Source organism: Nylanderia fulva, unplaced genomic scaffold (assembly GCF_048542155.1).
Source record: "Nylanderia fulva isolate GAGA-0341 unplaced genomic scaffold, ASM4854215v1 Scaffold57, whole genome shotgun sequence".
In the NCBI taxonomy this organism is placed as follows: Eukaryota; Metazoa; Arthropoda; class Insecta; order Hymenoptera; family Formicidae; genus Nylanderia; species Nylanderia fulva.
In genome coordinates, this window is record NW_028190665.1 from 300,484 (window position 1) to 588,841 (window position 288,358).

At 36.2% G+C, this 288,358-nt stretch overlaps 22 protein-coding genes and 2 long non-coding RNA genes across 52 annotated transcripts in view; 14 read left to right on the forward strand and 10 right to left on the reverse strand.

Annotated features, from left to right (window-relative positions):
* Positions 1 to 21,892: 21,892 nt before the first annotated feature.
* Positions 21,893 to 32,219, reverse strand: LOC114942307 (endochitinase). 4 transcript variants are annotated; one of them, XM_029317646.2, is made up of 10 exons: positions 32,159 to 32,219; positions 25,823 to 25,900; positions 25,170 to 25,499; positions 24,733 to 24,955; positions 24,386 to 24,509; positions 23,948 to 24,145; positions 23,787 to 23,868; positions 23,308 to 23,519; positions 22,592 to 22,789; positions 21,893 to 22,219 (listed from the first exon to the last, which is right to left on the reverse strand). In XM_029317646.2, the coding sequence occupies exons 2-10, from the start codon at positions 25,890 to 25,892 to the stop codon at positions 22,100 to 22,102; spliced, it is 1,557 nt and encodes a 518-aa protein (XP_029173479.1). In that variant the 5' UTR covers positions 25,893 to 25,900; positions 32,159 to 32,219; the 3' UTR covers positions 21,893 to 22,099. The 4 variants fall into 4 exon arrangements, with proteins under 4 accessions (XP_029173479.1, XP_029173476.1, XP_029173477.1 ...); XM_029317643.2 differs by lacking the exon at positions 32,159 to 32,219 and adding an exon at positions 31,274 to 31,364; XM_029317644.2 differs by lacking the exon at positions 32,159 to 32,219 and adding an exon at positions 26,190 to 26,471.
* Positions 32,220 to 38,149: 5,930 nt separating this feature from the next.
* Positions 38,150 to 42,224, reverse strand: CysRS (cysteine--tRNA ligase, cytoplasmic). Its single transcript, XM_029317630.2, has 10 exons — positions 41,999 to 42,224; positions 41,612 to 41,792; positions 41,117 to 41,459; positions 40,900 to 41,040; positions 40,589 to 40,799; positions 40,046 to 40,521; positions 39,810 to 39,954; positions 39,526 to 39,734; positions 39,053 to 39,427; positions 38,150 to 38,892 (listed from the first exon to the last, which is right to left on the reverse strand). The coding sequence occupies exons 2-10, from the start codon at positions 41,788 to 41,790 to the stop codon at positions 38,761 to 38,763; spliced, it is 2,211 nt and encodes a 736-aa protein (XP_029173463.2). The 5' UTR covers positions 41,791 to 41,792; positions 41,999 to 42,224; the 3' UTR covers positions 38,150 to 38,760.
* A 4,394-nt stretch (positions 42,225 to 46,618) lies between these two features.
* LOC114942297 (START domain-containing protein 10) lies at positions 46,619 to 50,842 on the forward strand. Its single transcript, XM_029317631.2, has 8 exons — positions 46,619 to 47,218; positions 47,300 to 47,451; positions 47,541 to 47,714; positions 47,808 to 47,955; positions 48,039 to 48,191; positions 48,268 to 48,392; positions 48,470 to 48,592; positions 49,177 to 50,842. The coding sequence occupies exons 3-8, from the start codon at positions 47,559 to 47,561 to the stop codon at positions 49,279 to 49,281; spliced, it is 810 nt and encodes a 269-aa protein (XP_029173464.1). The 5' UTR covers positions 46,619 to 47,218; positions 47,300 to 47,451; positions 47,541 to 47,558; the 3' UTR covers positions 49,282 to 50,842.
* Positions 50,843 to 51,676: 834 nt separating this feature from the next.
* On the forward strand, positions 51,677 to 55,287 carry LOC114942311 (uncharacterized). The gene is made up of 5 exons (XM_029317649.2): positions 51,677 to 52,473; positions 52,899 to 53,098; positions 53,744 to 53,977; positions 54,416 to 54,554; positions 54,639 to 55,287. Exons 1-5 carry the CDS (start codon positions 52,198 to 52,200, stop codon positions 54,717 to 54,719), a joined length of 930 nt encoding a protein of 309 aa, XP_029173482.1. The 5' UTR covers positions 51,677 to 52,197; the 3' UTR covers positions 54,720 to 55,287.
* Rab3-GAP (Rab3 GTPase activating protein) lies at positions 51,866 to 75,847 on the reverse strand. Of its 4 annotated transcripts, none has more exons than XM_085487542.1 (23): positions 75,418 to 75,846; positions 75,228 to 75,338; positions 74,959 to 75,040; positions 74,772 to 74,889; positions 74,498 to 74,699; positions 73,998 to 74,325; positions 73,477 to 73,908; positions 73,009 to 73,379; positions 72,551 to 72,928; positions 72,107 to 72,307; positions 71,651 to 72,035; positions 71,474 to 71,568; positions 71,125 to 71,373; positions 70,878 to 71,051; positions 70,624 to 70,805; positions 70,048 to 70,269; positions 69,677 to 69,967; positions 69,019 to 69,171; positions 67,552 to 68,947; positions 62,824 to 67,183; positions 62,252 to 62,397; positions 60,701 to 60,782; positions 51,866 to 60,364 (listed from the first exon to the last, which is right to left on the reverse strand). In XM_085487542.1, exons 1-19 carry the CDS (start codon positions 75,500 to 75,502, stop codon positions 68,795 to 68,797), a joined length of 4,212 nt encoding a protein of 1,403 aa, XP_085343668.1. In that variant the 5' UTR covers positions 75,503 to 75,846; the 3' UTR covers positions 51,866 to 60,364; positions 60,701 to 60,782; positions 62,252 to 62,397; positions 62,824 to 67,183; positions 67,552 to 68,794. The 4 variants fall into 4 exon arrangements, with proteins under 4 accessions (XP_085343668.1, XP_085343667.1, XP_029173466.1 ...); XM_085487541.1 differs by having other exon boundaries at positions 62,824 to 67,195; XM_029317633.2 differs by having other exon boundaries at positions 62,824 to 68,947; positions 72,551 to 72,925; positions 75,418 to 75,847.
* Positions 58,771 to 65,037, forward strand: LOC114942309 (uncharacterized). The gene is made up of 4 exons (XM_029317648.1): positions 58,771 to 60,269; positions 62,224 to 62,376; positions 63,790 to 64,140; positions 64,276 to 65,037. Exons 1-4 carry the CDS (start codon positions 59,673 to 59,675, stop codon positions 64,435 to 64,437), a joined length of 1,263 nt encoding a protein of 420 aa, XP_029173481.1. The 5' UTR covers positions 58,771 to 59,672; the 3' UTR covers positions 64,438 to 65,037.
* LOC146720992 (acylphosphatase-2) lies at positions 65,088 to 70,277 on the forward strand. Its single transcript, XM_085487543.1, has 3 exons — positions 65,088 to 66,245; positions 66,733 to 66,859; positions 67,832 to 70,277. The coding sequence occupies exons 1-3, from the start codon at positions 66,173 to 66,175 to the stop codon at positions 67,944 to 67,946; spliced, it is 315 nt and encodes a 104-aa protein (XP_085343669.1). The 5' UTR covers positions 65,088 to 66,172; the 3' UTR covers positions 67,947 to 70,277.
* A 554-nt stretch (positions 75,848 to 76,401) lies between the features above and the next one.
* Positions 76,402 to 83,306, forward strand: LOC114942308 (uncharacterized). 2 transcript variants are annotated; one of them, XM_085487544.1, is made up of 10 exons: positions 76,402 to 76,714; positions 76,931 to 77,226; positions 77,453 to 78,023; positions 78,136 to 78,370; positions 78,469 to 78,662; positions 78,732 to 78,842; positions 78,957 to 81,809; positions 81,910 to 82,157; positions 82,282 to 82,531; positions 82,627 to 83,306. In XM_085487544.1, the coding sequence occupies exons 2-10, from the start codon at positions 77,156 to 77,158 to the stop codon at positions 82,684 to 82,686; spliced, it is 4,593 nt and encodes a 1,530-aa protein (XP_085343670.1). In that variant the 5' UTR covers positions 76,402 to 76,714; positions 76,931 to 77,155; the 3' UTR covers positions 82,687 to 83,306. The 2 variants fall into 2 exon arrangements, with proteins under 2 accessions (XP_085343670.1, XP_085343671.1); XM_085487545.1 differs by having other exon boundaries at positions 78,472 to 78,662.
* Positions 83,307 to 87,749: 4,443 nt separating this feature from the next.
* Positions 87,750 to 88,518, reverse strand: LOC146720993 (uncharacterized). 2 transcript variants are annotated; one of them, XR_014925818.1, is made up of 3 exons: positions 88,460 to 88,497; positions 88,095 to 88,332; positions 87,750 to 87,913 (listed from the first exon to the last, which is right to left on the reverse strand). XR_014925818.1 is itself a non-coding variant. In XM_085487549.1 (3 exons), the coding sequence occupies exons 1-3, from the start codon at positions 88,499 to 88,501 to the stop codon at positions 87,856 to 87,858; spliced, it is 330 nt and encodes a 109-aa protein (XP_085343675.1). In that variant the 5' UTR covers positions 88,502 to 88,518; the 3' UTR covers positions 87,750 to 87,855. The 2 variants fall into 2 exon arrangements, 1 of the variants encoding a protein (XP_085343675.1); XM_085487549.1 differs by having other exon boundaries at positions 88,468 to 88,518.
* A 226-nt stretch (positions 88,519 to 88,744) lies between these two features.
* Positions 88,745 to 92,384, forward strand: AsnRS (asparagine--tRNA ligase). Its single transcript, XM_085487547.1, has 10 exons — positions 88,745 to 88,962; positions 89,161 to 89,238; positions 89,415 to 89,822; positions 89,911 to 90,068; positions 90,155 to 90,298; positions 90,385 to 90,533; positions 90,605 to 90,733; positions 91,036 to 91,285; positions 91,364 to 91,627; positions 91,726 to 92,384. Exons 2-10 carry the CDS (start codon positions 89,208 to 89,210, stop codon positions 91,855 to 91,857), a joined length of 1,665 nt encoding a protein of 554 aa, XP_085343673.1. The 5' UTR covers positions 88,745 to 88,962; positions 89,161 to 89,207; the 3' UTR covers positions 91,858 to 92,384.
* Positions 92,385 to 93,276: 892 nt separating this feature from the next.
* Rbcn-3A (rabconnectin-3 alpha) lies at positions 93,277 to 111,930 on the reverse strand. Of its 5 annotated transcripts, none has more exons than XM_029317606.2 (32): positions 111,559 to 111,930; positions 110,848 to 111,045; positions 110,603 to 110,756; positions 110,249 to 110,347; positions 109,418 to 109,630; positions 109,193 to 109,328; positions 108,670 to 108,867; positions 108,402 to 108,580; positions 107,937 to 108,155; positions 107,721 to 107,874; positions 102,881 to 107,514; positions 102,479 to 102,793; positions 102,296 to 102,397; positions 102,031 to 102,222; positions 101,722 to 101,955; positions 101,469 to 101,606; positions 101,041 to 101,273; positions 100,787 to 100,968; positions 100,323 to 100,692; positions 100,025 to 100,258; positions 99,682 to 99,934; positions 99,389 to 99,593; positions 99,025 to 99,292; positions 98,698 to 98,871; positions 98,529 to 98,627; positions 96,984 to 97,070; positions 95,827 to 95,887; positions 95,272 to 95,480; positions 95,045 to 95,189; positions 94,657 to 94,874; positions 94,495 to 94,578; positions 93,277 to 94,320 (listed from the first exon to the last, which is right to left on the reverse strand). In XM_029317606.2, the coding sequence occupies exons 1-32, from the start codon at positions 111,643 to 111,645 to the stop codon at positions 94,204 to 94,206; spliced, it is 10,191 nt and encodes a 3,396-aa protein (XP_029173439.2). In that variant the 5' UTR covers positions 111,646 to 111,930; the 3' UTR covers positions 93,277 to 94,203. The 5 variants fall into 5 exon arrangements, with proteins under 5 accessions (XP_029173439.2, XP_029173438.2, XP_029173443.2 ...); XM_029317605.2 differs by having other exon boundaries at positions 102,025 to 102,222; XM_029317610.2 differs by lacking the exon at positions 110,249 to 110,347 and having other exon boundaries at positions 102,025 to 102,222.
* On the forward strand, positions 111,745 to 113,925 carry LOC114942291 (uncharacterized). The gene is made up of 2 exons (XR_003821786.2): positions 111,745 to 112,222; positions 113,767 to 113,925. It is a non-coding gene; the product is annotated as an uncharacterized LOC114942291 (long non-coding RNA).
* A 381-nt stretch (positions 113,926 to 114,306) lies between these two features.
* Positions 114,307 to 115,474, reverse strand: LOC146720995 (uncharacterized). The gene is made up of 2 exons (XR_014925819.1): positions 114,743 to 115,474; positions 114,307 to 114,567 (listed from the first exon to the last, which is right to left on the reverse strand). It is a non-coding gene; the product is annotated as an uncharacterized LOC146720995 (long non-coding RNA).
* Positions 114,795 to 121,966, forward strand: LOC114942288 (uncharacterized). 2 transcript variants are annotated; one of them, XM_029317619.2, is made up of 5 exons: positions 114,795 to 115,186; positions 116,063 to 116,310; positions 116,469 to 116,487; positions 117,324 to 117,428; positions 119,009 to 121,966. In XM_029317619.2, the coding sequence occupies exons 2-5, from the start codon at positions 116,152 to 116,154 to the stop codon at positions 119,053 to 119,055; spliced, it is 330 nt and encodes a 109-aa protein (XP_029173452.1). In that variant the 5' UTR covers positions 114,795 to 115,186; positions 116,063 to 116,151; the 3' UTR covers positions 119,056 to 121,966. The 2 variants fall into 2 exon arrangements, with proteins under 2 accessions (XP_029173452.1, XP_029173453.1); XM_029317620.2 differs by having other exon boundaries at positions 114,795 to 115,153.
* Positions 121,967 to 123,282: 1,316 nt separating this feature from the next.
* LOC114942289 (dynein axonemal heavy chain 7) lies at positions 123,283 to 141,821 on the forward strand. The gene is given in 47 exon segments (XM_085487523.1): positions 123,283 to 123,836; positions 124,160 to 124,336; positions 124,640 to 124,786; positions 124,891 to 125,085; positions 125,244 to 125,620; positions 125,698 to 125,919; positions 126,105 to 126,402; positions 126,590 to 126,937; positions 127,023 to 127,288; positions 127,384 to 127,537; positions 128,158 to 128,384; positions 128,448 to 128,649; positions 128,738 to 128,972; positions 129,053 to 129,168; positions 129,244 to 129,522; positions 129,644 to 129,901; positions 129,967 to 130,251; positions 130,327 to 130,575; positions 130,663 to 131,008; positions 131,087 to 131,256; positions 131,336 to 131,467; positions 131,548 to 131,769; positions 131,921 to 132,372; positions 132,551 to 132,745; positions 132,821 to 132,968; positions 133,049 to 133,270; positions 133,341 to 133,513; positions 133,585 to 133,894; positions 133,983 to 134,228; positions 134,303 to 134,532; positions 134,596 to 134,815; positions 134,944 to 135,132; positions 135,233 to 135,607; positions 135,685 to 135,857; positions 135,944 to 136,189; positions 136,248 to 136,535; positions 136,675 to 136,866; positions 136,942 to 137,168; positions 137,247 to 137,620; positions 137,730 to 137,910; positions 137,987 to 138,175; positions 138,233 to 138,830; positions 139,174 to 139,384; positions 139,660 to 139,981; positions 140,587 to 140,738; positions 140,814 to 141,095; positions 141,370 to 141,821. Coding segments are annotated over 47 exon segments (11,670 nt in total). The 5' UTR covers positions 123,283 to 123,473; the 3' UTR covers positions 141,577 to 141,821.
* On the reverse strand, positions 140,407 to 143,940 carry LOC114942287 (uncharacterized). 4 transcript variants are annotated; one of them, XM_029317617.2, is made up of 7 exons: positions 143,798 to 143,940; positions 143,064 to 143,254; positions 142,812 to 142,989; positions 142,578 to 142,713; positions 142,313 to 142,462; positions 142,088 to 142,217; positions 140,407 to 142,012 (listed from the first exon to the last, which is right to left on the reverse strand). In XM_029317617.2, exons 2-7 carry the CDS (start codon positions 143,148 to 143,150, stop codon positions 141,824 to 141,826), a joined length of 870 nt encoding a protein of 289 aa, XP_029173450.1. In that variant the 5' UTR covers positions 143,151 to 143,254; positions 143,798 to 143,940; the 3' UTR covers positions 140,407 to 141,823. The 4 variants fall into 4 exon arrangements, with proteins under 4 accessions (XP_029173450.1, XP_029173448.1, XP_029173447.1 ...); XM_029317615.2 differs by having other exon boundaries at positions 143,774 to 143,940; XM_029317614.2 differs by having other exon boundaries at positions 143,668 to 143,940.
* Positions 143,892 to 148,394, forward strand: Rilpl (Rab interacting lysosomal protein like). Of its 2 annotated transcripts, none has more exons than XM_029317613.2 (6): positions 143,892 to 144,762; positions 144,854 to 144,974; positions 145,097 to 145,224; positions 145,657 to 146,027; positions 146,212 to 146,310; positions 146,378 to 148,394. In XM_029317613.2, exons 1-6 carry the CDS (start codon positions 144,451 to 144,453, stop codon positions 146,499 to 146,501), a joined length of 1,155 nt encoding a protein of 384 aa, XP_029173446.1. In that variant the 5' UTR covers positions 143,892 to 144,450; the 3' UTR covers positions 146,502 to 148,394. The 2 variants fall into 2 exon arrangements, with proteins under 2 accessions (XP_029173446.1, XP_029173445.1); XM_029317612.2 differs by having other exon boundaries at positions 143,893 to 144,762; positions 144,854 to 144,998.
* Positions 148,395 to 149,187: 793 nt separating this feature from the next.
* On the reverse strand, positions 149,188 to 155,760 carry pasha (microprocessor complex subunit partner of drosha). Of its 2 annotated transcripts, none has more exons than XM_085487546.1 (7): positions 155,404 to 155,760; positions 153,578 to 154,034; positions 153,334 to 153,417; positions 152,796 to 153,180; positions 152,448 to 152,719; positions 151,899 to 152,335; positions 149,188 to 151,762 (listed from the first exon to the last, which is right to left on the reverse strand). In XM_085487546.1, exons 2-7 carry the CDS (start codon positions 154,011 to 154,013, stop codon positions 151,430 to 151,432), a joined length of 1,947 nt encoding a protein of 648 aa, XP_085343672.1. In that variant the 5' UTR covers positions 154,014 to 154,034; positions 155,404 to 155,760; the 3' UTR covers positions 149,188 to 151,429. The 2 variants fall into 2 exon arrangements, with proteins under 2 accessions (XP_085343672.1, XP_029173472.1); XM_029317639.2 differs by having other exon boundaries at positions 153,578 to 154,045.
* A 135-nt stretch (positions 155,761 to 155,895) lies between these two features.
* On the forward strand, positions 155,896 to 157,638 carry Tim8 (translocase of inner membrane 8). The gene is made up of 2 exons (XM_029317642.2): positions 155,896 to 156,180; positions 156,366 to 157,638. The coding sequence occupies exons 1-2, from the start codon at positions 156,070 to 156,072 to the stop codon at positions 156,531 to 156,533; spliced, it is 279 nt and encodes a 92-aa protein (XP_029173475.1). The 5' UTR covers positions 155,896 to 156,069; the 3' UTR covers positions 156,534 to 157,638.
* Positions 155,989 to 160,119, reverse strand: Ufsp2 (UFM1 specific peptidase 2). The gene is made up of 10 exons (XM_029317622.2): positions 159,745 to 160,119; positions 159,372 to 159,590; positions 158,991 to 159,218; positions 158,742 to 158,906; positions 158,568 to 158,661; positions 158,209 to 158,472; positions 157,890 to 158,027; positions 157,690 to 157,816; positions 157,316 to 157,569; positions 155,989 to 157,227 (listed from the first exon to the last, which is right to left on the reverse strand). Exons 1-10 carry the CDS (start codon positions 159,781 to 159,783, stop codon positions 157,016 to 157,018), a joined length of 1,740 nt encoding a protein of 579 aa, XP_029173455.1. The 5' UTR covers positions 159,784 to 160,119; the 3' UTR covers positions 155,989 to 157,015.
* A 232-nt stretch (positions 160,120 to 160,351) lies between these two features.
* LOC114942293 (tyrosine-protein kinase CSK) lies at positions 160,352 to 173,052 on the forward strand. Of its 4 annotated transcripts, none has more exons than XM_029317625.2 (8): positions 160,352 to 160,658; positions 162,308 to 162,555; positions 168,230 to 168,637; positions 169,158 to 169,811; positions 169,898 to 170,093; positions 170,177 to 170,263; positions 170,342 to 170,434; positions 170,513 to 173,052. In XM_029317625.2, the coding sequence occupies exons 3-8, from the start codon at positions 168,264 to 168,266 to the stop codon at positions 170,606 to 170,608; spliced, it is 1,500 nt and encodes a 499-aa protein (XP_029173458.1). In that variant the 5' UTR covers positions 160,352 to 160,658; positions 162,308 to 162,555; positions 168,230 to 168,263; the 3' UTR covers positions 170,609 to 173,052. The 4 variants fall into 4 exon arrangements, with proteins under 4 accessions (XP_029173458.1, XP_029173457.1, XP_029173456.1 ...); XM_029317624.2 differs by having other exon boundaries at positions 162,308 to 162,403; XM_029317623.2 differs by having other exon boundaries at positions 162,308 to 162,351.
* Positions 173,053 to 173,134: 82 nt separating this feature from the next.
* LOC114942295 (uncharacterized) lies at positions 173,135 to 178,052 on the reverse strand. Its single transcript, XM_029317628.2, has 4 exons — positions 177,573 to 178,052; positions 176,404 to 177,326; positions 174,391 to 175,966; positions 173,135 to 174,207 (listed from the first exon to the last, which is right to left on the reverse strand). The coding sequence occupies exons 1-4, from the start codon at positions 177,736 to 177,738 to the stop codon at positions 173,189 to 173,191; spliced, it is 3,684 nt and encodes a 1,227-aa protein (XP_029173461.1). The 5' UTR covers positions 177,739 to 178,052; the 3' UTR covers positions 173,135 to 173,188.
* Positions 178,053 to 178,760: 708 nt separating this feature from the next.
* Positions 178,761 to 181,953, forward strand: LOC114942315 (uncharacterized). Of its 4 annotated transcripts, none has more exons than XM_029317652.2 (4): positions 178,761 to 178,844; positions 179,231 to 179,396; positions 179,770 to 180,408; positions 180,558 to 181,953. In XM_029317652.2, the coding sequence occupies exons 3-4, from the start codon at positions 179,792 to 179,794 to the stop codon at positions 181,051 to 181,053; spliced, it is 1,113 nt and encodes a 370-aa protein (XP_029173485.1). In that variant the 5' UTR covers positions 178,761 to 178,844; positions 179,231 to 179,396; positions 179,770 to 179,791; the 3' UTR covers positions 181,054 to 181,953. The 4 variants fall into 4 exon arrangements, with proteins under 4 accessions (XP_029173485.1, XP_085343656.1, XP_029173487.1 ...); XM_085487530.1 differs by having other exon boundaries at positions 179,805 to 180,408; XM_029317654.2 differs by having other exon boundaries at positions 178,766 to 178,844; positions 179,238 to 179,396.
* A 15,496-nt stretch (positions 181,954 to 197,449) lies between these two features.
* LOC114942317 (neurotrimin) overlaps positions 197,450 to 288,358 on the forward strand; it is a 341,341-nt gene continuing 250,432 nt past the window's right edge. For 3 of the 5 annotated variants that reach the window (XM_085487531.1, XM_085487533.1, XM_085487534.1), the window contains exons 1-2: positions 231,844 to 233,241; positions 239,244 to 239,372. In XM_085487531.1, coding sequence (XP_085343657.1) covers positions 239,309 to 239,372 — 64 coding nt within the window. In that variant the 5' untranslated portion in view covers positions 231,844 to 233,241; positions 239,244 to 239,308. Of the gene's footprint in view, positions 197,582 to 199,728; positions 199,770 to 231,843; positions 233,242 to 234,982; positions 235,377 to 239,243; positions 239,373 to 288,358 lie in introns of those variants that run through there. The other 2 variants (XM_085487535.1, XM_085487532.1) reach the window with 2 other exon arrangements.

The following is a 288,358-nucleotide window of genomic DNA, read 5'->3' on the forward strand; positions in this document are numbered from 1 at the left end:
TCTATCCGGTAAACTTCGAGAAAGCAAACCCTATATTTAAATGGTTCACGATTTTACGGAGACCAGCTATTCTCGACAACACATGCGTCGAAACCAGGAAAGAGTCGTCACCTCCGACATTGCCATCGCGGACACTCGATGTCGTTTATCTTAATTTAGGCGAGCACTACGAAAGAATATTGAGCTTCCTAGCTCCCTTTTTGTTGATAGAAAAAAATCGTCTTTCCCGAATGACTCCAGGTATTTGCGGAAGTATCTGAGAGGAGCGCAGCTCGAATTCGGCCGACCACACGGCGCCTTGTAATATATTTCCAAAACTCGTTTTCCACAGATCAGGGGGAAAAAGAACGCGGGAACAATAAGCTCACCCGTGTGGCCAGCTCTCGAGTCCTAATTATACAGCACACGCCAAAATAAATGGGCCCTCGTTCCTCGAAGCACCGTCGGCTCTCGAGACACGACTGCTCGATTCTCGCGGCGGCGCGCGTCCATCCGATCAAGGCGCCATATGGCGAATCCTTTTGCCACTGCTTAAAAAATCGCTGGGTATTAAACCCATCGAAAAATTTTTCGTCGCGGAGCAGCAGCAGGTGCTCCCGACAACGAAGGATTAAAAGCAGCCATATTACATTTATGTTGTTAATACATAATCATAGGGACAGAGACAGGTTTCTTCACTCTTCTTTACTAGTTCCTTACTTTTACGATGATTTTTCTAATTTACATCACTGCTGAAGATCATCGGAGATACTTCGACTGATGCATCTGGACTTGACAGGTACTCGATAAATTTTGCCGCGAAATATCGTTCGTACAAACGCGTCAAATTAAATATATTAATAACGATCGATTTTAATGTGTCGACCGAGACTGTTCGGGTTTTCACCTGCTTTCCTCTATCTTTTTATGTCTGCGCGCGACTTATCGGCCCCGTCATCTTACCTCGCTAATGCCCGGCGAAACTCACCTTTCCGAATGACAGGTGCCACGAAATAGTTAGTAGCCTTTCGGGGTCTATCGAAAACGAAACGCGGAACATTAAGTGAATTTGTTCGTGAGTGGTCGACCGTAAAGCGGTCGGACCAAATATATCCCGGGAACTTCTCTCTCTCTAAAGGGGGCTAATAATATACGAAATGAACGCTTCCCTAGAATGCATTGGCATCTTAGTAATCCTGTTGTAGCTGTTTATGTCGACGCGTTTTCACGGGACACGGAAATAGCGCACAAATATGAAGCGATAATTTGTATTTGTGTACAGGATCAACGATTCGTACAATTTTTATATGTACATTTGATCTATATATTCTAAAAATAAAATTGCAGGCTTTCATATTAATTGACTCATTTTATTTTCAACGAATTGCAACAGAATTGCAACGGAGAAAATTGCTATATTTTTATTCGAACGTGAGAATATATATATATATATATATATATATACATACGTTCGGTCATTTATACACTGCCACTTTTATTAATAAACAAGAAAATTAACATGACAAACTTGAAAAGTGGCTATAGTTGTAAAATACAAACCTTTGAAATATACACCCTATACATTATCACCAGCACAACGTATATTTCACACGGTACTTTATAAATTTCTTATGCTAAAAAGGCTATAATTTTAATCGCGATGACGATCATTTCAGACTGTCTTCAGGATTATCGACCGACTCTCTCTCTCTATACTTGTATAGAGAAGTTGTCGTAACGCTAAGATATCGATGACTCTGCGGCACCGAGTTGAACTACCTCGAAGAACAGCCCCCTAAACGCGAGAGAAGTGCAACGAGTTAGCTAAGCAGTCACGTAACCGCAAAAAGTGGCAACGGCTACCACTAGGTTAGACGTAAAAGTAATCCCTGCCGTCGTAAAGAGAAGGATTCGAACGATCCGAGGCGAGGGTTCGGCGCGCTTAGGTGACATCGGCGGGTTGGGGGTTGCTCGCCGAGCCCCACGGGGCCCACCCCCGTATATAAGAGCAACCCCTGCGCGATTGTAACACCACTATGCCGGCACCGACGCGCTTTAAGGACGCGTTTTTTCGTTCAAAAGAGCGCCGTTATGTGATGCGATGAAAGCGGCCTTGTCCGGGTTTTATCGAGTTTACCGAACATCCGCGCGAAAGACGTCGCGATATCACTTTGTTTCGGGTTTAAAGAAAATTCGCTGTACTTTGGAAATATCCACGTTATTCTCATCTTGGTTCTCATATATGTAAATCACTTTTTATATTTATGTAATATCTCCATTACATCAGTTTTATTGTTTTACCTTATCGCTATTATTACCTATCTCAGAATTCTATCTCTGTATATATTTATGAATTTTTATTTAAATTCAAACGTCAAGTTTATCCGAATATTTTCGACGATAAAAATTAACGATGACGTTTGAACCGTCGACTTCAGTTTATTTTAAAGCTGTATAAAGAGTATTTTGTAGAAAATTCTGTAAAATGATTTTAGCTACATTTAAATTTTATGACTTTGAAAATAGATAAAGAAAACATGAATTTTCTATATTACAGTTTGATTTATTATCTAATCCTGATCTTCGTCTTTCTCTTTGTATCGTCCTTAACCCACTCTTAGCGGACCTGTTATCGCGAGTATTAAACGGATTCCAGGCTACGGGAATGGCAAAAGGGTATTATTAGAGGGATCCGGTCAAAGGGAATGCAAAGGAATAAGAAGGCGGGCGAAGAGGTGGAAGGGCGCTATGCCGAGAGCATATTCCGGAAGAAACCGTGGCCGGGCCTCTGAAATATGCATCGACTTACCAGCCGGAGAGTGGTATTCCAAAGTACTACCGACCCTTTTCCGAGAATATACGAGCGCACGATCGGAGCTTCATATTTCCTGATTTGGGGGTGAATTTAACTCCGGCCCGATATCGTCTGCGCGAGGAGAAGAGACACGTATGTATCTACCTATCTACGTTTTCATATCTCTGTCTACATATATTGTAGACCGTCGCGTAGAAAGGCCCGGATTGTGTATCTCCGTAGAAAATGCGTAGAAAAGATTGAAAGTTTCTTCTACGTCTTCACATCGGCGGCGGCAAAACAAGGCAGCAAAACATCGAGCTTATACTTGACTTATGTACGCGATCTCGATCGATTCCAAGATTGCTCCAATTTTCGAAGCTTATTGTAATTTAAATCTCGAGAGAGGGAGTTAAGATTTTATCGAACGGAAGTCCGCTTGAGATCAATAAAAACATTAATTTGAGAGTAGCGGTTTATTTTTTTTTTTTCAAGCAAACCGAGAAAGTTCTCGGATGTCTTCATCTAGAGTAAAGCAGCCCGGAGATTAGGCCCGGATGTAATCTTGGCTACATTTGACATACCACGTGCTCGCCTAGGCATTTCGCGATTCCTTCAACGAGAATCTTCTTCTAAGATGTTACACACCTTTTCTCCGTATAATCTCTCTCAGGGATGATTCGGACCAGCGGATTTCCACGGTAGACGGATGGACGGACGGACGAATCAACGAACGAACGAACGAACGAGCGGACGGGGTAGAGAGTTGCTATAGAAACACTAATTCCGTCTCTGTCGCACCCGCGCCGCGCCGCGGCGATCCCTGCGACCGGGGGAAGAAAAAATAGCGAGGGTGAAAAACCTGGGGGTGACTCAAATAAAAAAACGGATCAATATTAACTCTTTTTTCAGGGGCGGATGGGCCAACGAAGTGGGGATGCTTCGGCAACCTCGCCGTTGCCCTTCGTGCTGCTTCTCTCCGATGTCTCTCCCTCTCTTTCTCCCTTTCTACTTCTGCCGGCGTCTCTCGGCCACTTCCTTCTCTCACCCTTCGAAACCGTCGTCTCGCCCTCGAGTCCCGTCTACCACGTCTTCTCGCGAGCGAGCAACGAATACTTAAAGAGAGACGCGAAATTAGTTGCCTCGAATCGGCGAGATCCGCGTAAGCGATTGAGAGACGCTTTGAATGCATTGCACCTGTTACTTGGCGTCGTGCGAAAACTCGAGGGATGGCCTTCGGAGCACACGCGATGCGTTGACCTGGTTAGTTAAACGAGGGTTCGAATTATTCTGAGCAAATGCATGTCAACGCGTTGTGATGCGCAGGCAGCATCAAGATGAATGAAGTTCACGGAAGGGTGCATCGAGGGTTTTGCGCTTATGCAATTAATCGGTTACCCGAAAATTAATAAAAATATATGACGAAATAATAAGCTTTCGGACCACTTAACAATATTTTATAACGTCGCGTACTTTGATGCGTGTATGTACCCTGCATTTTTACATATAATTTTTTTAATAATGAGGAATCACGATATAATATAGTGTGCTTCGAGCATCGAGGTACTCGACAAAGATTGATGTAGCGATATTCATTGGACGAACAACGCACGTGCGGGGTCTTAGTAATCTAATATCGATCAGCTTTCTATGTTCCCCGTTTTATATTTCCGATTAAAACACAAAATCTCACATATATTTTCATTAAAATATAAAAATCGCTTGTTTCCTTTTTCTTCCTGTACAATATTCACATTTATTTCTTTGTAATAAAATGTATATTAATAAATAGTTTTATTAATCGTTTAATCATCATTTTTGTTAGGGAAATATATTTTCAGGCTGAATTCTAAATATATTGATATATCTTCTGTTTAAGATGCACGTAACATTCTGCAAATATGTCATCTTCTTTACGTTCTCTCAAAAAAACAAGGATTGCGCGATCGTGGCCGAGTTTCTCCAAGTCACCGAATGCGTCCTTGACTTCCGGCCGACCCTTTACAACCCTTCTTTGCATTCAGTGGCCTCGAAAGTCTACCCTTTCACCCTCCGGAGCCCTCGCTTACCAATATGACCGAAGGAACCCCAAACAAACAGGTATTTCCATAGTTACGCGCAATTACCAGGGTTGACCAACGACTAACTACCTTCCTTTGAGTTTCCACCTTGAGGACCGATGCGACATGAGCAAATCGGTCAGGGGTTTCGAAATTGAACGGTGGGGCTCGTCGACAAAAAAAAGGAAAAATGCAGAAGACGAACGACGACGCGACCCAATATGCAGTAAATTCGCAGAATCGCGAGTTGCCTGGTTTTGATCTATTTCCTTCCTATTCACCAGGACCGTCTCTTTTTTGAACCACCTTTATGAGGATACCGCGGCTGGTTTTTCGACAGCATCATCATCATATAAAAAATGATGGGAATTTTAATTCTTCTCTATCATCTATATCTTGAAAAGATTTTTCTAGGACGAATGTGTCAAATATCAAACCGCCATTTTTGTTAAATAATTATCATCTTCTCGCATATCTCTCTGAATTATTGTTATTTCATATATTACGTATTTAGTATTATATTTTATTATATAATTGAGGCATCAGATAACATTAAAATTTTAAGTAATTTTCTCTCAACCTTAAATTTCACAAATTTTTAAATCTTTGACTATTATTATATTCTTTAAACGTTATAATTAATAATTACTACAAAACTATATACACTACAAAAAAAACATGTGCGTTTCTATAGGAAAGCTTCTTATGGAATAAGTATAAGTCTGTTTGCGTCTATACCATTATCGATGAAAATTCGATTTATTCAATTACATTCTCTTTACGTCTTTGTCAAGTTAACTCAACAGCATTCGCGATATAGATAGTGCTAAGTCGTTCTTTTTCCCGCAACGGACAAAGCGTCCCAGCTCATACATGCTGAGAGTACCTTTTGAATTGTTCGCCCTACATACATACATTCATGCATACATGTACATGTATATGTATAGCTGCCGGGCCGCATAGAAAAAAAATCAATGGCATCGATTCCATCGACACGCACGGACCCATTCAAGTTCAAGGCCAACAATCGTCCCGAAATCGGTGACGCTATATGTATATAAACGGGCATGCGGCACGCACACTTTAAATTCCGTCCATGTGATTCGCATGAAACCGTATGTAAATTCGAGCGCCGTAAACCGAATATTAAATTATTTTAATTAAAAATTTTAATATTCAATTTATTATCAATAGATCATTGTAATATTCGGATCAGATGTTTCTGTTAAATTTTATTAAGATTCGATGCATAATATTCTGCATAAAAATCTAATTACTTTTTTTAATATATTTACAAATTATTTCGAAGCAATTTATGAAGGATCTTCGAGGATTCTTGGAGATGTACATCCGTGTGAAAATTCGTGTCTTTACGCTTTTTCGTTATACGTGATCGCATATATCTTGCTTTTGAAGATTTGTATAGCGGATGCTTTATCGCAGTCGGGCATCACTGACTGATTTGCATAATAGTGGTCGGTACAGAGTCATGCGAATCTCAGATACCCATAGTTACGGAGATTTATGCAGCATCTGTATGTCGGTTGCAAGTCGCGCGCAAATTCGCATAGTGATTCTCCTGTCAACGTGGAGATCAGGATACAAGATACAATAAAATATGAAAAAAAAAAAATCGAATTGAATTTCGAATCTCGATTGGATATAGCAAAAAATAATATATATCCTCTCTCCTGTCATAATAAAGTTGAAGATTTTTGAAAAATATTTAATGAATATGACAGAGATGTTTATATAAAAAATATCTATACAGGGTGTCCCATTTTAATGTCTCACCCCAAATAAGTTTTTTTATTTTTGATTGTAGAAAAAAATGTTTCAAACAATAATTGTATGGTTTCGAGGAGGGCATAAGGCGGTGCCATTAGTTTGACCTTGAATAGTTGCTTGAAGGTCACGTAAAGGTCACCTTGAGGTGAGGAGATCTTGTCTTATAACTCAAAAAGTACTTGAGATAAAAATGTTTCATTATAGTGTTTTGGAAAGCTCTCGATGTCAGCTACAAGAACATGTAATGAAAAGTAGATGGTTCCAAGAAATTAAAGCTGACCTTCACATGACTCTCAAGCAACTATTCAAGGTCAAACTAATGGCACCACCTTACGTTCTCCTCGAAACCATACAACCTTTGTCCGAAACATTTTTTTTCTACAATCAAAAATAAAAAAACTTATTTGCGGTGGGACATTAAAATGGGATAGTGTTCTATCGCAGTTTGAATGTGTTTGAATATTCATGATATTTGTGTGCTCCTAATTTTTCCTGCTCTATTTAATTTCTTCCATCTGAACCGAAAGCCCGAGGGAAGTGACTCGCGTGCTCGAGCGTTCGGAATCCGATTAATCCCGAAGAGAAAAGCGAGCCTGTGAAGGAAGGAATCGATCGTTATTCCGGCATAATTAATGGTATGCAAACGACATAAACGAATCAGGGGAATGATTTATTCGCGCTAGCAGCGAGCAGATATATTATATAACGCCAATTTCGTCAGCGCGCGCTCACGCTCCCATATAATTTCCAGACTAATCCGGTAATTGTGAGCGTGCCAATCGCGACCGATATCATCAAGACGTCTTCCCTTAAAAGATCGTGATAAATCGTTCACGACAAGTTGGCATCGATTTGAATGGTTCGCGATTTCGCTAAGTTAATTTGTGCATTTGTTAATAGGGATCGAAGCTCTATATAAGGAAACTCACCTGCATCGAATTTCAATTAGCGACCTGACATCATCCCGTTGCGCATTCTTCAATATCAAATTAACCTCGTTGTCGCGATCTTCCCGAGAAAAAGAGGCGAAGAAGAAGGAAGAAAAAAAACATATGAAAGAAGGTGCGGATACGATGTCGCGCGACTATAATTGCCACTATCGAATTAAATAAAAAGAAAGAAGAAGAAGAAGAAGAACGGGAGAGACAAAGGAGGGATGAAAGAAAGAGAAAAAAAGACAAGAGGAAGAAGCCGTCGAGACCGTCCTGCGAATCAGACCTTGCTGAATTTCCCTCTTCATCCCCCGACAACAAAGAAGGGTGGTTGTAGTCGTCGCACCACGCGCCGGCTAACCCGGGCGGCATATCATTACCCCTTCGCCACCCTCGTGCCACCCCTCGCTTCTTCCTCCTTCTCCTCTGTCCTCCGTGCCGGTCTCTTCACCCTTCCATCTTCTCCGGTAGCAACCCTACGCGCTTCGATTCGCGCGGGGCAGCGATCCCTCCGTCACCCCCGTCAACCCTCGGCGCTTCGCGGTGGGGGCAATATGGCCGCTCTTGCACGCTGGATACATTACGGCCGCGTTGCTTAATTACGCAAGATACTTTTCTTTTCGATGGGAGAAGAAAGGGGGTGCGCGCGCGCTCGCTCGCCTCCCTTTCCGAGCCGAAGACGCGCATTGCCGGGGACGGAAGAGGGTAGCGAGGTCAAGAGGGTGTTTTCTCCCCCTCTCGCACATACTTTAGTTTCCTTTTTTTTTTCTTCTTCTGGACTCTCCCTCGATGGACAAGGTAAGACGCGACTGTCACAGAGATGTGGCGAAAGATTAACGGGGTTCGATCGGTTGTTTACTCACAGCAGTCAATGATTAAACTTGTTTTTCGACAGTGAAATATCCCACAAAGTCGATACAGTTTAAAGGACGTCGGGTAATATCTAGGAGATATTCTATAGGGATGTATATTGTGATTTAAATGTATTAAAAGAAGAGTAGAAAAATTTAATTTAAAATTTAGAAAAACAATTCTCGGAGAAATGATTTAATTGAATTTGAGCAAGAGCAAATTTCTTTTTCTAAAAAGAAATTAACTATACAGAGTGTAACTGAATAAACATATACGAAACACATGAAAAAAAATTATCTGGCTAATTTGGAGACGATTTTTCCTCGGTGAAAATGTCGAGGCATCAATAATTTTCAAGTTATCGATGATTGAAAAAAGAGCTTTTCACAAACTCAATTTTGTAGTGTTGAAATATTAACAAAATTACATTGTTAGTTGATTTCAGATAGAGTACTTGAATAGAATTTGAATTTAAGGCTTATTTATAGTTACAAAGATACAAGATGGCAAAAATTGGAAACATGCGAAAAATGATGACCTCCTTTGACCGTTTCGCTGAGAAAAAATAGTTTCCAAATTGGCCACAGAATCTGATGATGTGCTCCATATACTTTTTTTAGTTACAGCCTGTAGACTGAAATAAAATAAAAATGTTCTGTTATTTTATTTTATTTACACAATAAAAAAAGATTTTTGAATTCAATTTCATTTATTAGGCCATAAAAATAATACGAACGCTAAAAATGACTACAATTGCAATAAACGAATAATGAAAATAATCAACTATTATTTCACATCGCTTTTAATCGTGTTTTATATAAGAGTCGCGGACGACCGCGCATGTATTTCAAATGGCATGGACGAGAAGGGAGCGGTTAAAAAAATGCACGGTTCGATACCCTACTTTTTATTCGACGCGGTATTTTTATTTAAATGTGTCGTCGCCGCGAGAACGATTAATCAACCCTTTAATCACAGGGTTCCGGCGGTGCGACGCGCAACCTGGGACGGTACCACCCAGGGTTCCGCGCGTAATACACGCATATAGCTTACGTTCTCGCGGGACGAGACTCGGGCTGCCAAACGCCGCGCATACGGTCCGGACATTAATCAACCGCCCACTGAAGAGAGAAAAAAATCCATAACTCATCAACTATTTAAACCATCCCGCCGTATCTCGCCGTTCGATCTCGCGCGCACCGACGAGCTCGTAAACGCGAGAAGAGACCATCGTTGAAAAAAAGCAAGGATTAAAAATTAATATCGCAATTTCCCGGCGCGACGGTGTCTCCCGGTGTTCTTCGGCAAGAATGCGACGGCGAAAGAAGGAAGAAGGACACGGTGTTAGAGAACGGAGTGCTCTCGCGCGACGTAAAGTATAAAAAATAATGCGCGCGTAAAAAGGCTACGCCCGCTTTTAGGGTGGAAAAGGGTGCGCGAGCATCGCGCATGTACACCAGCGAGGAAGTTCACGGTTTAAGTAAAGGGACATGAATAATAGAAAGACAAAGAGGGAAGAAGAGAAGAAGAAGCGATGTAAGGCGGAGCGAGGAGGTCAAACGAGAAGCCATTAACAGACTCTACTGAAGGTAGAGTGGAAGATGTCCGCGAAGTCGAGGCGCGCCATGGGATGTGTCGCATATCCGGCAAAGCTTTCCCATTCGTCCGTTGGCTCCTTCGATCATGAGGTCCTAGTTTTTCCAATTGCGATTGCATAGAAGTTCCTTTACTGATTGTGGAGACGTCTTTGTTTCGTGTAAAGTGAACGACGTTTGATCATCTAAATCCTGAAGCACATTTTATACTTCAAGGAAATATTTATTAATTTTAGTTTAATATTTAAAATATTTTTGAAAAAAATTATTGAAGAATGTGACTGTGAATATCTCTTGTTTTCAAGTCAAATCATTTTATGATTATTTGTCATATTTATTTTATTGATCCTGATACTTTTTTTACCCGCTTTTTCATTATTGTTACATCTCTACCATAAACGCGACAATTTATTTTTATTTTGGACTTAATACTGTGAATTTGTCTGCTGTTGCTTTTTGTATATTTACGATCACCTTTTGTGTGTACAAGGCTCAGAATTTCGAGAGAACCAAGTAATTCGAATCTCACAAACTAGAATCTAAAATGAATTAGAGTGAAAGCGTGAGATATTTGACTATACAAACTACACCGGATCGAAGTACTATTTGTGTCTAGTATTCATTTTGCAGAAGAGAAAAGTTCATCGACGGTCAAACTTTTCTGCGACATATAAACTCGCAATACGCGCGTTTATTTAAAGGAAACCTGTCCCCGTTTTTTTCAATCGAAAAGCAAAAAGAGATCGACAGTTGGTTTCCAAAAAGAATTCTATCAAAAAATTAATTTTTATAGCAATTATTTCAAAATTTGTCAATATCTCTAAAATTGTTACCAATCTATACTACATTTGAAATGATTGCAGGAGTCGTCGAAAAAATACGGGTCGTCGAACTCTTTCCTAGAGCAGAGGCCGAAGTACAAGGAGCGATACGAGGCGAAAGGATTCTCGTCCCTTTTATTCACGGACCCACGGATCTGTGCCAACGGAGGGGTTGAAAAAAATGGGTTGGGTGATGGTGGGTGAGTCACTACTATCGGCTGGGGTGATAGCGCCTGGGGTGGGTGCAGACTTTTTATCTACAGGGATTTGCGGAGCGAGCCTAGGTCCGGTTGCACCCTTGTATCTAACCCTAGCCGGCAATACGGCGATCGACCCACAAGGAAAGAGAAAGCGAGAGGAAGAGAGAATAGCGGAAATTATTCATGAGATGCGCGCATGAGGTGCACGTATATTAAGGCAAGATCGGTTCGCGATGAATTCGGGAGAAAGATTAGATCGAGAAATTTGTTCCGAGACTAATCGCATATTGTGCATATGATACTCCAAGACGTTAATACAAAATTCTCATTAGAATTTTCAACTTAATCTTATGGATATATTATGAGAATTGCATAATGAAAGATGGAATATTCAACACCGTTCTATAAGAATCAGCCGTAGTTACGTATGAATATAACTGAATTTAAATTTAATCATTATTAGGCTCGTGTAAATTCCAAAATTAATAAGAAAAAATATAATTTATTTTTATATATTATATAATACATAATAAAATATATATATATATATATAATAAAAATTATTTAACATCAAAAATTTCCTTGCTCGTTCAGTTGGCTTACTTTTCCTTATTAATTTTTGAATTTAAATTTTCAAGTCAAAATTAAGCCAAGTATGCGATGAGGGAAAATTGTTCCATCCGGAAGAGAGAAGGCCGTTGAAGAGAAATTTTGGTACGCGTTGAAAGACGCGCTCACGCGCGGAAGCTGCGACCGGCAAAATTATCAAAACGAGAATCCCGCTCGTAATCGCGAAAGAGGGTGGGAAATAAAGAGAATCCGAAGAATAGCCTCGTAAGGTCTGGCCGCAGCCACTCGCTGACCCAGCAAGAGAGCCGCCTCGTGTTCGCTCCCGCGAGGAGGCGGCTTCCTCTCTTCGGCCGGGCCAATTGCCAGAAGGAATAAAATTTGGATGAGTAACGAGCTACCAGCGGCGCAGTAGCGGTGCCGTTTAACATTTCGTAATCAGGGCGAGCGTCGTCGCGGGAAAAAAGGGAGGGTAGTACGCGGGCAGAAAGATACGGGACCCGTTCTCGGCATAAAAAAAAAAAAGATGGAAAGAGAGAGAAGAAGAAAGGAAGAAAGAAACGCATCCCCCTCTGCGCCCCTACGATATTTCTCATTCGCCACCCTACACCCCGTACGGCCAGGGCCGTTAACGTCGACGGCGAAACCCCGCGCTCGCTCGCCTTGCAAAGTAATTTCGCTTAAAAACGTAATTAGTGTGCGTCGAGATGGGGTTGAGGAAAAAAAATCGTTAGGGGTAGCCGAGTTTTTTTTCATAGCCTGGGGTGCGGATCGGGTCGGCGGGATGCGACGGTGCGTTGCGCGAGGGTGCTCTCCGGTATATGGAATAAGACTGCCTGCTTGCTCTCTCGCTTAGGGGTTTCATCCCTCGACCCCGCGCTCCACTTCGGGGATCTCTCCATCCCTCTTTCTCTCTCTCGTTTTCTCCCGATCAAATCTTCGGGGTGGACTTCTCGAGTGGAACGCCGCGCGGAGTAACTCGGTTCTGGGCCGTATCGAGCTGCGTCTCTTCGCTCTGCCGTAAGAAAGTTGAAAGGATAAAGGATAAAGGGATGGGGGGAGGGAGGTGGAGAGAGACGGAGGAGAGTCGTCCGGAATCGGAAAGTATAGATTGATAGCCGAAGGAGAAGAAAGGAAGGCAAAGAAAAGGCGAGGTCGACGAATCCTTCAATTCAAAATGACCATCGTTACTTTTTATCTCGAATGCTCGCGAGTTTGGTATTTTGTTTCGCGCGTATTCATAGAGAGATGATTTGTTTGAGATGATGCTGCAGCTGAGATTTGACCTTTCATAAGCCGATATTTATGGTACAAAGGACATTTTTCATCTTGTCATGCGGATTTCATATCTGCGCGAACATTCTTTACGAGATGCTAATCACAAGCTGACATAGAAAATTAATTGATGTCGAAATTTAATTTTGTCATTGATTAATTTTTATTATCTTTTTTCAATATAATAATTTAATATCTTTGCTTCAGTATCTGTTAATTATAAATATTTTATTTGAAGAGGTTTTTCAAAATAATATCAAGAATATTGCATTTACATCATTTTATACAATAATGTAAAACGGATCGTACTATCGTTACAACTTTCGACTTTTATAATATTCCATAAAATAAGATTTGTTTACACTTACTGCGATTTTTTTGACCGCTGATCTCTGAACGGAGACACGCGTGTTACGTAAAGCGCGCGACCTCACATGACTGGACGAATCAGCTGTTCGTCACGTTGCGCGACTCACGTGACTCGCACGTCACTGAGCGAATAATATGTGTTATTATAAGTATATAGTATTGCTCCAACTTTTATCTTACAATATTTCCCAAATTTAAACTTAAAATAAAAAATTAATTTCTTTTTAGAAACGCTGATAAATCTATGATTCCACTTGTAAATAAATTACTGCATAAAGTAGCTAAAAATAATATTCTCTTATTTTCTGGAGCAAACTGATATAATCTTGAAACTTGATTCTTATCGGTTCTGAATTTTTACGATCAAAACTCAATAACTAAAAAAATAAAATTCGAAAATATGACAAGCTAAATGATTACACGATTGAAAATGCACGCACATCGCTTATTTATCTGCATTAATAAAGCGTAAATCTTTTTGAGAGACTTGAGAAGAGCTTACGGTTCAGAAGCCGCGTTCACCTCGTTATTAATAACAAAATGCATCATGTACCACGATCACGCCTGCCAGATGATATTTCAGAAATATATATATAAAATTCACGTGGGCGTGGATACCCTTTAACATCCTTCTTACAACGCCCCGAGCGTTACGCAGTCGTGTCAGCCCCCGTGACACCCTCTCACTCTAGATCGAGTGCAGATCGATTTGACACAAAAAGCTCGATTCACCGCGAGACCCCTTCTTACGCCTCTTGAAAGCCACTTCGCAATCATTTTTGCGACGTGTTATCGTTCCGGCGACGCGTGTCGGTGATACTAATCCAGGGTGTTCGTAGTAAGCTTCGCGGTACATACATGTGTTGTACATCCTGATGAACCGAGACGGTTCCTCTATCCGGAGCCTCTTTCTTTTCTCGTCTACGAACGAATTTAATTATCGCGATAGTGCGCGCGTCCGTCGGCGTCGTTAGAAGTTCATTATACTTTATGCGTCACCTGCCTCCCTCTTTATCTCTTTTCACGGAGCATACGGAATGGAAGGCGCGGTATATAACAAAAGAAAATAAATTTTCGGTAAAAGCAAAGTGCTACGAGCTCCGGCATAAACACCCCGTCGAGCGTGCAACACCTGAGGCCAGGACTTATGCGCTTGTCTGCATTAAAGTGTGAGAGAGAGAGAGAAAGAGAAAGACACCCCTAGTTTTAATATTTGGACACTTGTATTTTTTGTTATGTCTAAAATATAATTTCAAGTACAGATCAATATTAATATATGATTTCAAATATATTACAGGTATATTAAGTTTAATATTTATTAATACAGATTTAATGTGTCGATAATACAAATTTATTTTTTTATCTTACATTTATCAATTATACAAGTGTATCTAAATAAGTGCGAAACATTTTAGGAGATGATTCTTTGTTGAAAATTAAGTAAAGAGTTTCTTATATAAATATATACTCTTATATCCCTCTCTAAGAAGTTACACTTTTCTAGAGAGGAAGATAAAACTTAAGTTATTTTTTTCTCAAATTTTAGATAAATTATTTGTGAATATTTTCCGTTTCTTTGAGAAAAAATAAAAACTTAATTTTTCCTCTCTTATTAGAAGAGTAACTTCTCAGGGAGAGATATAAGAGTATAAAATTTATATAAGAAACCCCCCCTTAATTTTTGACAAAGAATCATCTAAAATTTTGTATTATTACATAAATAAATAAATCTTTCAGTTATTGGAAGCTTTGAAATATCAGAGAACAGATTACATATAGGTTTACAAAGAAATAGTTTTCAGAACAGGGTGAGCTTTCAAACTCATTTGTGTTCTTCACCTTAAGTCTCGCAGGTCGTTCGCAGCACTCGTCGAAGGACACTCGATGGATAAATATATATGTATACATATATGTGTTTGTACAGTGAAAAGAGAAAAGGTGTAGCGAGCGAAAAGGAAGAGAAAAGGAGCGAAGAGAAACGAGCTGATTTGAAGCAGGCACGATGTTTAATTCAACGAAACCAAAGACACGCCTCGCCAACTACGGAGCGAGCCTCGGCATCGACCTCGAAGAAAACCCCGATGGAGCTCTGCGCGCGTTATTCCTTTCGCCTTCCCTTAAATCCCTCCGGTAATTGCTTCTCTCTTACGACCTGAGCTTGTGCGCTTGTAGGGTGGTCGTATTGGTGAATGGCCGGTCACACACCAGTGGTGCAACGGCTAGATAAAACGCTAATCAGAAATTTGTGCGCTCTCAAGAAGAAGGGTTGGCAAAAGCGGTGCCATCATATCGAGTATATTGTTCGAATAAATCTCTTCTTGTATTGTCCGCGTCGCGAATTATCTGGGACGATAAATCGCAAAGCTCGACTTCTCAGACGTATATCGTGGCTCAATATCTGTCCGAGAGTAACTATTACATATTCTTTTATACTCTCAAATACGATCTCGTTTTCTTACTTTGGTTCGTTACAATGTTATTATTGTCGCAGACGAGCCAATTTCCCAGATTCTGCTGGAAAATAAATTCCGCGAGCAATTTGGCACAGCGATTCGAGGGATCGCGAAATCACCCAGCAAACACCGATATATAATTGTTACATTGCTATAATAAAATGGAATATAACAGGTAATATAACGTGTACGTTACATGTAACATTCATGTTACTTGTAATTTCCCACTCATAGATGTAACATTTTAATATAACATATATTACATTGTAGTTATATTGCAATTATATACCAAATAGCACATTGATGTATTGATAAGTCAGTGCTATTTTGGGATATAATGACAATATAACTACAATGTAATATATGTAATATTAAAAATGTTACATCTATGAGTGGGAAATTACAACTAACATATACGTTACATGTAACATGCTTGAGTATATAACATTTATATATTGCGTTTGCTGGGATTCGCGAAACTGCGCCATCGCTACAACATCGGGCCTGCCATTTTGTCTCCGATGCAGCAATTACCGAGGTTGCATTGCGACGCTCAGTTTACAGTGCGCATGTCCTCGGTAAAAGGGGTAAAAGGGTTAAAGGGCTTTCTCTCCCTTACACCGGGCGGCAGGCAGGTCCTCGTGTTGGCTCTCAAACGCTCATCCAATTCCCATATACATACTATATACGCGAGCTTGATGGGAAAAGCGCATTACGCGGATTTCCGACCGCGACGTTTCGGCACGCGTATTTTTCATTAAACTCCTTCTCACCCCTCACATTTTTTTCCCCCGGACAGACTCACCCCGCGCGACGCCTTTCCGTCCACCCTCGGGCGCGCAACCCTTTTTTTCTCTATCGTCGAGCGATAAAAAGCGATCCGGGTGGCACAGGGGATGGATGGTCGCGTGCGCGACTGTTTTCCGCCGCGGCGAGACGTAACAAAACAAGCTCGTGAAAGAAAAAGTTCACGGCGAGCCGAAACAATGACGCCGGCGCAGCTGGTTAAACGCGGAAGGGTTGCCGATTAGCATAAAAGGGACACATGATTACACGGAGCGGAATCGGATCATGCCTGGGCTGGGCTGGCTGGGTGAACCGATAGGCGTTTTTGCTCGCTGAAATTGCGTCTACGAGCGGCAGCGGTTCCTGCACAATGTGTCATACAAATAAAAATGAGGTCATTCTTGTAGCCTAATATAGCCGGCAGGGGCAGAGGCATTTGTTTTGCAGGAAAGACGCGAAACAAAAACATATTCTACGTTTTTATATTCGAATAAAACGTTTGCTTTTATTGCGAAGCAATTGCCTCGTATGTTTGTTCGATTGTACCCAAGTAACACATGAAGCTTTAAAACGTCTGCGATAACGTTGTCGTAGCTTAAACTGCAGCATTTTTGTCTACCACAGCTACTGCGACAACATCATTATGACGTTTTGAGAAAGTTGTAACAGCAAAAGTGGGACAACATTTTTAAGCTTTGAAAATGATGTCACAGCTATATGGTTGCACAGCTATTTTGCTGTAAAGACGTCATCACAGTCATATGGTTGCACAGCTATTTTGCTGTAAAGACATTGTCACAGTCATACGGTTGCACAGCTATTTTGATGTAAAGACGTTGTCATAGCTACATTACAGCAATCGGAGTAAGCAATACAAATAACGGATAATTAATATTCAAGCAATACAAATAATGGATAATTAATATTCAATAAAAGTTAAATTTTAATTTTAACATTCCGTAAAAAGGTTAAAAAAATATTAAAAATTTTTTTTTTGCTTTAACTGGGATTGAACTTATGACAACCCGAAACCTTTGCTTCAAAAGCTTAGATTAAAAAAAATTAATTAATTATTGCAAATAATTACAATTTATAACTTACATATAAGTATACTAGTAATGCGGACACAAATTCATACAAATACTGTGATTACAGAATTATATACTATCCTTAAGTAATAAGTTTAGATTCGCAATAAGTGAACGCATGGGTCCGCTAACCATCGCTGATACATACTAAATTTAACATAAAATTGAAAGTCATGTTACTCTTTGCTATAACATACAAATTATAGCCAGATTACAGCTATAAATACAGTTAAAATTGCTGTGACTGCATTTTGGATTTTCAGATCGCTGTCACAACGACTTTACAGCTATAAATACAGCTAAAATCGCTGTGGCTGCATTTTGGATTTTCGGATCGTTGTCACAGCGACTTTACAGCTATAAATACAGCTAAAATTGCTGTGGCTGCATTTTGGATTTTCAGATCGCTGTCACAACGACTTTACAGCTATAAATACAGCTAAAATCGCTGTGGCTGCATTTTGGATTTTCGGATCGTTGTCACAGCGACTTTACAGCTATAAATATAGCTAAAATTGCTGTGGCTGCATTTTGGATTTTCAGATCGCTGTCACAACGACTTTACAGCTATAAATACAGCTCAAATTGCTGTGGCTGTATTTTGGATTTTCGGATCGTTGTCACAGCGACTTTACAGCTATAAATACAGCTAAAATTGCTGTAGCTGCATTTTGGATTTTCATATCGCTGTCACAACGACTTTACAGCTATAAATACAGCTCAAATTACTGTGGCTGCATTTTGGATTTTCCGATAGCAGTCACAATGATTTTACAGCTATAAATATAGCTAAAATTGCTGTGGCTGTATTTTGATTCTTTTATTAACTATCGCAGCGCTTTTACAGTTAAAAATCCAGCAAAATAGCATTTGCAGCCAAATAGATGTAATTAAGGCTGGCAGAACGTTTTACTAGCTACATTTTTGCTGTTGCAGCGAATATAGCCAGACTGTGTTACTTGGGTAGATATTGATTTTAAAAAAATGATTTTGTTATAGGATTACATAAGTCATATCTTTCTTATATTTTTTATATATTTTTTATAAACTTTATTATTTTTATACGAATAAAAAATAAATATGATGCAGATACTTTTATTAATTTTCTCAAAAGCAATTTTTACAATGCAATTTACTATTAATATATATATATCAAAATTATTAATAATGTGTAACACATTTTTTTATATGTTTGGAAAACCATACAACATAGTAAAATTATTGTGTGAATCTAATATATGCACAAGCTGCAAAAAATCGTACATTTAAGCGGTTCACCAATAATATATAATCGATATACTCGTTGATAAAATAGACTGGTTGCTGTACAATGGTCGAAATTATTTACCGGAAAAACGTCGAAAATCACTCCTTCATACTTTGAGAAGATAAATCAAACGAAGAGGATATGCACGTGTGTGTATGTGTGTGTATGGCGCCGGGTGTGCATGCGATCGAAAATAGTGAAGAGGGTAACCGAAAAATTGTCGATGGAGTTATAAAAGTAGATTCTGTGGCCTCTTTCGACACCCCCTGATGTCCCCCCTTCCTCTTGTTGTACCCCAGGTCGCAAAAAGCAGACGCGGGGTCGCCAGCCCCGAAACGCGAACAATAATACATTATTTATATGTCGTTCGGATGACATTGTGTGTCAGCACACGCGCATCTCTTTGACATGACAGTTTAATTAATTTTAGCGCATCAACACAAACCAACTGTAAATCATAAAAAACTTAAGAGGAACAAAATTCTAAATTTTACAAATAAGGGTTGAAAATTTGTCCAAAAAATAGGCAAATTTTAAATAGCTGTAACTTTGTTTCAAAAAATGATAATTTAAATTTTAAAAAAAAGATTTTAAAGCTTGAAATCTCTACTTTCGAAAGAACATAGCTTTTTTCATTTTCTTCAATTCTGGTATTTTTTACATACAGAAAACGACGACGTAACGAAATGGAAAATTTTTTTCTCACTTTGTAGCCATGTTGCATACACAAGAAGATTTGAAAAACTTTTTCGATATTTTCACGTTAAAGCCTGAAGTTTTCCCTGCAAAATCATTTTTTTAAATTTAAATTTCGATCTTTCCTTATCAAGTTATCGCAAATTGAGGAGAAAATGTCATTTTCACTTAAATCGTTCATAACTCCGTTAAAAATCATCGTACAACAATTTTAAGAATATATTCTTAAAGCTGAATCTTTGTTCTATAGTATGATATAAAAACTCAATTTCTTTTAATTCGTGAACTTTGTACAAATAGATGAAAGTAACAAAAAAATTCACGAGTTTTCTCCTTTTTGTTTAAATTCTTAAAAAAGTTACGTAAAATGACTAAAAAAAATTTTATCTATTGAAATTTTTGTACCTTCTGGTATCCCATACTTGACAAAAAATCACAAACTTGCTGTGATAATTTCTTTATGGTTATCCGTATGTTTAAAATGAGCGATGTGTACAATATGTAACTTTCTTGCAGAGTTTAAACAAAAAGAAGAAATCTCGCGAATTTCTTCGTTATTTTCACTTATTTGTAAAAAGTTTACGAGCTGAAAAAGATTCCGTTTCTATATCATACTATAACAAAGATTCAGCTTAATTTAAGCATTCTTAAAATTGCTGTACGATGATTTTTAACGGAGTTATGAACGATTAAAGTAAAAATGACATTTTCTCTTCAATGTGCGATAAGAAACTTGATAAGAAATGATCGAAATTTAAATTTTAAAGAAATTATTTTGCAGGGAAAACTTCAGGCTTTAACGTGAAAATGTCAAAAAATATTTTCAACTCTTCTTGTAAATGCGACAAGTCTACAAAGTGAGAAGAACATTTTCCATTTTGTTATGTCGTCGTTTTCTGTATATACAAAATATCAGAATTGAAGAAAATGAAAAACGCTATATGACCTTTCAAAAGTAAAGATTTCAAGCTTTAAAATCTTTTTTTAAAATTAAAATTATTATTTTACGAAACAAAGTTTTATAGCTATTTAAAATTTACCTATTTTTGGACAATTTTTTTGATCCTGTAATTGTTTCAAGAAATGTATATAATCTTTTAAAATACAATTATTGCCATATCTTGAATGAATTTTTTATGATTTTCACATGAGAGAATACAACAAAACTGTGTTTTCTACTGTTGCAAGAAAATCGCGGAAACCGAACCAATGACTGTCGTCCGAATTATAGTCTACAGGGTGCTATTTTAATTTTCGGAAACCGTTGCGTCACTCACCCTCCGACACATGAAACGCGTCATCGATTCGTTTGCACATTCGACTTTCTCGCTTTTTTTGTCTTCTTTTTCGCCGCATTATTCGATCGAAAAAACGCGATGATTGTCGTGGAATGAGAAGAAACCGCCTTACGCAGAACAAGAGAAGAGAAGGAAAAGAAACGTGGGCTTTGCCGGTGTGCATTCTTGCAAATGCCGCGGTAACTGGAGAAAGAAACGTGCTCGTTAAATTATAACAGCTACCAAGTTCCGCTTCCGGATAAAAGCGACATAACACAGAATGTGGAAGAAGGAGGGAGTGGACGGGATTTAGGGGATGAAAAAAGAGGAGAGAGAGAGAGAGAGAGATCACGCGGCAGAGGGTGGCTCTATATGCATACGAGAACATTCAGGTGTCAATCAGGACTCCGGATCTTTGAATTCTGGGGTGTCGAGCACGGAACACGATTTTTCCGCTAAAAATTTACGTATTCATTCACGTGCGAGGATCACGCGAATGGAGAACGTTGGTAGACAGGGGCAGATTACGAGCGGGAAGTCTGTTTGCTTTTTCACCACTCTTGACTTCATATTCGAGAGCGTATTTTTTGCGCCAACCGTCACGCATTGTTAACGTCAACGCACATTTTTTTCATACGTTACGCCAGCAATAACGGCGGAAAGGAAGAAACAAGTATGTATCGCGATGCGCGAGAAATTTGACAGCTCTTCGATTCTGAACAAACGAATCTGCGAATCGACGATTATTTATTATTAAGAAATTTTTTAATTATTTTTTTATTTATACACACATACATTTTGTCTTTTATATAAATAAAAATGGAGATCTTTAGTCCAGAAATGCAAACAATTTTATATAAACGTATTTTTTTATGTATACCTCATATACTCTTCTAATAAATAACATTTTCGAGCTGCTATCGTTTCTCGACTAATTCAATTAATAATAATAATAATAATAATAATAATAATTAAAACTCCTCAAAATAGTTTTTCCTCTCTTCTTTTCTTAACTTTTTATTTTATTAAATAAATTGCGTGCTATGAAGGATCGTAAAGGATGAGAAAGTTGTATTTAAGAAAGTTTCCAGACTTTGATAAACTGTGTATGATTTATTATGGTTCGCAAAGTGATACATTTCATTTCACATTGCACGCGTTCTCGCACACAACAACAAATAATAACGTAACGATGTTTGTATGAAATTATTATTGCTATAAGCTTTCTAGACTTGAAAGAATTATGAATCGATGAAATACCATGAATGGTGGAAATTGACAGATTCCAAATCGCGGGGGCCTATCTGCATTCCTCGCGATCGGCATTAGCCGGCCAGTCGCAAATAAGCTTGGTGGCTTGGAAGATCAATCCGGCCGGACATTCGGTCTTGATAGGTTTGCCGTGGTTGCAGACATAGTACTATAAAAGGACACAATCATCATACAAGAGACTCGTTCTCAGATTCGTCTGATACAAATGCAAACAAATTGTAGTTTACAGCTTCACGTTACGAGGATTTCCAATCCTAATAGCTTAATAACAACATATCCGAAAGATATTCAGAGGATATTCAGAGAACATTCGAACATCCTCAGGATGTTCTCTGAACGTCTTCGGGATAAGTGTGCTGTTAGGAAAGTCATTTTAAGAAAATATCCGATTATAGAATTCAAGTATCGAGAATCCGTAAACACATAATGATAGTTGTATATCCATAATATTTGAATAGCTATTATACATATAATAAATCAAAATATATCTCGTTCATTTAAAAATGTATTACAAACATACCGTTGTACAGCTTTTGCTGGGAATCATATTAGGGCCATTGCAGTTGACTTCATTATCATCGACTGGCTTATTCGAAGTAGGCTCCGTAGGACCAGGTGTTACTGTAGGTGTTTTAGTAGTCCATTCGGGTTCCTTGGTGGGTTTCGGATTGTCTTCACCCGTGGAGGCTTTAGTACTGGGTGGCCTGTCCCATTCGGGCTAAAAAAACATGTGGCAATTATTATATTAGGTTCTTATCGCTTCTCAAAACTGCGACATTCTTTGTACTGTGGCGATTATATCGTCACATGCTTCCCCAAAAATATTAGCAAGAGAAACACGTATACGAATACGGACACGCACGCATACGAAAAGGATAGAGAGACAAATAAACATAAATAGAAATAAATATAACAGACGAGACAAAAGACGAAAAACATCGTGACGTTAGAGACAAAGAAATTAAATATAGAGAAAGTTCGCTACCGATAGTCGCCGCGTACAGTCACACTATATCCGCACGGTCTTTCTTTATATATTGCTGTATCGAATTTTAACGTGTGCATTTGAGAAATATATTAGTGATATCAGCAAATACTCTCTCTCACATCATTATTAAATTCCCGTCTCGTATCGTTCCTTCAAATTCATCGCGACGCGCGTAATATTAATTACCAAAGTACTAAATAATATTTGAGAAAATATATAATATTTTATCGATTATATTACTGTCTTACCCTGGGCGTTGTCTTGTAATCCGTAGGTGTTACTGTATAGCCCTTTAGGCCATCGTAGATTGCATTCATGAGGGGATTCACAGGTCCGCAAAGTCCTCTGAAGTCATCCATATCGACAGCCCAAACCATGGCACCGAGATACTTCTTCTCCTTGAGGAAGTTCATCTTATGAACAATACTGTCAGCATCCTCGTAACCGACCCATTGGGTATCTGCGAAGAATCGATAATTTAAACTATTGTAAAATAAACTGCTGTTAAAAAATACTTTTTCTTATTCCTTTTTAAACGAATCATAAAAGATAAGAATATGTGATCAAAGTAATATTTTTATTTATTGACGAAATTGAATCATTAAACAATATTTTCTCGATTATTTATTACATTACTAATGTGTTCACTCTATAATGTTTTACGAATTGATTTTTTCCATGCTTTATTTATCGAACTCAGAAATATCGCTGTAAAAATTAAACTCACCTTTGTGCATATAAGGTACTTTGCCAATGTCGTCATATTCCTTGGTCCATCCGTTGTTCGGTTTTTGGAGTTCCATACAGATCTATAAATTTAATAAATTTTAAAACGTGGTCAATGCGCTTTGTTGGATTTCCTCAGTCTTTTGAAGATCGATCACTTACTTCGTAGTAAGCCAAGAAGCCTTTAGCCGCGGTATACTTGCCGGGTGCGCCTCCACCAGCTTCTTTGTTGATGTAAGTTCCGGGCTTTTTATTGTTGTTCCCTTGACTGAGGGTAAAAGTACGTCCGTACAGTGGGATTCCTACGACGAGCTTGTTAGCGGGACATCCCTTGTCTTCCCAGAGTTGAAGACCATCGTGCTAAAATAACGACGATGATAGCATACAAATCGATAGACATAATTACTGATATACCTTATTACTGATAAACTGAAAATTATTACATGATTATTTCTATCGTAATAATCTCTTGCGTCAATTTAATTATTAGAATTTTTATTATTTTTTTATAAGACTTTTTAATTTTTTAATTATTAGGATATAATATAGTATAAAGTTTGATATGCGCTTTCATCGATAAAGGAGATATGGGAAACGTACCACGTTTAGTTTCTCGTAGGCGTACTGATCGTGGGGTCTCCTGTAGAGCGGGCTGTGAACGTCGGCGAATCCACCCCAATTGCCACGAAGATCGTATGACATGACGTGGATGGCATCGATGAGCCTGCAATTATTGAAATACTTATTTAAAAAAAAATAAAGGTCTTTTGCGTCACGCATTATATAATGTAAAAATATAATAATAAAAAAAGTATTATATATATATATATTTTTTTTTTAAGAGTATAAAAGAGAATGTAAAAGAATATAAAAGAGAAGAAGAATATATATTTTATACTCTTATAAATAGTTGAAAATATTATTCGACAACGAGAGGCAACACTTACTCGCATAATTCTGGCACGTGGTATCCCTCGTTGAGACGGAACGTGGCCATCGGCACGGCCATAGTGATCTCCCAGCCTTTACCTGCCTTGTTGAACGCTGTCCTCAGCTCCTCGACAAAGTAAAAGAAGTTGTTCTTGTCGCTGAAAGTGCCGCCTCGATCGGTTGCAGCCGGATATTCCCAATCAAGATCGAAGCCATCGAAGCCGTAGCGGTTCATAAAATCTGCGAGGGAAATCGGAATTTAATTCCTTCCTCATTTAAACCAACGAGAAGGAGAAACAGAGATGAATCTATAGACTTTTCCACAGGAGAAACCGCGGAATAAAACTAAACCTCGAATTTCTCGATGCGTATCACTTTTTAAGCGTTTTTCGTCGTTCCTTTTATTATGATGAATTCTAGAAACGAAGCACGTTTTTGCACAAATTACACTTACCAACTATACCCCTGATGAACGAATCACGCCTGGCTTTCACAGTCACCAGTTGACTGTACTTTTTGCCACCCTCGGCCCAACCGCCAACGGCGACTTCAGTCTGTATATGCGGATACTTCTTCTTCAGGGCGACGAACTTGTCGAAGCCGCCTTTTTGAACGTCCAGCTCTTCATCGAGAATAAGCGGTTCCCAGGTGACGTTGCTCACGCCGATGAAGGAGTAGATTATGTGCGTGCACAAATCAGTGGGGATGTCATCGATGCCATAGCTGCCTACGTCCGGACGATAGATAGCCCAGTTGCTGAAATAACACACCAGCCTTGGAGCTTCTGAAATATCAATACAGCATTTAAAATATTTTTTAATTTAATTTTTTATTTTTTAAATTTTAGTTTTAAATTTTAAATATTTTTCGAAATTATTAGATCGTACGAGAAACATATATAAATAGTTTTTGATTTATTATCTTCGCTCTTAAATTCAGTTGATACAATTTTCGTCAACTTTGTAATATAAAAAATTATAAAGGTAAAATATAATTCTCGAGTAAAAAGGGGTTCAGCTCCATTTGTATTAACGAAACATTTTAACGATAACGTAAATTGATCTCTTGTGCGTCATATCTTTATCTTATCGTTAAAAGTAGGCTCACCGGATGCTCCGTACGCCAAGAATGTCAGGAACACTGGAAGAGAAAACAACAGCTTTCCCATTGGTGTCATTTTTAAATCTGTAATTAAAGAAAAAGACAGAGCGATTTTTTAAAATTAGTACTGCCTTTTAAAAAAATTGATATAATATTACTTTAAGGATATATAAATATATAACTTTGATTACAGTATATGAACTGGAGAATGCTTGAGTCTACACACAAAAATATGCTCTAAAATCGCTATTCTATAAACTTAGTACGATTTCCTCGGCACTCAACACGGCTACTTAAATTTTTTAACTCTTGCTGAATTGTTTAAAAAAAGTGATATATCTTTAAGAATATATAAATATATAACTTTGATTACAGTGTATGAACTGAAGAATGCTCGATTCTACCCGCAAAAATCTGCTCTAAAGTCGCGTATTCTATAAACTTGGTGCGATTTCTTCGGCACTCAACACGGTTCTGCATCGCGGCCGGTTATCGGAGCGCTTCATCGAGTCTTTGCGGAAACTCCTTCGAGCGTAAAGCGATCAATTTATCGAGGCGTCGTCGTGCCCAAGGGGAATGATCTACAACGACCGGTTCTCTGATGACACACCATTGACACCATCGTGAAATCTTCGCGCGACACGTAAGTATGTATCGTGACGCTCGGCTCATTCGTGCATAAAACGCGTAACTAAAAAATATACATATATATGTGTATATGTATGTGTTATGATCCCGCTAGAATCAGTTTCTCCCGATCTGTTGATCTAATGCAATCTCTCGTCATATAGGAATATCTAATCGAGCGTTAAATTAAAAATCATTATCGATCGACGTCAAACTTTGATATTCGTCTAAATTACAATATCGTGTTATCAGTTGTGGCTGGTGCACTCATAGGATCGATTTACTTATGATATAAAATGGAGCTCGGTGATAGAGATACTTATAAATCTGCTGTGACTATAAATTAATTTAATACGAAATCGATCGTGCTGTGTGAGATATTCTCTTATTACGAATATATTTTCCAATCGCGGATGCGCGTATTATAATCGCTGCTTTATATAAAATCGATAGAGATTGGTATTAATATTTAACTATTTCTGCGCAGAATTATAAATATATTTAGTTATCTCAGTTATAACAAATCCATTCTTCCTATCTTTTAATAATATTAAATAATGAATAAGCAAATAACGGTTCTGACAGTCTCATAATTAGATTTATCTATATAGCTCTATTAATGCAGAATGTTTAATTAAAGAAGATATAAAATTAATAAATATTGATTATTTTATGTGGTTTAACAAATTCTGAAAAGTTTTCAGTTCCACGGTCATTTTTAATGGTGTTGAAATTCAAGAATAAAAAAAATGTGTAAAAATAGAGAACGAGTTCTAATGAAGCGCGATATTCATTCAATCGTATATAATATACGATTTAAAATTCCTGCTAATTCAGTCGTGTAGATTCCGAGTAAGATCTCGTAATTGAAATTGCATCGTATTCGAGATATTAGAGAAAGCAAATAAAAAAAAGGATTGTTTCCGACATTCTTCCGAGAATTCCCTGAATTTCACAATTCGCACCCGATATATAGGTAACAGAATTACGACCAGCAATAAAACGCGCGTACTCCGGAAAATACTTAGGCTTACATCCGTGTCAAATTGCGCAATTGTTTGTGACTGTATAACTTCCTTCGTAAGAAAAGCAACGGGAAGTTTCAGCGACGCGAAACTTCCCCGCTTAGGCCTGGTCTAAAATAATTGAGAAAATTTTTGTTTAAAATAATAGAGTCGTAATTTGTGAGTCGTAAAAAATTGACAAATCACAGTTGATAATTTCAAAAATAATCAAATGCGATTGATCAATTTCTCACAATTTACGAATTACGACTCTATTATAGTAGACCAGGCCTACGCTTAAAAAAGAATCTCTCTATCTCGGAAGAATTATATGAAACGTTCCAAGATCCGCGTAGAATTATTTTAATCGACTCAATTAGAATTATTTTAAGCGAGACTCGTCCGACAAACGGAATACCGGTGCTACAAGTTTGTCACGAAGTAGAGATAAGTAGAATTAACCATCACCGCGAGGCCGCGACTGACAAAAAGGGGAAGCACGACGATGTTTTGAAGTTGTAAAATCTTGTTCGAAGTTCTCTTTCCTCTTTTCAATTTTTCCTTCTTTCTCTCTTTTCCTTCTCTTAAACGAGACCGACATCGAATAACGATCCGTAAAATTCGGCATCTGGGAAAACTGCGCGCGCGGATGCTGGGGTCTCTCGGGAGAAATCAAAGATGGGTTCTTCGGATTCTCCACGACTGCCATTCACATGGACGAAATAAGAGGCGCAGTAATGTCGCGACAATGGTTAAAAATAAACGAGCGGAAACGCATTGTACGGGATGATGCGTCCTCTCTCGTTCGACCGCGAGGGATCCTCGCGCATCGCGCGAATTAAGATGCGCGATGCGTCAGATCCCGCGACTCCTGTTCCACTCGTTACACTTTGAATACAAACGCTGGGAAGGTCGACAAATAAATTTTCTCGAAGTTTTTGTTACGATGGAAACGGCTGATGCAAAAATCGAAAAGAACAAATTTTGAAAATCGCTTTTAAGATATAATTTCTAATGAGCTACTTTGTGGTTTGTTATATCACTAATTTTCTTGTCGATTTTGAGTGATAATAACACTCTGAATACAAACGCCGGGCAAATCAACAAATAATTTTTTCAAAGTTTTTTTGTTACGATGGAAACGGCTAATGCAAAGATTAAAAAGAAAAAATTTTGAAAACCGCTTTTAAGATAAATCCTGATTAGGTACGTACCCAGATAGCACAAGGTATTCGAAAAGAATTCTTTTGTATGTCACCAATTTTGAATCCTTTTCAAATACATACAGAATTCATTTTATTGATATGCTGTGCTATCTGTGTGGTTTTTTAAATCACTATAATTTTCCTGTTAAATTTGATTGATATAAATAATATAAATAAAATTAATTAAATTGGTAATTTATAATAATAATATTATAATAATTATTTACAAAATAAAATAACAAATCGAAAATTATATTTATAAAATATAACATTTATTTTTACTCGTATTTAATTTTGTATAATTTCGCAAATAATACCTGTCATTTATTTATACATTGATTGCAATGCGCAAAAAAGTTATAGACGAAGAACAAAGAGATGAGGGCCGAGATCTGTACTTGAATAATCACAAATCATCAAGTTGAGGCTACGAAAGCAGTTTAGATAGACAGAGAGAAAGAAACATCGTTAAGAGTATCCTCGCGTGTTACGATATCGCGTTGTTCGCTTTGTTAGAGGCAAGGTAACGGTTTAGGCCATTGCTGGACGATGTTAATTAATGTTTTGTTATTCGGCGTCGATCACGTCGACCATCGATAACGGTGAACTCTTGCGAAGGAATCGCTCGATTCTAACTTTTTTCTTTTTTTTTATTATGGTAATATGGTCCGCAGAGTCTCGTGACTACGTGGGCACATCTCCGGTCTGACCTTCAACTGTCAAAAAAAAAAAACAGGAAAAAAGTACTTAAGAAACGTTAAATCCGTCATGCTATATGAGAAAGGCTCTAATCAAAATATCTGGAATGTGTCATCAGACTTGCGAGAGAGAAAGAGAAAGAGAGACAACCCAGATAGCACAAGCTATTCGAAAAGAATTCATTTGTATGTCACCAATTTTTAAGTCCCTTTTCAAATACATATAGAATTCATTTTATAAAATGAATTCTAGTTTCATATGTAAGTTCGAGGTTAATTAATATATGGAACTTTTAGTAATCTCGTACTAAGAGATACAGTTCCAAAAAATTAATTCTCGCGCTTTGGGCTCTTCGGCCGATTTAAGAATTCTATTAGTATTTGAAAAGGGACTCAAAATTGATGGCATACAAATAAATTATTTTCGAATAGCTTGGGCTATGTAAGAAGATATACAAGGTGTCCGGTAACTAACGGACCAACGATTACAAATGGATTCTTTGGTCAATTTAGGAACGATTCTTCCTCAGCAAAAATGTCGAAAAAAGTCATCATTTTTTACAACTTTCCAATATTTGTCATTATGTATCTTTATAACTAAGCCTCAAATTAAAATTTTATTATAGTAAACTCTACCTGAAATTAACTGAAAAATGTAATTATGTTAGACTTTTAACTCCAAAACGTTTAGTTTTCAAAAAACCCATTTTTTTCAATTGCTTATAACTCTAAAATTATTGACTTCTCAACATTTTTGCCAAGGAAAAATCGTCTCCAAATTGGCCAGAGAATCCGCCCTTAATCATTGGTCCGTTAGTTACCGGACACCCTGTATAATAACAGAAACGACCACATCTTCAGTGATGAGAATCTCTTCATCGCAGAATTCGTGACGCATAGATTTATTTAACGAAAATATGTGAAAATATCGGTCTCTCTCTCTCTCTCTCTCGTCGAGTCGATCAATATAATAAAATAATTTATGCAAACGTTCAAAAGACCGCTAAATGACGAAGAAAGACACGAGAATGGATAGAAATTTCACGAGTTTCAAGTTCGGCTATTCGGTTTCGGCGTAGGTGCAACGAGTTGACCTTCGTTTCGGTCTCCACGCGAAGGAGAGAAAGAAAAACGAAATAATTAAGAAAACGACGAAGAGAGAAGTGGACGCTCGTGTCAATGATCCCAGTAAGATTCCAGATTCGCGCCTGTAGGCGTCTGATATGTGCCGGATGATTTTTACTCTCCGATATCAATAATGAGATCCGTTATCGACAACGAAATTCGCGAATCTTAATGAAAAAAGGTGTCCGAAATGACAAATGTGAGGGTAAATCGGTTTCTAATGACCCATGTAAACGCGCACGAAAATATAATCGTGTGTGTGCATTCTAAAAGAATGTCTTTAATATGTATTATCAAAAAGTATTTTTATTCAAATAAATTTTTATCAGTGAGAATAAAATTGGTTGCAACAATGCTTGATATAAAATTCTTTTCTAAGCGAAATTAAAAATAAAAAATTATTTGGACAGATTATTAAAATAATATTTTTTCTATTATATAAATATTCAATCCCGTGCGTAATTTTGTAATATTTTTAAATATTTTAGCTATATCTTTCATTAAGTCTTGAAACTCATTAATTTTTGTCATGAAACCGAGCACTTCGCGATTATCAGTCGGAAATTAAATATAATATAATACATATATGTTTCCACTGACAAATTCATCGTCTAGCACACGTATACAAACAATCATAATTGTTTATAAAAATTTATAAAAATTGCTGTCTACAATCAGACTATTGTCTCCCTTCAAAGAAGGCAGACAGCTTATGAAATAATTGACTGCTCACGAAAAATCGTCAAACTAATTAGACAAGACACAGCATTTAAAGGCTTAGAGAAAAACCAAGTTAACCATCTCTAGATGATTTAGATTCCTTTATCTCGCCCGATCTCTCTATTGTACACATATATGTCATAACGTTTGAACAAAGCAAGAATTATGTCGATACATCACAATTCGTCAACTAATCAGCATCCTTAGACGAACGCTCATTATCGAAAATTTATAAAAATTCCTGTCTACAATCAGACTATTGTCTCCCTTTAAAGAAGGCAGACAGCTTATGAAATAATTGACTGCTCACGAAAAATCGTCAAACTAATTAGATAAGACACAGTATTTAAAGGCTTAGAGAAAAACCAAGTTAACCATCTCTAGATGATTTAGATTCCTTTATCTCGCCCGATCTCTCTATTGTACACATATATGTCATAACGTTTGAACAAAGCAAGAATTATGTCGATACATCACAATTCGTCAACTAATCAGCATCCTTAGACGAACGCTCATTATCGAAAATTTATAAAAATTCCTGTCTACAATCAGACTATTGTCTCCCTTCAAAGAAGGCAGACAGCTTATGAAATAATTGACTGCTCACGAAAAATCGTCAAACTAATTAGACAAGACACAGTATTTAAAGGCTTAGAGAAAAACCAAGTTAACCATCTCTAGATGATTTAGATTCCTTTATCTCGCCCGATCTCTCTATTGTACACATATATGTCATAACGTTTGAACAAAGCAAGAATTATGTCGATACATCACAATTCGTCAACTGATCAGCATTCTTAGACGAACGCTCATTATCGATTGCTTATCGTTCGCCTGACGCATACCGATTCGTTCACGTCTAAAGATAAGTCAAAGGTATTCGTCGTTCGAGATGTTTTCGAACGGAGAATACCGGAGTATCTCGCGGAAAGATAGCGAAGAGAAAAGAGAAGGGACACTCACCTGCGCGACCGGCAGATCACCTCGGAAAAAGCGCGGTCGAGGCGACGAGCTTAAGCCCATATATACCCAAGTGGGCCTCATTAGAATTCAGGTGCACGGGCCCCCACGATTGGCTGGTTGGTCGTCGACCCCTCTGCCTCTCGTTGACGTCCAGGAACGCCGGAGAAGACGAGGGACGGTGTCAACTTGCAGGGTGAACGTTCGACCTATCATCGGCTTGTCTCACAAATCAACATGGGGAAAAGAGCGAGTTTCAATTTTCTAACTCACTCATTAGGCTTATCTCTAAGAAAGAAATATTCCTCGCAGTCTAAAATCTCGAAAATATTAATTCGTCGTGTATTTAAAGCGTCAGGGATTTCGGTGGTTCCAGTTTTCCCTATAAATCGCATCTTCTCACAATCGATCATTTGCATAGGATGTATCTAAATAAGTGCGAACAATTTTAGATGATTCTTTGTCGAAAATTAAAGGAGAGGTGGGTTTCTTAAGTTTAAATAAAGTTTTTCTCAAATTTCAGACAAATTTAAAAAATAAAACCATCCTTTGTGGACATCTTCTATTAATAAAAAGGATATTTTTTAATATATATATTTTTTAATAATAACTTTTACCTCCGTCTTTATAAAAGTAACTCTTCAAGAAGGGATATAAGAGTATATGTTTATATAAGAAACCTCCCTTAATTTTCGACAAAAAATCATCTAAAATTTGTCACACTTATAAAAATAAAAGATTTTGCAAAATATAAAAAGAGGAATGGTGTTCTTATATATTAATATATACAATACATAAAATAATTTTCTAATATATACAATACATAAAATAATTTTCTAACGCTATTCGATCTAGTGATGATTTTGCGAAATCTCCAAGTTCGATTGTAATTAGAAATTAAAAGCGGAGGACACCCTGGCCTTGGAATGTAAATCTATAAATCTGTGAATGAACGTTTGAAAAGAGAATTGAAGTAGCGCAATATATCACCGGTTCCATAAAATCTATTTTATTTAACACGTTATTGAGATATCGTGTTATCGACATGGAAACTTCACGCCTGACATCCCACAGCAAAATTCTGCGTCGCGATACGCGTTATTTCTTTTTCGATATTTGTGCGATGTATTGATAATTAAACCTTGATAATTGAACCTTGAATTTAAATTCTGAGAGATGATCATTTTAGTATCAAATAAGGTGTTATCATGTTATTGATTAATTTCAATCTTTAAATCCGAAAAATAATCGCGGAATAATATGTTTGCTCCATAACCATCTGGTCCGTAATCAAACATATGATACAGTTATTAATATACTTCAAATGAAACGCCTGATTACATAATTATATAATTGAGTATATAATTAATGCGTGAGTGATTACAATTCGATCAATAACAAAGTTTATATCTGTCATAATGTGACATGAATACGAATGATTCCATCCGTGAAGGGACCTTTCGCACGAGATAATTATATTAATTATTGTTATTAATAATAATAGTAATATTATTATTATTATTATTACTCACTTTTCAACATTATTTATTTTTTCAAGATTAATTAATAAATAACATATTAAATCTATATTGGTTAGTAAAATATAATATCAATTAACAATACAGCAATTTTTACGGTTATTTGTATATTTTAAGATCCGAATTAATTTGCACGAATTTGCACAGCTGGAACTGATATTGGTACAAGTGAAGTTTTATTCGACTTTCATGACCAAATATTACCTCAAGACGCTTGTTATTGAAATACTTTTGATTTCTGTTATACCAGATTAATAACGATTGATTTAAGATGTTGAAAAAAGTTGAGTGAATTTTATATATATTAAAATTTAATTAATATAACTTAAACTGTTCAGATTATTTTATGTATATATAATCCGTATTAAAAATTCGAGTATCTTGCATGAAGTCGCAAATCTTATATTTTTATTCATACATGAATAATTTGCAAACTTTTTGTAGATGACTCCGCGATTCGATCCAAAAATAGAGAGATTATTGCTGCAAGAAGACTGAAAAATAATAATAATTGTAATTTAAAATGTTATACAATAAGCGATGATGTCGCGTCGAATTTTTCTTAGACAAAAGATAATTTTTACGAATTCCATAAATTGAAGAATATCTGGCCAAGAGATCCTACACAATCGAGAACATTTGCAAATCACAAATCGTAATTCTTGGATTTTAGGATGTTCGATTTTCCCACTAAAAATTTACGTATCCATTCACGCGAGGATAAATCGTTTATATGATGGGGAGAGAGAACAGATCACACATGAGAAGAGTCTGTTTGCTTTTTCACTTTTCTCTTGACTTCATATTTGAGAGTATTTTTTTCTTTTTAAGGGGTCAATCGTCACGCATTGTTATCGTAGGTTCGTGTTTTTTTTACACTTTACTTTTTACACATTGCTGTCAAGAACGATGGAAAAAAATGAATCATCGCGATATATATGTACGATTAAAAAGACATCGCGGTTTCGTCGACATCAATTTGCAAAGAAAGGATATTAAAAAAATAGTTTTCTTTTATTTTAATAATTTTTGTAATAATGATAAAAAATTCATAATATGTGTACAAGGTAAAATTCAATAAAATTATATACATAAATAGCTTGAATCTTCACAAAGAGAAAATGATTCCAATATTAAAAATTAGACACCCAATAAAAAAATTGAGCACAACAGAAGCTCGAAACTATATCGATAAAAGTTTGGATAAAAACACTTTGCGATTCTAAATAAGGAAGGTACTCTACATGAGACGCTTTTGTTATACGAGCATAGCAGCGATGACACAAATATATAAGCTCGAATGTGACGTGATATCGCATTAAACTTTCTCGATTAAGAATGAACGTTTCAGCGCGGGAGTGGATTTAATACACCGCTTCGTTCCAGCCCGGAAACATAATTTGTAATCGGGAGGGTGCCTTCTCCGACGCGAGTTTTCGGGGCTGGACATCGCGTGTTATTATCGGATATAGGCGATGCGTATTTTACGGGCAAGTTGGAAAAGCGACTGACGGGTCGACCTGTGTTCGTCCGCCTCGTCTGCGGGTTTTCACACGTGCTTTCGAATACGGGATGAATATCGGGTTCGCGCTTCGCCACGCGAGTCGAGCATTATATCGCCTTCGCATTTACGAAGCTGTCACTGTCGGCTTGTGTGGCTTGCTCTCGTTATGAAAGGGGTATTATGTTTTAATAATGGACAACATCGCGCGTCAAATTCATCCGGCAGAGTGAAAACGCGTAACATTTATTTTGTTCGACCAGTCTCGAATTGCATCGGCGCGATATACACACCGATGCGATGTACATATTGTGTATTACATTAAATATGAATATATGCTGTCAAAAGTTTCGATATCGAAGCATTCTTTTTTTTTAACTACTAGAACAACACAAGCGCGAGCTATTCTTCCATCCATTTCGAAAAAAGACATTTTAAGTCGATTCTTGAAAGTCTCCATGTATTGTTGCCTTTTATCTTCCTGATAGCTCTCGATTCGCGTTATATTCATATAGCATTGAACGACTGTCATCGCGAGTGTTCACAGTTGTTCAAAATAAAATTAAGTAAAATTAAAATCAGTAAATGAAATCAGATAATGATGCGCACTTGTGTTGTCTAATATTCATAAGTTTTAGTGATTACTAGAAAAGACAAGCGTGCACTTTGCGCGCCATTAATATTGTTTTTATTTTTATTTTACAACTGTCAAACTATTAACTATTAATCGAGACAAACAATCAGCACGACGGAAAAGCGGTAAAAATATTTGCGAAAATGCCTTTTTTAAAAAGGGACATAATTTTAATTCATCGAATTTCTATTATGTGTTGTATAGTATAATTAAAATAGTAATATGTTGTAAATATAATATGTTATAGAATACCTTATCCTTGATTATATAATATGTTCTCGAGTCTTGTGATTAAGTTTCGACTCTTTACGATTTGACAAAGACATACGTTAACATGAATGTAAACTTTAAGTTTACATGAATTCACGTATGATACTCCGATTGTCGACGAAATTATATTGTGTCAACAATAATCCTCCTTTCCCGATGAGTACACCTTGACGTAATGGCCAGGGTCTAGTACCAGGATAAACAATCCTTTAAGATTTATATCTTGAAGGATTATCCTAAAGGGAAAGCAAAGTATCCAAACTCCTTTTCGCGTATAATAGTGCAATCTCGTAATTTTTTCGAGATCATACTTAATCGAAATCAACAATAAAAGGGGTAGACGCATATGCACATAACATTTAGTTCATTTTGATATATAGTTATAGTAAACTTATTAAATTTGTGAAAAAAAACGACCAATACTGGACTACAAAAATTTTTCTTGATTTATTTAATTCATGACGTTTCGATCTGTGGTTTAGGTCTTTATCAAATGATTAATTCTTTTAAGATGTCAATATAATTAAAGTGGTGTTAATTTTTTAAAAAACATTTCAATCGCTATATATTAAAACTCGTTGGTGTGTGGTATACACACTTCTTTAATTATATTGACATCTTAAAAGAATTAATCATTTGATAAAGACCTAAACCACAGGTCAAAACGTCATGAATTAAATAAAGAAAAATTTTTGCAGTCCAGTATTGGTCATTTTTTTCCACGAATTTAATAAGTTCAATTTGATTCTTACTGGCGACTAATCAATTAACAAAGACATCAAAATATATAGTTATAGTGTTACTGTTTTTCTAACTATCTATCATGCGAAGTTAGCATATATGTATATCATTTCTGAACTGCCGTTATTTATGTTGAATGATCAGATCTATTGTTATAATTTATCAAGTCCTATTTATTATAAAACTGTTTTGTGCTCTTCTGGGCATGTACAAATGCCTTTCCAAGAGATTCTGATAATGGAAAAATAATTAGACAATTTTTTAAACAATTATTTAGACCGAAAAACTCGTTTTGAATATAACGTGAGCTACCGAAAGTCTTGAAATGTATTATTGCTTTTTTTTATGACATCGATTAATTCTATTCTTGCGCTTATTTCGCGAGCGGATGTTATTATTAATTTTGTGATTCAGTGATTTCAGTTTCTCAGTTAGAAAAAAAGTATGCATTGATACTATACTTTGTAAAATGGAATAAAATTGAAAATAATCAAAAAGTTCAGATATTGTAATGTATTCACAACATATTACTATTTAATTATTTTAATAAATTAATATTTCAAAATTTAATTTATAAGTTAACACATAATTAAATATTTTTTAAAGAAAATTACTATTTAAAGTGCATATTGGCTAATTAAATTTTTATTTTTATATAATATATTACAAAAATAAAAGTAATATATATGTTTTAAATAATATATGTTATAATACATGTTAAACTGGATTAAGATATGTTTATATATATATTATTTACATATATTAAATTATTATAACTTGAACTTGTAGAAGACGCGGTTTTTTCGAGATATAAACAAGAAAATTAATTTTTTTACGGCGATATCTCCTAAACGATTAATCTTATGCAAATAAGTCAAAGGGTAAACTTGTAGATCTCAATTTCTACAAAATTATCCTTTGCATTTTTACTGTAGGATGCTGCTTTTTCGAAGTAAAAAAAGATAAACGATTTGCTACCTGCTAGTTTTATAAAAATAACTACACTACGTATTTCTTTTAATCAAGAGAAAAGAGAAAGATGCAATATAATTTCTCTTTATTATCTAATTATTATGGTTGAAGTATGTTATTTTTTTAACATATTTCTTAATGCTGCTCTATTTTCGAAATAAAGTTTTATAGTATAAAAATGTTTCTATAGTTCGAATCATATTTTTTTCTAGAGTTTTAATAATTAGCAGTGTTAATTAATTCTTTTATTTAACTTTTTGACATTCAGATATCGATTTAATTGCCTTTTTTAAAAAGTGGACATATTATAATTATATTAAGAATAAGATAAAATCAGGTAATTGAAAGATATAATATTTATTTAATATGTATGTGTAAATATATTGCATATTATTATGTGCATGTTTATATTTATTACAGTGCATTAAAAATATATAATTCCTTAAATAAAGTTAACTTATTTTGTAACAATAACTTACAATATTTATGAAATGTCCTACATTTTTGTGCGGTAATTATTTAATATAAATACTACAAAAAAAAATAAATTACTAAAAAAAATTTGAAAGTAATTTAGTAATTAAAAATACTTTATCGTAAAGAAAATAGATACTGGAAAATTATGCTTAACTCAAACTCATTAATAAAGCTTTTAGAACAAAGCTCAAAAAATGTTATATCAATTTAATTGATATCAAATATCAAATATCCACATTCAAATATTTAAATATTCAATATCAAACACACACCCACGTACGCCACACATGCACATTTGAAAAATTACATTTGAATAAATGATATAAACTTGTAAATAATTTAGGATAATGTAAAATAATAATTATAATTTTTATAATAGTAAAGTGATGATTTAGTTGTCGAGACATAAAATAGACATCTTGTATACGATACAAATTCATAAATGAATCGACAGATTCTTGCATACAAAATCTTACAAGCAACCATTCTGTGTTGAAGCTAAGTATTCGTTATATCGTTTTTGCTGTGTTTGTTGTAGCTTTTGCAATTTCTTGAGCAAACCTTTGCTAAGTTCTTTACCTTCGGCATCGTGCGTTGGCAATCCCTATAAAAAAATATATGTATATATATATAATATATAAAATATATACACATATAAATATATAAATAAAAATATATAAATTATATGAAACGTCAAAATATATACGAGCATCATATAAATAATATAAATCTAAACACTATTATGATAAATAAAATTCTCTTACCTTATCATCAAACTGAGAATATTTATCTTTCTCCAATCTAAACATATCAGTCGGTGATATTTTTTTCTGTGCTTCCTTCGCTGCGGCAGCAGCAGCAGCCTCTGCTTTTTTCTTTTCTTTCTCTAAGTTCTTTTCAAGTTCCAACTTTTTCTTGATTTCTTTCTCTTTCAACAACTCTTCTTTGTTAACTAATTTTACTTTACAAATCTCTTCATTACTGTCTTCCAACCGCACTCCAACGTTTGGTAAGATATCGTCGCGCAGTATATCGCACTCTTGCAGAATATCGTTTGCCTTCAAAGTTTTCGCGCAATCGCGAACTTTATGTCGAAAATTAGCCAAAATTTCCAGATATGGCATAACAGTCTCTTCAACCTGATCATAAAAGATTTATATATATATATATAAATTCATATATAAAATTTTTCAATGAGTTAAAAGAAATATATCAATTTAGTACATATTTATCTTACATTTGTACCAAGTGTCTCATCATCAATTGGAAATCCGATCGAATCATACGAAGAAGAAATAGCTCCAAAAATAATAAATAATTTTGTAATATATACGCCAATATCTCTAAGAAGAAGCGTATTCGGATTTTTATTTTGACTCATGTATATGTTGCAAGTTGCCACAAGTTCTCGTATTACATCGAGAGCAGTTCTTGTATCGACATTATCTACAAAAATCATCTCATTAGCAATCTTTCTAGAACTATCAATCAATGAAGAGTATAATCAATAAAAACACTTACCGCATAATGCTTTATGTACAGAATGCTTAGCAAGCTGAAACTTTTTATTGAGTTCTATTTCAGAATTAGACCATTTAGTAAAACTGTTAATAGTAGTTTTCGTTCCCAAACTTCTAATTTTACATTTTACATTCAAAAAGAATTCCTACAAGCATTGATTGTATAAATGTATAAATGTTATAAAGATATAAAATTGCATTATGTTTGCACAATAAAGATATAATAAAAATACTTACGTTAAGAAATTTTTCATATTGCACGACCATATTCATAGTATTATCGCTGTAATCTAAAGTATCCTTCCACGAATGTAAAAGAAACGCAAGTCTAAGTTGTCTTGCCGAATGCTTCTTTAAAGCCTCTTGTATAGTTACAAAATTCTTTAATGATTTTGACATTTTGCAGCCAGCTATAGTCAAGTGACCAGAGTGCAGAAAATATCTGACCCAGTGTGAATTATCAAAATACGCTTCCGCTTGTGCAAGTTCATTATCGTGATGAGGAAATTTAAGATCTACACCGCCTGTATGAATATCTAAGCTCTCTCCACAAATCGCAGAAGCCATGACCGAGCATTCGATATGCCATCCAGGTCGTCCCTTGCCCCAAGGACTGTCCCACCATGGTTCGCCTGCTTTTGAGCTTTTCCAAAGTGCAAAGTCTGTCACTGATCTCTTTTCAGAGAGTTTATCTTCCGTAATGCTCAAATCACCTTAAACAAATTTAAAAAATTAAATCTAGAAAAAATCAAGGTATAAAGAATAGTGATTTAAACTTACCCTCTCCTTCTTGTAAACTTGAGGTATCGCCGTATGCTTCTGGTACAAGTTTAGCATAAGAATGCTTTTTCTGTTTATCAAACTTGCCTACATCAAAGTAAACTGATCCATTACTTTCATAAGCAAGCCCATTATCTATTATTTTTTGTACAAATGTTATTATCTCAGGGATATATTCGCTAACTCTTGTCAGTACATTCGGTTTTAATACCTAAACAATTTGTGCAAAATAATATTAATAGTTATAAAAATTAATTTGTCTTAAAAACATATATATTATTTGTTTTAATATTGTAATTGAAATTTCTTACATTTAAAGCATCCATATCTTTATGAAATTCTGATTCCCAATGTTTAGATAGTTTATTAAATATAGAATGCTCTGTGATAGTATTGCCTTTTATTTTATCTAACCAGTCAGCTAAAGGATCTTTAGCTTCTTTCAGTAGTTCCTGTACATAAATATTGCGATAATATTTTACTCATTTATATTAATAAGAAATAATTTTATAAAGATTTTTTGCATACTTTTTGCAATTCAGTAATTTCTTTCTCATTCTTTCCTATAACTGCTTTTTCCAGATTTTCGATAGCCTTTGTTATTTTACATAACATCTTCTCCATCATGCACTTTTTATCAGGATCTGTTGTTGTTTTTACAGTATTTTCGAAAGTAGATATTACTTCTCTCGTATCATCTAATACACTGTTCAGACTATGATTTTCCTCTAGATATTTCTCATACAAGTAATTTTGCCTTGCCCTTTTTATAATCTTATCATCTATATCAGTAATATTCATTACATATAAAACATCATATCCAAAATAGTCTGACAATACACGACGTAAAATGTCAAAAGATATATACGATCTGCAACAAAGGGAACATTTGCATATAGATATCTTCCTTGCATATAATACATTAATACATTTAATATTGTATAAAATTTGTTATAATTATATTGTACTAGAGCACAAGTGATACAAATGGAGAAATTTTATTTATGAAAATATCTTTAATACCTTGCATGGCCCATATGTGATGCGTCATAAACAGTAGGTCCGCAACTATACCACAGAATACGATTTCCAAATTGTGGGACAAATATTTCTTTTTCTCTGGTCAAACTGTTGTACAATCGTAGCTCAGTAGCATCTTTCCTATTTGGCAGATGCCAAGCTGGTTGTGATCGCTTTGCCATTTCTAATTTATGGAACAAATAAAGTATATTACTTGTTTAATTAAAAATACAATTTTTTTTATAATTTCTTATGACACATATAAACTTATAAGCTAACTTAATTAATATTATCTTAAAATAATTTGAAAGCCTAAGTCATATTTTTCCTAAAAAATCAACCATTCTTTAAAAAGAACATAAAACGTTAATCCATAATTAATTAATTTACCTTCAAGTATACTTCGCCAAAAATCAAATAAATTATTTTCAAAAATTTATATAAATTTTAATAACACGTGTTTGACACACCACGTACACAGTTGCACTCAGATGTGTGGATGATGTTATCAAGGTAGATAATCACATCATATGCTGCTGCCCCTTTGCTTATACACTTTAGCTAGATAGGAAACTCTATGAATTTTTAAGATCCGCGTTGAATTAGCGCTCGATTATTCGAAAAATCCCTAGCAGACATATGACAGTTCAACTTGACAGTTGGCAGACGCGAAATAATCGATATGCATATCGACATCGCGCGCAACGATTTCGCGCGATCTACACCACAGATTAATAGACAGATCGCCAAAGGCCTGCCTAAAGAAGAGACCGCCATCTTCGTGCGATAGACTTTGCCCCTTACCGACACACTTTGCCCCTGGTTCGAGTCCGTGCTAAATTCGTAGACTTGAACCAAAAGACTTTGCCCCTGGTTCGAGTCCGTGCTAAATTTCGTAGACTCGACCAAAAGACTTTGCCCCTGGTGCAAGTCCAGGCTAAATTCGTTTGACATTACCAACAGACTTTGCCCCTGGTGCGAATCCAGGCTAATTGATCATGAGACCAATTTGAGAGATTTGGCCCCCGTTGTGTGTGTGTGTGTGTGTGTGAGAGAGAGAGAGAGAGAGAGAGAGAGAGAGAGAGTGAGAGAGAATATTTTACATATATGCATATATATATATAAAATTTATTAAATATAAAAAATATATTTTTTACACATAAAATGTTTTTTTATTGAAATAATCACGATTTTAAATGTGATATAACACAGTGTTCAAAAATTTTTTAATTAAATTTTTTAATTAAATTTTATTAAAGAAAATTACTTGAAATTTTTTACATTAAGAATTTAAAGGCTCCTTATTCTCTTGTAGAAATTTATCACTACGCCAATTAATCACTTATTTCGAGTATTTAAAATACTATAATATACAGTAATTTAAGTATTCGAAATAAAAGTGATTAATTACTCGAAATAAGTGATAAATTGGCGTTACTAGTAATAAATTTCTATAAGGGTTGAAATAAAGTATAAGAGATAAATAGGCTATATGTGAGCCGTATGCGAAATGTGAGATGTAAGACGCATATTAAAATTTAATTTTTCGATATAACTTTCAAAAATGTACACGAGGTACAAAAAATTAGCTTGGACATTTGTAAGACTTAAAATTGGGATTAATTCTCAATTCTATTAATTAAATTTCGATATAACACACCTTACATCCGCGCACGGCTCACATATAGCCCATTTATTAGTGCAATTTTTAAGTTCCTTATTTTTCAAAGTTCACCTTTTTACGTTATCAAATATTTTTACGTTTTCAAGAATTTTATATTTTAACTTACCGCAGTTTCTTATCCAAATGTAAAATCTTTTATCGCAGTCTATAAAAAATTGAAACAATTTACAATTTTATGATATAATATTATTATTATTACAATTTCTATATATATGCACATCTGTCAAATATCGTGATTTATTTCACATTATTATTATCTATTTTAATAAAAAAAAAAACAAAAACACTTGCAACAATCAAAAATAAACCGCCTGCCGCGAACGGAAAATGCCAAGAAAGCACGCAATTTCCGCGAATCTCGTAATTTTTTTGAAAAATCAACAATTTCAACGAAATTGTAAATTCTTCAAATCACTGCACAAGTATAATTCACAATAATAATTTTCAGTAACTACGATAAAAAATCGTATACTGAAAACCGCAAACGAAAGTGCAATGGGAGTAAGAGTAAAGTCTGTGATAAAATTAATTGGCAATAGAAAATTAATAATTTTCAAATAGAAAAATTTTGAAATTACCGAGGATTTACAAATAATAAAGTAAAAATATTAAATAATTTATGTTTTCGAATTTTGCTCGCGGAGAGGATCTTTAAAACAAGATTTTTAGAAGAGAGGACCTTTAAAATATAAACAGGCAAAAACGTTGGAAAAATTAAAGCGCGCGTTTAAACAGATAAACGCAATGAAATAAATACGCAATTGTTTTTACTTATCGCTGTAAGCTCACAAGCTTCTGACGTGCTATACACTTTTATATAATATATACAAGGTGTCCGGTAACTAACGGACCAATGATTAAGGGCGGATTCTCTGGCCAATTTGGAGACGATTTTTCCTTAGCAAAAATGTTGAGAAGTCAATAATTTTCGAGTTATAAGCGATTGAAAAAAATAGGTTTTTTGAAAACTAAACGTTTTGGAGTTAAAAGTCTAACATAATTACATTCTTCAGTTAATTTCAGGTAGAGTTTACTATAATAAAATTTTAATTTAAGGCTTAGTTATAAAGATACATAATGACAAAGATTGGAAAGTTGTAAAAAATGATGACCTTTTTCGACATTTTCGCTGAGGAAAAATCGTTCCCAAATTGACCAAAGAATCCATTTGTAATCATTGGTCTGTTAGTTACCGGACACCCTGTATATTGGACACGAGTTTCGTTTGTTTCAGATTCTCGAGAGTTGAAGTAGGAACATACGAGTATCATATATCGTTTGTGACTTGCCGAATGAAAGCAAGACAGAGAGCGAACGAGATGATGAGCTTAATAGCTCATAATGTTATAAATAAATAAATAAAAAATTATAACCTGACCTACTAGTTATTGAATCTTTTTTTAATAAAATGTTTCATTATTATTATCATCTAAGTCTAAGTCGTTTAATTACTTTTTAGTTTTTTAATAATTAATTTAATTTATTCTAGTCATTTTTATATGAGAAAAATAATATCACGTATACGTTTTATAATGAATTAATATATTTCGGGAACCGAATTATATATTCTTAATAATATAAAAGTGTTCAAAAATTATATTTGACTTTTAATTTTAATTATTTTATAGCAAAGAGTTCCGAAATCTCTTACACACATAATGGGGATTTTTTTCATCCATATAATTCGCAATTAAGTATATATGTTAATTATTAATTTTAATAAAATAAAAATTAAAATTAAAGGTCAAATATAATTTTTAAACACAAATATATTAAATTAATTATAAAACGTATACCCATAATAGTATTTTTCTCGTACAAAAATAATTAGAGTAAATTAAATTAATCATAAAAGATTAAAAATTAATTAAAGAATTTAAACTTATATTTTATATAATAATAATAAAACATTTTATTACGTCAAACCGTCGTGAAATAATTAAATAAAATTTGCTAGTTACGTCAAAGTCAAGTTTTCTAAGCTTATACAACATTTTATTAAAAAACAGATTCAATAAATATAAGTACATGTTATATATATACTTATATTTAAATGATAATCCTTAAGAGTCGCCAGTAATAAATAATGAAAATCTCTCCTCCAATTTTAAAGTCGACTAGACTGGCAATAATTTATTTAAAAAATTAGTTAAATTACAACGTTTCGGCTGTCATTGCAGCCCTTTTCAAGTAATCAGATTAAAACAATAAATCAAATTTACAGCAAACCCCCGACAAAATTAACCATTGTTTTGATGAACAATGTATAACTGACAGAAGTGAGCACAAAAAAAAAATAGATGTTGACTGTTAGCAGGAAACTTAGTCACTGTGACTAAGTTTCCTGCTAACAGTCGACATCTATTTTTTTTTTTTCGTGCTCACTTCTGTCAGTTATACATTGTTCATCAAAACAATGGTTAATTTTGTCGGGGGTTTGCTGTAAATTTGATTTATTGTATTAATCTGATTACTTGGAAAGGGCTGCAATGACAGCCGAAACGTTGTAATTTAACTAATTTTTTGAATAAATTATTGCCAGTCTGGTCGACTTTAAAATTGGAGGAGAGATTTTCAATACTTATATTTATTGAATCTGTTTTTTTTATAAAATGTTTTATTATTATCATATATAATATAAATTATTTAATTATTTTTTAATTTTTTTATGAGTAATTTAATTTGTTCTAGTTATTTTTGTACGAGAAAAATACTATCACGGGTATACGTTTTATAACGAATTAAATAAATTTATGTTCAAAAATTATATTTGACCTTTAATTTTAATTTTGTATTTTATTAAAATTAATAATTAACATATATACTTAATTGCGAATTATATGGATGAACAAAATCCCTATTATGTGCGTAAGAGATTTCGGAACTCTTTGCTAAAATAATTAAAATTAAAAGTCAAATATAATTTTTGAACACTTTTATATTATTAAAAATATATAATTCGACTCTCGAAATATATTAATTCATTATAAAACGTATACGTATTAGTATTTTTCACATATTAAAATAATTAGAATAAATTAAATTAATTATTAAAAAACTAAAAATTAATTAAACGACTTAGACTTAGATGATAATAATAATGAAACATTTATTAAAAAATAATTATAATAGGTCAGGTTAATATTTTATTTATTTATTTATTTATAACATCATAAAATTCTGTCCTTTCCGAAATACGCGAACGCTACGAAAAGATAAATCTCGTACATGCCGCCGGACGAGTTCATGAGCATGAGACGCTCTTATCTTGGGAACGTATTAATAGTTACTGCATTGACCACTACTACGATATGGCACTGAAATCAGTGAGAAATGCTGGTCTCTCCTTCATCCAGACCTTTGGCGATCTGTCTATTAATCTGTGTCTACACATTCCGCGGCTTTTTCCGTACCGGCTGTTAATGACAGTTCGACTGTCAACGTGCCGAATGGCCTAAAACGGCAACGGTAGCCTCCGAAAGCGAAGTATATCCGCGGGCTGGTCTGATGCCACGCGATAACAAGTATGCAGGTGTCGTTATCGTTTATTATTTGTGAAGTCGCCGACAGTGAGATTGTCCCGTTCGTAAATTCCGTTCGATCGAATCGATATTTGAAGCGAACGTCGAGGAGAAGGAGGCCAGCGTTCACCGAAGACAGCATGTTACTTGAAATTCTTACGGACACCAGCTCGCTCGTCACCCGACGTTCCCGATGTTGCCCGCAGGATGTTTAACTTGTAGATGCCGCTTAGAATTAATCTATGATCGCCGCAATTTATTGGCGAGACACGCTCGAGAGCGTTCGGTTGCCTCGAGTCTTTATCACCTACGATAACGAGCTTTTTCAACCGGACGCGTGATATGACTTGATTATCATCGTCTCATTTCCACGAAGCGAACGAACTGGGGAAACCGTGGAAGCATGTATGTATTATGTATTTTTTCGCGATTTTATTAAATCTTGATTAAGCGTATGCGACATATGTACATGATGTTTCCTTCCAGATGGAACACGAGAGAATTGCTGTACGTCTTGAATATTCCTGTAATCTCTCTGTATTATGCAAAAGTGTAGAGTTATAGAGTTGTTATAGACTGAATAAGGGGGAAAAATGATAGTACTGCCTACCCATCACTAAACTTGTAATCAACAGCAGGTAAATATTAAATTTGAATTAATTAGAAATAAAGTGAAAAATTTTATATTAAACATATATATGAAACATTCATCTTATTATGTTTCTAGATATTGCTCTACATTACAATGGATATTGGCGTTGTCAAAATTGCGGAAGATAAAGATTTTGAGAAATTAAAGCAATTGTACGATGATAATAATGACTGGAAATTAGATTATAACAAACCTGATTTATCTGTTTGGACAAAATCCGTCCGAGGAATTAGTTTTAAAATGGTGAAAGTAAGTTTTTCTTTGATAAATAAATTATATACCTTTCCACGATCAAGATAGAAGTGATTCAATTTATAAATTACACCGCAATCTTATTTACAGATCAGAACGCGTTTTCCTGATGTTTTGCCAGAAACATTATATGACGTTTTACATGATCCTGAATATAGGAAAGTATGGGACACTCATATGATTGAATCAAAAGATATAGGGTTTTTTAATCCAAATAATGACATTGGTTATTACTCCAGTGAGTATTGTGCATTCATGTATTTTTGAAATTTTATCTTTAATACCAGGAATCTTATTCTATTTATATTACACAAATTTTAGTGACATGCCCATCTCCATTAAAAAATAGAGATTTTATCTTGCAACGATCTTGGCTAGATACTGGCATAGAACAATTGATATTGAATCATTCTGTTTATCACAAAGATTATCCACCTAGAAAACACTTTGTACGAGCAACATCTTACCTCACGGGTAAGCTCGAAAACTTGTTAATATTTCGTGTATGGTATATATATGTCTATATGTAACACAATATATTATATTTAAGGCTACATTGTAAGGCCTTCGCGCAATGGAGATGGTTCTGAGCTCGGTTATGTATCGCACACAGATCCACATGGTAAATTGCCTGTGTGGTTGGTCAATAAAATTACGCAAATATTTGCTCCCAAAGTGAGATATCGTATAAAGAAATATATCAGAATTAAGTAACAAATACATATATTTCCTTATAAAATTGTTCTTTGTAGATGGTAAAACGATTACATAAGGCCTCTGTGGGTTACCCCAGCTGGAAAGTACTTAATAATCCAAATTACAAGCCATGGCATTATCCTGAACAAATAATGGCACCTAGAATACGTATTGAAGAAGTAAGAGTAGTCTATTGTATTTTATATTCTGCAAGTTATATAATTAGATGACACTATGTGTAGAGTTGCCAACTATATTATTTAAACGTTCTAAATTGAACTTTTTATTTAATTATTTTTTTTATTAAAAAAGACACTTATTTTAAATTATCTTTAATTTATCTTTTCTCTATGATTATTTTGTTTTATAATATAAAATAACACGAGATTATATTTTATTAAAATACATTTCGTTATTGTATTTTTATTACATTTTTTATTTTGTTATTTACACAATGGATTATTATATTTTATTGTATGTTTAAAAATTTTTTTAAACTCTTGCAGTATCTTATACATATTGTATATCCTTAAAAATCAGTCTAATTTTATCACATAATTTTAATAATTATATGTGATAATTTTGTCATACTGATATTTAATAGGTATATCTTTATATGATAATCCTTTTATGAATAACTAAATATGTATGAAAAAGTAAATTTTGTTCTTTTCTCAAGTACGGTTGGCAACCCTAAAATTATTTTTTGAAGTTTTATATACAATTTTAATTTATGCAAGTGTTTGTTATTAACTCGTTTCAGTGCGTAAAATCTGTAGAAGAAAAGAATTCAAAGTATAATTATGTAGATGAGTCTGACATAAGGGAAGGTTTAGTCAAGGAACATACCATGGTGGACAGCGATTAATGTAATAACAAAAGAGATGTAAGAAGGGTTTTTAGGTAAGTAATTAGTGAAGACGGAATAACGAAAAGCTCTAGAGCTACAGTATTATAACTAAAATATAACACAGAGACAATTTGTACAATTATCAAAAGTTCGATTTGCGTATTTCTTATATAATAAATTCTAATTATAATGTTATACATTTTAATGCATATAATGTTAAAAAATTCAAAAATCACGTTCATTATTATACGCGAGATCGCCTTGCGCGTATACGCGAACGTGACTATACCTAAACACATCGACAAAAAAGTATTTGATGGCCTGCTTTGCATTAGGTACTAATTACAAGTCAGATTTATATTGTTCATGGGCGTCCGTAGGATTTTTTTCCAGGAGGGGGCATAATTTAATTTTTTTTGTTTTATTTTTCTTAATTTTGTTAAATTTAATTTTTCTTATTATTTTATTTTCATTTTTTTTTATATTAAATATGCGAATAAATGAATTCTAATGTTTATTCAAAAGGAAAGTAAATGATTAATTTTTTTACTGATTTCAGGGGGGAGCAAATACCCCCTCTTGTCCTCCCCCCCGCCCATGTTCGTGTTGATAAAGCGCGCAAATTTAATAAGGGTATCTCGTACAATATAGAAGATATATTAGAAACTTTTTATAATCCGTATCTCACAAGAAAAACGTGTCTCTGCGCACACGAGCGCCTATTTCGAAACATCCATCTGGTCTATCTTCTATATTGTGCATTGCACGTATAATTGTTATTTATTATACTAATTCTTAATATATATAATATATACACATACGAAGTAATCGCAATTTTTTGTAGCAAAGAACGTAACGAGTAGTTAAAGATTTTTAAATGCTTTGATGAGAGTTAGATTCATTTTTATTACAATTATATGAAACGTTTGTCGAAAAGAGAACGCATTTGCGTTATGCAAAAGGAGACTTTTCTTCTACACAGGTACCTAAATATTACAAATTCTATATAGAACGAATAATCAACTTACTTAGTATCAATAAAAAGTTCAGATATCCTCTCTTCATTAATTTTCTCTTTATCATTCTAAATAGATTTTATTCGCAGTCTCCTCGATTTTTTTATAAATATATTAAATGTGTACAAAAAAACAGACGTGAATGCAAAATATATAAAAAAAAACAATACCAAAAAAATGATACCACAGTCTCGAATTTACATTTTGTTAATTTAATTATATTACATTTTTATGTAATATATAAAGTGCTCTGTAAGACTGTCAAATTTCAACGGCTTATTTTTACAAGAATTTTTGCACTAAAATTTATATTAACACAAAATTAAACGATTCGCACAAATTAGATGTCAAAAAAGCAAACAATTAAAAATTTATAATATACTTATATAATAGCTGAGCAGAAATTCTTTAGAACTACGCTCGTGAAGTTTGAACCATACTTTACGAAATATACTGTAGAGTATATATACATACATTTTACTAAATATTAATGGATATGTATTATTTAATTATTAACAAAAACTGGAAAAATTTAAAAATATACAATTTTGAAACTTATATAATTTATTTTCAATTTCTTTGCTCTATGGAAGAATATATAACGCAATAAAAATTGATAAAGTAATTAATTTATAAAATTCACAATAAAATAAAAATGTTAAAGCTGTCTTTAAATTATTATTGTAGTAAAGCTTCTATTTAGTTAATTACCGTATCTAATGTAAAATAAAGAGAAAAGATTGTGTTCAAGTCAATTATTACAAAAGATTCTCTGAAAAACACCGATAATATTATGTAATATAATATTTACATAATTAAGATGTATATTTATCTCACTATTTTTTCCTGGATATATTAAAGTAAAATGTGTAGAATTGTTCAAAATATTATCGATCCTAAAAATATAATAATTGACTCCACAATCTGATATTTTATTTTCGTAAATCAAGACATATATGAAACATTATTAACTGCCTCTGTTGAATCTTTATCTTTTGTATACTTTAGATGTATGTCTGTTCATTTTTTTACCGATCGTTTTATCTTGATTATAAAATCATATTTTTGGTCCGCATTAAGGAAAAGATGCTACGTCAATTTACAGTATGCGTTTAAACATTATATACCGATCTGATTATAAAACAATATATATATATATATATATATACAGGTATACATATACGATAGTTGCATGTGATCAAATCACTATCTTTTGTGAACGTGTCTTTGCTTTCTTATCTCATCCGAGTATTGCTTAATATTTATTATATAAATAATTGTCTTTATTGACGATGATTCCGTAAGTTTCTTGAGTTAACACAGATGTGTGCTTATTAAAGTACTATATTAATATGGAAAAATATTAATTTTTGTGGAGAGGAGATTTATACTTCATTACATCTCTCGCTATCAAAAATATTCCGTAGTTGTTAAAATAAACGAAATTTTTGAGTAATTATTGACAAATTATATAATCAAGTCTCGAATAAGTCTGGCAAATTATAACTGGCATTATTATAGTCTCGCACCGGAATGTGAATATGACGGACGGATTAACAGGATGAGTAAAAGATCTAGTCGGAAAAAACCGTTTGACGTATTTTATTTGTAAAATTTATTAGGAGATACTCCAAGTGAAAAATATTCTAAATGGACAACATAACACAATGGTGACATAACAAGATGATGCCGCTGGTCGCATATCTTTCATTTTTCAATGAAACAAGTGCAGTTCTGTCGAGCGCGTTGAAGTGTTTGCTTCTCGGTACCTCTTCCTTATTTATATTGTTTTATCTTTATTTTATCTTTGTTTTATCGATTTTACATTAGGTCAGTCTACAGAATTGCAGTAATATATCGCGGGCACGATAGCGCGCGATTAGACGATCTAAATTTCTAATCGTATGGGGAAACAAATATGTACAATATGGAATCGCGTCCGTTGTCCGGTGAAGAGAAGCTTATAGAAAAATCTGTAGATTTTCACTCAAACAGCGATACTCACAATCAGATAATAGCATCGCAGAGATATCATCCTAACATTGTTGAATGCGAAAGCTTATTGATAAATAAACATAAAAATAATGACTCTATTGCGATTACGATTAAAAAAACAGGAACAGGACAAACTGAAAAATATAAGAATGATAAAACAGTATCAAATGTCAACGAGATTTTGCAAAATAATTCAAAGGTAAAAAGGTATTTTTTTGCTTTTCTTTTGTATTCTTGACGATTATAAATCGATTCTTAATAAATTATATAGAATATTCGATATTCCCGAAAATGATTCTTATTTAAAATTAAATGTATGGTATTAATATATATATATATATATATATATATATATGTGTGTATAATATATATATATATATAAGTATATCATTCTTAAAATCCCTAACTATTATTGCTATTATTATTAATCATTAAATTCTTTTAATTATTTCTAATAATTATATTTAGAATCTTATTTCCTAGACATTAATTTTTATCTTGATATTATATTGACATAAACATCTAATATGACAAATTTATAACTAAATTGATTAAAGTATGTCAAATTTCTTTTGTAATTTGAATAAATTTAATCTTGCAAACATTAATCGAACGGAATCGTAGGGAGACAATACTCACGTATGCAATGAAAAAACTCAAGTCCTTAAAGAAGTTACCAAACCGACGAAAAAATCATCGGAAAAATCAAAAACGAAACGAACCTTTTCTTTACTCGATCCATTAATTTCTGTGAGTATACTCGGTCCTTCAGCGATCGCCGTTTGGAGAGGAGTCTGGGGATATATGGATCTTCATACGGAATTGTGAGTAACTGAAGAAATGGAAGAATCAATTCAGAATCATTACAATATATGCGTGGGTAAATATGAAACTGGAATATTTTCCATGGTATATATTTTCTAAAATCTTTTAAAATTAGATTACTCATTCACACAATCTCAATAATACCATAAAATAATTAAAAATGTATGATTATATCAATGTCACATTTTTTTAAATACTAACATTTTTGTATATAATTAATAAAATAATTATTTTCTACGTACATAATTTTTTTTAAATTTTGTCAGGGTTTTTTTTTTGCTATTTTACGAAACGATCAATTTTTAATAATAATTCAATTAAATAATTAATACGATATTATCTAATCAAAATAATCAATGAATGAATAGGAAAAATTAATGATGTAAATATTTCTTAATAACATCAAGAATTATTGGCAATAATTAATCATTTGTACGCATTTTATATATTACACCAATATTAATATTAATTAATATGTTGATTAGCTAATGACATCAAAAATAAATATATTGTATGGTGAAAATATTATCGGTAAAGAATTCCCGTAATAATCAATAATGTGATTCATCGATGCTGCTGCTTTTAACATTGTCCCCTTTTGCATCATGATTTGTTACGCGTATGCAAAAGGGTTTTGTCAACAGGTTTCCCGGCTGGTTTTGTTTCTTGTTCGGCACTGCATTACACATAACATTCGCAATTTTCAAATCTCGATTTCATGATACTTACACGGACAAATGGATTGAATTAAATTGGCTAAAGCGACTGCCTTATCGCGCCTTACGAATTTTATATACTTATACTTTCGGAGTAGCGTGCATCACACATTGGCGGGGTGGCTGGATCATCATCGATCATTTTCTATTTACGCATTTATGGTAAGTCGACATTCTTGTTAATTTTTTAATTAAATATAGAACGTACATGCATTGAAAGAAAGGGAGAGAAACTTTGTATCTTTTCATGAACGCGTCTGCAGAGAGAGAGGCGAGAAAACATTTGCCTCCCCTTGGAATCAGTACAAAAATTAAGCATTTGCTCTCCTTTTGAATAAACACTGGAATTTATTTGCAAAATTAATATTTAAAAAAAATAAAAATTAAGAAAGAACAAAAAATAAAATTTTAATCATGTCCCCCTTTCCTGAAAAAAATCCTGCGAAAAATTATAGAACAATGAAAAGTTTAATCTTTGAGTGAAGAAACAAAGTTAATGTAATAAAAAGAGAGAAACTTTGTATCGTTTGAAAACTATATAGATCGATGGAAAATTTTATCACATAATAGGAGACAATTTAATAATTATCTTTGTATTAGGATAACAGCGACTTCGACATGTTTGCTGATGGCTTGCTTGGCGATTCTACGTTGCATTCGGAATTTGATAGCAACCCCAATGATAATCATCATCGATGTACCGAGTTGTGTATTTCAATTTCCTACGAGATATAACGTGGTGAGTTAAAAATTCAATAAGTTCAGTTTTTTGTCTACTCGATAAAGAAAATTTTTATATACCTGCAATGTTCTGTGATAACAGATTCATGTAACAAACACGCCGTTAATTGCAAAAATAGCTATATATATGGTTAGATATGATAACACGTTTAGGTATGTATAATAATAAAAAATGTATACACATATCAAAGAGAGCATGAAGTTGTTTAAATTAATAAGCTAAAAATAGTAAAAACTGCTTTACATCGCTATACAACAATTATTATACACCAAAAAGAACATTAGATATATAAATTTTATAAGAAATTTCATGTTTTTTCGTTGACGATTATAGAACTACTGATGTGTAAAATGCATAGCGATTTAAGAGGCTGTAATCGGGCTTTCTGTCTATATTTTCTCATATAATTTCGTTGTCACAATCTCTCTTACATCGGCTTTGACCATCGTATGCGCTTCGTGGTAGTCGCGTCTTTGATTATCGCCTGAAGAGCCGCTGACCCTGTGCTCAATTGTCAAATGGCGTTTAACGCGATTATACAATACACATGTCTACTTTGAAAGCCTGTAATTTGTAAATGGAACTACACATTGCACGTAATGCTCATTTTTTACACGTACAATCGTATTTTCTCAACTGTTATCGAGGATTACGCTATTCTATTATCATAGTGCATACATTCATGTATCAGTATATAATACATATACATCCTTCGAAATAACGAAACCATTTCGCATAATATAATAAAATAAAATAATTTATTTAAATAAATTTATAATAATTTATTATATGATATAATAAAAAGTAGTTGTAAAATTACTCCTTTGTTTTCTTCCGCGGAGATCATAAAATGGAGGGAAATTTTTCCAAATATTATCAAGAATTATCTAGAGTAAAACTGATTACGACATTCAATCCTAACGAAGCGCACGTTATCAATTTTCTAGTCTTAGATATCGTGTAAATCATAATGTTTAATGATTGCGTAGTAATTCTCAATAAATCTCTAATGACAAATACTTTACACGTGTGTTTGATATAGTTTCACATATGCACATATTTGAAATTCGTTAACAATAAAAATTTTTACGATGCACACTAATCCGATTATTCTGTAATTTACACATCGTTGATGTCTGTATAGAATTATATAATTATATTATTAATATAATTATTATTATAAAATTGTAATATTATATAATTTGTAACATGCAGAAACGGAATGCATTATGAGAACTGCTGATCGAGAATGTAAAAATGATACAAACGAATTGTAAAAAAAATGATCAAGAGCTTTACAATTTTACACATAGAAAGATCTCAACAAAACCACGATCATGTCGGTTTTCCCCGGAAATTTATGAACTGATCACTGATTATTGCTCACCGATAATAGAGAGATACGATGGCACTGTATTATACAAATTAACATTTCTTATCTATAAAAAAAAGCGTATTTTTTTGATATATTTATCGAATCACCGATGGTTATAATAATTCGCATCGTGTATGACATCGAGTTATTTTATCTGCGAATATTTTAGATGCGATTACCGTCTTCTGCCAATCAAAAAATCCCAATGACGAATTTCAAGTATCTATTACTAAATATAACAGAACTGTATATCAGATGATTTTCATTATTATTTATAAACACATGTCTGCTGTTATATGATTGAGAACGTTTCAAACAGACGAGTAGATTTTACTTTATTACTACTGTAGAAACCTAAATATTATTTGAGTCCCAATATTCAAAAATTATTAAAATCTATATATAGATTTATGCATGCAACATTTAGACATTAGAGTATAAGGAGCTCCAAAAATAGCAGAGTAATATAGAACAAATGGAAAAAATAAAATACCTAGGTTACATAATGCAGAAGAGTAAAGGAGCAGATATAAACACATAGAAGAAAGGATAAGAGTGATAATAACCATGAAACAAATCTGGAACATTGGGGAGAGGTTATTTAAGGAAGACTTTGAAAGAAGAATGAAGCTGTTCAATGCATGGGTAGGAAGTATAGTTCTGTACGGAGCAGAAATATGAGAATGGAGAGAGGAGGAAAGAGTAGATACGATAAAGAGAAAATATGTAAAATAGACACTGGGACTAGACAGAAGAACACCGAATTACATACTGATAGAGCAGACAAAGATAAGGGAACTAAAAGAGCAATAAAATATGAAGAACCAGTAAGGAAATCAAAGAATATCTTAATAGAATGCATGAAAGAATTAGACAAAAGAAGGAAAGGAAAAGAAGAGAGTAGATGGGAAAAGAAGAAAAGAGAGATAATGGAGAAGACAGAAATAAGTAAAGAAGAGAGGGAGTGAATGAGAGAGAATATGAGGGCGGAAGGGATAACAAAAGAATGGTGGAAAGATTAGAAAGGAAAGAGAAGGGAAAAAGATGGAAGAATATAAATGACTCGAAGTACAATAAACATTATAAAAATATAAGAACAGAAGAAAAGTCAGGATACCTAAGAGGACGAAAAAAGAAAGAGACAAACCTGATTGCGAGATACAGATGTGGTAATGAGATGAGGGGGAGCAAGCATTGGGAGTGAAGAGGAGAAGAGAAAATGCAGAGTTTATAAAGAGAAGATTGGAGACATGTACTGATGGAATGCGAGGAGACGAAGGAAGAGATAGAGATAGAGAAGCTACTTGAAGAAAACAGAGAGGGTTATGAAATAATGAAAAGAATAGACAGGATAACAGAGGAAAGAAGGAAAGAGGAGATTGAAAAAGAGAGAATAGAGAGATAGAGAAGATACAACGAAGACCAAAGATATGATAGAAAGAGGTATAGAAGTTAGAAAGTTTTACGGTAGTCTTAGTCGAGTAGTTTAGGGACATCATTTCAGTTAGTTCAATTTAATTTGAATTGAAATTTGAATCTGAATTGGGATTTAAGACTGAAATTTTAAGTTTGAATTTAGATTTGAGTTTGATTTAATTTTAATTTTAGTTTTATTTTAGGTTGGATTTCAATTTTAATTTAACTTGACTTTAGTTTATTGAGTCTTACTTCATAATACTATTATGTCTAGGTCTATTATAACTACTGTTATTATATTCAATACTAGTATACTTGTGTATAATATGTGTATATATACTATGATCACTATTATTAAGATAACAGTTTATATTCAAAATGAATTTATGTTATGTTACGTTAAGTTAATGTATCGACAGATTTTGAGTTATAATATTGTCTTCATTTATGTTTATAAAAGTTGATAAAAAGTTAAAAAGGTGTTATAAATGTATAGAGAGAATGAGAGGAAATTCTATTATAGGTAAAAGACACACTATTATACACATTAGTACATACAACATTCTCACATAAACAAATGTAAAACCGGAAGCCATTCAAAGCCGAGAGGCAAGGATTAAATTATAAAATAAATAAAATAATAACAAAGCTCCAAAAATTATCAAAATTATGAAGTGCAACGTGTTCACATTTGAAGTGACATTTAATTTCATATCTTGCGCAATTATTTAAGGTGACAGTGAATTTTATGCCCTTGACGAGGCTCGCCAGGGTGAATTAATGCACGAAGGTGAGAAGATGTTGTAACCCGAGCTTGATTGGTGCACAAAAAGGAGTCGATTAGCGACGACTTTAGCTAAAGCGTCAATGGCTAAATGAGTATACATCAATGGCTAAATGAGCACGAGACAGGAAACACTATTCAGAAAAAAATAGCGCCAAGGTGACTAAATTATATCATATTGTCATGGAATTGTTCTTCTTTATCCATAAAATAAACCGCAAGAAATCGGATATAATTTCATATTAATCTGTCTTATAATTAGCTTCAAGAATCCTTTTCTAAAAACTCGCTATTATATATACGTATATTTTTATATTTCTTCTTTTCATATTTATGCAATCTTATATTTTTTCTTTTCTATCTCAATCGCACGGTGATCTACCCAATTTAACTGTGATGTAATACACAAGATATAGGTACAAAATGTGACACGATGCGTTATAAACGGGAATCCTTCAGTTGTCACGATCTTTCCATTAGCCTATTTGACTTTTAAGCCAAATTAAATATCAGAATTGTGGAAATAAATCACTGGGAGAATTTTAGATACTTTGACGAAGGATTAATATATATATGTGTCTCTTATCTTCCAAGTTCCGTGTTTTGCATTACGTTGATGCATCTTCTTTGAACTGCTTAATGATCTTGTCACTCGTGACAAGCGGAAGCTCTCGCTGTGAGTCCTTGGAAGATACCGTGCGCCACCGAATCTTCGAACCGTATTATAACAGCTGGAACAGTGTGCGGCTCTCATCGCCACCGATCATTCTGATCCGTGATAGCACCGTGATAGCACTGCGATGAGAGGCGATTATAACGCATAAGAGGGGGAGGAGGAGGGAACGAGAGAACGAGGGAGCAAAGGAGAGCGGTACTCTGGGCCGGTGGTCCGCCGCGCGAGCGACGATGCTGTTCGCGATAATGCGATAGTGTTGGTCCGCGCGTTTAGCGGCTAAGCGCGGTTGATAAAAGATAGCAGTTGTACCGAAGACAAGTCAGTACTCACCCCGCTGCTGCCGACTCCAGGATCCATTTGATTTTCGAGCGCACGGACGAGGGTTGCATCCGGTTAACGCGGCTCCTTCGCGTCGATGTTGATGTTGTCTCGAGGAGTCCCTTGTGTGCGTTGAAATACAAAATATTTTGTGTGATTATATTTACATAATTCAATCTGAGAAACACGAGAAAGTGTTTTTCATCATCATTGGAAGAAGCTGCATTTTCGACGTGTCCGACGTTGAAGAAGTTAGCTAGGAACTCGAAAGCGTAATAGATAAATATATCGTCAGTCTGTCAAGAGTCATATCATTATGTGAGCATGAACATGTCACGATGACAGAGGTTGATCTTGACGGATAAGTCGAAGAATCAAGCTCAAGAGTTGAGACGTCATCGAAGAATGTCAGGAAGAAAACGTCGAACGTCATCGTATTTGGACACGTTGCCCCTCGTTCTTTTGAACTGATCACCTTTTTTTTCTTCTTTCCTCTTTCTCTTTTTATATGATAGTCAGTAATCCTGAAGGCGCAAACCATGCATAATGACCAGCGGCGCGACTACTAAATTCGACCCGGATTGGATAAGAATGGTCGAGTTGCGCGCGGCTAGCGCCGGGATGACTGGGGGGCTAGACAGGAGATCCTCGAATCGTCTGCACTACGCCATCCTGACGATCCTGGACACGATATTCTCCGCGTTCATGGTCGCGCCCGCGGTGGTCGGTTACTGGCGAGGTACCTGGGAGCTCAGCGATTTCTATGTCTATCCAAATGAGCCGGTGTTCAGCAGCTTCGCGTCGATTGCGATGGGCTTCATCGGCCTCTTCGTCTTCAACGTCCTGCAACACAGCCTGGACGACATCCTCCATCCGGACAAACATCGGCTGTCCTATTATCTCGGCTCCCGGCTCTACACCGGCGTGTTCGGTCTGTGTTGCGTGAACGCCTGGCGCGGCCCCTGGAAGGCTCTGGACATCTACACGGAACAGACGCCCGGTACAGCTGTTGCCACGGTCGTCATCAGTCTCCTCGCGCTCGGCATCATGCGCGCGATCCGCAACGTCTCCGCGCCGCCGTTCTCGCTCGTTCTCGACTCGTGTCAGGGTTACTTCGAAGTGCAAACTATGTTTCGCGTCAATGTAAGTACCGATCCACTCTTTCTTCTTCCCTCTCGGAATGCACCACAAGTTGTAGGATCGCAGTCCGATGTAACAATCGCACTTTTTTATGGCTCCTAATAACAAATGCATAGATATTATTATATGAAGAAAATTAAACAAGAAAACAAGATTACAAGATAACACGGTATTAATGAAGAGAAACAAAAGAGGAAAAAATGTTCAGAGATTATGAAAGCTGTGTTTTATAGGAAAAAGTGAGAGTTAGCTTCTGGTAGATGTGTATAGTATGTTTCAATAAGTGAAATCAAAAGTCCATTTCTATTTTGTACCAATTATTCGAAATTCTTATCCAATATTGCTTTGAATATGTTAATGTACAATGTAAATATATTTTACATATCTATGTTTTTTATCAAATTTTTAATTACTGAAGAAAAGAAATACATTACCAAATATAGCATTCCTTTTCTTCCACTTTCGTCTAAGAGTATACTCCAAAGACACTCTTCGAAAGCTCGATATATATATTTTCTGAAAAAATAATATCCATGAACAAATATGGTTTTTATAAATATATTTAATATAATTTATATACTTATTTATTTTTCTTGCTTATCTTATAATAAAGCCTTCACGAACTAATGTCACATTCTCTAATATAAAATTAAATATAAATTTTGATACTATTAAGACTCCGTTTTAATTATTCGATGTGTATATGTATAATAAGAATTTGCGATTAAGATAATATCTATTGATTCTTTTTGAATATAACAGTGTTTGCTAATTCTTTTTGAGCTTAATACATTACGCAAAACAACGAGCAATATATAAATAAATTTTTTTGTCTATCGATAGAAATTTGACAGCAATTTCAGTGAAAACAGGAATGTGCGAAAGAAAAGCGCGAAGAATAAAATCTGTAGAGTCTGCATTAGAAAAGCCAGAGCCACTTCGCTCATTACATTACACAAACACGATAATTTTCCCTCGATATTATTATTGTTTCCCGATCGCTCACTGTCGGTCCAGTCATTGCGATAAAACGCGTCGTAAATTATAAATCGGATCCACGGATCGCATGTGCCTCGTCGCGATGCGTCCAAGCTCACGTTATCGGTGTGTATAAGCACAGTTTCCGGCTAAGGTCCCCTGATCGTCAACCACTATTGCGCTTGTATAGTCTACGTGCGCATTAGCGCAGTATGTGCAAGTGCACTAATTTACGCGCCACATCTTGTCGTTTACGAGCCCGCCTTCTTCTCTATCTGCATGAAAACCGTTTGTCTTATTTGGCCAGATCGATTTTTTTCGAACAATTACATTTTCCCGTCAATTTGGCGAAATAATTAAATTAATTAAGTACAAGTTACGATTATACAAATGTGTTGATTTTGAAAAAAATTATGCTGCATAAGAGACTTGAGTATTATAATTAGAAAATATCTTAATAAAATTGTCAATCATTAAAAATTAACTTTATGATTCGTCGTGCTTTCTTTTACCGTACGTAAGACTTATCATATTTGATGTGCTTATATGAACAACTAGATATTTCACTGATAATATATTACTGTCAAAATATGATGACACGTGGATAATTTCGAGAAACGACATGCATAATTATTGTCGATATCTATTAATATCATGATATCACGATACATTAATTTATATTTATCTCTTTTATCTTTCAAGAGTGACACATGACATATTTTTATTAATCAAATTAATAAAAACTATAATTAACGGTAAAATACTATACTTTATTATATATTATTCTCTCTTCTCCCTTCTCAAATTGTCTTATTAAATTTTTGTATTAGCAATCGAAGAATATAATTCTCCGCGACAAAAGCTTGCATGAATCACGTAATAGATATGGAATTTCTCGCGCAACAAATTTTGATATATTTTTATTTAATATTTTCTGTTATATGAAAGTTACATATAACTATTAATATTGTGCTTGCAGAATACGAGGGACTGGTCATTGTACTTACTGGATTGTGCCTTTAGTGTCGGTGTTGTTGGCACATTGGTTGTTTTCGTTTGGAGAGGAGTTTGGATGCTCTTCGATATCTACCTATTTCCAGAAAATCCCAAATATTCTGCCGTTGGCTCACTGGTACGTACAATTTCTTTTAATCTATAACAAACAAAATTACAAAATATTAAGATAATCAATGATAATCAATTTTTAATGTTTCGCATTACTTTCTCTTTTCCCAAATAAAAATAAACATCAACACTTTTTATTTTACTTATCTTTATCAATATCCTAATATCATATATACTAATCATTATATTATTAATTCTTTTTTTTTTAAATAGAAGCTTGTCAAAAAATACCGATAGCTAACGATAAGCGATACGAATATTTTAAAAATCAAGATAAAAGATAGTAGCAATAGCATTAAAAATGAGAAAAGTGAAATAACGATAATAGTACGAAATTATAAAAATAACGTTAGAAAATTGGGAGAATGTAAAAAATCATAAAATACATAGATATATCTCTACATACTAAACTTTATATATATGTATATATTGTAAGAATTATAATAAGAATTACCTTAAAGGAAATGTACTTTCATAATTGGACACTTGAAACATTGATTTGAGGTCCATAAGCGGAAAATTTTGGACGCACTATCTGATATCAGACGCGCAGATTAAGCCATAGGCACTGTTGTTAAACCTGAAACAATCCGTCAATATTAAGATGTGTATATATTATATGATAAAACATAAAAATTCAGATAAAATAAATTTAATGATATCAACACACATATTTAATATCTCGAGCGAAAATATGGATAGTTCATCATTCTTTAAGCGTCGACACGTGGACCGTAAGTAACCGCGATTGACAATTGGCTCGAGCCGATTGTCTCGGCATAATTTAGAAATAATGTAATTATTTTTTAAATATATAAGCATACTCGTTTGCGAGGATAATTAGACGCGTGCACAGTTTCCTATTATCGTTCAAAGATTACAATAATGCAACGAGAAACTGTAAATTTTGCAGACATACGACGTACATGCGTAGTGCTATGGCACTACACGCCGGTAGTTCGATTATATAATTGAATATTCAACAATTGTATGATTGCCGAGGCACATGGCACAATTGTCGGTACATGCATATGAAATGTTTTACGTTATCCCTGATTTGTCATTTGTAACGTCGTCGATGTTGACCGACGCGATTTATGCGATTTTCGAACACGGGGAGATCGCGCTTAAATTTTATATCTGAATTTTTTATTTTATATTGCACAGCAAAAAGACAATTTGTCAAATATGCGAATTTTTATTTCTAAAGAATATCTTTTTTTAGCAAGAGAAACATTTTTTCTTACGTTTTAGATTATATTTAAGAGAAATAGAAATTTATAAATATAAACTCTTGAAAAACATTAAGAAAAAATTTACTTATTAACTCTGTTGAGAGAAAGTAGAATATTCTTTACATATATCTTTTGTTGCCAATTTTTGCAACGTCGAGAAATATAATGCAAAAAATACATTACAGGTCATCGGGTATTTTATAGTCATCATAACGTTCTGTCTCCAACCGCTAATGCGATACGTCTGCGCGCGTCTTCAGGGTCTGCTTCTCCTGGTAGTCGCAGACGCTTTTCTCCTTCTGAGTTTCCTGGGGACCGTGAACGTCTGGCGCGGTATCTGGAACGCGCTCGATCTGTGGTTGTTGCCAGATAATCTGGAACTGTCCTGCTGGATCACCCATGTTGGCTGTTTCGTTTTCCTCGTCCTCCTTAATTGTAGCAACACCATTCTTGTACGTGGCGTTTACATCGATGCCGAGGAGGAGGCAGGGAAGTGCGTCGTGTTTCCATGTCACTATCTTCGATTATTCTTCAAGGTTTGTATACAATATTTACATATAAAATAACAATAATTTAAATATAAAAATAACAAAAATTTAAATATAAAAATAAATATATAGGGCAATTAATCAATATTTTTTTCTAACGTTATCGCTTATTTGCAATGTCAGATCGAACGCGAGAAGAAGCAGGCGAGGCAGCAGAAGTTGTTGGTGGCCACCCAAGATTTCGACAGTCGCACTGATGTAAACGAGAAGGACAGCGAGAATGGAACTCTCCTGCCGAATAATACCGCGGTGACGATATCCGCGAATGCGGACTCTGTCGCATAGATGATACGAGAAGCCGATTATTTATCGTAGATAATTCGAACGGAGAATGATTTGCCGCGTACGAATTCGAGCGTGTTGAAGAAGTGACTCACATTTGCCAAATATTTGCGCGAGACTGTGTTTCTTTCCACATGGAATTTTATACGTGACCATCATCCTATAAACGCAGTAATCCTTTCAATCGTGATCCTAAGCAGAGATCGGAGAATCAGGACGTAGTGAGTTTTATAAAGAAGATACCTTGACTAGTGATACGCGCAGCAGAAAAAAAACGGAAGGCTGTGAATGAACGCATGAATGAAGTGAACGATGCATTTGCAGTAAGACTCCGTATATTTGCAGTGCAATATATAATACGCAAATGATATGCAAATGGGATGACAAAAGTTAGAATTTTATTGAAACTAGGAAATAATGCTGCCGCGCATTTTGCCTTCGAAGATCGTTCGTATAGTTAACTATACCTGAGGAAAAACTAATGTGCAATCTATATATATAAAAAAGGAAAGGCTATTTATATATTTATTTTAAAATGTTGTGTATAAAGAGATTGATCTATATAGAGATACTTACTAAATAAATCGAGTATTAATATGTTAATGTTCATACGTGTCATTCACATTTATTCGTTCAATTTTTTAACCCTAATTGTAATGATCATTTAACTATGCTCCATGGACTGAAATGTTAATCATGATTTGAATTTGAAAATTGACTATAATTTAACATTACTTAGAAAAAAATAGCTTGTCAATCATTTGATCTTCACGAGATCAGGTTTCTACAATGAGTAATACTATAAAGCGTTATACAAAGAGCTGTCATCTTGCTTTATAAATTCGCTACCCACATATATTTTGGGTTTAGTAAAGAAAAAAAATATTATCCGAACAAATTCATCATTGAGCTTAACATCGAACGGAACCTTGACCGACGACGATATAATAGATTGAACAGGATCATTATAAGTAAAACGTGTAACCCTCTCTCTCTCGTATCCTGTGGTATGGTACACCCCGTACTTTTTGCTCTTGTGCTCGCTTTCGGACAATTACTACGTCATAGCGTACTAATAACTAATTAGCCGAGATAATGACGGGACAATAGACGGCAGGCATGATGGATGGGAAGTGCTTAGTTCGACAATAAATGCTTGCTCCCCTGGCCTACATTTAATGTTTCCACAATGAACAACTCCCTCATATACGTCGACGAGGCAGGAGCAATTGTTTTTCGACGTGTATCAGTCGCACAACATCGGTTATTCATTCTTTTTTCCTTTCATTACAATATCATCCCATCTATGCCACTTTTTGCAGGTCAAGTTTCTTATAATAGTATATGCGCTATCAATTTCATCGATATTAAAAATACTTAAAGACACATATCTATTATAGTTACGTATTAAATTAAGATAAGGACAAATTCTTTGGTCTCGAATAATGTAACTGGACCTTTAAAAGGATCATAGACCGTCGATTGACTCTCAATCGATCGTGATCGAATCAATGTCAACGTGGTGGGGTGATCTATTTGAGGAGACACGACGACGCAAACAAGAATCAGTCAGCGAGGTGAGTCGTGACGAAAGGTGAAACATCGTAGAAAGAGATAGACAGAAAGAGAGCAAGAGTGTCCTCGGGATTCCATATTTTTACTGTGCATTCAAGTTTAATATTCAAAATCATCACACGTGACGCAGACGAACGCAAGACTCTGCTAGAGCTCCAACAGGATGGCGGCGGATGATCCCCTTTGCCGGGAACCATTGGTATCCGTCGAATTCGAAGTTTTTGGAAAAGTGCAGGGTGAGTATTGTTTGAATGTTCACTCGAATCAGGATTGCTTTCTTCACTTGATACGCTAAATAGTTCAATAGAATCCCGCTATTCATCTATATTCTCGTCTATTCACTTAATATCTCTTGTGAGAAGCAAATTATGAAACATTAAATGTGATTCTCTATAATCATATATCAGTAAATCGTATCATACTTTTTACTCATCGCGTGTTAAATTTCTAGACATTATCCTGTTTCGTTTATGTTTCGTTATAGTCTATTAAATATTAGTAAATCTATTTGCTCTTTTCCTGGTCTCTAAGCATATTCGCGATCGATTAAAAATATGCACTTGGCACTTTAATAAAGTGCAACTTCGTTTTAGCATCTGACTTAATATACATGTATGTATGTAGAGTAATAAACGCACGATCATACGTATTTGTTTACATAAGCATTTGGCATCTCTTGATCCCGCGTAGAGAATCTTAAAATCTTCAAAACGATCTTTACAGGTGTATATTTTCCGAAGTACGTAAGAGACATATGTATGCAATTGGGAATTTGCGGTTGGGTGAAAAATAGTAAAACTGGAACGATCCTCGGGAAGATGCAAGGACTTCGAGCGCTCGTCGATCAAATGTGAGTTTTAAAATTGCATCTGTAAATAAACTCTCTCTCTCTTTCTCTCTATCGCACAAAGTTTTAAAATTATTAGTTGAAACATATAAATGTTATCTCTGCGGTTCCTCGACTATCCTTGACTAACAATTGCTGTGTAACGAGTGGCATGTCGAAAACCGACTTTAATGAACGATTTAATGAAATAATGACAGCGCATCACCTGTTTCCTTCGTCGGCCTCGCCGCTACGTCACCGCGTCAAAGTATCGTCGACGTTGAAAGATGCCTCAACATATATCATCTTACACGAAGAACTGGTCTTGAAGGCTTCCGAAAGATCTTCCTGAAATAAAAGCTAATCGAGCTAAATCTCAATTCGTCGTGAACAAATAAATAATACATATATGCTTCAATAAGAAAACAAATAAAATAGAATGCATTTGCTGCCCTTGGCAAAAGAGTATTTAAAAAGAGATATAGAAAATACTTGTTATTTCGAGATGCGAGCCAAACCTACTGAACTGTTTCTTCGGTCGCGAAGAAGTATAACATCATTAATTAATTAATCATGTGGCGCTTTAACTGAAGACTCCATCTCGATATCATCGTAACATAAAAATATCTGAACTCGGTCTGATTAGAGGCGCTAATTATAATTTCGGAGCGTGTGAAGAGAGCAAATGCATTCGTACACACAAAACACACACTCACTTAGGGAACGTTCGTTGTTTAGTAACGATGTCAACGATGCAATTGGCAACACGACAAGTGTATGACCTTCTTAAACTTGAAATCGAGCACCGTTCGTGGATTTTTAGCCGACTATATCTGCAGAAAACTATATCTTTTATAAAAAAATGGCAGTGTTCAAATATTCAAAAATATCAAATGATATCGTTTTTATCGATTATACTTTATATATCATTAGCGTAACAGCGTTTAGTGATCGCTTTTCTAACGCAATGTAAAATAAATATTCAATTTTTTTCAGGGCACAGTGGTTAACGTCAGTTGGCAGCCCAGGTAGCGAGATACATCATTGCGAATTTACAAATTGGGAAACCATCACGAAACAGCAATATCAAGGTTTCATGATTCGATTTTAAGAATATAATGTATAATCGATGTATAATACTTAAACAGTATACTTCGAATGCAAGCAATTGATTTGCACAGAGTACACTCAAAATTCCACTGATATTGAGAACAATTGTACGACTTTATGAAATATTTGTCACACAAATATCTTTTTAACAAATTATTAGCTTATATATGATACGACGACGAGAAACGCAAATATTTAACGTGTTCCTTATATATATAGTTTCTTAAAAATATTGCAAATTCTTTCAGAAAAATTAGAGATAATTATGTTCAAAAAATATACGTTTAAAAGAAACATTATATTTAATTACAGATATACATGATAGATTAATTAGAATATTTAAACTTAATGACTCTAATCAGATTTTTAAAAACTTGATAAATAAATTGATACGTTCTAATCTCCATTTTTCCCCAAAAATGCCACATAAATTATTATGCCTTTTTTAGAACAAGAACAATTAATGTCCTGTGATAGAGCAGCGCAATAACAGGGGAAATATTATATGTACAAATATACACATAGTGCGATTCAAAGATAACGAATATTGTAAGATTATAATTCCGCTTGATTAAATTGTCCATAATGTCCTGAAGAGTGTAATAGTTTTATATTACTTTACTTACTCTTATGACTTTGCAGCTTAATATTTTATCTCTCTTTTTATTATTATACACGATAATGGCGTATCGTGTCTTTCCATTGATAGATTGACATTGACTTTCATTGACTATTGTCGTGTCTCGTTGTATTCGTTATATACAAATTATATAGTTTGTGATAAAACTCGTACACGACGGCTTCATGCTTCATAGTATCACAGGACATAGTTTATAAAAAAATCAGAAGCTAATTGTTACCCTCATAAATGAATGTCGCGTCCAACATCAATTGCGCAATATGATAATCACAGTGAGTTTTAGGTAAATGCACAGATATTCGTCGAATCAGTTCCACGGTGTCGACATTCGAGCAATTCGTACAGACTATTTCAGGTACGTTCTGAGAAAAATTGTACGGTCAGAAAAGGCGAGAGAAATATTCGATAAATACCATCAATAGATGACACTTACCAGATTCTCCAAATATCTCGTAAGCGCTGGACTCATTCGTGACATTTCTTCCAAGAGATTTGGTGTTTTCGAGAGATACGCCATCATTCTTCTTCCAGCTATAGGCAATAAGTTTGAAGCCAAACGTTCGATATCGGTCACTGCTACAGTTACCTAATTACATGTATATATGTTGTGAGTATAAGTATAGTAAAAACTGTGTATTAGTACATAGGTATAAGAGATTATAAAAGTAACTGTACGAATAATAAAGATGGCTTATTACATATTTTACAGCCTTGGCCAAAAGTATTAGGCATCTTTATTTTTATGAGATATCTTTTGAATGTTTATTGGAAATGATTCTATACTGTTAATTTTTATTATATTGAAATGTTTAAAGAGTATTTTTAACGATAGATATCAATTAATGAATCAAAAAACAACTGATTTACTTTAATTGCTATATTCACATTTTTATTGGCGTAATTAGTAGCCACTATACTCAAAAAATTGCTACTGTAATTAAAGCAAAAGGAGGAACTAAATATTGAAAAAACAATTTAAAAAAACACTTTTCTTAATAAATTCTATGATTTCACTTCTTCTTTACACAAAAACATTATAAGATAATAGAATTATTATGAGGTGCCTAATACTTTTAGCCAAGGCTGTATACCTCTTCCGCCAAACGATCGAATCCGTTTATGTACAACTGACAGGCTTGGTGTATTCTCAATTCATCATTATTAATCTTCCAGATTGACGCCAACGCCTGACATTTGCTCATCCACGAAATAGCCTGTGACGAACTAATCGTCACCCCGTCGGTAGTCTCGCGATGAATAAATTCCATCGACGCTGTAATTACTCTGCACAAAAATTCCGTACGCGTATTATCTCTCTTGTCGTCTCGGTACCACGTGAGCATCGCTTTATCCGTTATGTCTTGAAAGAAATAGGGCTGTACCTGCGTAAATATAACAAAGCGTTTGTGTATATGTATATATTTGTATATATATACAATTAATCACTATGTGCTTTACTTACTACAGTCTCGAACAAGTTATTCAGTGGCTTTAGCATTTTCAAATTAAGACACGCCATCATGTATAGAACATTAGCCACTTGTACGTGTAACAAGACTAAGTCATACCAAGCTGGCGTTTGAGAAATGGCTAGTGTGGCAAAAGGTTGTGGTCCACCAGGATGTCCATCCCACAATTCTTCCGACCTTATCGTTGTTCTATCTCCTCGTTCAAGTACCTCATCCTGTACAATGTAAATTAATATTTCTTTATTAGACAATGTAAATTAATATTTCTATATTAGAATGTTTCAAAAAATTTATTGGAGATATCCTTTAAATAGCAGAAAAATGAATTACACCTTAAATTATTTAAAGAATGTAATTTTGTTAATTTTTTGACTTTATAAAGTTTAATTTGTGAAAAGTCTTTTTTTCAATCATTTATAATTTAAATATCTCGATTTTTTGCTAAGAAAATATCGTTTTAAATTAACCAGAAAATCTATTATTAAAATTCGCTTAATAATTTACGATTTGTAATCGCATTTCTCATTTAACAATTTTCACATAATTCCTTTTACATTCTAGATACTAACATCAACAAATATATCCAAAAAAGTGACACAATGCTGTAAAAACGTTGTCAATTGAATGTCGGATAAACCAATGTCTTGCATACACAATCTCTCCTTTGGCAATTTTCCGAGTTTGTTCATCAGCTTCGCCGCCGCCTCCATTCTTTTCTTTATATAAAGCGTCCATAGTAGACAACAAACTCCTATCAAATAAACACATAAATATTCATCTTAAAAATATTCCTCTGAGAAAGCAATGTAAAAATGCTGCTTACCGTGTTTCATATTTTTCATAGGTATTTGTCGCAAAACAGCCAAAGCAGCTGCAAGTAAGTCTAATTGAGTAACATCTTTATTCCACGACATGGCAAACTCCCAGCATAAATTGGCCAACAAGACACTGCTCGTTAAACTGTACGGAAAGTGGCGTTTAAGTAGAATCATCTTGTCTGGAAAGAAAAAAAGATATTTAAATTATATAAAATGTAATTAATAATGTTATTTCTCTCAAGTGTATCTTGCCTAAGATATATGCTTCCGCTGTCATATTAGTTTTTGCCTCATCTCCAATTTCTACTGATAATGAAAGAAGTTTCGGTTGTTCCTGTTGAGGTACTTCAATGGCAGTTGCTTCATCCAACGAATCAGTCATTTGTAAAGGATCTATCGATAATTGCAACTGATCGAATTCCACATCAGTGGTATCGATTAATCGTGCTGGGTCGATACCTGTTGTACTAAGCCATTTTGCAACCAATTCAGATACAGAACCTGATATAAATGAATGAAAGATTATAAAAAAAAGGACTGAAAAAAATACTATTAACTAAATAAATATAACCGATAAATAAAATAAATTTAAATTATTTACCTTTTCCTTTGGAAAGAATCGATGCTAAAGAAACATCAATTTTTGTAAATGGTAAAGTGTAAAATTGTGTCGTTTCGTCTGGTATAACTTGTTGACTAAAATTAAAATAATGTTTAGTATTACAAACTAACAAATTATAATATGTGTACAATTTAATTATTAGAATATATATTGTACCTAATAACAGCATTCAAAATGGTAATATCTTCAAGATTACCAATCAACAATGTGAATTGACAAGTGTCGTTGCTAACATTTTCCCATTCGCTTATTGAACTGTATGTTTCATCATCTGGTGTAATGTCACTCGGTTTATTTTCCGTTTCATCTATGTTGGTCACGTTATTTATATTTTTAACGTCTTCACCTTCGTTGCCATTAGTCTCTAACAATTTCTGAGTCTGTAATTTCTCTTTATACTTTTCCAGAATCATAGCAATCGCTCTGCATGATAATGCAGCAGTAAGTGCGTTAAAAGGTTTTGTAGATTCTGTTAGAATTGTCCGTACGTTTTTCCACCAGAGAGAAACTTCATTATATTCAACACATATATCTTCTATGTCTGTTAAATTTAAGTTAATCAAATTCATGTATGTCATAAAAAAAAATAACATTTCTCATAGCAAAACTTACCAGTTAATAAACAAATAACATGCAGAAGCTGCGTAAAGCGTTTTAGCTCGATTTCTAAAGATACAGCTTCCTCTTTATGTGTCCAATATATTAATGCCAGTTCCATGAAATTAAATGGCAGAATATTACTGTCCTTAGCAGCTTGTTGCCATTTCTCTTTTACATCATTCGAGTACATCCATCCTTGATATATTAACCGCGCTAAAAATTGTATCATATTTAATGCAATAACAGCATAATTATGGCCATTATAAAATACATAATATAAAATTTGCGAAAAGATTACACCGATTTTACTTTTATTTTTATATATATTAATGAATAGAATCTTGAATCATGTACACTTTAAATTATATTGCATAAGGTACATAAATTTGTGTAATCTTTTTGTGTAATCTTAATAACCATGTAATCTTTTTACAAGGTTTTATCCATTTAACTTACAAATGTCGTTTATTTTTTCCTCCTTTAGATCTTTTCGTAGCCCAACTAATCTTGACGTTCCGAATTCAAAGCACGATAGAAAATCGAAAAACATTTTTTCGTCCTCCTTAAATTTAACTTTAGTTTCTACTGAAACATTACTATCCTTAAAGCTGTTTATCATCTTGGCCAATTTAATAATACGATATACTTCTCGCTCCGAAGTCAGTAATATCGAAGATAAATATTTAGGACTTGGTGCATTACCAGCTGTTACAATATTATATTCAGGGGGAATGTCAAGTTGAGACTTAACATATTTATAAAATATAATTATTTGCTGTAATTGCGTTGTCAATTGATAAAGCATCTTAGCAGTAGGTTCTAATTCTTCTTCTTCTATAACAAAACATTAATACAATATTACATATACTAATATGGAATATGTATTACAAACATATACATATATACATACACACCTGATTTTATCACAAAACAATTTATTGCAGCAAGCAAAGCATCTGGCAAAATGTGCTTGCTGTTCATTAAGACCTCTATTGTCTGCACTTTAATTTCATTTGTCTTTAATCCCAGACAAGTATTGGTAACTTCGGTAACTAATTTTTCTTCATTAAATTCTTCTTCCCTCAGATATGTTCTTAATTTCCTAAGTAGATGTATGTCGCGCGCACGTTTTCCATTTTTATTATTAAGTGCAAAATGAAACGGAACACAAATCTCCTTTAATCCTCCAAGTGGATCCATAAACACACATGAGTACTGTGCCTTGTTCTTTGACAAAGTAGCATTATCATTTGCACCCAGAAAGCCATAATTAATGTATAGTAGTCTATAACAATATAGAAAGAGATTAATAATTCTTTATTAGATAAATAAAATACAAAAATAAAATGAGAGTAAAAAGTAATATAACGATTATGACTTACCGGCCATTTTTACTAGCAGTAAAGGTAGTAATCTTTGGGCCCTGTTGCACATTCCAAATATCTATCACACCCTTTTTCGGTGCATAAATAACTAGAAATAATGCGTTGCGCAATAAGGCTTTTCGCCCGGATTTATTGATATTCCTGTGAATTCCACGATCCCTCTCTTCGGTAACTTCAATCCAACCACACTGCGCATCACGGTATCCTTTCCACATCCTGATAGCTACGCCCCTCTTGTTATTTATAAGTAACACTCTGCCCATGGCGTCCGATATTACCGATAACATTTTATTTGGACTGCAGACAATGCAATCACCTTCTCTCATAATATCACTTAAACCGAACCGACAGGTCATTGTCTCTACAGATTCGTGAATGTTGCCCTTTGATGCTTCAGAAGTCGTATTCTTCGAACCACCACGAAACCATCTAAAGAGGAATTAATGTATTAATTACAATCAATCTCTTTAAGAAAACTTATTTGAAAATGTTAAATGATATATACAAGATGTACTTACGGAACAGCAGTCCCAATAGCATTAGCTAATTTGCTAGCCATAGCAATGGCAACATCTGAAAGAACTGGCGCATTACCACCCTCCAATGCATAATGAAATCCCACAAATGGCCGTTTTCCTGTTGCAAGAACCAAATTGTGTTGTGGCGCGCTAGATCTATACATTGCATTATATCCGCCGCAAATCGAAGCTGTCATTAGATGGTCAAAACTATTTGTCGACGTTGTACCAATTACTTCTGAATCATTTGCAATATCTTGATTTTTAAATGCCCACTTTTTGTATGACAAATTTGGAACTGGTGGTAAATCATTGCAGTTGGCTTGAACTGTAAAGAAAGAAATAAAATAAAAAATATTAGAAAAAATATTTGATAAAAATCTTAAGCAAGACAAATGTAATAGAAAATAATTGCCAGTGTGTCGAATTTAATCAGAATTCCTTATTATTATATTACTCCTGGTAAAGAATATTATTTTAAAATACTAGAAAATATATACCTCTAGCCAAGTGATTTCTACATGCACGTAAAGTTGAAAATAATGGAAATCCTTGTAATATGCAGACACCGCTATTATACGATATATAAATTTCTTCACTGCAACCAGCATCTCCCATATGTCTCGGTATTGAGAATGAATGGCATTTTATTCCTAGGACTGATTCATTATGAATCTGCTCTTCAAAAAGCAATGCACCTGTCTATATAAAAGAAATTAAAAATTAATATATAATAATTTACTAATAAAAAAAATAGTAAAACTTAAGACTTACTTCTGTATAGAATCTAACAAAGCCTGTATTATATCCAACAGCTATACATGTCCAATCTGGCCCACTAGCCTTTCCCAAAGATATTAGAGGTAAGCAAATCACTGACGTTATCCATTCACTGAAAAAAATATTTGTTATAATTGAAATAATTTATTATTACAGTGTATGACTTAAAAATATTACTCACTTTTGCTCCTTTGCTACTTCTCCATGCCACGTTACATGAAATTTATTTTTTATTTCGTCTAATTCTTGCGAATCCCATCTTGCTATCAACAAATTAAAGAATATTCAATATCTTGTTCATAAAAAGTATATTTACTATATATAATTCTATAAATTTAAAATTTTTCTTCAATTTAAACTGCATTTTTAATCTTAGATTATATGTATGTTATAAAAGAATACACACATGATAAAGATATAAATAATATGAGACACAAACATTATACTTACAAACAAATATAATCATCTTTGTATTCCAAGCCATTGCAAGCACATCTCCGACCGATGACAAGGACACATGACAGTCTTGAAGAGGCAACTCACTGCTTGGTACATATTCGACTAAAATGCAGATTTAAAAATACATATGTATTAGACTATACAATACACACATCATATACTTCTATCAAGTAAAACTTACATTTGCTAATGGCATTGCCATAAAGTAATTTTTTAACATTATCTATATCTGGTATGGTTGCTATTCCTTTAATTTGACAGGACATTGTGCGTAATCAGTTATGCGCAACAATGACTGTCTGCAATAATATTGAATCCTCGCATCTATTTATATTATTTGTTTACCATTATATGTGCTTAAATCTCTGCGATTAATAATAAACGTAACAGTCTATTGTGATATACACAATCTGTCACACTGATTCCTGCTTACTCGACATTCTTAGTCGCTTTCTTCGAATTTAAATATTTACGAGTTTAAATTTAAATTGAATTTTAAAGAACTCGCGTTATGTCTCAATCAGGTGTAATTTGCTGATGACTTTCTAAAACGCATATGATGCGTATTCGTTATCTGGAACAATCTTTAGCCATTTCTAAAAAAACCTAAAGAGACGCGTTCGGAAATCCTACCTGTAGAGTAAAGTGTCATTAACCAATCAGGACAAAGGAAGTAAAAATTTCTTCGTTGCCATTGGTCAGTTACGTGCTACTCTAGAGGTAGGATTTCCGAGCGCATGCAAAATCAGATGGAAAGATTCCATCTGATTCTTAACCTAACCTGCCACTTTGACCACGTGACAGCTGTTTGACAGCTCCGTGCTTATTGTTAGATGGAAAAATGTTATTTTTTATTATTTATAATTATTTATATTAATAAAATAGAAAAATAGAAAAATACAGTATTTATATATTACTAATTTATGTATTACTATCCACTTTTTGTTAGAATATTAATAAGATAAAGTATATATATTATATATATATATATATATATATATATATATGATAAATGGATATTCATATAATAAATCAGCTACAGACGCAAAACATTTATAAACTTTGTTACAACTATCTACAAATATATAATTCAATCAGTGACGACTTTTATATAATTTATTTATACATTTTCTATTTTTTTCAAATGAAAGGGCCTAAAAAATAATACGCTACTGGAGTCACGTGACTCTTGGTGCACATGTGTATGTACATGTATGTATACTTATCTCCCGCTTAATATAATTTAGGTTAAGTTACGATCGGTGTTAAATTATTGTCGCATTTGTAATCACATTGCGGCATTATTGTTAGAATAATTTTCTTCCACTTTTGATCTGTGTGATGCATGATCCCACGGATGAGGCGATAAGGAAAGCACGCCGGTTGAGAAACACACCGCTGCAAAAATATGTTCGACTCACGTCGCTCGTTTTAACACTCATGTATGCAGGAGCAATGTACATTTCCTATAGGAGAAAGTAGGTTTATTTATTTTTTATATTACATTATATATATTTATATTATACTATGTATATTATATATAAATATTACAGTTTTTATTGAATATATAATTACTATATATTATATATACATATATTTATTTGACATTTAAAAATTTGCAATTTACATTTAAATGTTAATATACACTTTATTTTATGATTCAAATTTAATCGAATTTTATTCTACAATTATAGTATCCTTCCACACTTAGATGATCCACAATATCAAATTTCCGAAGATGAGTTTCATATGAACTATGATTATATTACAAATCCATTTTTGAGAAATATTATTAATCAAGTATTTACAAGACGAGAAGCCAGATTGAAAGCAGAACATATTGAGTTCATGAATAAAGTAAACGATATTGAGGCAAATAAGGATTAAATAACATTACATCCAAAGTTTATGTGGGAATAATGGATATTGATAAGAATAAACCTAGTAGTCCAAACAGAAGATTAAGATTAAGAAAAAATTATAAAGAAAGGTAATACTATAATACAATATGTATTTAAAATGTATTAAACTTTTCTGACATAGCTTTTGTAGTTTTATTTATTGACATGTATTTCTTTCTAAAATAGGAAATATATTGAGAAAAAAAAAATATATATATATATGTGAAGTATATGCAAAAACACATCCCACAATCTTTTCATTATATTTTTCCCTGTTGGATTTTCATCCTGTTGTAAATAATTTTTTTTTCACAGTATAGATGCTAAGACTTGTAATAATTCCAATATTGAAAATAAAAAAAATGATACTGCATCCACATCCCAGCCTTCATGCAATGATGATAGTATTTGCGATTTCAAATCACCAAAAAGAAAAAATATAGTGCAAACAAAAATTATTACCAATAGTAGACAGGTAAATAAATCAAAAAAGAAAGTGCTTGAAACTAAATCTAGTGTAATTAACAATAAGAGAAAAGCTGAAGAGAGAGGCAATAAATCACAAAACAAAAAGATTCAACATGATGTACAACAACTGTCAATTGAGTCATCCTTTTTTAAATCTGAAAAAAAAGAGATGGATTCACCGCAGACTTCAACTAATGTAAAAACAGCTTATGTGTGTCCATTATGCTTTAAAAACTTGAAAGATGAAAGCTTACAGACTATACATATGAAAAGTTGTGCAGTAAAAAATAATGTGTCGACAAAAACATTGATGGATGCTATGGAATTGCAAGAACGGCAAGCTGCAGAAAGAAAATCATTAGGCTTACTCTCTGCTCCCATATTACAAGATAAGAAGAAACCTGTCTCACGTAAAATGGTAGGTATTTATTAATCCCTATAATATTCAAGCTATTAATAATACTAGTACAAGAGTGTTTATATACAAATTAGTTATAGATTTATATTTATTACAATATAAATTTTTCCAGGCATCGCATGATGATCCCGATTTTCAGCTTGCTTTAGCGCTTTCCAAATCTCTATACGAAAAAGAAGAAATAGAAGAGTGGGATGAGGCTCAAATCGTGGCTATATCATCTAATTCGTTGTTGCCAGATAGTAATACAGAATATTCTCAGAAAGCGACATTACAAAGCTTTGGTTTTACTAACAGTAGAAATATATCTCCAACAAAAAGTGGGCCTATAAATAAGATTAGAAAAAGTACTTATAAATAAACTCTTATACAATTGATAAAAAAAATCAAAAATCAAGAACTAACATTTATGTACATATATTAATTAAATTTGTTTTCCTTCAAGAAGGAAAACCTCTCGCACCGACTATTCTACAAAGACGTACAGCTGCTGAAAAAGAACGTATTTTAGCAGAGAGAATAGCCGAAATACTTATGGAATATACAGATTTTACTCAAAGATCACAAGAAGAGCCAATTAATAACATCAAAGAGAAAATTGTTTTAAAAAATCAATTACTTAAGCAATTGCATCAAACTGTAATTATATTTTATTTTTATATAATTGAAATCAAGTATGCCCTTATTAAAAAATTTATTATTTTTAAGGAAAACACATTGTGGGACAGGACAAGATTAACTTCAACTCAGAAATTATTTTATGTAAAACAACTATCATCTCACATAACACCATTAGAAAAGAAAGAGCAGAAATTAAATGTAAACTGCTTTTCTAGTAAATTATATATATTTTAACAATATTATATATGAGAGATATGTATTATATAATATATATGTGAAATATTTTATATAATAACATTATATATTTTGTAGGAAGAGCAGAATGTTGAAAAGCTTATGGGACAAAATATAGATAACAATACTTTGGACAATGAACAAATAGTGGAAATGAAAGAAATAAAGGATGAAAAAAAGGATAATAATGAAGAATTAATCTCTTCAAATATAGCTAAGACATGTTGTAAAGAAAAGACATTTCTTGACATTCTTGCGACAAGCTGGAGAAATATGTTAAATGACAGTTCTGCAAGTGACGTTATCATATTCGTAAAAAATGCCAGACATATTTGGGTACACAAATTAGTTTTCTATGCACGTTGCACAAGTATTTTGCTTGATATAACTTCCAACGATACAGAGTTCTTTACTGCAAAAGAAAAAATTTGTTGGATTGATATAGACTATGATGTTGCCTTAGCCTTTCTAGAATTTGTTTATTGTGGGATAATCAATGAACATTCAAAAATATTTACTTCTGACACATCGTTATCTGATATTAGATTTTTAGCAAGAAAATATAAAATAAATGATTTATTTGTTTATTTACGTCAAAAAGAATTTAAATCTAACATAGCAGAAATCAAACATGAGACTTGCGAAAAAAGTATAAATAATTTACATGCAGATATGGAAAAGGATTTAAATGTTTCAAAATCTTCTTTTAATGCATCTCCAAATCATACTTGTAATGATGCAAAAAACATTCAGTGTTCTCAAAGAATATCGTTGCAAAATAATTTTAACGATAATCTACACTCTTTTGAAAATAATTGCATATCTCCAAAGAACTCCTGTGTACTAGAAGATGAAAAATCTGCTCCAATAAGAATATTAGACGAAATAAATTCCAGAAGTAACACACCCAATTGGGAAATCTCTAGTGCATCGCCTGATTTGTTTGATGATACATCTGATATAATGAAATGTAAAGAACACTCTAACAATCATGAAGATTCTGATATTCATATATTATTAGATTTAATTAAACAAGATAAGGATGCTGATATTTGTAGTCAAACATTAGCTGAAAAGAGACAGAGCACAGAATATTCGGAATCAGGTAAAGATATAGCCATCAATTCGGAAAAAAATGCGAAACAAAATGTAATGGTGATCGATTCAGATTCCGAATCGGATTCTCGAAAGTCATTTAGTGACAATATACATAAAAATTCTTTAATCGATACTCCTCAAAGTAGCAAGACGAAATCTATCCAGGATTCTTCTTTGAAATTAACAAAACAGAAAAGTAATCTTACGCTATTCATCGAAGAAATGCAAAAACACAATTCGACATTGGATTTGGATTTAGATTCTGATATAGAATATCATGCAGAAACATCTATAAAATACAAGAATCCATTTCATATAAATAAACACGATAATTCCGAAGACTTTCAATTTTACAATGATAATGTTGAACAGTCAGTTGAGGCAGAAAAAAACCCTAGTCGATTAAGCATAATAGAACAGTGTATGCGATCGTTTGCTGATAAGAATCCGGAATTTTATTCTCATCTTTCTAATAAAGATGTAGACATTAAACAAACTAGTACTTTGCACATCCAAGACGACAATGTTTCTATATCCAAGATGACAATGGACTCTTCTTGTAACAATATACAAAGCTTTACTTTGGCTGAAAAGGACATTAACATTCCGAAACAAATCGCAGTCACTATGCCATCATCAGCAACATATTCACCACACATTAAAACTGCGAATCAATCTCTTAACGATACCATCCTTGATGTAGAAACGGACGAGGAAGAAATTTCTATGTATTCTAAATACATGAAGGATAACAAAGAAAACAGTATAGCAAACTATCGCGCAGCAGTCAAGGAAACTGGATTGAATGATAGTTTATCTAACAAAAATACGTCATTTGATTCAATCAGTAAAAACAGCGACATCAATGCTACTAAAAATGATGTTTTGGATGAATCTGTTTTAACACAGAAAGAAGCGGATATAATTGTTTCATCGGATACAGAGATTGAAAGCATATCTTCTAGTGCTAGCCATCCTGTCATCTCAAAAAAAGATGATTCTGATCATGAAGATATACTGCCTCATTCTACTCAACAATCTAAGAGGATAACAGAATATAACAAACAAGATGTAGAAAATCAAAAAAGCAGTCAATTCATTCGAGTTGAAGATACTTCAAAAGTCGTAATCACAGACTTGGAGGAGGAAAAAGATTTTAATAGTTCAACTAAATCAAATCAAGAGGAATTCGATGCTAGCATTACTGAGATAGCATCTGATGATATAGACTGTAATATGATTTTCACGCGAAAAAAGTCCGGATTTAATGAATCAGAATTTGTAGATACAGAAAACTTATTTTTAAATGTAAATGATTGCAGTGAATCTATATCAGAAACAAATATTCATAAATCAAGAAAATCAAGATTTTCTCTTAATTTTGAAGATGAAATCTATCTTGCAAACGTTAACATTGATATGTACGGAAAGAACATTTTAGAAAAAAGTCACTCAACTAGCATATTAAGTATGACAGACTTTAAAAAAGATAGTGTACACAGAAGCAATCATAAAAATAATGATGAAAGTATCAAAATTAATAAAGCAACAATGAATAATGATGTAATACCTGTCTGTGAAAACTTAGATAAAAATGCCATGTCCTTGACACAAAATTTTACAAGTGTTAGAAAATTTCAAAGAAAATCCTTATCTGAGGGACAAATTAACTTGAATAGGGTACAGAATCAAGAAACATCTATACATGCATCTGTACAATTTAAATGTAATTACAGCAGGAACATTGGCAATATAAAAACTACGCTTAAAATTGTTGAAAAAGATGTTACACCTCCTCCTGATTATGATGGCATGAAAACTCCTGAATTAAACGTAGGTTTACTAATAATAATAATAAATTATAAAAATATAAAAGTGTCTTTTCTTTTATGAGTATATTATTATTTAATATTATTATTTAATTTTTTTTTAGAAGGAAATGAAGAAATACGGATTAAAGGCCCAAAAACGTAGCAGGGCTGTGAAATTGTTAACACACATTTATAACGAATTACATCCTTTAGTGCCTACAGCTGAAATAACATCAGTGCAAGAAGTCGCTGAAATTTCAAGCGATGAAGAGAGTCCACCGCCGAAGAAACGAAATGTGGATAAAAATAATTTGGAAAAATTGAGTAACACAGAAGACAGTGATGATAAATTATGTTGTTCTCAAAATAGGTATATTTAATACAAGTATTTAATATTAGGTACATTTATAAATATTAAATATTCTTACACATAATACACACAAAATATATTTTATATAATCACAATATGATAATATTACCTGTGTCTGTTGCAGCGATAGTGATGTAAGTGATTCTGGAAAAGATCCAATTGGCAAAGAAATGGAACTTTCCGAAACTGAATCATTACCAGAAAATTCATCCAACATCACAGAAGCCTTTACAGAACTGCTTGCTATTGATAAAGATTTGCATAATAAAATATTGCAATATGAACCTGTAAATATTAAAGAACTGCATCATACATTGCGGGCTAATGGATTTAAATGCAAGCTTTCTAATCTCATGGATTTGTTGGATGAGCAGGTTTGTTTTTTTTCTCTCAACTTATGCAACACACAATAATATAATACTAATGAACTATATATTTTTTTAATAATAATTTGGAATTTTCATTTTAGTGTATCACATTTTACACACCAGAGCAGAGAGAGAAAGCTAGGATACGCAGAAAATCATAGTTTTATACAAACAAAATACATTTAAAAATATCTACATATTTTATATCTATAATTTCTTTATGTTTTTATTATTAATATTATAAATATTTTTGAGTAAATTTTGTACATTATGACTAAACTTTATTATTATAATGTATAATTGAGATATAAAATGTAACATGTATATGCTTATGTAATTTTGAAAAATATGTGTATAATCAATTTGTTCAATAAAATATTGCATTATTATTTCTCATATATTATATTTTCATATATAATAATTTATATTTTAAATAAAATCTTAATATACACAACATACAAGAAAAATTTAATAAATTTTTTTTTTATTTTATCAGAGTTACATTATATTGTAAGAAATATATGCGTCCGGCGGAACTCGTCATATTGCGTACCATGCGTCTTACACAGCTGTTTATTGCGTGCGCATCCGAGCAGGCGCAACACAGGAGCGTAACAGGAGTGGGGCACTGTTCGAAGACCCTGCTCCAAAAAAGACCGGCGACTAACTGTCTCTCTCTTTTGAGAAGCGCTATAATACGGTTGGAAAAATTATACGTGCGGGAGTCTTTGGTCTGTACTTGGAGAATAAATTGATTTGCGAGTCTTTTCTTATACTTTAATTTCGAGTGTTCGAGTTATCTTTATTTCAAACATACCATCCTACCTGACAATTGTAAAAAGAAGAACGAGAAGAACATCTTTCACATTATCTTTCAACTTCAGAAGTGGGATACTGCTCAGGCTTCACAGGAGAACCAGAAGCAGAGGTCATCTGGGACAAAGAAAATAATAAAAAAAAAAGTTGTTAAAACACAGGTAACGGCTTTTTTTAAAATTTAACGGTAAAAGGTTCTACCTGCATGGTGAAAACTCGAGCTCGCGGTAAAATGGAACGAGCACAATTGGAAAATCTCTCTCACGAGGAGCTGAGATTAGAGGCAGCGAAGTATCGGTTGCCAATCTCGGGAAATCGGAACTCGCTCATCGACGTGATCATGACACATCTGGAGACTCATGGGCCGGTCGAGGAGATGATGCAGCTGGCCTCTCCGAGACCGACGACGTCGGGTGCGGTTCCGAAGATCACGAAGGCCTCGCAGCAACGGAGAGACTCCCAGGAATCGGCGGACGTCTTAAAACAGATGCTGGTGGCAATGCAGAAGCAGCACGAGCAAATGGGAGCAGCGATGCAGCTGCAACACGAAACGTTAGGGCAAATACTCCATTTGCTAACCGACCAGAGGGAGGCGAGATCAGCGCAAACACAGGTAGGCACGGCGAGGGAGGTTGAGCGAGATACTTCACCTCGGGTGTCCCCGTCGGAGGAAGCAGGACGGCGCTCGACGGAGTCGTGGTCGTCAGGATCGGCGGTGCAGGCGTTGGCCCATCAAATCCCGGAGTTCGGTGGCACGGAGGACGACAACGTCCACTCCTGGGTCCGGAGAGTGGACAAAGTTGCTCAGGTCCACGGAGCGACAGACGGAGCGACATTGCTGGCCGCATCGAGCAAGCTGACCAAGTCGGCCAGGAGATGGTTTGACGTCCAGGGGGATCTGGCCGTTGAATCCTGGGTCGGCCTGAGGTCGGAGTTGCTAAAAATATTTGATAGGAAAATTCCGTTTTATAGGGCAATGCAGAAAATTGAGGCAAGGAAGTGGACTTCCAATAAGGAATCCTTCGATGATTACGCCATCGATAAGCTGGCGCTGATGCACCAAGTCGACCTACCTGATCGGGACAGGATCCAGTTGCTGGTGAGCGGAATAATGCCGACATCACTCAGAGCGACGGCACTGGCAGTATCCGACGACACTCTGGAAGGCTTCTTGGCGCGGATGCGGACGATTACCCAGGGCACCTCGGACTGGGAAAGGAAGCCGTCGTCCCAAGGGCAGCCGCAGAAGCCGAAGGATGGAGCCTGCCGGAACTGCGGAAAGAAAGGTCATACTTACAAAGAGTGCAGAAATGAGGTATCGTGCTTTTATTGTAAAGAGAAAGGGCATAGGCGATTTGACTGCCCGATCTTGAAAAAGAAAGAGTCCAAGACTCCCGGGCGCACACCGAATTCCTCTGGAATAGCGGCGGCGAGCGTGTCAGCGGATATACAGGCGTCCGATAGCGTCGCGGTAGTACAGGCGGAGCGTACATTGTTGTCCGTCACCGATCCGTTCGTTAAGATCAACTTCCTAGAAAACGGGGAATGTAATTTGACAGCGTTAATCGATACGGGTAGTCCGGTGTCATTTATAAAAAATAGTATTTTCGAAAAATTTATACAACCGGGAAATAAGTTGATGAAAATTAAGAGTCCGCTGAGAAACTTAACAAACGAGCCATTAAACATATTAGGAATTTACAGAAGTCGCATAGGAATACAGTGCCTAAAAAATAAAGTAATCTCAGTGAATTTATATGTTCTCGATTCAAATACGTTTCAAGGAGACCTAATATTAGGGCGCGAGTTCATTATCGAAGAAAAACTCACTTTTGTTTATGAGCCAGGCGCGAAGGGTGACCGAGATAAGGCGAATCTGTTTTCGTATTTACCGCTGTGTATTGATAGCGACGAAAATAATCTGGAAAACATAATTAAACAACAAAATATAGACTTTGACATAGAAGCAAAGGATCGGTTAAGTAAACTTGTTTGTCGAATAAGAGACAAAAATATTATACCTGTCAAGGACGAAAACACCGTCCAAGTGCAATTGAAAGACCCGTCGATTTATGCTTTTGCGCCGAGGCGTTTTGCAAACGCGGAGCGAGCGGAACTCAGAAAGATCACCGACGATCTGCTGGAACGGGGAATAATCCAGCCCAGCGTTTCCCCGTACTGCGCTCGAGTAGTTCCTATAAGGAAAAAGAACGGGCAATTACGGTTATGCGTGGATTTGAGACCTTTAAATAGTCGCGTAATAAAACAGAAATATCCGTTCCCAATAATAGAAGATTGTCTCGCGAAACTAGGTAATAAAAAAGTATTTACTTTGTTAGATCTTAAAGACAGCTTTTACCAGATTAGAGTTCATAAGGATTCAACAAAGTACTTTTCTTTCGCCACGCCAGATGGGCAATTTGAATATACGCGTTTACCTTTCGGTTATTCGGAATCACCCGCGGAATTCCAGAAAAGGTTGATACGGATCCTTAACCCGTTGATTCGTGCAGACAAGATCCTGGTTTACATCGATGATGTTCTGATTCCTTCTGAATCTGTTGAGGAAAATCTGGAAATTTTAGAGAAAGTATTATTAATTCTGAAAAGTTACGATTTTCAACTGAATTATGCAAAATGTAAATTTTTAAGGTCAGAGATAGAATTCCTAGGATACAGAATTTCAGGGTCGGGAATTACTCTTAGCCCGCGGCACACGGAGGCTATAAAGAATTACAATCCTCCGAAGGACAGACTTCAATTACAAAGATTTTTAGGCCTTACAAATTATTTTAGAAAATTCATCAGGGATTATTCGATTAAAATTAGACCATTACAAAATTTGATGAGGAAAAACGTGCCGTATCTTTTCGATAATTCGTGCATAGAGGCGTTTAAGTTATTAAAGAATGAACTGACCTCACCTCCGGTGTTGAGTTTGTATAATCCCTCCGCAGAGACTCAGCTTCATACAGATGCGTGCAGTCTAGGGTACGGGGCGATTCTGTTGCAGCGGCAGCAGGAGGGGAAATGGTCCCCAGTAGCGTACTTTAGTTCAGGCACGAATGCGGCTGAAAAAAAATTACCATAGTTATGAATTAGAAATGTTAGCAATAGTGCGTGCAATAGAAAGATTCCACGTGTATTTGTACGGGATAGATTTTGCAGTCATTACAGACTGTAATGCAATCGTGTACGCTATCAATAAGGCAAATCTAAATCCTCGAATAGCCAGATGGACTTTGGCTCTGCAAAACTATACCTTTAGTATAATGCACCGCCCAGGAAGTCGCATGGCTCACGTTGATGCCCTCAGCAGATGCGTGGCCCATGTGGACGAGCTCCCGTTGGAAAGGCGCTTAGAATTTTTACAGCTGACAGACCCTAGAATATTAGAAATTAGTCAGAGCTTAGAGCTAGAGGATAGTGAAAAATTTGCCTTAAGTGACGGCTTAGTTTACAGAAAAATAGATGACAGATTAAAATTTGTGGTACCCGAGTCAATGGTGACGAACATGTTGCGAGTCCACCACGACGAATTGGCTCATTGCGGTGCTGAGAAAACGTTCCGAAGCATTAGTCAAAATTTTTGGTTTCCGACCATGAGAAAACGAATATATGAATACGTGAATAACTGTCTCACTTGCATTATGTCGAATAGCTCTCCGAATCGTTTGGAGGGGGAAACACAGCTGTACCCTTTACCCACGTTGCCACTTGATGTACTGCATGGTGACCACTTTGGTCCGCTTCAAGAAACTGCGGATAATTTCAAACACATTTTAGTTGTGATAGATGCATTTTCGCGATTTACATGGTTATTCCCTACAAAATCTACAGGGACTAAAGAAGCACTACATTGCATCGACAACATTATATCTGTGTTTGGAAATCCACTAGAAATAGTTTCGGATAGAGGCACAGCGTTTACGTCAAAAGAATTCTTAGAAGTCATGAAAGAGAAAAACATCAAGCATAGAAAGGTTGCGGTGGCGGCCCCGTGGGCAAACGGTATGGTTGAGAGGGTGAATCGTTTCATCAAATCGTCCCTCACTAAATTAATAGAGACACCGAGTGGATGGAAAGAGCGTCTAAATGATATGCAATACGTGCTCAATAATACATACCATTCCGCAATCAAGGCTACACCGGCAAAGATCATGTTTGGCTTCGATCAACGTAGCCACGGCGATAGCTCCCTGGCCAGGTTTACGCAAGCTCTTGTAGATATCGATACGAACCTTGAAAAAGAAAGGGATATTAGCAGGGAAAATGCGTTGCGAGCGACTGAGGTAGTAAGGGATTACAATAAAATGTACCGAGACAAGCACTGTAAGAAACCAACGATATATAAAATTGGAGATCGTATTCTAATTAGGGACGACCGAAATAAAGTTGGAATTAATTCAAAGTTGAAACCTAATTACAAAGGACCTTACCAGGTTGCGAAGGTCCTCGGGAACCATAGATACGTGATCCAAGATATTCCAGGTTTTAACATTAAGCAAAAACCCTTAGATACAATACTGTCTGTCGATCGAATAAAACCGTGGATCAAGGCGCCGAAGAAACCTGAAAATTAATTCATAGTTGTAAATAGAATATTTGTATTAGATTTAAGTCGTAGTTAGAATAGTAAACGAACAAAAAAAAAAAAAAAGGGGAAAAGAATGTATCACGATAACCTCAACGCGATATATGTATAAAGTGCTAGCGGCGGATTAGTAATGATCATTGTTATCTAACGACTTACCGATTTGTACGTAATGTAGTTAACTTCGAGACGAAGTTCAAATCAGGCTGGCCGAGTTGTAAGAAATATATGCGTCCGGCAGAACTCGTCATATTGCGTACCATGCGTCTTACACAGCTGTTTATTGCGTGCGCATCCGAGCAGGCGCAACACAGGAGCGTAACAGGAGTGGGGCACTGTTCGAAGACCCTGCTCCAAAAAAGACCGGCGACTAACTGTCTCTCTCTTTTGAGAAGCGCTATAATACGGTTGGAAAAATTATACGTGCGGGAGTCTTTGGTCTGTACTTGGAGAATAAATTGATTTGCGAGTCTTTTCTTATACTTTAATTTCGAGTGTTCGAGTTATCTTTATTTCAAACATACCATCCTACCTGACAATTGTAAAAAGAAGAACGAGAAGAACATCTTTCACATTATCTTTCAATATATATTAGTTCTGCACAAAAAATTATATTAAATCATCTTTCTCTTTTTCTAATCTAATATTTATTTAATTAATATTATTATTTAACAAGATAAATTATATGTTGCTTAACAAAATTATTTAAAAAAATAAGATAATTTTCGATAAGATAAAATTGAAAAAAACACCTAATTCTTATTTAAAAATTTGAAATTTCTATTGGACAATTTATCACAGAGCATTGTGGGTAGATTCGCTCATATGCTACATATGTATATTTGTATGCCTATATATCATACATACCGGATTTAACGACTGCAGAACAGTGCGGAAAAGTGCAAGACGTTGCTAACGACACGTTGCATTTTATTGCATTTACATCGAACCAACTTGTAGTGAAAAGATTATTCTTTAAAGTTGTTCCATTTACTTTAGACACACCTGTCGACGAAAGAAAACATAGGTTAGAAGATATTTTTATTTTACATATCTAAAAAAATATCATACATGTGTTACAACACATGTATTACCATGGTTTTATCATCACAATCTTATTGTTATATTTTATTCTATATTTATTATACATTAACATTATATAGTAGCATAAGACTATAAAAATTATAATTAATTTTAATAATTAAATACTTTTTTTATGTTACAGTATATTCATCTGCATAAATATTGGAAGTACTTAAATCAGAAGCCAAAATGTGTGATAAAGAAATCGCATCATCAATAGGTAAATTGCATCATAATAGAGAAATTATAAGTATAGTAATAATCAGTTATAAAGAGATAATAATACAAAATTATATACATTAGTTATAATACATATATGTAGCAGTAATATTATATTAATTAAATAACATATTTAATATAATAATTATATATGTAATAAGAAAAATATTTTATAAGGCATTTATACATCGGAAAAAAATGGTAATGATGAGGCAGGAGATGGTTCGGAAAAAAACCCTTTTAAAACTATCCTAAGAGCAATGTGTCATGCTGGTAAGGAACCCTTTCCAGTCATCTACAGGGATTCTCGTGAAGATGGCAAAAAGTATGAACCAGCATCCAAAACTCAGTTAAAGAAGATACAAAAGATTTGGGTTAGAGAACAGCACAAGAATGAAGAGAAGGATAAGAAGTTACAGGAGGATGAGGAAAAAAGATCGAAAAATCTTGAAGAAGCTAAAACAATTGTTATAGAAGAGGACAAATCTCTGCCAGAAGCAAAACAAATTAAAATATATGAAGCTCTGAATTATAGAGATCAAAGAATCAAGCTATTTGGATGGGTGCATAGACTAAGAAGACAAGGTATATAATATATAATTAAATAATATTTATATAATTAATATAAATTATTTCTGTTATAAGATAATTCATCAAGCAATTTTCATCATAGGCAAAGCTCTCATGTTCATCACACTGCGAGATGGAACAGGCTTTCTACAATGTGTATTGATGGATAAGCTTTGTCAAACATATTATGCTCTGACCCTTGCCACGGAAGCCTCTGTTCAACTGTTTGGAACTTTAAAAGTTGTCCCTGAAGGGAAGAATGTACGTTGATTACATGTTATATTATGGACATATAATATTGATTGGGCAAAATGTATATTTATATATGCATTACTGCCTAATTTTAGGCACCTGGCGGACATGAATTGCTTGTTGATTATTGGAAACTTATTGGGCCATCGCCTCCTGGTGGGGCCGACTCAATTTTGAATGAAGAAGCTCTGCCTGATGTACAATTGGACAATAGACATATAATGATTCGAGGCGAAAATGTATAGTACAAAAGTTCTATGTTTTTAGATTAACAATTTTTATTTGATGGAATTCAATCATTATATAAAAATTATCTTTATTGCAGACATCAAGAATTTTAATTATGAGATCTATATTAACTCAAGCATTTAGAGATCATTACAAAGATCGCCATTATAATGAGGTAACTCCGCCAACTTTAGTACAAACTCAAGTGGAAGGTGGTGCAACTCTCTTCAAATTAAATTATTTCGGGTATATATTAGACGAATAAGACAAACTGTATAAATGTATTAAAATTAAAAATTAATTAATATCTCTTTCAGAGAAGAAGCTTTTCTTACTCAGAGTTCTCAACTATATCTTGAAACCTGTCTTCCAGCAATGGGAGATGTATATTGCATTGCGCAATCTTATCGAGCAGAGCAATCGAGAACACGTCGCCACCTTGCCGAGTTCGTAATATACAAATTTTTTGTATAAGGCTTCTGGGTCCTCGCCGTAGTCATGTTAGGTAGAAAGTACACGCTGAAAATTCTTAGATGCAATTTTTAAATGAAGATATTTCGATGAAACATTACTTCAGATGACTTTAGCACTTTTAAAATACCTCGAAAATTATTTCTTTTTCTTGTAGTCAATCGACAACTGTAAAATAATCGTCAAAATTCCAGTATAGTTGGTGAAAAGCCAGAAACCTTAAACTGCCTGTGTTTTTGTAATTGTTCTTTAATTGTTAAATATTATAATTTTTCAGATTCACGCACATTGAGGCAGAATGCGGATTTATTACGTTTGATGATCTGCTTGATCGATTAGAAGACTTAATTTGCGATGTAGTCGAACGAGTTCTAAAGTCACCGCTCGCTCATCTTATCCAGGAATTAAATCCCGGCTTCCAAGTGCCTAAGAGGCCTTTCAAACGAATGAACTACAGCGACGCGATCGAATATCTGAGAAAAAATAATATCACGAAAGAGGACGGCAGCTTTTATGAGTTTGGTGAAGTAAGAATAAATTCTCATACCTCTACTTGCGCTTTTGTTTCCAAGATACGATCTATAATCTTGAAATCCTCTCTGTAGGACATTCCAGAGATGCCGGAGAGGAAAATGACTGACGCTATCAATGAGCCGATATTGCTTTGCCGTTTCCCCGCTGAAATTAAATCGTTTTACATGCAACGTTGTGCGGAAGATAGACGCTTAACCGAATCCGTCGATGTACTTTTGCCGAACGTGGGCGAAATCGTCGGCGGTTCGATGCGTACCTGGAACTATGAAGAGATGTTAGAGGGCTATGAGCGTGAAAAGATTGATCCGACTCCGTACTACTGGTACACAGACCAGGTAAACACGAAAGAATGAGATCTCCTAAATCGCGATTTTGGAATAATACAATATATGAATAGCAAATTAAATAATTCTTTGTATTATTTATTTTACAGCGAAAGTACGGATCTACTCCCCATGGTGGTTACGGACTGGGATTAGAACGGTTTTTGTGCTGGTTGTTGAACAGATATCACATACGTGAAGTATGTTTGTATCCGCGTTTCCTGGAACGTTGTCGTCCATAAAAACAGTACGTCAATGACACATTTAAAGAGCGATGTATTTCACTCTTTATATCGTTACAATAAAATGTAATACTGCATTATATTAAAAAAGTCATTACAATAATTAAATTTAGAAAAAGCACACCGTAAACCATTTAAAGGGATTAGATAGTCTCCGAAATATTATCAATTATTCTTTATCTTCTCCGTTTTACAAAATATAATAACATATATTATTGCATAACACTTGAATTTAATAGTAATACAACGTTTGTGTATAATAAATAGTGTATGTGTATATATGTATACATATCTCAAAAGCTGGATAGATCTTTGATACTTATAATTTGCATATATTTATTATATAATCCAGTATACAATGTCATCGATTTTGCTTACACAATGGTTCAAATAAAGGCTCACAAAAATGTTCATAATCATACTTATATATAGGCAATATATAAATACTGATTTATGTATTTATAGAAAATTGTTCTTTTTCTGTAATGTTCCATATATAACAAAAAATGTATGTGTGCTTAAAATTATTAAGCAATTAATGTAAATTTTATTTATCCCTTTTACTATAATGATAAACATTTTATAATTTTGAATTAAAGCAAGATATCAATAAATATCTTTATAAGTGTATCATGTAAATCAAACTGCATGTATTTGATTATACAAATCGATAAATGTGTTTATTATTCCACACGCGTGCATATCGAATAAAATTAAACTTTTTTATAACTTATAAAATATATAATAGCTTATATATTTTTAACAGAATCTGCATTTGCAACAGTTATTAATACTATAATTTAAAAATTATGAAGAAATGGCCAGCATTATATACCTTTAAATGAATTTATACATTAAGCAACACTTAATCATACATAAAGCTATGTGTATAAAGCTGGATATATATAAGAAAAATACTTTTATCTAGTGAAGTTATGATCAAAATAGGCTTGAATGTTGGAAAAACAGTCTAAAAAACTGAAAAACTTCAAATTTACTATCTTATCATTTATATATCATTGGTATATTTAAGTAATTTAGTAATTTTATATTATTGCATCAAAGTACATATGCATATGTGATAAAAGATAAATATATACACAGCAATACGCTGCTTTCTAATTATTATCAGATAAGTTATAGTACACATTTCAGAAAAAGAGTTTATATCAGAAGGCAACATAAATTTCAGGCTCTGTATTTTATTATCCAAAAAATTGCCTGCCATTTTTTTATGTATCTTTCTTATAGTATTTTAGTTATTATCCAGTTTATTACCTCTGGATAATACTTTATTGTATGTTATATATCTCACAGATTGGCAACGATGAAAAAGCATCGAAGAGGAGTACTTTGGAATACTTGGAGGATTTCGTTCGAGTCAATTTTTATCGAACGTATATTATTGTAGAACACTAATTTACATTGCACACGTTTCTATTTCAACGAATAATACACAGAAACCTATAATGTTTCTCTTTAGCATAAAGAAATATCTCACAATTTTACTATATAGTCAATAACCGCTGTAAAGATCGGCTAAATCGTCCTTTAAATTATCCGCCGCTAAACAATAAAATTCATCTCAACTGATTTATAAATATTACATATATTACATATTAAAATATGAAGGTACGTAGATTATTATACATATAATTTATCGAATCGTTTAATAATTACTTTCATGTGAGAAAGGAATGATCATGTATGTATATCATATAATAGTACTATGTATGCTCCATACGAAATACACTTTAGTTAGGGTAATGTAGTGTCGTTCTAACATCGCAACTGTCTCGACACTACGGTTACTCGTGTATTTCGTGTGTGTCGTGTTGCTTTGGTTTTTTCTTTTTCATTTTCTTAATTTTTTTTATATTGGGAAAAACACTTGGACACGCTATCTAATATTACAACTTCACTATGTTTATAAGAGCTTCAATTTTAGACAACAACAACAATATTCGTGCAGGTTCACTACTTTATCACATATATATAATATTTTATATATATATATATATATATATATATATGATAAAATAGCTTTGATAAAACAATATATATATAATATATATAATATATAACATCCGTTTAGCTTATCAACACAACATACTAGCCATGCAAAGGAATATTGTATTATTTGCACAGTTTGTATGTAAAAGTAAGGTAGATGTATCATACAATAGCAATCAATGAATTGCTTAGGTTTCTTCAATGATTCGTTTTTCGTATGTATGTATGGTGTTTATATCTATATATATAATCAATAAATATCGGCTCTTTCACATAATATACTTACACGGTAATCGTTTTCTCTTTTTCATCATCTTTTTACTCGTTTTAATCCTAATAAAGCGTTTGTATTACACAATCGCGTTCTGGCAGTTGACGAACTTTCATCGAACCATCTGCTCCGCAAGAAAACAACCGACCCGCAGAGTCCACGTGTAACTGGGTAACGCCCTAGACAACAAATGATTACATTAGATCTGTTTTTTATAGCTAAACTGGTTGCACTAGTTCAGAGTTTTTCTTTTTTACTCCACATTGAAAGGAAAGAGATAAACTCTAAACTGGTGCAGCCAGTTCAGCTATAAAGAATAGAGCTATTATTATCCTCATTTTCCGACATAATACCTGTCCTATATTTTTGAAGAAACTAGACCGTGGATGTTCTCCAGGAAAGGAGTAGAGGAGAGAATGGACGGTCAAACCCCATATCTGCAAAAGAGATTCATCGTTTTTGAGAATAAACGAAATGGTATTTTATTAGAAAGTTGTGATTTGAAATTTACTTACCTTGATATCACCATCACCTGCTCCGCTGACGAAAAATTCTTCGTGCGGATCAAGCGCCAAACATTTGATAGCCGACTCATGCGCCTGGAATCTATGCCTCTGTTGTCGTTGCCGTACATCGAATATGTTGATGTCGCCTTTCTTCCCGCCGCTAATCAACAGTTGATGTTGCGGAGCAAGGATCAACGCGCTGGCTCCCTGCTCGTGACACATGAAACCTAACGAAACATAATCATGGGTCATGATTGCAGAAGAAATGTCAGAAAATGTCTTATTATTCGTTAGAGTGCAAGTCCCCAGATAGCAACAGTAATTGTTACGTCAGCATTTTGACGTCAAAATGACTACTATCTGGGTCATTTTGTACGCGAATTCTTTTTACTCGTACCTTGTACAAGAGATTTGTTTTGTGGAAGTAGCGTGTCCCATAATGCTACATTCCGTCCTTCCGAGCCATGACCTGCGGTAGCGACGAGACTGCACGCGCCGAGGAAGACAAAGTCCGAGGTCACTTTGCTGTGGCACTGATAGGTCTAAAACAGAGATTTCGATAATGAACAAGCGGCACCTTCAACTAGTAACACTAGTAACTAAGTGAAATGCGAAAGTTCTTACGAAGAATGGTCGAGCTGTTCCTTCCCGACACGCCACTTGAAACAGACTCAGGTGGCCATCAGAATCAGCCACCCCGAATTTATTGCCGTGCTGTGAGAATCGCACGCGGGTCACCTTGGCAAAAGTTCCGGGCGCTCTTGGAGTCGCGACCGCCGTCTGATGTCCCCACTCCCATAAAGACACGGAGCCATCCTGCGATCCGGTCAAATCTGGCGTCGCCACATATGAAAAGGACAAACAGAAATGTGTTATTTACGTTATTTGTAAAATTTTCCAAAAGTACCCCTAATCTTATGCAAAACCCAAATTGATTTTTTTTCATATGATATAACTTACACAATCTACTGCTCAATCCATTTCACATAAGATTAGTATGGAGTACAGTTCTATTTTTCGTACATTTCTCATAAATGCTTAGTGTGTATGTAAAAATATATAATATATTATAATATATATATATATATATATATATATATATATATATAATATTATATTAATATATTATTGTAATAAATATATAAGATATGAGTATATAATAATATATATGTAACTTACATAGTGGTAAGAGCGGATGGGAAGAGATTCTTCTGATGCCGTCAATTTTGTGCTTCAGGATCTGTCGAAATAAAGTGAAGACGAATCATTGAATTTGCGAAATTGAAAACAAAGAGATTCGAGAGAATATAAATAAGAAAATATGATACATTTATATATTCCAGCAGAATTAAACTAATAACTTGATGAACACAATACTGCGGTAATATTAATAAAGATACTTAACGTACATTTTTGGGTGTTGCATCAACGCAAAGTAGGTTTAATGAAATTGCATAATGGACACGTAGCATGCGTTTTAAACATTGCAGCGAGTTTTTTTATTTTGCAAGTAGTATTTGGCTGAAACTGCTTTTCAACCCACTAGCTCGCAAATAAGTTCTAAAGTCGATTAGCGATTAGCACGTCTTGCATATATTGAATTATCGTGTACGTGTGTGTGAACATGTATGAATGTGGTATGGTAATATTATTACAACAAAACATTGATAGAGACATATCTAAGTTTCACGCTTTCTCACATCAAGAGGATATGAGAGAAACGTAAATATCTAAAACTGAAATACATCATCCATGGTATAATTGTTATGAAAAAATTTGAACAATAACATGCATTTAACTCCAATATTCATTTAATACATTCGATGTAATACTTGTGTGGAAGAACAGTGAGTTTTACCCATTAACTGTAAATAACATCTATGAGAATCTAGGAGCAGATGAAACATCAGTTGCCAATTATGGATATGCTAATATAATCTTATGAAACTTTCCTCATATTGTTGTTTTATACTGATATATGTAAGCAAAGAAAAATACAAACCAATGCACTGTGCATGTTGCTATGAGCTCTTAGACAAAACGATATATAAATGGCTAAATATTTCTAAAAACAGGCCTTACGATTGCTGAGCTGCAAGGTCTTGTTTGAGAAATTCAAAATACATCTGACTTGCAATATACGTAAAGAAACATTAAGAATACGCTACAATAATTCTTAAGTAATCAAATCTTCATTATAAACATAAACTTTCTTTACTGTGTCCTTAGCATATTACAAATCAGAGATATCTGTTTGTTACCCAAAAAAAGTTGAAACATGAAATTTGCAGACTAGGATAGACTATAGGGTTAGTCTTGTTAGATGTAAATCTCACCGGCTTTAACAAGTGTTTGCTCCTATCGGCAACAAATTGACAGAAACGCAGGTCGTGGGAGCCAGGAAAAGCAGGCATCCCCTTCATCTGAGCGAGCGAATGAGCCGCCAGTTCAGTGACGTAGACCGAGTTAGATGTTAGGCAAGCATTGAACAAGCAACATTGTCTCCGTCACCACTTTTGTGCTACCCTATCCCAGTACATCACATTCACGGGTTGCAAGGCTTGTTTCGCGATATATACATTTTATCTTTATATTAGCCATTTAAAAAATGCAATATAAGCAATAATTAAGTTGCTCAATTAGATTCATTGGTATTATAAATACAAATACTTTGCAAAAGCATTGAAAAAAAAAATCATTATATACAAATTATTGATAAGTTTTCTAAATTTTAGACATATATATGATAAATGAATCTGTTGCGCTTAAAACGAACAAGCCTTGCGAATCCAGCCATCCTGATACGTGAGACACAGTGCACGTTTTGGTCTCAATATATATATCATGCAATGAATGTAAAATTTATATTTATAGTCATAATCACACATCTTTTCCCTCTGGTGCAAAATACTGCTACACTCGCGTCTGAATATAAATGCACGAGTAATACCTAATAATATTCATTATTTTCGTATATTAAAAATGAGAAACAGAGAGATATTATATTACAAAAAACGCGCTGTCTAGTGGCAAAGTGATGTCAAACAAACAAATATACAATGTATATGCAAGGACTTGATACACATGTACGATGATTCTTGAAAAATTCTTGGAATATTCCAGGCAGACAGGATACTTCCTACTTAAGTGGACATACATCCTTGCTCTATTACAAGCTTATTAAAAATTCCTTGTAAAAATCCCATGTGTTATCAGGAAACTCCTGGTTGCTAGATACTTATAAACTACTTAGGAGTTGTATATATTAATTTTTTAAATACTGCTAATACTTTTTTAGTTATCACAAGTCAAGCTCTCTACATGTGAATTAATTAATAAATCTGCAATTTCTTGCGCGATATAATTAATTGCATACTTCTCATACTCACGCGCACGCACACATATATTAAAATAATCTACATTGTGAAATATATATGTAGTGAGTACAATTACATTTAAAACAAAAGTAAATTTTGTGAATAAAAATAAATAAATCCAACATAAGAAAAAAATAAAATACATCTCATCTTAGCCTTGGGATTAACTCAACATTCAAAAATTACGGTAAGCGCAAATATATAGATAAGAAATTAAAAAATAAATTATGTTTTATATAAATTAATTTGAATTGCATTTATAAAATTTAAATACTTTATATTTGACTTATTTTTTCAACATAATTAAGATTATATCGCAAATTATATTGAAACATTGTATTAATTTTTAAATAGAAAATATTATCTTTTAAATAATTTACGATATACCACATCTTATCTACTGTAAATTATAGAATCATTATCAAGAAAGTAAAGAAAATCTTGATGAAATGGAAGTACTCTATTATTTAATATGTAAATTACGATATAATAAAAAACACTCACCACACTTGCGCCACGTCCACTCTGACTGGCTATACCTGAATGAGGCTGGGGACTGTTTGTTTGAGGACTCTGTGCCAGCAATGGACGATCTGCTGCTGTCTGCAAATAATATGTAACGTAAAATATGAAATTTATTAATGTATTAATATGATTGTGTTTTAAAACGTACCTGTATAACTAAAAAACTGGTTGGCTGTATAGGTTCTGGGTCGGGTTGCTTAGTCAAGTTGATAATATCGAATTCGCATTCATCTTCTAGCCACGACGGAAGTTCTAGAAGTAGGGAAATGTTCATTTCTTGCACTTCCCGAGGCGTAGCAAGAGCCATTAAACCTGGATTCACCTATAGGATCATCACAATCGTAATATTAGTATCTCTCTTTTATCTAGAGAAGATATATGTTCGAAAAAATCTGTATATTATCTAGAAGTTTTTTAGAATAGGAGTTAGAAAAAGAAAGATATAATTATATTTAAAATAAGATTTAAAAAAGACCTGATTAAGACAGAAGGCACTGATGCTATCTTGCTCCTTATGAATGATTCTGACTGGTTCCGGCAAGCTTGTAGTGCCACTATCGCTACCTTTATCTTCTCCAGTTGCACGATGTACGCTATCAACAACTGATTGATTACTTTCAAGTATTGTCGACAGGGATCTCCGTTTCCCAAACACTGCGCGAATGAAAATATCCTGAACTAATTCTTGTCTAACTAAGTAACACCATAGACGATTAGTCGGTGCTGCGGATGCCAATCGTGTACTGAAATTATTTAGAATAGTTTTCTGTTATCTTTCTTCCTTGCCAAAATTTTTAATTTGCGACTAAACAAGAAATTTCATCTCTTCGTATACTCACTTAAAGGGAGTATTTCCTTTCTCCAATAACGATCGATACTTGTGAATAGCTGGTTTCCCAGGCGTAGGAGAGGGATCTGGTGCGCATCCGGGTATATAAGTCGCTGATGGTGGACCTCGGAGTTCTAACTCTTCGCGCAAAGAGTCTTGCCATTGTGCAACAATGCCCAGTGTACCATGGATAAGCGGACTACTTACGGGTAATTCTAAAATAACGTCATTTCGTTAATACTATTGTATATCAATTTATTAAGACATTATTTATATACGAAATATTGCATTTTACGTATGTACCTTGCATTTCTATGCCGGCGATGGTCAAAAAGTCTTGCAATTGCTGCTGCAGTATCTTAACTATCGCTAATCGCATTACGCTCCAACTGTATGAATTAGAATTACTATGCTCAGTATTATCCTTTGGTTTGTTCTTTGGCTTTGAACTCGTATCAAATACATCTTCCTCGTCATCTGTAGTGTCCAAGTCGGACACCGCAGAATCAGAGGAATCGTAATCGATCTCTTCTGCATATTCAGTCTCTATACGTGGCTGGAAAGATAACATAGTTACAGTTATATAATGACGAAATGAATAGAAAGATGACAATGTGGTATGTGAAATCTGTTTCGATATACCAACCTTCATGAGAAAATAAGAAATCATGCTCATTTGCGGTGAGACAAATTGTTCTCTATAAGTAGGTTTATCCTCCTTCATATTTGGCTGCTGACCCGTAAATTGTCCTAACAGTTTCATATTTAGCTTGACGCGTTGTTTGGTCAACGACGTCATGGTATTCCACATTCCGCTTGCAGTACTTTGGATCTCGCTCGTTACACTATCGGTACGTTCGACGCTATTCGTGTTAGCGCCCTTGCAAAGAGACAGAAAGAGATATAAAACCAATAATATTCGCACATTAAAAAATCAATCATACCTGGCTGCTAGTTGTGCTCGCTACGCGTAACAGCTTTTTAACTCCACCGCCAAAGAGAGAAGACCACGTGTTATTATCAAAGTGCTGTCCAACTAATCTGTACAAGATGTGACTGTCGCAACTCGACAGAGCGTAGATGAAGAGGCTCATGTACGTCGCCACGAAAGCTTCGCAGAGCAGAATATTTAGCTTCGGGGTGTCCTCGTCTTTTTCTCGAGCGAGCAACGCGCGTAAATTTGTCACACCCGGCCATTTGGCAGGTGAAGTAGTTATGCATACACCGTCGTCTGTCGAATAACGTCGATGATATCTGTTTGAAGCTACCAAATGACCACCCGAGGATGTTTCTACTTCGGTGACTGTCGGGAAACTAAAACACAATTAATGTATAAATATTTGATCCTCTCTTGGAATATTGTACACAATAATTAATTCAATTTAATTGTCAAATAACCGAGACTTACCTCTCTGGCTGGTGATGCTTCATAACAAACGTGTCTGAATCACAAAGCGATTGATAGATACAAGCGCTAAGTGCTACTGCTAAATCTCTCATAATGAATACTTCGCAGTAATGTGTATTTCTGTTAGGCATCGGCGGATTTCGTAACTCTACCAATGTCTGCAGCATGTCATGCGCGAGAGACTGCAACAAACAAGTGCAGCGTTAGATATCGAAATAAGATAAAAAGAAAATAGTATAGAAATTTTAACAAACCTGTAGATGTCGAACTGGGTCAGCTACGACAGTTTTATTGCAGGCAACACTGGCACTTAACAAGGGTAACGTAGTGGGGAAAGGAAGGGGACTGAGCAATTGCTGTTGGGTCTTTTCCTGTTGCAATTCCTGCAGCAACAGTACCAATTCCATTCTTACCGATGCTAGGCCGCCACCCGATGCACCGTGCAACGAACAATACGACAATAATGTCCGTAATAAGGTTTCATTAGCTGAAAATCACAAGATACTTGTGATTTTATGTTAAAATATAATATTAAATGTAATATATATATATATATATATATATATATATATATATATATATTGTATTAATTAATGTGTAATTAACGTTCTTAAATGTTAGATTCGTTTTTTTAAATTAAAGCGACAGTTAAATAACACCGAAATAAAATTAATAAATCCACCTTTCAACCATTTCTTCCTCTTAACAGCTCTCTGCACTTTAGCCTCAAAATCTAATTTTTCCGCTACTAGTATTTGATGCAACGTCGGTTGCTCGCCAGGCTTATACGGTGGCACATCATCAACCATACCGCCTTCGTCTGAAAGTTATTCTTCTATTAGCATCATCATAATAATTTCCGTAATTTTCAAAATTGTTGTCAATAAAATTCATAATAGTTATGTATGTTTATAGAAAATAAGAAAAGGAATTACATTCAGCCACGTTGTTCATATCCCCGTCTGCGTTAGTACTGTAACTGCACAGCTGCCTCAATGCGTCTACTTCTCGTTCCAACCACACATATAATTGATATCGTAGCTGGCCTCCGTCCACTTCGAAACCAGTCGCTAACGTAGACAATTCCTCCATCAAGATTTTTAGGCAAGCTACAAATTTCAATTGTTGCGCCATGATATCCAATTGACCTGCTGTCTTTGCTTCTTCTTCTAAAAAATCAAAGTTTTAATTAACAATCAAAGTAAAAAATGTAATTCGTAATAAAATGAAGCTCTTACTATTACCGGTTTCTTTATATGCATTTTCTGGCTCTTTCTTATCAAGTTTCATGCTCATGGGAGGACTATCGATGTCTTCACCCTCACCCGCGTCATCATTGTCCCAATTCAATTCTAATTTATCCTCTTCTATGCGTTTAGTACTCTGAGACCAATCAAATGACGACGACGTGTTCCAATCCAGAGAAGCAGCAGTATCTGTAATAACAATATTTTTGTTTTTATAATTGAGAATTTTTTAACGTATTTTATATAGAAAAATAATAAGTACCTTTATTATTGCTTATTCCATTAGATTCATTTCCCCAATTAATAATACCGGTATCTATTTGAGCATCTTGAGCTCTAGACTTACTTGGACTGTTTAATAAGCCTATTGGGATAGAGAAGAGTGATAACAATTGCAATTCAGATTTGACAAATTGCATCAATATGTATACATATATTTACTTACTTGGAGAGTCTTCACCATTTGTTTCCATAACTTTATTAGGTAGTTTGGACAAGACTTCAAGAGCAAGCGCTGGACAGCCAGCCTTGAAATGTGCGTGTGCGGTTGTGAAATACAGTTGTCTCTCCAATGGTGTAATAGAATCTTCCAACATTAGTTGTTTGTCTGGTTGACTTTTCGTTTCTGTACCGTAACTAAATCCTGAGATCACCACCGAATGGCCCTTTTTCTTATCTTGTGCAGTGGACGCGATATACTGTCTGATTAACAGTGGATGTGTACGAAGATAAACGTAAAAGTTGAAGACATTTGGATTTGCTGAAACAAAAAGACAAGATGATTATTCTAAGAGTTATTTCGTATCTGCGCATAAGTATAGAAAAATATACGAAATAATTTTAAAACCTGTTGTTCCCTCTGGCTTATCGGATTCATCGTTGTACTGCGGATGCATATGGCCGACGTTGGTCAGAAGTAAAGTATTAAGTGAACCGGAATAGTCCTTCAAGAGCCACAGAGCCATGCTACGAAGGAACGGATCGGGATGCACTCTGCTCATATCCTGATTCTGACCCTCTTTGTCGCAGCCTAGGATCTCCTCGTACAGCAATCTTCTCATATTGGGAGACGACGTATCATTCTCGTAAAGTCTGGCTATCACCATCGCGAGTTGAATGTCGTTCAATTTGTTTAGGCACACGTCGATGGCGTCTTTCAGAGCACCGGCCAATAAAAAGAACGCAGCCGCGTGCTCGAATCGTTGCTTCCCGAGCAGAGCGAAAGCGTTCTTCAGTGCCGCCTTTCTCCATCGGTTGTCGGCGAAATTATTCGAGAAAAAGGTAGTCATTCGTTCGTCTCGCTTGTTCCTAAATAGACCCCACACCAGATTCTTCTTTTTCATCGCCAAATAATAAATAGCCGCGTCCAGAGGATCTTGATTATGTTGAAAGGCGGCCTTCGCTATTTTCTCCACGCATTTCTTAAGTACCGTGTTGCTCCTGATCCACCAGCCTACACCGAGCTCCTTCAACACGGACCACTTTGGTTGACCTTTGGCGTAAGATGGAATCAATCCCAGCAGTTCCTCTTCGGATTCAGAGTGAAATGCCCATACGAGGTTGTTCGACGCGATTCCCTGTTTCTGAAATTGTGCTCGTTGCACCAACGGCAAGCAACGTATTAAGTAGTTGTAATGCTTCATCGCTAGAAGGAATCTGAGGCCGCAGTCGTCGAGTGAATCTGTGGACACGGTTTCGCCGTCCGGAATACCCGTTAAATTTTCCTTGGCGATCGCATTCTTGGCCGCGTCGATCGCGAATCTCTCCGCAAAGTCGACGTTACATGTCGAAACGGTGTCCGCCAAAGCAAGCAGATGCATCTGATCAAGACTGGACAGTCCCGGAAGATGAGTGTGAGTCAGGAGACGCGACAGCAATCTTCCTTGCCTAGGACCGAAGTGGGATATCCCTTGCCTCTCTGGTACCGAGGATCGTCGATCTTTCTGCCGCGAGCACTCATAATCCTCCTCCAGCATATCGTCCAAGGATTCTCCCTCGTCCAGATTGCTGTCGAATAATTCGTTGTAATCGTGCTTGTCCTCGCTCTGCTGATGCGGCAGATTGGTTTCCTTATCGGCCATCAACAAGGTCCACAACGGCAGAGGTGAGATGGATGTGATCTCCGCGTAATCCAGGGTCAATTCTTCCGGTATCTGCGTAGTCGAACCTCTCGGTTCCAACGGCGATGTAGTGCCCACATAACTCACCGACATTGTCCTCGAGCGCGACCAAGCGCGCTGCTTCACCAGATTCTCATCATCGGCTCGTAAGGAGCAGGAACTGCCTATGCAACGCACCAGATGCGCTAATATAGCCTTCACCCATCTAATCTTGCCCGAGTTTAACAGTTCCATCAACTGCTTAGGATGATACTGCGGTAAAACCGGGCAGGCTATCCTAGACGCCTCGAACAGTCCATAATCCGGCATATAATCAAAGCTCAAGTTCTCGTTCTGTATACCGCGCTTCTTCTTCGCGTCTAGCATCGTTAGATTGATGCTGCTGACGCGGGACAGATGCGGCATAGAAGACACATTCGCCAATCGCCTCTGGGATGTCTCGTGCGCTAACGTGCGTAAATCCTCGTCGCGTAGATTTCGACTCGCCTGAAACTCGTCGGACTCCTGATGCTGTAGATTCGAGTGGAAGCAATCGTTTCTCGGATTCGGTTTCCATTGCGAATACACGTGCATTTCGGAATCCATACCGACGACTAGAATACCATCCCGTACCCAGGATATCTGCATAGGAAGCGGCGGCAGACCATCCGCCGTCGTCAGCTCGATCTTGCGCAATTTCATCCATCGGATCTCATCGACAAACTGCGGCTGCGCCAGCGACGAAGTCTTTCGCAATATCGGCCTGTTGTTGCTCTGGGACTCCTTCATCGCTTTCATATTAGCCTGCGCCAGATCCGAGCACACTGGGGTGAATAACATAATCTTGGAACCAACACCGACAGTTAGAATATGCGAACCGTCTTCCTTCGACACCCAGTCGAGTTGTACCAGATGTTTCTGCGTAAGCGGACACGTGTTGCCGTTCTCTATGATTGACTTTCGCAAAGATTGCAGGGTACTGAACGAAGGAACCGCTAACAAGCCAGCATTTGATTTGGTGGATTCACCATTTTCTCCGTTTCTCGAAGACCTTATATCCTCGTGACTAAGAGTTTGCAATACTTGAGTGAGCCGTTGCTTCTTCTGCAAAAATCTACTGTCGTACAAATAACTAAGATCCAAATGCTGATCCACCGGTATTCGCGGCAAATGAATGTTCTTCAAGTGAATCGTATCCTCCAGAATCCATTCGCTGCCTCCTGTGCTCTTGCACTCGTATATGGCAACGCAGAGATTCACGTAACGCGAGTCTGGATCGTTCTTCGTCGGACGCGTAAACGACTTTCCGTACTTGTATGCACAAGCAATGCGTCCGCTATAGGCCGCGCTTATGTTCAACGGTTGACCAGTGATGTCGATAGTCGATTCCTGATCTTTCCTGGTCATCTCCCACTCGCACCATTCATAATCAAGTTTCTCGTCTGGCGTCTTTGTTACCTTGCACTTCCAAAAACGTACGGTGCTATCGCTACACGCCGTTACGATAATATAAGGCGCGAAGCAGGCAGGATATATCGAGGAACTACTTAAGTGTCCCGCCGCAGGTGCGGCATGAATCACCTCCACTCCGTCGGGTAACGGCAATTCCTGCGTGCAGACCTTTGTGGTGGTGATGAGAACGTGACTATTCTGATGGCGACGAGGCATAAACGTGGAGTCCATGTCGGCCTGACTTTCACGACGACTTCGACCGCCACCAGTTTGACTAGCTCTACGTGATCGTCTACCTTCGTGGCCCAATCTTCCGGGTGTACCTTCGTCATCTTCATCTTGAACCAGGTGAGAGTCTGGCACATACATCATCGAGCCTGATAGGCCAGTGGTTTCCGGTTGCGATGCTATTACCAGTCGCCACATATGTACAGTAGTGCCCTGTTGCGTTCGCTCGAGAACTACTATATAAAACGGCTCCTCGAAGATCGCTGACTGTTGCAGATCCACCATAGCGTCCAATGTGGATTCCATGAGTCCTAGATCATTATTAGATATGTCGATACCAGGTAATTTCTCGTCGCTTCTCTCTCCCGTGATCAGTTGTTCCTGAAAGACGTGAAGAAACTGCGTGTTCTGCCAATCGTGTGTGGCATCGGCGATAGTGTCCAGTTGTATAACGCATCCCGGCCTCGCAGTTGATTGCTGAGACACTATCTTTATTCTATCGTGAATCGAATGCCTGATACCATCATCCGACGACATGTCCGTCGAGAGGCTAGCCATGGAATCCATCATGCGGCTTCTTCTCTCGCTGATCGACACTTCCGCCAGTAACGTTCTGGCATCGATGACAGCTTGATAGACTCTTAGGCATTCTCCATCGCTAGCTACAAAACACGCACTGGGAGAATTGGATAGATTGCCCAACGTCGTGCTCGGTAATAGTGTCGGAATCCAAGCTACATTACTGAACGCTGATATCTCGGGTGAATTCATACGCGCCAATTCGGAAACTCCACCGCTCTTCGACAGGGGCCCCACGGCATCTACTCGCCATAATATCAATTCGCTGCAAAAGCCGGTAGGCGACATAATGTCCTTATTTTTCGAGGTATCGTGCTTGCCACTAATGTTTTCAGTAGATCCCGCCGGTTGTGCACCGGAAAATTCGGGTATATTATGATGAGAGGTTGTCACAAGCAAAGGTAAGACAGGATGGCACGTGATGTCGTTTACACGAAAGCGATGTCCGGAAGCTCTACACGCATGTCCTATGCTCAACACTTGTGAAAATTTTGTCTTATCCGCAAACGTCAGCTGCCATAAATTCAAAGTGCCATTCGAATGCTTCGATACCATCGAAACGATCGGACTAGGATGAGCCAATAAATCCGCTTCATGCCCGTTTTTATTATTCTCCAGTGCATTAGTCTCGGCTTTCGTTTGATTCTGATCATCCGTAGTTTCTATATTTTTCAATAGCTCTTGACCCGCTTTCGAAGTTAACGTCGATTGCTCCTCGTCTTGTTCTATAAGGCTGGGTAAAGGTGTTGCGACTTCGCTGGGCTCGCTTGCTTTTGTCGACGACTTTGCGACTTCGCGGATGTTCAATAATGGTCCACCGGTATTGTGAGAATACATCGACACATTATGGCTCATTGTCGATGCGTCCCCGAGCGGGAATGCGTTCGGAATACGAGTGGAAAATGAAATCTGCGCCTGTCGAAAAGATCCAGGATGATACTCGTCCAACCATTCGATATGCCAAATCAAAAAGCTCCCGTCTATCGGATGTATTGAGAACAGCAAGTCTGGATTATGATGCCAATCGCGCAGCAACGTTTCGATCTTTGTATCTAACGAATCTGGCGCGTGATTCATAGTGGATGTTGCATCTGTCGCTATCGAGTTAATAGAGGTTGTATTGCTGTAACAGAAAGTTATATTTAATATTTTAAATATATATATTGTATTAAAATTATTAATATTATATATAATTATATATTATATAATCATAATTATATATATATAAATAAATTTTTTTGTAAATAAAATTATTAGTTTTATAAAAAAAAAAACATACAATATAATGCTCACACATAATAGTCAATAAGGGAGATCTCGAAAATTTACCTTAGACTCGGATGAGAGTGCACACTGTGCGCCAAACTGTGATGAGACGAAGTGGTATGCGTAGTATGGTGTTCGTCACTACTGTGATCTTCTTGACTCATTGATCGGCCACCAACAGCTGGCTTCTGAATCGTTTGCAATCGAATTCCCTTTTCTGAGAAGAACATTGTAATTATTAATAATTATATTTTTTTACAAAGCAAATTTAACACATACTTGGTGTACATTCATCTTCAGAATCATGTTGTTCTACATGTTCAGTATGCTCTTGATGTTGTAAGCCTTCTTCCTTTTCCACCACTTTACGAGTCAATTCTTGCAATATATTTTCGGCTTGCATGGTGAAGTGCATTTCTTTGTTATTTAGCCAATGTAAGATAAAATTCGGTTCTCTTTCGGGATCTCCGGTAATTAAGCTTGGTACTAGCGGTATATCTAAAACATGATCATATACTATCCTTTGACGATTACCAATATTTCAACAATATTTAGAATAATGTAATATAATATAAAATAAATAATAAATATAATAAAAATAAAATAGAATAAAAATAATATATATAATGATGTATAATAATATATCTAATGTTATAATGTAAATATGTAATATAATGTAAAAAAAGAAAAAACAAAATTACTATTTTATATAATGCATATTATGTAGATTAATTGATACTATACCAGTTTCTGCATTGATACTGGCTGCCAAGTGGAAGTGCATTCCTGGGTAATGACCAGAAGTTTGATAATTATTATGGAAATCATGTACAGAATATGTAGATGGAAGCGTTGGTAAAGTCGGCGCTGTATGACCAGCCTGATGCTGCTGCTTAGCATGTCGCCGAATATGAAAACATGTTCTGTAAATCAAATATTTCATATATATATATATATATATATTTTATTTTCCAAAAAATATATTTCAATATGAGTAAAATGTTTCTCATACTTCATATGTTTCAGCCGTTGCATAAATCGATGTTTGTGCATATTATGATGACGATGTTTGCCATGATGACCGTGTCTGTCAGAACCCTCAAATTGACTCATGTTAGCTAAACCTTCAATCTCGGGCGGTATCGTTTCTGTCCACACTCGACAGATGTTATCGCGACACGAAGTGACCAACATATTAGATACGGAACCCCTAGTTTATGACAAATAAGAAAATTATTGAAAAACTTCTTACATTTTTTTATACATATATAAATCAATTGTGTTAACTTTTTTTATTACAAAGGGTTAACACTTTAGTTTCTTAGCAAACTTAAAATAATCATTTTAATTGACATTTTAATTACAATTTTAAAAATTCAATAGTCTTCATATAATATACATGTCTTCATATTTTTTAAAGATAAATATATAAACAAATATTTATTTTTAAATAGAATATTTTACTGCAATCATGTCGGATTTTCATTCGATTTCAATTCATAACAAAAGCACTAAAAGTTTCATGTGCAACTTACTTTGGCATATATTTACTTGTTTTGCGCCAAGAGAGGTGTGTTACAGCGCGTGGGTGTGCAACATAAACAAAACTAAAATTATCACTGCCCACAGATTGAGAAAAATTTGTATGATCCATACTTCTTGCTGGAAAAACTGGAAGTAAAAAATAAGTCTTAATAATAACTGCTTATAAATGTAGAAAGATCACCATCCGTTCATCATCATTTAATACAAATACATACATTGCTTGTTTTCGAACCATATTTTCACCAATCTATCATTCATTCCTGTTGTTGCAAATAAAGTGCCATCAGGACTAAAACTCATAAGATGAACTGGTGTAGCAGTACGACATTTCCACACACAATTCCATCCACCTGGATCATTCGTAGTCGATGTGTCTCCAGGCCCAGGACTCTCCGCTTCTCCTCCAATTGAAAATGTCACCGCGCCGGCTGTTAAAAAATAAATGTAAATAAATAATTATATATATATATGTAAATTAAAGTTGTTTCTCAAAGTCACAAGGTGCACATATCTGGAATGTAAATAGAAAAAACTTAATATTTATAGTGTTCTCAATATCTTAAATAGAAGAAATATAAAAATAAAATGTCTTTGAGATTCTCCATTTTTATAAAATTAGATTGATAGTGTTTTAATAATAATGGTGTCTATTCATAGTGTGCAATAGTAAAATGTATATAAATTAGTGTTAAATATGTCAAGCATAAAAATTGAATAAGCATTTAAGATACATTCATCTATGAATAGTTTGTAACTATTGTATGCATCAAGATTCCAATCACAATGTAGCATGAGTTGCAAAAGCTCTTATTTTGATGATAAGGATACAAAAGCATTTTGTTAAAAATGAATATTTTGAAAAAATAATTCTGAGTATGATTTTTAGCAAAATGCATTTCTAACAATTCTATAATTCTTATTCCAATCAAAAAAGATATGCAAATTAATTTTGATAAGAAATTACTAATGCAGTGCAATGGCAGAAGAAAATGCTATATGTTAACATGCCAACACTGTATGTTCATTCTCAAAAAGAATGAACTCACGATCCTGAGAAGTATTTGCCGTAACACTATGATTGTTTCCACTTGTGCCAACTTCTTCTGTTTGTAGTGTTTTCGGCTTTGTAGCTGTAGATAATATTGCTGTACCAAGTAATGAACAATATATGATAATTCGAATATTAATAAAGCAAATATTATTAAATATTTAAGAGATGAAGAGATTTATGATATTTTTTAGTTCTACATATATATCACACAAATGAAATTAGATTTTCGTCATAGAATACTGTTTTCTTTTTAATACAAATTGTAGATTATTTTTCATAATTATACAAAATTTATTTAAAATATACATTTTAATGGAATTGTATGAAATCCATAAGGAAATAAACTTACTGTGCTCTTCTTGAAATGGCATGATATTTTGATGCCATAATTGTAACAATTCGCCACCTGTCAATAATCTTGTTCCTTCTAAATTCCATGATAAAGAGGTAATGTTTGATTCTGTTTGCAGACTTCCAGTTTGAACCCATCTATATTCTAATTGCTATAAAAAAATTTATAAAACTGTATTAGATGCATCTCCTTATATTTTTATATATAAATGTATATTTAATACTAAATATATTAATACAAACATGTGAACAAGTGCTGTGTATAAGTGGTGTCGGCTCAAAAATGCACACTTGATTTTCATATGCTGCAGCAATTTTTCCTGTATCTGTACTACAGTCCAGACAACTGATTCTAATATAATTGTGCACAGCTCCAGGAATTATTTGGACTCGTTCAAAATTGTTGGCTAAAATCACAATATTGCAACCAGCTGCGTATGCCTAAGTGAAATAAATAGAGTGTAATATTAATATCTAAATTTTCTTTCTCTTAAAATTAAATAAGTTTCCAATTTTTTATCATTTTGCAAGCTATTTTTATACACTGCCATATTTTCAGCCTATCAAATCTTAACTTTGCCTTGGAATACAATACACCATTAATATTCTCATTGATCAAAGTCAAATTCTCAATAAAATTTTAATGGGCAATTGCAAAACAAGAAAGATCAATCTAATTCTTCGCGATATACGTCAGTAGAGAATCTAAATCGAGGATGCAACATATAGAGCATGATGCGTTATATGACGTTTCCGCCGAAGGAAATCGTCGATTCCAAAGGAGAGACGTCGCCTAATCAAAGTGTCATCTGATCAGCTGACTTCCCTAACGCGAGAGCACGTATTTCGCTTGCGAAATACCGCGCGACGTCGCGGTCGCGAAGAGGCCTATAGAAATTAGAAAATCACGAGAGGAATCCCCGATGACGCTGTCGCGCCAGGGGATAAACTCACGGTGAAGGAGATTCCCTCGACGGAGCCAACGGCGTAGCAGCGATCGCCCGCATTGCAGGCGCCGCTGAGTATCTGATGACAATTCATGATCGCGTGATTAGCGGGACGTTAGATCATCGTCCGGCGAAGGAGATTCGCCACTCCTTCGCGACCAGGTCTCGAACGAACTGTCAACTATCTGTCAATTCGGGCGGCTCGCTCACGTCGATCGGGCGTCACTCAGCACGGCTCGGCTCGGACTCGAGCTTCCTCCACTCGGATCCCTGAGAGATGCGTCTCAGATTGACGCGACACGACGATCGGACGACCGCGGTGCGGCCATCTTTAAATCGATCTTTTCGCGAGCGACATTTCTTATCGCGCAGCAGTAGACTCTGATAGTCCGACTAAATAGATGCGTTCGAAAATTCTATCTGTAGAATTAATACAATTAGATTGACCAATCAGGAGGAAAGGAGCGGAAATTTCTTTGCTTCTGATTGGTCAACGAAAGGCTTTTTTATTATAAGGTTGTTTGCACGTCAGATTTTCGAACGCATCCTAACCAAAGGCGACTCATTTCCCCTCGATAGCCGCGCGCGCATATCGCATATCGATATCGACGAGATGATGCTTGAAACACTCACGTTGAGGAAAAGAATGCGTGAATTGGATAGATTAAGATGTAAGTACTTGCGAATTATTATTTTTACAATTATAATAGATTTGTCTTTCTATTCTATGCTTGATTCTTTCGCACTTATATTTCTTAAAAAGTAGATCTTTTTGATTTTTAAAAAGAAATTTAAAAGATTATTTCGACACGTATGCAAATTCATATATGCATATATATATGTATATATCTTTTAATAAAATTATGCAAAAGCTTTTGTTATTGATAATAATTGCAAATTATATACACAATCAAAAGAAACATGAATTATATCCAAATATAGCATAGCGAATTCGAGAAGAATATTCTTTTTTAATATCCAGATTCTGAAATGAAAAGTCTTTTTCTAACCCATTTCTGCGATATAAAAGGACTCTTAAGATTTCAAAAGAAATTCATTTATGCCAATTCTGAGTTCTTTTACAAATGAATATAAAATTTATTTTATATTCCATAAGAATGTTGAATCTTTTTTAAGCTCATATATTTCGAACAAATTACCTAATAAAAAAATTGTTATATATAATTACATAAAACAATATATATAATTATATAGAAATATATAACATTTTGTATAAATTATATATAATTTTATATACACTTAATTATTATATATATAATTTATAACTAACTATATATGTCTATATATATAATTTTATATATTGTTATATACATCCTTTATAGAAATTTATCACTAGTAACGCCAATTTATCATTTATTTCGAGTACTTAATCATTTAATTATTTCGAGTACTTAAATTACTGTATATCATAAATTACAGTATTTTAAATACTCGAAATATAAGTATATGATTAATCAGCGTTACTAGTAATAAATTTCTACAAGGGATATGCAATTATACATAAAAAAATTTTTACCGGGTATATATATATATATATATATATATATATATATATAAAATATGAAGAATTATTTTTAAGTTTATAATGATCATCTGTGCTATCTGAATATATAAGCCGCAAAAATGCTTTAATTTGTGTTCCTTAAATTTACCTAAAGTTTATTAGAATAATATCAAATTATAATAATATTTTTTTAATAAAAATTAATAATAAGACATTCGAAATTTATAATGACGAAAAAAACAAAATTAGTCTTAAAAGTATTATGTAGATATTTTTTCTTTTAAAAACAGTCTTGCTTTGAATGCAAAACAGGTAAACAACACGTGCACATTGTACGATCCATAAACATATCACACTGAACACAAAACAAGAAAAAATACACGTTAGCCGTAATTAGCTAAGCTTCTTCAGGGAAAAATTATTCAACGTGAGATCATATTGATCTTTTATTATTAAGCGCGTTCATGTTATATTTAAAGACGTCTTCCCGAACCGTCTTTTTCACTAAAGTCGAAGCAGATTCGAAACGTTTATATTTTTCATTTAAATTCATGTGTCGATTTCAAGCTTGATTTGATTTTAAAAAACATGAAATTTGATCTGCGTAATTTATCGGGGAGAAAGAATTAATCATGCATTCAAATTGATATAAAACGACAACGCGCGATAACTTATTATCTCTCTTTCTAGAAATCAACACTCGGTTCTGTACGTGTCATTAAAAAAAAATTGCAACCAGCCAGGTGACATCAATTATGAAATATACACACATATATATGAATACACACATGTGTTTCCAGTTATGTAATCATGAAAAATTATTATTCACATTAAAGGTATTATATAGGACACAGATTTTATTTTATGCTTTATATAGAAAAATTATGTAGGATGTGTGTAGGATGAAAGATTAATGTTCTCATTTATTAATAATGCGTTGATACATGATTTTGTCACACAACTCTATTTCTGGCTATTTCGACAAATATAGAATCGATAATTTCGTATATTTTTAAGTCCCAATCCATAAATGTTATATTATGAACATTTCGCCGGAAGGCTGTTTGCTTTTAAAAGAAATAAAATTTTCAGACATATTATATGTATATATATATATATATATATATATCTCATATATATTAAAAAACTCGAATGATAAATATACATTTTGTTATTATTACAGTATAACAAGTATAGCTTGTTATGCGAAATTAAAGTTGACGAATAGAATTCATTTTTACAATTCTTCATATATTATTTGCGATAAATTTACATGGATATGTATTTATATAAAAATTTTTTAAAAATTTAATTTTAATTATAATTCAAAATTTGCAGCGTTACAAAATAAATTCCCATTGATTTCTCGAATCCATCTATTTTTCAAGTAAACAATAATCACACAGTACACTTGCGATAACTTGCATATTATACAGTCAAATTCCGCCTCTCGCTCTAGTTTGGATTAGTAGAGATACCATATGTCTGAATCTACGATGAGATAAAAAAGAATAATAAATACGTACATATGCATATGTATACATGCATATATATGCATATGTATGCATGTGTATACGTGTGTATATAGTACATGCACGTGTATATATAGTATATATTCGCGTACAGAGATAAGAGAGAGAGTATATAGAAGTAAAGATATAAAAACCTAATAGGTGCATGTCTCCCGACGCATGCTCCGTTTCGGGGTCTAGCTGGGGTGATATCCAGTCGGGTGAGAGAGCTTCGTCTGGTAGCGCCTGGTTCGCGTCGATCATTACCTGGCGGAGCGCGAGCCGTCAAAGACGAACGAGGAGAAGATGACGGGTTCCTGCCCGTTTAATTGTCCCGTTTCTCGTCGATCCGTATCTCGGAGTCGCGACATATACTGAGGACGTCTCCTCCGTTGAGCCAAGTCCATATGAAGGGACTCGTTGGATCCGGGGGATACGTCAGAGGCTCGACCGGCTCGGCTCGGGACAGCTCAGTCCAGGCACCTCTTTATCAGCGAATTAAACCGCAGTCGGCCTTGGGCATCCACGACCACGTCATCCTCAGCATCCCCGGGATACACGCGCGTGTACGTAGAAGACGACCTGTTTGGTTTATCGGTGTGCGTGTTTATGGTGAAACAATACACACCACCTGTGGCATATATCCGTCATCGTCGTTATCGCGTCGTATTTACGTTCTCGTCTGCGATTACGTGTTACATTGTTGCATCCCGCAATCCGGGATCCTCCTCGTTTTCCGCGATATTTTTTACAAAAGGACTGACGAGTCGAAGCTTGAAACCGGTGGATTCGATCGACGTGACGGAAATGCGACGGAAATGCGGATTAAATATAGCTTGCATAGCATAAATAATATAATGAGAAAATTATAAGCCGCGATACGTTGAACTGGTATTATTTTACATGCACTCTCTTAGCGTATATATTAACGCTAAGAGAAAATATGTGTAAGGATCTTGCCTTAAGGAATCAGCGCACGATTTATTTTTATTTTTGAATAAAAATGTGATTTGATTACTCACATCTTCATGTGAAGATTACTCACAACTGTTGAATCCGAAATCCGAAAAATGCCGAAATTATACTCCGGTTTCAACCCTCGTTTTTGCCGTCGATCATTGACCAGTAATAGATGCGCGGAGGACTCGAATACGTGAAAGGTCAAACGTGGGAAACTTGACAAATTAATATTAAGCCGGTGATCACAGAGATAAAAAGCAACTGAGAGAGAAAGAGAAATAATTTATTCTAAAATTACCGAGTGTATAATATATATTTATCGTATCACTCTAGGTCATACACACCTTACGCATCCCTCGCGAACCCTTATTATATTAAATAACTTTTTTAATATATATGTGAGTTTTTGATAAGGTAATTAAATATTTGTGACATTTCTGGAATTAAAGAGACCCCACAAACAATTTTCGTGCATATAAGATTCTTTGACCGAAAGTCTAATTTTAATTGTAAAGGGCTAGAACACGCAAAGAGAGACGAAAATCATCGTCGTCGTTGATGAAACTCTGATCGGATATCCATATTGTTCCGTGCTACCAGCAACATGGATGAACACGAGAGAAACCTGATGACGGGGACGTTGGAACAGAGGAAAGAGGCCTTCAAGGAGGACGAGGAGCTGATGAGGGAAACGACGAAATTTATTAGCGAAGTGATAGAGACCGCAGCTACGGAAGCCTCGAAAAGAAAAGCTCAATCGGAGGTAATGTGCGAGAAATCGCGAGCTATATTCAAATAAGAAAGCTTTCATAACACAAGTGTTTAAGCCGAAGGGCAAACGCATTCTTCAATGAGACCAGCTACTACTATCAAACTATATCGCGAAGATTGGGCGTACAATACTTGCTCTTTGTGTTTCAGGGAGCTGATACAGGCGAAGGTAAGTAAAATAAATTCATCTTCAATTATTCAATTCACTCACGAGATTCAAATCTTATTTTTACGAGGCTGAAATATTTTTGATTGACTCGCGTGAGCTATAACGAAGGAAAAAGAAGGCAGATATAAGTAAACGGGTAAATATTATACTCAAGAGAGAGAAGGGGAAGTAGACATAAAGCAAACGAGAAGAGATAATTTGATAAGTGTGTAGATTGCTAGATTGATAGATAGACGCGTAAAAATAACTAAAGAGATTTATAGATATTAACGAAGAATAGAGATAGTAAAATAAAATTTTAATTCACTAGATGCATATTTAAATCGGTGAGTAGAAATATGCTCACGATCATGCAGTATCTCCGCCGTTACGTGGATGGCGGGAAAATATATATAAAAAAAAATAAATTATATCGTAAAAAGAAAATATCACACAAGGTCATCATAAGAAATCGATACATCATCAACTATTCAGTTTGTCATCATAAGATATTAATAAAATCCGTGGTTAATATTAATATTTACATTCATTAAAAAAGAAATGTCGGCAATTTTTAATTCACGAAAATGCGATCAATCGACAAAAAAGCAGACAAACAAATTTGTCAATCATGATATTCGCTAAATAAATTTATTCTTATACATTTCTTATATACATATTTTTCCGTATCATCAATAACAACGGAGATATTTCAGATCGTGAGAGGTTGGGTGAAATACCCTGTATAGAGGAACTACTTACAAAGTAGAACGACGCACAATTATAATTATCTTTGGAGATTGATATTTATAAACTTGCTGGCTATACGTAATATATGCGCGTGTGTATGTGTACAGGCAGTAGATTGAAGGGTGGCGATACCATCGCTGGCTGGAACAACCGTGCGCGTGGATTCTGCAATCGTATTCTGAATGCCCTTTGCCCGTGCTTCACCAATCATGGTAAATCGTAGAGCGATTCTACACGTAGTGTACGCGCCGCAACACCAAAACTCTCCTTTACAAACAAAGTAGTTTTGCATATATGTAGCGCGTGTAAATCGTTCATACATCGCTTCACCATTCGATCAGATTGCAGAAACATCCTCCCATCATATATACCATCTACAGATGCAGACCGAGAACGAATCGACCGTGTCGATCGATTGTTCGATATGAATTACCAAGAGCTTGTGAATGAACCATTCTTATATCGCTTCGCCTACGATTAGCGAAGTTTTCACAACCGTGTTATGGGCATTATTTTTTATCTGAAACGATAGCCATCGGACCGTTCGTTAATTAATCCAACTTCTTGATAAATCATTTACACACATTTACATTTCGATATACCTCCATGTGTATATAAACACAGCACAGAATCAACATCAGAGAGGCGTTCGCCAAAGAGATCAGATCTTGTCGCAAAGTGTCGCGTGACACGTATCTTCCATACAACATCGTGTGACTATATATCATTCAACTATCATTTGCAAATTCATCGGATGATATTTCGCATTTAGATTTCTTTCACATCCGAACTTGTTCACAAACCAGTCAGCAGATCCGTAGCAATCCGGCATGCTTCATCATCGAGCAGTAAACGCAACTGAAAACGGCAGCTTGCGGATTAGATTGTCTGAAAATAATTAAAGAATTTATTACTACAATGATATAAAATTATGAAGTCACCAGATGATAATTAAAAAATGGTAATAATTCAATCGACCAATTCTGGCAAATAATTAAATTTATTGAATTTTTACAACGTTTCGGCCGTGGGTTTCGGCCCTTATCAAGTGCTATAATATGGTTGCGTATTAACGTGTGAATATTTTTAGATGTTTTATTATTTTTATATTTATTTTTCTAATAATTAATATTATATTATAGCACTTGATAAGGGCCGAAACCCACGGCCGAAACGTTGTGAAAATTCAATAAATTTAATTATTTGCCAGAATTGGTCGATTGAATTATTATCATTTTTTATTACTACAAGTTAAATGTCAAAAATTATCTATTTTTTTAATCCAGGATATTACTGAATTTTTATTCTTATTTATCAAAGAATGACCAAAGAGACCAAGACAAATTTTTATCATAATTTAATCTTTAACATTCTAGAGCAAATAACTGAACTTGAATCAGTTAAACTGTGATAAAATTCATCATGCAGCTTGCAAGCTCATTTTTCTTATATATAGTATCCTTGGCTCTTTTAACTGAATCGAGTTAATAAAACCCATAGCAAACAAGAATAAAAGAAGTAAGAGATTGCAATCGCAGCTTCTGCATCAGTCGAATTATTATTTATGCTTAGAGTGTAGAATGAAGAGAAGAATGCTGAATTTTCGAGCTTAAACGAGCTGACCGTTTTCAGAGTGCATGCTAATTGTGCATCCCGAATCTGTGGCGTGAGAAATGGCGTAAAGTAGCAATGATTTTTGCGCCGGCACCACTGTTGCATGCTAAGAACATTAGAGATTGTGGCAAGAGAATAACGATGCATACACAATGGATATGTTATTCTTTTCCTTTAGAACTGTTCGCCTGGACTCCGTACCGGTATCGCTTCACACGACCTTAACCGTTCGATGACCTCCGGATTTCCCGTTCAGTCGTGCGGGCTTGCAATTGATTGCAAATGAACAAAACTAGGATTAAGTTCTTTCCACTGTCAATTCCGATCTTTCGCGCATCGCGCGTCTTTTGTACGCGAACCACAATTGAAGACATCCGTCACGTGTCTATTGAACAAAAATCAATCACGACTTTCTAAATCTCGATAGGAACACTGTCGTTTAGGGATATTAGTCGTGCGTAAACACGAAGACTATATCTCATAGAACGTACAAATTCGATGTTGCGTCGACGTTGCCCGAATTAATCTTTCTGTCGCGTAAGAAAGACGAAGGTTAAATCTGCTGCTTCAGCTGCTGTGCAGCCGAACAAATCTACATTAGTGTTCAATGGAAGAAGTAATTAATTAAAAACTGTGTAATTAATTAAAAACGACTTGTGTACTTCGTTTTGAAGTGAACTGCGTTTGTCGAGTAGTTTGGTCGAACATGGCAATACTTTGGGTCTCTTATTTCGTTCGAAGTATATGTCATCTTAATTAATTATTATGCCTTCCAATTCTACAAGTATCTCAAATAAATATCTTGATGATATCTCTTACATTTTTTCACAATATTAAATTAACTTTAAATTTCAAACGTACGTAAAAAAAATTTCATATATAACAATCAAAAAGAAATGTGTAAGATTCGCAATCATTTTTAATATTAATATTTCAAGCATCTAAATTTTCTTTCGCACTTCGACAAAGTGATGAAGTGTGTATATAAACTCTAGTTTTATATTAAATGAAAAAGTTGAAGAATTAAATATTGGAATTTATAAATGATATAAAATATGTGTGAACAGTTAAAAAGAGACGAGATATAGACGTGTATTACATTGTCAAAGGAATAAATGTTTATAAGATTAATAATCTTGATCTTTCAAATGTCTCACAGAAATTATATCGTACTTGTTACATACTTAAATTCATTAATTTATATCAATTTATGATTTATCAATTCAACATGTCTGAGAAATATGACGCAATTTTTAATCAATTCGACTGGTTGAGAGAGAAATTTAATTTGGTTCTAATAATTTGGCATATGTTTAAGTTTGAAGACACAAAACACAGCTATAATGCATGTGAAAATAGCTAGAAAATTTGTGTATTAAACGCTGTATTTTACGTGTTTATATGTCATAGGATGTCAAACAAAAGGAATTAATCAAACGTATGGCGTATTCCATAATTTGGTCAATATTAATTTTGCTTTAAAATTTACGGAGAGAATTTCGTTGTAGATAAGCAATATAGCAACACTATACCACTGATATCGCTTGTTAGGCACAAGAGAATCGGATCGATACCGTTGGTATGGGACTATATCAACAACGTATATGCTATATCAGATCGAATGCAGATGAGTGCAATGGTGTGTCGTTGGTATTTATTTTACTCTTCCCAAAAATCTGCAAAATCGTCAAAGAGATTATTCGGATAAAAAAATCATCATATTGTACATAATAGAGGAAAAGAAATTAAATCAGTTACGAGACTGAGAGAAATTTCAGTAATAATCGACTACGTTTTTCCAAAAGTGCTGTGTGTTATCCGTACTCACATTGAATGTACCTGTGTTAATCAATAATGTATAAGTCGTTAGAGGTTTAATTGTATAGTCATTGTTATACAGGATATTCCTGAAAGGACACGGTATAATGGTGGATATTTGGAATAAAATTAAATATTCCTTAATAAAAATTATTCGCGTATATAAATTTGTATCCGTATAAAATAGAGCTGTGCGACAAGGTTTACGTGACAATACGATGAGATATCAAGGCTTGTCTCTTTTTGGAGTATCCTGATGTTCAAATCTCTCTGCGCGAGAGAGTCAGCACAAATTTACACGGATCGTGTTGTTTTCTCAGCTCCTGTGTAACGTGTACCAGTACGACTATCGCGTATATTTGGTATATAAACTGACGATGATTGTATGTATATCTCGACGTTGAATCGTCGACGGAGAAAGGGTGCCGGAAAGAAAATCAATATATCCATACGGTTTCGGCTATGAATCGCCGTTTTGCTAAATAGCGCGTCTGTGCCGCTTACATATACCATTTCGCTGGCAAAATTAACGAGAAATGCGCGAGATATCATATATATACATATATATATATATATATATATATATATATATATATATATATATTCGTTTGCGCGCCTTTGCCTTTCCCTCTTATAATCGTTCATCTGTATGTGCATATCTGAAAAATTCATAGTGTGCAAGAGGCATGCTAGGAGGTTGCGAGGTCCAAACACATTTTAATTTCGCGCACACATATACATATATATATATATATATATATATATATAAGTCCATTTAGCAGTAGGATGTCCCTGATAATAATTTGCTGAATGTTCTCGTTCACGTTATTTCTTGAAACAGAGAGGGAGAGTAAAAAAGAGAAATTATGCGAAGAAGTACTCTTCACGTTGCCTATTTAGATGTATAGAGGGGTCAACAGTGTATTATGTATATCTGAGACGAGTGACAATCAAACGTATGTGGACGTAGAATTGTCGTGATATATATATTATACATATACATATACATAAATACAGAGACGTATAAAATTTCATATCGCGATAAACTTTGTATTTTGCGTTACTGAAAAGTATTTGAAATATATAAATAAAAGAGAAATATATTGCGCGCTATAATGTTATCTTCATATATCTTCATATATGTATCTTTCGTATCATAAAACTGCAAATTAACACAGCAACTGCTATTGACGGGTATCCAACTATCAGAGACCTACACATACCGTTGACAGACCTACATCATACTTGTGAAAGTATTATTCTGAAAACAATGTCACGTATATAAATACAAAATAAATATTTACTTTGAAAGAAATAATCTAATTAATTTTTATCACATACCCAGCTAGCAAAATGATACAAACTTTGCACAAAGATTGCGGTAAACTCGAGCAGGCCTTTGTAGCAAAATTGCGACAAGGTGTGTCCGCATTAAGCTGAGTTTTTGCTGGCAAGCATCATATAACGAAAAGTTTTGCCGTTAATTTGTTCAAAATATTTAGACAAGACGAAGCAAGGCAAATGTTTGCCAGAAAATTGTTGTTAAAATTAAAGCAAACTTTGCCGCAAAGCTTTAACGAAACGTGATTTTATCACTCTTGGCTAGCTGGGTATATATATTCCTTAATCTTTGGCCTCATTATTTTTTAGAATAGATATTATATTTTTATTTTTGCATAAATCACGCTCGGTTTCTAATTATTTCTTGCATTTAATATGTATTGCATTATTATATAAATGTTAATATAAATATAATGTGCTCATCTACGTGATTGACACGACATATCTTTAATGTCAGAATGATTGCTATGGTAACGTAAACTGTAGGTTTCAGGACAGTTTCGTGAGGCATATAGCATGTGATGGAGTGATTTGGTGTCAATAAGTGAAACAATTTGGAAAAACTTAAAGAAATATAAATATGAAATAATTAGAAACAAGTTGTTATAATACGAGAAAAATAATTATGCATTATTATATATTTTTTATCTTATTCAGTAAGACTCTAAAGTCTAAAAACGGTAAGTTTGAACAATCATGACATGAAGAGAGGTTTGAAAGTAATTCTACATGTGTTATTTCAACAAAATTATCTTAAATTTTTACATCTAAATTACGCACGTATATAATATTCTCTAATTAGCCTAACGATTGTGATAAGAGACGTAAAAACCCGATTACGCGATGGAGATACCACATTGCACACAAGAGAAGAGTAGAATTCAAAGAACAGAAAAAGCTGCGGAACAAGATAAAAACGATAAAGAAATCGATATCCATAAATATTCGGAACCATGCATGAAATCAATAAAGCGAAGCGACATGTTTGACGAGCTGCACGTCAGAAAATCTCGTAAAAAACATTGCGATTGGATGAAATCCAATTCCGATACGTATTGTCCAAAGTTATCTAAAAAATATTACATGCATGAAAAAACTTTCGATCGTTTGAAAAAATATGTCATAGATGAACCGAGTGTTTCTGACTTGCCGCAAGAATGCGAGACTTTATCAAGGTAAACAATCAACGATTTATTAAAGTACGACAAGCTATTATTTGTCACAAGATGCAATTTATAAACGTCAATATTTGATTGTATCATATGTACTCAATTAAAAAAAAATGTACTTCTATAAACTTGAATAAATACACAAACTTGACAAACAATGAATTAACTTGAAGGAGTGTCGCTGCACCAAAGAAACCGGAAAAAAAGGAAATCAAACTCGAAAAGGATGATTATTATACATCGCTACGTCGACAGAGAGCCGAATTTCGGACACATCTGATTCGAAAGATTAAAGGACCGGAAAAACGACAGGAAATGTGTCAAAATTGTGTAGCAAAAAAGAGAATAGTTTTAGACGATGATGATGACGATGATGTTTGCGAACGAACTTCGAGCAGCGATATCGCTGTTCAGGACTGGCTCACGGAAGAAGACAAGAATCTTTTGAGGTATTATTACTACATTCTTCATGAGGTCGATGATGTTTACGCAGGCACCTTAGATTCTGACACGTTAAAGAAGATAACAAGCATGGTGTCTACTGAATGGCAGGAGAGACACAAGGAATGTTTCGATCAATTGATCCAGGAATTGAAAAGCGACTATATTACGAGCATGAAAAAGTCCATCGTTGATTTTGCGCTACAGGAACCTTTTGAGGAAGCGTACAGTATCTGTGCACCAGTTAGTATCATAACAATATTAATTATTATGCACATAACAATAATAATACAATGAGATAATACTATCTGGATAGCATTCCTTAAAAAAATAAAATATTGTTTTATGTACAGTATAAAATTTCGAGCTTGTGCGTTGCACAGTTAGACACAGTTTAATATGTAATTGTTTTTATGTATATGTAAATAATACAATTTAAAACACAGTAAAAAATAATAACTCAATTAAAAACGCAAACGAAGAAACATAAAAAAGAAGTAATTAGTTACTTAATTAGTTAATTAAATGTGCGTTTATACATCGTGCATTACATTTTCCAGCCGTTGTTTTCCCAAATCACCGAGCCACTCTCGCCAGAGCAAAGCGTTAAGTATCAAAAGATAAAAATGAAATTGGAAAAAAAAACGATTATTCTGTATCATTTATGTATACGCAAAACTTTGGATTACTGGTATCGCGAATACGGGTTAGCGAATTATCGTATTGTTGTAGTGCCAGTTATTTATATTATTTTTAATACAAAATAATGATAATATTTTTCAACAATCGTAGAAAAGTCAAGCAAGTAGATAAAAAAGAACTGGCGTCGTATGGTCAGCCGTATGATCTTTCGACGTTTGATCAAAAATTCATGACATTACTTAGAAACACGAGCAACGATCTTCTCAAACGATGGTTGCTAAAAATTTGCAACATTTTACTCGCGGTAAGAAGTACAATTTTTAGTAATTATAAAATAGCGGAAAAACATTTTTGCATTTTTAATTATTTTACTTTAAAAAATACCTTCGTAAATTCAGGTTTCAAAGAAGGGAAATTTACCATCGGCGGACGATCCGCGATATAATAAATTCTTTAATTGCCTTGCTTATGTCATGGAGGATCAATTACGAGACTTGTGTTTGCGTTCAATGGAGGACTATATCGACTATCTTACTGACGTGGGTGTGAGTATATATCTTACGGGCTTAGCATTCTCAATTAAAGCTTGGATCAGTAAATGTTTCCAACATTTGATCAAATGCATTGAATAGAATTATTACTCAAACAGTACACAAATTGTGGCTTTAACATAGACGTTGTGGTGAGAAATACGTCTATCACTTTTGATCCCACATTCAATACGTTCGTAAACGGACTTTCAATGTTGTTGAATTCTTTTTACGACGCTGTAACTACATTACCACGAGCGGAGATAAAATTGGAGTGGGTTTATCCTGATACTGGTGCGCCTGAATTGCTCAAGGTATTTTATACAATATATTAAATTGTTCAAATAATATATACAATAATTCGAAAAATTATTATATAAGAAATTATAATTCCAATTATCAGAATGATCAGAAATAAAATTTAGAAAATTATGCAATATTGCAATTATTAAGCTTCTACATATTTTTGTAGCCAATAATTTCTTCAGAGCTCCTCGAGCAGCACGTAAACATTATATCAAACTTAATTCAACAATACAAAACTGATCCGGAATTACAACTACGCGAATTTGATAAATATATGAGCTTAATAAACGGCGAAAATGTTCAGCAAATTCAGGACTTTTTAAAAGCACAACCACCTAATCCATATGAAAAATATTGCGAATTCATCGATTATTACGATCAACTAAGCAAGAATGTACGGCTAGAATTTTATTGGACGTCTTTCACCGAACTCTTTGAAGTTCACAGACATTATATTATTGAACATATTGCTTCTACAGCTGCTAATTTAAAGGACGAATTAATCTCAAGAATGGTTGCCGATTATCAGCAAAAAGTTCGATCGTATGTCTTTTATAGATTTAATCATATATAAATATAATTGTATTTAAAACTTAATAATAATCTTACCTAATTACTAGTATAGGAGATGTTTATCAAAACATTGCGGATCATGCATTAAGTATACCACCCAATACATCAGAACTCATGAAATTGCAAGCTTTTATACATAAATCTGAAACAGAAACAGTTTTTGAATTAGAAACTCGATTGAGAGAAGTAATGAAATATATAATATTTTTATCGGATTATCATCATTTAACGCCGGTCGAGTTGAAGAGCAACAATTTTGCTTTCCATTGGTGAGTGCAATTCTAATAATTTAATTTATAAAATAATTTAAAATTTTAATTTAATGTAGAATAAAACAGTAAATTGCACTCTCTCTTGATATAATTACGGAAAGTGTGAGAAAATTGTTGAAATAATATATATTTACAAATTCTATATAAATTCTTACAATTGCGCTGACATTTTAACACATTAGGTATCACAAAATGCCTGAAATTTTCGAAAAGCATCGAGAGATAGTTGCAAGTAAAACAGGCGAATATCAAGCGACGCTCAAAGCTAGAATCGAAAGATTCGAGCAGGATCTTCAAATTTACGAGAAACACTGCAACGAGTTACAATACTGGGGTAATATCGAGGAGATACAACGATACAAGAAGAAAGCTACGAGTCTCGATAACAAACTGGTCGCTGCTATGGATATAATCGCCGAATTCAACGACGAGGAGAAATTATTCGGCTGGGAAATTTCACAGTATCCCTTGAGGAAGAAGGTAGGACATCATTTATCATTTAATATTTAATCTATCCATATGTTTCAAATTTGCTTTATATATACAATTTATTAATATTTTAAATTATATTAAAAATAAAAATTATATAAATTGCACACATGTTTCTCTGCGAAATAACAAAAATGCTGATCTTACACACTTTTTCTTTCATTTTTATACTGTCTAGGTAGCCGAGAAATTGACACCTTACAAAAAATTCTACGACATCGCCTGCGAGTTCTTGACTAACTATGAAATGTGGACGGAAGCTATGATAGGTTCTTACGATCCCGAAATGATTGAAAACGAAACCGGTATCGCGTATCGTACGGTGTACAAGCTGGAGAAGGCCTTTCAAGAACCCACGGTGAGAAAGCTGGCGGAAATTGTGAAAACGAGAATCGAGGAATTCAAGGAGCACATGCCAGTGATATTAACTCTCGGTAATCCTTCCCTGAAAAGCCGTCATTGGGAGCAAGTCTCGGAGATTGTTGGGTTCCCGATAAAAGTCGATCAATACATGACGTTGGCTAAGGCAAGTCGCAAATTTATGTAGTAAAATGTTCATAAACATATATAAGATATTATAATTATTATGTATTATTTTTATACATCCGTAGATTCTCGATTATGGATTAGGCGATTACGTGGCGAAATTCGAGACAATATCCGAGGCAGCCACTAAAGAAGGCAATCTGGAGAGAGCCTTGTTTAAGATGTATTCCGACTGGGCGGATATCGCGTTCATTGTTAATCTTTATCGCGATACTGGCACATATGTTATTGCCAGTGTGGATGAAATACAGCTATTACTGGACGATCACCTGACGAAGGCCCAGACCATGAAGAATTCTCTGTACATAAAGCCATTTGCGAAAGAAACTCTGTAGGTTTCCTCAAAAAGCTCCGATAATTTTATTAAAAAAATGTGATGAATCGTTGACTGTCGAACAAAATTTGTAAAACCGTTTATGCTATCAGGGAATGGGAAAACAAATTGCTCTTGCTGCAAGATATCATGGATTATTGGCTAAAAGTTCAAGCGACGTGGATGTATCTTGAACCAATTTTTTCATCACCCGATATACAGCAACAGATGCCGGAGGAGAGTCGACGATTCAGTGCCGTAGACAAAGTTTGTAATTAAAGTAAATTAAACACAATAAAAATCCAATAATAGGCCAGTAAGAGCCGCGACGCGGGTGGTAAAGGTGTAAGTAAAAACAATAAAAAGATATAAATCAAAAATAAACTAAGACAAGAAATTTAATTAAACGTTACTTCTGTCTTTCAACGACTGGAATCGATGAGAGGCTTGTCTTGCGACGCACGCCATTATGTCTGATTTTGCTATGACTTTATGAGTTATATAATTTTTAATTTTTCCTATGTACGTATTCTGTATTTATATCTTTTTTTAGTCTGACATTTTTGATAGCGTAATGTTTTAAAAAAACTTTTTATGTTACATACTTTGTTTATTTTTGTGTTGACAGTTACCGAAGATGATCCCAAGGAAGGATCAAACGTTTAATTAAATTTCTTGTCTTAGTTTATTTTTGATTTATACCTTTTTATTGTTTTTACTTACGATTTTACCACCCGCGTTGCGGCTCTTATTGGCCTATTATTGGATTTTTATTATGTTTATTTTATCAGAGCCTTATATATTTTACTTCTTAGTTATTTTAAAGTAAATTATTTTGTGGCATATATAAATTTTAAACAATCTAAAATTAAAAATACATAAGACAGATTTGGAGAGAACTTATGACAATCGTTGCTGCTGATCCAGCAGTCATGATTGTTGTCGAGATCGACAAGATGCTAGATCGCTTGAAAAAATGTACCAATCTGCTTGAATTGGTGCAAAAAGGACTTGCAGCTTACCTAGAGAAGAAAAGGCTCTTCTTCCCACGATTCTTCTTTCTTTCTAATGATGAACTCTTAGAAATATTGTCCGAAACCAAGGATCCCACACGGTACGATATTTTAAACAAATTATTGTCATTCGCATTTATTTGTTTAATTGTTAATTATTGTAGAGTGCAGCCGCATTTGAGAAAGTGCTTTGAAGGCATTGCAAAGTTGAGCTTTACCGAGAATATGGAGGCCATAGCAATGATATCATCCGAAGGAGAGGAGATTGTTCTTGAAGACATAATCGATACGGCCGCTGCACGCGGACAAGTGGAAAAGTGGCTCCTCGAACTTGAAACTGATATGAAAAAAAGTGTGAAAGCTCAGGTTGATCGAATTACACACAGAAACAATATTGTTATACCTGTATATTGATACAATAATGCATTAATATATCAATCTGTTTCCTCTTCAGGTGATACGCGCTAAAAATGCTTTCGTGACTAAAGCTAGAAGTCAATGGGTTTTGGAATGGCCGGGTCAGACCATTCTTTGTGTTAGCAAACTATACTGGACGGCAGATGTTACTAACAAGCTTCCGAAGGGTCTTGAAAGCTTAAAAGATTATGTGGAAATGTGCACACACGAAATTAATGAAATCGTTAAGTTTGTTCGTGGTAAATTATCAATACAGAACCGGACGACTCTAGGTAGATATTTTTTAAATAATTCAGAAAATATTAGTTTAATTACACAATTGTTGAAAATTAAATTAGTTTTTCTCTTACAGAAGCTTTAGTGACGCTTGACGTTCACAGTCGCGACGTCTTGGCGCAATTATTCGAGCAAGGTGTGAATCAGGTCACGGACTTTAAATGGCTTTGTCAACTGAGATATTATTGGATGGTAAGTAAATTCAAACGTGACCTCTTTTTTTACAATATATATATTGTATATCATTTCTATTTCTCTCTTATATAGGACGAAGACTTGCACACAATGATGATAAACTCTACACTGGCTTATGCATATGAATATCTGGGCAATACGTCGCGGTTAGTAATAACACCACTCACCGATCGATGTTATCGCACTCTCTTCGGTGCACTTAGTTTACATCTTGGCGGTGCACCGGAAGGACCTGCAGGAACAGGAAAAACGGAGACCACCAAAGATCTAGCGAAGGCGGTCGCCAAGCAATGCGTTGTATTCAATTGCTCGGAGGGGCTGGACTACATCGCCCTGGGCAAATTTTTCAAAGTACGCAGATTAAAAAGATTTAATTAGAGAGAGATTAAAGTTTACAATCATAAAATATACAGCATTAAAAATAAATATAGATAGATAAATTTTCTGATTTCGAATACTGTTATATTTTTAGGGATTGGCTAGCACAGGTGCGTGGTCCTGTTTCGATGAATTTAATCGTATCGATTTGGAGGTTCTGTCGGTTGTGGCACAGCAAATCCTAACTATTCAACGTGCTATACATGCGGATAAGAAGACTCTGGTATTCGAGGATACGGAATTGAAGCTCGATCGTACCTGCGCGGTATTCATCACGATGAATCCGGGATACGCCGGCAGAACAGAATTGCCAGACAATCTCAAGGCCTTGTTTCGACCAGTAGCCATGATGGTGAACCATCAAAAATATTATTGCGAGTTTTCGCTATTTTATATTATATATATTTTCGATTTTAGGTACCGGATTACGCGTTAATAGCGGAGAACACGCTGTACTCATATGGATTCTACAATGCAAGACCTCTATCTGTAAAGATAGTTATGGCTTATAAATTGTGCTCGGAACAATTGTCCAGTCAGAATCATTACGACTACGGAATGCGAGCGGTAAAGTCTGTCTTAATTGCAGCAGGAAATTTGAAATTGAAATATCCGCAGGAAAACGAGGACATCTTAATCCTGCGCAGTATCAAGGATGTCAATTTGCCCAAATTTCTCAGCGAAGATATACCCCTATTTCACGTATATATACGTTCCTATAAGCGCAAATAAAAAAAAGAGTACGTCAAAATATTTTATATGTATATATTGTTTTAGGGTATTACCTCGGATCTTTTTCCAAACGTGCAACTTCCGGAGCCGAACTACGTGCATTTAAACGCATCTGCGTCTCAAGCGTGCACCGCCGCGAACATTCAATGTGTCCCGGTATTTCTCGAAAAAATTCAGCAGATATACGAAATGATGTTGGTCAGGCATGGATTCATGATTGTCGGGTATCCCTTTGCCGGCAAGACCACGGCTTATAAAATGCTAGCTGATGCTCTTGAAATTTGCGAGGAGAAGGTATAAGATTATCTGCGAACATATAAAAAACAGAATTATATATGTATATAATGATTCGATCAATCAAATTTAATTAATTTTGCATAGAATTTGATAAACGAGCGCAAAGTAGAGATGACGGTGATTAATCCGAAATCGATAACGCTGGGACAGTTGTACGGACAATTCGATCCGGCGTCTCATGAGTGGTCTGATGGCATTCTGGCTGTCAGTTATCGGGCTTTTGCAACCTCGACGAATGACAATCGAAAGTGGTTGATCTTTGACGGTCCGATAGACGCGATTTGGATCGAGAGTATGAATACTGTTCTTGATGACAATAAGAAACTGTGTCTGATGAGCGGGGAGATCATTCAGTTGGCACCGACGACCAATTTGATATTCGAACCATTGGATCTGGAAGCAGCTTCACCGGCCACGGTATCTCGTTGCGGTAAATAAAATCTTCTCATAACAACGCAATAAATGCAAAATATCTGAAACTGAATGATTAACGTATAACTCGAAACAGGCATGATTTATATGGAGCCTGAAGCGTTGGGATGGGAGCCTTTATTAAATTCTTGGATAGCGAAATTACCGGAAGTGATAGACGAATGGTTGAGGACCTTCCTATACGAATCGTTGTTCCTCAGATTTTGTAAACCTCTCTTTCATTTATTACGCCGTTGCAACGTAAAGGTAGAAACGACTTCTCGTTAAAAAACTAGAATTAATTTGTAACAGAGATTTATTATATTTAGATTTGTCTGATTCGTAGGAAATATGTCCGATGCCTGATTCGAATCTTTTACGATCCATCACTTATCTCATGGATTGCTTCATGGATGATTATTATAACGAAGAAGTTGTAAAGAACCTAAGCGAGCTTGATCTGCGAGCACAGATAGAGGTTGAAAAATTCGATAATTAAATAATTGATAAAACGTTATTTGCAAATATGTGACAATAGATTTAACTTCAAATATGCAGGGTTCGTTCTTTTTTTCGTGCATTTGGGCGATGGGAGGCACATTAGAGGCCAAGTACAGGGAACAATTTAGCATTTTATTTCGCGGGCTTCTGGAGAAAGAATTTCCACTCGCCCTAATGAATGAATTTCAGTTACAAGAACTAGTTCCACCGCCTTTGAAACCTTACATCTTTATCATGCCGAAGCATCATCTGGTATTCGATTACAGATTTATCAAAGAGGTGAATACGAAAATGTATTTATAAAAATTTTTATTTATCTAATTTTAACACCTAAAATGAAAAAAAAATTTAACTTTCCTTACATCTCGTCTGATTCTTTATCTTTTGCAAAATGTTTTTATTATATCTTGCTGAAACTGCGTTATTTCAGGGCAAAGGAAAATGGAAACTATGGTCGGACGAGTTAATATCCGCGCCGTCGATTCCTCGTGACATCCCAGTCAATCAGATAATTGTGCCGACAGTAGAAACGATACGATATACGGCGCTCTTTCAGATGTTGGTCCAACACGAAAAACCAGTGCTCTTTGTGGGTCCGACTGGGACCGGAAAGTCCGTATACATAATCGACTTTCTGCTGAAGAAAAATAACGCTGCGGTGAATAGACCATTATTGATCAATTTCTCCGCGCAGACGACCGCTAATCAAACACAAGATATTATTATGAGCAAATTAGATCGCAGACGTAAGGGTGTCTACGGTCCTCCTATAGGAAAACGCTGGATCGTCTTCGTTGATGATGTCTCGATGCCGCTGAAAGAAACATTCGGAGCGCAACCGCCTATAGAATTGCTACGACAATGGTTGGATCATTGGCAATGGTGAGATATAGAATTCAATTATATATTTAATTTCCAGACTTTAATTTATAAATAATAAAATAATATAAAATTGTACAATTAAAACATTATACACGCTTGCAAAAAAAAAAATATTTCTCAATTTATTATTAATTTTAATTTATAAGCAATATTTATACAATTCATTACTTACTTGTAGGTATGACAGGAAGGAAGAGACGATGATAAAATTGATCGAGATTCAATTAATGTGCGCCATGGCTCCGCCAATTACCGGAAAAGATGTCACACCGCGATTCAAACGGCACTTCTTCGTTCTGGCGATATCCGAATTTGAGGATGACGTTATGATTACGATATTCAGCAAAATCGTTTTGTGGCATCTTGATACGAGGTCCATAAATTTAAAAAAATATTTAATATTTAAAGAAAATATGCAAATATTTTTAATTTATTCGTATTTTTATAGGGGTTTCAGCAAAGAATTTGATCCGTGCATTGATCAACTTGTTCTCGCAACGTTAGATATTTATAAACAGAGCTTGTGCAATCTGCTACCAACACCTGCAAAGTGTCATTATATGTTTAATCTTCGAGATTTCTCCAAAGTGCTCCAGGTTATTCTCATACATTCGTATTATTCACTTGAAGAAAAATTCTGTGTTAATTGCTGCATTTATAATTATTACTTACATAGGGAGTGCTTCTATCGGTTCCGGAAACGATGCCCGCTCTCTCGAATATGAAACGATTGTGGGTTCACGAGATACTTCGAGTGTTTGGCGATCGTTTGGTTGATGAAACCGATATTAATTGGCTAATACAGCAAATAGATGTAACACTAAAAGAACGTATGGAAGTTCCAATGGAGGAGCTCTTCGAAGATTTATTGCCTAAAAAAGAACAAGATATTAAAAAAGTAATATTAAGTTTTTTCATTGATAAAAAAAAGAAAGTTATGCTTTTTTACATCATACATGTTTTTGCAGATCACCATAAACGAATTACGAAATTTGTTATATTGTGATTTCATCGATGCCAAGGCGGATATACGCTTGTATCAAGAAGTTATTGACCTAGAACAATTGCGAGAGAACGTCGAGACGTATCTTTCCGAATACAATTCAATGATCAAGAAGCCTATGAACTTGGTATTGTTTCGGTAAGTTCTGTTTTACATTTTTGTTAAATAATTATCTTATCTCATGAGCTAAATTCAGGATAAATGTCAAGGTACGCAATCGAGCATCTTTCGAGGATAGCCCGTATCATCAAGCAACCGCGAAGTCATGCTCTTCTCGCAGGAGTTGGCGGATCCGGAAGGCAATCTTTAACCAGACTGGCGTCGCATATTTGCGATTACGACGTATTCCAGGTCGAGCTTACGCAACAATATGGCATGCATGAATGGCACGAGGATATCAAAACTATTCTGAGAAAAGCCACTGCAACCGAGTTGCACTCGACTTTCTTCTTCAGCGACACGCAGATTAAAGAGGAGAATTTCTTGGAGGATATTAGCAATATGTTGAATTCTGGAGAAGTAAATAAAAATGATAAATCTCTTCCTCCGTTTTTCTCTGTGTTCATTCGAAAATTACAGAAAATTTCACATTTTTTATTTTACTCAGGTACCCAATATATACACGGCTGACGAGAAGACTGAGATATGTGAAAAAATGAAACATATTGATCAACAACGAGAACGAGCGTTACAAACAGACGGTAGCCCTGCAGCGCTTTTTAATTTATTTGTGCAAATATGCCGTGATCAGCTACATATCGTTGTCACCATGTCTCCAATCGGCGACGCTTTCAGAAATCGAATCAGGAAGTTCCCGGCTTTAGTTAACTGTTGCACCATAGATTGGCTTCAGGTACTGAAAAGCTCTAGAAGATCAGACATGTATTATTTTATAGTATACTGTATTATATAATTGATTTACTCAAGCGATGGCCTGAAGATGCTCTGCTAGCTGTCGCAACGAAATTTTTAGCGACGATCGAACTTACTGATCAGGAAAGAAAAGCCAGTATTGACATGTGTCAATTTTTCCACATGTCCACTGAAAAGTTAAGCGAAGAGTTCTTCGTTCGTTTAAAAAGACGCAATTATGTGACACCTACCTCTTACCTTGAAATGATCAACACCTTTCAGAGTTTGCTTGCCAAAAAACGCGGGTAAATATAATTGTTGTTATGGCCTTAAAAAATTTTTCCATAATTAACTTTTCAATGTCGCAGAGAAGTGTTGCACGTTAAAGCTCGATACGAAGGCGGATTAGGACAGTTGGACAGTACGCAGCATCAAGTAACAGATATGCAAGATATATTAAAGCAATTGCAACCGAAATTAATCACAGCCACGCAGGATATTCAAAAAATGTTAGCCGATGTCGAGAGAGAGAGTCAAGACGTCGCGGAATTTGAAAAAGTTGTCAAAGTTGATGAAGCTGCGGCACAAGTAAGATTGTACAAGCGATTAATATATATAAAATTAATATTAAAGTAAACATTAATAATATATAAAAATATATAAATAAAAAAAGTGATAATTATGTTCCTATGTATGCGTAATAAAAAAAATATCAGATAGTAGCGGACGAAGCAGCTGTGATAAAAGCTGAATGCGATGCTGATTTAGCTGAAGCTATGCCTATTTTAAATCGCGCTCAAGCAGCCTTGGACACGTTAACATCCGCAGATATTGCGGTGGTGAAAGTAATGAAACATCCACCGTATGGTGTGAAGCTTATTGTGGAAAGTGTTTGCGTTCTCAAGGTATACTTATAAGAAAAAATAGCATGTATTATATCGATCGCAAAAAAATTTGTAATTATTATCTAGATACATTTGTTAAAGTTTAAATAAATTATTGCAGCAAATAAAACCGGAAAAAGTGTCGACGAAGGAGGGCATGCACGTTGATGATTACTGGAAGGCTGCCTTGAGAATGCTGAGCGATGCTAAATTTTTGGACTCATTGCTCCATTTTGATAAGGATAATATACCGGATAAAGTGATAGAAACGATACGAAATGAATATCTGACTAATCCAGATTTCGATCCGGAGAAGATAAAGAAAGTCTCGACGGCTTGTGAAGGATTGTGCCGTTGGGTCATTGCAATGTCAGAGTACGACACAATCGCTAAGATCGTCGCGCCTAAGAGAAAAGCTTTGGCAAAAGCTGAAGCAGTCTATCACGATGCTATAGAAAAGTTAAACTTAAAGAGAGAACAACTACGTCAAGTGCAGGTATAACGTATTTAAATGTTTCAGTGAATTTAAATATTGATATATTTATAAATTTTACGTTAAAATTCTTGTATTAGGAAAAATTGTTACATCTTCAAGAAACCTTAAACAAGAAAAAGGCAGAGTTTCAAGCCATGTCGGATCAAGTGACGGACTGCGAGACAAAACTAAAACGAGCCGAGGATCTTATCGGAGGATTGGGTGGAGAATATGCGCGTTGGTCCCAAACTGCAAAACAATTAGGCGACAAGTAAGAGATCTATCTGAAACCTATTTTTTTATTTATTTCATAAAACCTCGAGTATTTGATTCAACATTCTTTCTATTTTCTTATAGATACCATCGGCTAACAGGCGACATAATAATCGCTTCCGGCGTAGTGGCTTACTTAGGTCCGTTCACCATGCCGTTTCGCGTGCAACAGATAAATAAATGGATGCAATTGTGCACGGATCTGCAAATGATTTGCAGCCACGATTTTCAGCTGCGCGAGATACTCGGTGATCCGGTTTTAATTAGAACCTGGATCATCGCTGGATTACCCGCCGATGCGTTTTCCGTTGACAACGGAATCATTGTTATGTAAGTCAATTTCCGAATAATAAATCTGCATCATCGTGTAATCCTACATTTTTATTAGGAATGCCAGAAGATGGCCGCTAATGATAGATCCACAGAGCCAAGCTAATAAATGGATAAGAAACTTGGAAAAAAAGAATAATCTAAGCATTATTCGGCTGAGCCAGCACGATTATATAAGGACCTTGGAAAACGCGATACAATTTGGACAACCGGTATTACTGGAAAACGTGGAAGAAGAATTAGATGCCGTTCTTGAGCCGATACTTCTCAAACAGACGTTCAAACAGGCTGGTGCATTATGCATAAAATTGGGCGATACCGTCGTAGAATATAACACTAATTTTAGGTACGCTCTATAATTAAAAAGAATATATTTTAAAGAATATATTCTTCATTTTTTTCGCTTAAGATCTTGAAATATATAATCGTAAATCATAAAATAAAATTTTTGTGTATAAAATAATACTTATTAATATTATTGACAGGCTTTACATTACGACAAAATTAAGAAATCCTCATTATCTGCCGGAAATAGCTGTGAGAGTAACTCTACTGAATTTTATGATAACTCCGAGCGGTTTAGAAGATCAGTTACTCGGTATTGTGGTCGCCAGGGAAAGACCCGACTTAGAATCAGAGAAGAACATTTTGATCGTGCAAAGTGCTGCGAATAAAAAGTATATTCTTTTAATCTCGTCGCGTAGTATCAGGAATTTATATTCTATCCTTACTCATAATTTTATTTTACATAGAATGTTGAAGGAGACAGAAGATAAAATCTTGGAAGTACTTTCTACAGCAAAAGGTAACATCTTAGAGGACGAGGAAGCCATCGATATCCTAATGGTGTCTAAAAATTTATCCGACGATATCCAAGTGAAACAAGCAGCCACGGAAGTCACAGAAAAATCGATTGACGCCGCGAGACTTCAGTATCAACCTATCGCAGCCTATTCAACTATATTATTCTTTACGATAGGTATTTATTGAAAATAAAAAATTAATATAAGGAAATAAAATAATTTTTTTATCAAATTTTAAATCATTTTCTTTGCAGCGTCTTTAACCAATATAGATCCTATGTATCAATATTCGTTGGTTTGGTTTGTAAATCTTTACAATATGGCTATCAGCAATACGGAGCCAGCCGACACTGTTGAAAAACGTCTGAAAGACCTGACCAAATACTTTACATATTTCCTTTACGTCAATATCTGTAGATCGTTGTTTGAAAAGGATAAACTACTTTTCGCGCTGCTTCTCGTTATCAATTTACGCGGAATAAGCGATATGCCGGAAACCGCGAGTCAATGGTTGTTCCTGTTAACCGGTGGGATAGGCTTAGAAAATCCTCATGTCAATCCCGCAGAATGGCTACCTGTTAAGCAATGGGACCAGTTATGTAGATTGGATAATATCAAAGGATTCGAAGTAAATTTGTATAATCGCGCGCTCGCGATTTAATTAATTAACTAATATTTATATTAATTAATTAATATTTGCGTGTATACTATAGAATGTCTTAATATTAATTTCGTAGGGCATCAGAGAATCGTTCTCTAAAGCTATTAGCGAATGGAAAGAGATATTCGACTCGAGAGAACCGCAGAAGCTATCTTTTCCTTTGCCATATAAAAATATAAATTTGTTCGAACGATTATTAATTCTACGATGTATCCGACCTGATAAAATGATCTCGGCTGTACAATTATTCGTAGAAGGTAAGAAACACAAAAATTATACGAACATTTGAATCGAAAAATTTTGACGAACATCGATCGCGTTCGAATATTGCAGAAGAACTAGGCACTCAATACATGGAAGCTCCTCCTTTCGATTTGGTATCCTCTTTCGCGGATTCGAACTGTTGCATTCCATTGATATTTATCTTAACACCTGGCGCTGATCCAGCGCAAGCCTTGCTGACATTCGCCGATGAGCAAGGTTACGGTGCTAAGCGTCTCTTCTACTTGTCTCTCGGCCAAGGTAAATATTCGTATAGAGAGAAACTTTGCAAAAATTGATTGCGCTATTATTCATCAGGTCAAGGACCAATAGCGGAAGGTCTGATAAAAAACGGCGTTCAACACGGTAACTGGGTGGTATTGCAAAATTGTCATCTAGCCAAGAGCTGGATGCCGACCCTCGAGAAGATCTGCGAGGGACTGATACCCGACACGATTCACCCTGATTTCCGGCTGTGGCTGACCAGTTATCCATCGGAACATTTTCCCATCACGATTCTCCAGAATGGCATCAAGATAACGAATGAACCGCCCAAGGGACTCAGACCTAACATCTTGAGATTCTACACGAGCGACCCGATCAGTAATTCCGAATTTTTCGAAGGTTGTATGCAGAGCGAGTACTTCAAGAAGCTCCTGTACTCTTTATGCTTTTTCCACGCTGTCGTGCAAGAGAGACGCAAGTTCGGCCCGATCGGGTGGAACATCCCCTATGAATTCAACGAGACCGACCTGAGAATTAGCGTTCTGCAATTGAAGATGTTCCTCGATGATTACGAGGATGTGCAGTTCGATGCTTTAAAGTACCTCACTGGTGAATGCAATTACGGAGGAAGAGTTACGGACGAATGGGACCGCAGAACGTTGAACACAATCTTGGCAAAGTTTTATTGTCCGTAAGTATCAATAAGTTATGTAATGTTATGGTATTTAAAAATTAAAATATATTAATATCGCTAGTCAATTAATCACAGGATCAGTTTCTAAATTAATCAACCAAACTAGTCAAAATTTTTGTTTATTAATTAGAAATTACAACATTTCGATCATATGGTTATGGTCCTTTTCAAGTATAAAATTCTTGATGGAAACGATCTTAACGTTTGACCATATGGTCGAAACGTTATAATTTCTAATTAATAAACAAAAATTTTGGCTAGTTTGGTCGATTAATTTAGAAACTGATTCTGTTATGGTATTTATTCATGAAGAGATTATCATTTATGTCGTTGCATCTAGAGAACTATTAGCCGATGAAATATATTACTTCGACGTATCGTCCACTATTTACTACTGTCCGATTATCAGAGAATATGAGGCGTATGTCGCATACACGAGAAAACTTCCGATAATTACTGAGCCAAGTGTATTCGGCATGAACGAAAATGCAGACATCCTTAAAGATCAACGAGAGACAAACCTATTATTCACTTCGCTACTGCTCACTCAAGTAAATTTTCATCCAAACAATAACCATAATATTATACATCTTATCATATATTTATCTACTTTTTGTAATTTCATCCAACATTATTTAGGATCGAACGGTATGTAATTGTGATATTGCATATCATAAAAATAATGAAATTAATTATATTAATCATTAGTAGATTTTATGTAATATTTTTTACTTATTGCTCGCATCTCTAGGATCTTTGGAAAATTAAGAGAGAGGTATGTTTCTTTCGCACAATCTTTCTAACAAGTGATAATTTCTTATTATAGATGATCCAATCTAGAATGGAACTCTAAATGTGAACTAGTCTAATTTAAATGAAAATAATGAAGAGCATTCTATTATTTTTTTCTTAGGAAGCTGTCAAACCTGGTTTGAGACAAGCGTCTGATGATGAGGTGGTTTACAACGTCGCGACAGAAATCTTAGATAAACTTCCAGACGATTACGATCTTATTGCAGCACTCGCAAAATATCCTACGTTATATAGCGAAAGCATGAATACTGTACTAGTGCAAGAAATGGACAGATTCAACAAATTATTACATTGCATCAGAAATAGCCTCATCAATGTACGAAAAGCTATCAAAGGTATCTATTTATTAATTATTCTTCGATAAAAAACATCCGAAATCAAAATTGCTGATTATTAACTCAAATCACAATTCAACAAAAAAAGATATAAGAAATAATTATTTCCTGCAATTTTTAATTCTGTTAATTCGGTCTTCGAATAAAAAATTTATAAATAACTACATTAGAGAAGTTTTGTTGTAATTATAATATTAAATGTGTTGCTGAGACACTTTTAGACTTTAAAATAAATCTTTGATTACATGGTTAATAAGATATTTACGATTAAATATTTATTATGAGCAAATTGTGAAGTATTTAGAATTAGTTAGATTATTCTATCAAATTTATTATTTTATCAAATAGTCTTTACCAAATATTTTCCGATACATTCAAACTTTGGGATTTTTTAAATTGCTAAATACAAATCGAATGTTAAAATTGATAATTACAATAAAACTTCTCCATTATGCAGTATCTATATAGCACAGTAAAATAAACAAAAATAGTTTTTTGTAATTTTGATCGTAATTTTCTCAAAATTATGACATAATGATAAAACTATTTGAAAACTAAAAATACATATATCAAAAAATTATATTATCGCGATGCTGCATTTATAGGTATGATCTCAATGTCTTTCGAACTTGAAGACATTTACGAGGCAATTTTGATGAGCAAGATACCACTTTTGTGGAAACAAAATTCGTATCCGTCTCTAAAGCCTTTGGGTAGTTATATTAGTGATTTTCTACATCGATTAACATTTCTACAGGTAATTATCTATATTCAATATTTTACTCTTTTGAACTCAAAACGTTCATTTTCATATAAATTCATTATTATCCAGAAATGGTACGATAAAGGACCGCCCGTAACATTTTGGTTACCAGGATTTTACTTCACGCAAGCATTTTTAACCGGAATACGGCAAAATTACGCGCGAAAGTATCGGATTCCTATAGATCTTCTCACATTTGACTTTGTAATTCTTAAAGAAACTGTCTTTACATCCGCGCCAGAAGACGGTGTTTATATTTATGGATTATTTTTGGATGGCGCAAGGTTTGATATGGAAAAAATGTGCGTAGAAGAGAGCTTCTCCAAAGTGCTTTACGACAATGTACCCTTTGTAAGTGTATGGTTTTATTTGTTCAAACAAAAAATATACAGATTGATAAGACACTTATTTTTCAAATAATTAACGTGTTGATATTTTTTTTAAATTAATAATACTTAATTAAAATTAAGAAAAATGCAAAGACATGCATAACAAAAAATGTATTCTCGTTCTTTCTAGACAACTTTATTGGAACACACGTTTTAGAGATAAAATTTCAATTTTTATTGATGTATTGCGTAAAATTCTGAAGCTTAATTTTTCGCTATACATATTATTTTTACAGCTGTGGCTGATACCGAAGAAAAAGCAGGATATCGAGGAAAGGCGATCGTATACTTGTCCGCTTTATAAAACTAGCGAACGTCGCGGGGTACTGTCCACCACTGGTCACTCTACGAATTTTGTCATAGCCATATGGTTGCCCACGATAAAACCACCAGAACATTGGATCATGAGAGGAGCGGCTATGCTTTGTCAACTCAGTGAATAAAAAAAATATTAGATCACGTAAATGTCAATTATTACACTTTTCCGTCTAATCATTGCGATAATAGATTATGTGTATTTTATTTAAAAAAAAAATATATTATTTTCGCGTATACTCATTTCTTATCGCAAAAGTTGCCAAGAATATTTTTTTCATTTAAACTAAAACTGAATTAGATACATAAAATAAAAGTGAGGTATATGTATATCAAGATACAATATGTAAAAAGCAGATTAGTTAATAAAGTTGACTATTTCTTCCTTTTTCTTCGTTTCTTTAAAGAAATGCGTTCGTAATATGTTTTCCATGTTTTTTGAATAATCTTGGCGGCACGATTTTGCCTAAACATGTCTAATTTTTTGGTAAAAGCTATCATCAGCGCTATTTCTCGCTCCTTTTTATATTGAGTATATAACACTCGTTGTATACTCAACTGATCCTAATAAAGAAAACCATGCTAATGTTTAGAAAATTGCACACATATCATGCACTTCAGAAGGATATCAATACATACTTCTACATTTTTCGTTTCTGCTTCAATAATTTCCTTGTCTTTTGACAATTTCTCCATCGAAGCATGAAATCCGCCAATATCGCGATCATATTTAGCGAGAAGATCTAAATATTTCCGCTCGACTTTCGCGCTAAAATTTATAATCCATTACTGGATGATAAATTTAATTACGTAATTTTTGAAATTTGTGCATATCTTCTAAATTAAAAATAAAAATATATTTACCATACGTCGAAAAGTTTCCTTTCGGCTTCCGCATTGAACTCCATGACATCGTATAATTTGCATTTTGCTGAATCTATTTCAGCTTGCGATGACTTCATTCGCATTTCTTCTTCTTCTGCTACAATTAACATCTTTTGCAGTGATTCCTCTCTAAAAATAATAATAAAATTGTGTTATAAAATTATTTATAAAAATTATTTTAAAATTATATACATTAGATAAATTAGATAATTTTTATTTAAATAATAATAGATATTTTACATACATTTCTCTTGGTATTTCTAATTCTGATGTTTTTCGAATGCTTCTCATTATTTCTTCCTCGTCGTTTATGCAGACAACCATATCTCTTATAAAAATTTCGAAATTCGAGTTTTGTTCGTTAGATAGTTTCTGCAAAACTGCCAGAGTTTATATGTATAATTTAGTCTAAATATTTGTGCTCTAAATATCTAATAAAAACATTATTTTATTGTGAAAGAGATAATATATATTTTACCTTCAAATTCCGATAAAGTTTCCGCTATTTTTGTCTGGCTTTCATGCAAATTGATAACATGCATACGTTCTCCTTCAGAAGTCCTTTTCATTCGAGATTTGACACATTTTTTAAACAGTTCAATGAGATTAATAATTTCTTGAAGCAACAGCGAAGTTTCAATACCGCGTTTTTCAATCTATTAAATAATATATAATTATATAATTAAATAACAAAAAAGACATATATATGTATATATATATATATATTTACCAATTCTCTTAGTTTGCTAGAAATTCCCGCCAAAAGTTTCTCCATTCGAATTATCGAAATTGCGATAATATTTTCTTCTTCGCTCATATTTATTACTATATTCTTCTTCGAAACACACAGCAATCTTATATTATAATTTCGCTTCACTTAAATTGTAGAATATTCGGAATGTCCAAATACATTTTAACGATCTAACAAAGTATAAATTATTCCTATGGTTACCATTTTCATCATAATAAGTTAATAAAAGGTTCAAAAAGATCTTGTACAAAGCAAAATTAATTTTTTTTTTTAAATCAATTTTCTGACTTATTAAATAAAAAAATCAATTTTTTAAAATATATATATGTTACATATGTATATAATTAGTGATTATTATATATAATCTTATAACAAAATAAAATATTCTTTTATTAAAGCAAAAATAATAACCTTTATCTATTGTTTATAAAAAGTCGAAATATCTCAAAAAATTTATCGCGATTCATATATGTGTGTATATATATATATATATATATATATATATATATATATATATATATATATATTTCACATCGTTGTGCAATAGACTAAAATTATGAAAATGTCAATATAAAGGGCGCACTCGGAAATCCTAGAGTAAAGTAAGGTTTGATTGATCAATCGAGATAAAATAAGCTTCTTCCGATTAGTCAGTTAACTATTAACTCTCAATTAAATTAATCTACTACCGCGGGTAGAATTTCCAGATGCACCTGAAGTATGCGATAAGAGAAAACGATTTTTCTCGTTTCTCGATATTCCGAGAGAAGGCGCGCCACTCGTCGTCGCGAGCTCGATGAATTTGTCATCGCGCACGCACACACATGCACAGACGCAGACACGTACAACACAACACAGACCGTGAATAATCTCAATCATCTGCTCCGCGCCTCCCATGTATGCGACCGGGATTTAAACATGACGTTCTGAATGGAATTGCTATGATATCATTTATCGGAGCGTGTTGTACTTTCCGAGCTGGTGTTCGATCTGGAAACGACGAGTGCACGATGCAAACGTCCACCGGACGATCGCGGAGCAGGCTTTTATTTTGACAATTAACGCCACACCTAAATTACGCAATTTATTTATCATAAACTCCAAACGTATATTCACATTTAAAGCATACACATACATATACCAGAAAGAAGACGTCTTCTTCTAGTGCGTGCATGAAGATTCCACTTAGTAGTTGGCTGTGATATTTGTATAATTTTATCCTCTCAAAGACGTTTTGAAATTCTTCAATTTTTGATTCGTAGAAAGGTGAAATTCCTTTGACCAAAAAAGGTCCACCACGAGACTTCCTTTTTCTTAACATTGAGCAGGTATAGACGTAAAACGCGCTGCGACAAAACTTGTATTCATGCCTTTTTGTCTGAGAAGTAACGCATTGTGCAAAATGGAAGAATATTCTGTTACATCGGACGTGTCGGTGGTCGACGTATACGACATTGCATCAGAGATAGGGAAGGAATGTGAAAAGCTTATAGATCTGTTTGGAGCACCGTCGGTGACCAATCTTATGCCAAAGGTGATCAATGCTTTAGAGCTACTCGAGAATCTTGCTATCAAGAATGAGCGTGAAAATACTACGGTACAAGAGCTGAGCGCTAAGATCTCTCAGCTTGAGAGCGACAAGATTGGAAAGGCTGAAGATAGACAACGATTTGAAAAAGTAATCATATATTTGTCACATTAATTGTGCTGTAATTTATGTAATTTATGAGTTCTTCATTGATAATACAATATTTATTTGATTTTTTTAGGAACTGGAACAAATTGAAGAACACTGGAGGCAGGAATCCCGTGATTTAGTAGCCATGGTTACTAGATTACAGGAAGAGAACAGACGATTAGCTGAAACTTTGCAAGAATCACGAAGTGACAGTCAGTACAGCAGTAAACAAACAAGTACTAACACCAATTAACTCTTTACTAATCCAATGAGTATTAAAATGTTTGTCAAATATTGACAAATTGATGACATGACTGTCTGCTTTATTTTGTAGCTATCACGCCTAGTCAAGAAGTTGATATAGCAGTTTTGCAGCATTTAAGATCCATGATAGATAAGCAGAGAGATCAGATCCGCGCTAGAGATCGAGAATTATCACAAAAGACTGCAGAAATTGAAAATGTAAATTGGTACTTATATCTGTATACAATTATGTGTATACTGTAACAGTTATGTGTATATGAACAAAAAAACTTTTTTGTTGATAAACTTTTTGTTTTAATTATCAAGTATAGGCATGCAACTTAATAAAAATTTAATGTTATCTCCAGGACAGTTAGTCAATGACTGAAAAAAATGTCACACAATAAATATATATAATAATACAAAGAAACTAATCATAATTATCACTAATTGAATAAAGTAAAATGTACAAGATCTAATCAAGAAACTGCTACGTCTGTACTTAAGAATTAATATTAATTACTTGATAGTTACATCTTTTTTCAATTTGTGTTTATGCATATTTTTACATTATAATATTATTTTCATAAGCTACTATATATAAGAGAATTAAATTTATTTTAAAACATTCAATTTTATTGTATTTTATAGTTGACTGCTCAAGTGGAGAAGCTTACCGTAGTTGGACGGGAACTGAAACGTAAACAACGACAGGCGCAAATGCAAGCCCGAGGTTTAGTAGAAGAGAGAGCCGACTTTTTGGCTCAATTGCAGGATCAAAACCGAGAACTTATAAATCTCAGAGGTCGACTTGGCATGGCTAAAAAAGAAAACGAAGATTTAAGTAAATTACAAGGCTGTCCCGATTTAACGAATAAAGCAATTTATGATTTGGACGATCCTGATAGACCTAGATTTACGACTGCTGAGCTTAAAGAGATTTTGCACGAGCGAAATGAATTGAAAGCAAGGGTTTCAGATCTCGAAGACGAACTAGAATTATACCGACCAAAACCTGAAATGTATGTTTTTAAATGTTAAAAATTTTACTTACAACAAAATTTGTGCAAAAATATTATATAATTATATATATATATTTTTTTTCTCATATGTGTAATTATAATATTTATATAAGTATGAATTATATATAAATATGTGACAATGTTTCTTCATATAAAATAAATTTATGCCATCTGTATTTTACAGTCCAGAGGATGATAAAGATGCACCTGTACAAGGACCGCTTCCTTATGAACCAGATGATGCACCCTGGAAGAAATCCTCCGAATCCGGTATTCGTAAATTGTATGTATTCAACATTTTTTATATATAATATTTTTTGCTATTTGTATATAACACATTAATTTTACAGCTTCCGAAAGATATTCTCGGAATCTAGTAGCAGCTTTCTTGGAGGTAGCAGTCCCAGACGAAGTCTTTCTAGTCTTTCGAAGATGGCCCTATCTGGTAGCAGTACCTGTGATACATCTATATAATGTTTTCTTAAAAATACGTTGGATAATTTTAAGTAACTAGATTGAATAACCAAGGATGACGTTGCTTATATATATATACTTATACATATATATATATATATATATATATATATATATATATATATATATATATATATATATACATATACTTTCCATATTTTCATTTTTATTACACATTTTAACTGCTTCTATGCATACAGTCTTAACATAGATATTTACAACAAAGATGGTTGATATTGTTAAGACCTGATTCATAGTGAATAGATGTGCATGAAATGAGCAAATTGAAAATTTAAGTATAAACCTATAACAAAGGAAAAGACCTGCATGTATATACTTGTGTAATTGCATAAAAGGATAATGTGCATTTAGCTACACGACCTTAGTATTATTGCATAACTATGCTCTAGTATATGTAGTTTTTATTTATTTTTTTTATTATATATCCTTAGACACACACAAACACATTGCGCGCGCGCACGCACACGCACACACACACACACACACACACACAATTCTCAGAGATTCAATTAATGCATAGGATATTTGTATGCATGTAAAGAAGATAATAGCACAAATAGAAAAAAATATTCCCAATTTCTTATAAAAGTACTAAGTGCGTGTAGATTAAAATGTGTATTGATGAAATTTTAATCATATCTAATACGGAACAGGTCTCATTTTATGCAGATACCAAAGTATTCGTTTATTGTTTATTTCTAAAGATTTTTATAGATTTATATTCTATCTTTCGATAATTTACTTTATTCTATTGACGTGCGATATTATTACAATTTATTGCAACTTTAGAAAGTAGCAATTCTTAGAATAAGTTTTATTAACTCTTGACCACAGTATACTTTTTTATCTTATTTATTAGTTTTTAATATATTGTTTCGTACTTTTAATATATAAAAATGCATTTGTCAAAGCAGATAATGTTGAACTTGTATATTGTTGCATTTGTCTTTACATTTTATATACTACTTATAGCTGTAAGCAACGACATATCTCTGTATTCAATTTTTCTATTTCATTTACAATTCTTTGCGAACAAACGATATGGAATCTAACATATTTCAGAATTTGTGCCATTTATTATTAATATAAAAATAAATGTGAATACACTTTCCTTTTCAATTGTTGCAATTGTAAATATACTTATAAAACAAATCGGTTTAGCTGTATAATTATTTCCATATGTGATATGTTCGTAAGAAAAAAAGAATATTCGTGTTATTTTCTTCAAGTATATATGATGATGATATAATTAAAAAGTTATCACACTTTTATATATATATATATCTAGCAAACATCACAATATCCAAGTAACTAAAAAATAGCAAAATGGAGATATATTATTATCTTATAAATTTATCTATAATGTAAAGTTAATAAGTAATCAAAAGAAAAAATTTGTCTGTGTTGATATATAACAAGATGAAAGTTATGCAGATTTGAAAATCTAGACAATTGTAGGGGACTTGTCCCACAATTCATATTATATCAAGATTAGCTGTTCCTAAGTGCAAAATATAATTGTTGTGTTACTTGGACTTGTAATGTCTATCTCAATATTACTTATCAACTTTTGAACAATTTAGAGTGACGTTTTCCAAAAAAGAGTTCAACAAACAAGATACGAGAACACGTAGAACAAATTATATAATACAAATTATATAATAAAATAAAATGAATGTGATTCATAGCTAAATAAAACATTCATAATCCATTTTATAAAACTGACAGTATTAAAGTAAAATTTGATATACTTGAAAGAGATAGAGAGATAGATAGCTATTCTAATTCTGTTGAAAATATTTTGTAATGGAACGACATGTACATGCATATCAGTATTTTATCTACATTATATCGAACACAATACTTTTGAAAGTGTTTTGTGAGTAATATCTTTTAAATATAGATCAAATCCCCCCCCTCCTATATTAATTTATTTTAATCTTATATACATAACGGGGAAAATTCATTTATATAAATTAATATGTAAACATTTTTTAGATTTTTATACTAGTAAAATAGCCAAAGTAGCAACAAATTAAACTTTTTGCATAGTAAAAGGATCAGATTTTGAAGGACAGTAAATAAGATTAAGATATTTATATAAATATATTTGTTGCTTCAATGGCTATATAAACAAGTTTTTATTGACCAATACGATAATTTAAAATGGTTGAATATCTTTATACAACAAATATGATATAACAGATAGATTTATTCCCTTTCTCCATATTCAATGTAGTGTAATAAGTAATTTTAGATTCTTAGACATAAAATCAGAAATAAAATAATATGAATGTGACAAGTTACAATGTTGTCCATGATATATTGTAAGTAGATATTAAAAATATAGTGGATTGTAAAAAAAAGAAAAATAAATAGTATCTTTCTGGGAAAATATGTATCACAATTTAATAATTACAATACTCTGTTTATATAGAATTATATCCTAGTTTGAGATTAAAATTTGTTTTAAGTGTGTGCTATATGATTTAATCTTCTCATGTGCAGCTCCAATCATTAATATATAAATGTACTCGTAACTTCTAACAAGATTTTATTATTATTTTGCATCTGCGTTTACATCACATTTTTAGCTATGTAATATGAAATTTATTTTAACAATGTACAATAATATATTTACAGATATGAACAAATTACTCAATAATTTCTTTCAAATACTATTTAATCTCAAATGTCAAAGTTTAACATTTGAAAATGATTCAATACAGTAGAATTTACTTACAATAATTACTTAGAATATAAATTGTAATAATAAAAGCTAAGACTGATATTCATATAGGCAGTATCATAGTTATGCATAAATTGCATCATGAATATATATCACAATGACATTAAGTAAATCATGAATTATTGAGATTCTGTAATCCAATTAAGAAATGTTGTACATTCCCAGCAAACACAATATATAAATGTTATATACTCAAGCATGTTACATGTAACGTATATGTTAGTTGTAATTTCCCACTCATAGATGTAACATTTTTAATATTACATATATTACATTGTAGTTATATTGTCATTATATCCCAAGATAGCACTGACTTATCAATACATCAATGTGCTATTTGGTATATAATTACAATATAACTACAACGTAATATATGTTATATTAAAATGTTACATCTATGAGTGGGAAATTACAACTAACATGGATGTTACATGTAACGTACACGTTATATTACCTGTTATATTCCGTTTTATTGTAGCAATGTAACAATTATATATCGGTGTTTGCTGGGTTTAATATAAAATTTGCATTATTTATCTAAATCTATGTATTAGAATCAATCTCTTTTAACTAAATGGTACACTGTTTTATATATAATTTGTTCTCTAATTGAGGTTGAATAAAAATCGAAATTACTCGAACTATTTAATAAAACAAAGTTTTTTTTATCAATGTATGCAACATACTAGGCACCATGTATAAATAAAATGCCTTAACATTTTCTATTGTAAACGTCTTTTCAGATATTTATACATTTCATTTCTAATAAAGAAATGAACAACATCAAACATTACAACCCAGCAAACACAGTATATAAATGTTATATATTCAAGCATGTTACATGTAACGTATATGTTAGTTGTAATTTCCCACTCATAGATGTAACATTTTTAATATTACATATATTACATTGTAGTTATATTGTCATTATATCCCAAGATAGCACTGACTTATCAATACATCAATGTGCTATTTGGTATATAATTACAATATAACTACAATGTAATATATGTTATATTAAAATGTTACATCTATGAGTGGAAAATTACAACTAACATGGATGTTACATGTAACGCACACGTTATATTACCTGTTATATTCCGTTTTATTATAGCAATGTAACAATTATATATCGGTGTTTGCTGGGAATTGTTTAACATGTAATATCATATGTCAATTGTTATAGCTATACATATTCAATTTTTCATCTAAAAAAAAATGCTCAAAAGATATACAATTATTGTAAAGTATAAAGTAGTATAAAGATATACTTACATACAAAACAAACATAATGACATATCCCAGCAAACACCGATATATAATTGTTACATTGCTATAATAAAACGGAATATAACAGGTAATATAACGTGTACGTTACATGTAACATCCATGTTAGTTGTAATTTCCCACTCATAGATGTAACATTTTAATATAACATATATTACATTATAGTTATATTGTAATTATATATCAAATAGCACATTGATGTTTTGATAAGTCAGTGCTATCTTGGGATATAATGACAATATAACTACAATGTAATATATGTAATATTAAAAATGTTACATCTATGAGTGAGAAATTACAACTAACATATACGTTACATGTAACATGCTTAAGTATATAACATTTATATATTGTGTTTGCTGGGATGCTACACATGATAATAGATGAATATGCATACATATATATAATATATACCCAGTAAATACAGTATATAAATGTTATATACTCAAGCATGTTACATGTAACGTATATGTTAGTTGTAATTTCCCACTCATAGATGTAACATTTTGAATATTACATAGATTACATTGTAGTTATATTGTCATTAAATCCCAAGATAGCACTGACTTATCAATACATCAATGTGCTATTAGGTATATAATTACAATATAACTACAATGTAATATATGTTATATTAAAATGTTACATCTATGAGTGAGAAATTACAACTAACATGGATGTTACATGTAACGTACACGTTATATTACCTGTTATATTCCGTTTTATTATAGCAATGTAACAATTATATATCGGTGTTTGCTGGGAATGTATATAATTTCTAAAAAGCATTATACATATCTTACATCTTTTTCGTATATAGAATGTTTTTCTTACTGATATTCTGTTTTACAAAAATCCCCAGATTAATTTTTTATAAATCTACATTATTCAAATTAGCTGCGGATCCTGTTGGTAAATCTGGTGGTACAAACTTACCAATAGGTTGTATTGCTTCGCGTTGTTCGGCTAATTTTTTCATTTCTTGCCTAAGTTTATCTAAAATAGCATGATTCGGTTGATTAACGGCGGCTTTATTCTGCAAAAGGGTTATTTCTTGTTCCAATTGCTTCTTTTCCTTAAAAGACTTTACACTTCGTGATCCGTAAAGACGCAACAAGGAACCCCAAGATTGAATGTGTGGATGTATAAGTTGTAGTATCGCTTGTGCTGCTCGCTGTTTACCATCTTTCTTATTACGGCAAACCTACAAAATATGTATAAATATTATTATCATGTTAACAATAATTTTAAAAATATGTAAAATGTCTTATAACACACGTATAATTTGTATTATATATATTTAACATTATTAATTATATATAAAATAGAGAAAGACTTACGACAGTAGCTTCATGTTTTCCAACTGTCATTGTAAATTCATTTCGTTGATGCTTCAATGTATTTACTGAATAATTAATATGCATATCTCCCAAACCATAATTTCTTTGAAGGCAAGTTATTAAGATAGCATGTGGTGAGGGCTCTGTGGTTTTCGCACAAAATTCCGCGACACGCGGATCTGTGATAGATATTTCATCGAAGAACGAGAGATCCGCATCAGAATTCCCTCTAGACGCTTTTATCGTACGACTAGCATTATTTGATCCATTCTCTCCGCTGTTATCGCCAGAAATTTTATCCTTCATTTGAGGAATTAAGATTTCGAGCGTCTTCCGAGCCGCGTTCGCCTTTGCTTGTTTCTTACTGCTACCGAATCCGCTTCCGTATTCCATATCATTAATACAAACTACCGCGGAATATGGTGTTGCCGCATTTTCTAAAAATGTATCAATTCCATTTTAGTAATAAATTTTATAAATAAATTTGATATAATAAAATAATAAATACTAAATATATAACTACATTTTATTTGCATTATATATTTATACCTAATTCTTTAAATTTATATGTCGGTTGCTTCTTTAACGCGTGTTGCACGTATTCGTGAAGAATACAGACATAACTTTTGCCAGATGGATTCATTATCCAGTGTTTTGCAGGTCTCTGCCCATTATCATCTCCAGTAGCATTTCCACTCCCAGTTGTACTGGAACTACTGACAGGGAAAGTTATTAATTTTGTACCATCTGGTAAAGTTGGACGCTCAAGTTGCTTACGATGTTTTTTATTCTTTGTAAATTTTCGACGTGCTGACCAAGATCTGAAACAATAAAATTGATTGACATCAATAAAACAAACTTTCCCCAATGATATGCTGTTTCCTGTGTGATACTTACTGAAACCTCATTACTTTGATAGATTTAAAACGAAACAAAGATTGACAATAGTTTCTCAATTGCTCGCTATCTAACGAATGAGCCGCACGATTCTCTTGTATGGTTTCAATTTTTGCGCTGGGAAGACTACAGGTTTCGGCGTTTGGTACACGTTCCATCTCCTTCTTTTGCTCCTCTTGTTCTTCTATTAACGCTCTTTTGTACTGCAGACAAGGTATGGCACTTACAGGAACTTCGTGTTTCCTGACGCTTCCCGGACCAAGAAAATACGGTTTTGCTAAAGTACAAACTCTGCTTTGCTTATGAAGATACAATGGCATTCCGCTATTGTGTGTCACTTGTACCCAACCCTCAGGGAGAACGTCAAAATGATTATGTCCAATTTCTAAAAGAAAGAAAAATAGGAAGCAACATGAATATTAGATAATTATATTAGAATATTAGATATTCAATACAACATCGAGATTATAATTTATCTGGAAATAGATACGAAAATTTACAAAGTTCCTACAATATGATACTGTATGTATTCACATACCATCTAAAACAAGTTTCTCTTTCTCCTCATAGGGTAAACTATCTTTCTTGTCTCTTCTTTTTCCTCTAAATTCCTCGGGCAGACCTAATACATAGTATTTAAAATAAAAACTTGATTCTGTGTACCACATTAAAAAAAAAAAAAAAAGAATCAAGTAATCTTACTTTCTTTGCTATGAGAACAATTTGATCTCCAAAAAAAAGATCTCGAATTATCCCGAATTTATACAAACATTGAAACATACCTTCTTCTAGCATTGCTTCAATTTCTTCATCTGGTACATCAGAATCCATACTTTCATCTGTATCTGAATCATCATCAGAACCATCATTTTGATCTGGATGACGATCTAAATCGTCCAGCACATCAAATTGTCGTAAATCATCGGAAGTAGTATTCACATTTATGTTAAGTTCTGGAGTTTCTTGGTATAAACCATTGCGTAAAATGTCTTTGTTGATGCATATATTTTCTCCATCCATAGTATCACTACCATGACTATCATCTGGTGTACCAAAAGACTTAATACTGTGATCTTCTGTTGACTTTGAATCCCAATTTTGATTCTCGCGTTGTGGGTAAGAAATCGCCCTGCCATCCAACATACTTTGATTTTGATTAGTTTCACTATCTTTTGAAGCTGTAATTTCCATAGCTGTCTCTTCTATAGTAACTTCCATTGCGTATGTGTGATGAAGTATCTGTTAAAATACTATAAAATGCAAATGGAAAGTTCAGATGCTTAAATAACAAGTAATGGTTATACAAATAACAGTAAAACAATCATATCCCACAATCTTTTACTTCTTATTATTTATCTGCCAGACAAAGCATCTGATTTATAAAACCTATATCTGACTTCTCGTAATAGTATTGACTTTTCACAATTGCATACCCACATAGTATATAAAATTATAATTACACAATGTATACAAATTAATTGGTTAAATATAGCTAAAAATAAATAATATCTAGCAAACTTAAATCCGTAGATTAATACGTATTAAGCACGTTGTATGGCCACACCACTTCCACCAATGACACCAAAGTCCAATCAGTTTGAAACCACATAAATGGCAATAAAAATTGGACATTTGCATTAGTGTTAGCAGTCTGGGGCCTATTACGTATCCATGTATATTGTACAAGTAAATCATTACTTTATCATCAGATTCTCTGGATGGCTGAGAGTTCCATCGCATTACTAAAACTCCAGATCTAGACAAGAACAACATTGAAAGATTGAACCTGTTACTAGCTGGAGTTCTGCGATAGTGATAATTAGAACCTTATACTTGGTCTTCAGCTCAGTAGACAAACATATGCTTGAAAATTATGTTCATCAATTACATACAAAAAATCTCTTATGCATCAACATCAAATAGACTTTAAATATACAAGATACACAAACTTACGTAATACTATTGGTCACATATATAATATCCTACATGAAATTAGTGATATATATAGGGTGTTTCATTAATTTTGTTGCACATTTTTTTGAAAAAAAGAAAAAACTTAAAAATATCAATATATAAATTCTTAAATTTCATTGAATAGAACTCTCATAACATATAATAAACAAAATTTGAAATAAAATTTTTTTATACAATAATTCATTTTCTAGGTATACATTCTTCAAGATTTTATTAATCTTAATATATTTTTAAGTTAGGAAACATTCTTAATAATAACACATACATCAACAGTTACAAAGATTTAAAGTACAAAGTTTGTGTGACATTTTGTTATCACATATCAATAAATGTTTAAAATTTAATGGAAGTTTAATGGAATTTTGAACATTTATCGAAACTAATTAATTGTATAGAATTTTTGCAAATTACTAGGAATATTTCAAGCTTTGTAATTGTCGACACGTTATTATACATATGTAAATATTAACTCTCCCTGTTATTAATATAGACATTGATAAAATTAAGCATTATTTAATTGTGATTTACAAGTATAATAACCAGAATCATATTACATTCACGCAATCGATTCAGGAAGAACGATTTTTGTTCAGCATGTCAACTATAACGAAATATTGAAATGCACGCTGCTTACCGACTATTAAACTTTATTTTGTTCCACCCGATACGTGGAACTGCTTACTGTGATCTCTATAGGCATCTGTACAATTTATTTTTACAAATGTAATATATTTGTAATATGATGAAGAAATCAAAAGCAGAAGGATGAAACACGAAGACACAGTGAAAAAGAAACTGATCAGGTTAGATCATGTCAGAGTTTCGGAATCGGAGCAGCCATTATTAGGAACAATTCGGATGTCATCGCACTTGTTGAGCAACACCTTCGTTGAATGCACCGATTGGCTGAAATTTATTATTATCGCAAGAAACTTTTAGGAACCCTAGAAATTTTCTAGCCGACAACCAATCGTTACATCTGATAAGCTTTAAACAAATAAAACTGTATAACTATATGTAATATTACATGTAAATGGCATATTTTTTGTAATATATAATTTGATAAATAATATTTATTTTATATATAATATTATATATGTAGCTCTTGTGACAAAAGTGACAAGAATTTGCCCAAACTTTAATCACGCATGCGCGAAAAATCGGATATCTCTCTCTTTTCATAATACGCACACGTTCTTCATTATTTTTTCCTGCAAGATTTATCGCTTGTCGCATGTAAAATTTGCAAATCTATATTCTTGTAATACGATTTTTTAAATCAATTACGATATTCTGAAATATGGCAGATTCGTTTGATAATTCTGTTTACGAGAACGATACCAAAGGAATCGATCCCGAGATAGCGGGGCTTCTGATGGTCGAAAAGCAAAAAGCACAACTTAATGCACAGGTAAATTATTATGCATAACGTTTTTTATATAAATTAAATAACGTCTAAAAAGTTCTAAATTTTGACACATTATTTTGTACCATTATATCTATTTTTGAGAAATAATTGTTTGTCTGTGATACAAGAAATTTTGCCTGTAAAGTAAAAGAATGTTTATACAAATTTCTATATATTTTTTAATTTAGATTCACGAGTTTAACGATATTTGTTGGGACAAATGCGTGGACAAACCAGGAAGTAAACTGGATGGACGTACAGAAACTTGCATAAACAATTGTGTTAATAGATTTATAGATGTTTCTGTCTTTGTAACCAGTCGATTTGGACAGTATATAAATGCTTTAGAAAAATAAAAATTTTTTGTAAAGCATATTAAAATATGCTGTTGTTTAAAATTATTAGCTATATATATATATATATATATATATATATATGTATCCAGCAATAATATAAGACTATTAAAAAAATAAAGCTACCTTTATATTTTATAATTTAATACTTATGAATATGTAATAAAATAATATACAGAATATTCTCTGGTTAATATTAATAAAATCTTATGTATATTTTATATCTTTAAAATGCAAAATAAAAATTGTTGAATATTGATAAATCGAATATTTGTTACTTTCTAAACTTATAAATAGAAATACATATTCATTATTTTTACTGCATATATCACACAACTGAAATATTATTTCACAAATGCAACTATACAATACATTGTGAAAACCGCTTCATATGTAGATGTGTGTGCGCATTTTATATTTAATAAAGAATTTTACTTACTCTGTTATATGTACATTTAAAAAACTGAATTATGTACAGTCTAACATCAGAAGGCTATAGGTCTTTGCGGAAGGCACATATTATAAAATGCATCTTTTTTCCAAAAATCTTTTGTTTTCCAGCCACACCATCCTTTATTTATTATGGTTGGTAAATGATCTGCACCTGTGTAATGTGGATCCAAAATTAAGAATTTTCCCTCTCCTGATGATTCATCATAAGTAACTCCCAGAATTGTGTGAGCTAATACTCCTCCACCTACAAGATATAAAAAAAATTTTTACAAAACAAAATGGAAATATTAAATCCTAATTATATCTATATAAAATATAAAGATAGAAATTACCAATCATGATAGGTGTACCCTGTGTATCAAAGTGATTTACAAGTTGTGGAATTAAGGCCGATATCTCCTCTCCGTTTGATGCACAAAGTATTTTTACATCTACATTAAGGAGAGTCTGTAGCACAAAACTTATTTCAGTCGAACCAATCCACTGTTTACTGCCAATGAATGTGGAAGATTTATCGCCTATGTCGACTAAACATTGTTGTATTTTGCGATGAGAAGGTATTGGTACTTCAGTATAACCTTGTAATCTATAATAGATGATATATTGTAGTTTATATATATGTATATATATTAATAATAAAAAATTTTACTGTTTAGCTTTGCTATTTTACTAAAATATGTAGTTATCTCATTTAATATTTTATTACCTGTACCACGAAACAATAGTTTGGAGAGATCTATAAGCACATCCCCATCCATTATCATCAAAATTATCTTGCATATAATGATGATACGCGTATAAACCATCTACAATACTGAGTTTTCCTGTAACTCCTAAAAAATATGTTGTAGTAATAGTATAATAACTTCAAAGTTGTGTAATAAGAATTTTTGTGCTTAAATATACCTTTATTTAAAAGAGTTTGATGAGGATTTATAAGTATTTCGTTTGCCTGTATATCCAATTTTATAGCATTCCCACGTCGAAAATATGGTTTAGTCAAATCTAATGCTAGAGCCTTGTGTAAAGTCTTACGATATTCCACTGAAATTATACGACTGGTCTGTATAAAAGCAAATAGATGATACGTATATTACTGTGCATCATTAAAAATGTGCAGTAATATTAATTATAGTACTGTGAATGATATGTAGAATTTGACAATGTGAAAATTTATTATATGACTAACAAGATTCAAATGTAATTATAATAAAAGAGATCTTACTTGTGCTGTCATTAGTAGAATCTCCAGGGTATATTATTGTGAAGAAATGCCCACAATCTCGAGGTTTAAAATGAATAATTTCTGGTAACTTTGCAGATAGTTTTATATCTTCAAACTGAGGATCTTGTTGTTGAATTTCAATTAATCTAATAGTCCGACAAATAGATTCCACTAAAATTGCATGTAAGTTGGCTGATGTTGCATTTAAATTTACTAATGACAATGCATTGATATGTAGATTGCATTCTAAACTGTTAAAGGATCCTGCAATAAGAGTATCAATAATTTAAAAATATTATGTAATGATATTTGCAAATTATTATATTTTAATAATTTATATCTTGTTTTGCAGTACATACTTTTGATATACTGCAAGACAGGAGCATATCTGATAGATTCTTCAGAATTTTTCTCTCCTGACATTTTTAATAACATGTTTGCATATATGATATTCTATAAAAATTAAAAAGATAATTAAAATAAATATCAAAATAACTTTTTTAAATGTATAAATTTAAATTTTGGAAACATACCACAGGTCCAGTATAATTTATATTAGTTGATGCAATTAAAGATTTTTCATTTTCCTTGGATATGGATAAAAAATCTTTTAACACTATGTCTTTTAAACTGTCATCAGTTCTAAAGAGATACATATTGTTTGAAGGAAAATGTATTCCAACTTTTCCAGATGCAATCTATAATAATGCAAAGTTGTCTAATATGTATATAATTATGAAATACAATATTGACACAAATGTCAAATCTAAAGAAAATCTTACATTTTTTCGTGATTCTTGTAATGCTTCCAATATGTTTCCATCCTGAGCAACTAATGGAAAAGTTGCTTGCAATCTAATATATACAAATTGTTGAGAAAGATCATCTTCACTAATAATACTGAAGTTATTAACAGCTTCTAATTTTTGATGCACATAAAAATATGCTTGCATATCCAATGTATTGCGCGAATATTTTAAAAGTAAGGGATTATCCGTAATATCAATATCCTAAACAAACAAATTCGTATATATTATCTCATTGATTCATGCAATATATTAATATATATATATATATATTTTTTTTTTAATAATAAGACAATTTTTAAGTAAACATTCTACACATACTTTATGGAATATTAATACATGTGTAAATAGCATTACCTTAAAAACATCAGGATTTATTTCTTTACATTCACCAACATGTAATATACCGCAAAAATAAATATCTGCAGGTAGATTGAATTGCAATGCTGTATAATCAATTTCGCTTTCATTTTCACAGTCATGCGAGTTTATACTGAATGTTAGGACTACTAATGTATTATTGTACATAATACCATAAAGATAGCCAATTGCAGTTGTTTCCATGCATTCTAATCGCTGAAAGTAATATTCAAATATTGAATATATTATTGTATTTAAGTATATTAAGCGAAAAATGATAATAACAATGTCAACAGATAAAGAATCTCTATTTGATAATATAGATCAAAGATTTTTGAAAGCATTACTACTGAAAGCAACATTCATTTACCTGTAGAACGTTCGACAAAATCTGTAATTGCAATGCCATTGTGTCGCAGGAAATTAAAGATAAGATTACGATCAGAAGTGCTTTATACTGTCAACGTGAGTAATCACCATATGGAAATTGCAGAAATTTACAATTTCATTCTGAACACCATCTACATTTGGAGGTTAAATCTGTTTTAGATGTCAGAGTTAAAAAAAACGCATAGCAAAACCGTCTCTCAAAACGTTTGCCCTCAATTAAATCTTAATAATTTATTTTACTAATTCGGGAAAAGGAATTCACTCATTTTCTGCAAATCTGTATTTTCATTAATTAATTTATGAAATTCCTTTTTAAATAATAGGGCGCTTTCGAAAACAACATCATATACAAATCATTTCATGCAAATTTGACTTTAGAAATGACGTATTCGTTCCAAGATGTACTCCTTGGAGTAGCTTCAATTGACCAATCGGAGCAAGAAAATTTTCGCTCCAACCAATCGCCGCCGTTGTTACTAAGCGCGTTGACAGGCGCGCAGCCAATGACAAGCCTTCCTGAGCATGCGCGGGAGTCCCTGACGTCGCGCCACCTGTCATCTGTCACGCTTGTCAGTCGCGCGGACGGTTTTCAGGGCCTCGCACGCGTATCAAGGTGCTCCTCCGTTCGCTCGGGTGGTGCGTAGTAAAATGGCCGTCCGACTCGACCTGAATGAGTGACGTTTCTCGCAAGGTGTTTCCGTACACGATACGCGCCGCGCAGTGTTTCCATGAATATTCGTGCGCGTGAACGCGCACGGCTGTCGCAGCGTGTAACGTGTCCGTCCGCATCCTCGTTCGCGCGCCTAAATTTCGCGGCCGATCACGCGGCCAAAGACGAAGCGCCTCTTTCCACGGCCTCCACGGCGGCTTTCGTCTCGCCGCAAACGCATTTAGGTGTGTATTATCTCATCGCGCGTACGCACGTCCCTCCTGCATGCGTGTACGAAGCATCGACGAAGCTACGAAGCTAAACCGTCTTCGGCGACGTTCCACTTGTATCGGGCTCCGCGCGCGCCCGAGAGTTTGGTTATACTCGAGACGTGATTTTTTTTGCCCGTCGTTCTCTCAATGGGCGGTATTTAAATGACAGTTCCGTACGTCACAGGGCGAACGCCGGATCGACCTGAACGCGAACTCCCGTTTGTCTTCTCAATTGAAACTGTCGTTTTATTCGATTATATCATATTGAAGTTCGAGAGAAAATGTGTGAAAAAATGTTATATCAAGGCAGAAACGGGGATCCTCCGCTTTATGGTTTTTTCTTCAGTTTGTGCTACCGAGAGTAATTGGTTCTTCCTAAAATAAGGTCTCGAAAATAATTACTCTATCAGATTTTAAATATTTCGTATTATATTCATGCAAAGATTAGTAATACTGTCTACTAGCAATCGGAATTTTAACAATGTGCTGAGCCAAACATAATTGAATTAGTCTTGCTTGACAATTCGTATTATAGTATTAATGGTACGAACAAGTCTTTATCAAATAATCAGTTTCTAAAATTCATCTTGTGATCAAAGTGACAATAGATATATCTGTCATGCTTGGAAAATAAGAAAGTTTAAATCAGTTGCTTATCAAAATTAAATTACCTGATACACCTGATTTATAATAAAAATATATAGTATAAGAAAATAATTATAAGAAAAACTATTATAATGCTATTAAAAAAACTACTATAAAGCTATTAAAATACACAAAAAATTCTGTAGGTGCTTCAACATGCAAGACATATTCTTCAATATTTTTCTAAGTCTGAACTATAGAAAGAGACAGAATTTATCTAATTTTAACCGCTGAATGTTTATAAAAAGAACCTCTGCATTGAGGAACAAAAATAGTAGTTGGGACTAATTTAATATTCATGCAATCGACTTCTGAAATTTTCTGTCCCGTCCAGAATACGCTTCTTCTTGTCTCTATACATCCTCTGACATCATGACCTGGTTCGATCCGCTGTCCGAGAAGAACTGTATGAAACGACCGAGTGGATTAATGCGTCTCAGGGTCTGGCGAACTGGCCTCGGTCTCGTGTGAACCCGGGCAATTAGCAATTGGCTAATTATACGGTTAACGGGCGACGTTCGCGCGCGATGAATACGTAGTTTAATTGTCCGCCTCAAATGGGAGAACGCTCTTCCTTCTCTTTTCGCGTCGCGCTTTTTCCTCTGTTTCTGCCGAATCGCGACCGCGAATTCGAGCGAGATTTTATCCTACGTCTCCTTACCTAATTAATTCGACTTGAGAAAAACACCGACGAGAACGTGCGATCTTACACCGATAAAAAAAATTAATTCGATCGTTATGTGTATAGGAAAACATTTCAAAATATACGGATATTCTGTATTTTTTCTTCTGTGTGTATATGACATTTATTATCCTATTGTAATAAATATTTTATTCTCGTAAATATTCACGATATTTGCAGTTTATCGCGTAATGATTCGTTATTCGTGGGATATTTTCCGCATGAAAAATGTATATGATGTAGGAGTTAAGATAAGGATCGTAGAAACTTAACGATTTTCCATTTTCTGTTTCAGAGGGGCAATATTTTCGGAAGATGGATACTCGATGCAAAGCATAGGTGTGCTTCCAAGACACTTTGCATTACGCTAGATTAATCTTCGCATTTTATCGTGAGTTAATCTTCGTGTTTTCGAGCGAGACAAATTCGAAGAGATTAATGTTACGATGCGAGAAAACGGCAGGAGCTAGAAATTTCGCGTTCCATTCCGGTTTCAACGGAATTCTATTTTATTCAACGCTCTGTTTTTGGCGCGAGGCGCGAGTAAGTATGCTATAGAGAGAGAGAGAAATGAGAGATAAATGTTGCTTTTTGTGTTGATTTCAATTCTCCCTTTATACGAGAACCAAGTGCCGGGTGTTTGATCCCGCTATTCAGTGGCAGAGCCATTCGCGTTTTACGCATTCCACGATACGATCTACTTGCATACTCGATGTTGCCTTCAAACAGTTCGTTTTTATCCACGTTATTAAGAATTATATAAAAAAATTGAGATATATCGGGATAGAGTAGAAGAGAAAGTAGAAATATAATCTAAAAATTTTTACAAATTGTATAACATTTTATCCAGAAAAATTAATAAATATTTTTAATGACGTTCAATTTATGCAATTCGTGTTCATATAATTAAATAAAAATCCATCAATCGTTTAATATTTTATATTATACATTTTGAGACTCGTTAAAGTAATCAAATCTCTGTCTGATTAATATATGTATACATAATTGAAATCATTTAGAAAGCAGATGTGAGACGAGAGACCGCAGAAACGCGATAAAACATCTGTCTTCGCAATCGAGAGGATGTTCTCTGCTCATCCTTCTTTCATCACTTAATTCGAGGATCACTCGTGTTTTGTTGGAGAACGCAGTTTTGTTGGATCTACGCCAAGAAATTATTTCTAGAATTCATGTACGAAAAAAAACGACGTCCCGGTACGTCCTTCAGTATTGCGCTGTCAGGAATGACTAATGAAATTTCGCGTCGCGTTTGGACCGCATGGCGATCCCGTTCGCGCATCCGAAAGCTAATCCGGAGGCTATCAACGCGACAGATGACACTAGACGGAGATCTCTCGCGATACGGTCGCGAAAGTTTTCGCGTCGCTCATTCGGAGGAAGAGCCGAAGGTTTGTTGTCCCCTTCCTCTCCTGCCCGCTGTGCGTGCGCGACGTCAGATGGAAAACGGTGGTGCGGGTCACGGTACAGTAACGTGTACTGTTAAAGAGCGCGATACCGCGGGCTCGTTCGCCGGGCGCGAATCTGTTGCAAAGGCTCCCGCCCGCATTTGCCTCTTCGTCTCGCTCATTCTTGCCCGCGTCTTTCGCGGGCCCTTTTGCGCTCTTGCTCTCTCTCTTTCTCTTGCGCGGGATATTAATAGGAGCGCGGTGCGTGCCGGGCACGAGCCTCGCGTAAATCGCTTTCGCGAAGCCAGATCTTGAATATTTCGCGATCCGTCTTCGACGATTCATTTATACGAATTTCTCAGCTATGCGAAACATTTTTCTAATATTTCTAATTTCACGAATGCGAAATATTCGATCTCGGTTCCCTCCCTTTAGGAGCTTCTTGGAGCTTGATTTCAGAGTATTCTGTAATTAAAAAATATATATCTATTAATTATATATAAGCTAAGAATTACTGTGTAATATAATTTTATATAATTTTTTATTTATTATATATTTTTATATATTTATTATAATATTTTCTTGCATGATTTTTCGTGTTTACTATATAAATAAATTATTATTTCTCTGTGAGAAGATTAAGCAAAAAGATTTGTCAAATTTTCCGATTCCGAAAATTTTTTGATATGCAAGCTTTTTTTTTTTCAAATAAATAGGAATCCCTTTTCGCCCTGTTTGTTTCGGAAACCAGCGGGATTCGTGGTTGTCGCAATTTATTGTTTAGTCCTAAAAGCTTATGGTTGCGTTCACGCTGCAATCGCATCACGTGGAAACACTTTTTGTCAGTAAACGGGGGGGGGGGCTTTCCATGTGCGAATGTAATCACGTCGCTTCCGGCGAAATATGCGCGCAATGTGCGAACTCTGCGGTCTGCGGTTCGTATAAAAGCGCCCGGATAGTGAGTCACTGAAAGCCGGAGTACTCGAAAAAAAGACACTGATGTAAACAGAAACTTCCGCCTCGTCGGCCTTGAAATCTGCATACGAAACGCATAATTATTGCGTCTGCGTTTCCCGTTGAAATTGACACAAACGTGCACGCGACATCGCGATCCGCTACTCGATCGCGATTCGAGATATTTTACATCATCGTGTACGAAGTTTCTTGAGGTTTTTTCTTTTTTTTTTCAGAAGCAATGATATTTGCCTTGTAAAATATCCTCAGCTTACTTTGCATTTCTATACCTCCGATAAACATGCGCTTGAAACTTGAGAGTTTTAGTAGCCGTTTTACTGTACCGGAAGCTAAGCAGTATATCCGTCGGTTTTAAAGAAAAAGTACTATTTTCTATGAAAATAAAATAATCCATTTTTATAGCACACTATTTTTCAAAGTATCTCTTACAAGTCTCAAGGTGAGATTACGGATATAAATGAATATCGGAGTGAGAATCAAAGCTGTGAATTTTTGCGTGTAATAAAATTTTCAAATCAATTTTCTTCGTTGTCCACCGATCGATGAAGTTTATTTTTTTCACGATTGATGTATTTCACTCGTGAAATTTTCGTATATACACAGGGAGAATTTTCTCTTAGAATTTATCCTGAAATTCAAGGTAATCGTAGGACAATATGGTATTGGAAGAATTTTATAAGAGTTTTTCTTATAAAAAGATTTACCACAATAAAAAATATTAATATCTACCACAATAAGATATAAAATATGTTTGATTAATTTTTACTAAAAAATATATAGTAAAATATCAATAATTTTAAAATACATTAAAAACTTGTGATTCTTCAATCGTTTTAAGTAGAATAAATAGATACCAAAAAGTGACAAAGATAAAATATTTTAAGCAGCATAATATCAATATCCAGCTTATTTTCGGCTTATCATCAAACATGATAGTTCTCTTTCTCTCAAGTACTCGCTCGCACGCGATAGAACAGTTTTGCATGGCAGCTTTTTTTTTACACGTGTTACACATCGCCGAGAGGGAATTAACGTCGCGTGCAGCCGATAATAAATTTCATTAGCCTGAAATGTATGCGGCCGTGCAGTCAGTCGGGTCAGCTGACAGGCGCGACGAGGAACGTGCATTACACGTGTTACGCATCGCGCATTCAAATCCAGTATTGATATTCAAGGCGTTTCGGGCGCGCGATGCTGTTTTTTCGGCTGAACAAAAATTCCGTACAGAAAGACGCGAAAAAAAGGGAGCGATATCTCTGACCTATAAAATTCCAACGTTTAACTCTCCGGTCTTGTTTCATCGAATGTTACGTGCTAAGCCAGCGTGATCTGAATTATGCAATCCTATCGGACCGTAAATTCGATCGCCGTGAGTTCGATATATATTTTTCAGAACGAAGAATTGGTATCTATCTCTAATATTCCCTTCTCTTCTGTTATATTCTCAACGCGCGCGTAAGGCTGCATAATAGAGAAAATATTAGCTATAAATATTAAATATTAGGAATAAGAATCGAAAAGACTTTAATATAAAAATACAAATTTGGACATAAATACAGTGACCATATTTTGTGAGAGAAAATAAGGGACAAACCTGAAAATTTTTGAGCTTTTAACATGTTTCCAAATCAGTTTGCGACCAAAATGGAGATCGACGAGCAAAAAAGAGGTTCCGTTGTTTTCGTCAAATTCTAATATTAATACAATATAACATTATAGACATTGAAACGCTAAATAAAAAATAAAGGACAAAATTGAGTTTTGGAAAAGTGAATAAATTTAAAGGATAGTATAACTTGAAATAAAGGACTGGCCCCTAAAATAAAGGACGAATGGTCCGTAGGTATGAAGGATTAATAAAAGCTAATAAGTTAGTAAGAGCCCTTTATACTCGAATTCACATGTATATATCAGAGTGTTTTCCATTTTATTATTTTAAATTAATTCCTATTCCAAATATTTAATATGTATTTCTAATATTTTCTCTATTGTGCGCTGCGCTTAAAGCTTGACCGTCCTTTTCTCATCCGTCTATCTCGAAATTCAGAACACGACACAGAAATATAACTTGGGGGGGTTTACATAATAGAACGATTCGCATATTATTGTTATTATATTTCTACAACTATACATTCTCGCGTGACACAACTCGCTCGTTCATTTCTCTCTCTCTCTCTCTCTCTCTGGCTCTGTGTTTCTGTCTTTCTGTCTCGCGGACATCCGACCAAGGATAGACTCTCAGTTGAATTATTCAATATTTGTTGGTACGATGGATTTGTTTCTTGTTATCGTATACTCGATCGCGATACGGATAATGTAAGGAAATCATGCCGGGAAGCATTTCCTTCAAAAGCTATTTCCCTGCGTTACGAAGCGTGTCCTACGTGCTGTAATGTTTATCCATATACCAGACAGTAATATTTCTCCGCGCGCATCATCTCGTTTCACATCCAGATAAATTGATCCGATTTGACAAAATTCCCAAAGTACGATACACGATGAGAGAATATATATTCAAATAAAGCGAATACAATTTCTGATTTCTCGCCATAATTTTTTTTTTCCAATCGGCAATGCATTCCACGTAGAAATGATGTCGCTTAGTCAAGTCCCGATAATTATAGGCCTACTACCACGCTTATTCGTATTACAATCGTTGCGAAAATAACACGCGGCTGGTATGACTCACCTATCACACACGTCCCATGTACGGACGTGCGAGGCATCGTAATACGGCGGATGAACATCGCGGTAGTTGTAGCATAATGCCTTGAAACAATAAGCACTTTAGACTAACCGCCGTATATTAAAACTCGCCGGCGTGGTCCGGCGGATGCTCGTTGAATATGTATCGAGCTCCAATTTACCTAACAAGTTTTAATTAATTATCGCGGATACGCGCATTACGTCACACCTCCGGGATAATTAAATCATCCCGGCGATGTAAGTGCTCGCCGATCACTTCGCAACTTTATTCCTACTTTACGACGTAATTTCCTTGCTTTTCCATCGGACGAATCTGCGGCTTCTCAAGATGACGATCCCGGATAAAAGTTGAAAAAGACCTATCAAATACGTAACAATTTATAATGACCTAATTTAACGTTCTCTTCAGTACAGGAGAAAGTAGGAGAACGATTGTCCATTATGTTCATGATCCTAAAAGACCTTATCTTGAAAGAAATCGAAGCTGTAAGATTACATTCAGGGATCATTGTGCGCGTATCTCGGCTGAACATTCTTGTAACAGTCATGTTTAAAATTTTTACATTAAAAAAAGATATTGAAATTATGTCTTGGTATCAAACTTCTACCGTCTCTGTATACTCCCGGGAAAAACCTTGAAAATCTGAGATACTGTCAGGGAATTCTCATGGAATCTGATTTAGATTCAGAGAATTAAAAAAAATATTTTTTTGTTAATTTTATTTAACACTTAAGAAACATATGTCTATAACATAGCTTGGCAATGTTTAAATTTTTACTAAAATTTTATGTGATTTTTTTTTATTGATAATCTATTTTTAGTATCAAGATCTTATATAATTAGAAAATTGGTCAATTTTTTAAATAGATATGATATTTAAATAAATTAGTATTCTCTGAGATGTTTATAATAAATTATTTTATATTTTTCTTTTTATCAGAAAAAATTCTGAGGGAATGTTTTTAACAAAATTTGAGTATAGACACCCTGTGCTTTTACTTTCTGTGCTGCGTTACATTCTGCGAATCACGGATGTACCGGAACATTTCTGATACGCGTCTTATATTTAATGAAGCATGCCGAATAAATGACGCCCGCTCATGTGAATGCGTTTCATTCATCTTCGCAGGTTGATAGAGCCAGCCTACTGTGTGGCAGCTGCCATGCCAACGTACCACAATGCGGGTGGTGGATACCCGAATGTGTCAGCGCCAGCGCGACAAGCGAAGCTCGACGGCAATCAAAATCATCACACTATCCCTTCAAACGTAACGTCCCATCCCCTCATACAAAACAGCACTCAGCAGCAGCAACAGCAGCACAGCGTTCCTTCAAACCTGTCTACAGGTAACATTCCGTCCCATCCAGTATCGCCGACGATGACCACGCATTCGAGCGTCACCACCCCGAACATCACGACGCACATGAACGTCGCGTCCTCGCCGGTGATTCTCACCTCCAACGCCATCAATCCGGGCGCCAACACCACCGCGTTGCCAGTTAATCCGCGGCACGAGGTGAAGCTGAACGCGATGCCGTATGTATCATCACTCTGTTACACGCTTAGCTTCGTATTTACAGATATGACGACGTGAAGATTGAAAGCGTCTGCTAAGTTTAAACAAATTGGAAGCTGGCACATTGCTTCTTCGTCATTTTATTTCGCCCATTGATGGACTTTCAATTATGGCTTCGCCATAGAGAAAGCTCAACTTGCACATTGGCTGCGTTCAGCAGAAAAAGCAGCTTTGCAACTGTTGTAAAATTTATAAAGTCGATTGCTATTGATTTTAGCTGAATTTAAGAAGCTAACTGAAAAAACCATCTTAATAAGCGAAATAAAATGGTGAGGAAGCAATGTGCTAGAGTTAAGCTTCCTCTGTGAGGAAATCATAATTGATCAATGAGAGAAATAAAAAATAGGATATGCAGAAATAGATACGAAAAACTGATATACATATATGAATCGAATATTATATTTTTTTATGTGCTTTAAAGTATTATATAAATTAAGAGTATAATATCCTGTTTACTTTAAAATTGTTTCTTTTGCGCAGATGGTTCCACGGAAAGATATCTAGAGAAACGGCAGAAAGATTGTTGCGACCGCGAGAGGACGGTTTGTTCCTAGTTCGCGAGTCAACGAATTTCCCCGGAGACTACACGCTCTGCGTATGCTACCAAGGACGCGTACAGCATTATAGGGTGAAATATAAAAACAATCAACTGACGATCGATGATGAAGAATTTTTCGAGAATCTGGCGCTTTTGGTGGAGCATTATGAGCAGGATGCGGACGGTTTGTGCACGCAGCTAACGAAATCCCTTCCGAAACAGGGCAAGCAAGATTTTTGCGTGGATCCAAAGGCGTTCGTAGAGGCCGGCTGGGTGATTCAGACGCACGAGTTAGAATTAAGAGAGTGCATCGGGAAGGGAGAGTTTGGTGATGTGCTGTTAGGCGTTTATCGAGGAGAAAGAGTCGCGGTGAAAATGTTAAAGGATAACAGCGAGGCGGCGCAGAGGTTTCTGGCCGAGGCGAGTTTAATGACCTCTTTGATACATGACAATCTGGTTAAATTACTCGGTCTCGTTTTTAATAATCAACACATGTACCTGGTTACGGAATATATGAGCAAAGGATCCCTAGTGGATTATTTACGTTCGAGAGGAAGATTACACGTTTCCAAAAAGGATCAAATTAACTTTGCGTAGTACGTAAGAACGAATGTTTGTTCATGCGTCTCAATTATAAAATATTTAAGTATATTGTTAACCGCGTATTTAATATTTATTGTAGCGATACGTGTGCTGGTATGGCGTACCTGGAATCCAGACACGTTGTTCATCGGGACTTGGCGGCGAGAAATGTTCTTGTAGCAGAGGACAACTCCGCCAAAGTATCCGATTTCGGGCTGGCACGGGACGAAAACTTTTCCCTCGACGGTGGAAAGCTGCCAATCAAATGGACTGCACCAGAGGCTTTAAAACAGAACGTAAATATATAATTTAATTTTTATATAACCTGTCGGCGAATCGCAGATATATTATAATAATATTATTACATTGCTATTTTTAGAAGTTTTCAAATAAGTCTGATATGTGGAGTTTTGGAATTCTTCTCTGGGAAATTTATTCCTTCGGTCGTGTGCCCTATCCGCGAATTGTAAGTAATACTGTTGCACTGAACTTTGATAAGAAATATACGATACATTTTATTCATATGTTATTCTTATAATTGCAGCCATTAGCTGATGTTGTAAAATGTGTAGAAAAAGGATATAAGATGGAACCGCCAGATGGATGTCCTGCGGAAGTTTATGATATTATGAGACAGGTAAATTAAACTTTGATCTTTATCATATTATATTTTTCATATCACATTATTTTAATAACTCACATTGTTTTTTGGTAGGCATGGGATTTACAGCCCGAAAAGAGACCGAGTTTTCACGATATAAAAGTAACACTCGGCCAATTAAGAGCTGAGTATACCAAAGGCGTGAATTAAAAAAAACTTAATACATTAAAAAAAAAACTTTAATGAACTTAGCGAGAATTGAGAAAAATGTGGACTGGTGCGTCTGGGTAATTTTTCGTTTGGAGCGAAAAAATAGTGATTCTGAATATTTTTATTAGAAAGAAAAGAAAGAGACAGGACCTCGATTGTACATTGTATACAAAAAATAGTATTCGCTTTGCTTATATTTATTGTTACTTTAGTTTTTGAAATGTGTGGGGAGAGTTTTAATTTTTATATAGTAATATTTTGCACAAGCATTACCTATGGTCAATCGTGCCTTTGTCCAAGTTGACGTTCGCAACCAAGAAATTCAACTTGCACATATAGCCGAATATAAGAAATTCAGATATATTCGGACTAAAAGCAACAAATTTAAAAATGCGCAATTGCCTACTTAACTTTCAATACGTCACGTTTTTTTAAGTTTATTATGGCGATGATAAAAATGACTATTATAACTCGTGACTATCATGGTTTTTTTTTTTAAAGTAAAACAAGTTTTTTTTACATTATAGCACATGTAATGTATATGTATAATGTATTAAATTTAGATTCATTATAACATTACGCTCTGTATTCGTAATCGCATCCATTTAATTTAGATCATTGGTTATTATCTTGTTCTTTGTTAAAATTGTGTAAAAAATTTTTTATTTACAATTTGTATTATTATAAATGTAAAAGATATGTTTCAGCAATTATACATTGCAAGTACTTGTTTAGTTATTTAAGTTCTTTATCAAAGATTTGTCGTAGGAAGTATTAATTTTTAACTAAATTATATGACACTTTATTTTATAATACACCGTTACTTCAACTATATGTAATGGTGTAAATATTTCTCTCTGTAAATATTTTTGTATATAATTACTCATCAAAAAATAACATTTAAAAAACAATTGATATTGAGATTGAGAGATATAACGAAAAATGTTTATATTTTTTTTTCTTTTTTTTTTTTAGATTTAAGACTAACATGTATTACGAACGAATGTCCATATGCAATTGTTGCACCACGCCAAAAAGTAATTATCACTCGTTTATATTAATTTTTTAATTATTATTGAGGAAAAATTTTATATGTATATCAAGTAGGATATATTATTTGTATTAGCATTTTGTAATCTATTTCTCTTTCATGCACACATATGTACACACACATTTTTCATAAAAGAGTCTGCCAACAATAATAACGGACTAATTTTCGTGAATGTTTGACGGCCGTATCTCGTTAAATAGTAGCTGTACGAGCTACAGAGAAGATCAAATATTTATTCTTTAAAATATCACGCGCGAGTAATAAGAGGTCTCTGTAAAATTGTAGATATTAAATTCTTGTACATGCCACATAATTAAAAAAATTAATTTTTTCATTAATTATATATAAATATCAAGATATTTAATATATATGTATATGCAACAGTCGTAAAATACTGTGTATCAAATTGATACTGTATTACGCGATAATGTGTTAAACTTTGAAAAGTGACGATGGAGGTGTCGCTCAGTTCCTTTTAAAACGAAATCTTTCATACTAAAAGCAGAGATTGTGACTGATTAAATACTTCACAATAATAAGTTCGATCTTTCTTCCACAAGTGTCTCTTCAGTCTGCAGTTAAATGTAGTTCTATAAAAGATTTAGATCATATTTATCTTAAGCATATGGTCCGTTTGTAACTTTGATATTACAGTATGTACTTGAGGAGTACATGTATTAATAATGTGTATTAATATGGCTCTAACTGGCTAATACTTTGAATTGCTTTTTCATTGCGATATTTTTATGTATTTACAATTTGCGCGAACACATTAACTCTTCCACACACAAATATTGAATTTCACATTGCGTAAAATTTTTATCTCCATTTTGTCTTCAACATTTCGACCCATGGTGAAGCATCTTGTTATTCATTGACGAATATTATACATAGATAGAGCAGTATATCATGTGACGTTGTTACTTGTGTATTTTGATATATGAACACGGGATTCCGTTGTTTCGACATTAGTTTTCTTATGACTACCAATGTGCGTTAAATCCGTTTATTTTCTACTGGTAATCGCTCGACTTTAGAATGTAAGAGATCTAATATATATTAAACAAAATAAATTAGAGATCGAAAAATCACAAAGAAATTAAAAAACTGTGCTTGATATGCATATGTTCATGTTGTAATGATTACATGTCGGTTCGATGCGAGTGTATACGTGGAATATGTGGCGAATACTTTTTTTCCACGAATACTCTTCCATTTTTTTTGTAGAATCCGAACTAAGCATGATTCTGGGAAAGCGCATTGAAAAATTTATCGTCATACACTGTTACTACGCCACAATTCTAAAGATTCTCATTAGACGCTATAGCGACGAGAATAGATCACTGACGAAAGAATAAAAGTTATTAATAAAAGAACAAAGTTATACACTATACTCGACCAGTGTACTTTAATTAACCTTTTCAGCGAGATGTGGTGGAAAGAAAAATCGCAAACAACATTTTTATAATTCCACGAATTAGCAATTATATATATATATATTATATAATTATGTTATATAAACCCCCTCGTCAATTGCTATGCAATAATAAACATACGCCGCGATTTTCGTACGTATTCGTATTTATTTCGGTTTGCAATCCGGAATAATCGTGAACATTTATCACGAGTTCATCGTCAGTTGCGATATTATCAACAATTGCGTGTTTTCGCACAGTAAATGTATTATTATTCGTAATATTCTCGTGCGAATATTCGCATAAAACTTGTTTAATTTCAGTACTATATTCTCTCATTTTTGATACTTCATCGTGTGTTTTTAGAACTTCCGATAATGCCCAGAATTTTTTGCTGCGTCTTAATTTACATGCTTTTTTTTCTTCGATCATTTCTACATTTTCGATACATTTCGCTTGACGAAATTCTTTAGATACACCTTTCCCAGTACGTTTTAAAAGCGAAAAAGGATGTGGATGATCCTGCGTACTCGAACGATCCTTCAATCGACTGCGTATAAGAAGACTTCTCTGGACCTCATAAGGACGTCCCAAATCACGTATCAGATCACAATCTCGGCTCGACGTAGCGATCAATAAACATTCCGTATTATTTTCTTGATCTCGGATTATCGAGTGTCTTATTTTATGTATCCTGCCGTATTCTGCTTCGGTAGAAATCCGTAATAAACTCGCGTCGCGAAAATCACGTTTGCTGGTACCAGGTGTCCCAAAATTCGTGTCAAAGGGAGGATCCGAGATACTTGCGACTGGATCGTGATCCTTTGAAATTAGCTCGGGACGATGACTTATCGGAGCGTCGATGATTAAACTTTTACGTAATCTTCCGTTCAATGTAATTACTTTATTGACGAATGTAACCACGCGATTGACGATAACGGAGAACATTTCCGAAATAAAACTTTCTTCGCATTCCATGCTGGAAGGCGGATAACGCGCGTTATCCTTGTAACGAATTTCCGGGGGATTTTTTGCGACATCGTTCCAGTGGGATAAACGTTTCCTAGCCGTAATTCCCGCTTTCGTTATCGGACTTGGATAAACTCCTACGTCGTTTCCGCTTCTCTCATTATCTGAATGAGAAATTGAAAGATTTAAATCCTGTATTATATATAATAAGTATTCTATACAATTTTTACACTTATTTTCTGATGCTTTTTTTTAATTGAAAGCAATTACAAGTTATAAAATGAAAATTGTTTTTATCCTTGTTCCCTTTCTAAGTATAGAAAGTACTGAGTTAATGACTCTCTTACCTGTCATATATTTATGTAGATTCTTGAATGGAGGAAAGAGATTTATTCTTAACAAAGAGGCGGATGTTGTTTTATTTTCCTCGGATGCAGTCTGGCATTGACGATCGACGCGGAGCTTCGAAAGATCCTTGTTTTGTGAATGATCTTTTCCGGTAATATTGTGCGCGATGGTATTTCTTAGATTCTCCATCAAATTGTTTTTATCCAATTCTTCAATATCCGGATCGGTAATTCTACTCATCCCTCTTGTCACTATTTTCTTATCAATTTTCCGTTTACTTCGATACTCGTCATTCTCGTTATTATATACGATATTCGTCATCAACGAAATGCGAAATCTCGTTTTCTTCTTGATTTTACTTGTTGGTACTTCATTCGCGATCCACTCCATCGTTTTATTCGCGGGTAAGATTTTGCCGTTTTTATCTTCCTGTTCATTCTCGTGCCTGTCTCTCCCCGGCTTTAACGCAATTTCCAGCGATGAAGTATAGTCGTTCGGTGATTTTCGCTCCGTTTCCTGCGCGCCCGAAATTGGCTCAACGTCCGTGACTTCTGCAATAGTTATGGTTTTCATCTCCGTTTGCTCAGCTTTCGGGGACGAGACACCTTGCGAGCGCCCGGTCTCAATGTCGTACTTCTTAATTGCCTCATTCTTTCTCGAAATTGCGATTTCGGTCTCTCCTTGTTTTTCAAACTGTCGCGGATCCGCCGAACTTGTAAATTCCTGCCGATCCATTATTCGGCCCGAGTTTCTTCGAATCTCAGTCGCATCTCGTGACTCACAAATCGATCCCGTTAAAGTCCTCACCGATTCATCCTCCTCGACATTGATATACGCTTCGGCTATCCAGCCTTTCGCGTCGCAGGTCGGAGTCCCCAGGTCCAGGCTTTTCGACGTTAGCTTCATCAAGGACGACGGTTCCTCGACGCTACTCTCGTTTATCTCGACTATCCTCGATTGGAGTTTTTTTTTAGCCTCGCCGACGCTCTCGTCCGACGTCGTCCTGTCGCAGGTGCAGGTCTCCGTACTGGAGGTCGGCTGAAGGTCGGCCGTCGTGGATTGATCCCTCGTGGAACTTGCACCGGCGTCGTTTTCCGTGGCTTTCGACGGATTGCCGGTTGCCGGAACAGGGGCAGCGATTTGCGTGGACTTAGTTTCGGACTTGCTCGTGCACGGCTTCAGCAGCAGCCTCTTGGGACTCCGCGGTTGTACGCGGATGAACGGATCAGGCGAGCGGGGAATGTCCTGCGGTAGCGCGCCTATGTATAATCTTCTGGAATCCTCGAATCTTGCCGAGTAACACGGTTTGGAGAATTGTTGCACGATGCGCGACGTCAACGTTGGCGCGGGCAGCATCGCGCACCGTCTACGATCGAACTCGATTTCCACCTGACGAAGCTTGCTTTGAATATTTCTCAGCCGAGTCTCCGCGATCGCACGCTGCGAGCGATAGGGTGCGAAGTTCACGTTCACCCTCTCGTCGCATTCCTTCTGTCGCAAAACCGACAGGAAGTCTCGCAGCTCGGCGTCGGACTTCAAAGCGAGAATCGTAGGATCTATGAGATCGGTCTCCACCTTGGGATAAGTATATAAACAAATATATATATATATATATATATACTGATATTTAAATTGATAATTTTATATATTCATTTCTTCAATTGTATTTTATCATTTTAATTGTTCAATATAATGGAACTAAATTATTTTAAAAATATACTCTTTATTAAAATATTTTAAAATATTAATTCCTATTCTATTTTTTTGGATAACTAAAATACGATAGAAATTATATTTTTTATTATTTTCTTTTTATAATTTTTATATTTGTTAAAAATGTAAAATAAAAAAAGAATCAGTTTTTAAAATAAATTATAAAATAATTATTAAAAAAATTATATAAATTATAAAATATAAAATAAAGAATTATATTTTATTATATTTATTATTTTGATGAGAAAAGAATGAACGTATGAGAATAAAATTGTTAACGCGCGAATTAATGATAATACCTCCACACCGACGCCTTGAGTTTCCATTATCTTCTGGTTGACGAGTCCCTCGACCTGCGCCTTTAGCAGATTCATCTTCAGCTGCACCAGAGTGAGGATGGGAATGATATTAGGCGGCGGATTGGCCGTCATGTGCAGGTTGATCAGCGTGTTAACTTGCTGCGCGTTCCTCGACTCTGATAACAGCTGATCCTTCGTCAGGACGCTTATAGCCTTCTGCGCCTTCGCCATCGTGTCTTCCATGGTGGTGGTTACATTCGAACCAGGTACTTTGCGCAATATTAATCTTGTGGCGGCGCACGCAATGATACCCTGCATCGAGAGAAACTGAGAAGCCAGTGCTTGAAGATGCAGCGAGGACGGGCAGCTTCTCTTCGTGCAGATGATGTCGTCGACGGTGGGCACGCAATGGTGCTCGTCCAGAGCTGGGTCGTAAGCACAACCGAGAGTTTGCGCGACGCTTCTGACCTCCGTCAGGTCGACGTCCCTTCTTCGGCATCCGCAGCTCTGCGCAGTATCTCGCGCGCGAGTAAACGGATCGTAAAACGGCATAGGTAAGGGATAAGGATAGGGATAGGGCGGTGACGGGTAATATGTGGCCGGATAAGTTAATCCGCTAGGTGGATACGCTGCTGTTGTCGGAGGAAGCGAACCCATCGTCGCCTGCGGCAAAATCGGCTGCTGTTGCTGCTGAGACGTCGGCGATTGTTGACAATTACCGGGCAGAATGAAAATGGGCGCGGTGTTGCTGACGCAAGCACGAATCTGATCCAAAATATTTTGCGGCAGCTGGCCGCAGCTGGGATGACTCGCTGGGGGGTTGCACTGGCTTTGAAAGATCGGATGGCATGGATTTGTTACCGGTTGCGGCGCACATTGCTGCGTTACGTAAGTGTCTGGCTGGTAAACTTGAGCGAAGGGTCCTTGGATGAGAAAAGTCCGAGTAGAGGAAGCGATTCGATGTTTTGTATAAATTATATGTATCCCTAGAATAATAGTACAACATATCCGAAATACATTCAGAGAATATCCTCAGGATGTTCTCTGAACGTCTTCGGGATATGTGTGCTGTTAGGGATAGGTATATAATTTTTTTTTAAATAAAATATTGTAATTAACTTAAGTTATGTATGTAATATGGTTAAAGATTATTGATTGGCACTTTCTACCTTGAGAAGTTCCGGAATACGGACCGCATGCAGCGGTTTGCATCTGCTGAGTATTGGTTTGTCTTTGTTGGTATGTGGGGAAATTATACTGACTCGTCTGTACAGGAACATTCTGATAGGGTGCGATTTGTGACATCGAGGCCACGTTACAAGGTAAATTAATCATCGGTATCAGAGGCTAGATCATTGATTTGCTTTAGGAATTTAGATCCCGGCTGCGGGTGTCGAGTCCATTTATTTGAGTTGCGGATTAATAATGCATTTCTATTACTCTCTCTCTTTCGTTCTTTGCAATTTTAAGAGAATTATACTTGAAAATTTAGATTTGAATGATGTAGATATGTCAAGCACGAGATGTTCGGTATCAGAGGTTAGATCATTGATTTGTTTTAGGAATTTAGATCCCGACTGCGGCTGTCGAGTCCATTTATTTCAGTTGCTGATTAATAATGCATTATTGCGTTTCTATTCCTCTCTCTTTTGTGCTTTGCAATTTTAAAAAAATTATACTTGAAAATTTAGATTTGAATGATGTAGAAATGTCAAGCACGAGATGTTCGGTGCTTTCGTTAAGGTTTGAAGTTGGGAGCAACTCGTTTAAAATAAAATTACGCTATCGATAGTTTATATATTGTTGAGGAAAATTTGTTCGCGCATAAATAATCGTAAAGTGTTTCCTTTCAAAGCGTTCGAGAAAAGTGTTTGCTGTATAAAATAAAGCTTTTTTTCAGCTCTGCAAACATCTTTAATTCCGCATTTTAAATGTACGGTCGCTAAGGAAACTTCACAATTTATGCTCTCCGCTCGAAGCTTCAAGTTCGTTAGGACGGACGTGGCAAGAGACAATTTTTCTTTCGGCATTTTAAAGTCCGAAACTCACGCGTCACCTGGTTAAAATAAATCCGATTAGTTATACAGATCCGATTAGAGTGAGTAATTTCTTTAATAAGACGGTAATCTCTGTAACGCAATTTAAAGTTACTTCCACTTTTCTTACGATCGATACCTTTTTCCGGATTAAGTGCCGATGAAAATATACTTAAGACGACGGGGACGCGAGCTAAACGGTTCGTCACGTCTCGTTCGCGGAGTAAACTCGTTTGCGACGTCATTAAAAGCCAATGAAAGCCGGCTTCGTTATCTTGAAAGAGTGGGGAAGATACAGTTCATCGTGCTATGACTTTCTACGCAGCACTCATTCATTACGTGCAGCTGGGCTGGTCCCTCGTGGCGTGACGCGGACGTCTCTAATTAAGAGATTGATTAAATACGGTATCGTGATTGTGTATATATATATATATATATATAATGCTTGATATGTGTGCCATCTTTCGTAAGACGGATAACAATATCCGACGAATTATTCGGTTAAATGAATTATTGTGACAAGAAAAAACAAATCTCTCGAGCTGTCGAACAAATCCAAAAGAGGAAACGTGACTAGACTTTATTTAGTATATCAGACCTACGCGTTGAATGTGACATTCCTTATTTAAAATTAGTATCTTTCTCTTTTTTTTTTATTCAAGATTGATATTGATAGTGAGTGCTTTACAAATAAATAAAAGATATAGATTGAACAGATGATATAATTATTACATATAATACAGATTAATGAAAGTTATGGCTAAAAGAAAAAGTAATATTTTCTATTTAAGTTTTTAGAACTATTGATTGGATCAGTCAGTTAAATGAATGAAGGACTGTCAATGAGGCGAATAAAGAGGAGACCTTATTCCGGTTGTGTAACAGAGATAGTAAACCTTTAGTTAGCAACGGGCTACAGCAGAGGGAATTGTACGAGTGACTCTAGAATCCGCTGGGGTAAAGTATATTTGATAAAATATTTCTTTTACACTAATTCGTGTATAATTGCGGGAGCTGCTCGTATCATCTATTTGGTTATTAGCGAAAACGCTCGTCTACGTTGCACCACGATTCGTTTCTCGGGGCCAGCAACACGGTTAAAATGTTTTTAATTATTCTGGCGACTCGTTGTATTTCGTGACGATAAACATTATTAACGTGCGCGGCACTCGTCGCGACAACGTTATTAGGACGAGAACGGGGACATGGAGAGAAAAAAAGAGAGAGAGAGAGAAAGAAGAAAAAATTCCTCATAATTCTCGACTTTCCGGCTTTAAGCGCGCGCTCTCGCAGTGCCGGTGTCCTTAATTGCTGCCGTGTTTTATTACAGCGATATTATTTTCCCTTTCGCTATGGCCGACCCAGATTTCCGCAGCAAGTCGGGGGAGCAATGCCGGTGCGGAGACTGCGACTTCATAAGTCGAGAATTGATACCGGAGATGGTACACGATCGTCGCTTCTGCGAGACCGGCTCGAGGGAGTTTGTCGAGTTCGATTCCGTCGACGTGGAGCACCTCGTCGACGGAAAGCGCGATTATTCCACCAGGTTGTACCGAGTGACGGCGCGCGTAAAATTTTCCGGCGAAACCTGCAGCTTCCCACTTGTTATCAAGTTGCCCAAGATAGACGAGGAATCTCCGCCGCCCGGTGCTTTTCAGAACGAGGAGATGTTTTACAGCAAGATGACACTCGAGTACGGAACGGACGGTCTGCCGAAGTGTTATCTGTCCGACTTGGGACGGTATGGTCGACCGGTCATCGTGTTGGAGGATCTAGTCGCGCGTGGTTATGCACATGTAAACGGTAAATTAGACGAGGATCACTTGAAATTGTGCGTAAAAGCCTTGGCGGCGTTTCATGGTAGAGGGTTGAAGCTGAAAGTGCGCAAGTTTCCTATTTTCCGAGAATTCTACGCAAAACTGTCTGCGTCGGACAGCTTATATTCCGTTCAGCAGATACTCGGTGCCAGGTAAATCATATTTTGTTACAATAAATACAATAAATAACTTTTATAATAATAACATATTGTCATCTTGTTATCTATTATTAATATTTTATTTATTAAAAAAGATCAGTGTAAAGATTTGTAAAATATCCTCGATCTCTTGTTGTTTGTAGCACACACTTGAGTGCCGCATCACTCGAGCCAAATCTCGTTGAGAAAATAAAAAAAAAGCTGCACGTAATGGAAAGTCTGGCCACGGAGATCAACGACGTTACGACCGTCTGCCACGGTCATTTCACACGAGATAACGTGCTGTTCAGGCACGAGAACGGCAAACCAAATGACGTAAAGATGATCGATTGGGAAACAATGAGGTACTGCTCGCCAGCGATCGATTTAGGTCTCATTCTCTTCGCCAATATGCCCAACGAAAGTGAATTGCCGAAAGTCGAGGCATTCTGTCGGAATATTTTGCGACTTTACTTGGATACCGTGAAGAAGGAGAATCCGGAAGTGAAGCGCGAACTTTTGGAACGAGACATTATCGCCAAGCTACTGCTGGCGTATATTAGCATCTGCGATGACAACCCGGCTTGTGGGATTAGAATCACGTACGAAGAACTGGGGATGATGTTGCACGTGCTCGATGGTCTGGGTAGCCTCGATTAGAACCTTTGTGTACATTGGCAGTTTATTTGATCCTCTACGATGTACGCGATACTACTTGTACCACGTTAAGCTCTATCGCGCGTGTTCGTGATAAGGGAAGAAAGTCGAAGGGAGTGTTATTGGCAGATATGAAAGGGTGTGTTAAAAAAGAAGCGTATGTTATTGCTATACATTTTACAAATAATTATATCCTCGTTTAAAATTTTTATAATTTTTTTAAGTTTGTGAAAAAAAATCAATTTTCCATTTTATAATTATTTAAAATAATTATTTGTTTTGAAATTATAAAATGACACATGCATTTTATTCTTGCAACTCTTATCGATGTCTGTAAAAATCGAGAGAAAAATCTAGCGATTTATTTTAAGAGACGCAAACTGATGGCATCGTAACAAATTATCAATACTATTTTTTATCGATCGTAATAAACTAGTTTTATATGATATATTGCAAAAGCTTTATTATTGTAGCTCTTTGTTTTAGTATTCAGTTCATTACACGTATACGATTGAGATGTTTATTTTTTACACTTGATGAATGTACCGCATAACAGCTGTTACGATATATAGCTTCGATGTCTAGCAATGAAATGCAGTATGCCTTGTTGCTCGGAAATGCAAACTCGTATTGTTATTATGGATTACGCTGCTCTCGATGCTGATATTGCCCTAGTTTGATATTTTTAGATTTATTTGCCATCCATATCTTCATTAATTTAATATTTGTTGAAATTTCCATATTAAGATAATTCCGACTAAAAGTGTCAAAACAAGGTAGCTATTTATACATATAAAGAAATTATTATTGAAAGAATATTTTTCAATTATGTAATTTTCTTCTAAGTGGCGACTTACGAAGATCTTTTAAAATGTAAACGATAAATAAAATTACAGCAGATAAGCACGTCTCTTTTCAATGTCCTGTAAAATTTTCTTGGAACTATCCTATAAATTTTTTCCCTGAAGAAATCAGAGGTCAGTGATATGTTGCTTCATCTCTCAGTCGCTTCTGCAGTATTCGGTGTGGGATTACGAGAAGGTTGTGGTTGAAATCTCATTGGTCGACGCATGCCAGAGTTCGCTTGTTGGTTCAAGGATACCCAATATATAGCAGCAAGCAAAAAGATGAGGATGACGGCGGAGACTAGCATTCGTCTTGCTCCACAAGTGGACTTTACCATTGAAGTTATGATAGGAGAGCATGCCGCTGCGACTTGCTTTGATGGAGCACATTCCTGCATTTTCTGGCTGCTGTTATACGGGCAATGCGTTCTTGTCAGTCCCCACCCCATTTGGAACTTTGTAATTTTGACCGTTTCGTGCCGAGAAGTGCGTGTCAGCCGAATTACAGATGGAATTGAAGCCAAATCAAATTGTCTCGATCATGACAGCAAATGAGAGAGAGTCGATTGTCTGACTTTCTAGAAAATCGCTGATCGATTGTGCACTACATACGCTCGAGAAACAAACTCGAAACTCGCCTTAGCAAATAAATTGTGAATTTTAATTCATTATGTACTCTCTGAATTAAAAATCAACGAATCATTAAAACTTGGACATAAGAGATTAGATGAATATATCCTGACTAAAAAAATCATATTTTTCGTATTCAGATTGCATGCTAAATAACGTGATTGCTTATATTTTCTTTATTTTAGCTGTAAATATTAGGTACTTGCAAAAGTTCATAAAGTTACAAATATATGACGCGTTGCAGTCACTTAGTAATTATTTTCTTTTAAGTTACTTTCTTGTTTTTAAATGTTGACCATATTAAATCATGGCTGATAAATCATAATTCTGAATATAACTTCACATTTAATGCTATTGAAAACGGAACCAGGGTATCTATTGTATTATAAAACTGTTTGGAAAGGTGTCCAATCAGAGTAATTTTGTTTTAAATTTTGTTTTAAGTAATATAACAAGAAATTAGAGACAAGTGAAATTATTCCGATCGGAAAGCTTTCCAAACAGTTTCATAATAGGTACACAGAAAAGTTCATCTTCGCCACTGTATGTTTTATCACTTTAATTGAGGTGAAACATCGCTGCAACAACGAAAAGATTTGTGAGACATACGGACAGAATATTGTATCCGCTGCTGTTTGTGAGAAATAGTATAAAAGATTTAAAAGTAATGATTACATGATCAACGACAAAGCTGAACTTTATCTGGTTTTATTTCCAATCGCGTTAAACGTGCAGTTATATTCGGAATTATTATTTATCAATTCTGATTTAATTTGGTCAACGTTTAAAAATAAGAGAGCAATTAAAAAGAAAATATTTGTAACCGTATAAGTACTTTTGCAAGTATCTAATAGTTGCACTTTGATTTAACGGTATCACGGCGCGATTGGAGCTATTTTCTGTTTTGCAGTTGGTCATCTGTTTTATTAATGAGAGCAGAGAGCAACATACGAAATACAAATACAAATGAGACTATTCCCATGCGCGGTGTTATTCGTGTGTCAGACGAATATATTTGGAGGTGACCGCGTCGAGAGATTCGGTGCTTTTCGGAGAATCGTCCGTTGCAGAAACGGATAGAGTCAGAGAAGTTGGAAATTATGTACATAGTTGACGACCCCTTTACGGCTTTGGCGTTCGTCTATCTGTACGATTATGGTACAGATGTTTGCGGCATGTTGATCGCGGTTCTGCGGCGCGTCTATATATATATATATATATATATATATATATGTAGAACAATGCCTGTGCTTCTTACGCAGGCATAATACATTCGGCCGCGCGTTTATGTTTTCACTCGAACAACTTGCCCGGCTATGATCGTACTTCAGCTTCACAGCCGTCGAATGTACGGAGAGGTGTCTAGGTAGATTGTTTGTACCGTCATCACCGCCACTAACAAACCAATGTACGCCGCATCTATCTTTATCGTTTTTGCTTTTCAATCGCTATCGCGAATCCGTTCGCGATGAGAACGGCGATATTTCAATTGATACAGCAGCCTTCTCGCGCAGAATAGATGGAATTGCGCGCAATAACAATTTAATATTCCTTTCGAAATAAAATTGCGTCGCAACCGGAATTTTATACCATTCATTTAGGAAACAAAGGCAAAATGGAAATTAAATGATACTTTTATATACGACAAAAAGTGGAATTTATCAATTACGATAAAAGACGCAACGCGCGCGCGTGATTATTATTACATCGTCGTATTATATGTATATTATTAAAAGAGAATGAACGAGAGAAAATGTTTTTAATCAGTTTAATTTTTTAATATTTAAAAGAGTATGAGCTTGGACAGAATTTAGTTAAAAAAAAAACTGTTCAAACACACTCTTGCGTAATGGATTGTTTTTACGGTATATTATTTTGAGAACGTTAGAGGAAAGCGAGTTAAAACAACTCGTCTAAATGAAGATTCACTTAACAGTCGACAGTGATTTCAAGATTTCGAGATTAGACCACAGACGTTGACAGAGTAAAGGCTCCCATACAGTCTCCATTCTTCTCATCTTTCAGTCTTTTTCTTTTAATTCTGCGTAAAGGGTGCGAACAGGCAAACAACTTCGAAAGATTTGTGAGTGAAATGCTTCATAATGAAGCATCTCTTCGCGGGAGGCAGGCAATTTAATTTTATAAATATCAGCCAAACACGTCGAGCGGAACAAGAATTAGCATTTATTAAAATTTTATAAAGCTATAGATTTTTAAAATTAAAATGTTATCAAGCTGCGTAGACTTAATTAATAATTTCTCCATTATATGTTGGATGAGAATAAAATAAAATTGATAAAATCTGATTAATCGTTTTACGAAATCGCTAATTTAGGGAAGATACTGTCACATCAGTCGCTTTCGAGATATGTATATGACTGACGGTGTAAATATTTGCGTGACCGGCCAAATTATTATCCGGCATATATTCTAGCCGAGGAATGCCGCTCGAAAAATTTTCAAATGCTCGCGTGTTTCTCACTCTTGGCCCATTAAATTTTTCACGCTTGCATACCAACATTATGCTCGAGAACATTCCTCACGGTCGAATACATTCTGACTTTTCTGATGGATGATCCTAGATTGTGTGACGGCTGCGAATATTGTATGTCATTCTTCTTATTTTATCATATAAATAATGATAAAATAAGTGTATAATAATAAGTAAATTTTAATTACATTGAAAAGAGAAAAATTAGAAACTTGTGACAAAAATACGAAATAAATCATATACATGTACGGTAATTATGCTTATATATTTTAAAAAAAAATCGATAAAAATTAATAATTGTGAACATTTAAATTATTATTTACATGATATTTGAATTGGATAAACTGTGTTATAACATACATTAAAAAAATAATACTGTGTAAGTAATGCAATAAAATTTTACAGAGAAATAAAATGCAGAAAGCAAAGAGTATAAATAAAATAATTAGTTCGTAATTTTGTTAAAACGTATATATGTATATATTTTAGTACAATACAATATTCGAATCCGTTATTTTGAGATTAAAATAGAAAATAATTTAAACTCACCGGTAAAACGACGGCATTGTAGTAGACCATTGTATGTGGTGTGTGATCTACCTGTATAAAAATACAAATACATCCAAATTACACACACACACACACACACACACACATATATATATATATATATATATATATATAAAACGTATTGTCAAAAGTAATGAATATTAAAAAAAAATATTTATATTACGATCAATTGAATTTTTATTTTGATTCATTAAATAAATATTTAATAAAAAGTTACATAAGTTATATACGAAAAAAAATTTGTATATAAATTTTTTAGGTTATAAAATTTGAGAAATATATAAAATATATGTTTTGTGTAAATAATCTAAATAATTGAAAATTTTGAAAATAATATTGAAATACGTATTTTTTTACATCTACGTAAAAATAATATTGATCTATTTATATTGATTTATTAGTATCTTAAATATTGCAAAATTCACATATTAAATTATAAATAAATAAAATATATAATAATAAAATATAAAAGATAAAATATAAATTAATAAATAAATCAAAATTTTATAATTTAGTATATTTTTTACATGTATTATATTATATACAATAATGTGAAATAAATCACAAAAATAAGTAAGTCGAGTACATATGTATGTACTCGATTTACAATTATATACTTACAATTATATTATTACTTATAATTATATATTTACTGTTCGATTTTTACAGCTTGTCGACCGGGACGTAAACAGGTTGTAAAAATCAAACAGTAAATATATAATTATATACGTTCGACACTTGCTCGTATTTATCGCGATCGTATTTAGGAAGATAACTCAAGACGATATACTACCTATTTACTCACTCGAGTCTTGTAGCACAAGAAAGCAATCGAGTACGATACTGTATACAATAATACATATATTCCGGCATTGAACACGCATACATAACCATACACTTTGATTTTGTGCGAGCGCGCTTTGTTTATGTCGAATTATCCTTTACGCAGCGAAGACTTGGAGCACTCTGTGTCGTTGCAGCATCCTTCAAGACGGGATCGCGATAAGAGCGGGAAATTCTCTCTCCATGTAGTTAAATTTTACAATAGATTGTTAACCCGAGATTAAAAAACTATAATCCTACATTCCCATAGAAACGACACTCACTTTATCATATGCTCCAAAATATTTGGAGCGAAAAAGTCTCACCTCCTTCGTCCTGATTGGCCGATCGAACGCGCGAAATTTTGGTAGCGCGAACTACATGAAGTATGCTACGGGCTATTGATGTCGTGATGCCACGGTCTAGTCGCTACATAGTTCGCGTTCGCAACTCGCCCGAGTGAGACGTGTCGCGCATCGCTCCCGGTTTTCTCCTTCTTTTTCTCGCGATGGAAGTGAATGTGACACGCGAATAATATCGAAAGTGCGGAGTAAAGGTGCCGGGCGACCGTTTTATCGTTACTTAGCGCGCACCATCGACGTCATCGCGTCTTCACGATCGTGTCCCTCGCGATCGATGCCGCAGATAAATGTCCTTGAAGTGTCATGGCCGTCCGATTAGATCTGCGGTACATTTTCCCGCCCGGCACGAAGGAAGGCCCTTTGCGTCGCAAGGACAGGCGCAACAGGATCATGTCGTGCTCCACCGGACTTTATCTGTCAAAATCGCGCGTATTTCGGCAGTTTCGAGTAAGTATCAGGCGATGAGTATATCGTCTCGCGAGTGAATCCAGTGTAGGTCTGTGTGTGTGTCTATCTGCAAAAAAGCGGGAAAAATCGGATTACAACGATATGGTCTGGAGCGCAAGATGGCGTGCAAAATATTTGGCGGACGGACGAGATATCGTCTATTGGTGAATACATTTTTTTACTTATTGTTAATATGAAAAGAATAATGTGTATATGTATATATACATATATATATATGCCAAAGTATATTTGCGGTATTTTTAGAGTAAATACAATTTTCTAGTTGATAGACGCTCTCTTATTAAATGTAGGAATATATATATATATATATATATATATATATATATATATATATATATATATATGTATATATATATCCTCTCATCTCGCTCTCTCTCAGAGAGATAGCGAGAGCGACATTTCTGCGAGAGAGAGAAAGAATGAGAGAAAGAAAGAGAGCTGTTTTATTTCATGCACTTATTATTAACTAAATACTAAATATATAATACATATATCTCGCAATATGTACCTATACATATGTACACAATAAAGTGTCTTTAGCCAGATTTCTAACTTTAGTGTGCGCAGTTAATTTTAAGCAAGAATATCGATTAATGCTGTTAATTTATGGCCATTTATATATGACGGATGAATATGGAAATAGTAAATTTACTTTGCGTTGCGAGGCATTTCCATTTTATTTGTGGACAACGTGTAGGGCGGAGAACACGTTTCGACGTGCCGGGATAGCTATAAAAGGTTACGATTCCCGCGAGATTTTCGACAAAACGCATTCGCGAGAAAAACGCGTTTCCGCGAACGAACCGGATTGTCGCGCGATGTGTGTTGCATTACACGCGATGTTAAAATTGTCGTTATCGTTTTACGGAATTTACTTGGCGGTGCAATGCCGCCGCGCGACTATATCTAACAAGAGTGAGAGAGAAATAGAACGAGTGAAGAGGAAGAGAGAGGCAGAGAGCTTCTCGCGGAAACAAGGGGGTGTATAGGGGGTCGAGGGGAGGGGCAGGGGAAAACAGGGGAAACGTTGCATGCCTAATCAGACAACGATGGCAGACAGTGCTTTATGCGTTCGCTCCATCTGCAGATTTCCGTTTAATAACGTCATCTGTATGCAGGAGTACATTATCTTTAGCCGTCTCTTACCCGCTTTCTCCCACCCTCTCTCGTTTCCTCCCTCTCCGCCGTTGAGGGATTCCCCTACATTTGTGCGGCTTCTTTCCCCGTGACGATTTAGCGGTGGTTGTTTAAGGTGCTCGTTAAGCGCTACTTTCGACGATTCGTCTTCGAGTCTCGTCGAATTAGTTTCGTGATTCTCGCCATAATGCGATCTACAAAGGAATCGGAGGTGAGGGAATGCGGAAATAGTTCGCATTCTTAGAGATTTTTCTATTAAGAATACTGTTGCATGTTTTTTTTAGATCCCGCGCACAATAGAAGAAAATATTAGGAATAAATATTAAATGTTAGGAATTTAGTTTAAAATAAAATTGAAAAACTATTATTAAATATTTTTATATCAGAGAGGCTTTTCGATTTTATTATTTAAAAAAAATTCTTATTTCTCTAATATTTAATATGTATTCCTAATATTTTCTTTGCTGTGTGTAAAGGGGGCCTTACTCTTTATATATTATTACTATGTAATATATTCTATACATCTCTATATTGATATCTCTCTTTTTCTCCCTCTTTTTTATTTCCAGATATAGTAAAACAGAAAGATAAATCATTCAATTTTATAATTAACAAACCTGGAAATGTGTGTGTGCGTTCATATTTTTTTCATTAATTTATTCATATTTTGTCGATGGGCTTTTTACTAACTTTATTTATTATACATTTTTTGATAAATATAAAAGCTACGAGTTTTGTATCTCTATTTTATAACATAATATATATATATATATATATATATATATGTAATTTTAGTGAGGATAATAGAGATAATTAATTCATTCGCGAAAAAAGAAAATGTAAAATATGTAAAAGCTATTTTAAAAATTAACACTAGATTCGTTTTGATGAGAGATACACGAACGATTCACTGCTTCTTCTCTTCTACATGACGTTTTTTAGTCTTTTCGCTAAATTTAACAGAGGTATCCAATAAATTAGTATTACGCGATACCTTCTTTTTATAAAAGAATATCCATTTTCCTTCGTGTTTGTATGTTTAACTTAAAAAAAAGTAGAGGTAACTCTTCCGCGAGAAGGTTCCCAGCCTGATATCGACTACGTTGACGATCGCGGGACTATGTCTACATAGACGAGCTAAATCTTGGTCTTAACCCTCGCCTGCCCTTGTCAAAATATGTATGTCGGGGTAAGTTCCGTGCCTACGATCTTAATCCGACGGTTATCCGGCGTCGGATAATTTATGTGAATCGGTAACTGCCGTGTGCGACAACATACTGCCTGCCCTTAAAAGGGATCTTTAAGCATACACGATATAATTAACATGTTAAAATTTTAATTATCATATATATTAAACAGCAATCAATTAACAAATAATGTATTGCATGTGAATTATTATGCATGCGCTCATTCGATCATTGTTGATCGTAGTATAAACATGTTGACATAATTTAGTTGATGAAAATCAGTCGACGCATCGAGATATATTTTTCATACATATGTATATCCAACAATTATTAAATTTTTTACAGCTTTACATCTGTGTTACTATTACGTTACTTATTGTTAGACATTTATTACGCTGCATAACTATTTTATTTTTTTCTCTGCAATGTGTACCTTTTATCTCCGTAAGATAAACTTCAAGATTACAGTGATTCGCGAATATCGCACGAAATGACATTCGCGTTATACGCGCATTTTATATCGGATATCGCGCGCGCTTTCATTAAGGTGAGCTAAAGTTTATCTTAATAGTAGGCTCTTTTCATTTCGCGAACGATGGCCGAGCGTATCGCAATTTTATGTCAGATTTTACTTGCAGTCGCAAGAAAGAGAATATATCACAGCTATATTGTCACAGATATTAGAAATTAAACTGAAAGAACTGCCGCTTATCCCAACATTAAATTGAAAATTGACGGATCTTTTTTAATTTTTTCACCGAAAAAATAGTAGGTATTTTTAGCGCCAAGAGGATCCTCTTAATTTAAGAAATTTCTCTAAATTTTAGTATATTTTTTTCTAAAAATAAGAATAAATTAAGAATATCATTTTAAATTAAGAGGATCCTCTTGGCGCTATTTTTCGGTGTTTAATTATTAAAAATGTACAAAATCTTAATTGTAATGATAAGAAGATTTCAATTACAGATTATTCGCGAAAGAGAATCAGTTAATGAAATTCATTACGGATGGAATACTTAAAATTAAATGTTATACGAAATGATGAGAGATCGACTTAAAGATGATAAAGAGACATCGACTTTAAAAAACGGATCGGAGGACAAAAGAAGGCACCAAGAACTTGTATGTACGCGCACATACATATGACTGCGATTTCCGCAGTCTAACGTGCCACTAAACTTAAGAGCAGTCATTCCTTGACGATTCCGCGCTTGAGCGAAATTTGCCGCGTGAAATTTACACGCCGTTAACCTTTTGTATGCGTTCCTCTTCTTCATGCGATCGCGCTCGAGACTCCCGTCCTCGGGTGCGTTCCGTTATGCACTGCAAGTACTGACAGTACTACCAATAGCGTTCCGATATAGATAGCAGTGCACTGCGAAAGTACTATCATGAGTATATGACGTCATTAATTTTGACGTTATTTCCTGTTGCGATTACTGCAACCGGCGAGGTAAAGCACTCGCAGTAATCAAGATGGCTACCTCCATGTGTACGATGGAACTAACTTTTAAATTCCATATCTGAATATAATGATACAATATTTTTAACGTAATTTTTACATTTTATTCTAGGTATTTTAATTTGTCGTCTCATTTCATTTATTAATTCCATTTCCAAATCGCTTTCACTTGATGACTCACTCGAATCATATATATTCTCGATTAAATTATATGTAATTAATGCAATAATGGTATTATCCATTTCACCAATTTTTCACTCGATGATTATTAGCGAAAAAGGTTAGTTAAAAGTCTGCTGAAAGCGTACTGTAGTGCGTTCCGTTTTACTATTTTGCAGTAGCTTCAAAGTGCACAAAATTAAAAAGGAACGCTGTCAACAGTACACTTGCATGACGTCATAGTGCCAGTACTTGCAGTGCATAACGGAACGCACCCATGGAGGTAGCCATCTTGATTACTGCGAGTGCTTTACCTCGCCGGTTGCAGTAATCGCAACAGGAAATAACGTCAAAATTAATGACGTCATATACTCATGATAGTACTTTCGCAGTGCACTGCTATCTATATCGGAACGCTATTGGTAGTACTGTCAGTACTTGCAGTGCATAACGGAACGCACCCATAGTGCCAGTACTTGCAGTGCATAACGGAACGCACCCCTCGTGTTACCCGGAGATTCGATACGCCGTCATCGTCGCTCAACATCTCGCACATGCACATGAACGCGATGTGCGCGCAAATTAGCCTCCGAGGATCGCGATCCTCTCCTTTTCTGCTTCGTTCCTTTTTTTCTATTGACAAAACCGGAGTAGCGAGCTTTTAAACTTAGCCGACGTCATGCTTTTTCGTGAAGAAATATCACAGACGATTATATTACATATAATTTCGGAGATATATTTTTGTGAGAAAATAGAGGACGAAAATTCTAGGGCTTTATTACATGTTTCTAAATTAGCTTGCGACCAAAAAAGTGCAGATCGACGAGCAAAAAAATTATTCTGTGACTATCAAAAGTCTGTGATAGTTTGAAACTGATTGGACTATGTTGAAACAAAAAGTCCTTGGTTTTTTTTAAATAGGTTTCATTTTTGTACAAATTCTAATGTTAATACTACAATATTAGACATCAAAACGTTAAATAAAAAATAAAGGACAAGATTTAATTTTGGAGAAATGAATAAATTTAAAGGACAGCTGCTTGAATAATGGACTGTTCTCTAAAATAAAGAACGGTCATCGTACATATATAATATGACTATAAATAATTGAGAAAAAAAATATATTGCAACACAAATATTTTTTTGACAATGGAAGAAAATTTTAAATTTTGACATGTCGATTCTTTTTGCAACTTGATTTTCTGCAGGATTTGTCGAAAATAGAGAGAATCCGCTCCATCGGGTTCAGTCGATCGCGATATTTTGACAGTGAATAATGACAATTTGACAAGTGCAACGCGCGCTTTAATTCGCGACCCCCGGCCCGGAGATGCCGGAGATTCGTATTCCACGCACGACTTAATCGATAAATTATTGAGGGATCCATGGGACCGAGGGCGGTTTTCGCGTAATTCACCGATTGCTACGCAGTCGCTAGAATGTATAAAAAAAAGCGCGACATAGAAACGCGGTTTTATGGCACATCTGCGATTTGTTTTTCTGTTTAATGCACACGTGCATAACTTCCATATCACACACGTCGGGGAATTTTATCTTTCGACGATGGGTTTCGCACGATCCGGAACGATCGGTCGCGAATGTCGCGCGACTATTATAGATCGTTTTCAGGAAATACGGTAGTTCGTCTTGCAGGAATTGATATTGCTGCAATTTATCAATATATGTAACACAGCATTGACCATATTGTTTGCTTTGAATTATATTTGTTTTCTTCTTTTTCACATCATATATGGTTTCTCCTTTCCTCGGCATTATATGAACCAAATTAATGTGATAAATTTCAGCTAATTAATTGTGCAACGTTCACAAATTATTTACTTGAAAAATTACATATCAATAAATAGAATTAATTATGTACATAGAAATATAGGCGCGTGACGCAGTTGCCCTATTTATCCTATATAAATATGTTCTGTCAAATTTAGTACGCTAAACAGGGATTCGGCAGCTCATATGCGTTCATATCCACATCCTTTGATACGCGTTATTTACACCGTGGCTACGCGCAAATATCGGCATCGCTATTCCTATTTGCTTTCCGTTTGTCAATCTGCGCGAACGATGGACCATTACGCGCATCGGTTACAGCCGGCGTATTAATTGCTCAGAAATGAAATTACAATGCGATAGTCCGTGAAGGATATAAATACATTTCCTATTAATCCGATTGTAAGGATGTCTGATGTATAATGACCAATGTTTTATATCAATTATCAATATTCGCGTAAAAAAATTACTACATTACATCATGTGATGTTTCGTATTGCCTAGAAAAATGGTGCGACTTTTACACACGAACCGTGTATAATATAAAAATTTCTTTCATTATTCAGGGATTTAATACAAAGCAAAAAATATATTCTAGCGATAAAGTGAGAATAATTAATAGTTTCACCATTTTTTTTTGCATAGAATCTATATTTCACACACAGGCGATTGTCGCATGTACGACAATTAATATTACACAGGGTGTTCTGGACTTAACCAAAAAATAGTTTGGTGAATGAATATTTTTTTTCATTCGATTTGAGAGAGGTATCCTCTATAATTAATTGTTGTACATACGCGAGAGTAACGATTAATTTTACATGAAATATAGATTCTATAAGCGAACAGCTTTTTTTCCTATCCAACGACGTCTAGCGCGAAATAAATTAAAGGCCGTCTCTCTTGATTGCTCTCCTCATCCGTGACTTAGAGTGAATCGCATTCTTTCGCTATATCGTCTATCGGATCGAGACGAACAGGACTAATTTGAAAATAGAAATGACATCCACACTGCGTTCCAGTCAGCCAAAGGAATCTCTTTATTACATAGCACGCCGTAAAGTATTGCGCGATGAGGAATGTCCGTCTTTTTAGCGATAATGACGATGCTCCGGATACCGGAGGTTCGATGGCGAAGGAAACCATCACCAAGACAACCGCGTTCCACGGATATACCTGTATGTAGTTCATGAAGCATTATCGATGCATCTCTAACGCGCGCGCGTTTAATGAAGAAATGATGCGTTTCAAAGAGCTGATTTATCTCGCTTCGCGTTTGCACTAATTTTCAAATGACCATAATCGTTCGTAATCTATATCTGCCATGCATTATCGTTCGATTGGAATTATCGTTTGGAATTCACATACACGGCTTATGTTACAGTTCTGACCAAATTTGCATTCAACAATAGCTAAATGTATAAATAATTAAACGGAATTATATTTAAACATATTTTATAGCAAATATTTATAGAATATAAAATTTACTGAATATCATTTTTCACATATTCAAAAAACTTTTTCGCGAGGTTTATCATTCGTTTCCAATTAATCACGCAGTGTGTTAATTTTGATTTCCACATCTATTATTTTTCGTTTCTTCTATAAGTAATAAATTTGGATAAAGATGAGAGAGAACAAATTTTTATATAAATATTTCGCATGTAAAAGGAAATATTAAGTTCAATCATTTTATTTGCACATGTTTTTGTTTCTTCACGAAAGAATTACATTTTATTATGTTGGCGACCCCAAAGATGAACTGCTCGTAATTCAATGATAGCTAATTCCTTCATTGACTTTTCTCTCTGGGTGACAAATTTTTTTTCATCTTATTTCAATTAGCATATCTCTTACTCATTTATTGCGGAAGTCAGCGCGTTAACAATCGCTTTCTTTTTTTTATCAAATTACGGCGAGAGACGTTGATTAATCAATGTTTTCTTTGATTAACAATACAGAGCTGTACATAAAATCTTATCGTAAAAATTTTTACTATAGACTTAGTTCGGGTAAGATCGTAAAACTTACAGATGAGTTACTTGATTACGCGCGTGTCAGGTGATGTATCATACATTCACGTATCTACGATGCTTTATCATCGTGTACGAAAAATGGAAACTTTAAGATATTTTATAGATATAAGGTTTACTTCGCGCTCGGAGAAAGTAAATCAAATGCTTCCGTATTTTGAAATGTATAATAATATTTTTTAATGTCAACTTGTGATATATAGATGATTAATACATGTAAAATTAGAAAAAATTATTAAAAAGTGTAATATTGAATTTTATTCAATTAAATAATAATATTAATAATTACTATATATTTTATTTTTGTAAAGAATATAAATAAAAATTATGTAATTGTATTTTTTCGATAAGCGCAGCTTCGTATAAATTAAAGATAGAATTTTTTATTTCTTTCTCATTTGTTATATAATTTTTAGCTTTTTTTCTATGCTATAGTATTTTTGTTGAAATTGTATTCAGAATTTAAGTCGACGAATTTTGTGGTGTCATTTTTGGGTATATTATCGCCGGAATATTCACGAAAATTCACTTGCATATGAAGAAAGCAGTACGGAGAAGATTGAGAAACTTGTAATCCAATTTTTATCATCGTATACGTAATGAAAAAGAGAGGGAAAGAGAGAAAAAGAGAGAGAGAGGGGAACGGCTGTCGCTTCTTTCCGCGAGTTTCACTTTTTCGTGCAATTTCAGCAACGGTGAGAAAGAATTCTGAATATATTCTTCATTATATCATTGCACGAGATGGAAATGTAATGTTAAACGTCTCGCAGATTAATAGAAACTCTCTTCATTTCTTATTTCTGTCACTGTAAGTATATAGTGCTACAGTATTTAACAAGCATCTTCAATTTTTAAAGCGACGATTTATTCTTTCGACACATTATATCTCTATAAAGATACGCGATTTTATAAGAAAGACTAAGTACGCAAAAAACAGCGCTTCTTTGAGTCTTTCGTTGCTATTAGGTAGTTTTACATTTTGCATCAAAGACTTATAAGAGCTTGAGAAAATCGAGTTTCACAGACATATGCAACTAAGCTAGAAGTTAATAAAGAAGATGATTTTTAGAGAAGTTGCTTCAATTTTAAATAAATATTATTCAGGAGTCATTTATTCTCAAAGTTGATCGATATTGTTATAATATTAATATATGTAAAATATTTAACAATATAATCATTTTTTTTTCGTAATGTAAGAAAGGGAGATGAGATGAGATGAAACTTTCAATAGTTCTAGAGTTCTTGATAGTTTAAATAAATAGTTCTTAATAGCGATTAAATGCCTAAGGACAAATTGATGTGCAAACTTCACGCTGCATATTACTTTATCCTACGGCATTTTCCTTATCAGTATAATAATTATCAGGAAATAATTTATAGTTCTAAAAAGAGTTCTGTCTTCTAAATAAAGCAAAAAATATTAAATTAAAATAAAGATAACCGGACATCTATATCTACACATATATAGATATTGACATGAGACGATTTTCGAAAAATATACTTTTATTTTAATATTTTTTTGAACGAATCTTCTTCGAATTTTAATTAATTATTTTTTTTTAAATCAAATATAGTATTACGCGCGCTATAAGAATGAAGTTGCCGGAAGCTAGTTCCCAATGTTTGTAGAACAACAGATAGCTTCGGTCATTATTGCAACGCCACGATTAATTAACGTGTTTCGCCGCAATTTGATAAAAAAAAAAAAAGGAAGCTAACTTCCATAATAAATGGGTAAGGGAGGATTGATACCTTGACAGAAAAGCAGAAAACAGAAAAACAGAAGCCAATCAGAACTCGTGTTGGCAGTAAGCTTACTAGATAGTAAACTCATTGTCAGTGGTAGTAAACTTACTGCCAACGCTAATTCTGATTAGCTTCTGCTTTTCTGTTTTCTGCTTTTCTGCCAAGGTGTGAATCCTCCCTAAGAGATATATTAACATAAATAAAATAAAATAAAACAAGTTTGTCACCCAGAGAGAAAAGTCAATGCCCTCATTGCTAGCTAGTTCCCTAACTAACTTCATCTTTGTAGTCGCTACAGCATAAGCAGTTCGAGGTGTCCCGTTGTGATTAATTAGTAAACATAATCGTTTCTTATTTTTGTATTGTAATATTTATCAATCGCATATCATAATTTCAACGTTCATATGTAGTCGTAATTGTTCGAAACGCATATTTTGTGAGAAGAAATTCGATGCAAATAAATTTCTTGCCAACGATCAACATAATCCAACCTAATCTGTTTTTGCGCGCGTAAATGTGTTGCGATCCCTGGATATATCTATTGTTAATTCGAGCTTGCATATTTATATTGTGTATATTATAATGCGAAATAATAAGATTATTCTAATATATGTATGTATTTTACTTGTTACAGGTAGCATTGCGATACACAGTGCGATTCACGCGTCGTATCGGGAGTGCCGTGTAAAGTTTCGCGTGTCGGGAGTGCCGTGTAAAGTATCGGGCGATCGTAATTATTCGTATTTTCGCGAGTATCGTGAGTGCTACGAAGGACCAAGAGAGGAGAAGGAGGCCCGGGGAGGCATCAAGCGACAGTGGAGCAACTGTGAGGTATACAAAATAAAAAAAATTTTTTCTAAACTGCATTGTTTATGAAATATTTGAGCGTTTTCAGACTTTTAAAACACCTGTATGTATTACCATTAACAAAAATTATCCATTGCAAACCCATGTACAATAGAATTGTATGAAAAATTATCGATTATAAACCCATGTACAATCGTAACAAAAGTAATGAAATAAAAAAAAATTGCGCCAAGTGAAAGTAGAAACTTGTACCAGTGGAAAATTAAAGTTGCAGACATATATAGAGTCGTATAATGAATCAATAAAAATTAAAATTTGCAAATGTAGAATTGTACCATAAAAAAACTTATCTTATAAAAAAAAAGAAAAACAAGATGCCAAGTCCATGCGCCATGTGAAAAAGTGTTAAACAAAAAAGTATTTTTAAGTAAAAAAATCTATCAATTGACAAAAATTTATGTTCTAAAATTAATATCTCTACAAAAAGTAATGTCCAATTATTGCTCGAATAAATAAACATTTTTATAAAAAATTAAAATTTAAAAACTTATGCAAATTTAAAATTAATATAAAATAAAAAGAAATAAAAAAATTTTAGTTAAAAAAACTGGGCGCGAATAAATTCTTTAAATTCAGTTAACAAATATCAAATAATTTGGAGAAGATGAACATAATCATTGCCAGATCGAGGGACTTTCATCAAATAACGATAAGTGGTTCATTTGGAGTAATGTATAAGTGTCATTCCAAGTTTTTATTAATAATTCTAATATATTTTATGAATAACCGGACGAATCATTCTGCTTCTAATTGGGTTCTTACTTTGTTGAACTATTTTAATGGTCTCAATTCATTGTAAATATATTTTGCGTTTTAACTATGACTCAACTATATAACTTATATTGACTATGTATTGCGGATTTTTTATTAGAATTTTATGTATTTATTTATTATCGTTATTTATTATCACTATTTTTTTTTGCGCACTGAAGAGGAGCAAGTAGAGCTCGAAACGTTTGTATAATTATTATTTCAAATTAAGAATTTTCTTCTCAATAATAAAATAATATCGTATTGCTCGTTACACATGGCCTTAATTTAATAATTTATCATTGTTTTTATTGTCATACGAGCTTGAGCATTGGTATGTGATGTTTTGATTAGGTATTAATTTAGCATTGATTAAATAAATTTAAAATAAATTTAAAAAAATATATTATTTTGATACAAAGTGTGTGATGAATAATATTTAATTTTGTATATTAATTATTGGATATATATGTACCTGCAATAAGAAAATGCCAGAAAAATTGTAAAATAGTTCCTATAGCACTGATATTAGATTTATCTTGTTAAGCTAATCGAATGCTGCGATGATAACTAGCCATTGCCCAACCCATGCTCACAAGTGAGCTGATAATGCTACCTGCTTGATGTACAACTGAAAAAAATATAGAAGCTAATTAAGAAAATTATTAAAAATATATGCATACTCATACATAGGCATTTATATAATTGAAATATTATTGAAATAATAGCAAAATATCTGATTTTGTATCACAGACTGTAAACTTGCACATAAATTATTATGACAATAAATTTGCAAATAATAACATTAAAATTGAATGTAAAAATTGAAATTGAAAATTGAAAATATCTAACCCCGCACGCTGTCAATATAGCGGAGGGCAACTATCGCCGTCTGTTGTAAAACGTGCGAGATGGACATTTCCAATACATGCATCTATTCATGTGTTGTGTACGTGTGATATATGTGTGCGCATGTATTGTATACGTGTGAATACGTGTAGCACGATACTACTATGTTTGCGTGGTCGATGATGATAATGATGACGGGGACGTTTCTTAAAAGAAATTTTTCATATTTCGACTTTGCAATTATATATCTCTGCTTACAAATCACGTAGAGCAGAAATAAAGACACTTTTATTATATAATTCAAACTCAATCTATCGATTAAGTCTAGTATAAACTCGATTGCTTCAGCCGTTATTGAGAATTCGAAATATTATAAAGACTCAAATGTCCGACTCGCGTTAAGATACACGGTGTCTCGGCTACGCCCTTAACTGGTCGCGAGACACTACCGTGTCTCTTGATATAATAGTATACACACATGTATGTACATAATTTTAATCTTTTGTTTTCAGATCAATCTGCTGTGTACAACTTCACTATATTGCAGCTATCGGTGAGTGAGAAATTGTTTATTTTATAACATTTCTGTAGCAATAATAGATGTGTGTGAAGCATCTTATTTCGTGGAAACTCATAAATACGAGTTCTTTATTTTCAATAGTTTTCGATAGTTTTCGATAATTTAAACAAATAGTTCTGATGGCCATTTTAAACCGAAGAGAATGCCTAAGGACAAATTGATATGCCAACTTTATACGGCGTATCATTTTATCCTACGACATTTTCCTTATCAATAATTATTCAAATTTAAAAGATTTATGGTTCTACAAGAGTTTTAAGAAGAATTCCGTCTTCTAAAAATAAAAAAAAAATACATTAAAATCGAATAAACACCATAGCAAATCTCGTACTTGAATATATCGAAGTAAAACGCCGCTCGATTTTCGAGAATTTTGCTTATTACGATATAATTCTGATATATAATAGTTTTGAGCATGTACAATGCCTTTTCAAAATATAGGTAGGATATAGAAATAACTATATCTCAACTATTTATGATCTTCCACGAAATGATACATTAGCTTTACGCACACGTGTATGCTAAGAATATTTGTAGGCAGAAACTGGCTGCAGAGAAAACAATCATTATACATATATATTATAGTTTTACGAACAATAATTCATCTAAATTGCTCGAACGTTTCGCGACTATTTCGAGCTTTTTGTCATTAAACGCTTCTCCGATTTTCTGTCGATCAACCGCGCGTGTTCGAGAACCGGCGCATAACTTCGTGCGGCAGAGTAAACAGAATAGTAATTACAGAGTAAAATGGAATTCAGTTTATGGTGTTTATCTTTCGTGTAACAATGCCACGCGCATCTCGCGACGGACAGATCTACCTACTTTGGCGTAATGCTATTCGTGAGTACGACGGGAATTGACGACACTTCCAAGACGATTCGAAGAATCTGAGTGGCATAACCGTTTCTGTGTACAACGAGGCATTAATGGTACTTATGGGACAATTCGAAGGTAGTGTCTCGTAGGATCTTCTATCGGCCGTGCAATTACGCGAAGGTTCTCAAACGAACGAGCCAAATAATTGCTCTTAAACAACGTGCTCATTTTCAGTCTGAATCGTTTTCTTTTCGGTGATATTTATTGTCATGTTATTTTAAATGTTATTTTAAACATCAAAAACCTCAATAGAAATTTATAAATGAAAAAGCCTGATTCACATGATGGGATTTGTTGCATAAATTTAATTAGAGCTCGAAATAAATACACACACTATTTATAAATAAATTTAATATTTTGAAATACATAAATTACATATTATTTATATAAAGTTAAAACATTTTTATTATAATGTAAATCTGTTGCATTACTGTAGCATCTTTAATTCGTAATTTAAAATATAAAATTTATTTGATTGCGTAATTATAAAAAAACTGGTCTTTTGTTTACATACAACGGTATAATTATTTCAATACCGATTATTTCGCGTTTCTCGGTTATGGTTAAAATATTTTTTATCTTTTTATTATAGAAATGCATATGACAAACATTAGCATATTGTGATAAGTCAATAGAATGCGTGCAATTCAAAAACCAAACATTGGTTCGGTTTCGGTATAGAAACACAGTTGTAGGACGATATTGCAATATGTTGGAATCGATAAAGGAATTATCTTGCTTTTAAATCAATTTATTTTCCCATATGTATTGCAAATATTAAAAGCGCATTTATGCGACGAGGCAGCAATACGCGGTATTAATTATATAAGCGTATATAGATACAAGTGATATACGTGGAATCGATATCGGCAGCTAATGGGAGTGTAATCAGTTTTGTGGTCGTACATACAGCGTTATTCAAATTATTGCGCTGACTGTCAGTGAGACGTTTATTGCGATGTGTGTACGTGTATATAGAATTGCGTCCAATTTTCCTATCAAATATCATTTTGCCTACGTACTATAACGCCTCGATAAATACGGGAAAACAATATGATAAATAAATATGAAAGAGAGAGACTGGGAAGGGAGAGAAAGAGAGATAGGTCCCACTCAGATTTTTGTTTCCGAAGCGGACGATTTTATTACGGAGAATATGTTTCGATCATGCGTGGCAATAATTTTGCCGCGATTACAGGACTTCCATCATGAAACTTACCAACAGCTTAATTAGAAGCGAATGGGCCAATTTAAGGTAACTGATAAGGTCACGGGAAAATGTGACCTCGTTCATCTAATCGTTCGGTTTTAATCAAACGCGCCGCGCTCAGCTCGAACCCGCCTTGGTATAACGGGCTCGCAAAAAATGGCTCGTTAATTTTAATTATTTCGTTCTGGGCCGGGGCATTTACGCAAATTTCCTGCTCTTGTAATTAGTCGATAGAAAAGTTCATTTGCGCGAAGTATTATATCAAATTCAGTACGTGCAGCGGTTTTCCTTGCCCTCTCGTCGCTGCGCTGGCAAGTAGGATAATGAAAAATGCTATGTATACACGAGAAATTTGCGAAATAAAAAAACCTTGACGAAGACACACAGTCTTGTGACATTTTAATGTTTCATATATTATCTAGCGTAACCAAGATTGTGCAATTTCGAGAATTTACATTAATTTACCCTATATCTTACATTTATATTGTGAAGTATCCTGGATATTTTTATGAAAAGATATTTTTTAACGCTATTTCTTTTTATAAATTTAAAATAAATATTTGTTTCTCGTATGAAAGAAATTACGTTATTTTTGCGATGATACGATCAAGTATGAAACTCCTGTCATATTTAATATCATGACGCTTTACGTGAATAGAAACAAATCGATTTGTCACCTCTTTGAGAAGATATTTTAAAAGTTCATCTACATCGTGGCGGAAAATCCATACTTATATCTGATATATTTATAAAGGTAGATAGCTTAAACGAAGATTATAAGGATCGCGGTCCATTAATGTCTTGCTGGAGGTCTATTCAAGCTATACCGTGTGCTAGGTGCATTACTTGATTAAATTGACTTAGTCCTGCACCATGAAGCTCCATTGCGGAAGTCTCCGCTTCTACGAACGAGTAGAAGCCTCAAACCAGACCTTCTTGCAAGACCACGGTTCTTACATAATTGGATACAATTATTACGGTTACACGTAATTCTTCACAGACATGTTAAATGCTCAAATGTTCTTCAAGGTATCTCTCGAAATTATATTTACCCGAACTGATAAAATTATTACTAAGTTATTAGTAAAATTGCGTTTATTACGTTACTACATATCGAACAGATCATTAATGTCCACAAATAAGTACGCTCGATTTTATACATTGTTTCCCAAAATAAGTATAAACATATTTGGATATATATGGACACACCTAATTATTTAACAGTATAAGGCACACATATAGAACTGATAGATTAATATTTACCGCGGCTATTCGAAATGATTTATTCGCGCAGTTAATCAATTAGTTCTTTGACATGTGGTCCGTTATAACCCTGGTGCAATACGCGATCCATAATCACCGGCACAAATACTTCTTGATGTCACGGTTGATTAAGCAAATAGAATTATTAATGCTCAGCCTATATCGACGTGGAATAACCAAACAATTAACAGTTATGCTCGATATAATTGCGCAGAGTGATAATTATCGCATCTCGTCAGTAATTCTGCGATCTCATTTCGACAAAAATATAACGTAATCTAGCTCGAAAGATTGATCTTTAATACGTATATGAAATATCAAATAATACTACTGCTCTATATTGCTTTGTAATTTATCTGATTTATTACTTGCATATATTAAATTAATATTTAAACGAGATATTATCGCGCGAAAGATGACAATATAATAACCGCGTCGCGTATATATATTTATCGCGTTTGATCTCGATTAGGGTTTTGAAAATTTGCTTGTCTACGTTTCGACGCGTTTAATTCGCGTAATTACGAAGTATTTCGAGGTAACCGGAGTCGATCGGGTTTTGAGTTCGATAGTACTTTTTAAAGCGAGGCCGGCCAACACTAAATTACTTTCACCGTATCGATCTCTCTCTCCAGCTCCGGCTTTGCCAATTTGCTTCGCACAGTCCCGGGCTAAAATATAAGGTTTACCGTTAAAGGGCATCAAAGCGAGACCGGGAATACTCGGCAGATGCAATAGCGCTTTGGCTTCGTCGTCATCGTCATTCGTCGTTCGCGAAATCGTATGCAAACGCGATAAAAACTACTCACGCGTGTGAAACGCGGCGTAGAACTTCCTGAGTTTGTGTGGCTGAGAAAATGACTGGGAAAACTGGCGGATATATGTAGAGCACAAACCCAATCGACTTTGCGTGCCATGTGCTATCGTGGGTCATGATTCGCATATAAAACAGTCGCGAGCACGACGATCGTCATTCAACATTGGCACCAGCCAGATGCAATATCATCTCATTCGGCCGTGTGTATATCCTGTTCGCGTCGTCGTTTTCGAGATTTAGCGCGTTCCACGGCGCATTGAAAAATTGATTTGTACTTTCGTTTACACACGAAACGCGCCCGGCGCATCGAACTGGATCCCCGGTCGAAAATTAAACTTCGAGACCTTGATGGATTTACATGTTGTAATCCCCGAACATGGTTCCACCATTTTTGAGATGCGATCTGCGCGCAGGCGCGCACGGCTTTGCATCGGTTGAATCGTTGAATCCGTGAACACGATCGTTTGAAAAATAAAAACGACGGATTATCCGATTATATCGGGGAGTTTAGTAATCTTCCTCTCTACGATAAATATTAACAAAAAAATTAAAGCTGTCGATTCTCGTTTTCCCCCGTTCAAGGGGCGCGAGGGATGTAATATTAATGTATTGGATAGAAAAAAATTATGCGCATTCGGATATTTCACAAGCGGGAACTTTTCTCATGTCACGTACATTCGCAGCGATATTTCTCAAATTTTCAAGAGAAGAATCTTCTTTAAAAGATGTCTTATTTCTCGAGCCAGCTTACTCTTCTGTCATTCGGCATAGGAAAAGCGAGCGAAAGAAAAGCGGGCGCGTATATAAAATATATAAACGATTCGACTCATCGCGCGGTGGGCTAAATCCGCCGTTTCTATTTCGCTTATAGAGCGTAAAAGGAAATGCTTTCGGGCGCGACCTCGCGGGTGTCGCAACAGCGTTAGATAAATCACGAGCAGAGATTGCCAGGAAACACGTAGAACGCGTGCAGCTTTCATTGTCCTACTTGTCACGTTTATAAGTACACATATGCCACGTATATATACGTCGGTGTTTTAGGCACGGAAGGAAGGGAGAGACTCGTTTATATACGTGTATGTGTGCATATGTGCGGGATGCCTTTCGTCTCTGCATGTATCCGAGAGCTGCCGGCTCGTCTAGTCAGATCCCAACTAATTTATACCCTACTGCATTAATATGCGCATTATTCTATGAGGAGGAGACGGGCACAGACGCCCCGTGCGCGCGGCTAGGGATATTACATACACACACGTGCACACGGGCATATACATATATTCCACTCGGTCCACCGAATAATTACTCGCTTTATATACGCTTTATGCACCTCGGAGCATTGACTGACTATTTTAATGAAGGAAACTTCGACCGGACGAATGAGCGAGTGAGTGAAAGAGAAAGGGACAGGAACAAAGGGCGGAGGAAGCTCGGCGAATGTCATGTACGAGTACACCATGCTCTCGAGACGTCGATAGGAACGAACGAACGTAACTACGGATGCGTGGCTACGTTCGATTATTATGCGTAGTCACGCAAATCAGCCGGGAATCGGCGTCTATCGCCGTTTATACCGCATCCCGCGGGATTTAAGCCTCGTTGTACATGTACAGTACATCGTTCGCGCATATTTCCAGATCGATCGATCGATTGGTAGGGCATGCTTTCGATTCTGCTTCGTTCATGCTTCGTTTTCGAACGGATCACTTCCTTGTTTTACGCACGTTTCTTGTCACGTGTTTAATTGTTATTAAAACGCGCGATCAGATAGAAACGGTTGTAAAAGACCGAGACAGGATATACGTAATAGCGGATGTTTGCCGTTCCGTGTATATGTATGTATATATATGTACTCGTATGCGTGATATGAATCGTCGACGAATGCGATAACGCGTATTTTACCACCGGTATACTTATACTATATCGACGTTTCTGCGAAGGGTTTCTCTCTCGTTCGACGGCAATAAGATTTCGAGAAGTATATAGGGAACTTTGCGTCGCGTGGAAATGGAATATTTCATAAATGAATCCGCTCACGCAAGGAGTCTCGATGCCAAAAAAGTCTGTTTGACTTGTGTGTCGGTTTTGCCGGGAGTCTGAATTTCTCCTCCCCATGATTATGTAAAGGCCTTTTTTCCCCTCTTTTTTATGATTCTCGGATATCTTTATCTTGCCGTGAAAAATCGAAATTGCTTTATCGTCACAAAAATACACGCGTATTTAAATATTATCACAAAGATTTGTGCTTTTTTTATTGCACGTTATTAAACTCGTCGAAGTTTTATATTTTTCCCAAGAATTGAATATATACTTTTCCCTCTTTCTGCATGATTAGATTCAAATTTGCGGATGCAGATCCCGTGTATATATATATATATATATATATATACTGAAACGGAATGTATTCGCATGCACAAAACGAAGAACACGTAGAATGGGACATCTCGCTCTGCGTATCGGCGACGCTACGGGTCCACGTTGTCTTTTCTGAATTTCCCGTTCAATTGAATTTCATGCTTTGGTGCTCTACGATATCGGCCATTGTGCTAGACTCGTATGACCCAAATTATTCCTTCCCTCTCGAAATACGGGCCGCGAATAGTTTCCAGTGCACCAGCCAGGGACTAAATATCCATACCTATCCCTATACCCTATTTCTACCTACCTATCTCCGGCCGCGTCAAATCAGGAGAGCATCCTTTCGAAACTCGCGACCTACTTTGCACGAAGATCTCGAAATTCACCTACGGTCAAAATGATTTATCGCCACTTTTACGAATTGCATTGGTCATTGCATATGAGGGACTCCCCTTGCTTTTCATCATACGCGGTCACGTGTGTGCTCTTATGTACTTTTCCTTCCTTTCCTATTACATTCAAAATGCTCCCGCGTTTCTCTCCTTCTCTTTTCATCTCCCCTACCATTCGTATCTATCTGCACAGACTTGTATTTGCAAAAAGAGAAAAAAAATTGAAACAAAATTTATTTATTCGATTATAATACATATATGTAGAACGGGTAAAAATTATCTTCACACAAAAAAATAAAAATCATATAAAATATATAAATCATCTCGGTATGCGTTCGTTATACATATATTGTTTGCTACAAATATTTCGCTTCGTGACGCAAGGAAAATATCAAGTATCCTCGATGCTTCGTAATAAAACGTTTTGCGCGCAGGAATTTCAGCAAAATTGCGTTCGCGAGATGGAACGATCGAAATATCCGGATCCGTTCGTCGTTACGAACAATGCGATATGCAGTCTTAAATTTTCGTCACGGTAGAAGCCACGGGGACAGGTCTCTCTCGGAGGAACGAGAGAAGCGATAGGCTGGCATGCTTCACCGATGAGGAATATAAATTACAGAAATGGTGCATTCTGAAAAATGACATCTCGAACAAATGGCGACATCCGCTTTGCCCGCAGGCTACGTTTGTTCCTGGCGGCATTGTAATCTCGCGCGGAATAACGATCCAATAAAAGACGTGTGAACGTGAATCGTTACCGGGAATCCAATCGCGAAATAATAATGACGACGCAACTTTCGAATCGCGCGTGTATGCAAAAATCTTGAAGCGCGATTAACGCGTTTAATCCTTTTAATCGTGTGCTATATATGGGAGCGAGATTCTAAAATCACGACACGTACGTGGAAAAATTTTGACAATACGATATATCGATAGAATTATCGGAAAACCAATATGGGTGGGATATATTAATGCCGTCGATCAATTTGAATCCAATCAAAAATTTCTATTGCGCGCGATGAAAATAGTTAAGCCACCTCTTTCCAGGCGTACAATGAGGAATGATACTCATCATCAGCGGTCGAATATAAATCGGGCGAGTAATAAATATTTGCGAGAAATATCTCTGGCGTTCGAGCAGCCGTATGATTATTATATTCAACAAGCAGGGAGAAAAAGAGAAAGAGTACGCTTGATAACGAAATCGGCGAGAGGGATTTTCTGTAATGGAAAATTCAACGCTGTTAAAATAGAAATCATCGCTCGCAAAGTGTCTTCCGTTTCGACTCACCTCGCTGTAAAATTTATCTGTATGATATAATTAAGTGGCACAGCGGGTAATCGTGTTATGTACGGCATCAAGTCCGCGTGCGCACGCAACGCGTCGTAAAAATAAAATACTCTGAGTGAGAGCACGAGAACTCATCGTTATATCCGTCGTGTGCAACTGCATTTCCGCCTTTATACTTGTCTCGCAGTCCACAGCGAATAACATTGCTTCCTGCCAACATTTGCGCTCGAAAAAGAAATTAATTCTATCTAAAATTCTATCGTAAAGAAATGTTAAGATAATCAAGATAATGAGAGAATGGAAGATATACACGAAGACACAATTTTCTCTTATAGCGAATTCGTTTGGATGCACTAGTGCGCACTGGTGCACATTAAAAGTTATCGTGCATAAAATTTATAACAAGAGTAAGTAATGAAAACAGCAAGCTATTTATAATAGTACGAGTTATTATATCATTATTCGTAGTTAACAATAAAATATATTAGCTTCTAGTATTAATTATTTAAAATTTTTAATTATTTATTCCATTGTAAATTTGTGTGTAATAACCTTTAATGTGCACCAGTGCGCACTAGTGCATTCAACTGAATTTGCTATTAGAATTTACCCTGAAAATCATGATAATCGTGGGACAATATGATATTGGAAAAATTTTATAAGAGTTTCTCTGATTAATATTTACTATAATAAAAATATTAATATATACATAGTAAACTTAATTGAACATATTTTATATTTTGTTGCGGTAGATATTATTTTTTTATTGTGGCAGACATTAATCAGAGAAACTGTTACAACATTCTTCTAATATCATATTGTCTCACGATTACTATGTGATTTTCCAGCTAAATTCTAAGAGAAAATTTTCTCTGTGTAGGTACCAGAGAAAAAAGAAATTATATACGAACATTTATTACTTTCGTATATTAATACGTGGCACGCTATGTTGGCGGACTTGAGCGTTAAAACGGAGCGACTATATATATATATTGTATGTATATCTATAGCTACTTATCTATCTCGTGGATAACTTTCTCGAAATAAAAGTTGTCAAACGAAACTTTGCCGCCCAAGTTCCTCAGAACACAGAGTATAATAAAGATTTAGAAGCGGAGGAGAAGAGGAAGGTCGCCTTTCCTCGGTCGGATCGATGGCACGTGAAACGAGGTTTCTCTCACCACGGCAATCATTTTTCTACGCTCCACCCCGTAATTACGAGTCATTACCGGTCGGAGGAAATTTCACCAGGTGTCGACTTTCCGAAGTCCGTTCGAATCTGTGCGGTCGTGTGTATGTACGTCTTTTCCTTCGATTTAATTAATACGACATCGGGTTTATTAGTGCCGTCCGCCGACACAATAGGCGTTCCAAAATCGATGCTCGTGGGTGGTCAAGTACGCGAATATTACAGGAATTTGACGCCGACATTTACGCGTCACTCGTTTATTCATTCGTTCGTGCGTGTTCTGCAATAAAGACGTATAATAAAAACAGTCAAAAATCGTTGTGCGATAAAATATTACTCACTTCGCGTTTCTCAGTTTCGTATTGTTCTCAGACTTAATTTGCGCTCGATAATCCCGTCTCGCAACAAACTAATCTCCGTATCAATTGTTTCTACATCAAAATTGAGAACATTGTTGTATTATCAAATATTACGACCTGATTAAAATAAACATGACTTGTACGAAAAGAAAGTTAGTCTATAAAGTTGAAAGATATACTATACTACAGGTATATGTGCAATAAATTATTTCTAAGTTACATTTTTAACGTTCTACACTAATGTATGTTTAGCGTGACTATCCTTCCAAGGTGAAAGACATATTTGAGGGATCGAGCGTAAAGAGAGAGAAAAACGCCGATTTCATTATATTATATATCGCGGCGATAATCCTGCTAAGACCGGCGGCGTCCCGCAATGAATGTGGGAAACTTTTCCACTTCCATGTGTCGGTAAGCGGCATGTTTCACTCCACCGCGTCTTAAGACATACTTTAGAACGATATCCGCGTGTATACTTTGATTCTCCCTTCGCTCTCTATATCGTAGACCCAATACGCGGCCCGTCAAACTCGTCCTCTCGTTCGATCGAGACAAAAGTTTTACGAGCGTTCTCTTTTTTCTTCGGCAAACAATTTTTCGCCAAGTCTTTTCTTCTTCGATCTCTCCCCCTGCTTCCAACTTTTTGTGAAAAAAAATTGCTCGATATTATTGGGGGGCACCTGTTGGCTGGGAACTATATACAAGAGAAAACTATGCGTCAACAGCACGGAGGAATTATTAATTGAAATTAATGAGAGAGGCGAAGTTCATGAGTCATTAATCGAATTGCCTCGAAACAATGAGATCTTTTTTCTCTCCCTAAACGACCCTTTGTTCGCCAACGAGCGCGATCCGTCTTCATTTTATTTCTTTTTTGTTTCGCGCATCAAAATCGGAATTTTAAATTTTCATCTTTATCCGATAGATTACGAAGAATTACGCGATCCATCGCGAAAGTTATATTACGCTAATTGTTAAATAAATTTCATGTAATCTCTCAGGATCAATTTTGCATTATTTATTCAAAGCAGGCTTCACAAAAAATTTTTACCGCTTATACCTACTGTTTCGATCTTTTATAATAACTTTGAGAGCTCAATTTAGAATTTGAAGATTAAGACAAGGGTATATAAATAAGATTTTACGTGATGAAAAAATATCGTCATTTTTTTTCCATTTATGCATGTTATTTATTAGATGCATTTTTATTAGAAAACATTTGCTGTAGGAATAAAATAGCGCATTTTGCTCGATATTGTCGCCGCAATGATCCGGCAGTTTTTTTAGGACTAATATACACACCCGCGTATCCCACGTTGCGTGACACATTTTTTTTTTTTTTTTTTTTTTTTTTTTTTACATCGAAGACTTTTTTCAGCGATCTGTCGTGCACCGGTTGGCCGTCGCGTTAAGCTTCCCGCATATTTATCCGCGGACCTTTTTATATCGAGCAGCTCGCTGGCAGCTTGCGCTTCCCACGGCGCGGTTAATGAAAAACTAACATCCCGCGAGGATAAGGTGATACGGAATAAACGTGCTAAAAGCTTGTCTTTCGCCCCTTCGTCGTATAAAGGTGGAGAACGGGGGTGCAGCTCTTTATGCACCGGCGCTAATCTCGTCGCATGCGCGACTGCAACGACGCACACATATATTGTACATACATCGTCGTATTCTTTTTAGTTAGAATTTACGCGCGCAAATTGTGAGAAGTCCGGGTTACCCGTCTCTCTTCATTCCCTTACTTGTCACTTGTGTAATTATTATTTCAGTAGGAAAGGCACGACGACGTGCCTCGCCGTTGACGTTGACGTTGCAATTAAACGTATATTATTGCTGTAAACAGAATGAACGAACGAGCGCGCGCGGCCGTTTTCGTAATTTATGGTGCCTGGCTGCTCTCTTTCCCCATGGGGAATCTTTAAGCGATAAACGGTGGCGCGCGGTGAAGACATAATTCTAATTAAACGGCACACCGGTAAACGACGAACGGGTTTCGACGATTCGCGATGGAGAAAACGCGCGGTCGTTGAAGAAGAATGCGGCGTCCAAAGATACGCGCGCGAGTTTATATTACCTCTACAAAGACCCATTGCCCGGTTACGTATTCGCGACAACACGGACGACGAGGGAGTGCAGAGAGTTACGAGTATCACACATTTGCCAGCTAACAATATGTTTGTCCCTGGCGATTTCCACAAAAACCACGCGTCGGAAAAACGGAATAACTAAACAGTAACGCGCGCTTATATAGCATTAATTGGCCGGCGTTTATCCCAGGTCGCGTTTACACTGACATTTTGCGTCCGAGTACATGACACTTTTACGATGGCGGGAAAGGGAGCGAGGATTAAAATGATTATCAAAAGTATAAAGAATGTTAGAGTGAAAGAACTCTGACATTTGAACTTTCGATTAATGCAGAAATATTTTTGTTATTATAATTTTTTCTTCTTGGATTTTATATTCTTCTAGTCTTATGCTGTTTATAGTTTTGCTTGAGTTTCAATACCTCAACTTATGTAAATTGATTCTCCGTCTTTAAAGAGGCTAAAGAGAAAATAGAAGAATCAATCAAACTTTAGTTAACTTTAATTAATGTTTGTGGCAACGGTATATATACATAAGTAATAGAGATGGCGATGAATTATTCAACACTTGTCCGGGTTGCTGTAAAAGTTGTTTAGTTTATATCCGTTTTTACGAACACAGAAGAGAGAGAGAGAGAGAGAGAGAGAGAGAGAGAGAGAGATCGCTCCAGATGCCGCCCGACATGAATACTCGCCGAAGCTAAAATAAAAAGTTAATACACTGTCTGTCCGTGTTACTTTGTCATGTGGAAGCTGATACCGGTGGCAGCGGTAATCGAGGAACATCGAACACCTGGTTCTCGCTTTTACCCTATCCGATGACGAGTAAACCGCACGAACAAGTGTGAATACGCGAGACTGAATTTTCTAACATCTCTGTAATAACATACTCGCGCGATTTCGTCGCTGCGTTAAATAAAACATCGTTCGTAAAGGTGTCACATACTTTATTAATAGATAACACCGAACAGACAACGTTGACTCGCATATCAACCCTAGAAGAAATTTACCCCGGGATTCAAACGGATCTCATGTTTTTTTCATTTTGCTATATACAATTGTGAGAGAATACAGAGAATGAGATATTTATTTTTAGCACGAAAATGACGGTGTCTCCCATTTTCTTTTAATGTTTAATTCTTTTTTTTTATTTCGAAAATTTTAACTAAAAATGAAAGTACGAGAAGTCTGTTTGATTAATTAAAAAGCAAAAATTGTAAGATGAATTGGAGGCAATTAAATGTTAGGGTCCATTTGGGACCCCGGTGAGTGCTTTGATTGTATCACGGGGTATGGATATCTAGGGTTAACAAAGGGTTCTCTTTGATTTAGAAGCCCTTTTGGCTTTGTATTCTGCGGAGTCGTAATATCGGAGCATCGTGAATTAATCTTCACGATTGCACTCTATTGTCTTATCTTCGCGGAACGATATCGAATGCGAAATGTTGATTTCGATCTTTCGGTTCAACTGCACAGCCCCAAGATCACCGTTGTTTCCGGAAAATTGCCAATATTGTCTGCACAAAGAGCACATCTTTTCAACACATTTACAATGATGTTTCGAAAAATGTATGGATGCAATTTGCAAAATGTTTATCGCGACACTCTAGTAAATAATTATATACGTTGAATATAAATTGTCGAGAAACTTTTGACATATAATTAATACATTTGATCGACAACACATATTTAATGTACATTAGTTTATTATTAGAAATATTTAATAACTTACACAAAATTGAGGAAAATTTGAACAATTTACAGAATTATTAAAATTTATAGAATTATTAATAGTTTTATCAGAAAATGAAATCTTTATTTCTCTCTTTCTAAATTCTCTCAAATTCACGATCGCTGTAAACGAGATTTAATTCCATATTTTCGGAGAGTTAATAAAATAATAAGGACACGTGTCTGTCACGAATTTGATGTCACGCAAAATGGCTTTAAGACAATGGTCTTACAGGCCTAGGAAATAACTTTGAAAGCGCTGCGGACAAAGGCTGATATCCTCTGCACGTGCCTTTGTACAAGCCTGTGCTTTTGCCCGACGTGAATACGTGTGCACGCTACATCTTCATTGTCTGCTGGGACATTCTTTGATCGGGCTGTGACGAGGAAAACGGGGGAACTGATTACGATCTCACTAGTCCGGTGGTGGATGAACAAAAAGGAATCTGGGGGTTGGACGAGGACTTTGAATCGCGGCCACAAAAGCGCAACGGAAAACAATTGTATACCGAGCGTGTGTGTTTATGGAAAATGGTGAATAGAACGTTGCTTCGCGTGCCACTAATCTTCATGAGAGGGAATTATATATTAGTGGCAGGAGAGGATGTAGAATAGATGGAGTATTTTTCCATTAGAAGTCAAAGTCCGCAAAAATTATTTGATAATAATTTTTAAATTAGAATCTGGTGAGTTTCATTTCAGAGCTTCAAATATTAATTATAAGTTTCGTCTCACGATATACATTACGATGCTATTGAATGTTTTTAATTAAATTCACAATATTATTTAAGCCGAACGTTATAGATTATCCTTCAAAATCTATATCTTCAAAAATTAATTAAATGAATAACGAACGAGAATGTCAGAAAGAAAGAATATAAGATGCAAAATTTATTATACAATATAAAATTAAATACGTTTTATAGAACGTTAAAAATGCCAACTAGTCAATTAATGAATTAATCATTCGTAAAAGATTTATTGCCGGACTTATGATGCATACAAATGTCACCCCTAAAAATAACTCGTCTCTTATTCCCCAATAGAACGCGAACGCGTCGTTGAAAGGATTACTCGAAAAGAAATGCGTAGCGAAACGATCCGTGTGTAATGCGTTTGCTCGTCGTTATAGTCGCGCTAAGCGATGTACTCTGTTAAGGCAACATTATGCGAAACATTGGAGAATGCTAATGTCCCCTAGTATAAGGATCATAGACGCCAGTGACACGCACCCGGAATCGTACATGCGTGAAAGAGGGGTTCTTGTATATCCTGCAGGAACGGCATCAAGAATAGTACAGTCGCAGCTGATACAATAGTATATTAAGAAATATATCTGCGATATGTAAATTTTATCGGTAAACATTTATGTCGAGTTATATTCATAAACTGCGACATCCAGCGTTCATAAAATTAGAAAAACGAAATTAATTAAACATTATTTTATATAAATATGCTGATTTTTTTCCCAATTGAATTGATAAACCCCGCTGCACTGGCTCGTTCGTTTGCAAATTTTCGCGATATGATATTTCATTAATTTCTAATTCTATATTTGAATACGAGAATATATATATTTGCACGAGTTTAATTGCATGGCGAGAAGATACGTATATATATATATATATATATATATATATATACCATTATTTCCACTATTTAAACTCGAACACGTATGGAAATAATGGAATATATATATATATATATATATATATTCCATTATTTCCACTATTTAAACTCGAACACGTTTATGCTTATCCTTGTTTGAAGCTCGCACATTTTTTTCTCGTTCGAACGATTTCGAAATCGATTTTCAAACGTATAGTCATTCTTATCGCTTGGATAATTCGTGCGAAATGAAAACTTCCATCGAGGACTGTACGATGCAGGATTCTCCACGGATTGCCTGTGCGCGACAGCTGAGCTCTGCTTCGGTTATGGTTCGCTCCATTTCAAACTCTTTTTGACCCTTCGCCGCCTCCGCGAGTTCTCCTGGAAAAGCCCAAAGCACGCGCGACGTGCTACAAACGAATGGGCTCCCACGGGAACGTGGTTTATTGCGTCCAAATCGCGGGCGAGTGTTTTGTAATTTAAACAAACGGCGGGACCACGCCGATGAATGGTCTTATACAATCTCGAAGAGTTTACCTGGCGTTATCGCGAATTTTCTAGATTTCTCACACGCAAATTGAAGTATAAGAGTATGAGCGTTCGCAGGATTTTTTCATGAGGGAAGCATAATTAAAAATTTTTTCCTCTTTTTTGTTCTTAATTTTTTTTTAATTAATTTTTTTAATTTTTTTATTTGTTTTATATTAAATATATAAAAACAAATTTTTTAATGATTCCAAGAGAATATCCCCTCTGCTTATAAGAGTCACAGATACTCGAGAGGGAAACGAAGGGAAATAGAAGTCGCGGATTACGCAAGTTTCGCATGAAATAGGGCTGCCTGAAGAAGAGGGATAAAGGGGGAGAGATATAACCTTTCGAGAATTTTGCGCCAAGTTTTGTGAGCGATATACGGATCGGGAAATATTTAATGTCAATTCCTAATTCATGCAACCCTCGACGAGGGCGGGGGATCGAAGCGCGCATATTCACGCTAACGTTCGTGGAACTTCAAAATATGTTTCCATGTTTGAAATCGTATGGTTGATATATATAAATGTGTAAAATTCGACTCGGTGCTATACCTTCCAATAATCGGACTTTCTACCGTAAAATGCGCGTGGAACCGATCGCATCCTGTTGCTTTTAACGGATTAAATGGGATATGCTGTATAAGCTACCTTCCTACTATATCAAATTTGAATGACAGTCTCTTTGATAAGAGAGAGAGAGAGAGAGAGAGAGAGAGAGAGAGAGAGAGAGAGAGAGAGAGAGAAAGAGAAAGAGAGTTTGTAGAGTTTACCTAATTATTAACAAAAATTTCGAAATGACTGTAATTGCGGTAATATTTGACATTAAAAGTTAAACGATCGTTGCCAATAAAGTTAACAGCATTTGAAAGTTTAAACCTTAATTAAGCTGCTTTAGAACAGCAGTGCAACGAGAATGTCAATTTTCAATTGACCCAAAAAATAATTTAATAATGTGATAATTTAACAATGTGTTCCTTCTCATTTGCATTCACCGCACAATTATAATACTACGTGCAATTATTTATTGTTGCAACGATTTCGAGAGGTTTTTCAATTTTCTTGCACAAATTTTCTCGCTCCTTGTAACATATGATTTTTATATCCCGCGTCACGCCATTGCGTATAATGCTCGAAAATACTATTATGGATACAATTACGTGCTAACACGACTGTTAATGAATGCGAACGGCAGCGGTCAATGCCGCGCCAGGACCAAAACCTAATCACGCACGTTCGGGGAATTACATTCGGCTTACAGACAACTACGTTAAATGGAAATTGCAGGCTACCGAAACTAGCAATCGCGATTGGGCCATTGTTTCGATTGCGTATAGGCATTTTGGCTAACTGTACTCGCACGATTCGCACTCGCGCGAAGTGCGGATGCGTCATGGATTCGTCGTTTATGGTCTGCAGATATTTTTGGCCCGCGCGCGGTGCGCTGGCGAGATAGTTTTTGCGGCTCCGTTGATTAAGTTATTTAAATAATCGTCTGGATTAAAATGAGATAGGGATAGAGAAAACCGGCGAAAAGTAAAGCGTTATCGAGGTATATATCGCGACCGACCGCGCGCGGGATATATTTTTAGCGTTGCCGGACAGCGGCAGTATTCGTTAACACCCGTTTATTCGACGGATGCTTAGATTTACGAGCCGACATCCGTGTTTACGAATTGTTCATAAATCATGAAAATGAAATCGGTCGAATCTATCTTTCGGACGTTTTACGGACGACACGTGCATTCCGTGTAACGCGCCCGAGCCTCCAACTCGTTACAACTTTTTGTTACGCGTTTACGAGATTTATGGTATACGGGGTCGAAAAAATTATCATTAATTTTTTGCCGGTGATTATATCGGTGAAAACGAGTGTCGCGAGATTTTCGATGTTATACGAGTACCTTGTTGCACGGGCGAGAGAGAGAGAGAGAGAATTGACAAATGGTTTCGTTTAATATTAATTTTGTTTATACAGCGTATATATAATATATATATGTATATACACGTAGTAAATGTAACACAAATTTAGCCTGAATTTATTAATGTAATGGAACTTCTCGGCGCGTTTTTCACGCGAAAACTGTGCGTGGGTCAATAAAAGGACAAACGCGCGAGCGCCAGCTCATTGGTTCGTTAAAGCCAGCCGATTTACCTCTCGGTGCCAGATTAATTCTCACGTTGCGCGTTGACATCGGTATGGCGGAGCTCGCAAAGATCGCTAAGCAGATTCTGGCATCGGTTAGGTTCGTTGACAAATTGTCCATTGTATCGTTCTGTGGTGCGCGACGATTGGAACCATGCGTGTTAGTTCGCGTTTACACACGAAATTCCGGATACGACTAGCTCGTCGAAATACAAAAGCGCCACATTGCCAACAGAATTGTATTAGGGTGGGTTAGAGAGATAGAAGTGGCGGGAGAGAGGGCGAGGATCGTCGATACAGGATGCCGCGAACAGATAGCCCGATAAGCTTCTGTGAGATCGTGATTCCATATAAATCCACTTCGTAATGTACGGTGGAAATTAATAACGCTATGTTTGCATTGCGCGGAAACGCGTTTATAGGAACGGAGACTTCTAATTTCGAACATTTCTTTCTCTCTTGTGTTTCATATTCCGGATATTTTTGCTCGTTCGTTAAGCACGATCGGCGAATAAAAATTTCTATCGATATATATCCACGCGCGCGGTTAACGATAATATATTACACAATGTACTATCATTGGCTTGTGCATTGCATTGATGAATAATAAATTTTAATCTTCCGCGTTTTTGTTTTTATATTACATCCGTGACATTTTAGCATTCAATGATCGTAAATAACTTTGATAAAAGTACGGCTAATGTGACAACTTTGTCACGGCTGGCTTTTCCAGATTCCACAGTGAAATTTAGATCAATTTTATTTCATCATTATTTCATCATAAAATTGAGGACGAGACACGAATATGCATCGGTATATTTAGGATATGGTTTTGCGTTTGCTTTATTTATGAAGATTTATTTACGCTCGTACTGTAAATAGAATATTAAAATTCTTTTATCCATAATTAATTTTACATTACGTCCTGGTAAATTAAACTTCTTGTATTTTCGCATATTTTTGAAATATTTAATTTTTAAATTTATTTTTTTAACCTATTAAATGCTTTAAATGAATTTATGCAATTAGAGAATTACTAGTACAATTTATTAGAACTAATCAAATTTATTCGACCATAAAACTGTTCTCTCTTACATTATGTACACATAAAATAACTCTCGTTGGGTCCATTGCAGTAAAGGTGGAAAAAAACACGTTCCGTATCTCTTAACCGAAAGATCCCACGGGTCGATACGATATCACTGCCGTTTCAGTCACTGAGACGATCACGTACACGTTTCCGTTTACCCGGATGGAAATTAGGTAATTTTTCCCTCAAAGCTCTGCTTTTATCTTAATTAAATGTCATTACGCGAGCGCGTAACTACTGAACCACCGGCGGCGGTCTCGCGAGCGTTATTTTTTTTTTTTTATCCCTCCATTCACACTCTGAAGTCACCATTGCCATTTCGTTAGCCTCGTCGAGAAGGTTGCGCTAGAAACTTTGTGCACATTGCGTGGCGGTAGCCGGTTTGCTGCTTTAGTACAGCGCGCCATGCGGGTTGGGAGATCTTTTTGCCGTATAAAATTATTTACGCGACACTCGCCCGTATGTGTGTTAATCTCATTGCGCGTTAACCGGACACTTGGTGGTCGCCAAATTATGCGAGGCATTTTCATCAAATAGAAAAATGTCATTTTAATTGTAACGTGGTGCGCAATTTGAGAGCTCGGCGTGACAATTTTATTTTATTAAACCATTATTTCCACCGACACGACTTTATAGACTTTCCGGCGAAATCAGTCGGGAGGGGTTTCTTTGAAAGATAATTTTAATTTCGCAAGATTTCGCCGGGGCGCGTTGTCTCGCGGGGCGGCAAAGTCAAGAATTGAAATTTACACCGTTATGAATCATCGCCGCGGAAAATGTATGACTCACTCGGCGCGCGACGATAATGTATACCGCCATCGTATTAGACACGAGAAAGGCGAACCTCAAAGGGTCTCCCTGTTGTAACATACGGTACCGTACGGGCTCCCCGAAGTGCTAATACTCGTAGATATATATCAGCGTCTTCGCAATCGCTGACCTTTCGTAAATTTCGTCCTCGATTACCGGCGGCGTGCCTATCTATAGTCGAGAAAAAAAACGAGCGCACCATCGTTTTCCTTTCTCCTTTTTCCTTTTTCTTTTTTTATAGTTACGCCCGCCTGTAAATAACGCGGGCGGTCCCGGGTGTGTGCGCAAAAATTTCTGCCTCACGGTGTAACGACGATTTGTCATATCAGTTTTGGTCGCGGCGCGTGGCGAAACGCGAATAAAATCTGTAAAGAAAGCAGAGCACAAAGAGGGAAGGACGAGAGATTGAAGTTGATAGCTGTTTTCTCTCTCGTTCGTCGTTCATCGTCGTCCTTCTTTCCTCCCTCTGTCTTCGACCCTTCGACATAAGAAGCCTGCTTCTCTTTGGCTTTAACGACTGTTTTCTGACTCCGGTGAACCAACTTTCGGCATCACTTTCGGCTGTCCGTCGCAGGAACGTTCTCTTTATTCTTCCGTCGACAGCCGAGCGCGAAATGTCTCTCTTAATGATTTACGTGCTCGAACGCGCACGTTGATGTTGTCGAATGGCAACAAATGCGGACTCTGATCATCTCGTATGATTTTTTAATTACGGAGTTTTAACGAGAAATTTTGTAGAAGATTTATGTCATCTGTCAAATTTTTCATATTTGAAACCTTTCTATTAAATTTTTTTTTTTTATTTGGGAGGGAGATATAATACGATAGAGAATTATGAGTACACTATGAAAAGGTGCTTTTATTTAAGCTACTATTTTACGAGGATTGCTAGTGCTTCTCTTTTTTCGAAGAACATTTGTTTCATTTTTTAGGTGACCCAATATTATGTTCGCGATAATATTAACAACTTTTTAAATAAAAAAAACTCTGTAGAAGAGAGATAAGCAAGAAATATAATTACCGTTTATATCTCAGCAATCTTCTTAAGTTTTCAGTTTTAAATTCAGTCGAATATTCTTTCTTTAAAAAAAAGTTATTTCTTCGGAGAAACATCGATGCATTTAAAATTACATAATTTTTATTTCATATATTCACATGCATTTTTATTTCGTACATATATCATTCATACATATTCAATTCCCAAAAGGCGGTTACTTTCGATTTGGTAGGGAAAATTGAAACGCAGATTCAATTGGATCTCTGATTCGACTATACGCTAAACTAACAAGCGAATATACACATCGCGGACTATACATAATTACAAGAACTTTAGGTATTTTAGGTTTAACGAATTCTCTCTCCCATTATCATCATATGCGTTTACATATGCGATCGTATCGAGGTGCGTCCGATTATGCTAGCGGGAGGTTGCACGCGGCGTATTCAAAGCGCAGCTTCCGCGCTTGCATTTTCCATTAATCATTTCGCCTCTCTGCGTGCGGCAGCGAGAAACACACGCGCGAGATAAAGCTCGCTGTATACCTAACGTCAAATCTTCTTACATGGATTTCAAATGGAGCAATATATATTGACCGCTACGGAACCGGTTCCGCCGTTTGACGTTTAAAACCCACGTGTAAAAATATTTGACAGTGACGTTGACAGTGACGTCACTCTAAAAACGAGTGTGTAATAAAGCATGTCGTATTTTAACACAATCCGTATTTTTCATGTGTAATTCAGTAAATGTGTTTCAAATGCAATGTCTTATACTGCAATAACATATCATCGTGTGTAATTTGAAAACACTATATTATATAACACATAACCGTAAAAATAAAATTACATACATTAATTTTAATACAAATTGTATGTTTTAAACAAATAAATTACATGTTTCAGGAGTATAATACACGAAAAAATGTATACATTAACTTAAAATAATTCATGAACTTATTCTAAATGCATTATACTTAAGTTTTTTTTTTATATAACATATGAGAATTATTAACATAGCATTAAAAAAATTACATATATTTAAAATTTTAAAACATATTAAGATAAATAGTCCTTTAATAATTATAAAAAACACTTTATATAAAATTTTAAATAATAAAAAAACAATTATAAAAAAATTTGCGGTAAAAAGTGTGTAAAATGCAAATGTGCTACTACAATAATTGCACGCACATAAAATGTTTAAAAGATTACATATTTGTTTTTAGACTATAATTACATCTAACTTTACGCCGTTCGATTTCGGAATTCTAAATAGCGTTCGTTCGACAAATACGTGCAATCTTGGCGATACGAATATCGAGGCGCGGTGACGCATTTCCGGCGATTTCCGGAATTGAGCGGAGAAAACGAGAATTCTGCTGCATTTTGGAGGAAATCGCGAATATACATATAGATGCATATGCACAGGATGACACGACGAGTCGATTATACCGCGGTTCCGCGTCGGCTCTCTGCGGTGCTGCATCCGGTCGCTGCGATATATCGGATATCCGGCCGCTAACGTTCGATAGATTTGCAGGCGCTGCGGCGCTGTAAAGTGTCCGCCGCTAATTAAACGTCGCCACACACGTTGCTACCACGATCCTCCCCAAGCTCTTCCTCACCAGTCGACGCGGTTACATATTTGCCGATGCGTCCGCGCGGTAGCAGTACGTTTTTCCGTTTCTGGCAGCCAGATGTTGCGCTATTCATTCGCGTTGTTTTCGATTGTACGGTAATGAGCGCGCGAATGATCGCTATATGCGTAAGCTTATTTATCGCGTCCGCGTGAATAAATCGCTTTCCATTGAAACGACACGGGGAATGTGTATACATTTTACACCCGCTTTGTAAACCCTGTAAACGAAGAGCCAGGGGTATCATTAGACCGTTTTGCGCTCGCTTTCTCTTTTTTTCGAAACAAGTTTTTGCACGCATTTGAATTTTATTATTCTTTTTTTTTGTGTTTTCAAGATCGATCACAATCTGCCAATTCACCTCGCCGTAATTTTCTTCGTCAATATTGTTCGTGCAGCACGCGAGAAGTTGAATGAGTTTACCCGCGAATGTAAGCAAAGAGCCGGCGGAAGCGAACAGGGACGACTTCTCCCCTAAATCAAAGAACGGAACAACGCTATAGCTGCGGCCGAGTTAAATGCAGTTTCCGTTTCGATCTTCGATACTCGCCGCGTCTCGTGCAAAGATTAAGAAAGCGGTTGCGGGCAAAATCCGGGAAAAGACAGGGGGATGAAGGAGGGTAAAAGCAGGCAGAGAGACCGCCGTTTATGCCGAAATCCAAAGCGATCAGTGCAATAAGCGAAACAATAGTGCTTACGAACACGCCAACTTCGCGCGCCACTGCAACTTCCTCTTTCTCTCTCTCTCTCTCTTTCGGAGCCACCATCACGACGGCTCGGCTTCCTTATCTGCCCCGGGAGTTATTTAAACTCTCGTGTCTCTGCCAGTCCACCCCCTCGCAATTCCGTCCTCCTTCTCCTTCCGCCCTCTCGCTGTTCCAGTCGTTTTTACGAGCACACGCTCGTGGTTAGAGCACGACGCTCGTTAGTCGCGAACGCGTCGCTTCCCATCCCCTGCCATGGCTAATGATTATGGTTTGCCGCACTAAGCTGCGACTATCTGTATCGTCCCTGCGTTCGTGAAGGGGAAAGAGTGTACGGTAGTATTTAAAAAAAAAAAAAAAAAAAAAAAAAAGAAATCTAAAATTAGCCCCGAAGCGACCGCGGCGTCTCGGAAGGAAGCCACGGGAGAAATTTTAAGCCGCTTGCCACGGCTCCGTTGTTTAACGTATATTGTGCCGGAAGATAGGAAAGAGAGAGAGAGTACGGTTTCAGTTTTTATTACTTTTTTCATGATCCGAGAGTCTCTCTCGCAAGAGTTTCTGGGATTGCATAGTGCGCGTTAATTTTATTTCTTATCCGTCCGCCTCTCTTTCTCTCTCTTGTTTGTTCATCATAAATCTTCGTAATGCGCCGGATATTTGGTTCGACCGCTCGTATCGTTAACCTGTCATCGACGGTCGTTTGATTCTATAATTCATGATTATAGTGAAATTGGTTGCAGATGTAATACAATTACTAACAATATAATTACTAATTGCTTATATCATAATATAATAGTACGTCATCACAAAATACAAGATATGTGAGCATCGATATTACTAATGCCTCATTGTTCGAATAATAACTCGTACATTGTATGAAATGTTATTCGCAATTTGACATATAATTGTTGCAATGAAAATTTCTGCATATTAATTTCCGACAATCGTCGTAAATTATGTAGGTAGGTTGAAACAATTTTCAAAATTGTTTCATACTGTTAGAATTAACTTTGAAAATTCTGGTAATTGTAGAACAATAATATATATTAATAACAAAAAAAAATTAATATACACTGGTCAAAAAAATTATTGTAACACGCAATTAATATCAAAATTTCGCATAAATTCAAATAAGCGTATCTCCGCGAAAAATTATCGTATTTAAAAAAAAAATTTTTTTTTTGTTTTAAAGGGTGAAGTCTCTACTTTAAGAAACTTTCGTTCGAATTTGATTGCATCCTCTCCCTCTCTCTCCACCCCTTTAAAAAGTAAGGTGTGTTTTTTTTCCAAAATTGCAAAATTTGACGAAGCGTATTTACAGCATATCAAAGTTATCTATGCATTTTTGTGCAATTATTACCAATATTAGCGATACCCAACGCGCACCAACGATGGTTGCGCGACATATTGCTAATGAAGATCTCCCTCACAGAATCAGTGATCAAACAATTAAAAGACGTTTACGTGAACGTGGTTTAAGATCGCGAGTTCAACATTTTCCAAATGTATGAATCATACATTTTTTTCATACATTAGAGAGGAAAATGTCGAACTTGCGATCTTAAACCACGTAAATGTTTTCTAATTATATAATCACTGATTCTGTGAGGGAGATTTTCATTAGCAATTTGTCGTGCAATCATCGTTGGTGCGCGTTTGGTATCGCTAATGCTGGTGATAATTGTACAAAAATGCATAGATAACTTTGATATGCCGTAACTCTGCCAAAACAAATCGAACAAACTTAGCTTTTTCTTTAATTTGTAGAAAAAGTCTATATTTTACGAAAATTTGGATAAAATTTGCGAAAAAAATTTATTTCACTCCGTAGAGTTCGTCAAATTTTGCAATTTTTTGAAAAAAAACACACCTTACTTTTTAAAGGAGTGGAGAGAGGAGGAGAGGATGAAATCAAAATCGAACGAAAAAGTTTCTTAAAGTAGAGACTTCATCCTTTAAAACAAAAAGAAATTTTTTCAAATACGATAATTTTTCGCGGAGATACGCTTATTTAAATTTACGCAAAATTTTGATATTAATTGCGTGTTGCGATAATTTTTTTGACTAGTGTATATGTATATAGTAAAATTAATCGAACATATTTGATATCTCATTGCGGTAGATATAATTTTTTTTGATCCCACAATTATCATGATTTTCAGGGTGAATTCTTCGAGAAAATTCTCTCTGTGGCCGTACATACGATCGCGGAGTTCAAAGGCGGATTTATCGCGTTTGTTGATGCCACGTCGTTGGCGCGTCCCCCGATATATACGCGTATAATGCTCCGGTTTACGACGTGTTTATTAGAATGGCCTGTGGAGCGTACAGTTCGCGCGCATTGCGATACCCAATGCTCGCTCGCGTCCCGCGTTTCCCATCGTCGACGAGTACAGAGTTTCGTCCCACATGCTCGACATACCGAAAGGATATGATCCATATGCGACGAGGAAATTTATGGCGTTATCCGTCACGCGCAGCACGTGGCCGACTCGCCAATTTTCAAATGCGATTCTCGAATTAGCGCGTTTCTCTGTCTCCGGTCATCAAAGTCAACTCGGAATCCACGAACGAATGAGAGATATTCTTTCTTACAACGATTCGATTCTGAATTTTATTCACGATAATGGAAGTGGAAGAACCGCGTAACCGAGATTTATATATTCACAGCGATCGCTCTTTCTTCCCGTGAGAATTTTTCGTGCGCACGAACGTCTCGCTGGAGCGAGCAATGTTGACGACGAATGTTCGCGAAGACGAGAGGCAACCGTGCGTACATTTTACTTGGATCCGTGGGTTGCTCCCTTTATAATTTTCGAGTGTCCTTAACATGCCGGGAACCGTCTATTCCGCGTCGTTTCGCGAAATTCACGCAGCAACGACGGCCATAGTGCCATAACGCTGCTCTACGACAATAAAGTCGCATTAAACTATCGATTTTTCCGACAACCAATGGCGCACATACTTTCGGCAGTTTAACGGAAATCGAAGGTGAAGGATAATGGAAGGGAAGCAACTAGTCGTCGTCTACGAATTGCTGCTCTCTCTCTCTCTCTCTCTCTCTCTTTCTCTCTCGAAGTCTCTACTACCTCCTTCTTTCTCGTTTAATGGCGGGGCTTCTTTCTGTGAGAAATTGAAATCCACGATGCTCGATCTTGGGGTCGGTGGGCGATTCGCGTTACTGCATCTATCCTTACGTAATTCCGGCGCTTCTTCTTTCACTTAAACTGATCTCGGTCGGGAGCGTTCGTGAATTCAGGTCGACAAGGGTGGGTTGGGGCCGCCGTCGTTTGAAAAGGATGCGAAACCGTTTGTTCTCCGACCGAAGGTTGATGCCTTCATTAGAATGTACGATGAAACCGAACAGCGCGAATAGAAGAATCGCGCCCAATTACCGTGGATCTTACCAGAGGTATATCTCACGTTAATGGAATGAGGCGATAAAACGTATCGTGAGAAAGGTATATCTCGGTCTCCTCACCGACAGCGAGAGTGTAAATATATATTCTTTTTGTTCGCGGAAAGGTTTGCCGATATTTTTTTTACACGCCAATGTTCGATTACTCTTCCCGTTGCAAATATTTTCTCGTTTTATTGCTTTGCTCGCTTTTTTTTCTTTTTTCTTTTTTTTTTACGGTACGTTGAAGTTTCGAATTCGGTCTCGTAATCCGTAAATTTACACCAAACCATACGAAACAAAAGACACTCTTACAGTCAATTAAAAAAAATACTTTGTAACTCGAAGCTGGGATTACTCTGGTTTATCATGGTAAAAAATATTTCAAAAAATTGTTCGCGTAGTACAACATGATTTTTGGAATGAATAGATATCACGTTATACGAGAGGGACAATCCTGGCACAGCAGTTTTTATACACGCTTTATTTTTAAAACAATATTTTCTCAGTGTCTCTGATGTAACAATCTTCTTTAAATCGAAAAAAGAAAAATAAATTCAGATGCGCATTCTTCGATGTCATCTAAACAAAAATATAGTTACGGAAAAATTAACTTTCGTAACACTTTTCCGTGATGATATTCCTACGTAGACAAGGGTAACGGCTTATGCTTTCCAGAGTTATGACTTGATCGGATTTCACCGCGAGAGCAATCCTCGAGAATGTATATTAGTTGGAAATTACGCGGTGTCACCCGTTTCTCTCGTATCACGGTCGACGTTAAGTCTGCTAGAAATAAATGCAAATGAAACCTCTGTTGGCGATCTTGTTACCTGCTAAAGGCTCGTACATCCGGTTACGGGCCGGCGCGGCGCCGAGGCAATTTCAGGGAAATGGCAAAATCTGCACTTCTTCGTCCATCCCTGTTCGTGAATACAACGTGCGGTAGATTAGCGAGAAGAAAGGTCGGACCATTTCGAGAATCCGGAGAGCTGGAACGCATCTCATCATCCCGATCTCTCGTGACGTGTCGCAATTAAATTACGCGGAGTCATTAACGGGCTTAGGACGGTGCGAAGAAACTGATTTCGCGGACGAGTGCTAAATCCGTTCGATATTCTCGTTTCTGAATTTCGAGCGGGCTCCTCGTAAGTGAAATTGCCGATCGATCGCAATCTTCTACCGATTATTAGCGCGCGTATTATCCGGCGGATGGATGACACCGACACGTTAAACACATCCGCTGTCTTTATCGGCGTTGATACGACGAGCCACCGAAACCATCTCGTGGCATACATAAGCCGAACATATTACCCTAGGTATCTGCTGAAATTGACACTAATTCCGCAGAGAATCTTGTCAGGACGACAGGGACCGGATTGCCTTTCTCATATCGTACATTACGATTCGATAACCTAAATGTACCGCGCGCGGTCGCGTTAGTCCGTATCCTATTGGATAGGTATAGGTCTGCGGCGGACGCAGTTTCCCTGTTCAGAAGCTGAGCTGACGGCGTGCAATGTCCGATCCAATCTGCGTGTGTATGGGCTACGGCTAACGGATGCCAACCAGGTCTAACCGCTCTAGTGTACGTAGTATCGTCATTCCCTTCGAACTACATACACGCATCGGCGGCGCAAAGCCCAATGTAACTAGCACGCGTGTGGATACAGCCGACCGAGAACGCTGTGTTCAGCACAGAATGACCAGTCCGGAAGCCTCGCCAAAGGCGACAAGGGATGTCCGCTGCCCAAATTGCCATCCTTGCTTACACGAGTCACTTTTTCGATTCTAAAGTTGCACAGATTGCGCCCTCTTACTTTTTTATTTTTTTTTCATTTCTACGTTTCTTTTGATCTTTGAGCTACTTGAGAATTGTCTTTGTTATTTATTCATATATGAAATATTTATTTATACGCGAAATTTCTCGTAAGAATTTGGAGCACATAGAAAGAAAAATATTTTGTCGATATACGTGTATAATTCTGTAAAGCCAATACCAATAAGAATATCGAATGACGAGTGATACAAAGTAGTTTTAAAAACATTATTAAACGTTTTTAGAAATTTTTTTTTTTTTACGCAGCGATGTATAATCTTGTAAATGTTAGAGCGTCGTGTGTGTGTATGTGTGCATATCATTTTGAGAAATTGAATAAATTTACATATCTTTCTTTCGACGGGTCCTCCCCATCGTATATGCAGTCAATCTCATGTTTAATCGAGACGGTTCGACTCGAACAAAATGGTTATGGATAGTGTGACTGCGCTGCAGTGTATTGAATAGAATGTTTGATTAGTTTCATTCGTCGGGCAAATGTCAAAGCTGCAAAGTTTCACGGTGTTTGGTAAATTGATCTCGCGAACACTGTCGGACGAAGGATTTTTGAAAACGTAACTGCGATGTCCAGCCGGTCGTGTTTTGTTTTTGGTATTGTTGAATCACGTTGTCGAAATTCCAATTTATTGTCTATGAATTTTCCGTTTTCGGCGATTCAAGAAATATTAGATTTATGGCTCAGAAATGCGCGTTAAAATTCGAAAATGCCGCACTAGCGAATATAGTTGCACCGGTATATGCGATAAATTGTATTAACCGATTGTATTGTTGGGCGAAATAAATGACGGTCGGTGAAAAATATTTTTTTCGCCTCGACAATTGAATTCGCGCGTCCCGTCGCCTTGATTTTTGCACAAAGTTTCATAAATTGCGATTAGATTAGACCGGAATATTATTCGAGGCTGTCGCAATGTTATACCGTAAAATATGAGCTTTCGTCACGACTTACGCGGATAATAAGCTACAGATACTCGGATATTATATTTAGCCGGCCAACTCTCATATCGGCCAGTCACGAGATTAATTATATTGTAAACCGAGCCAATTGCAGTTCGGGAACTATACAAACTCGCGGACTCGTTTCCGTATTTGATATGATTCCGAAGTAATACGAATCCGGCCACCGGATGAAGCCTCGTTGTTGAATCTAGGGTAGCAATGGGAATAGTTCGTAACGTTATAAGCTTTTGTTGGATGGCGTGAACTGTGAGCTAAACGCTCCTAACTCCAGTTACTAGTAACTGGTAATTAAGCGAGGCGCTGCTGTGTGAAACGACCCACCAACCACTATCCGTCGCACCTTTCAACCGTCCCAAAGGTTGCGGCGTCCGTGTCCGTACGTCTCATCTCATCGTGGAATAAGTCGGGTGAGAATGATATACGGAGATGTGCGGTAACGGATCTTAATTTTGACGGTGTGTTTCTCTGGCAGACGTATTCTGATTTATCTCTTGGCAGTCGTTTCTTCTTTCTTTTTTTCGAACGATACTTATATAATAATCATTAGAGTGTTCAGGAAATAACATTACATTGCGTGTGTAAATGTAAAAGGAGGAAAATATACGTATCATATTATTTCAACCATAATTTTTATTTGCTCTCATTAAAAAAAGAAAACGTGTTAATTTTAATTAAGGATTGTTTTCTCGTACTACGTAATTACTTTTTCCGTGCAATTATATACGCTTTTCGTATGCAATTGCGTATTGCAAACACTAGGTGTGTAATATTTGGAGAATCTGAGCCGATATATGTAGGTCATGTTACAATATATATATGTATATTGAATTTAATATAAATTTTGTTCAATGTAGTGATCGAGTAGTTCAATAATCAGAGTGATTAAAATTGCCGAAACATCGGAAAACATGTAAGATTATATATTGTCCATTTTCTGATAATTACACAAAACATTTTAAAACTTTCCGTAACCCGATAAACTCTCAAATTATATACTACTTAAACTTAACCGGAAAGTGAGTTTTATTCTGTAGTAGGTCACAAAATTTTGACTCTTCGCTTCTTATGATTCTAAAATTATCTGTCTTTTAGATATCGACGCATGCAGTCAAATCTTTCTTAGTTTAGATTCAGATATTTACGGTCGCACATTATCATTCGCAGTAATCTCTGTCTCTTATATCGAGATTATCTAATATAATTAAAATAAGAAAGTCAGACGTGATAACGGTCTCTCGCGTGTAAAATGTAAATCGTAATATAATCCAGGAGATATAACGTCCACTGGCGCCAGTATTAATAACGCCTTAATTGGAAATTAGACTATGATATAGGCGTTCGACCTTCCTTTCCACGAGCGAGGGTCGCGCAGTATATGCCACCAAAGTTAATTCCTTTAATTAATAATACAGCTTAGAGCGTAAGACTGTAAAGCGACCAGCAAACTCAAATGATCTTGTACGGTAACGAATTCGAACCATTTCCCATCGTTGATAAGAGGAACCAAATAATTTTTTTGCGATAATGCGTTCTTTTTTTTTCCCTTTTTCCAAGCGAAGAAAACGAGGCGCCGAACAATTCTTGCAATAAAATCGAAAAACAGAGCGATTCTCGCGCGAATTGTATAAGTCACAATTTTAGATTTCTACCGTATCCAATTCAGAATGATGTAAGACCGTCTATTACGTGGCCTTTGTGGAATCACGTGACGTTCGCAAATGCATGCAAGTCTTTGCAAGTCTAAGAACACGCAGCTCGGAACGCGAGCCTGATTCTGTCATAAAAATGATTTAGGCCATATTGATTAAGAAATTACGTGAACCTTCTCATCTCGTGCTTTCAGGTTACCTATTCGTCACTTTTAAGCGTCTAATACGTCATGTACAAGTGTGTAATAACTTGTATGAAAATAATTTATAAAAGTAACTAACGTGTGTGTATGTGTGTATATATAAATTATATGCTACTAGAAAATTTATATTAAATTAAAAATTAACGTATATACATATGTTTAATTATAATAACACAAAACTTTTTAACAATTTTTAAAATGCTCAGAATATATTTTTTATACAAACGAAAAGTCAAACATACATAGGTATACATTGTACTTCGCTTTAGTTTAATAGCTACTTGTTTTGGTTCAATTCTAACGAATATTAAGAGCATCTCGCATATACGCGTACTTTGCTTTCAGTTTCTATTTATTATACTGTTTTCAAATGTTTTATATAAAAGAGAGGAAAGTGCCTTTAATCAAGTAAGTTTAATACAAATGCATTTTACGTCAATTTTACAGGTTAAAAATAAAGTTCCTACATTCAGTTTATAATTCAGTCACACAATCGAACAATTTATTATTTCGGTACTAAAGAGTAATAAAACTATACCTAATATACATATATCCTGATTACACGAACATCTCGCAGAATTCAAATATTTGATCGACACAAAAGATTTTTCTCCCGGACATCTCCGAGATGATTTCTTGTCTCTCTGTAAAAGCTGCGGACGCGATTTCGAAAATTTCGTAGAATTTGGCGCGGTGGCGCGTACGACGGTGCCCTCTCGACGGCAAGGTGGCACGGGCAAAAGCGGAGCACCCGAGGGTGGAAAGGGTTGACGGGGGTGGCTGGAACGGGGGGGCGGATCTTTCTCCCGCCGCTCGCTTCACGGCGGATGGTTCGCCCTACGCCCGTCGTTGGGGCGCTGCAGCCCGTCAGGACGTCAGTTCTCCATCGCATCGCGCCACGGTCGGACCTGGATCCTAACGGGCGCGCGTACATACACACCCACACACATATATACACATATATATACACGTACACAAACACACAGCGCATATACACAACCGATATATCCACATGCGCGCGCGCGCGCGCATCTCTGTGGACACCCTCGCCGGGCGAATCCTTCCAGTGAACGGCGGGACTGGTCGCGATTATGAGGGAATCGCGGCCGCGATGATTACGACTACTCGTCGACGATAAGCGGGTAATTGAACGCGAGTGGCCCCGAAGTTCCCGCGAGTGTCAGCCGCCGGGAACACTGGCGGCTGTCGAGGGTGAACGTCGAGGGTGACACGAGAGTGACGATTCGACTGATTAGTCGCGGAGTCAAGTGTGCCCCGAGATACGCGAACGAGAGGAAGAGAAAGATCGAGATCGAGATCGAGATCGAGATCGAGATATATATATATCGAGACGAGTATTCGCTGCATGTCGCAAAGCGATGACAGTGCGGTACCGGAGACAACAGTGGTGAACAGGATTGTAACGCGGGCGGACAGGCGATACTAGTAGTGAAAGACAGTCGCGGGCGAGAAAAGTAGTGACAGATTGTAACGAGGCGGCCAGCAGCGGAGCGTAACGCTGGATCGACAGGGTTTCGGTGGATCAGCTGATACACCAGCGCGATCATGGATCAGCGTGGCGTGTATCCTACCTACGTGCGACGGCATGTACCACGACGACGACGAACATGCGAGCTTGCTTAATCCACGCGTACACGCATAATCGTCGAGGCTCGTCACCAACGAGGATTCAATTAAATCTCCCGCGCGCGGAGAAGGTCAAGTACGAGCCATGCGGACGACTATAGGCGGGCTGTAGGTGGCCCGGAGTTTTAATTAAAACTCGCCCGCGGGATTCTCATTATCGCGCCTCGTATTCGGGATTAATTAGCCGCGGCTCTGAAAGAGAAGAAGAGAGAGAGAGAGAGAGAGAGAGAGAGAGAGAGAGAGCGGGCGAAATAGGAGGGTGATATAGGAGGACGTGATTTTCTCGGTGGCTCACGTCGTATATCGTGCACGTAATATCGTGCGACACAAGTTTTGTGCGACGCGTCGCGAGCTCCTCGAGCCCGCCTCTCGTCGCCTCTCATGAACGAGTTTCTTCCCCGGTCGCGCCGCGGCTGGTTTGCGGCTTAGTGATTCCGACGGTTCGTTATTATAACGGAAGTGTCTTCGCGTGCTCCGCCGCCGAGTGCTCCGCTCGTCGCGAGTGACGGATCCACGCCAAGAGATATAGGTGCTCGCGTTTCGAGGGACGGACAAGAAAGGCACGCGAGACAGGCACGTTATATTCTGGACGCGCTTCTTCGACGATGATCTCAAAGTGAAAACGATTCTCGGCAATTAGCGATAGGTAAGCGAAATTGTGAAATTTCGTATAAACTTCCCTCTCTAATGACAATAATTTCGTATTAAATATTGTTACGGCGTTCCTTTCTTTCGCAAAAGGATTATAAACTGGAATATTACATTATACGACATTTTCTTGAAACTAATTTACGTGAAATTCAAAATGTGCGAATCGTGTAATATTTTTGTGTCATGCATTGCTATAACGCACTAAATATTCGTTATCTCATATTATATACATCATTTAATTACTATACCCAATTAATTAAGCTATAATGCATTGTAATCTAACTAATGCTATTACATAATATTCGATCTTATTGAAGCTCTCGTGGATTTGCCTCTGTTTTTCGCCGCATTGCAGCGTCAAAAGCTCCAGCGCGATATTTAGTTGCTAGCTCGCGCGAATATGTACCTTAGACTCATCAAATATTGGTACCAGCTAATTACATCGATCGAACGCGCAATCATAATTCCATTAATTTCAAGTAAGTAATTTCGATTTATTCGCCGTGAAATGGAGCGCTGTTTCGTGATGTATAATGTTTGCGTTTTGTAACACTATTATCAACATAGCATCTTTTATGAAAAATGTAAAATTATTTTCGACGAAAGCTTATAAATTGTAAAAATGTAATTCGCGAATTAAATGAAAATAGAATATACCGGTATACAATGCTCTGCCGGACCGGAACAATGAGCGTGCGAATGTTAGGCATTTCTCTCTGTGGCAAATTTTATTGCGTATAGAATGCATCAAAATATGAGAAAAACGAGTACCGGGTACATATATTTTAATTACTTTGAAAAAAAGAGCCGGCTTTTTTTGCGGTTAACGATTCTGGAATATTGTGTACCGGTATAAATTTATAGTGGACAAAGTGCGCTTTTGGGAAATTGCATTTTCGCATATATATACATATATATATAGTAACAGAAATTGTCGCAGAAGTCGCCAAGTGTCGCGCGCGCGTGGATCTTCATATCACGTAGCATTATCTTAATGCTATCTTTTTGGTGCCTGTAAAGATGCAAGGCGGACGCAAGATTATCTGCGAGACAAAGACCAACGCGAGATAACCGCGGATTGGTGTACCCCTTATCTCTAGGCGTCTTGCATTAATTATCCCCATTTTATAAGCATCCGCAGACGCTCGTAAGATAGCGGCTAACAACAAAGTACCCGGGACTAGTGTATCCCATTTACGTGGAGGTGAATATAATGAGTTGCGTTTCCGGAAGTGCGTCCAGGTGTGTGTCTAGCGCGAATAAATACGGGGCCATTGTATTTCGGTGTTATGCGCGTTTGCGCCAAAATTTCGCCCTCCGTGTTACCCGGAGAACGACCTCTATTTTATATATATATATATATATATATATATATATATATATATAATATATATATATGTATATATGAAACGAGCGTTTCATACTTTTACGATGTACGCGAGGCAGTCCATCGTGTCGGCAAATCTCTCCGTTACAATCGCCCGTGTTTTTTACCCTCTGTATGATCTTTACACACTCCAGTTGTGTCCATCAACATGTTACATCAAGATAACTCGTGTAAAATACGCTTTGGCGTAGACTGCATTCTCGTGCGCGCGTTCGGTGCGTTATTCAATCATGCATTCCCCCTTCTTATTAATAGCACTTACGCGCGTTTACATTGAGTTATTACTGGTTGTGCCTGTCGCCGGTTTGTCGTGAGATCGCGCCATCATTTCGCCCGCGACCAGTCCTTACCTCGCCGATCGATCGACATCTCGTGCGACATCATGCGCGATAGCGATCCAGCCGTTATTGCTCGTACCGATAATGACATTAACGATCGTGGATGTTAAGTTACGTGCGATGGGGTCAATAATGTTGCTCGCGAGTCGCGCCCTCCTCCGCGAGGAGAGTGAAAAATGTGTTTGCGCTGTGTAAATAAACGTTTTAAAGAGCCACCGCGTGTGTGACGTCTCACGAAAGCGTGTGTGACACATATGAGGCTGACGGAGAGATCGGCCTGACGAGATTAGAGAGAGCGTCTCGCTCCGAAAAATTACTCTTCCGCGCGCGAGGTCGCTAATTGCGAGTGTTATTTATTGTTGTGTTAGATCGCGCGCCTTGAGTTTTTAGGCACGAGAGAGAGAGGTAAGAGGGTGGGATCGCGAAGGGGTTAATTTAACTTTTCGTTTTAAATTATGCAGATGAGGGGCTCGCAAAAGTTGGCAAAGTTGCGTCTCTGATACACGTAATCTCTGTTGTTTCGATGTCATCGTCGGACGCGGCGATCGCGCTACGTCCACGAGAGATTAAATATACCTCCATATTAAATGAGTCCGATAGAATGAGGGACGGAAGTGGGATGAAAGCGGAATTTAAAATTAATATAGAAATTAATTACGCGCGCATGAAAAGTAGTATATGTCAAATATTTATTTTCGCTCGATTCACATCGCCCATTTTACTCGACGGGTCGAATAATTCGCGCTTTTTTATATTAATTATAACTGTTTGCTAATTAAAACATGTTGGAATATTGTGTGTTACTGATATAGAGAAGAAATATATTTTGCAAAAATGTTTTTCCGCTTTCGTCTATGTATGCATCAACACTTTTTTTAATCTCTTCCTCGCTCTCTAAAATCGCAATGCTCTTGAAAACGCGCACACTGTGCCACGTTGTAATTAATGTTCTCTTTTTCAAGTTTTCTTATAAATTTTCTTATCTGCTTGGAAAATTTTCTTCAAAATTACCTTTATTCTACTCTTCTGCTTAGCGTGCTTTGCGCATTTTTTTCGTTTCTGTATCAGCGTGGACGCTGCAGATAATACAAATAAAAAGATCTTATCGTCTGACTGCGCATAAACGAAAGCTACACGACATTCCAGTTTGATCTGCTTTAGTGGTACAGGCACTCACAAGAAAGTGCGTTTGGTCTTTTATCTTGAAAAATGTTCTGGATACGATTTCATATTTTATAAGCGTTGTGCGCACGTGTTTTTCCCTCGCGCATAAACGAAGCAACAGTTGTTGCCTTTCCTCTCTGCCTGATATTTTCTGCCATAGTCTAATCAAGATCATCAAGACACGTTGCAGGTTTCTTTGTTATTTACTGAGAAACGCAACGCGCTCCGTGTGTGTGCGTGCGCATGCATCGCGTTTACTCTATTTTTATATTATTGCAAAAGTCTCGCAGAATGAAGATTTTATAATACGGGAATACATTACAGAGAAAGAGAGAGAGAGAGAGAGAGAGAGAGAGAGAGAGAGAGAGAGAAAGAGGAAAGAGACTAGTTCTCTCAATAATAACTTTATAAAATACGTATATTGATTAATGCATTTTACGCGCGTACATGCGACAGAACTCTTCTCGATGAGATTTTTCTATATTAAGTTCATATATGTATATATACATATATATTTTTATATTTTCACACGTACGCACATACACATGTATATACGCGCGCGCGTCGCGAAAGAATATGTATGAGAGCTCGTCGTATAGAATTATAAAGTACGATAAAATATGCGAACGCGATATTGTAATTTTATTACGAACCCGGGGAGCTGCCGCGAAAAATTCATTTTGTATTATTCATATTACTTATATGTGCGCCGCGCGAAGGCGCGCTGAAATTGTGCCCGAAAACGTATGGCTTGTGGGCGTCTCGCGATACCGTAGCAAAGCAGAATTTCGGGTTTTCGAAGCACACGGTGTACGACGGTATAAAGTTCGCGCGCGCGGTGCACAACCGGTGCATAAAGTAAAAGCGGACCGAGATGAAAGGAGCGGAGAGCCAGCGGGAAACGTGCGTCTGAAGGGTTGCCTGGTTTGTGTGGAAGCTACGAGAGCAGCAGTCGGTGCGAATAGAGCGATAGCTACCTATTTTGCTCTCCTACTCTCACTGGACACAAAGGAAGACAGAGAGAGAAAGAGAGAGAGAGAGAGAGAGAGAGAGGAAGTAGGAGGAAACAAACAAAAAGAGAAAAAGAACCATTTATTTGGCATTCTACTACCTCGTGTTGTCCTCTCAAGCGATAGATAAAAGAGATACAGATAGAATTAATCTTCTGCCGATTTTATCTGCGCTAAAAATTACACGTGTATAATTTAGCAAGTTAATTTAATCCGCACACACAATCTTTAAATTCTTACATCGTTGAGGGAGAAGTAACAAAAAATATATCGGCCTATTTTTTTTTTTTTTTTTTTAAACTGATTAAACAGCCTGCAAAGGTATCGTAATTTAGATTCATTGTAAAAGTCATGATTAATTTACCAATTTGTAGCGTTTCACGAGATAAGATATTTAGCAAAAATAAACAGAAGTAACACTGTGATTATGTTTTGACGTAAAAATACTCTCGTATGATTTGTATAAATGGATCGCGTCACAGAGTTGAAGATGACTCTAGGATGAGAGGCACGGCGAGCCATTCCGGTTATACCGACGTAAGGAGAGAAGGTCGTGTCTTTCGCGGATCCGTCCAAGAACGACGCTATCTCGACGTGACGAATGAGCAGCTTCCCGGGACTATTTCGCGGAGCAGAGAACGCTCGAGGAAATCATCCGCATGTTCCGGGAAATTCTCGAATAAAATTTTCAACGGACCGCGTGCGACCATACAGCCTGTTTCCAGGCTTCTCACGCTTTCCCTCGTATAAGGATTCCTGTGCCATTTGTGGAGTAGATTTTTCCATACATATATAGATGTAGGAATATGATATTTTATTCCAATATTCAATGTAAATATTTCCTTTTAGTCAGATATATTTTCCTTTAACCAAAACTACACCGTTATAGAGAATTTTTGAGCTAAATAATTAATAATTGAAATAAAAATTTAAAGAACTCCACAACTCCTCTCCTCAGAATTTAATATGTATTCGAAAATTATGAGAAAATATTCAAATCAAACTTTTACTAGAGACAGGTCGATTTCATATTGTTCAAGAATTTCAATATATCAACGAAAGTTTGAAAAATCTGAAAAATTCTGCACATCTTTTCATATCAGTATCTTTTATCAGCGATTTTACCGTACCGTGGATTATATAGGAGCGATTCGTTATAGGTTTGATTTTTGGTTCCTGCGAACGCATCTCGTGACATCGATCGTGCCAGAGCGATGAAATTGTCCTCGTTATGAATAAGTGGTACCATCATTGCAAATTCTTCTCACGTTTAGCTGTTCAGCTTGCTATGTCTCGCGTATATGCAGTGAAAATCCTCGAATCGTTAGCTGTAGAGATTCGCTCGTTTCCAATGATTATTTTTCTTTCGAAATGAACTTTTCTTTTTTTTTATTTATTTAATTTTAAACATTTCTATATGTACTAGTTGTAACAACCAATATTACTATAATAACCAGCGAATGAATATTCATGTTTGTTGCAAGAATACGACACGTTTATCTTGTTTTTTTCCTCTGTATTATTGTAGATAGTCGGAGAGAAAAAATATTTTATATTCGCGACTTTGTCTTCCCCTCTGTTGTTTGTAAGCTAAATAGAATATTATTTCTCGAGATATGTATTTCGTAGACGCCTCTACAAGAAAAGAATATATTGCATAATCTTCGAGCTGCGCGCAAAAGAGATAAATTTTCTCCTTGAAACATGTATAAAAAAAAATAAATGCCTTTATTTCAATCACTGTATAAAGATATACTAGGAAAAAAATAATAAAAATTGAATGCCACATATTTTTGTGTGTTTCCAGATATACAAAAATATATTTTTTTTAAAACGCCTGCATAATCGAATGAGTATCCGTTGTGGCTAAAGGGATGCTTACATAGCAAGCGAGATTATGCAGTAACAAATAGCGACGTTAACGCAATCGTTTCCTCGGCTTTCCTCGCCGGTCTTCCAGTAACGGCAGTTCAGCACTAACCCAAGTGTTTACGAAAGCATCGTCTTTGTGAGATAAATGCGCGACCGAACTTGTAATATCTTGTGACACATCGTGTACGCGCGGTTTAACGTAATGCGTTCCTCTTCTTGGTTTCAGAGTTCGTTCTAACGCACGCAAGGCGCGTATTATGTGAGGAGAAAATCGCGACGAGGGAAACGAAGATGTCCGCCGTCAGCGTCATCGCATGGCTGCTCGGTGCCGTCGCTTTGGCTGCGATTAATAATGGTGAGTCTTTTTCAAATCCAGTCAAAATCATGATTGTGTCGATCTGTCCATAAAAAGTCTGTAAACTCATGAAAAATGCTGTTTAATTAATTTTGCAATTATCTATGGAATAATAAATCGAATGGAAATAGAATGCATATTTCATGCTTCGTCGAAAGATCATTTACGAAATTGGAAATTTTGTTTTTGACAATTACAGACTTTTTATATCAAAAAGTCATTTTTCATCGTCACCTGATTTAATTATCTCGACCATAATTCAATCGTAATACGAAAAAATAAATATGAATTTGAACATTGTTTGCATTTTTTTAGTCCTTTGAATTTAAATAATTGTGTATCACTTTTCTTCGATAGATTCGACTTTTTTAATAGTCAAAAAATAATTTCGCGATGAAAAGATCGAAATTACATAGTGTAAAAATTTTATTTTCGAAAATATTCGCTTGTTTGCCGGTTTTCTATCAATCAAACGGTTAAAAAAATGAAATCAAACTGAATATCTTTTATCTATAGTATAGAATTACTTTCATTATTTTTCATTCTTGCTTCTTCTTTAATGAGAAATTTATAAAAAAAATTGCTTACCGATTACTAGAATATCTCAAAAATATTTACAAGGTTATTTAAAAAAAAATAACAGCACGTAATAATAGTTTTCAATTTATATATAACCACATCAAACGCGGTTTTATTATTTGCCAAACCTGCCCATTATGCAATAACAATACAAAGAACAAATATATTGACACATATTTTTTGAAATATATGAAACGATCGATTTCATATAATGGTTATAATTTATCCGTTTGCTTTTGATTTTTACGCCCTTGTCTTTTTTTTTTTTTTTTTTTTTTTTTTACGAGCCATATGAAACGTGAAATAACTCAGAGATATGGTCGAAATACACGGTTGAATTATGGTGATAGCGCGTTTGATGGATTCATGTTGCGCGTTGTTTATACAACAAGCATAGTAGTGTCTAAATGAAATATATCTGCGGTATTTTTTTGAATGCGTTGCACTACAGGTTTTAAGAATATTCAATAAATATTGCGAAAAAACAATATGGGAAATATATGTTTGTAAACGAATCATAGGAATTTATATATAAATAGTCAAGAGAGCGTCTCTATTTTTCCGAAGCACCAATATATTACATCAAGGGAGAATCGAAAATATCCACTGATTGATACACGCGGCCAGCGCGTGATATATGATTTGGAGTTATTTATAACGAAATTGATCGGCGGTAATTTTATTTAATCCAATTTTCTTCCTGTATATCTATGGGCATCACAAAAGTAGGACTGTTACACAGAAAAATATCCCTGAATTGCGAAGGCGATTATTTAATGTACATTCTTGATGCAATCGTGCTTCAGGCTTCATCGCGTGCGCGCTTTTAAGGAATCCCTTTATTCGCAGACACTGTCTCGCGAATCATATCACGAAAGATTTCCATTTCTTCGTCCGCGGCTTTCGATACAAGAATTCGCCGTGAAACGGATGCGTGAAATTTGAAAGTTAAATTTAGAGATATCTGTGCGTGCAAAAGGCTTGAAACGCAATTCTCCGTTGATTGTCGTTTTTTTTTCTTTTTTTCCCCACCATCATCTAATCCAAGTATCGCGGAACGATATTTTTTTGATTTTCGCGAGAAAGAACGAAGTGATCTTTTCTCTGCGTTTGTGATCCTTTCGCGCGAATCATTGGTACGTTCGAGGGTGAAATTCGTGCGATAGCATACGAATTCGAGGCTCGTCGGGGTTCGATTGTCGGTAAGGCACGGCACAATGATTTCGAATCAACGCGTGTCCGCGCGGATATACGCACATCGCGTCTCTCGTGCGCGCGCGCCTCGTCTATTCAAGTATGATTGTCCGCTGATCCGCGGCTCTTCTCGCTCGCACGGAACGAGAGAGCGAAAATATATATATAGAGAGAGAGCATCAACCCGGCCGTTTCAATACCTGGGTGACCTACTCTCCTACCCCCGGCAAGGAAACTTTCATTACTCGCTTCCCATTTCGATACCGATCGAAAGTCGCGCGATACCATCTATAAAAGAATCATCTTCTTGGAAATGTCGCGAAAGAAAGACATTTATAAATAAGAAATGCGTGACTCTCTCAAGATAGAAAGAGCGTAATTTTCTGTTTATCGAAAAGGATCGCCGTTGATTACTACACCTAAGTATATAAAACGTCGGCTTACTTTCGATTAATGTCTCGTTATTCTCCACTTCTGTTATTTATATTTGAATAGAATGATAATCTGCACACGTGCTATAAACTGCGATAAAAAATTGACTTATAAAGATATATCTAAAGCCTCGACAATTAATATACAGACTTGAGCTCCACTACTAGCTTTTTGATCTTTTAACGAATTCGAGAACCGATTCCTCTCGAGACTCAAGCGCACTTGTTAGATCGAAATCATTAAAACAGGGATGTGCAGCAGGCAGCAGCGAGCTTCGCGCCCGCTCGCCCTCTTTACAAACTTGCATATATACCTCCGAACAACATGTACCGACGATAGTTCTCGAGCTGCGGGCAATAAGCACCCTTTTCTCCGGGCAAACAATGAGGCGACATTGGGCAAAAAATTAACGAAACGCGTTTCCAAATGCAGACTCATCTCTCGATTCTCTCTCATTTTACTACGTCCAGAGAGGAGCGAGATGGGGCATTTGTCCCCTTCTTGGAATCATTAAAAAATTATTTTTGCATATTTAATATAAAAAGTAAATAAAAAAATTAAATTAAAAAAATATCGTAATTGCCGAAAAAAATCCTGCGAACGTCCCCTTTTTCTCGACGCGAAACGTCAGATGCGCACCGTAAATCGGAGTGTAGTTAAGCGAACGGAACACACATTGCAGCTGGATAACAGGACCATGCGAAAGTATATATGCGCATTCTCGCCGATTGATACAGGAAGAGTCCGATCGGCTATTACGAGCAATTTCACGCGAGACAGGTAAAAGCGCCGTAATTACGTCACCAATTTACCGAACGTTTCGTTGGCGAGGCGACCGCCGGATATGACATTAAAGACGACGTGGCGAGAGATTTATATACGTTAAAGTCTCTCCGCCGAGTAACTCTCGAGATCGTAAAGCGGGCGTAAACACGGGCGAAGACACCGAGACTGATGTATGTATGCGAAGAGCGTATATACGGTGTCGTATAGCAGAAAATTGTGCGAGTCAGATTTTATTCCCTTCTGTACGTTTTCCCTCTTTTTCCTCTTTTCAATTTTTTTCGCGCTCGCTGACGCGCGGTTGCCGTTTACGCTAATTATTTATGAATGCCCTTAGGATTTTCTCACATTGACCTGTCGCCGGTCTGTCGCGCGTTTCCATATTGCGAAATGGTTATTAAAACGCGGCGTCATCCAATTAACGGGTAATTACCGTTGCTTATTATTGCTTGATGAGCGCCATATGGTTATATCGCGACGAACGTGTTGTCTAGTATTCCATTATCGATGAATATTAATTAATGTAACGCGCGCGCGTGTATCGCGTGCGGATAATTAAATTGTTATAAATTGTCGTGAATGTTCCGCGTACACGAGGGATCTTCGAACGCGCGCGATCATAATTACACGCTAACCCTAATTTTTCACCCCACCGCAGCACCAGAGAGTGCCCCACTAGTCGAACTAATCGATCGATGTGCCACGTTCGTTCGAAGATTGCGGGCAACGATCGCGCGCACGCGCACTCGTTACAAGTTCTCTCGCCCGTCGAGAGAGGAGAACTCTGGCAATTAGGGTTCTTGATCTCTTATTGCGAGTACCAATTCGTGTTGCTGCTAGCGACAGAGTTTCGCAACCCCGTAGAAAGGAGCTCGTCGGAGAGAGGGTGGTAGGTTGATTTAAGTCCTGCGGCTAGGTGGCGGAAATCTTTGATAAGGCACGGCTACCGCGAACGCTGATTGGTTGCCCGAGGCTTCGCGCCGATATGACGTTCAAACAATACGCTCCATGCTAACAATGCAATCGCGGCCGAGATAAAGATGTATAGATACAACCGATATCTATCCGTGTCGCGCCCGTATCCCGTCGGATCTATGACCCTGGATATCCCTTCAACGTTCCCATATCAATTTCAAGGCGTCGACAATGAAAAGGGTGAAGCATGATTGACGTCGTGCGTTAGTTTTTTTTTCTTTTTTCGTCGCGAGAGAGAATATCCACCATGGATGTAAAATATCCGGTCGAGTATCGGAAAAACGGGAAATTTGCACCGTATATTTTGAGTACGCATGCGACGTTATTCGATATAATGTTTCCTGTAATTTTATTTTCCGGCATGATGCGCGAGAGAATGCGCGTATTGAAGCAGATTATGCGTGCGACAATGCTACCTTAGTCAAATTTTGCATAATTCTCTTTGATCGGGCGCTTCGCGGCGCTCTTTGGCGTTGATTAAATTAATTAATCACTTCTAACGTGCGCGTCTTTGTATCTGTCGCGTGTTAGTGAGTATACACTTTAGTTTCCATCCTATATCGGGGCGAAATTGGAAACTATAGAACGTTATGGAACCGCCTCTTCCCCCATTCTCTATCTCTCTGTTGCGTCCGATGCATCGTGTATGTGTATAGTAGTTAATACGACGCGTTTACTTTAAAGTATACCTATATATTACCTATCTATACGTTCGTTGGCAAAGCCGCGAGATGTCTAGGTGCCAAGATATATCGTCGTTGCGTGCGATCGATGCCGCTATATTTTTCTTCGACCGTGTATACATTGCGGGTCTTGTTTTCTCGGGTATAATGAACCTCGTTTGTCGTTAAACTTCGTCTCTTGCACCTATACACAGATCACTCCCGGCTAGTACCGGGCTCTCGACGACGTTGACGTCGCGACAGCGCGTTCGAGCATAAAAGTGTTGCCTGTGATGTGTATAAACTTGGTGCCTTTGCTATTGTTTTATCCGAGAGAGAGAGAGAGAAAGAGTTAAAAAGGAAGAGAGAGAAGGTGGCCAGGCGGTTATTATAAACGTCGAGCGAAGAAATATCGATGTAACACTTGGATGCCAGTCTTCGAAGAGAAGAGTCGCCTTTTACCGTGCTTACTTAACTAGGTGTCGCGTGCCTCTCTCTGTCAGTCGATGGTTACCATATATACACCACTTTTCCAGGAAGAATTCGCATCATCGGCGTCATTCCAACGTCGGTAAGCTGTTATTTTCCTTCTGCTGTTTCCGCATTAAAAAAATTGGTCGTGCGAAAGGGGATAGTGGGATAACTAGGTAGAAAGTAGTTGAATCCATCATTGCAGGAAAAGCATGTGTTAACGGGATAAATTTTTTAGCGATAAAAAGAGGCTTTTTCAAAATGACTTATTATTCATTGCCCCACAGAAATTGCTTTTGCACGATATTTTTGATCCAATTATAAAATACTTCATAATATTATTTCGGAAGAGGAAAATTAATTTTTTTAGAGAGTTCATTTTTTCGTATAATTCATATTTGTTTTGCAATAATGTAATTGTTGCATAATGAGATGAATTCTTAATTGAGAAAAACAAAAACGTATGCCAGCTAAAATTATTGCAGCTAGAATAAGTATTTTTTTGTAAAAATAAAACTGTAAAAATAAAATAACCTAAATATTTGAAAACAAATAGCAAATATAGAGCCATTGGAATAGCAATTTTTTAACGTCCAGAAAAAATGGCTTAAAAATAGAATAAATTAATATTTCAGAAATATGGTGCAAATCTTCTCGCTGTTCCCGAATTCATACATAAAAACTATGTGCGAAAATATTCGAGAGACATCGACATTTTCTGTTCCGATATAAACGACGAGTTTTTCCCGACTACACACACATACGAGGATAAAATGGTATAACGTGTACTCTTTACCTGACGATGACACGATTCTCTATTACGTGCCCGAATCTGTCCTTCTCACGTTAATAGGATGCACTCGCATTGAATCGCTCTGGTGTATCGAACTGCGTATCGACGAAGGAAATAGAGAAGCGTGTAGGTTCGAATAGGCACCGATAACACGTATTGTCGTTTTCCTATCACGTTACTCGGGCGGAATAGGAACTGATAATGAGAATAAGCTCGCATATCCGTAGCGCGCTCGCTCTAATCTCACAAAAATCCCCGCACGTAGGAATATGAAAGTATCAACTTTTGCATCGGATATCCGCCGTGGTGTATCATAGTCGACGGGTGATACGCTGATATACTTGGCGATGAGTTTATGAAACTTACTTTTAAGTGTCTTTCGGGCCGGTGATATACGCGCGCGAAGATTAAGACCGAAGTTTTCCCTTAAAACCGGGCAAAGTATGTAGTTACTGCCGTGGATATCGTGGACAAATTTTAATAGCATCGTATAAGAGCGTATAACTTGACGTTTCTCAGTTCGTAAAGAAGAAAAACGTTTCAATTCATTGAAAGAAGCTTTGCAGATATTGATTTATGTTTTCAATCATATATTTATTAGATATTACACAGAATATTATATATTTATTTATATATTAATTCTTGTCGCTTAAAGTGTATTATCAGTAACTCATTACTCTTTCTTTTCTACACAACACACGCACGCATACTTTTTTGTTTCGTTTTCCATCTTTCTTCGTTTTAATAATGCACGAAATCTACGTAAGCGCGCGCGAGAAAATAATTAGCACAATACAAACAGTATAAAAAAAAATGGATAATGATATGGATCTGCTTGTTTAAAGTTTTAAAGCATCGATACTCAGGTCACGATTTAAGCTTCGTTAACGCTCTAATAAATCGAGTTGTTGCCGCATCGATTAATCAATGCATATACACGAGGAGCTCGTTACACTTCGTGCCTATTCAAAACGCGATGTTAACAACGTTCTACGCCGTGTAAACCGAAACGCGTGCAGTTACGGCAAAATTCCTGTTCGTAGCCATTAACGTGGTTCAGACGCCGATTCAAGCGAACCGGCGAAACGAGCACGTAAGTTCAAGGGGCACCTACGAGGCTAACGTTGAAATGGTCCGTAGTTTGCCCGAGTCACCTCGTAACTTCGAAGACATATGTTTCCAAAGCGAACGGAGGGTCATTCTTTTTCCCTTCCCTTCTCTTCTTTTCCCCTCCCTCCCTCCCTCCCCCTTTTATTCGCAAAGTTATTCTTTGATCCACTGAGACTTAGGTAAGAAGATCATGGAAAATATTTTAGTTCCTTCAAAAAGTTTGGAACACTCTAAGCCGCATAAAAAATTTCGCGAATGCTATAAAAAAGATAAGACATTAATGCGCAATTTAATATTCTCACATCCTCTCCTTCCATTATAGCTTTTGAATTTTTTTTTTTTTTTTTTTTTTTTTTTTTGACAATATTTTATTGATAAATTAAAATCGACTGTAATATTAATTTAGTCTAATTGGTTATAGAAGATAATTGTTTTGATATAACTATTGGTAAAATTACGTTATAGGACATCTGGTGTCTTTTTGTGATTCTTTTGTACGATCGATTCTTGTGATTATTGTTTCTCTCTCATCCTTTCTGTTCGGGGTATCGTCGGGATGTAACGCAATTCCAAGCGACCTGGATAGGTATTGTTATTGAGAGAAAAAAAATTAGTTGGAATTATTTTTCAATTTACGATCCGTTGTCCCGATAAGCAATAACATTGGCTTAGGATAGACGGAACGCGAAGAACGAATACTTGGATGCATCCGCGAAGGAGAGCAAAATGTCTTTCTTTAATGGAAAGAAGATTCTCATCTTTGTTTGTAACCTGATCTTTCGTCGTGCGCGCGCACGTGTCTTATTAAAACGATTTACAAATAAATATTTCGAAAAATTAACGCAGGGTGGGGTGAAGAGAGAGGGGTAGAGGAGGGAAATATCTCTTTGTTTTAAAAAGTAAATGCAGCAACTGCTAGGTTCCGCGTAGATGCTTCAGTGTCAATATTATGTCTAAAGTAACGTTTAACTCGCCGTGTTTGCTTTGGAAACAGCGTACGTACGGTCGGAAGAGGATGATGAATTTTTGAGAGGAGAATTTCTCCTTCAAGATTTTCCACGAGACACTGGCGGCATTCATTTAACGTCGCGCGAGTTCGTTTCCATCGATCCGTGCAAGCACTTTACCACACTTGACCGAGAACAGCTTTTAACGGCCCATCACCTCGGATGGCTACTCATCGACACGGAAAGTATATTCGGAATACCTCTAATACGCTTTGAAGGAAAATCGATACATGCCGAACGGGGTGGAAGACAGAAAAAGAGAGAGAGAGAGAGAGGAAGAGAGAAGGAGAGCCACCCTTCTCTCGCTATCGGTTATCGGTGGTCGCGATCTCCTTTATTGAATTCACGGGGAATTCTATTTATACCGTAACGAGGAAGGAGAAAAGAGAGGAAGAGGAGATGCGGGACAAGGGGAATTAATTGAGCGTCGATTCCGCTCGCGTTCTCGATTCGTTCTATACCCTACCAATAAGTTGGCAGATATACGTACACACACATACACATAATATATGTGAACCTAAATAGTTTACGCAAAGATTGCGAACTCGCGTTCGGTTTGAGTTATCGATCACCGTCGATATCGATCTTATGTCGCGCTACCTTATGTTTGTTAAGCGTAAACGTCGTTAATATACGCGAGGATTTCCGCTCTGTTTCGAGAACATGGCAGTATCCATGGTGTTTCCTCGCACAATCGATCGCCCGCTATTAACGCACGCACGGAACGTGCGCGCGACTTGGTTGAAACTTTAGGACCGTAGGCGAATCTGGACATCCCGCTATTTCCTAAACGCGACTGTTTCCTTAGTCGCAAAGGACATTATTGTAGGCCTGAAGGTATGAACTTGAGTGGATTTATCTGTTCTAGCCGCAATAATCAGACGTAGTTGACTTGTGCTGGGCGACTTAGCTTAAGGATTTAGCGGAAGGAAATAAGAGGGTAACAGCAAATGGGACGAAAGAAGAATATGTACATGTTGGGAAAGCGAGAGAGTAAAGGGAGAGACAGAGAGAATATAGAAATGGTGGAGGATGAAAGCTGCGAGTGCCGCAAGCTCTTTCCTCTATGGTATTCCTGCAAACATCTCGGAGTCTCGGGGGCATACGTCGAAAAGAGAGAGGGTGGGTAGCCAGGGGTGGCACGGGGCGTCTTAATCTTCCCGGCGAATTTATGACCGAGTTGTTTAAGGGATGTTTAGTTGTACTTAATCCGTAACTGCTGCATTCGCGTTTCCTAGCTCGCCTGTTTCTCGCTCCAAGTACCCACCCTATGCACTCTTGTTTCCCGCATGTGTTCGTGTTCCCTTTCTCTCTCCCTTGTTCTCTATTTTTCTCAAAGTATGATATTCGCGAACTGGCAAGCTTGTTCCGCCTCGGTTAGATGAAAATCAAATGCTCGATGTATTTTGCGCTACCATATACGGATACTCTCTTTTTTTTGATCGTCTCTAATTCGATCCTTCTGTTTCTTTCTTCCTTTCTTATCCTTTTTGCATGCTCGTTCTTTAGCGAATATCTGACGTAAAGTCGGTCGTAATACAATACAGGAGAGAAATAAACTTGTCAGATTGTATAGAGGAGAATACACACTCTATTAAAATATCCGATATGTATTTTCCGTGCGTATTGTGCGCGTTATATTTCAGCGTACGTTTAATAGATTTGGAGAGAATTAACTGTAATTAAAATCCGCTAATTAGTTATAATATACTTTATCGTATGTTATGTTTTGTGGATTTAATTATTTGATATAATTTTTTTTTTAATTAAATATTATTTTAAGAGTTTTTTTGTTGACTCGAACGAAATATTGCGTAATTGTAAAATTTTATTTTACAATATTATAATATATTTATATTATACGATTTAGGTCAAGCCCCGCGGCAATCAGTCTAAGTCAATATTTTCTAAAATATCATTGCGGCAAAATGCAAGTAATTAATCGATCAATATATATGTATATATATATATATATATTTCGTGCTCTAATTTTCATTCAGCAAGGACCGCATTTGCGGTATCGAGTCCCTGTTAAGTACACGAAGTTAGCGAATTCTCTCGATGACATTTGCACCGTTCGTTTGCCAATACTGGTTTCGCTGACCACAGTGATCTCCAAAAGGATCGTTTGCTACGAGTCTCCACTGCTTTTGGTGTTTGGTGAACTTCTTGGCAAAATTAAGGTCCGGGCAAGACGAAACTTGTTCAAAACTTAATTAGCTGAACCAGTCAAAGCGCAACTGTTAGCGAGGTATATCGCTATCTTATTCTTTATCGATGTTCGTAAAACGTTGATAAACGAGCATGGCCAATCATGATGTACACTTGATACAATTAGAGTATTAGAGACATCTCCACTGCTGTTAACATTCTCTTGCGAATCTTCTGACTTTTATCAGTACCTGTTTTCAGATTTTATTTTTGAAATTTGTCACGTTCTATATAAATACATACAATTATTATTAGTAAAGCTGGTATATTTTAAATAATTCAAATACAAAAATCTTTAATCTTCTTACCTAAATTTTTATAAAAATTTATAAATATGTAATCTCATATACGTATATATATATATCCAAAATCTTTTACTTTGCGGGTTTTATTATTTATTATTCATAAATCCTATCTCTCTTTACTTTCCCTCTGCCGTTATACATCACTCGATTAAATGCGGATTAAATCAGGCAATGTTTACGCCGTGTTCATTCGAAGCGAGCGTCTCGCGATCGAATACGATCGCTTTACGATCGATTTAACCGGGGATTCGAAAACATCTGAACGAGAGAGAGAGACGCCGTCATCTTTGCCGTCCCCCATCGGAGAGATTGACGCAAAAGAATGAGATGCGAACGTTTCTTAACTCTTACAACAGCGAGAAAAGTACTCTCGTGGCGAGCGAAAGGAATCCCTCGGAATTGCGTGTGCGGTTACGTGCATGTTACACGTGCGCGATCACCGATTTGCATACGATCCAGGCTTGATATAGTCGTTGTAGCGTGTTGTTCAATGGGATCCTGGGAATCTGAAATCCGGTTCCGTTACGCGAGGTCGACCGCGCTCGTATGTCGAGCACGTAGAAATTCGTGCTTCACCCTTACCTTATCTGGCGCCGTAGCGAGTCTTAAGAACCCTCGCGAGACACCGCGGATCTCTCTGCAACGCGAGTTTTTTTTCTATCTTTCGTATCTCTCCACATATGCATATATCTCTGTATCCTTTCTCTGCGTTTAGTTTCTTTTCGCTTGCCACCCCTTGCGACGCGCCCGATCTGCCACTTATTGTATCTCTCTTGTTCTCCATTCATTTGGCTTGTCGAAAAGCGACGATATTCCTTTGGGTAATTGCCAGATTGGTCTGATTGCAGCAAACGAGGTGACCCAGCGCTATTCTCGTTAATCAAATTTTAGATAACGAAAGATGTACGCGTTCGTGTATTCTTTGAGATCAGATCAACTGCCTTTTTATTTTTATTTTTTTTAAACGACTCTGTATTGATTCTTCAGACGCGTATACGATAACTATGTGTTAAAACGGTGAATATGTAAAATACGTATAGATAAATATCTGCTATTTTATCATATTTTCATTTAAAACAATGTAATTTATCCTCTTGTGGTAATTAAATTATGAATTTAATTTAATTAATTAAATTATAAATTTTTTTTATACGCAAAACAATCTGCATTGAGAGAGATTTTTAATTTCGTTAATAGAATGATTTTAAAAAGAAGAAAATTATATGTTGTTTGTTAATCGATGTGTCATATTTCAAATCTGTTTTCGAAGCAAAGTTGCTTACAGCGAGGTGACTTACAAAGGTAATCGATCGCTACGGATGTTTATGGCGAGTGAACGGCAGTAAACTCTTTGATTCCGAGTGATTTGAATAATATTCTTTTTCCGTGTATTTTACGGTAACCATATTTCAATTTAGATTTCTTTGAAAAAAAAAAAAATTCGAGACAAATCGTCTCCTTTTATATCGGATGGCGCAACATCTTATATACCATAGGTATTTTGGCGATACATTGGTCTAGACAATAGGCGTTAATTACAACGGGAAAGGAGCAGCAATCGTTATAAAATGGGAAGTTTGCCTTTCACAGTCCTATCTGATGCGGGCGCAACTGCTTTGTATATGCAAATTGTTAATAGAGTTGATTCACGATACAAGCCTCGGCTTGTAAGACTAGACGACCGAAAATAAATGCCAGATACACGAGAGAGATCGAGATACGCGGATATACGAGAAACACGTACGGTACAACTTAGTATAAGTATTTGACCTGGTATTTACAATTTTATTAGATTTAGGATGTGCACGTTTCTCGGCTCTGACCTAGTTGTTGAAAATTTACTATTTGCGACCGGAGCACGAAGACGAAGAGCGTTTATGAGACGTATCTCGCGAGAATCTTTTCAGAAGCGTTTCAGAGATTTCGATCGACTTCTAAATTGAATTACTGTCTATATGCTATATCGTCGTGCTCTTTCGCGATTCGTTCGAGATACTCGAACAAAGAATTGCATCCACGACTGTTTGCCTCGCAATATTATAATATGTCATCAGATTATGAAAAAAATTCCTTAGAATCAAAGTCGACATCTTAATCTCCTCTTATAATATTGTGTATACACTCGCCAGAGCTCATTCGAAAAATCTTATTTAACTTAAGCGATATGATTCGATACGTCGATTCGTTCGGATACAAGTCAAACAAAGTTCATCCGGAAGTTTTTCGCTGACACATATCCCCAAAGGGGGAAATTCCTTTTCCTTCGCAGAAAGTTGCGGTCATTTGTTTTACTTTGCTTTCATTGCGAGGAGATCTTACGAATAGAAAGATCACTGGAGAGGAGCTAAGTTTTTTTTTCGATGATACGTCATACGCACACTCGCACACAATTTATTGTGTGTTTACCTCGTAACTTTTGATCGATAAATATAAAAGCTTTTACTATAGAAAAATTTATAAAAATATTTGGAAAAAAAATGTTCGATTCGCTCGATATATTGCGAGACTTATTCGCGTAAACGCAATTAACTATGGATTATCACGGCGTTATTATCTCCCGGAGAGATTCAATCCTTGTTACTCTCGTCAGATTGCATTTTATCGACTTCGTGACCGAATTAACTTTCGCGAACGGTAGTTACTAAGGGCCGAAGTTGAAAGTGTAGCGAGTTCTTTGTGCGAGGTAGGACAATACGAGGCGGCACCGCGATGCAGCTCTCTTCGTAGGTTTATTAATACAGAGAACAAAATAGAGTTTGTGAGTAGCGTGAACTTTCTCGACGTTCTGGCGGATAAGGACAACGTAACGCTTTTCGCTCGCGGACTTTTGTATCGAGCGACTTACCAGTCGTTACTCAACGTACCTTGTCTTGGCGCCGATAATTGAAGTTCCCTTCAATTGAAGAATTCTGTAGTTTAATTCCGGATTTTAGATCTCTCTCGGAAACTGAAAGTGTCCTTCATTGTTCGTGTTGCAATCGCGCGAACATTTGACATTTATTGTCTCGTTTTATTCATTCGCCTTACGTTCCACTGTCTTCCCTCGTTTCGCGCAGATTTTTTTTTTAATATACGAGGAACTTGTAAAAATTAACACCGATGTATTTTGACAAAACGATCGCTTTCAGAGCCGCGATCTAATGTCGTAAAGTGTCTTTGAAGCAGCCGTAAACCGGAAACGCTCTTTATGAGGATTTTAACCTTTGCTTTCAGGGAAGATGAATGGATCGAACGATAGGTTACTTTCATTAGAGCGATATCTCTCTCCCTCTCTCTCTCTCTCTCTCTCTCCCTCTCTCCCTCTTTCCTTTTTAACGCATTTTATCAAACTGTTCTCTAAAAGCAGATTATAGTATCGAAGCATAGAAGTACGAAGCTTTGATGCGTTTAAATGTACGCGTATAACGATACATATAGCGAGATGAAAAAGTCATTCAGGCGCAGTCGTAAACAAGCTTTCCAATAATGCAGAACCTCGTAAAGAAAAACTATCGGGGCTGGATCTTTTATTCTCTTTGAGAGACGCGAGAGTTTTTTTTTACGCGTTGAAAGTGACAGAGCCTGCGAGAGAAATGTGATTGTATGTATATATTGCTTTTGTTTATTCGCACATTCACGTGCGAAACATATTTAATTGGCTCGGATAGTAAAGAAAAACTATCGGGGCTGGATCTTTTATTCTCTTTGAGAGACGCGAGAGTTTTTTTTACGCGTTGAAAGTGACAGAGCCTGCGAGAGAAATGTGATTGTATGTATATATTGCTTTTGTTTATTCGCACATTCACGTGCGAAACATATTTAATTGGCTCGGATTAGACTCACTGAACTGTGAGATATCGATATCGCGACACGAACTTTCAGCCCTTTGCGTTATTTTGTAGTTTTTATCCAATTACCGGAGGATTATCGGATAGAGAAGTATTGGAGCTGCGCGTCGAACCGACATAAAATTGGCCTTTCGACAAGTCTCGGATTGACGAAGCTTGTGAAGGAAAGGCTTAAGGGAAAAGAGAGAGGGAGAAGGACGAAAGCTCTCAGAAAACGAATGGAGCTTTGGTAGTCGACATTTTTTTGCACCAAAGATTGAATGAAGCCTATGTTATTTCGCCGAGTTCGATCTTCGCTCTCTGCTACGGATATAGAAAAATTTATTTTACGTCAATCATCACGCACGTCTCAGTTATTACGAATAAATGGAGAAATTATTTTCGCATACAATTTTCTGCATGAAACTATATCAGGATCATGTAATGTTACGTGAATTGACACGTATATGTACGAGGCAAATATATACGGATTGCACTTCAAAATTTAATGTGTTTTTTTTTTATAGAATATAGAAATAATGTTCTTCTATATTAATGCACGTTTTTTTTCAATTTTACCGTTGCAACAATTACAATATCACGCGTAATTTAAAGCGAGCGGAAATCAGTTTTAATGTACATAAAATTTAATAATGCAGAATTTATTATACGAATCTCAGTATCAGCTGCTCTCAGTAACAATATATTCATTGTAATATTAGGTTTGCGATATCGACAATTAATAAAATGAATTTGATATTCCTGCATTATGCTCAACGCTGCACTATTCGCGCAATTACAACTAAACCTCCGCTTTGAGCTTTCCCTTGTGTTCGACTCGTGAAACATTATTCCATATATTACATCGCTTTAAAGCACCTTCCCCTCTATTGCAAACATTATTTGTGTCATACGTCCTTTCATTTAATAAACGTTTCGCCGGCAAAATGTGACTACCTCGTTCTCCCTCGAAATGCGACGCATTACGTGTACGGAATACCGTCGTCTACACCATTTAGAGTAATTACTCGACAGTGTTGAGATGTCTCGTGCACTCTCGTGTAACGTTTGTATATGCGTAACGATTAACAGAATATAGTTTCTACACGCGTCCTTTAACTTTCGGCATCTCACAGATCCGGGGGAATGTTTGAGGTTTCAAAGTTACGTCAGTCTGTGATAAATCTAGAAAAAGGAGAGACATACTCCACATTACATTGAGAGCCATTATAACTCACAACAATACACGGGTTACATATATTTTCATATAATTAAGTATATATAGTGTGATGGTGACGTTTGCCAAATTTGTGCAAGTGTTTGCAAGACGGAAGATCGGTGTACGTAAACATGTCGGAATGGCCGCCGATACTCCGATATTCGTTTCGATGTCTAGGAAGAGGAATAGAGCCGGGCTACGTGAGCGCAATGATATCGTACTTACGTTCGTCGTAAATACGTGCTGCGGATGTAACCACTGACCATTAAAATGTTCATATATCAGGAGCTACGAAGCAGCTTCCGAACTCTATACATGTATGTATATATGAAACGTACTTGTCCGATCTACGGGTTTTCCTACACCCGATATTCGCGCTTTATCTTTCCTACCTTTTTTATTACTGCAATATCGAGCTTTAACTGCGATTGATAGAATATTCCCAATAAAACGGATGATTTCATAATGGATGCACCAATGAAAAGATATTTTTATTCCAAGCTCGTATCTCCTTTCTATTTTTTTGAAATTGAAATTTATTTAATCATTAATACGTTCTATTTTTTTTTTTTAGTTTATTTACAAAATTAATTTAATATACAAATATCTCGAGAGAATTTTTTGAAAATAAATTTTTCGCAGCAAATATAATTATGGAAAAAAACCCACTTTATTCTCGCTGCGTCGTACATGTCAGAGACATATTGGCTCGATTTCGCGAACTCTCCCGCTCTCACGAATCATGTTCGCATTCGCATATCGATATAGTCTCGCGGGGGAGAGAAAAAGTGTCGGTAATTTGGCGGAGTGCGTGTACGTCGAGAGGGAGGCACAGTGATACTTTATCACTGTAAACGCGCCGAATTACGACAGGTTTAGCGGCCTGCGAAGGGGCGCGCTCGTGCTCGCCCTGAGAAATTTTCGATAAACCAATACCGGCGCACCTGATGCCTATATCGCTTTGGAAAGTCTGACGTTGGCCCCGATACTCTTCCGACAAAATATATAGCGGCCTCTTAAGCATCTCCGTATCCACTCTTACTAAATGCGCGTCTATCGCGCGCTTCTTGAATAGTTCATGTCTATCCCATGCCCGCAACACGGCAGACGCTCCATTAATTTTACAGGAGCCGTTATAGGCTACAGTTGCTTCTACAAAAGAGCCAGCACGCGTATACAAGCCTTTCTTCGCGTCTCTAAAGCGGGATAAGCTTTATACGCTGCCAATAACCTGACGGTTATACTTACACGCGCTTCTTGTTCGTCGACTTCTTCCGATACTATTTACAATCCGCTTCGCACGACGAGAACGATCGATTCGCATGTGTATCGGGATTTCGGTGATCGTCTCGGGAATTTGGCCGTCGTCTCGCAAGTAACGTTTAATTATGCAATCGCCGCCTCTGGCGAGCTTCGTAATGCGGTTTCCTCGGGGTTTCGCGCGATACGTTTTTACATATGTACGGACGCGTTTCCGTTTCGCAGAGAGACTCGAAAGAAGAAAGACGACGGGATAACAAAAGCCGCAGCATTGCGAGGATTAACGAAGTGATGTGTAATGAAAAAGAAGAGAAAGAGAGAGAGAGAGAGGGAAAAAACATGCAAAGCCCGCGAGCACAACCGGCGACTTCTTCGTCATCTTGATTGCATTATATCGCACGCGATTTTTGCATAAAACGTTATACACTCACATACACACACAGATCTATGTACACACTCACACACACACACATATATATGCGTATATATATGTATGTATATATATATAATCGCCGTGAGAGCGAACGAGCTTTAAAGCTTCGCGTGGGGATTCAGAGTGCACAAAGGTTACTTTGTTTCGCGACACTATTGGCGTTATTAACACGGCGGAATATATTTTCTGCCGAGTTAATTTTTCAAGCATAAAGCCGCGGCGCATAAATCGCTCAAAACCGCTTTATGATTCGCATTGACGTGAAGCGAGAAGCACGACGACGCGATGACGATTAACGCGGGACGAATAATCGCGCTGATGTCGACGTTTCAAGAGGCAATTTTTTCGAAACTGTCGCAAATTGCTCGTAAACAGACACCTTTGTCTCGTCCCGGCCCTAATTAGAGAATAATTTGTTCTTAAATGGCTCTTCCCCCACTCTTTTCGGTAAAAGCTCTTTATTATTCCTAAAAGGATTATTGACGATTCGAAGCAGTGTCTGCTAATTATATCTATAATTAACGTGGTTTTCGATTAACCGGACCCTGTTTGCGACTGCTTTTTACTAACCATTGTTCAAAGGATGCAAGATTTTTTATGTCAAGCTCTTGGTTCCATTAAGATGCATAAATATGTGTTATTAATCGCGGATATTATTTTGTCAATTTCGATTTAGCGATGCGAAAATAATACATTAAATGCAAATGCATCATGCAAAGAGATAGAGATAAAAAGGTGGTCAATTGAGGGCATAGCAAAGGTCCAGCCATATATGCGTGTATATACATATAGCAGATAGGGGGAATGTAATCTGTGAATTAAGGACCAGCACCGTGTATTACCCTAACAGCACTCGCGAGAAAAGCCCCCGTCACCGCAGGGGAGGATATAAATTGTTTTAACGCCGCTCTGATGCGATTTGACGAGGAGCATTCCCTCTGGAAGTACGGGCGCGTGAGATACCGCTATTAAATAAAGGATTTTGGGCGCCCCTTATTCTTTTAGCCGGGGCTAACCCTGCTCTCTTTCTCTACCGTCAGACAGATGGCGCGCGCGCGTGAAATATGATTTGCATAAAGTTGACCACCGCCGCCTAAATCTCGGCCTCTTCGTCGTCTTCTTCTTCGTCGCAACGCGTAATGTCCGTGTAACGCCGTTATAATCCCGTATGTATCTCGCGGATAACAGAGCCGCAAACGCGGTATTATAGGGGGTAGGGGGAGGGGGAGGGGGGGTTGGAGGAGGAAATGCCTCTGGAATCGACGTGTGTCGCGTTCGACGTATCGATCTCGTCTCGCGAGTGGGCCGCGATGAGAGCGCGCGTATACGGTTGTTATCTATCGAATGCCCACATGGGGTAGTTTTTGCTTCTGCGTGTATCGCGGAAGACTGCAGTAAATGTCGAGGTAAAAAAAAGTCCCGCGCGCGATTCGCGAAGGCGAAAGAGAAGAAATGTCTTCTCGCGCGAAACAAATTTCGATCTCATTTCTAAGAGAATTTCTAAGAGAAGAGGGCAAATATTTCTCTTTGGACAATGAGAAACGTGAGTTTTTTTTTTCTTCATTTTGTCCCCTAGTGCAACGCGCGTCACTAACGGTAATTAAAAATATGCAAAAAGGGAGGGTTTCATGACTCGACTTGTTCATATAATTTCTAAATGGAGTACCGGGTAAGAGAAGGAAGAATTCTCTCCAAGCTATTTTAATTTCGCATTCGGCATCGGTAACTGCAAAGTGCGTGCTGTAGCTGTACAGTTAATCGCGGGAAATTGACTGCGTCCGTTTGTCGCTCTAGTCAGTAAAGTAAGATAGGAATGAAACTCCGAAGAGGGAGGGAAGAAGATGAAGAAGACGACGGGGCGGACTGACGAAAATGTAAATACTCGCTCGGGGGATATCACTCGGTGCCGTGAGAAAATTAACTCGAAAAATGTCTTCTCGGTAGATAAGCTGAGACAAAGAAGTACGCAATGGCAGCTAGGGTTTTGAGGGTAAAAATAAAGGAATGAGACACAAGGAAGATCCGTGGGGAGGGTCGAAAGTGGTGGAGAACAGGGGATGCTTTTCTCTTTTCCATCCGCTTCGAAGTATTGAGACAGTCTTACATCGCGTTGGAATTCATTTCAATGAATTTGCATTTCAAGGAAGAATAATTCTCCCCGGCCTCATCCTTTTTCTCCTCGTGTACTTCCACCTCTCTACCCCCTATTTGTCGCGTGCCCTATTGATATTTGACCTATCTCGAGATAACTTTTTTTTCTTGATCGAGCAACGTGGAAAGTCACTACGCGCCTACTTTATTTGTTTGGATTTCTTTTCCCTTTTCTCGATCGAATGTTTACGATACATTTAAAGGAGATGAAAATAATGGGAAGAATTCGGTAACTTTTTCGGTCCGACACGGTCGTTTTTTTCCCCCAAAAGTATAGGATTCGTGCCAAAGAAATAAGATAGATGGGAAAGTTTTGGATAAGTTCTCACCCCGGTTGTTCGCAATCTCCGCTTCTATGTAGCTCAAAGTATAGTTTCTCCTTGCGTTGTAGATCTGGTAATTACGGCAATATTTTAATTACAAGACGAGACCAGATACGGCTCGTTACTTTAAGTAAGATGACTTAAATGCTATTCTTATGTGCGTTAATGTGAATTTAAATCTCAAAGAGGATGACTTCAAAATAATAAAGGAAGAGAAATATGCTACCTGCAAAATATACTCGCGGTTTTAAGTGCTACACTTTTAAATTACCTTTTTAAAAAATATATATCTTTTCTCTTTATACTTATAATAGTGTTTTTTTTTTCGCGAATAGTCTCGATAACAGAAATGTGTTAGTCTTGTTCGGATAATCGGTGTCTTTCTGTAATGCCTTTTTCCTTAAAATATTTTTCTTTCCTGATCAAACTACTACGATCGATCAAATATTACTGCCCGTTGCTTTATAGCTTGAATATTTTACATCTCTTTTCTCGCCGTAATTTGCTGCGCGGTAGAAAAATAATCGGAGAAACTGTCAGTTTTACATATCGAGAAAAGGAGCGATCTATTACTAGCACGTAATGTCATCGGAAATCTCATTGTAGTCAAGTATAACCCAATCGGATATATTACTTATATCGTTCATGAATTACAGAGCGAGTGTAAGTCCGCGCAAAAAGATACACTTTATCTTTCAACGTTAGCGTTATAAATATACACGAGCATCGATTATAAAGCAGAATCGTCGAACTCGGCGCCGGACAGAAGCGTTTGGTTACTCGTTACAGGTTTCGTTTATCGCGAACAGAATTTATCGTTTCAATGATACATCGCTCGTGTTATCTCATTATTTTACCTCTTGTGTTACGCTTTATACGCTATCATGCTAGCATTATATACAATATATATATATATATATATATATATATACATTTATACATATATGCGTATATAGTGTATATGTATATAATACATATATACCGCGGGATTGTACAATGAAGCAAATGCCGGGACTTAACTCCGAGTATTGTATTAAACGTTCAACGTATCGATTGTGTGGATGTCGAGCACTTTAACCTATTTGCTTTGAATCCGCGTATTGATCCCGCCACGCGCAATCTGTGTCAGCTTTCTTGTCCGGATCTCTCTAAGAGTGACGAATAGAAATTCAAGGCGCTCGCAGTCGATCCAACACGGGCTAACCCGTCGTTTATCCGATCCGCGTGCTGGCTCACGCTCGCATCCGTATAGTTTCGAGTTTTAGCTACGTCGAAGACGCGCACCGGGAAATTTAACTGACGTTGATTGTAATCGTCGTGAAAGTAGCTCTTACAAACCGGAGCGTTCGGTTATCGCCGATATACACTCGATCGATCGAAGCGAATCCTTAGAAGTATATAGGTAGGTATCATGTCTTTTACGTGCCTCGATTATACTACTTTGTACACGTTAATGAACCACCAGCCGAATCGTTAACAATGAATATCATTTATTTTTCACGCTGGCGATGTTTCATTCGATCTATCCACTCGCGCGTTTTCCTGTCACATAGTCGTCAGAAAAATGATGCGGTTTATCGTCTCGTTCGGCTGCCGTATCTGCTTTACGCCTGGCGATTATGTATCTTATGGCTCGCGCGTCTTACCCTACTAAACGTCCGTAAGAATAACAAGAAGGGAGTTGCAACACGAAGCGATTGGTTATATACGCGAGGTCGTAAAAAAAGGAGCCGCGAATAGGTATTATTCGCAAACGAGAAAAATTGTGGGAAGGATCGATAGACGCGCGGCCGCAGGAGAGATGACGAGAAAGGCATCCGGGAGAGAGCAAAGGGAGATTCTATGAATAATAATGCGACACGGTAGACGTCGGGGGCTCTAAGTAGTACACGAAGCAAATAAACAGTGGAAGGACGTATAATCCGCCGCTGGAAAGTGCATATATTACGCTCGACTGCCACCTCCTTCTCCTTCTGAATTTCCGCCGAGCAGGCGGATGTAACCGCGTAAAATCATATCTTTCACGGTTGCTAATCTCGAATAAGTCTTGGCTGTCCAATTCCGAAGTGATTCCGGATTTATATTGCCGCACCGAGTGAACTTCGCTCTTACAAGGAGATCAGAAAGACGGCGGATTGGGACGAGACTCTCTCTCTCTCTCTCTCTCTCTCTCTCTCTCTTTCTATCTCTCTTACTAGAGGCTCACTATTATGTCGGATAGCCGTGGCTTAAAGTATAGAATAGAGTGGCCTTTTCTTTGCTAATTTCTCGCATTGCGATCGTATTATTGAACCGTTTTGATCTCATTTCTTCATATAAAGGAGATAACGACATCGTCGGCTTCTTCATTCTTCGAATTATGTGGCAAGTTTCTCAACTTTTCTTATTCTCTCCTTTAAATACACGCCATTTCTTTTCACGGCTTACATCTGCGTCATTGTCTCAGCGCTTTATCGACAAAGTTGAGCAAACTTTTTCTTTTTTATTATACGCGTCGAAAAAGAATATTTGTCGGATGTTAATAAATTTTTGCGACGATATTCGATGTTAATGGTGACGCAATATTGCATTTCGGTACAATAGAGAGCAGAGAACGATATCGAATCGACTATTCGTCCGCAGCGAAAATGTTCGGAGAGGATAGCGCGTGCTTGGGTAATACTTTAAGCCCTGTATCCTGAAAATTTATGACAGTTTGCTAAGCCTAGTATAGTGTGCCTCCTCGAATCCCCCTTGTGCAAACATCTGGCTCTATAATCCGTCGCCTCTATCTTGAAAGCCGAGAAGAGCATCTTCGTCATTGTTGTGCAAAAATAGAGTCCAATCCAACTAAAGTATCGAAATTAAGTTAAATGCAACTTATCGTTTACGCATTTGAATTAGCGAATATTTACGAAAAATCAAATCAAAGCGAAAGATTTTATTTAAGTAAATCGTCTTACTTTTTTCTTAAAGTAAATAATAGAGAGAGAGCTTTATCGATTTCTTTTTTTTTTCCTCCTCTCTCTTACAGCTTTCGATCGCCATGTATCTTCTCCGTCACTTCCGACCCTGTCTTTTAAATCGAATCAATCATAATCTACGCGACGCGATAATATCCTTTCAGATTTAACGTTGAGTCAGTAACGCGAATTGATTGCCGAGCGAAGATACGAGTCCGCGATATGGGCACTTGTATGCGAGTCGATAATAACACACGGCGAAATTTTGAGATGTCAGCTTATTACACGTCATCATCGTGTGCGACGCGATGAAATTTTTAAGCGAGAGATCTCTCGTTTACTTTCTATGTTCGTGATTCGTCGCGCATAATCATCATAATTAACTTATACAAGCGGAGAGCTCTCGGCGTGAGAAATTATGCAAGAGTTAACGCGCGTATAATGATAGCGCATTCTGTAATTGCGCGACAGCCATCTCGAATATTAAATACCGAGAGCTTGGCGCGTTCGCGGTATTAATTTAAAAGGCGTTATTTAAAAGAAAATTTCTCTCCGCGACAGTATCGGGAGAGGAGAGAGAGAGCGAAAAGACGGCGAAATTTTGCAATAAAAATTAAACCGTACTCTCCGGCGAGAGAAGAAAAGAAAGAGAGGGCGAAGACAGTCGTTCCACGACGCAATTTACTTTTAAAGGGAACGCGAAGAATGTTCGATCATTCGATTAGAGTTTACGTCGTAGTAACGTCGATGAGAGTCCCCCGGCAAAGTTAAGTGGAGTTTGCAAAAGTAGGTTATCTGCAATTCAAATATACTTCGAATATTCCATCCCTCCGACAGTTACTTAATCTCTGCGCAAAAGTACACCTTTCCGCTTTCTCGCGACATGTAAAAATCCAAGGGCTGCTCCAGGAGTTCGTTGATATCTCACGTGCGTATCTCGTAGTCTCTTCTTATCCTTTCTTATCCCGTACCTGTGTGACCGATACACAAATCGTACACGCTATTTGTTGAATCCTTCTTGGGGAATTACGCCCTTTCCCGTTTTATGCGAACTTGCTCCCTTTTCGCTTGTGCTTTTCTTTTTCTTTCTTTCTCGGATCACCACGTGACATTCTTAACGCGTACGTGAACGGAGACCCGAGGGTTCTCGAGTCGAGTTTCGGACGACTTATCGACTACTTCTCGTTCACATTCGACCACGCACCTTGTACCAGGCCACCTTCGAGATTGCAACACGTACGCGATCGTGTATTGATCTTGTATTATTGTTACTCGGAGTCGTTGGAACTCGAAAGGAGATCCCAAAAAGGGGAACATTGATTAATTCGACGAAAAACGCGAACCTAACTCAGGGCGACGAAACAAAGATGTCACGTAAGCGAATAGCCGTAAATTTGGGCGATCCGTGCTGATATAACCATGGGGCCCGCCGCACGTTCGGACATTAGACGGAATGCAATAGAGGTCCTGGCGAATGTCCAGGCCCGGGCAAATGCGCGCGGAGGGAAGACCAGCTGCATACACGTACGTACATACCTCGAGTGCGCACGGATGCGCTTAATACAGGCACGTATGCAGGAATGTCTCCGTCCGAGAGAGCGGTGATCCCTGGGGAAGAGAGGAGCCGTGGTATAGAGAGCTCGGAGAGTCCAACCGGTCTCTCTGTCTCGCTCGAGGTTCCGAATACTAGATCGAGCGGCAAAACCTTATCACGGTTAGCCTCGGTGAGACGTGTCCGTCCGATGAATGGGGCTCTGCGACCATCTCATGCTCGCGACTTTGGGCACGCGATGCGAATCTCTCGTCGCTTGCTCATAATTGCCGGCATATGTTGTCCCTTTGTATTATCCGGGTTTTCATTTAAACCAGTTGCTTTACTCGCCATGTTTTATGCGAAGAAAGACGCTTTGTTTCTTCATACAGATTTCACGGAGCGTTATCCATTTCAATTGGATTTTGTAACCCTTGTTGACCGTGGAATCAGAGAGATCTGACTTTACAGCAAAAGTTTTATACCAGCGAGTTTGAGTTTCCCCGCGACAGCTTTATTTTATATCGTCAGTGTTTTTCTTAATATAAATTTCTCATTCGAAATTAAGTTGACTCTCTTATACTATGCAACGTTAATTATAATAGTCAAAGTTCAATTTTCTCCCAAAGAAAGATGTCTTTCTCTCTCTTTCTCGTTTGTGCGAAAGAGTTCTGATTGTATTTCCGATCCTCTTCATTTAGAGAGCAGTTTTGAGAGCAGTTATGTTCATATATCTCGTTTCATTAACCTTTGGAATAAGCCTTGAGATCTTTGCGGAAAGAGACTTTGAAATTATGCTGCTAACACGGCAATGTTAACCACCTTCGTACGAACGCAGCGAAATAACTTTACTGGGTCGGATAAGTTTGTTTCGCGGCATATTCCGCATCATATTAAATTTGGATTTACGACGAAGGCAAAGGGAAAGAGAGGAGAGAAAGAGAAAATAAGTCGATGGCGACGAGAGGAGTAGCTGAGTAGCAGTAGCCTGATAAGACTTTAATAAAGCCCGATGCGAAAAGCGGTAATTAGTTTTGTTCGCTCGGCTTTGCTTTTTTGTACCTTGTACTTCCTGTAGTATCCTCTTTCATTTTTTTTTCCGCACGATTGAACCGAGATTATTTGTCACCTTTGTGAAACTACATATAAGTACCTTTATAACGATCTTTGATAATCGTAAACTTTAAATCCGATTAAATTAGATTTTCGATCGAATAATTTATTCTCCACAGAGATATTTTTCATTATTTTTATATCTTAATCAATATGTATATTATTTTGATAATTAAATTATTGCGATGGTGGCGTAAACAATAATAATAAAAATATATATATATATATATGTGTGTGTATGTATATTATTATTTATACCGCCATTGCAATAATTTAATTATCAAAATATGATACATATATTATTGATAAAATATAAATTTAATGAAATAATATTATGAAAAACGGCGGAGATGTGCGGGGATCTTTCAAAATATCGTGTATGTATTTTTAAAAGCGATCGAAAATGGATTCATTCCAAATTTCGCGATTGAAGACCTCTAAACATATTGATGTTCCGTAAACGAATCAATGAAATTGATCTTGCCTCCTCCGTCGTCCGAGTAATTACGGTCATCTTATATGCGATTGCGACTCTTGTCCCTGAAAATTTGCGCGCGGCCAAAGACGAGGAAGAGAGTTATTTAATTTTCTCCCTTCCCCACAGGAGCGCTGACTTGGCGCCAGGAATGGCAGCCGCGATTCCCGAATTGGCTGAATTGCCCTTACTCGGCGGCGTCCTCTCCACGATTCCTCTGTCCGGTCTGGTATTTCCCCGCAATCGGAATTCGACGTGTTTTCGTCCGTGGCGGGTTTGCAGAACTCTCGACCGCGAATCTCCGATTTTAATTCCGGCGTAGTAGGCGCGGTCGGTCGGCATCATCGGATCGATCGTGCATCTGTGTGTGTGCGGGACGCAAATATGTGTGATGCAAGCAAAGTGAATTGCAAGCATAGCGTGGAAGATGAAAAACAGATTCTCCAAATGCCCGCATCCGAGTGAATGAATTAAGATCTGCTCTTCTCTTTTTCCCCCTTTTTTCGCAATTGAGACGATAACTGAACTGAAAATGAACTCGCAAACTGGTTTTTTTTTTTTTTTTTTTTTTTAAATAGATGTACGCATATATAGAGCGAAAGAATTATTCAATCGCGTTACTTTTATTTTCCCGGGAATTATTGAACTTTTTTTTCCCTCGGAGGAGAAATCGATTCGAGATTTCGATTCGAAAGACATTCGGGGCTGCGAATGGCGCGTTATCAGCGGGCAGCTAAAAATTCGCTCGCCCTTCGCGTAGAATCGGACAAACGGAAAAGTGTTTTAACGTCAACCGCAGAGAAGAACATTCCCCGTTTGCACGGTTTCCGGGAGGGAATACGAAAGAACGTGTGCGAGAGCAATCGGCGCCTGGTATTGGCATCGGGGATTCATTTAAATATAAAACATCGACGACACATTCGCCGTTTTAGTGTTCTCGATCGCGAGCGCGACAAATTCGGGTCAGCTCACTCGACTCTACTCTTGCTCTCGCTCGGCCGGGCATCGATGATACTTCCTCTCGTCGAAACAACGACGCGGATCCCTCTGACAGGTCAATGCACCGCGTTTATTTCCCTTACGGCCGATTTCAGGCGCAGCTTATGCCGCGCATAATTCGCAATATCGTCTAATAGCGTGCGCAGTCGCCATTATAGCCGCGCGCATTACGTTTGCGTTGCGCTAGCTAGAATTATATGTTTTGTGATCGATAACGCAGTGTGGCGGGGCCATAACGTCTATGTATGTATGTGTGTGTGTGTGGGTGTGCAAAATTCTTAAACAACTTTTCGAGAGAATTTCTGCACGAATGCGCGACATAAGATTGCGCGTCTCTTATACTTGGTAATATCGAAGCTTGTCGATTTTCCGATATAAAAACACGTAAACAAAAAATCTAGTACCCTATGGGCAATGAAATAGAAATTCAGGAATCTTTAGGAAATTCACAAATTAAAGTCCTTGGATATTTTGACAACATGGTTGAGAGAGAGAGAGAGAGAGAGAGACAGGCGGCATTATTACATGAAGGAAGAAGTTTGAGGTTTTGTTCAAACACATTAGCGTAGTATAACGACTTTAATGCTCGGTTCATTAATTGCTTCATTCGTGTAGAAGAGGGCGGGAAATTTCTTCCGATAAAGCTTATAAATTATACATGGAACGCAAATAGTTGGCTTGACAATATAAAGAAAATAGTTTATTAGCTTTTAAACAAAGTGCGCATTTTTGTAAAGAACCGTGTGCTCGACCGTGAATGCAAAAAAGTATTCGATTCTCGTGCCTTTGTTGTCGATTGCGTAATTGAATTTGCCATGTTATTCCATGACAAGATTCACCGTGTCTCTCTCTCTTTTTTTCTTTCTTCATTCCGCGTTCGCATGAGTTAACATTTTCAAAAATGTTTCGAAACCGTCCTCGACTCTTCATTGTACTCGATCGACGCAATTTTTTTTTTTTTATAATATTTTATATTCATCCAACTCAATTTAATCCGCCCGTATTCCCTCGAAAGCGCGGAACCAGATTTATATATAAATTACTTTCGGTCATAAAGCACTGGCACTTAAAATCGGATCACGGATTTACTCGAAATAGAAAATACATTAATGGGACGCTGCGTATGTAAAACGTTTCAATTTGGAAAACATTGTGGAAGGGAAACGTTTCTCCATATTCTGCATAAATCGTGTTGGGAGACGATACCGATAAAATTTTCTGGAATTGCGTGGACGATAATTAATAGGCATCGTAATGATTCAATAAACAACGCTATGTCACATGATAATTGGCTTGCATGCGTTACGCATCACGATATGTGTAATGCTTAAGTTATCTCGCATGCATCATATATGCTCGGATGTGTTATTTATACAGCAGTTACCGCTGTTATATAGTTCATTTTTTTGGATTGAGAATTTTCTCATTTTGCACTGTGCTACATTTTCAGATATTTCTCTTAAGACGATATGTTTTGATACATATATCTATAATAAAAAAAGGAAAAGGCTTTGATATATAAATATAAATTCAGAACGTAAACGAGGACTAATAAAATTTATTTTAAATTAAATAAAAAAAAATTTGAAAAACAAAGTTGCGCTTGGCGCACAAAATTCTCATAATAGAGTTTTCGCAATTTTTCAATTGTGTAATAATATGCGCATTGGACGAAAATAATACACAAAGGGAGCTATAATGATTATAAAATATATACATAAGAAAGAGAGAGTGGGATCGATTAATGAATCAGACCAGTACGCAATATCATACTTAAAAGTTCGTTGCAGAAATCGCATTACACGGTTTGATAGACCACTTGATTCCCTTTGGAGATACATTTCGATCGAGACCGACCAATAAATTCGCAGGAATCGTACGTTTCCGCGCATTTTGTACCTACGGAAACGTCACCGAGATGTTCGTCTCGCGAGACTTAAGTTACGGACATTAATGCGAGAAAAGTGTATCGTTTTTACGACACGTTGCGAGGAAACAGCCCGGCAAAAGTTTTCCACACGACACGCAGGAAATCGAGACTGATACGACTTTTATGTAGGATCCTGCGCTCACGACTATACTCGGAACAATAACGCTCTTCTCTCTCCATTATATCGATCGCAGTCTGCGTTAACCCTCGTTAGGGAGCGAGAACCATCGTTGCTTTCTATACATATCCGGACGTCATCGTTAGTTTGAACGTCACTCATCGCGCTTGGCTCTTTCGCTCTTTCGCTCTTTCAATGACGTGTGGGTAGACAGGCGTTTTATTACGCTCTAGTTAGTGGAAAAATAGAAAAATATATCTATAGAAAACAAAATACACAGTGCAATATATATACAAATCTTTCTTTTTTTTCCAAGATTTTAATTTGAGATTTAACGATATATATTATATATTTGATAAAAATGTCGAATCATGACGTATACCTGAAAAATTTAATCAAGGACTAAATTGGACGTTTTCCGAGCCATCTTGGCCAGATACGCTCATTCAGTATTTATTCGAAAAAGAAAACGCTGGGAATGATCAATCGCAAGAACGTATATACTTTTCTCATCTCAGTCGAAAATATCGGGGAGAGAAAAAGGCGAGAGGGACAAATGTCTTGCGAAGGCGTTATCGTTAAAAAAGATTCTAGGTGGATTGTATTTTTGATATTAGCAGCAACTCCACGTAGTCGTAACTGGCTCCAATCTTGCGTCGCAGTCCCCTAATGGGCTGTCTTTCGTCTTCACAGTTACCTTCTTGGCCCTCCCGATGTCGATCCGAGAGAGAGAGTGTTGTTCTCTCCGAGAATCTTTTTTCGGACAGCGGCCAGTTATCTCGACCCGCACCTGGTCAACGACTCCACCGAGAAGAATTTCGGATGAGGCGACGGGTGTGTCCCAGGCGCTATACGACCGTAATAGCTGCTCCTGACGGTCGATTCTTCCGTCGTGTACCACGACGAAATGAGTTTCCCCGAGTTTCTCAGACCCTCCTTTCATTCGCCTTCTCGTCGCTCGGATTTACGGCGCGCGGCTCTTTTGGATGTTTCAGGAAATTCCGTCGTGTAGATTAAGGAATCGGCGCTCTCCAAGCTCGTCTTCTATGCGTTCGAAATGTCGTCGACTGGCTCTGACTCAAACGACGAAATTAATAAAATATTTCATACCCTTATAAACTCGTCGAAACTCTAGGAAAAATATTTGCAAAATATTTTGGTAGAATATATAGACTTTTTTTTTTGTAGAATGGATTTCAAGCTGTTATTTTTGTTGCGACTTTCAAAATAAAATTCTTTCAATTTTTAATATAAAAATATATTCATTAAAAAAATCTTCATTAGAAAAATACGATTTTAGATTGTGCCTTTAATAGTTTTTATACGTATACGTATACACAAATATATATATCAATGTTACATAATATAGTATTAACAAATTTATATACCGTTCGGTAAATAACTCTCGTAGCGAATAAAGCTTTCAGCAGATGGAGAGAGATTTGTGACTATATATATATATATATCTAGATGAAAATATATATCGTAACATTGGTCAATGATACAATGGAGCCAGTCGTCGCATTGTATCTCCCTCGCGACGAGACAGTTGAGTGAATTGATGCACGGTTGTGTTATTTATTGCAGGAGTTTGAAGCGTCAGCACACATACGTTGTTTCACTTTGTAAGTAGTTATTCCCCGGTGCGGGTAGACCGAACGCCACGATGATCTCGTCTTGCTAGTTCCGCTTTAACACAGGCGTTGCCTTGCCTCTCTACTCTTCTCTTCTTCTGTGTGTATATGCTCGGCGACTATCTTTAGAACGTTCCACTTACATTCTACTTTAGTTGCTTTCTTCAAGGTTTGGCTATATCTCATGCTCCATAGTTAATGAGGATCAGATCAATTTGTCATACTCGTGCATTATTGACACGAATTCGAGGGCAACAGCTCTCGGCGAAAAATATTGCAGCTCGGCGGATTTATTTTTTATGCTCCGTCAAAGAAATCAGAGCGACGTTTGGAAAAGTTGTTTGCACTTTATTCTTTAGTTAATAATTTCTTAAAGGGCGACGCAAATAGTATACGGCGGAGAAAAAAAAGTATTAGAAAATTATTGGGCCGTCCGGCGTAATAAAAGACGCCTATCCTTTATAGTATTACGAATGGAGGTAATATTCATTACCAAGTTTATAACTTTGGTCTCTTACAGGAATATATAAAAACTTTATATCTAAAGTACTGGATGCAAATTGTTGCTGTCGAGGCGGAGGCGCTAGATATTAATATATAATTATAGTCTTCGAGTTTCATGGACAGCATAAAAAGAAAAACTGCGAATAAGAAATGTTGCCATTACGCGTCCCGGTGACTTGTAAAAATTTCTCACTTTATATTATATATGCGCTGGAGTAATGCGTATAAATTATTAGTTGAACAAACATTAAATGAATAAAATTCATAATGTTCAATCGAAATGTTCTCTCTTTCCGTCACTTTGTCACATTATGCACTTTTATTCGTGCGATCGCACCTCTATTGTATCGCGCGTATTTGATCGCAATGGTACAATTAAAGCTAAACCATAGTGCTTAGTATACCGCATCGTATTACTATATGTGTGCATATAGCATGACGCAATATCGCACCTGCCGCTGCAATCGCAATATGTACAAGATACAAAGCCCGGTCTGAGTAAATCTTGGGAATACAAACTTCAACGTGCCGCGTGGCCCCGGGTAAACTCCGCCAGCAGCTGCATCGCTACACGTGCGGGACATTGCGGGAAACGAATTAGCAGACTGGTTTGTCTATAGTCGATTTAAAATCTGCGATTGTTAACGCGCCGCCCTGAAATATTTATTCATCAGCGGTTCGCGGAAGAATGGCGCCCCGAAAAACATATATATATATATACAATATATAGGAACGCGATATACGCGAGAATTTCCATTCATGAGAAATTCTTACAACGGGTCAGCGACTCCTCGGTTCTCCATTCCGAATTGATGTTTTATTTCGAATTGTTATTCTTTCGCCAGTTTGATTTCGCCCGTCTCGTTCGTTTGCAGTCACCTTCCCGAGAGATTTCTCAAACTCGCTTCTTTAATAATGTACCGTCCGGATCTCGGGGAAACTATGTCGTTACGTGGGGATTTTGCACAACCTGAGCATCCGACCGCGGGATGACCCGAGACAAGAGCTGTGTACTCGTTTCTCCCTCTTCTCGTTAACGCACTCTCGTATTTGCTCTACGACGAACAGTACGCCGGTATATAGTTGCTGTTTCATGTTTCTCGATAATCATTTTAAAAATCGCGTTCGTTAGACTTCCAAGGTAATATTTCACATCATATATATCACTCACTCATCGTGAAATATCGTCCTATGATCATTCATATTTATAATCAATTCCGAGGAAAAATATATACGCTCTGCAAGTCGCCACCGACGATAGACGATTCATGCTTGCAAATCACTCGATGGATCTTTGAACGTTAAATTGCTACATATAAGAGAGAAAAATCCTCTCCGATTTTTTATATTTATAATTTATTATATCTCGTTCAATATATAAAAAATAACGCAAATATAGATTTATAATATTGAGAAAACTATAATAATTGTCGAGAGATTTTTAGTGTAGAAGGTCTCAGTTTTATTTTTTGAAAGCAGTAGGAAAAAAGAATGAAATTAATTTCACGTTTTATCGGCTTACCGGGGAATGCTTATTTGATATAATCCGTTGTGATCCAATAACGGGATGGCGTATCTCGATGGAAGGTAGGTACCGACGTTGTGATCATTGCTCGGTAATCCCGGATTATATCGGCTCCCTCATGCTCGCGATCGGAGATCGAGAGCAGCGCATAGCGCGACAGAGTTAAGACGTCGTAAATTGCACCAATTAATTGCGCGTAGCCTGTTGCTCCTTATGGTCCCTCGGCATCTGCTCGGCGATGCATTACAAATTTGTACCTGATAATAATTCATCATCTCGCTCGGATTGGCGGTCCAGAAGCAGCGCAAATTATTATATATCGTCGCAAAACACAAAACCCATTGATTAAATTGCTACGCGTATATATATATATGTATGTATGTATGTATATAGCACCAAGTAAAGCGATTGTCAATAGTCCAAGTTAAAATAAACTCACGATCGTGAGAGAGAACATTTGCATATTTCGCGTGAAAGGGTTGTCGAAAATATGGAGAACCTCCCTCGAAAATATTGACCCCGTAAAATACCCATAAATTTCCTCTTTTAGAGGAACAATTTTTTTTCTATGTATATTTTCTACGATAGTTACTCGTGACAAATTCTTTCGATTGAAAACTTGACAGCGCTAATCGAATCGAAAAAAAAAAAAGAAAGGGAGAAAAAAAATTCAGTCGTCTATTAGTTGTGCGCCTTCTGCTATACGGACTTTTATTCCGCGCTCGAGGCCTCTCTTTTTCTCTCTCTCTCTTTCTCCCTTTCCATAAAAATCCATTATTGTAAAACATTGATGTTGAAGATTTTAGCTTCTTTGTCAGGCATGCCAGGGGTGAAAAGCTCAACTTCCGCTCCGCTTCCTGCCTTTTCCATCCTCCCGCTTCTCCGGCCGACCTGTTTCGCGCACGGCACGCCGATATAGTAACGATAGTAGCGTAAACTTTCCGCCGTCATGTACAACAACGGTTGCAAGTTTAACAAATACGAACCAATGAAAGCTTCTTTTCTGCTTTCTTTTTTTTCTCTCTTTTCTCCCTCTTTTCAAACGCGTCCGTTAACTCGAGCGAGTTCGGGTTTATGAGCTCACGACGCGGAGGAAGCGAAACGACCGTAATATCGTGTTGTCGCGGGACGAACACGCTGTAATACGCGCCTCCGATTCCTTGAAAACGTATATTTGTCGGCCGCGTTTTCTTCACAGTAGACATCTGGCGCGGTTAGAGGCGAGAGAAATCGTTAAAGCGCACTTGAACGAAATGTCGTTTCGTCGGGCTTAAACGCGCGCACGGCTATTTCGGAATAATGACGAAGTTAAATAAAGTCGAAGTCGGCTGTGAGAAGCAGCGGTGGCATATTAGCAACGGGTGCAATATCTGTTTAGCGAGAGCGATATCGGAGTCGAGAAGTACCGGTTCTCGTTAAAAGCCATCGCGGCGAGATGCTTTCCTACGCGAGAGAGATCGTTATTATCGAGCGGCTCCGTCTCTCCGGAGAATTAATTGTTATAAGAACCTTATTTGCGAACCTTGTTTCTCTCGCCGTGCGAGAATAAGGTTATCAAACGCGAAACAGGAGGAGAGAAAGAAGAAAGCGAGACGTTCTACGACAATAAGGCATTCTCGGTAGATATGTATGGCATCTAGGTGTTTTCCATACTGCAACTTATCTTCATTTCAGGACGGAAAAGGAAACGTCTGTTTTCTCATCCTCACTTGTCACCTGCGCTGCTGAATTATGTATGCAGCGTATACACATGCGACGTTTGGAATACGGTTGTTCGCGGACGTATGTATAGTATCGTGTCCCGATACGACGTTTACCGCGTTATCGCAAGTAGCTCGGCTTCGTTGAAACGACAACGCTAGAACGTGTCTTTATAGGTGGAAAATTTTTCGAACGTCCTATCTCCTCCTTCTATGTCCAAATGAATGTCGTCGAGGACGTTACGCGCGATTAAGCCCGCAACGATATCGTCACGATTTTTATTGTATACTATTATCAATTCTCCGTCTTTCTATATTATTTCCTAGCTCAATTGCGAACGCAAATTATCAAATATAATTTTTTCCCGTATCGTCGGCGAAATTCCGACACAGTGTGCGATAAATTTAATTCTATAATTAAATTCTATCGCGCAAAAATTCTCGATTTTTCTATTTCTCGAAAACGAAAATACTCGGATATTTCTCTATGTATTTATAAAATGGATATACTTTTTACTGCTGCATACATATATATATATATAGAACAGTAACGAAATATATCGCGTATATTCGTGTTCTGTTCCGCAGCAAAACACGAATTTATATTCGTTATACCTCGTGCAGACGCGGGTCCTGTTGCTATCTCGTCACCGATCAAAATTATCCGCGATTTGAGGAAAAAAATATCTCCCCCGCGAAGAATCAGATTAGCTGTTGGCGCTGCCGACTATTAAAACGGAGATAATTAAAACAGGGAATATTCTCACCGCTAACCTGCTCTTTTTTTTGCTTCGAGCAACCATTCATCGTCATGTATCATGCATATGCATGTATACCCGCTAACCATACGTACGATATTGAGCTGGCAGAATATAGATGTGGCAGCAGCGAAAATGTGAGCGAAAAAGTTTTGGTTCAACCGTCCGGGTTAAACCTTACCAAGAATACCGCTACGATCGACTGCGAATACAATCGCGATGTTTTTATCGGTAAAACTCGTTAAATTTGTTAGATGATATCGTGAGAACGAACAAACTAAGGGAGTCAATTTTTGGCGGAAAATATAAACTTATATTATTATACTAACTATTACATGTCATGTGTACTGATATAATATTTAAAAATAATTTTTTTTTTAATATAAAAAAATAATTTCCTGTAGTTTTCTCTTGACGTTGAATATAATTCCAATCTCCAATTATTCTCTCGCATTACAATTGTGAGAAATTCACAGAAAAATAATATAGGTAATAATATTGGTATTGTTGGGCGAGTGATATATATTTGAAATAAAATACTCTTGATGCGTTGAGAACTGTTTATTACTCGGAGAAGAATCAATAATGAGAGCCCAACGAATAAATGCCAACAGTTCGGCCATTCTGACATTTAGGCCGTCCCGGCCTAACACAATCAAATATCGCCTATCGGTCAAACGTATACTCGCAAACACAATTATAATTTTACATATGGTCGCATCTGATCGGGCGCAACTACACCGCTATATGGCCGTTGTATCACCTGGAAACCGTCGATATCGCTTACAATATATCGGTCATAATCGAGCGCTTTCCTTATCACATACAATCCTTTAAATTTTGGTATCAAATTTTTTTTTTTTTTTTTTTTTTATTCCGACCGTATTCTCTGACTTTGTCCCGCCTCCGCGGGAACCAATAAACTTTCCCATTTTTGTCCTTTCGATAGGCCAATCCGTCGCGCAATTCATAATATTTTATTTCGTTCTTTTCGGGTTCGTCACGAATTTTCACAAACACCATATGTATAAAACGCTGAAACACACGCGGCGCGATCGTCAGTCCGAACGGCATACGTAGCCATTCAAACTGCCCCAGCGGCGTCACAAATGACGCATATTTTATCGACGCGGGATGCATCCTGACGTGATGGAATCCATCCTTTAAACCCGAAATCGAGAAATATTTTTTGCTTCTCAAGCGATCAATATTATCGTCGATCAATTCCGTGGGAAAATTATCTCGCACCGTGATTTTGTTTAGTTCGCGATAATCGATACACAAACGAATACTTCCGTCTTTTTTCCTAACGAGCACGATGGGACTCGCATACGGGAAATCGCTGTGTCGTATAGTTCCATCACTCAAGCGCCTGTCTAAAATACCGCACAAAGCCTCCTTGTCAGCGAATGACAACCTCCGCGGGCGCGACGCTATCGGTTGTTCGTGCTTCAACGCGATGGTCATCTCAAAATCGGGCGCGCCGCTCTCCGCCCGCAAGCAACCCAGGTAACATGCCTCGTGCGCCTCGCTGATCTCTCTAACGCTCTTTTCGCCAATACCTTCGTCGATTCGGAGTTCGCCACACATATTGACCGAAACGTCACCACTCTCAATCATTATAATTTCTCCAAAAGTACTCGGCTCCTCGATCGCTACTATTTTTACTGTTTCTCCGAGCGTAACTCGTATCGACGGACACATCAAAAAATCTCTTCCGAGAAGAACATTATACATCATTGCGTCGTCCGGTACTGTATAAAACTTTATTTTGATTTGGACGCTACAGACTTTTACAATACTATAAAAAATACTATTTACGCGGAGTAAAGAACCGTTAATACCGTGAAATTGATTTGCGCTTTGATCGACCAGTGAACATAATTTTTCTGGGACGTTACTACTTCTTATTAGGCTGATCGGTAATCCCGAATCAACCACCGCGTCGTCGGTATAATTAAAATCTGCGCCCTCATCTGCCGCTAAAATATCCACACTTACCATGTACGGTCCAGGAAACGCGGCGGGCCGAACCGCGTCCGCCAACACGATCTCCGTCGATCCCGCCGTCGGACCCGCCACCGCTGGCCGTCCACGCCCAGGGCACCCCGCCGCCAAGTGTCCCGACGCCCCGCAAACATAACACGCGCGACCCGTCGGCGGCCGCCCGCAACGTGCCGCGATATGGCCTACCTCACTGCAGCGGAAACACCGCGTCCGCTCCAACCCTGGCCGCCCGGCTCCACCATCCGCATCTGGCCTCACCCTGTCTCCCCGGCTCTCCGCCCGTCCCGGGCCCAACGCCGCTCCTAATCCCTCGCCGACAGCGGGTCTCGCTCCTCCGGGCGGCCCCATCATCCTGTCTCTGCGCTCGAACACGATGCTCTCGAAGGCCTCCAGTAATTCCGCTCCCGACCGGAACCTCATCAGACGCGCCTGGTTCCGCAATTGCACGTTCGTAATGCCCTCAATCACATGATCAAGAAGCTCGTCCTCAGCCACCGGGACACGATTAGCAAGAATCACCTTTTCGTGATAATAATTGCTAAATGGCTCGTCGCCCCTCCACATGCGAGCCTCAAATTTTCTCCGGAGCGTGATCCTTGCCGGACGCAGGTCGAACATTCGCGCCATCTCTTCCAGCAGCTCCTCCATCCCCATTGCAAGGTGTTCGGTTTTGGAGTAGAACCAGGTCAATGCCCGTCCCTTCAAACGAGAGCCGATCAGAATCCTGGTAGCGCCTTCGTCAAGACGATAGGTGTCCCTGAGAAGTCCGAGCTGACTCCTCCACCTCCAAAACGTATTCTCACTTCCGTTGAATTCCGGCAACAACTCCTTGACACCCCTAAAACTTTCACCACCGGACGATCCCGCTGATGCCACCGAAGAGCCGCGAAGCAGCTCTCTCTCCCTTTGAAAAAATGACCTCTCTCTCTCCCACAAATCTCTCTCTCTTCGCAAGAGATTTAACTCGGCGCGTTCTAAATTTCCGAGGAAAGCGGACGAGGCGCCCTCGTGCCCTCGCACCACCGCATCCCGTCTCGCCGCAGTCCTCTCCAACGCGGTCTCCTCCGCAGCAAACTCCTCCAGAAGGTCGTTCTCCGCCAGGGTCTCCCCCATCTCACTCTCCATTTCCGGACGCGAGGCACCCGCTGAACGCCGCCCCTCTGGCCGCTTGTTCAATTCGGCCCACACGCCCGGATCGCCGATCTTCTCGAGCCTCTGGATCAACTCCGCCTTCGCTCCCTCCGACGGCAGCCCTCTCGCCCGTAAAGCCGATTTCAATTCCACCACCGTGAAATTATTACCTGGCGTACTCATTATGCACTCTTCTCCCCTTTTCTTCAAGTAATTGACACATGAACTTCGAATCCCACTTCTGATAAACTGTTGGGCGAGTGATATATATTTGAAATAAAATACTCTTGATGCGTTGAGAACTGTTTATTACTCGGAGAAGAATCAATAATGAGAGCCCAACGAATAAATGCCAACAGTATATATTAAAATTTCTCTCAAGTGACATTTTGCATTTTTTTAAGAGACATGACGGAAAAAGAGACTAATTCTTTTCCTAAATGGCAGGTGAATAAAACAGTTACCAGAATTTTCAAACAAAGACTTTTACGCGCGGACAATGTTTGATAATTAATGTGCATGAATTAATCTGCGCCCTATTTAGCGCTTCATGGAGCGAATTTATTATCGGAATGGTAATATCGCACGCTTTTCGTCGGAAAAGCCACGAAAGTTGACCGGGTTCGTACCGGCGGGCTCTCTTACACCCTCGGATTTACAAACCGGCGAGAGTTTACCGGTTTACACAATTACACAAAGCCAGTTTTGTAGCTGGCCGCTAAACTCGTCGACTAGCGGCGAGCAAACAGGCTCGTTTACAATGTTTAATCGCTGCTTTACCATGCAACGCGAGGCACCGGTGAATTGTGTTTTCGGCGTTAGTGGAACTAAGTGTGCCGTGAGAACGGGGGATTATGTACCTAAAGCGCCATGTTTGCGTTCGCAAAATATATTTATCGGCGCACCTGACCGAGACGGCGATAAAGTCCCTCCTTTCACGCCCGGGCCATTAAGATGGTTAAAGATCGAGAAGCGGGTCTCCGCTTATACATCTAAATTACGAGCCCGATAAGGAAGCGTGCATCGCGAAATCGAGCCGCGATCGCGAGCGTTGAACCGAGACGGTCCAGCGAAGCGTCGCGGAGTCTGTGCGCGAGAATTCGGTGACGCGTTCATCTCCCTGAAATCGCGCGTTTCCGGCTCGTTCGCACGCCAAGTCGCCGTGCATGGCGACCACCCGCTATTTATTAGTCCGGCGCCACGTTGACGAGAGCGCGCCCGGCATTGACTACTGGTTAATTAAATCCGGGCAATTATTTCGCTCGACCCGTCCGTAAACCATCCGTAGCTCCGTCGCTTTGCGGACCGCCACGAATTGTGCCTCATGATCGTTCACGTGATCGATCGTCGACATCGGTCCTCCTGGCACGCGTCGACGACTCTCAATGCTCCTCTTTGTCACCAGCGAGATCGAGATTGAAAATTCGGTTTAACCTGTGTCTTTGTTCTCTTGGAAAATTCATTTTTTCAATCGATAATACTTTTAATAAGTAACGCGAATATATAATAAAGCGAAACAATTTTTAGAAGAAAATCTTGGCTTATTTCTTCTCTCTTCTTATTATTCCTTGAATATTGATTATTTACTTTTATATTATACACGAGATAACATAAAGTTTCGCTTTGATTTAATAGCTCTTAGCCGCGGTTAAGATAAGTGGATGGGTAGATTAACGGTGTCGCCGACTTGATTGAAATTAGAGATGAAGGGCTAGTAATACTGGGAATACGATATTGTTCGCTGCAACGCCAATCTCGTCTGTCTAGCTTGGCTAAGGGTTAAGGATAAAATAGCGCACGGTATCCGACAAGCAAAGGTGATAATAGCACGGTTGAAACACCGATCTGCCGTTGTCTGTCTAAAATACAATCGACGCATAGACTCACTTTTTCGCATACATACATAAATTGATCGTGAAAAAATCGTAGAGTTGAAAAAGCGAAATTATTTCTGACTCTTTTAAAATGATCAATCAGTATTTCATGTATTATCGCTTTTGTTGTGTAGCTTGCGCGAGCAGTTTTTTTTATAAATGTAAAAACATCTGAATTTGTGAGCAAAGCGTGCAATCGTGAATTTTCGTTGAAAATACTTGTACGTGTACGCGCGGCAAATCCTTTGATCATGTAGTATCGCGCGTATGTTTGGTTATCTAAATCCGCAATGTTAGCGATACAGTATATAAACCTCCCGTACAAATCCGGTCGCTACACTCGTCAATTTGTTGAACATCGGTATGAAATGCGAACATCGATATTTGTTTCGATGTTCAGTTTGACAGCTGAATCATATTAGTCGCGTGATCGCAAACTACAGAATATATATATACGAAATATTTTGACGAAGGAGCGGAAACGCAAACACCTGGCAAATAAATCGGGAAATCGCGCGGAGCGAAACGTCAAGTTAGTCGGTGCGAGAAGAAAAAATTTGGTTTGTAACGAAGTGGCTAGAAAATTTCTTTTTTTTTTTTTTGTTATCGCTTATTCGCCATAAAAATATCGTCGCTCAGTTACCGCGAACTTCGTTACCGTTGCGGCCGTTCGCTTCTGGTAAACGGCTCGTGGTCGAGGATTTTTCGCAGCTTCCGCCGGCGAAGGCAATTTCGTCGCGCTCGTAATTTGCGCGCGAAACGCGAAGAGAATTGGCCGAGTTAAGTTACACGTCCCCGTATCGTCGTAAACTTATTCTTTTTGGTGCTAAGATTTGTCGGCTAAATTTTCGCGATGGGCTTCCTGTTTGCGAACCGTCGGCAAATTATGGTATGTATCAAGTTTCCACGAAAATGCGCGATCGATCATCTCTCGCGAAATCACACCAATTCGGAGACTTACACTCTGATTATTTCGCTTTAAGGCTGGAATCTTTGCGAGTATAGAAACACATGGAGCGTTTTTCTATTTCTCGAAATATATCTCGGGGAGCGTGCCTTGGCGCTTTTTCCAGGCTTGAAAAACATGTGGATCGATGTCTCTCGACTGCTGCGTTTGCTATCTAAAAGTATCTACCTTGTGATATATCGTATATATCTGTATGTGTTTTAAAATATTTAAATGGAGAGAGATAGAGGAGGGGTAGAGGAAAAATAGAGAGAGAGAGTAGAGGAGAAATAAAAATGGAAGACCCGAGTCGGAGAACATGATTTGACATTTTGCCAATAGGGGATGTACATTAAAATATAGCTATTGCTTTCGTACGGGGCGGAATCTTAGGCAAGCTTCCTCACGCAGACGTCGCGGTGAAAATATTACTTTTCAACTCTTCGCGAGTACAGCATCCGAAATATCTTGAAAATCCGAAACATCCCGAACGCGACCAATTTGTATAGCGGGCGATCGGGATGGAGTCTGGCACGCGGCAGGAATGCGTAACTGCAGATGAGGTTTCGGACAAATGTTTTTGGTGCTTCGCAAAAACTAGCGGAGCAAATAATTACATTGGCTTATTTCGGGGGAACGAAAAAGGGGACGAGAATTAGGCCGCTGCGTCTCGATGTTATCCAAAGATTCGTGCACATCGGCAAGCGACGAGTTGGCTACGCGGAGAAATATACCTATTTAGTTAGTAGAGAATTTTCCGTTTAAATTAGAATAAAAAATATTAGTTACTATAAAGAGCTAAAATTTAGTTATGATACAGAGATACCTATAATTAGTAAATCTATTTTTATTAATTTACTTATCTTTCAATGTTAATTTTTCGTATACAATGATTTTATAGACATATTAATAATTGCTGTTATCGAGATTCGCAACCGACCTCCTAACCGAACAATTAGCGAGAGATCTGTTTCGCGACAATTACATAGAATGACGATTCGAGGAATAGAATATATAAAAATGCTTTAAAAATGCGTTGATTTCGTTTAAAAAAAAAATAGCTTGATGTAGTTTTATGCGAATAACTGTGTTTCTGTATAGTTTTATTATATTGACAGTTATGAATAATTGATTGTTAATTTTTATTAATCTTTTAATTGTAAATGATCCGCTGAAGAAGGTTGAAAAAGGCAATCGAAACGTTCGAATTTATTTCTGTCTAATAGTTTATGTTATAAATCTTTTTCCACAAATAAATATTAATGAAAGAACTCAATTAGCTCTTATTGCCTTTTATATGTATATTAATTTTTAAAGAGCTATTACAAATTATATATAATTTAACTATTCTTTTCCTTGTGTAGTCAATGAAAAACTGGTCGATTAGCTGATTTAGTAAAAGAATTTACAAATCACAAGCAGTATAGAGATATACAAATATAACGATAAAAAATAAGGGGGTATTAGGCTTTCAATCGTAAAATTCAAAGAATCTGAACGATAATTCGTCATTAATCTCATCGATTTTATACGGAAACGTTAAATTAAGCGGCTTTGAATTTTCAAAGGCAAAAAATATACCTACTCATCCCATCGCGCATAATTCACAGCCGATCGCTTATAGCTTTTCTCGGATGCGCGCGAGCCCTTAAATAGAGGGTGAGAGGAAGGGATGGAGAGGGAGAAATCGCGCACGACGAACCCTCGTGAATTTTTCCGTGCCGCACGTCAGCCAATAGTGAAGTAATATAGCGGAGGATTCCGAGGCATATTTACGCCGGATTCCAGGACGGTCCCTCAATTCTGTTATTGGAGAATGCCTCCAACTTAAATACGACGATACGAATACCTCTATCTGCTGTGTATGATCGTACACGGATGTGTACTACTGGATCGAATAGACGATCCGCCCGTTTCCTTCCGGTACGTCGGATTTGCGCGCTATATTATTGCCGATAACATTATCGAGTCCTGAAATATCGCTCGTGTCTCGATAACTTGTCGTAGCCGTATTCTGGAAACGCATCGAGATAAGCTATCGGGATAAGTTCTTACGGACATCCTTCATTAAAATCCGGCGCGCGAACGATTAATTATTGTCACTATCAATTTTGACGCGAGCGGATATACGCAAGCATTATCTGTAAAATTATATCGTAACATATGGCCGGATTCGAGTCTTCTTTTATCAATTCGTGAGAATATACGCCGGAAGCAACTGCACAATGAAAACTGTACCTTATACAGTTTGTGTAACAAGATTGGCAATTTATAGAACATTATTGGTAAACGAGTTTTTGCGTGTCCGCGATGGTTAATTTTGAATTTCGCAAATTGTGGAACGGCGATATGTGTTACACGATTTTATTTTCGCAACGTTAAACGAACGTCTTTTATTTTCCGCTTTTATATATATCGACCGAAGCTGTTCCAAACCGCATCGATGCTCTCGAACTTATTTCTGTTCATTCGTAGAAGTGTAAACACGTCTCGCTAAAGCCTGATTTTGCTCCTTTTTCGTTACATCGATACCAATGAAAATGCGTTTGTAGCACACACACACACACACATATGTATAAGAACATCAAAGTGTCTCAATTCACTTCTCGTACACGGTGCAATAATCCCGTTTTGCTTCGCTACATTTTGCCGGCTCGTTTGACATTCGATGCTCGAAATATTTGTGCCAGCTCGTATCCGAGCGCGCGGCGCACGTCAATATATGACACGAATCATATTTCCTGATTTTGTTCTTGCGTTAGAAATATCTATATATTTTCGTTTCGCGTGTATCATCGTAGCCTCGTCGTGGGAATTTTCACCAAGATCTCGCCGCCGCATCGTTGGCGGGGAGTGATATCGTAAAATTCTTAAAGCGGATTTTTCTTAGTGTTTATATATATATATATATAAGTGTATATCGGCGAATGCAGCGCGTTGCACTTGCAGCCGAGTATATAGCAGCGTTCGATTTAAGTATCGCATTCTGCGAAATAACGATAAATTCGCATTTATATCCCGCGAAGTGAAATTTTATGGTCAATTTGTGGAGTCGACTTGGATAAAAATAAATAAATAAGCGTAAACGTGTGTAAAGAAACTCTAGTGATAATTTTGAAACAATATATTCATCTTTTCTTCTTTTGTGAAAAAGAAAGTTACGATGAGGCATATTGTTTGCGAAAAGCTATTATTGAAATTTGTTTGTAGATTTTTCTTTAAAAGTCAAAAATGAATAGCGCATCTAGTGCGGGTAGCGTACGTTTAATCGGTATATTTGGGTAGGTGGAAGGACGGGACGTGCTGCGAACATCTTTACAGACTGTAATTAGACAAAGTTCGAAGTTTGCGAACTTAAATCCTCGGGCGGCTTTCGCGAGTTGAGACGCGGGCACTACGTTACGTTTAAAGAACTTCGGTGACCCGCTCGGTTTGAGTTAGTTCTTCGTTTCGCGGACGAATTTGCTTTTCGTGAATTTATACAACCCGTATTACTATTCTCGTGATCTTGCAATGAAATTTCGTAAATGCCGCTCCGACGCAATTTTCCGGGGAAAAGGAAAATTTTTGCAAATTCAATTTACATCGCACTTCGACTTTATAAGTTTTAATTTAAATTTCGAGACGCAGTTAAAAAGTTATAAAATAGTAAAAATAATACTTCCGGATATACATTTTGTGTTGTAAAAGCGCACGACTAATTTTGTAGAAATTTTTTTACCGACAACTTTTGAGAATATATATATATATATATATATATATATATATATATATATATATATATAGTAAGAGTATATAAAATTACACGATTAAAGAAGAAGGTACTTGTAAAAATGTAACGATCGGAGGTAATTTGAATTTGCGTATATTTTTTTGAGAAACAGTTACATAATTCGCGAAACGTTTTGGATAATGGCACTTTTCGCTTTGTTATCAATTTTAGTTTTATCGTCGCTCATTGAAAGCACAAAGTAGTCTAGGATTTCGCTATCTCAGCAGTTTCTTCGGGGAGAGGACGGAGAGAGGTCCGAACTCTGTCAGGATGTACCAACTTTAAATCGATCTTGCGATATATAGAAGTATCACGAGTGCCATAACTCTCTACTTGCTCTACTTAACGACGACGGATCGATCGTTGGGCAAAGTATTTTCTGACGTTCTCTTTGATTGCTAACGTTCCTTGATCTAATTACATTCCAAAAGCAAGCTGTTTTGCAGGATAATTTCGTCGCGAAAATGTTTCTTAAAATAAAAATATTTCATCGAGATGATTAAAAATTCGTTATTTTTACAATCAGTGATGGAGGGAAAGATTTCGCTTTGCGATCGCGAAACAAATTATTGTACAAATATATGTATAGTATATCGCGAAATTGTAAATTCGGCCCGATTCGATTCTAAATCATCGCGAACGGCATCATTGACCGCGCCGGTATGCAATTACGGTGATGATTAAACAGCAATATCGCCGATGCTACTTGAATTAAACGACAATAAGGCTGCGAACGAGGGCGCGTCATTAAACAGGCGCGAGCTCGGTTGATCGATAAATTGTTGTTTCCTGAAAAAATAAGGGCAAACCGATGCAGTTTCCGACATATACGATTATTATATCCGTTGACGTACGAGGCGTCATCCTGTGAACACACTGTTGAACGTGTGTCGTACAAATTTGCAGTAACAGTTGCTACCCCGGGTTGACAGTGCTTTAATTCAATTTCACGCCGCGACGGACTGTCCCGTGGCTCGTCAATTATATTGACTGCTGTAATACCCGAGAAACTCACTCTGAAATTTCGCGAATTATCAGCCACGCGACGCGCATTTCCGGTTGCCGACGCGGGGATGAATGGGGAAAGAGGCGGGGGAGAATGTATTTGCCGCAATTAAGCGAAAACGCGTTACGTGGCTAATTTCGTCTATGACGCAATTTGTATTCTATTTAGCGAGATATATAGAATACGCGGCGGTATATAATGCGGGCAGCATCAAATCGAGTGCATTTCCGCCCGCGATCATCCGCGATTTTTCGAAACGCGTCATTCCTTTCTTGCCGGCGCGAGCCATTATTCGCGATTGTTTTGCCGCGCTTCATTCGCGGTACGACGTACAATTTCCGCTTTGGCATCGAAAAATGACAACTTCCGTCGCGTCGACTCGTTAAGCGGCTTCTCGCCGTTCGTTTGATTTCTCGCGAAAAAGCTCTCTCCTCTCGGGTGTCTCATATCCCGGGCCGACGAAATGCCGTATTGCGGCTATGCCCCAGATTCCGCCCGTAATTTCGAGTACGATCGTTAACGAAAGAGCCTACGGAAAGCCTAGGCGGGTGGTCGTTTGCCTGGTGGTTGACCGCGCTCTGTGTATATCGCGGGACATGCGTACCACTCGTTCCTATACATATATGTACGTTCATGTGCCCGGCTGTACCGCTCATTAGTTTCCGGGGAGAGCCTTGGATTTTTACCGACTCATTTTTCACGACCCACCGGCGTTGAAATCGCGCCGTTGCGATCGCGCTAATGGACTGCCAGGATGACGAGCAAACTCAATCGAAAGAAACGGGAGCACGTAATACTATTCAATTAATGTGGATTTTAGTTCGCGCCGGTGTTTTTTTTTTTTTTTTTTTTTTCAAGCACGAGATACCCATTTCCGCATAAAGGAATATAAGGAGAAGAAAATTTACCTTGAGTGAAATTTGAACTTTTCGCGCGATCGCTCGGCCAAATTGACAAACGACGCAACGCGTATCGCCTCTCGACGAGGAGGAATGACAAGGCAGTTTAGCGTGATATTGCGATGCGTACGCAAATGTGCGTCATCACTGTAATATGTGTGTACGTATCAACGGATCTGTTTGTATACGTTTCGTTTGTATACGAGCGATTGTTTGCCCGATTTCTACATAGTACCTTCTTCCTCCTGCGGTATCCAGCAAGGAGTTTCGCGGAAGACGAGTTGTAGCAAGATATACATACACATATTTGCACGATAGGTCGATAGGATCGTAACCCGGACCGAAGAGGAGAGATTTAATTAGCGTAATCTATATTCCACGTGCAATTACATTATCGTTAAAGATATCCATGTATTTCAATTCGGGTCATATAAATAGGAGAAATTATCTCGAGTATTTATACATGGCAAATTGTAGCTGCAAAAATACGTTCGAGGCTGTTCTTTGGATTTCTTTTCGCGACGAAATCACACAGGTGTGAGATGTTAGTTTTCGCGATGCGACGCGTAATCAGAGAATGCGCGTTATGTCGTTATGTTGTTATGTCGCGCGTTGGTGATCAGAAACGTGGCTGCCACGCGACGTACACGACGCGCCTTGTAATTAACAAGACCCGGCGGGTTAAAATTATGTCAGGTCCTGCCGTTTACTTCCATCTCCGCGGTGCAGAGCCGCGCGGCCTTCGGCTCTTCGCCGCATCTCTCGAGTAAGTATTCCCGCGAGCGTCTTACCGTAACTCGCGTTTCGCAACGTATGCCAGGGCTTCTAACGCCGTGTAATTAAGCGCCCTCGGCGTGACGATAATGGCGTCATAATTACGGAGTCTCCTCACCTTGCGGCCGGTATGCCTCTCTGTGTGTGTGTGTGTGTGTTGGCGAGAAAGACGTTGCCCCAGCGCTGGACCAGCGATTTTCGTCGGCGTGTCTGTGAGCCGAGCACACAAGCTCGATCTTATATTACTTAGTTGGAATTAATTTGGCCGGGACGCATTTCGAGATCGAAACGCGATCCACGACTTGGAATGTGTACTAATCTCGGGAGGGCTGAAAGTAATTGTGTATAATAGCGGGGATGATAAGAAAATTGAACGGAGCTTTCATACGACGGAGTACAATAGATACAGATAGTGGTGGAATGGAAGATTTCGATTCTGGGTCAAGCGACGAATAATGTAATTCGATGTGTCTAAACTCAGACGTCGAGAATAAAAAGTAGAATGACTCCCGATCGATAATCGCGATTCGATGCTAATTAGGATCAACCAAGTTCGGGCAATGTCTTTGATACTTTACTGCTATTGATCGAAATCGAAGACTTAACATTACCGTCGTCATCGATCCGCCGATCAATGTCTATCATTGTCGACGTGTGTAGAAGTCGATACGGTATTCATAGAAATTTTAAAGACCCTATAAACCCTGTTTAAGGATCATTTCGATCGAATTAGGTCGGTCCACGCGCGCGCACGCACCATAATGGAATTCCAATACCAATTTGCGCTCGTTCTGCTCTACGTCAGCATAGTGACACCCTCGACCTCACATTCTTTCGTAATTATTATAAACTCGGATAATTGATCGACAAGAAACGGGAGAATATTTTTCTCTCCTTAGCTCGCCAAACAAGTGTTTTCGTATTTCGAACATCCGTGAAAATGGTATATATGCAATGAGAAAGTAATCCCTCGCCCTTAAATTACATGTTATTTCACTCCCGCTTATATTCGTAAACATTCGTCTCAAGAGATCTCAACATTAAAGGGTCCTCGATTTGAAAGATTTAATTATTTTGCTTAATTACATAATTATTTAAAACGCTGGAGGAAGAGAGTTAGCGCACAGATTGCAATTCGCCTCGTTTCTCAGTCGATCTTCGCGTCTCCCTCTCTCTCTCTCTCTCTCTCGTTGAATAAACATTTCAGTTTTAGTCCGCTTTCGCCTCGCCTTCGGGATCAAACTTTGGTTATGGAGATTAACCGGCGAAGTAAACCCCGATCTTCAGGAACACCGGTGATGGACTCACGAGATATCGCGATAGGTTGAAGTATACGCGAAAGGAGCGATGCGACGGCGGTGCTCTACAATAATGATCGATCACACGTTCCGTCCGCCCGTAGAACCGGATGTCCTACCCTTCCGCAACAACCCGCGGCGGACGGTCATTTGTTGTTCGGGCTGGCGCTTATGTACGATCCCGGGGCCGTGTCACGCGGAAGCTTGGATGCTCGTTCATGCCGATATATCGGCGCTATTACATCAATGTCCCGCCTCTTCCCTCGTTCTCCTGCCACGACCAAGTTTTGGCTGTCCTTTTCTATTTTGCGCCAAATTGAGTATCCATAACGCGGA

What these genes read in the sequence shown, in the direction of transcription:
- LOC114942307 (XM_029317643.2), bottom strand. Translation starts at nt 31,337, where the DNA reads ATGACATATATGTGTACAATAGAGAGATCGGGCGAGATAAAGGAATCT. An exon ending in ATCTAAATCATCTAGAGATG is followed by an intron (nt 25,901 to 31,273) that starts GTTAACTTGGTT and finishes CTTTAATTACAG; the next exon opens with ATTTAAAAATGACACCAATG. An exon ending in GCTTCTTGGCTTACTACGAA is followed by an intron (nt 23,869 to 23,947) that starts GTAAGTGATCGA and finishes TTAAATTTATAG; the next exon opens with ATCTGTATGGAACTCCAAAA.
- CysRS (XM_029317630.2), bottom strand. Translation starts at nt 41,790, where the DNA reads ATGGCAAAGCGATCACAACCAGCTTGGCATCTGCCAAATAGGAAAGAT. An exon ending in TGTACATAAAGCATTATGCG is followed by an intron (nt 39,735 to 39,809) that starts GTAAGTGTTTTT and finishes TGATTTTTGTAG; the next exon opens with ATAATGTCGATACAAGAACT. An exon ending in ATTCTCAGTTTGATGATAAG is followed by an intron (nt 38,893 to 39,052) that starts GTAAGAGAATTT and finishes ATTTTTTTATAG; the next exon opens with GGATTGCCAACGCACGATGC.
- LOC114942297 (XM_029317631.2), top strand. Translation starts at nt 47,559, where the DNA reads ATGGATATTGGCGTTGTCAAAATTGCGGAAGATAAAGATTTTGAGAAA. An exon ending in TTAGTTTTAAAATGGTGAAA is followed by an intron (nt 47,715 to 47,807) that starts GTAAGTTTTTCT and finishes TCTTATTTACAG; the next exon opens with ATCAGAACGCGTTTTCCTGA. An exon ending in CGCAAATATTTGCTCCCAAA is followed by an intron (nt 48,393 to 48,469) that starts GTGAGATATCGT and finishes TGTTCTTTGTAG; the next exon opens with ATGGTAAAACGATTACATAA.
- LOC114942311 (XM_029317649.2), top strand. Translation starts at nt 52,198, where the DNA reads ATGTACAATATGGAATCGCGTCCGTTGTCCGGTGAAGAGAAGCTTATA. An exon ending in TTTTGCAAAATAATTCAAAG is followed by an intron (nt 52,474 to 52,898) that starts GTAAAAAGGTAT and finishes ACGGAATCGTAG; the next exon opens with GGAGACAATACTCACGTATG. An exon ending in ATGGATCTTCATACGGAATT is followed by an intron (nt 53,099 to 53,743) that starts GTGAGTAACTGA and finishes TTTTGTCAACAG; the next exon opens with GTTTCCCGGCTGGTTTTGTT.
- LOC114942309 (XM_029317648.1), top strand. Translation starts at nt 59,673, where the DNA reads ATGACCAGCGGCGCGACTACTAAATTCGACCCGGATTGGATAAGAATG. An exon ending in ATTCTGCCGTTGGCTCACTG is followed by an intron (nt 62,377 to 63,789) that starts GTACGTACAATT and finishes AATACATTACAG; the next exon opens with GTCATCGGGTATTTTATAGT. An exon ending in ATCTTCGATTATTCTTCAAG is followed by an intron (nt 64,141 to 64,275) that starts GTTTGTATACAA and finishes TTGCAATGTCAG; the next exon opens with ATCGAACGCGAGAAGAAGCA.
- LOC146720992 (XM_085487543.1), top strand. Translation starts at nt 66,173, where the DNA reads ATGGCGGCGGATGATCCCCTTTGCCGGGAACCATTGGTATCCGTCGAA. An exon ending in AGTTTTTGGAAAAGTGCAGG is followed by an intron (nt 66,246 to 66,732) that starts GTGAGTATTGTT and finishes CGATCTTTACAG; the next exon opens with GTGTATATTTTCCGAAGTAC. An exon ending in CGAGCGCTCGTCGATCAAAT is followed by an intron (nt 66,860 to 67,831) that starts GTGAGTTTTAAA and finishes AATTTTTTTCAG; the next exon opens with GGCACAGTGGTTAACGTCAG.
- Rab3-GAP (XM_085487542.1), bottom strand. Translation starts at nt 75,502, where the DNA reads ATGTCCTGTCAAATTAAAGGAATAGCAACCATACCAGATATAGATAAT. An exon ending in ATTTTGAATGCTGTTATTAG is followed by an intron (nt 71,569 to 71,650) that starts GTACAATATATA and finishes TTTTAATTTTAG; the next exon opens with TCAACAAGTTATACCAGACG. An exon ending in TCGATCGTTTGGCGGAAGAG is followed by an intron (nt 69,172 to 69,676) that starts GTATACAGCCTT and finishes ACATGTAATTAG; the next exon opens with GTAACTGTAGCAGTGACCGA.
- LOC114942308 (XM_085487544.1), top strand. Translation starts at nt 77,156, where the DNA reads ATGGATATTGATAAGAATAAACCTAGTAGTCCAAACAGAAGATTAAGA. An exon ending in AACCTGTCTCACGTAAAATG is followed by an intron (nt 78,024 to 78,135) that starts GTAGGTATTTAT and finishes AAATTTTTCCAG; the next exon opens with GCATCGCATGATGATCCCGA. An exon ending in TATAAATAAGATTAGAAAAA is followed by an intron (nt 78,371 to 78,468) that starts GTACTTATAAAT and finishes TTTTCCTTCAAG; the next exon opens with AAGGAAAACCTCTCGCACCG.
- LOC146720993 (XM_085487549.1), bottom strand. Translation starts at nt 88,501, where the DNA reads ATGTTCTTCTCGTTCTTCTTTTTACAATTGTCAG. An exon ending in CTTCTTTTTACAATTGTCAG is followed by an intron (nt 88,333 to 88,467) that starts GTAGGATGGTAT and finishes ACCGTATTATAG; the next exon opens with CGCTTCTCAAAAGAGAGAGA. An exon ending in ACTACATTACGTACAAATCG is followed by an intron (nt 87,914 to 88,094) that starts GTAAGTCGTTAG and finishes ATTAATTTTCAG; the next exon opens with GTTTCTTCGGCGCCTTGATC.
- AsnRS (XM_085487547.1), top strand. Translation starts at nt 89,208, where the DNA reads ATGTGTGATAAAGAAATCGCATCATCAATAG. An exon ending in TTGTCCCTGAAGGGAAGAAT is followed by an intron (nt 90,069 to 90,154) that starts GTACGTTGATTA and finishes GCCTAATTTTAG; the next exon opens with GCACCTGGCGGACATGAATT. An exon ending in GCTTTTATGAGTTTGGTGAA is followed by an intron (nt 91,286 to 91,363) that starts GTAAGAATAAAT and finishes TCCTCTCTGTAG; the next exon opens with GACATTCCAGAGATGCCGGA.
- Rbcn-3A (XM_029317605.2), bottom strand. Translation starts at nt 111,645, where the DNA reads ATGAATTGTCATCAGATACTCAGCGGCGCCTGCAATGCGGGCGATCGC. An exon ending in GCCATTTCAAGAAGAGCACA is followed by an intron (nt 110,348 to 110,602) that starts GTAAGTTTATTT and finishes TACTTGGTACAG; the next exon opens with CAATATTATCTACAGCTACA. An exon ending in TATGAACAACGTGGCTGAAT is followed by an intron (nt 101,607 to 101,721) that starts GTAATTCCTTTT and finishes AATAACTTTCAG; the next exon opens with ACGAAGGCGGTATGGTTGAT.
- LOC114942288 (XM_029317619.2), top strand. Translation starts at nt 116,152, where the DNA reads ATGGATGAACACGAGAGAAACCTGATGACGGGGACGTTGGAACAGAGG. An exon ending in CCCGTGCTTCACCAATCATG is followed by an intron (nt 117,429 to 119,008) that starts GTAAATCGTAGA and finishes CTTTTCCTTTAG; the next exon opens with AACTGTTCGCCTGGACTCCG.
- LOC114942287 (XM_029317617.2), bottom strand. Translation starts at nt 143,150, where the DNA reads ATGAGCGAAGAAGAAAATATTATCGCAATTTCGATAATTCGAATGGAG. An exon ending in AACTTTATCGGAATTTGAAG is followed by an intron (nt 142,714 to 142,811) that starts GTAAAATATATA and finishes AAACTCTGGCAG; the next exon opens with TTTTGCAGAAACTATCTAAC. An exon ending in AGGAAACTTTTCGACGTATG is followed by an intron (nt 142,218 to 142,312) that starts GTAAATATATTT and finishes TATAAATTTTAG; the next exon opens with CGCGAAAGTCGAGCGGAAAT.
- Rilpl (XM_029317612.2), top strand. Translation starts at nt 144,451, where the DNA reads ATGCCTTTTTGTCTGAGAAGTAACGCATTGTGCAAAATGGAAGAATAT. An exon ending in AGACTGCAGAAATTGAAAAT is followed by an intron (nt 145,225 to 145,656) that starts GTAAATTGGTAC and finishes TGTATTTTATAG; the next exon opens with TTGACTGCTCAAGTGGAGAA. An exon ending in GAATCCGGTATTCGTAAATT is followed by an intron (nt 146,311 to 146,377) that starts GTATGTATTCAA and finishes TTAATTTTACAG; the next exon opens with CTTCCGAAAGATATTCTCGG.
- pasha (XM_085487546.1), bottom strand. Translation starts at nt 154,013, where the DNA reads ATGGAAGTTACTATAGAAGAGACAGCTATGGAAATTACAGCTTCAAAA. An exon ending in TGAAGCAATGCTAGAAGAAG is followed by an intron (nt 153,418 to 153,577) that starts GTATGTTTCAAT and finishes ACTATGTATTAG; the next exon opens with GTCTGCCCGAGGAATTTAGA. An exon ending in AGAGAAACTTGTTTTAGATG is followed by an intron (nt 153,181 to 153,333) that starts GTATGTGAATAC and finishes TCTTTCTTTTAG; the next exon opens with AAATTGGACATAATCATTTT.
- Tim8 (XM_029317642.2), top strand. Translation starts at nt 156,070, where the DNA reads ATGGCAGATTCGTTTGATAATTCTGTTTACGAGAACGATACCAAAGGA. An exon ending in AAGCACAACTTAATGCACAG is followed by an intron (nt 156,181 to 156,365) that starts GTAAATTATTAT and finishes TTTTTAATTTAG; the next exon opens with ATTCACGAGTTTAACGATAT.
- Ufsp2 (XM_029317622.2), bottom strand. Translation starts at nt 159,783, where the DNA reads ATGGCATTGCAATTACAGATTTTGTCGAACGTTCTACAG. An exon ending in TACAAGAATCACGAAAAAAT is followed by an intron (nt 158,907 to 158,990) that starts GTAAGATTTTCT and finishes GCATTATTATAG; the next exon opens with ATTGCATCTGGAAAAGTTGG. An exon ending in TCAAACTCTTTTAAATAAAG is followed by an intron (nt 157,817 to 157,889) that starts GTATATTTAAGC and finishes CATATTTTTTAG; the next exon opens with GAGTTACAGGAAAACTCAGT.
- LOC114942293 (XM_029317625.2), top strand. Translation starts at nt 168,264, where the DNA reads ATGCCAACGTACCACAATGCGGGTGGTGGATACCCGAATGTGTCAGCG. An exon ending in GTGAAGCTGAACGCGATGCC is followed by an intron (nt 168,638 to 169,157) that starts GTATGTATCATC and finishes TCTTTTGCGCAG; the next exon opens with ATGGTTCCACGGAAAGATAT. An exon ending in TTTATGATATTATGAGACAG is followed by an intron (nt 170,435 to 170,512) that starts GTAAATTAAACT and finishes GTTTTTTGGTAG; the next exon opens with GCATGGGATTTACAGCCCGA.
- LOC114942295 (XM_029317628.2), bottom strand. Translation starts at nt 177,738, where the DNA reads ATGATTAATTTACCTTGTAACGTGGCCTCGATGTCACAAATCGCACCC. An exon ending in GTATTCCGGAACTTCTCAAG is followed by an intron (nt 177,327 to 177,572) that starts GTAGAAAGTGCC and finishes TTCTCATCCAAG; the next exon opens with GACCCTTCGCTCAAGTTTAC. An exon ending in TCTACATAAATATATGACAG is followed by an intron (nt 174,208 to 174,390) that starts GTAAGAGAGTCA and finishes TTTCTCATTCAG; the next exon opens with ATAATGAGAGAAGCGGAAAC.
- LOC114942315 (XM_029317652.2), top strand. Translation starts at nt 179,792, where the DNA reads ATGGCCGACCCAGATTTCCGCAGCAAGTCGGGGGAGCAATGCCGGTGC. An exon ending in CAGCAGATACTCGGTGCCAG is followed by an intron (nt 180,409 to 180,557) that starts GTAAATCATATT and finishes TGTTGTTTGTAG; the next exon opens with CACACACTTGAGTGCCGCAT.